Below are 233,044 nucleotides of genomic sequence, written 5' to 3'. Positions count from 1 at the left end.
ATCTATGTTGAACATTAGAAAGGAGCATCCCTTCTACAAACTAGGATGTGGATTAGTAACTTTAAACTCAATTACTGAGGAGGCTATTACTTGGTTTTGCAGGAATGCATTCAGTAAATAGATAATTGTATATCCTGAAATCCTGACTGGCTATGGGGTTACAAGGACAGATTTGCCCTAAAATGTAAGAGACAGGTGAGTTTCAAGTGGGCATCTTTCCAAAGGAGCAGTGGGCTACTGCCAGCCACTGTTTAAAAGAAATGTCAGAGCATCCATTCTGCCTTCCCTCCAACGCCAACCAAAACAGTTCCTGCTCATTAGCAAGATGAAACACAGGATGGAAAGTTAACAGATTTCACAAATTACCCATGTTTTAGAAACAAAACTTAATAAAAACAGCTTTTCGATGTTGTAGACTCATCTGATTGGGGCTGAGGGAAACTGGGTTTAATTTATGGAGAAAGTCTTCTCTTTGTATGCTGTGCCTTAAAGGAAACGACTTAGTAGGTCAGACTGCATATATATGTGATTTCCTTAATGGAATTGCTGATGAGTTTTTTCGATACCTGGAGAGAGGCTTTGTTTAATTATTTAAAGGTCTGGCTCGTAGCACATTTTTATGAAAAATTCTGGATGTTTTCAAGCATAGTATAATAATGTTTAGCTGCCAGTATTTGAACCTATGAAATTTTTCATTACATGAATCAAGCTAATTGCAGTATATGCAAAGTAAATGGTGTTATCCTGACAGCTCTGATGTCAGAGATGTTTATTTTTCAAATTTTATTTTCAAACAGGTTTTGCAGATGTTTAGTAAGTTTATTTTTACTTAAAATTGGTAGAAAAATAATGACCATAGCTTTTTTCAGCAATCTTTAGTTTCAGGCTTGCTGGGAAATTTTTGACCAATTTCTAATGCTTGATGAAAGGGTAGTTCTGTCCCAGTCCAGGAATATCTTTATGAGTACAACATTTTAGATTGGTTACAGGATGGAAACGTTATTGGTCACTTGCTTCAGGCCATGGAAGAAGTCTATTTTCAGTGCCAATACTCTTGAACTTCTCCCACAGTCAGGCACAGTAGAAGTAGCATCACTGACTTGCCAGAAGATGCAGTATCAGCCTTCCTTCTGTCTAGAGCAGGAGCAATGCAGCCCCAACGTTAGAAGGAGAAGTCTGGTGGGCCGTGGGGTTAAAGGAGGAGACTGCTGCTACGTCCTCATTTCCTGCTCCTTGTGTTTCCAAAGGAGGAAAACCACTGAGCGAGAGTGTGTCTGGGTGTAATTGAACATGGCAGAGACCGTGGGTGCGGGTGTGATTGAGCATGACAAAGAACGTGCGAGTGAAAAAGTATATGTCAGAGAGGAGAAAGTTTGTGCCTAACAATCTCCCCTACTCTCCCTCTGCTAATCCACAACAATCTTAAGGCATCTGGAAATCAAATGTTGCTAGATATGGAAAGCAGAGGATTTTTTTAAATCCTCATTAGTTTTTATTATTGGGGGGTGTTTGATTTGTCTGCTGTTTTGAAATATTTTATTGGCATTTGGAAAAGTTTTGAGTTTTTAATTATTGGATGTTCTATTCATCTACTGTTTTGAAATATTTATTCTTTTTATTAGTATGGTTTTACTCTTTTATGATTGTTTTGTATTTCTTGATTTTATTTGATGCTTTGAGGAATGGCGATGGTTCTGATTTTTTCATTGTTGCATTGAATACAGAGTCTAGCTTGTTGCAGTTTCCAGTGGTTTTTGTCAGCACATTTCTAATTATACTTTATGGTCTCTATATTCTGTATTTGAGGGTGTGTCTGTGTTCTCCATGTGTGACCGAGGTGAGGGATTCCTCTAGTTTTTAGTTTCTGCATCTAGCAGCCTGGTTTATTCTGTTTTCCTAATAGGTGTATCGCTATTCTAAGACCTGATGTAATATTTACAGTGTTGTCTTTTCATAGCTAGGGTTGTTACTGTTTGTGGAGCCAGTAAGACATCGATATAATAAGTGGTGTAACATAATTCAAAAAGAAGGTTTACATCCCATCAGATGTACCAAAACTTTTGTGAGTACAATACCCCCCCCCCCCCTTGCCTCACATAGACACTGCATATCAAGAGAAATTGTAAAATACTGCTCGAGGTAAAAGGTATAAGATACATAGGAGCTGTCATGATTGGGTCCGGCTGCCCTACAAATATGGCCTAACTATGGCTGATCTTGGGTGCAAGTGGTCATAGAAGATAGCCACAATTTGTATGGTTGCCATATCAGTTCAAAGCAAGGAACTCTCTTATGCTTGTAATCTGTAATTTTTGATAATAAATACGTTTTCTGCACCGTTTGTTGTATAGCTGCTTTTGTGGGTACACTGGGACACCATCAATAGCGCAAGTTCGCAACTACTAGCAGTTAATATGTAATTGGCTAAACGGTTATGATCCTCCAAAAGCCCTGGGAGTTTTGTGCCTAATAATGCCTGCGCAGGTGTGAGTGAGGATAACCCAAGAAGTAGATCACTCATCCAATGAAATACGTCCTGCCGGACAGTCCCACCACATATGGTAATAAGTGCCCACCTCCATACAGGACCGCCAGCATGTGTCTGGGTAGTGAGGTATGAACTTGTGCAATTGGGAAGGACACACATACCAACGATAAAGCACTTTATACGAGTACTCAATAAGAGAAGCTGCAATATATCCTCTGCCTATATTTTGGAAAATAGACTTCCACTCCCGGGGAGCCCAGTCTACCTGGAGATCTCTTTCCCATGTCTTCTGAAATGTATATGTAGGTACGTCCTGTAAAGACAGTAATTGGTATATCATAGATAAACTTTAGTACAACCATTGGCCTTCTCACAAAACTTTTCAAAATCGGACTGCCCTAAGTTAAGATGCAAGGCAACCATGTGGGCATGAGCAAAATGAGTTAACTGTAAATAGGGGTATAAGGCAGAGTCTGGCAATGAGTAAGCCCGTTGAAGATCTGCAAACAGGCACATTGTAGTTTGGCCCCAAACATGCCCCCAGTGTCGAATTCCCCGCCGCCTCCAAACAATGAAAGCCGGACTCTCAAAGCCAGGGCAAAACGCTTTATTAATATATAAGCTGGTGCTAGCATGATATTCCCTCCTGCCCACCAAAGAAGTTCCATGTTGTTGCCACAATTGTAATAACATGAGGGTGGAGGGGGGAAGCACCAGACTCGGCTCCACTATCCAAGTTTTTCTGGGTTGCCAGATGAGACTGCTAAATACACATTTCCCAGGAGTTCTTGAGTGATAATCAACTCACTGACGCTATATCAAGACAGTACATATGCCACGAAAGTTATGCTAGCAAATACACGAGATTATGTTATACCCATTTACATTGATCGCTGTTCCATGTACAAATTTTAATTTAATTTTAATTTTACTTAATTTTAATCTTAATTAACTTTAACGAATCTCACGTTTCACCCTATTGTATCCCACTTATTTATCCTACTCAGTTGGGTTTTTTTTAACGTTCAGGATTCATTTATTTCTATGTAATACTTTTGTTCTAATGTTCAGACACTTGTTTTATGTAACGCCTCAACAGCGACTGTTTTGTTATAATGGAAACCGATTTGATATTTTGTATCGAGAATGTCGGTATATAAAAATTCTAAATAAATAAATAATCACCCATGTTTAGATTGTCTGGACAGGTGCAAGTCCACCAACATTTTAAACTGGGCGGCCCTAAAGTATTGAGCGAGATCCGGGACACTAAGTCCCTCTCTTAGTATGGGTTGAGTAACTACCCTTTTGGCCACCCTGGGCCTCCGTCCTGCCCAGATGAAAGTCATACACCGCTTTTGCCACTGCTTTAAGAGTGGGGCTGGAACCAAGATTGAAAGTGTTTGGAACAGGTATAAAAGTTTTGGCATAATAGTCATTTTAAAAACAGCCATTCTACCCAGCCATGAGATATGGTAGCGGCTCCATTCTTCCATGTCCTTGGCTATTTTGTTCCACAAAGGTATGTAATTTATGGTGAGCAAATCCTGAGTGGCACTTAGCTGAATCCCTAAATATTTAATCTGCGTTTTTGCTCACTTGAATTAAAACAACCCTTGTAATCGACTGACCACCCTGGGTGGGATATTTATGTAAAAAATCTCGGATTTGTCCCAGTTAACCCAGAATCCTGAAACTCTACTAAAGGCCTCCATTTCATTAGTCATATACTCAAGTGAGTTCTCCAGCTTGGGTGAGTAAGATATCATCGGCATACAGGGAAGTTTTAGTGGAAATCCTACCTACTACCAGCCCAGTAATATTGGCGTTTCGTCGGACATTAATAGCAAAGGGTTCAAGAAACAGTGCAAAGAGCAGTGGGGATAGCGGGCAGCCCTGCCTAGTCCCTCTGCCCACCTCAAAAGTGGGGGAGTAACCACCGTTAATCTTCAGGCAGGCCCTGGGAGAACTGTATAACTGACGTAACCATTGGAGATATGGGGCCCCAAAACCCATATATTCCATAGTCTGAAAGAGATAAGGCCAATGCACCATATCAAACGCCTTTTTGGCATCAATTGACAGGGCCAAAGAAGGGATATTGCGTTTTTGCGCGAACCAAATGTTATCCAAGATCTTGTGGACATTGTCAGCGGTAGTTCTCCCAGAAATAAACCCCGCCTGATCGGTATGTACCAATTGAGCTATAAAACAATTCAGTTAGCAAGAATTTTCGCCAGTAATTTTGCCAGTACAGAGAAAAGCGACCAGGAAGGTGGAGGGTCTTCATCAGATGACATACGAGGAGAGAATGAAGAATCTAAATATGTACTCCCTGGAGGAAAGGAGGAGCAGGGGTGATATGATTCAGACTTTCAGATACTTGAAAAACTTTAATGATCCAAAGACAACGACAAACCTTTTCAATCAGAAAAAAATCAGCAGAACCAAAGGTCACGAGCTGAGGCTGCAGGGAGGAAGACTAAGAACCAATGTCAGGAAGTATTTCTTCACGGAAAGGGTGGTGGATGCCTGGAATGCCCTTCCGGAGGAAGTGGTGAAGTCTAAAACTGTGAAGGACTTCAAAGGGGCATGGGATAAACACTGTGGATCCATCAAGTCTAGAGGGCGTGAATAAAGAGGAGGCAACAAAATACTGCACGGAGCGGCAGTAGCCACAGAGACATTCACGGAGCGGGATGCCAGTGGTTGGTGTTCCACCTTCACGGAGCGGAAGGATGGAGGGCTGCCATCTCCAAAAAAAAAAAAACAGGGGTGGGTAAGAGTATGGGGCAGGGGTGTGGCCTGCTTGTTGCAGCGGTTGCTACCCCTAATTGAGCTGGATGTTCACTTGGATGCAGATCCGGCGCTGCTCTCTACATTGGTGGTGGGGTGGAGGGGAATTAGGGCTGGAGGGTACTGGAAGCCAATAGTAACAAGTGGGAGAGACAAAAAGGAAAAAAAAAAAAGATAAAGTGCATAGGTTGCTGGGCAGACTGGATGGGCCGTTTGGTCTTCTTCTGCCGTCATTTCTATGCTTCTATGTTTAACGTCAATGTTCAAAAGAGAAATGGGTCTATATGATCCGCACACTGTGGGGTCTCGTCCAGGCTTTACCAAAAGCATAATCCCTGCCATATTAGCCTGTGCTGATAATGTAGTCCCCATTCTCAGTGAGTTAAAAAATTTTAAAAGGATGGGCGTGAGTGCTGTGGAGAATTGCTTATAAAACCTCAGTGTGTACCCATCTAGTCCCGGGGATTTGCCAGGTTTGAGGGATTTAATAGCTTCTTGTAGTTCCACTGCCATAATGTCCTTATCTAAAAATTGCCGCTGAGCAGCTGTCAAGGATGGGAGAGGTATATTGGACAGATACGCAGTAATGACTCCCTCCTGTATAGCCGAATCGCCACTATATGGTTGAGTGTAGAACTGATGGAATCTCCGCCTAATTGAAGTGTTAGTAAGAATCCTCCCCTCATTATCTTTAATTTTTGGGATAGTGGCCTGGGCCTGTCTGCGTTTGAGAGCTTGGGCTAAGTAAGACCCAGCTTTATTCCCCCCCTCAAAAAACTTCTGCTGAGCCAATTCCAAATGATGCGCTATCCGTGCTGAATCCAGCGCTATAATTTTATCTCTAATCTCCTGGAGGGATCCCCGAAGCGGGAACGAACTGTATCCCTCATATGTGCCTGTTCTAACTTGTGTAAGGTATTCATCAGGCTTTGGCGTTCCCTCTCCCTTTGCCGTTTAACAAAAGGCACCCGGGCAGTAAAAGAACCCCGTAAGACACTTTTCATGCATTCCCACACCGTCCCTGGATTAACTTCTCCTGTATCATTAATATGTATATTCCTAGTGTGTAGCAGATGGACTCAGGACCAAGGGGTATAGTGTACTCCTGTTAGCAGTTGGAGACGGATCAGCTCTTCAGTATTTTCCGTCTCCATAGCAGTTAGGGACTATCTGCACGCTCTCACAGCGTTAGAACCAAATTTAAAGAAGAAACCTACCTGAAGACGAGCCCCGCTCTCCTGCAGTGATACCTTCGGGTCCCTCCCCCAGTTGAGATTTCCTGAGGTGATTTCCGTGGTCCCTCGGACGTAAGCCTCGGTCCAGCGGCCGAATCGCGGCGAGGACCTAGCCCCCGATCCCCGGGCGCGGCTGGAAGGCAGCAGGTGCACCCTCGAGCGCAGCGGTGAAGGTATTTGCCCTCTCCCCCTGCAGCCGGAGACCGCCCGGGACGCAACCGGAAAGCGCTGAAGACAAGGTAAGATAGAAATCTTCTACTTCAATCCGGTCTCCGAGAATCGAGGAGGAGCACAGGTCGCCGGCCGGGTTGATCCACCGTAGCAGGGCCAGGGCCCCGGCTATTTCTGAGGGTCTACCCACGTGGAGACCCTCCAAGGGGGTCGCCATATTGCCCGCGTGCTTGCCATTGCCATCTTGGCCCTATTCGCCTCGCTGTTCGCCATTCGAGAGCGCACAACTCGAGCTAAGCGCACAAAGCACTTGTGCGCATAAACTTACACGTACATAAAACCTTGCGCGCATAAGTTGCGCGCACAAAGCCGGGCACATATCTATGACTGAACGCACAGCTGCGCACACAACTACACGCTCATCTTAAGCGCACCAGAGCGCATAAGAGTTTATGCGTCGACAGCCATGGCACCTCCAGAAACAGGGATAAAGGCTCAAGGCCTCTGCCCAGCAAGCCACATCAGAGCCACACCAAGCGAGGAGGCCAACGCCCTGTGCACGCAGTGCGAAGAGGCCCTGGGAGACCCAGTCCAGGGCCCCTGTGCACGCAGTGCGAAGAGGCCCTGGGAGACCCAGTCCAGGGCCAGTCCCATCCAGGGCCGAGTTCTATCTCCTCAGGGGGTAACCCGGACCTAGCCAGGGGGACCTCCCAACAGACGGGGACCCCCAAGGAACCAGCGCCCCTCAGCTCTGACCCAGCGTCGATCTCATGGGTGGAATTCTTCAAGGGGAATCATGCCTTTGTTAAAATGCAAACTGAACCTCAGGCTGACCAGCCACAGACTCCACGGGAGGACCCTCGTGCCCCAGGCCCTTCAAGACCTAGGCACAAGCTTCCACTACCCAGAATCCCTACCTATGGGGACTCTGACAGCTCTGAGGAGGAAACCGAACCCTTAGAGGAGGGGGAGCTCCCCCTGGGGACAGAGCCTCACCGAACCATGAGACGCTTCTTCACAAAGGATGAGCTCCCGGACCTGGTCAACCAATGCCTGACGGAGCTCGCTATCCCAGGCCCAGGTACCTCGGGGGAACCTAAACCGAACCCCCTGCTGGTAACAGACTTCTCGCCATTTCCCTCTGTTACAAGCAGCACAGCAGCTGATTGAACTGGAATGGAATGCTCCGGAGTCCACCTTCAAAAGGGGATGAGCTTTGGCAGCCCTGTACCCGGCAACCAAAGATCTTCTTACATGTCCAAGAGTTGATGCCATGGGCTGCGCGGTCTCCAAGCGCACTACCATCCCAGTGGAGGGAGGAGCTGCGCTCAAGGATGCACACGACCGGCAGCTGGAGTCCATCCTCAGTTATTTGACGTAGCCGCTATGTCTCTACAATTTGCGGCCTGCTGCACCGTGGTGACACATGCCTGCTTATCACAAACCAGGAACAACACCCCGGGAGAAGACATGGAACCAGCAGTATCATTCCTCGCGGACACTGCCTCCGACCTAGTGCGCACCGCGGCCAGAGGAGTGTCCTCTGCGGTAGCGGCCAGGAGGTAACTCTGGCTCCGAAGCTGGTCGGCCGACGCATCTTCCAAAACACGCCTCACAAGGATGCCCTTCAAAGGATCCCTCCTGTTCGGCAGCAAACTAGAGAAACTGGCCGACAAATGGGGCGAGTCTCCATTGCCGTGCCTACCGGAGGATAAGACGAAGAGAAACCAGTGACCCTTCCCCAGGTCCTCCAGGTGCAGAAGTTCACAGCGCTTCAATCCTTATAGGAGCAACTATCAAGCTCCCCACCCTATGGGCAGGAACCAGTCCTTTCGGACCAAGCACAACAAGAGGGGAACCAGCTCAGGTACAGGCCCCCAGCCGCACCCCACAATGAGATTCAGCCGACCCATCCAAGGGAAGAAGCCATAGGGGGCAGACTAGCCCTATTCTACCGCAGATGGGTCGAGATAACTTCGGACAAGTGGGTCCTAGCCATCATTCGGGAGGGGTACCACCTGGAATTACTACGAATCCCTCTGGACAAGTTCATGGAATCCCCCTGCCACGACCTCTCCAAGAGGGCGGCATTGGAAGCTACACTGTCCAGGCTACTGGCCCTCGAGGCCATAACCCCAGTGCCTCCACAAGAAATAAATACTGGGCATTATTCCATTTATTTTATCATCCCCAAGAAAGAGGGAACATTCAGGCCCATCCTGGACCTCAAGTCGGTCAACCGCCACCTCAGGATTCCCCGCTTCCGCATGGAAACCCTACAATCTGTAATAAAGGCGATACAACTGGGAGAGTTTCTCACATCCCTGGATCTTTCGGAAGCCTACCTACACATCCCAATTCATCAGGATCACCAGCGTTACCTACTCTTAAAAGTCCTGAACATCACTACCAGTTCCGGGCACTACCCTTCGGGTTAGCCACAGCACCCCGGACGTTCACCAAGGTAATAGTAGTGGTGGCGGCAACACTGAGGAAGGAAGGAATCCTCGTTCACCCTTACCTGGACAATTGGCTGATCAGGGCAAAGTTACCGGAGGAAAGCTGCCAAGCAACCAGCAGAGTCATAACTCTACTGGAGAGCCTAGGATGGGTGGTCAACACAAACAAAAGCTCCCTTCAGCCCTCACAGTCGCTGGAATACCTAGGAGTCTGATTTGACACCAAAGAGGACAAGGTCAGCCTGACCCCCACAAGGAGATCAAAATTGTGGAACCGGCTGCAAACCTTGCTGAACGATCCTTGTCCCACAGCATGGAATTAGCTGCAAGTCCTCGGGCTGATGGCATCCACCCTGGAAGTTGTGCCATGGGCGTGAGCCCACATGAGGCCCCTACAGCGCTCACTCCTATCACGGTGGAGCCCATGGTCCCAGAACTACACCGTATGTCTATCACTCCCGGGCAGAGTTCAGACTCAACTACGGTGGTGGCTGCAGGCCAGCCACATGAGCCGGGGATCAAGGCTATCTTCCCCAACTTGGACCCTACTCTCCACAGATGCCAGTCTACGAGGATGGGGAGCACACTGTGAGGAGTTAACCGCCGAAGGGCAGTGGAACGCAGAAGAGGCGGGATGGAACATCAACCGCCTAGAAGCACGGGCAGTCAGACTAGCCTGTCTGCGGTTCGCTCACAGACTCCGAAACAAAGTGGTCAGAGTAATGTCACACAACGCCACAACAGTAGCCTACATCAACCGGCAGGGGGGAACCAGGAGCCAACAGGTGTCCCTAGAAATAGACCCCCTGATGGTGTGGGCGGAAGCAAACCTCCAGGAGATCTCCGCCGTCCACATCACCGGGAAAGACAACATCACGGCAGACTTCCTCAGCAGGGAAAGTCTAGACCCAGGAGAATGGAGGCTGTCGTCTGCAGCCTTCCAATTGATAGTGAATCGGTGGGGGACATTGGACATGGACCTTCTGGCAAGCAGATCCAACGCCCAAGTATCCAGATATTTCAGCCGCAGGCGGGAACCGCAGTCCCAAGGGATCGATGCCCTGGAACAGACCTGGCCACTGGGGACTCTACTTTACGCCTTCCCGCCATGGCCCCTATTAGGCACGATCATTCACAAGATACAACTACACAAGGGACTAGTTCTTCTGGTGGATCCCGATTGGCCAAGAAGACCTTGGTACGCAGACATGAGAAGACTGCTGGCAGGGAACCCTCTACCCCTGCCCCCACACAGGGACCTGCTACAACACGGTCCGATCCTCCACGAGGACCCAGCTCAATTCTCTTACGGTCTGGCCATTGAGAGGGCCCACCTGAGAGAGAGTGGATACTCAGGGGCGGTAATCGACACCCTCCTCCGAGCACGCAAGTTCTCCACATCGTTAACGTACATAAGGATCTGGAGAGTATTTGAAGCCTGGTGCGAAGACCACAACATCAAGCCAAGCTCATTTAAAGTTCCCGTGATCCTGGAATTCTTACAGAATGGACTACAGAAGGGTCTGTCCCTCAACTCCATCAAGGTACAAGTGGCCGTGTAACGGTGGGACCTGCTGTCGAAAAGGCCCGCTTTCTTAATGAAGTTTTGGCAGGAGGAGCATAAAGTGACCCTTTGTATGCTCTTCTGACAGGTCTTTCAGAGGAGTGTGGGCGAAGAATGGTGCTTAGCTTGAGGGGGGAAATGTTGTGGATGTCCTTGTGGATCATGAGAACTTTGAAGGAGATCCTGAATTTAATGGGTAACCAATGAAGTGAGTACAGGATGGGAGTGATATGATCTCTTTTGTTTGAGTTGGTGAGAATCCTTGCTGCGGCATTCTGAACCATCTGCAGTGGTTTGATGGTGATCGCGGGGAGACAGAGAAGGAGGGAGTTGCAATAATCAATTTTGGAAAGGATGATGGATTGCAACACAAGGCGGAAGTCTTGGAAGTGAAGAAGAGGTTTCAGTTTTTTCAGAACTTGCAGTTTGAAGAAGCATTCTTTAGTAGTGTTTTGCACAAATGTTTTGAGATTAAACTGATCGTCTAGCAGAATCCCTAAGTCTCTGACTGAATATGAGTAATTAATTGATGTTTTAGCGAATTGAGTAGAGCTAGGGGAGTTGAGAAGGACTTTGTTTTCATCCGGTGTTATGCGGAGAATCTCCGTCTTATTGGTATTGAGGACCAGGTTTAAACTGGTGAGAAGGTCGTTGATTGCTTGCAGACAAAGATTCCAGTGGGACCATGTTTTTTTGGAGCGATTCTGTGATTGGGAGAAGAATCTGAACATCTTCTGCGTAGAGGTAGTGTGTTAGTTTTAAGTTAGTAAGTAATTGGCAGAATGGGAGAAGGTAGATGTTGAAGAGGGTGGGTGAGAGTGCGGAACCCTGGGGAACTCCGAAGTTGGATCTGAATGGGTTTGATTCCTTATTATTTATCCTAACCTTGAAGAATCTATTGTCGAGGAAAGATTTGAACCAGCTGATTACAACTCCCTTGATGCCTATGTCTGACAGCCGTTCGGGAAGGATGGTATAGTTGACAGTATCAAAAGCTGCAGATAAATCTAGAAGCACTAGTAGATAAGGTTGTTTTTTTTCCAGGTTTAGAAGGATAGTGTCCTAGAGAGAGGTTAGCAGGGATTCGGTGTTTAGAGTTTTGCGGAAACCAAACTGGAAAGGGGAATAGTTTGTTTACTATTTTTTCCATGATTTTGGCAATTAGGGGCAAGTTCGCTATGGGACGGAAATTAGCTGGGTCCGTAGGAGAAAGGTTGGGTTTTTTTAGTAGGGGTTTAAGAATTGCGAGTTTTAGTTGGTCTGGAACCTGTCCTTGTATTAGGGAGCAGTTGATGATATCTGCAATAGGCTTTGAGATGATATTTGGAATGGATAAAAGCAAATTGGTGGGTATTGGGTCCGACGGATGTGAGGAGAGTTTGAGCATCTTCATGATATTTTTAATTTCCAGAGATGATGTGGACGCAAAAGATTCTAGAGAAGAGTTTCGTTTAGGCGATGTACCGAGTGGAGGGGGGTTCCTAGGTTCAAGGTGGTGAAAGGCTTGATGAGGTTAGCAATTTTTTTATCAAAATAGCTGGCCAGCTCTGTGGCTTTGCTGAGTGCTAGGTCATCTGCTATGGTAGGAGGGGATGGTTTAGTAAGAGATGAAACATAGGAAAACAAGGCTTTGGAGTCAGAAAAAGAAATGATGGATTTTCTTAGAGAAGAAATCTTTCTTCGATCTGTGTATGGCGTTCCTATAGGCGTTTAGTAGGGATTTATAGGCCAATAAAGTTGCAGAGGAAGGGTTCTTGTGCCATCTGTGTTCTTTACTTCGTAGGTCTTGCTTAAGGGCCTTTAGTTCCGGGGTGAACCAAGGTTTCCTATTGTCCTGAGATGGGTGTATTGTTTTTGTGATTGTTGGGCAGGATTGATCTGCAACTTTGCTAGTAATGTTGATCCAGGAAGTAGTAGCAGAATTGGTGTCCGTGAGCTCTAGTTGGGGTAATTCCTTGGTGAGAAGGGAGCTGAGGTGGTCTGAGGAACATGGTTTCCTGAACTGGATTGTTGTTATAGGGAAGTGGGAAAGAGGGTGCTCTTTGATTTGCAGCATTGTGGAGATGATCTGGTGGTCTGACAGGGGACTGGAAAGCATGTCGGGTTGGTAAAAGAGGAGAAGCCTTCATTTATGAAAATGAGGTCCAGAGTGTGACCTGCTTTGTGCATGGGGCTTTTTACAATTTGTCTGAGGCCCAAGTGGGCGAGTGCGGTGAGAAGAATTTCGCAGTTAGGGGACTGCGGAGAAGCGTCAACATGAAGGTTAAAATCTCCCATCAGGATGGATGGTTTGTCAGAGTTGAAATGTTTGGCGAAGAATTCTATCACTGGAGAAGGGTCCGAGTCGAGTTTTCCTGGTGGAGCATAGATTAGGCCTAGTTGAAGATGCTCTGATTTGAAAAGGGCTAGTTCAATATTGTTTGAGATGATTGTTTTCCATTAGTTGCTCCTCACACATAGCACCAGCGAGATCTTAAGTCACATACTCGAAATCCAATCCTACTTGCCTTTTTTTTTTTATCCAGCAGTTTTCTCTTGCTCATTTGCACTTCCAGCTCAACCAAGACTGGGATCTGATGCAATGAGCTTTCATTCAGAAGAACCCAGTGATTTTTTCCCATTATTTTGTAACCTCTACCAACTAAGTCCAGTGATTGTAGCAACAATCATTGGTTGGGGTACAATGCATCAAACCCCCTTCTGAAATGCTGCAATCACAGGCCTCTAAATCCAGCTCTTAGTACCATAATTGCATAATGACTATCATGCCCAGGTTTGAAGGGAAGAAAACATGCTGTTAAGCCTATTCGATCCCAGATACACTTTAACAAGACAAAAGGTGAAGTTTGGTCCAAATGGTCTCATTTGAAGAGTATCTGACCCAAGCAACCCTACCACCTGGAATGATATTCTCAGACTCAGCAAGAAATTAGTCATAATCTTCGTGTGTCCATGTCAATACCAGTCCTGAGAAGGCCCCACTGTAAGCTGTGATAAAGTGTGAAACAGAATCCAGACTGTTGTTGAAATCTGACAAGCGCTACGATATGAATGCTTTTCCTATGGCTTCCAGAAGACTAATCATACTCCTCAGAATTATGGAAATTAGGACCCTGTGCTGATATAGTCTCAGGAACACAACGTTCACCTGCTCAGAGTGACAGCTGTTGGCGAGTCAGTGTGTTCTGCCAGTAAAAAAACAAGAAGAGTGCTAGAAGGATCGAGGTACGCAAGGCTGCTGCTGACAGCACTCTTACTGCCACTAGAAATAGTATACCTTTGCCAGCACAGGCAAGTCTTCTGACAGTACTAGATATTTTTCCTGCAATTTCTGCTAGAGTACCAATGGCATGGTCCTTCCCTGATGCAAATCAGCATAACAGATAAAAAAAAGTTTGGGGGAGCAGATCTTAGCTTGGAACTCTCATGAGTTTCTGCATCCAGTTGTACTAATTTTAGGGAAGAAGAAAAACCTACATTCTCAATGTGGACCGATTAAGGTCAGAGCAGCCAAAATTGTACAAAAAGAATTTTAAAGCAGGGATTGGAGTCCCGACCTAAACTTGTCTAAAGCTTAGTCAAAGTTAGAAGAAGATTTGATACTCCATGGATTTGACCTGTCTTGGTCTTAGTTCTAATCTTCATTGGGGTGGAACGTTAAAGTTTGCTTTTCGATCTAAGATACCCAAGTATATAGAACTATAAGTTTTGGAAGCATGAATGCTGTTTCTTTAGGATATGGTCTAAATTTTATTTTTACCAGTAGTGCAGACCACTAAGACGTATGAAAATTACCTCAACCCTTAAATAAGGTCACATGATGGGAGGAATTTAGATTAGATCAGTAATAGAAACAAGAAATTTGGGAGATTGATTTTAGCTCTTGAAGTGCTTCACCCTTTCTTTATTTTACCATATCCGAAAGTCTAACACAGTACTCAATACTCTCGAACTGTGTGACATCTACACCACTTAATTCTCTTAAAAACATTTTGCGTATAGTACAGACACTACACATAACGGTTGTAAAATAAATCGAGTGGGGATATTGCAAATAATGAACCCTAATCAATCAGATATTGTTTAATGGAAAAATAGCTACCCTTCCTCAAAGAGGCCTCTGTCCATTTCCTGTAGCGCTGTGGTTCCTACACCTGTCCTGGAGGACCCCAGCTAGTCCCAGTTTAAGAATATGCACAATGAATATGAAAGGGAAAAGTTTGCATACACTCCCTCCCTTATTTTTCCCCCTGACTTCAACACCAGGAAAATCACAGAGCATATAGAAAGACATGGTTTAAGGGAACACAGCCAGAATGGATTTATCCAAAGGAAGTCTTGCCTCACCAATCTGCTACATTTTTATGAAGGAGAGAATAAACATATGGACAAAGATGAACCGGTAGATGTGGTGTATTTGGATTTTTGGAATGCGATTGACAAAGTCCCTCAAGAGGCTTCTAAAAAAACGAAAAAGTCATGGGATAGGAGATGATGGCAAACTGGTTAAAAGACAGGAAACAGAGTAGGATTAAATGGTCAGTTTTCTCAGTGGAAAAAGGTTAACAGTGGAGTGCCTCAGCGATCTGTACTTGGATCAGTGCTTTTTTTTTTTTTTTTAATTTTTTATTTATGCAGTTTTAGATATATTACATCATATATCAACAAGGCAATAAAGATCCAAGGCATTAACAACAAAAGCAAAATCATTTTTCATAAAGTTTTCTAATGGATCTCAAGTTATTCAGGCAATATGGGACCAAGATAGGAATTTTATAGAGCTCTTAAATAATCATATTTACTAAGAAAAAATAAACCAATCAGCATAGGACAATCCCTAATTATTACTGTAAATCAAGCCTTTCCATCTAAGAAATCCCTTAGTTGTTCTGGTTCAAGAAATATATATTTAGCCTCATGATATTTCAGAAGACATTTGCAGGGGTACCTTAATGTCATACTAGCTCCTCTATTAATCACTTCGTCTCTCATTAGGATAAATTTTTTCCTTCTCTCTTGGGTACTACGAACCATGTCCGGATATATCCAAACATTTTGTCCATAGTATTGGACAGATCTATTTCGAAAGAAAAATTTTAAAACCATATTTCTATCCTGTTCAAAAGCGAAGGATACCAGCAAAGTTCCTCTAGATTTAACTTCAGAGTTCATGGATAATTCAAGCATTTCAGACAAATTCATAGAAGGTTGCTCAGGTATTTCCGTTGGTTCAGATTGCAATAATTTTCTTGAAACAAAAAACGCTTTGGTAATTACCGGAGTAATTTCCTTAGGAATTTTTAAACAAGCCTCCATATATTCTTTAACCATGTCCAAGGGCAACATTTTCTTCAGAATAGGGAAATTAACTATCCGAAGATTTAAAAATCGTAAGGAATTCTCAATATTTTCAAATCTCCTTTCTGAAATGTTGTCCATTTTTACCAAATTACCCTGGACCTTTTCCATTGTTAGAATTTTTTCCTCCAATTTTCCTATTTTCTCCTGGTTTTCATTTGCAACTTTTTCTACCTTCAACCCTCTTTTATTTAAATCCAGGAATGCTTGGGTTAAGGTTGTAACTGCAGATTCAATAGAAGTCATAGCATTCCATAATGAGTCCAGGGTAACTAAGGGTGGTTTCTGCAAGGAAAATGCCATTTTAGATTGTATCTTTACCAGGTCTTGAAACACAGTAGTTCCTTCGATGTTCTTTGCCAGACTGGCCTTTTGGGGGTTCGGTGTGGACGTAGCCGCGATTCCCGCTGCTCCTCCAACTTCTCCGGGCGACAACACCTCATCCTGTCCGTCCACTTCAGCGTGCAGAGACTCTCTCCTCTCCGTTGAGTCTCGCAATGTTTCGCTCTGCTCCTCCTCCGGACGGGCTTTTGGTGGTGTCGGCGTCTCGGGAGCCCCTGGACTCAGCGAGATCTCATCGGCCATGGACAGAGTACCGAGCTCCTGTACCTCTGTTCCCGCGTCCCTCGCCTCCGGCGTCTTCGGGGTAAGGTCGAGGAATCTATCGATCTTTGGTTGCAGCATTCCTTCTTCCTTGACGGAAATATTTTCTTTAAGTCGAGCCTTGCGCTTCGTGTGAAGCATGATATATAAGGTTTTAAGGACTAAGTAATAAGTAAAAAGGCAAATTTCTAAACCAAAGAGCGGAGCAACCCCTCGACAAGTCCTATGCGTCGGCCATCTTGGTCCCGGATCAGTGCTTTTTAATATATTTATAAATGATCTGGAAAGGGGGTCCACTGAGTGAAGTGATCAAATTTGCAAATAAAATTATTCAGAGTAGTAAAATCACATACAGATTGTGATAATCTGCACAAGGACCTTGCGAGACTGGAAGATTGGGCATCCAAATCGCAGATGAAGCTTAATGTGGACAAGTACAAGGTAATACATATAGGGAAAAATAACCAATGCTGTAGTTGTTAGGTTCCACATTAGGAGTTACCACCCACGACAAAACTCCAGGGCTCATAGTGGATAATATATTGAAATCATTGACTCAGTGTGCTGCATTGGTCAAAAAAGCAAACAATGGGCTGGATTTTCTATCTTCTATCTTTGCGCACCTCTCTGAATCGCAGGGGGGGGGGGGCGAAGTGGGGGGGCGGGCCTGCAAAAGCCGGCAGCGGTCGCACCCACATGGTGTTATTGCTGCCGGCTTTTGCACCCAATAGCACCATCGTGAAAGGTGGTGCTATTGGGCGCACTAGCTCATTTAAATACTGAATCGCACGCACAGGGCCTGCATACCTAGCACCTCTTTTGACAGGAGCGGTGGCTGTCAGCGAGTTTGACAGCCAATGCTCAATTTTGCCTGCACCTGTTCTCATACCCGCTGACAGCCATGGGTTCAGAAACCAGACGCCGGCAAAATTGAGCGTCCGGTTTTCAAACCGCGGGCCGATTTTACATTTTTTTTTTTTAATTGTTTTTTATTTTCACTATGATATTAAGTCTGAGGGTGTACAGAAAAGCAGTTTTTACTGCTTTTCTGTATACTTTCCCAGCGCCAGCAGAAAGCAAAAATGTGCGGCTTGGCTGCACATTTTACTTAGTGAATCGCGCGGGAATAACTAATAGGGCCATCAACATGCATTTGCATGTTGCGGGTGCTATTAGTTTTGGGGGGGGGGGGGTGTTGGACGCGCATTTGACCCCTTACTGAATAAGGGGTAAAGCTAGCGCGTCGAAAACGTGCGTCCAAACGTGGGTTAACAGTACACTCCACCGGAGCGCACTGTACTGTATCAGCCTGTTTGTTAGGTTCCATATAAGGAGCTACCACCCAAGAAAGCGATCTAGGCGTCATAGTGGATAACACATTGAAATAATCGGTTCAGTGTGCTGCAGCAATCAAAAAAGTAAACAGAATGCTGGGGATTATTAGAAAGGGAATGGTGAATAAAACAGAAAATGTCATAATGCCTCTGTATTGCTCCATGGTGAGACTGCACCTTGAATGCTGTGTACAATTCTGGTCTCTGCATCTCAAAAAAGATATAGTTGCGATGGAGAAGGTACAGAGAAGGGCGACCAAAGTGATAAAGGGAATGGAACAGCTCCCCTATGAGGAAAGACTAAATAGGTTAGGACACTTCAGCTTGGAGAAGAGATGGCTGAGGGGGGATATGATAGAGATGTTTAAAATCATGAGAGGTCTAGAACGGATTAATGTGAATCAATTATTTACTCTTTCAGATAATAGAAAGACTAGGGGCACTCCATGAAGTTAGCATGGGGTACATTTAAAACTAATCGGAGAAAGTTCTTTTTCACTCAACGCACAATTAAACTCAGGAATTTGTTGCCAGAGGATGTGGTTAGTGCAGTTAGTGTAGCTGTGTTTAAAAAAGGATTGGATAAGTTCTTGGAGAAGTCCATTACATGCTATTAATTAATTTGACTTAGAAAAGATCCACTGCTATTACTAGCAACAGTAGCATGGAATAGACTTAGTTTTTGGGTACTTGCCAGGTTCTTATGGCCTGGATTGGCCACTGTTGGAAATAGAATAATGGGCTTGGTCTGACCCAATATGGCATGTTCTTATGTTCTTAAATCAGATAAGATCTGGAATTTGGTGCCAGAGTATGTGCTTAGGGAAGTTAGTGTAGCTGGGTTTAAAAACCAGTTGGATAAGTTTGTGGAGGAGAAGTCCATAAGGAGAAATTACTACTTACCTGATTAATTTCCTTTCCGCTAAGGAAGGCAGGCCAATTCACACCAGTGGGTTATGTACTCCTACCAGTAGATGGAGAAGTAAAAGTGACTCACTGACACATAGCCCTGCCAGGATTCTCTGGTAAAGCCACTGTGGACAAGCTGACTATACTTGAACATGACTATTAACAGTCAACCATTCATGCTTCTAACTAATTGGAAACACTGAGCTCAGCCAAAAGAATGAAAATGCACTAAGCTTAGGGGATGGTTATGGCACTTACCAGTCCTTCAACCGATTGAACAGAAATAACACTCTTCGGCATCTGCATATAAGGAACAAACTAAAAGTAATTAGGAGCCCAGGGCAGGTTGTGGATTGGCCTGTCTTCTTTAGAGGAAAGGAAATTATCAGCTGCACACTCAGGCAGGCCAATCCACATCAGTGGGATTTAAGGAAGCTTCTCCCCAAAAAGGGGGGGGGGGGGGGGAGGGGCGGCTGTAGTTCCCTCAACACTGCTCGTGCAAAGGCTGTATCCTCCTGAGCCTGAATGTCCAAGCGGTAATGCTTGGAGAAAGTGTGCAAGAAGGACATCACTGCTCAGCAAATCGACAGAAGATAACTACTGAAGCTCTGCCCACAATAGCACCTGAGCCCTAATGGAGTGTGTCCTAACCTGTCTAGGGAATGGGACGTCGGCATCCAGATAGGCAGCTGTGATTACTTCTTCAACCAATTGGCTATAGTTGTCCGCGTTGCTGATTCACCTTGTTTACCTCCACTATGGAGCACACACAGGCAATCAGATTTCCTGAAAGATTTAGTAATCTTCAAGTACTACATTAAATGCTACTTGACATCCAAGGCAATCAAAAGAGGATCATCACATATCTCTATCCCTGTATGGACAGGGAAATAGACTGAATCAAATGAAACTCCGAAACCACTTTCAGCAAAAAGGAAAGTATAGTCCTAAGCTATACTGCCCGCAGTCTCATTTGTAGAAACAGCTCATGGCAAGAAAGAACTTACAGCGCGGAGACCAGATGTGTCGAACGGATTGCTACCAGAAAAAATGTTTTCAAGGTGAGTAGCTCCAAAGAGAGACATGCAGTGGCTGAAAAATAGGACCTGCCAAAAAATCCAAGACCAGATTAAGGTCCCAAAGAAGCACCAGTAGCCACAAGGGAGGATTTAAATGCTTAACTCCCATCAAAAAAACTGGACACATCTAGATGGGAAGACAATTTTCCACCATTAACTTGCTCCCTATAACAAGCGAGAGCTGCTACCATTGGAACCCCACAAGGAGTGGGGTTCCAATGGTGGTTCGGTAATGGAACCGGGACCACATTCTTAGTTGATGTGGGATGTGACTTGGTGTGGACGTCCGCTAGAGGAGTGGTTTCTGTGATAGCAGATAGATACTAGTTGTGGCTAATTGGTTGGCAGACTATTTCCAAGTCCAGTCTCATAAGGTTAACTTTTAAGGGTTCCCTTTTGTTTGGGCCGGAGGACAAGATGGCAGCATCAGGTCCTTTAGAGCAAAGTGCTTCTCCAGGGATTCCCTTTGGTTTTGTCCTTACAGAGGAGCATCTATTCAAAGGTCTCGTCCTTTTAGAAGATCTCAATCCTTTCGGCCTAGAAAACCTCATCAATGTGTGTTCCGGGACTGGAGCACCTTGATCTTCACAATGAAGGTGCGAGGGCTCACTTAATGGTTCAGGAGATAAGCGGGCATCTATCTCACTTTTTCAGAAGTGGATCCAAATTACAATGGACTAGTCGATCCTGGAAGTGATGAGAGAAGGCTATGCTCTGGAATTCTCCGACTTCCTCTAGATGCCTTTATGGTCTCTCCATACAACTCTCTAAAGAAGAGAGTGACAGTGAGGACTACGTTTAGGAGGCTGTTGGATTTGAAGGCCATAATTACTGTTCCAAGATTACAAGAAAATACTGGGCGCTATGCCATTTTTCATTTCCAAGAAGGAGGAGGGGTCTTTTAGGCCCAAACTAGATCTCAAAGGAGTCACTCGACATTTGCGTTTGACTCATTTCCAAATGAAAACTCTACCTTCCTTAATAATGGTGGTACAAACAGGGGAATTTCTCACATCTCTCGATCTGATTGAGGCATAGCTACATATTCCCATTCACTGGGAAGATTTTCTTGTACTTTGCCATTCTGGGATGTTATTTATCAATTTCAGGCCCTGCCCTTTGAGCTGGCTACTGTACCCAGGACCTTCTCCAAGGTCAAGGTAGTTGTAGCAGCATCTCTGTGCAAGGAGGACATTCTAGTCCATCTGTATCTGGATGTCTGGTTGATTCAGGCCAAAAAAAGGCAGAAGAGAGTCGTTTGACTTCTCGCAAGATGATCTCCTTGCTTCTGGAGCTAAACTGAGTGGTGAACTTGGCCAAGAGCTGTTTACTGCCATCTCAGATGCTAGAGTATCTTGGCAAGCAACTCTGTATGGAGCAGGGCAGAATGTTTCTGCCAAAGAGTCATGTTCAGATGTTAATGACTCAAGTTCAGGCCCTGAAAAGAACTATTTGCTTAAGAAGAACATAAGAACATGCCATACTGAGTCAGACCAAGGGTCCATCAAGCCCAACATCCTGTTTCCAACAGTGGCCAATCCAGGCCATAAGAACCTGGCAAGTACCCAAAAACTAAATCTATCCCATGCTACTGATGCTAGTAATAGCAGTGGCTATTTTCTAAGCCAACTTAATTAACAACAGGTAATGGACTTCTCGTCCAAGAACTTATCCAATTCTTTTTTAAACCCAGCTTGACTGAGTGGTGTTATCTGCAAGTCCTGAGGTCGATGGCAGCCACATTGGACATTGTTCCCTGGATGAGGGCACACATGCGGCCCCTTCAGCACATTTTGCTCTCCAGGTGGAATCCGCAGTCACAGGAGTATTCAGAGAGACTCCACTTACCTTTGGAGGTGAGCGCCCAGTTGCAGTGGTGGATACAAATGTATCATCTCAGGAAGGGACACTGGACTGGTTAGTGCTCACGACAGATGCGAACCTTTGGGTTGGTGGGGCTCACTGTCAAGAGATGGTGGCACAAGGTTGCTGGAGTGCTGAAGAGTGACAGTAGACCATCAATCGTTTAGAAGTGTGCCAAGCGGTGGGAAGCTTGAGCAGTAAGGATAATGTCGGACATTGCCACAATGGTGGCCTACATCAAGCATCAAACAGAACAGCAGCCAACAGGTGTCTGTTTAGGTAGATGCGCTCATGGTGTGGGCAGAACAATGTCTCCAGGACACATCCGCCTCCCACATTGCCAGGAAGGACAATGTACAGGCCAACTTGCTCAGCAGGCAAGACTTGGACCCAGGAGACTGGGAGTTGACAGATGAAGCCTTTCAGCTCACAATGGTGCACTGGAGTTGCCCATATCTGGATTTTCTGGCGATCTCTGGCAACGCAAAGATACCATGGCTTTTCAGTCACATAAAGGATCTGAGAGCACTAGGTATTGATGCTCTCATTCAAGTCTGGCAGCAGATTGTGGTGTTGTATGCCTTCCCACTATGGCCAATGATAGGGTCATTCAGAAGAATACAAGTCAGACAAACTTCTCATGGCTCCGGATTGGCCCTGGAGGCCGTGGTATGCCAATCTTCAGAGACTACTGGTGTACAGTCCTCAGACTACCACTCAGGAAGAATCTGTTTCATCAGGGACCAGTTGTGCACAACGATCCGGGTTGATTTTGTCGTACTGTTTGGTGCTTGAGAGGGCTCGGTTGCTGAAGTGCAGTTATTCTTCTGTGGTAATTTCCACTTTGCTCTGGGCCAGAACATTTTCTACATCTCTAGCTAATATTAGAGTTTGGAGAGTGTTCGAGAGCTGGTGTGAGGAGCAAGGTTCTCATTCTCTCAAAGCTGAAATTCCACTGATACTAGAATTTGTACAGGAAGGCTTGCTTAAAGGTTTGGCCCTTAACTGAGCATCTTTTAGAGCTGCCCCTCCTTCCACTGGAATGGTGGTTCACTCGAGAACAGCACATACCAAGGCATCCACTTTTGGGAATCACAACTGATCCCTTGCCTTCGGATCCAAGGGCATAACCCGCTAAAGTGCCCCCCCCCCTTTAAAAATTGCCTCTGGGGCACTCCATTCAAGATCAATCAACTCGAATTGGATCCAAGAGGGGAAAGTAACATGATGCTTTGCACAAGGTGACCAATATGGGATCTTTCTTTTGCAAGACCATAGCATCACCCCTGTCTATATCGAGCGTCTTCAGGATCTGAGATAACAGACTCAGCAACAGATCTTTGTGAAAACCCGGATTAGAGTCCGAAGCAGTTCTCAATCAGATGGAATCTCTCCCTCTTCCAGATGGGAGAAACCCAAGGTTCTATCAGTTATCTGATGTTTTTCAATCCACATTCCCCTAATCACCACCAAGGGCAGTCTCCCTGCGGCACTTGCCTGCAATGGCTGACAAGTGGGAGTCCCAAATATGTGAACCCTTCTTAGTATGTTGCTTCACCTCCACTCGGTGCCCCTGCGGAAAAGTCAGCAGGTCCTGGAAAAATTCCACCTAGGAAAAGGATGATGGATCCATACCGGGGCCCACAGACCCAAACTTTACCCTCTCTGACCCTTTTCTCTGAGAGGTCTCTGCCATCAGGAACAAGGGGGGAGGGGACACATCCCCTCTGGAGTCACTATAGTGCGAGGGGATAGCCCAACATTGGCAAAATCCATAGTAGCCAATTGCCTTGAGCAGCCAAACAGCACTGACACAGGCACAGAGAAAGCGAAGTCTGAATTGCCCTTATACAGCAAGCCTCACAGACACCAAGGCGCTTAGACCTTTTTGTTCCCAGCGCCATAGTCTTCTTGCACTGGACCCTTGGTGGCCTCCTGCGCGCCTACCAACAGCGCCCAGGAGTACACATGCAAAAAGGCGCCCAAAACCAGGCTGCAGTTGTACGTGCACAAATATCCCCGCACACAAATACAGGCTGCAGCCTTACACGCACAAGTGCATGATTATGTCAGTACACTGCTGTGGTGAAAATGCGCACACACACCTATGTGCGAGAAATGTCACCACCGCAGCTGACAGAACCAAGCCTAAGGGAGGCCTAGCCAAAGGCAGCTCAACTCGCTAATCTCAAGTCACCTCCGCTCTATACCAACTCCTCAGAGAAGTGAGAGGGAAAGGAGTAATAGACGCAGAGCCATAAATGCCAAGAGAAGACTCCTCAAGAGGGGGACTAAATCTTCCCTACCCTGGCTGAGAACACAAATGGGTCACAGGCTACCGGGGGGGGGGGGGGGGCACAACCTTCACTGCCGAACACTCCATAGACCTGTAAGCTTTTTTTTTTTTCCAGGACCTGAAGCAGTGCACCAAAATCTTTTATCTTCTCCTATTTTCTCATTTCTTTTCTTTATTATACTACAAGCAATCCTCAGTTGGGAAATGCAAGTTCACCATCTGTTGGAACAGAGAATACTATCAGGCTGTCAGGACAGGGCTATATGTCAGTGACATTAGAGAGTCAGCTTTATTCAGTCTCCATCTGTTGGTAGTAGTGCATAACTCACTGGTATGGATTGGCCTTGCCTGAGTGTAGAAACAGCTGCTATTAAGTTGACTTAGGGAATAGTCACTGCTATTACTGGCATCAGTAACATGGGCTCTATTTAATGTTTGGGTACTTGTAACCTGGATTGGCCACTGTTAGAAACAGGATGTTGGACTTGATGGACCCTCGGTCTGACCAGCATGGCAATTTCTTTTGTTATCATCTCATACATATTTATTGAGGGAGCCCTGAAAATCTAAGTGGCTGGGGTTCCCTAGGATAGATTTGGGAACCACTGCTTTAAGCATTTGGGAAGAACATGCAAGAAATAGTGGGTTTTAAAGCTGAACTCTTAAGGGCAGAAATCTATTTTGAGAAAAAAATACTTCTTTATCATCTCCTCTCACAAGAGGGATCAGATAAGTTAATCTAGAATGCAGGGAAATTTCTGCTTGTATTTGTATATAGACAAAGAGATGAACTGGAGAGACCTAGAATATAGAAAGGAAAAAAAATCAATTATAAGACAACTTGAAGGCAAAAGGTAGGTCTACCCTCGACTTAAATAAGTGATGGGGATAATGCATATCACTAACTCACTTTCATTTTTTGTAGCTACCTTAAGAAAGCAGTTTATTCCATACTGAAACCATCTGTTTTGCAGTGGGATTCACACTCTATAAAAGGCAGACATTGGAGAGCAGTGTTTGAGATATGAGTCTAAGTTTATCTTATGCTTTTCCAGAAATAAACATGACAGCCATTAAAACGTGAAACTGGGACAATTGGGGGGGGGGCCCACCTGTAGTTGAAATAAAAATTCTGTATTAAAAATATATAATAAAAGTCATAGGGGCTTTGCGAGTTGTATTCATAAGTACTTGCTTTCTTTTGTTCTTGCTATATCCTACTCTAGTTTTAGTAGAGTCTTCCAACTTACAAGCAATTTCAAACATCAAGAAGAAATTTCAGGTCTAAACACCACTCCTTAAAAACTGAAATATTGATTTATATCAGTCCTTTCAACAGCAAAAGTCATACCTTCAATCAAACCAAAACAATTTCTCTTTTGTTTCTGAACAGATTACATTTTCATAAGTGCTCTATGAAATAGAGGGACAAAATTGCTTGTACCCCCATCATCCAGTGGGTCTGATTATTTCTACAGCAGCTGTAGCACTCTGGGCAACAAATTTTCACAAAAGTCATGTTACGGAAATGAAATTAGTCAATTCTTATACATTTCCATATGCTAAACACGAATGTGTCTGTGAAAATGCAAAATTGGCTCTAGTTTTTTTGTAAAATGCAATAATATAATTACATCTTGAATTGTATGCCAATAGTAGGAGACCTACGGTTAATACAGTTTGAAAAATTAAGTCATAGACTACGTCTTAGATTTCTTTGCTTGTCTCTTGTACACCTGTTCGGGAGCATCTCTGCGGAGTGTCCAGCAGTAGTCAGCCAGCATGAATATTTCAAATGCTCACCCTTTCTGACTGGGCTTCATATAGTACACTGCTGACATCAGCTTACTCAGCAGCAGCATGGCAGAAGAACTGCACTGCATCAGAAAATGATGTAATAAACTCTGGATGATGTGTGCATGATGGTATTATGCAATATGATGCAATATTACATCATTCTACGCTTATTTACAGTCCTATTGGATAAATTTACATGACTAAACATAGAAAGTGAACTATATTAAATATCTTCAAAACGAGAGCCAATAAAAACTTTTCATGGTCATATTCGTGTTCAGCACATCAAGATACTACAGAGTAGGGCCTTTTTAGGTCAGTAACACTTTCATTGTTGCCCAGTGTAACCTTTCAGAGCCACATATTGGAGGCATCACCAGGGCCCAAGCCAAGTGCAACAATAGCTATGGATTTCTGCAATGACCCAAGCAAAGTATTTTGAAAGCACTTTTCAAAGCAATCTAAAAGTGCTAAACTGAATTGCCCGTCTCAGCCTGGCTAAAAACATGTAGGAGCTTATGTAGTAAGCCTACAATGAGCTGGATTATGTCAAGCCCGCTTCAGGCTGGGTGAGGGGAGAAGACAGAAAACAGAAGCCATATATGACCTTTTTACAAGTCCATGCGTGCTGTGTCATCATCCTTTGCCACCCACATAAAATAGCACACGTGGATGCTTTCAGTGTACATACTTTGATAAATTAGTGTACAGCAAGATTTATGTGAATAGTTTCTCTTTGAACATTTGTGTACTTAATGCCCCTAAGTGGTGTAAGCTCCTGAAAAGAAGCTGCAAGGTGAATCCTAAATGCCACTGACAGTTGCTACTACAGCAATATTAGATTTTGAAACAATATACTTCAGTCAGTTAAAAAAACAAACAAACCTAAAATCTAAATAAAATTTAAAAAACTAAGTGGCAGTCCAAAATATAGTTTATGAAAATCCAGTAAATAAAATGATTTTCATAACTCCAGCTGATTTGTAATTTATTTCTGACAAGCAGAAAGTTGCAATGTATGTGTATTTATATTGGCAAAGAGGAATGGATATCACTACCAAAACTACAAAGTTTGTGTGAGAAAGTCTCTAAGAATGAGAATTAATAGCAAGAGTTCTGTAGTCCCCAAAAAAAGCATTTCTTCTTTCATCACAAACTGTATCATGAAAATATAAGTTTCTTCCCTCAACATGGCGTATTTCGCCTTACAGCTTCAGTGGGAGAGACAAATCTAAAATGAAATCAAAGAGAGAAAATTATCTTCTACTGCAAAAGAAAAAAATTCTCAAAAAAACCTAGACGCACATCCCTCATATTTCTTTCAGTCCAATTTCTAAACATTAACATTTCCACGCATTTCCTCATCTATTGAATTTCTTCTTTGGTACTGAAGGAATCAAATTTACATCTGTCATTTTCACATAGATAAGCAGCTGAATTAGAATGCTGTCTGGGACATCCTCCCGTCCTGTAGGTGGCAGAGCTCTCAAAGTAAAGTTCTAAGTCTTGCTACAGTGTGTGCCTGCTTGGCACCTCCCCCTCCCCTGTGCAGAGTCTCCTCAGTCCGTTTTTTTCCGCGAGCCTGACAGCACGCGGAGCTCTCCGTCTCCTCGAGCTTTTTTCTGAGAGAAAAGTTTGACTTCTAAAAGAAGTTTTTCTGAAGGTCTAATCCCTTCTCAGTAGTTAGACTTTACTTCTGAAAGAATTTCATCAAATTCACTTCAAAATGCCTCATCCAGGCTTCAAATTTTGTGAGTGTGGTAAAATCATGTCTGTCATGGACAGACATGTTTCATACTACATATGTCTGGGGCCCCAGCATGATCAAAGTACTTGTGCTGACTGCAGACGGATGTCCCCCAGAGCACAACGTTAAAGGAGAGCAAAAAGAAGAATTGAGAAGACAGACGGTAGGATCTTATGCCCCCCTCTGAGGAGTCAGCAAAATCTCTCCCGGGGCCACTGCGTGCGCCGAAGAAGTCGGTGCAGCCGCGAGTAGTGTCGCTGGCCCATGCTGTGTCGATTGCGCCGGCAAAAAAATTATCCTCCGGAGCCGGCGACACTCCCAGGGCATCAAACCTAAGTGCATCGACCGGATCAAGTGTGTCAACCGGCACCAGTGCATTGGCACTAGCCTCGATGCATCTGACGCATCGACGCACCCGGCGCAGCTAAAATGAACCAGGCTTTGGGCTCGAAGCATAGCCATTACACCTCCACGCATTTTGCAGCCAACTCATCACAAAAGGCATACAGACCCGACTCCATCGACTCATAAGGCTCCAAAACCTCCCAAGAAACATGTCTCAGGACATAAGAGAAGAAGGGAACCTTCTCCACTACTCATAGTGGATGATGTCCCAGGATCCTCTCCACTGGGCCCCTCTTCACCTTCTCTTCATTCAGAACATGAAGATTCATTGCTGAAAAGACCTCATAGGTCTTTAGAAGATACACACAGTCTGGATGAACATCCTCTACCGGCCCCTGTGGACACACCACCAGCTAGACCTACGCAGCAGGTTTCTAGCGTCTCAAGCAATGTTCCAAATTTCTATGATTTTGGCAAAATTTTTATCTTCCATGGCTGATTCAGAACAACCTGCTGGTCTTCCACCATCGGAGAGACCTCAGTCACCCGCAGATAGCCCTGCTCCGGGTACTGAACCTACTCCTCCTTCTCCACCACATCCATATATCTCATCAATAACATCCTCTCCGGGTTCTTCTACGGGATACCCATTGGACCAGCCAGAGCCGATTTCACCAACTGAGGACTTAACGTACTCAAAGTTCCTAGAAAAAGTGGGGGAAACACTTAATATAGAAACAAGGAAGCTACCGGACCCTAGGGCGGCTGTCCTAGGACTCCTTAAAGTTTTTGAAACACCATCGGAGCCAGTGGCTTTACCTTCCCATGAAGTACTTGATATCCTCATAAAGAGAGCCTGGGAAACACCTCTCACAGGACAGGCTACCCTCCAGGAAATCTGAGCTAAAATACAGGATGCGCAAATCATCCTACTATTCTCATCTGCAACTACCGCATGCATCAGTGGTCGTGGAATCTGCGATGCAGAAAGCGCACAAATCACAATTTCATTCTAATACACCTCCAGGTCATGACAACAAATATCTGGACAATTTTGAGGAAAAAGGCTTTTCAGTCGGGCATGCTAAATGCCAAAATACAGCAGCATCAGTTTGCTATTACACAGTATCTGTTTGAATGTCTGCAAACTCTAAAGCCAAAGCTCCAAGACATAGCGCCTGATAAACAGCTGCTGGAGGAATTCCATAATATGGAGGAGGGACTGCGCCACCTCATACGCACAGTGTATGAAGGCTTCGAGACCTCATCAAAGGCTACAGCTAACGCTAATAACCCTTGTTATTTGTAACTGCTCCTTCGATCACCACAGTTCTAGTTGTTGTATTTAATGCACTCCCGTTCCATGTAAACCAGCAAGATATGTGCTCATGATTGTCGGTATATAAAAACCTTAAATAAATAAATAAAATAAAAAAATAAGACGAATGGCATGGTCAAGTGCCATACGGGAAGATGTACAGCAGAAACTGGCCAGTCTTCCATGTCTACCTGTTAATTTGTTCGGAGATCACTTCAAAGACACAGTTGCTCAATTAAAAGAACAAAAACTTGCAGTTCAATCTGTGACCATTCCAACTCCCTTCTCATATTACAGGGGATACTACCCCTCTTAGGCCGCAATATCAGCGATGCCCCTTTAGGCCGTATCCTTCGTCTAGGCCTTCCTATTACTCTCCACGCCCTTCCACCTCGTCAACAGCAAAGAACTCCTCGGCAGACAAAGACCCCTCAGGATCAGGCCCAACCTAAAACTTCCCAGAGTTTTTACACAGAGAAAACCGCTACGTCTCTTAGTCGGCGGCAGATTGACTCAATTCTTCTCTGCATGGACATCAATAACAACCGACAGCTGGGTATTAAGCATTATAAAAGAGGGTTATGCCTTAAATTTCCAAACCGTTCCGAGTCTGCCACACTTAGTTCCCAAAAGAGATCAAAACAGGCATTCCCAAGACTTACGCCTAGAGATCAACAACCTCCTGCAACAACAATGCATCCAGGAACTCCCTGTGTCTCATCACCACACAGGTTTCTATTCACCATACTTCCTCATTCCAAAGAAATCAGGAGGGTTCCGTCCAATACTGGATCTCAGGTCACTCAAAAAGCACTTGAAAACAGAGAAATTCATAGAAACATAGAAATGACGGCAGAAGAAGACCAGACGGCCCATCCAGTCTGCCCAGCAAGCTTCTCACTTTTGGTTTTTTTTCTCATACTTATCTGTTTTTCTCTTGGCTCTTAGTAACCTTTTGGTTCTATTTCCCTTCCACCCCCACCATTAATGTAGAGAGCAGTGTTGGAACTGCATCTAAGTGAAATATCTAGCTTAATTAGTTAGGGGGAGTAACCGCCGCAATAAGCAAGCTACACCCATGCTTATTTGTTTACCCAGACTATGTAATTCAGTCCTTGTTGGTTGTCTGTATATAAATCCACTTTTCTTCATTCCCCCTGCCGTTGAAGCAGAGAGCTATGCTGGACATGCATGAAGTATCGGTCTTTCTCCCCTGCCGTTGAAGCAGAGAGCTATGCTGGATATGTGTAACGTATCGGTCTTTCTCCCCTGCCGTTGAAGCAGAGAGCTATGCTGGATATGCATTGAAAGTGTAGTATCAGGCTTATTTGGTTTGGGGTAGTAACCGCCGTAACAAGCAAGCTATTTCCCGCTTTTTTGTGAATGCAAATCCTTTTTTCCACATTTCCTCTTGCCGTTAAAGCTTAGAGCAATGTTGGAGTCATATTAACTGTGTGTATGTTTATTGAATAAGGGTATTATCTCCAGGCAGTAGCCATCATTCCCGCGAGCCACCCATTCTTCATTCACGTCTAGACTTTATGGATCCACAGTGTTTATCCCACGCCCCTTTGAAGTCCTTCACAGTTCTGGTCTTCACCACTTCCTCCGGAAGGGCATTCCAGGCATCCACCACCCTCTCCGTGAAGAAATACTTCCTGACATTGGTTCTGAGTCTTCCTCCCTGGAGCTTCAAATCGTGACTTCTGGTTCTGTTGATTTTTTTCCCGACGGAAAAGGTTTGTCGTTGTCTTTGGATCATTAAAACCTTTCAAGTATCTGAAAGTCTGTATCATAGCACCTCTGCTTCTCCTTTCCTCTAGGGTGTACATATTTAGATTCTTCAATCTTTCCTCATAAGTCATTCGATGAAGACCCTCCACCTTTCTGGTCGCCCTTCTCTGGACCGCCTCCATTTTGTCTCTGTCTCTTTGGAGATACGGTCTCCAGAACTGAACACAGTACTCCAGGTGAGGCCTCACCAAGGACCCTTTTCTTACTCGATATTCCTCTCTCTATGCAGCCCAGCATTCTTCTGGCTTTAGCTATCGCCTTGTCACATTGTTTCATCGACTTCAGATCATTAGACACCATCACCCCAAGGTCTCTCTCCTGCTCCGTGCACATCAGGCTTTCTCCCCCCATCAAATATAGTTCATTCGGATTTCCACTCCCCATATGCATGACTCTGCACTTCTTGGCATTGAATCTCAGCTGCCATATCTCCGACCACTCTTCCAGCTTCCTTAAATCCCGTCTCATTCTCTCCACTCCTTCCGGCATGTCCACTCTGTTGCAGATCTTAGTGTCATCCGCAAAAAGATAAACCTTACCTTCTATCCCATCCGCAATGTCGCTCACAAAGATATTGAACAGGACAGGTCCCAACACCGATCCTTGCGGTACACCACTTAAAACCGCTCTCTCTTCAGAGAGAGTGCCAGTTACCATCACACATTGTCTTCTGTCCGTCAACCAGTTTGCAATCCAGGCCACCACCTCGGCACTCACTCCTAAGCTTCTCATTTTATTCACCAGTCAAAAGCTTTGCTGAAATCCAAGTAGATGACATCGAGTGCTCTCCCTTGATCCAATTCCTTGGTTACCCAGTCAAAAAAGTCAATCAGATTTGTCTGACAGGATCTTCCCCTGGTGAATCCATGCTGCCTCTGGTCCAGCAATTCTCCCGACTATTCTCTCTTTCAACAGTGACTCCATTACTTTCCCCACCACCAAAGTGAGGCTAACCGGTCTGTAGTTACCAGCCTCTTCTCTGTTCCCATTCTTGTGAAGCGGGACCACCACCGCTCTTCTCCAATCACTCAGCACCACTCCCGTTTCCAGGGATCTATTGAACAGGTCACACAGCGGACCCACCAGCACATCTCTGAGCTCCCTCAGTATCCTGGGATGAACCTCATCAGGCCCCATGGCTTTGTCCACTTTCAGTTTCCCCAGCTCTTCCCATACCTTCTCTACTGTAAATGGAGTTAAATCTACTCCACTCCCCTCCAGTTTCTTGTTAACTAGTGACGGTCCTTCTCCAGGGTCCTCTTTAGTGAACACAGAACTGAAGTATTCGTTTAATATTTCTGCCATTTCTTCATCTCTCTCCACACATTGATCCTTTCCACCTTTCAATTTCACTATACCACTTTTGAACTTTTCTCTTTTCACTGATATATCTGAAAAACGTTTTGTCACCTCTTTATGTCCTTGGCAATCCTCTCTTCCGCTTGACTTTTTGCCGTCTTGATTAATTTCTTCGTCTCTCTCAGTTCTACCAGATATTCTTCTTTGTGCTCCTCCCTTTGGGATCTTTTATATTTCTTGAACGCTGTTCTTTTGGCCTTTATTTTGTCAGCCACCTCCTTTGAGAACCAGATAGGTTTCATTTTTCTTTTGCTTTTCTTTAATTTTCTAACATATAGATTAGTTGCCTTGGTAACTGCTCCTTTTAGATTGGTCCACTGTTGATCCACATCACTCTCATTCTCCCAGCCTTTTAGTTCTTCCTCCCCATTTCATCAAAGTCCATGTTTTTGAACTGCAAAACTCGGGTCTTTGTGCTTCTTTTTCATATCCGTTTTGTGATATTAAACCATACCGTTTGATGATCACTGCTGCTGAGGTGGGCGTCCACCTGGACATCAGAGACATTATCTCCATTTGTGAGCACTAAATCCAGTATAGCTCCTTCTCTCGTGGGTTCCATTACCATTTGTTTGAACAAAGCTACTTGCAGGGCATCCACTATTTCTCTACTATTATTAGATTCTGCAGATGGGATTTTCCAGTCTACATCTGGCATATTAAAGTCTCCAACGATCACAACTTCTCCCTTCTTTCCTATCTTTTGGATGTCTTCAATCAGATCTCTGTCCAGATCTGATTCAAAATGACTTCTCTCAAAATTCAAAATGACTTCTCTCAAGTCCATTCTACCCTTCATCCAACCCAGGGACTGGATGTGTTCCATCGATCTCAAGGATGCATACTCCCACACACCGATGCACAAAGCCTCCTGGAAGTACCTTTCCTTCACGGCAATGAATCGTCATTTCCAATACAGGGTTCTTCATTTGGCCTCTCATCGGCTCCCAGAGTTTTCACAAAATGCCTAGCAGTAGCGGTGGCTCATCTATGTTGCCAGGGTATCCAAATATTTCCCTACCTGGACGACTGGCTTCTGGTAGCACCCAGCCCTTCCATTCTACAGAAAAATGTCACGACGGCAATCCAATGTCTAGATTCATTGGGACTTCTCATCAACTACGAAAAATCAAATCTGCATCCAATTCAGGTGTTACAATTCATAGGGGCTACCATAGATTCCATAAACGACAAAGCTTTTCTTCTCGAGCCAAGAGCAGCAGCCATAACAGCTTTGGCTCAGACCATATCTCATGCATCCAAGACGCCGGCCCATCAGATACTAACTATACTTGGACATATGGCGGCATCTATCTATGTAGTCCCACTCACGAGGCTACACATAAGACGTTTACAGTGGGGGCTTAAAGGCCCAATGTAAACAATTCTCCAACCACCTCTCCACTCCTGTTGCAGCGACGAACAGCATGAAGCAAGATTTGAGATGGTGGCTGAACTCAGCAGCCCTCACCACAGGAGCTCTGCTATGACCTCTGGTGCATCAGATCATACTCACTAAAGATGCCTCCCCAAAGGGCTGGGGAGCCCATCTCACCCACCTTCAAACTCAAGACCTCTGGAATGTCTGGGAAAAAAACGCAACAAATAAACCTCTTAGAACTCCGGGCGATCAGGAAAGCACTTCAAGCCTTCAGTCCTCAGCTAAATGGAAAAACAGTCATGATACACACGGACAACTGATAGCGATGTTCTATATAAAGAAAGGCGGCGGATCCGGTTCCTGGACACTGCAAGGAGGTGGTATCCATTTGGGAATGGACAACAGCCAATTCCATTATTCTTCAAGCAACATACTTACCAGGCATAGACAACACCAGGGCGGACAAACTCAGCAGGATCTTCCATCCCCACGAATGGGAACCAACACAGTGTAGTACTAATAATCTTCCTCACCTGGGGGTGGCTGCAAGTAGACCCATTTGCCACAGAACACAACCGGAAAGTTCAAAAATTTTGTTCCATCTACCCCAGCCTTGAACGACTGACACAAGACGCATTCCTCATGGACTCCTCCTGTACCCCTGATTTCACGCACAGTGCAGAAATGCATCAGGGACAAAGCAAAACTTATTTTCATAGCTCCGGCGTGGCCCAGACAGCCATGGTACGCATACCTACTCCAACTATCGGTAGACACTCCAATACCACTGGGGAACAACCCTCGTCTACTCACACAAGACGGGGGAACGCTTCTACATCTGCTCCACTCCTCTCTGAACCTCATAGCGTGGAGGTTGAATGGCTGCTATTTCAAAACCTAAACCTCTCGTCCCAATTAGAAGATATTCTGCTTTCATCCAGAAAACTTTCGACCAGACAAAACTACAAAAGGAAGTGGTTCAACTATGCCTCATGGTGCTCCGACTCTGACATTAACCCATTCACCTGCCCAGCAGAGACAAAACTATCTTATCTTCATATACTTTACAAAAAAGGCCTGGTGACGGCTTCCCTCAGAGTACACTTCAGCGCCATAGCTGCCTTTCACATGCTACACAATGATGCACCAATTTCTACTCATCCCCTCATCTCCAAATTCATGAAGGGAGTATTGCGATTACGCCAACCGGTATGCAAACCACCTGTGCCGTGGGACTTGAACCTTGTCCTTGAGCAACTAATGCTGCCTCCCTTTGAACCACTGGACACCTGTCACCCCAGATACCTGGCATGGAAAGTACTCTAATAGCGCTAACTTCAGCTAGAAGAATCAGCAAGCTACAAGCTCTAGTTCACTACTCCCCATACCTGGTATTCTACCACAATAAAGTAGTTCTATGCCCACATCCAACTTTCCTTCCAAAGGTAGTGTCACCTTTCCATCTAAATCAATCCATAACTCTACCAACCTTCCACCCTCGTCCGCACACGGATGCAGCTGAACGGCGACTGCACACGTTAGATTGCAAGCGAGCGCTCGCATACTATAAACAACGCGCTACCTCTGCTTCCAGACCTTCGCAGCTCTTTCTCTCCTTTAATCCGAACACACCGGGCGTACCGGTGTCAAAAAGGACTTTGTCATTCTGGATCACAAATTGCATTCAATTTTGCTACCACAAACGTTCGGAACAACTCTCATCTACGCCAAAAGCACACCATGTAAAGGCAGTAGCAGCCTCTATTGCCCACCTACGTGATGTTCCAATATTGGACATTTGTAAAACTGCGACTTGGTCATCACTTCATACCTTCACCACTCAATACTGTTTGGACAGACTTGCTTCTTTAGACGCATCCATGGGCAAACAGATTTTACAAGCGGGCACCTCCTAAACTTTCCTGTCACAAGAGACTGTCCACGATCTACCTTTGCAACTTGAGCAAACATATAACAGAACAATAACAAAACAGCTCAAGTTGCTAGCTGGGGACTCCCCAGACAGCATGACTAATTCAGCTGCTTATCTATGTGAAAAGAGCAAGTTTGCTTACCCTAAACTGTGTTTTCCGTAGATAGCAGATGAATTAGCCATGATGACCCTCCCGTCTCCCCGGACAGTCTTGCACACTATACTTGCTTTATCACGGACTGAGGAGACTCTGCACAGGGGAGGGGGAGGTGCCAAGCAGGCACATACTGTAGCAAGACTTAGAACTTTACTTTGAGAGCTCCGCCACCTACAGGACGGGAGGACGTCCCAGACAGTATGGCAAATTCATCTGCTATCTACGGAAAACACAGTTTACAGGAAGCAAACTTGCTCTTCTTCACCACAATTATCTTTCTTCTCTCACTCCAATGATCTTTTTCTACAGAGTTGATATTAAAATAGAAATCAGCCAAACAATGGGCTAATGATGTCCACAAGTCATAATTTGGCTCTTGCTAATGAGGAGAAATGGAACTCTCTCACAGCAGCAAATGTTAGTTATTGAAGTGTGCCGCTGCCTCTCAAGTTCCACTAAAATGGAAAAGGGACCACAGTAGCCTATATTCTGGAAGAAATGTTTCTTGGGTAATGTTCAACTCTAGCCTATGACAGCCTCAATGAACTCCGCTATTGAAGTCTGTGTTCTGTAGCATCCAGTTTGTCCTTATAGAGTTTGCAGTGCAATTGCAGTATAAATATGCATGTTTTAATCTCCTCCCCACCCTAGTATGCCTCATTTACGTGAAATAAAAGTTTCGGTAGCAGAAATACCTACAATGTGAGAATTCTGGTTGGCTGTGGTGTCTCAGGTGGCATCTGTGAAAATCTATTTGCACTTTTAGAAATCCATTCCTTCATCATATGTAATTCAATTTTAACAATTGAAGGGGGAAGTAGGGAGAAAATGACAACACTTCACCACCCACATGTACAAACTCACCCCCCTTATTTTGGACATATATCCATTGTAGAGGCTGGTAGGCATCCACGCTCTCTGTCATCAACCCAACCTTGGCCCATCATCTTTGTAATGCACCAAGACTGTCCTTTTCAAAATGTAATTTGCTATAACATACTGGTACATATTTTGAAAAGAAACTGGATCATGCAAAATGTGTCACTTCTAAGCACTAAAGTTTCTGCCTGTGTGCGAAAGCTGCATCTCATGAAAACCATCAGATTTCCCCAGCACTGGTACAGATCAAGCTGTTTATTAATAATACAATCAAACACAGTAAGCTATCTTTCAAAAATAAAAGTTCTGGTCCATAATCATTTTCAAGAAAATAAAAGTATGTGTGGTACTGGTGTTAGTACATAGGTATACATTTGTTGCAATAAAAAAAATATACCTCAAGAAAATATATAAAAAGAAGACTGTACATTACTCCATCTATATGGTGCCATGTCTCAACTGTTGCCCACATCATTCTGCAAGAGTATTTCCAACATCAAAAAAATACTTGAATATTATGTGAAAACAGCGCACATAGAAAGGACACTCATATCACATTAAAAGGATTAGGTAGTTCAGAAATAGCACAGAACTAACCTCGAGATAATTACATAATAAAATGCATGGTTGGAAAAGGCTTCCATGCTTGGCCATTATGAGTATTCCAAGAGATGAGTTTAGTGCATTAAAAAAAAAAAATCACTGTTAAAATACAAACAAGGCTGTTCCAGAATTTACACATCTGAATAAATATATCTTTAAACTTTCTTCTTACTGTGTACATACAGAAGCTGATATTCAAAAGTCATTTAGATGAATAACTGAAAATTTATCCGTCTAAATGGCAAAATTAAATGCCGTATGTGGCTAAACTCATAAGTCACAGGCGCTCTGGAGGTTGATGGGAGGTGTTTTGGGAAGAGCGGAGTTAGTCACATAAGTTATGCGGCTAACTATGGTCATGCCGCTGACCTGTCCTAAAGTTAGCCTTACAAACATTAAGATAGCTTGATATATTCAGCAGCACAACCGCACCATTGACTTTACCCTGCTAGTTAGCCAGATAAGTTTATCTGGTTAATTAGCTGAGCCGCTCAGTGGCTGAATACTGGCCCCATAATTTTCAAAGAAATACATTTAATAAAACCTTAGGATAGTATTTTAGTATCATTAACGATTAGGTGGTTGAACCAACTTGTTCCTGGTCTGCTGCCTTAAAGGCTAACATATTACCGTACCTTTCACTTTTGTCTTAATCTTGTCTCCTTTGATATTCTATGCTTATTTTACGTATTTTCTTTAAACAAAAGTAATGCATATTTTATTATATCCCTATCTCCTTTTTTTTTTTTTTTTTTTTTTTTTTTAAATGTTGTCTCCTATGCTCACTCTTGTGTGAGCAATATTGATGCTGTACAAGGATAAAAGTTAAGCTTGTATGAGGTTTAATCAGGATTAAACAGCCACCCCACCCATTTATTTAGTTTCAACTACTGTTATAAATCTTAAGTTGGAGGTATGTTTGCAAAAATGAAATCTAAAAATCAGATCTTAGAAAAAGAACCTTTATGATTTACCTGACAGATGGATTTATTTATGGATATTTGATATTCTGCCTTTTCCCCCAGATGGTCTTAGGGCGGATTACGATCAATCTAAATGAACAGAGCCACTGGAAAAGTTTACAGTCAGAATTTGCAATGCACATTTTATTGGGATCCAGCACAGGAAGGCCATTTATGTATGGCTTAGAATCAGAGCTGTATATAACACAATAGACTTTACAACACATCCGTGGGAGGATGGAGAACCAACTGTTTATAAAAGTGATACTAGAACTGTGCTTCACTGCTCAATTATTCCTGCTCCAACCCAAAGGACAAGAAGTTTTCCATTCAGATTCATAAAGGAGTTTATAAAAAACACAACCCCAGTTCCACACAGAAAAAAATGAAGCATCCTTTCTGACATGCGCATGTGCAGTCAGGTACACATGTGGATTTGGAAAAAAGCAGATCCATGTGTGAATGGCTCACATAGAAATGAAGATGGTTTTGTGTTATTTTTTAGGTTTGCGTAATCATGTCCCTGTGACACATTCTGAATGTTATTGGTTGGGGGGGGGGGGGGGGGGGGCAGGGAAGACACTACAGAATAATCACATAAACCTTCTTTATTTCAGAAAGTAGGCTAAAAAAAAATACAACTCTATCTTCATTTCTGTATGAGGCACAGGGACGGGATTATGCACAGGTTGAGAAAAGTTATACTACACTGAGTACCATACATGCTGTACTTTAAGTAGCTGGAAAGCAGAGTTGCTTACCTGTAACAGGTGTTCTCCCAGGACAGCAGGATGTTAGTCCTCACATATGGGTGACATCATCAGGATGAAGCCCAATCACGTTAGACTTTTGTCAAAGTTTCTAGAACTTTGACTGGCACACTGAGCATGCCCAGCATGCCACCAACCCTGCATCCAGCAGGGGTCCCCCTTCAGTCTTGTTTGTAGCAAAAGTACAAGCGAAAAATAAAATAATAAAACGTAAGTGAACCCAACTCCACGGGGTGGCGGGCGGGTTTCGTGAGGACTAACATCCTGCTGTCCTGGGAGAACATCTGTTATAGGTAAGCAACTCTGTTTTCTCCCAGGACAAGCAGAACAGTAGTCCTCACATGCGAGTGAATAGCGAGCTACAGGATGCCTGAATAGAATGAACCAAAAACAACCGACGTGCAACAAGCACAACAACTGGGGTGGTTTTGGGTATGAGGGCAGTCTGAGTTTCTCAGTGGTCGCAGGAAGGAAGTTGGGTTATTAAACTGGAAACAAATTACGCAGGACAGACTGGCCGAAGATGGAATCTTGCCTGCCAGCCTTGTCGAGACAATAATGAGCTGCAAATGTGTGGAGAGAGCTCCATGTGGCAGCTTTGCAAATGTCAGCAAGAGGTACAGAACGGAGGTGTGCTACCGACGTTGCCATGGTTCTTACTGAATGCGCTTTTATGCATTCCTGTACTGGAAGGCCTGCTTGTTGGTAGCAGAAGAAAATGCAGTCCGCCAGCCAGGTGGACAGGGTCTGCTTGCCCACCGGAACTCCCAATTTGTTTTCATTGAAGGAGACAAACAGTTGGGTGGACTTCCTATGGACTGCAGTGCGGTCCAAATAGAAAGCAAGCGCACGTTTACAGTCCAAGGAATGCACAGCCCGCTCACCCAGTTGTAAGTGAGGTCTTGGAAAAAAGATGGGAAGTATTATTGACTGATTTAAGTGGAAATCAGAAACTACCTTTGGTAGGAATTTAGGGTGAGTGGGAAGTACCACACGATCGTGAAGATATTTGGTATACGGTGGGTATGTTAACAGCGCCTGTAGCTCACTGACTCTGCGAGCTGATGTTATAGCAACTAGAAAGATCACTTTCCAAGTGAGATGTCGAAGCTCGCAGGAATGAGGGGCTTGAACGGAGGTCGCATGAGCCATGCTAGCACTACATTTAGGTCCCATGCTGGAACCTGAGGGCGCAGTGGAGGCTTAAGTTGTAGCAAGCCTCTCATAAAGCGCCCTCCAAGGGGTTGCGCCGAGATCGGGGCATCCCCTATACCTTTGTGGTAAGCGGATATGGCGCTGACGTGCACTCGGATGGAGGAAGTTTGTAGGCCAGACTCCGAGAGGTGCCAGAGATAGTCCAGGAACCTTGTTGTGGGGCAGGAAAAAGGATCTATTTCTTGTGTGGCACACCATGAGGAGAATCTTTTCCATTTGGAACGATAAGATCTCCTAGTAGGCTTTCGTGAAGGTACGAGGACATGGGACACATTATCAGAAAGGTTAAAGGATTGTAGTATTAACCTTTCAGCATCCAAGCTATCAGAGACAGGGAGTGAAGGTTTGGATGATGCAACAGCCCATTGCTCTGAGTTATCAGAGTTGGATCTGTGCACAGGCGAATTGGCTGCTGGATTGAGAGGTCGCGTAGGATGGGAAACCAGGGCTGACGCGGCCAGTGAGGGGCTATGAGGATCATTGTGCCCCTGTCTTGCCGTAACTTCACGAAAGTCTTGCTGATGAGTGGAAGTGGAGGGTAGGCATATAGGAAACCCATTGACCATGAGTGGGCGAAGGCATATTGTGGTGGTGAGTTGAGGTTGCAGTGTTAGAGAGCAGAAGTTGTCCACTTTGTGGTTTTGAATTGACGCAAAGAGGTCTATGTGTGGGTGACCCCACTGGTGAAAAATTTTGTTCACTACAGGGGGATCTAGGGACCATTCATGGGGATGAAAGGTCTGGCTGAGGTTGTCTGCCATCACATTGTCCATGCCTGCCAGGTAGGTTGCTCTCAATAGCATGGAATGGGAGAGAGCCCAGGCCCAGATCTGCGCCGCCTCTTGGCATAGCAGGTAAGAGCCTGTGCCCTCTTGTTTGTTGAGGTACCACATTGCTACCTGGTTGTCTGTTTGAATTAGGATTACCTTGTTGGAGAGGAAATCCCAGAAAGCAAAAAGGGCATATCAAATTGCCCGGAGCTCCAGAAAATTTATCTGGTGCTTTGCTTCCTGTGTGGTCCAGGTGCACTGGGTTTGGAGGTTGACATGGGCTCCCCAACCCAGGTTGGATGCATCTGTTAGAGTAATTTGAGGTTGCGGAGGCTGGAAGGGTAGTCCTATCTGAAGACTGGACTCCTGTACCCACCAAGCTAGTGAGGAGACTAAGCTGGTTGGTGATGTGGACAATGTGGGACATATGTTGATTTGACTAAGACCACTGGGACTTTAAAGTTCACTGTGTTACTCTCATGGCTAGTCGATCCATTGGGGTTACATGAACCATGGATGCCATGTGACGTAACAAGGTTAGTAGATGACTAGCTGTAGTTGTTTGGCGAGTCTGCACGGCTTTGGCCAAGGTTGATAATGTGTGTGCTTGGTCCTTTGGGAGAAACGCTTTGGCCTGGATAGTGTCTAGATCTGCTCCTATGATCAAAAGGATGCGTGATGGAGACAGACGTGACTTGGGATAGTTTATTAGAAATCCCAAGGATTGTAGTAGGTTAATGGTGAAATGGAGGGAATGGAGTACTTCCTGTTGGGATGGACCTCTGAGGAGCCAATCGTCTAGATACGGATAGACGTGGATATCGTTTTGTCACAGGTGAGCTGAGACTACTGAAAGGCATTTCGTGAATTCATGGGCTGCTGCTGTTAGGCCAAATGGCAGCACCTGGTATTGGTAATGATTGTGGACTACTACAAACCTGAGGTATTTTCGATGAGGAGGGTATATAGCAATATGGACATAAGCCTCCTGGAGATCTAGAGAGCAGAGCCAATCTCCCCGTTGCAGTAGAGGGAGCATGGTGCCCAAGATTACCATTCTGAACTTTTCTTTGCGGAGATGTTTGTTTAGGGCACACAAGTCCAGTGTAGGACGAATGCTGCCTGATTTCTTTGAATTAGAAAATACCGAGAGTAGAATCCTTGACCCCACTGCAGCCAAGGTACTGGTTCGACAGCATTGGACTGCAGGAGGGTCGAGAGCTCTGTCTCAAGAAGTGAAATGTGTTTGGTTAGACCCCACACTGGACAAAGTGAAAGGTTCGATGGTAGCATGAGGAAGTTCAGATGGTAACCATGGGTGATCACAGAAAGGACCCATTGGTCTGTAATAATTGTGTGCCATATGTTGGCAAAGTGGCACAAGCGGCCTCCTACTGGAATGGGTGGGGGTTGATCTCTGCCCTCTAGTAAGGAGTCAAAACCCCAATGTTGGACCAGTCTGCGGGATGGTTGGGGTTTTGGGGCCCTGGGCTGTCGAGGCTGACCGCTTTGGGAAAGTCTAAGCTGTCGAGTACGAGATGGAGGTGGATAATACCTACGTGGCTTATAAGGATATTCTCCTAGGATCCCGCCGAAAAGGCCTCCTGGTAGATGGTAAGTCCGAGGGGAGAGTGGACAGCTGGCTAAGGTGTCATGGTGATCTTTTAATTGAGCTACTGTTTCTTGAATTTTGTCGCCAAATAAATTGTCCCCTGTACATGGAAGGTCTGCCAACCTTTCTTGGACTTCCTGACGTAGGTCAGAGGACTTAAGCCATGCCCAGTGTCTGGCACTTATGCCTGCTGCTGATACTCTTGAGGTAGTTTCAAAGATGTCGTACGCTGCCCTGACTTCATGCTTTCCATCATCGAGTCCCTTCTGAAGGATTGTGGTGAGCCCTTCCTGATATTCATCTGGCAGAGTTTCAGAAAATTCTTCGACTTTCTTCCAAAGATTTCTTGAATACTGAGTCATGTATATCTGATAAGCCGCTATATGTGCCATCACCATAGAACCGTGGAAGACTCTTCGTCCGAAGGTGTCCAAGGATTTCTTTTCTTTACCTGGAGGGGCCGAAGAATGAGGCTGGGATCTTTTGGCTTTCTTTTGGGCAGACTCGACGACCACAGATTGATGGGGCAGTTGGCTTTTTGAAACCCTGGAGCTGACTGGTGGCATCAGTTTTTCTGTTCACTGGTGGAACTGTGCCAGGGTGTTCCCAGGTGTGGTGTAACAAATCAAGGAGCACTTCATGTACTGGAACTGCCATGACCTCCTTAGGGGCATTCACAAATTGTAGTACCTCAAGCATCCTCCTACGTTTGCAGTTTAAAAGTTATGGTTTCAGACATCTCCTTAATAAAGTTTGCAAAGTTGAGGTCTTCAGGAGGGGAGCGGCGGTGTTCTTCTGGGGGTGAAGGCTCTGATAGGAGTTCGTCCGAGTCCTGAGTGTCAGAAGAATCATCACCCCAGGGGTCATATGGTGTATCACCAGCACCATGTGGCTTTTCAGATGGAGGTACGGGTCCAAATCCAGCCGGATCTGGTGGTGGCACCGATGAGAAAGTTGGAGACACCAATGCGGACACAGAGGACAGTGATGGCATCGATGGAATCGGTGCTTTCGATGGATGTCGGGGAGGCAACAGATCCGATGGCCCTGGAACTGGCATCGATAAATTTTGTTTCTCATCTGAGGACAATGGAATAGGCATCGGTGACGGTGGTCTTCGAGGTGCCGATGGCATGGAAGGAGCAGGCACCGATAGCAATGCACCGATTAAGGCATCTAGATGATTGAGAAGTGGAGCCAGCATGGTGTCAGCATGGGAGCCGGTGCCGGTGGAGATTGGAATCCCCGAAGTGCCTGGAGTACTGCCTCTTGGACCATCCGGTCCAATTCCTCCAGGAAGGCTGGCGTTGGTAGCATGGCCACCGGGGTTGGAGGCTCAGAAGGCATTGCCGGAGGGTCCTCATGTATCAGTGGAGTCTCGGCTCCCAGCACTGGTGCCGGAGGGGAACGCCTCAGTGTCCAAGATCCAGAGGGGGCTGGGGCCCCTTCTCCCCGGGACTTCTTGGCTGGTGGCTCTGTTGATGCTGATGTTGATGGCTTTCTGGTGGCGGCATTGGAAGAAGGCTCACGATGATGGTGAGTGTTTTTCACGAGGTTCGGTCCGGTCCTTCACTGGATGCCTTCAAACGTGAAGAAGCTGGTGAAGGACAGTCACCGATGTCTCGATGGTTCTGAGACTTCGATGGCGACGGAGTTGTTGAAGAAGAAGACTTCTGACTCGGTGTTGCCTTGGCTGGGGTAGACAGACTTTCACTTAAAAAGGTGCTCCATCTTTTCCAAGTGAGCTCTGCGGCCCTTTGGCGTCATCTGGGCCCGGCTAGTGCACTGTTGGACGTCGTGAGCAGGCCCCAAGCACAAGACACATACGTCGTGAGGGTCCATAATGGACATGGTCCTCGGGCACTTTCGGAACCTGGTCGCCATCTTTTTAGAAAAAATAAGAGCGGCGCGCGGTCGGTGGCCGTTGGGCACCGAAGAAAGCACCGCCAGGAACCGACCCGCAAGGGACGAGGTAAACTTACCAGCATCAACGGAGGTCGGTGGTCGATGGAGGACCCCTGAATGGGGTAAAATTTTCAAATTTTTGAAAAAAGTTTCCGTAAGGAAATTTTGTGAGGAATTCTCAGAGCTCCAGAAATCCGCGAGGCTACTGCTGCACGGAAAAACACAGACTGAAGGGGGACCCCTGCTGGATGCAGGGTTAGTGACATGCTGGGCATGCTCAGTGTGCCAGTCAAAGTTCTAGAAACTTTGACAAAAGTGTTCCGTGATTGGACTCCATCCTGATGATGTCACCCACACGTGAGGACTACCATCCTGCTTGTCCTGGGAGAAAAGAAATTAGATTATTTTTAATGTCAGCAATGAAACTGATCAAACATGAGAAATGGCTACTTTACAAGAAACTCATAATGAATTATAAATCACAAAATTCTTATAGCTGCGATAAAATGAGGACAACCGCCACAAATTATATATCTCTCTCCAACAAAATGAGGGGACATTCTATGATTTCTACTTGGTGACCCCTGGGAACACAGCTGTCCTGCTTTTTTCCATTCAACCGAGTGCTGACTGCAGCCAGGGTTACCGCACAGAAGCCCAAGCAGGAGCAGTGAAGCATGTACCAATCAGGACATGAAAATCTTCTGTCTTCTCTGAATGATGCCGCAACATATTGGGCATCTATCAACTGCTTCAGCGCAGTCCTGACACGCAACCAAGTGCCCACATGGAATGAAAACCACAGAGCTGCTCCTGTCCATGCAGATCTTGCACAACTTTTCCTCCTGCAAGCGTCTTAATGTCTCTTGGATACTTGGCTCTGAAAAGATAAAACAAAAAAATTACTCTTGTAACGTGCTTTATCAATAGCAGCCCTTCCTAAATGACTGTATAATCAAATTGTAGTTTGGACAGGTTTCTGGAGGAGAGATCCATTAACAATTATGCCAGGTAAATATAAGGATTGCCACCTCTTAATTCTGAGAATGAGCGACATGGAAGAGATTTCCCCAATAGGAACTTCCAAATGACTGGCTGCTGTCAGAGACACGATGCAGGCTTAACAGACCATTGGATCTGATCCAATGGCTCAGCAGCAGTGCTGTCCATTTGCCCTGCCATGTGGAAGGACCTGGGTTTGATTCCTGGTTCAGTCAGGGGTACTGCAGTAGTGTTCACAGTTCCTGGGGGAGAAGGAACAGTCATCGTACAATGGAGACACTTAGTGGCTGGATTTATAATCCATGACTACTGGGATCCAGAAGCAGCCACAGCACATGGCCACCAACCGAGGGGAGAAAAAAATAACTTCCTGGGTAGCTGCAAATAAAGGATCATAGAAACATAACGGCAGGAAAAAACCATATGGCCCATCCAGTCTGCCCATCCGACCAATTCTCTTCACTTCCTTAGAGATTCCTTGTATTTATTCCATGCTTTCTTGAATTCAGATACTGTTTTTGTCTCCACTACTTCCAGTGGGAGGATGTTTCATACATCCACTACCCTCTCTGTAAAATAAATATATCCTAACATTCTCCTAAGTTTAGCCCCTTTCAACCTCATCTCATGACCCCTCATTCTAGAACCTCCTTTCAACCGAAAAAGGCTCACCTCCTGTGCATGGAAACCTTTGAGATATGTTGCCCTATCTGGCCTTTCCCTCTAGGGTATACATTTAACTATATCCCCATATGCTTTAGAATGAAGTCCTGATCATTTTAGTAGCCACTCTCTGAACAGACTCCTCCTTGTTTATATCCTTTTGAAGATGTGATACCAGGATTGTATACAGTATTCCAAACGAGGTCTCACCAGGGACCTATATGAGGAAATTTTCCTTACCTGTTAATTTTCTTTCCATCAGTCCCACTACACCAGTCCAGCAAGGGGGTTATCTCCTCCTACCAGCAGATGGAAACAGACTATACAGATTTCAGAGATCACCTATTACAGGTAAGCAATTCTATTTTCTCTGAGGACAAGCAGGATGGTAGTCCTCACATATGGGTGATTCCCAAGCTATAGAATGTCCAAGCAGGACAAAGCGGGAAATCACACAGTGCTCTCTCTCCCTCTTGCCTTGAGGCAGCCGACCCACACAAAGGGTCTAGGTGGGAAAAGAGTTGGGTTCTACAAAAAGAAAACCATAGAACAGATAGACAAAAAACCCCGATATGCAGCAGAGGCACCTAAGGCAGGGGAAAGATGTGAGTGCCAGCAAGAAACATACTCTGTGTCACAGAAAACATTACAGGCATGGTTTCGGATCAGGAAACCTGATAACAGTAGGTCTAGAATCTCCTGGATACAGGAAAAAGACTTCAGATATAAATAAGAGAAGGACTCTTGGATGAAGACCATATAGTTTCCTTTGTTGTTACAAGATAAATGAAAAACCAACTGGGGCCCAGAGAGCTCCCTAGAAAGAAAATGTGGTCCACTGGCATCCGAAGGACAGAATGCATTTGCAGAAGTGTGCCCATGTTTGGCTGATAGGCACAATGGGCAGAAAAACCCCAATGCTTGGAAGAATAATCAGCAACAACGGCAGGGCCTTTGACAGACCCTATGAGCCAAAGCTGACCATGCAGGACAGCATCAAGAGTTTCAGGGGATAAAAGGCAATCCCTGAATGGGATCGCTAGCCCAAACTCCCAAGCAGGTAGATAAGTTAGGCCTGAAACTCACCCACACTGCACCCTGTCAACCACAGACAGGGTTATCCCTGAATGGGGATGTATAGCTTGCAAACCACTGCAACATCTCTGTTCCAGGGTCCTTCATCCCCCAACTCCCTCAGCCATGGATTTGGCGATAGGTTGAAAGGCATACTTGCTAATTAGATAGACTAGAACCCTCCCTCACTGTCAAGGGCAGGGCTACCCATCCTGTCTACAGGATAGTTCAGGTGAGCAGAAAGGCACTTTGGACAACCTAGTGAAGAGAGTAAAGCTAAAGGCAGTACTGGCTAGAACTTGGTGAAAATATAGGGGAAAGTGGTGTATCTTTCCCTGCAGGTATACATTAATATACCACAAATGCCCTAGCTTTTCCTCCCATCCCCTCGACATTGCAAATGGAAGTCAGAAAGAATGAAAAACACAAGGAGGCAGACTGCTGGACTGCAGGGGTAAGAACAAATTGCTAGGTTATATATCTCAACCCCAAGTGAATAACTCACTGCTGGGAGTTACCCACCGAGATAGAGCCCTCAGCCTGCTTGGAACAGCTGAAATTGAGAGAGAATCCCCCAGGGAATAAATCCAGAAAACTCCACCAAGAGACAGGAAGACAGGGTTCCGTAAATGGAGACCCCTGTCAAACAGGATTTCTTCACTGGCCTGGAAACCCTAAGGGTACCAGGGCAGGGTCAGTGTGATCTCAGAACAGATTGCCATGAACATGGCCAAGGAAGCAGGTGGTCCAGTAAATGGAACAATCGTTGCATGAATCAGGACTTCCCTGTCCACAGACAGGGTTATCCCTGAATGGGGATGTATAGCTTGCAAACCACTGCAACATCTCTGTTCCAGGGTCCTTCGTCCCCCAACTCCCTCAGCCATGGATTTGGCGATAGGTTGAAAGGCATACTTGCTAATTAGATAGACTAGAACCCTCCCTCACTGAGGTAGAGTCCCTGAGGCGAGAATGACTGGCAATAGTGGTCCTCATCAAAAAATGCCCATTGAGCTCAGCAGGTATCAAAGGTATCTCCTGGATAGGAGAAACCCCTAATCTTCGCTGGGGAGCTACTCTGGAATTGGCTTCCTCGCAGAATAGACATGCTGTGCCTTAGGACGACCTAAGGAGAGTGCTACCGCTCGAATGGCTCTTGGAACCCGTGTGGAACATAAGAACCTAATATACCGGGTCAGATCAAGGGTCCATCAAGCCCAGCATCCTGTTTCCAACTGAGGCCAATCCAGGCAATAAGTACTTGGCAAGTACCAAAACACTAAGTAGATCCCATGCTACTAATGCCAGGAATAGAAGTGGCTATTCTCTAAGACAACTTAATAGCAGTTAATGACTTCTAGAAGAACTTATCCAAATGTTTTTTTTAACCCAGCTACACTAACTGCACTAACCACATTCTCTGGCAACAAATTCCAGAGCTTAATTGTGTGTTGAGTGAAAAAGAATTTTCTCCTATTAGTTTTAAATGTGCTACTTGCTAATTTCATGGAGTGCCCCTAGTCTTTCTAAAGAGTAAATAATCAATTCACATTTAGCTATTCTAGACCTCTCATGATTTTAAAGACCTCTATCATATCCACCCCCCCCCCCCCCCCCCAGCTGAACAGCCTTAACCTCTTTAGTCTTTCCTCATAGGGGAGCTGATCCATCCCCTTTATCATTTTTGTCACCCTTCTCCGTATCTTCTCCATCGCAACGATATCTTTTTGAGATGCAGCGACCAGAATTGTACACATTACTCAAGGTATGATCTCACCATGGAGCGATACTGAAGCATTATGACATTTTCTGTTTTATTCAACATTCCCTTCCTAATAATTCCTAATTATCTACTTCGACGCCTAGACCTTTTTCCTGGGTGGTAACTCCTAATATGGAACCTATCATCATGTAACTACAGTATGGAATATTTTTCCCTATATACATCACCTTGTACTTGTCCACATTAAATTTCATCTGCCATTTAAATGCCCAGTCTTCCAGTCTCACAAGGTCCTCCTGCAATTAAACCAATCTGCTTGTGATTTAACTAATGTGAATAATTTTATATCATCTGCAAATTTGATTACCTCACTCATTGTATTCCTTTCCAGATCATTTATGAATATATTGAAAAGCACCAGTCCAAGTACAGATCCCTGAGGCACTCCACTGTTTACCCTTTTCCACTGAGAAAATTGACCATTTAATCCTACTCTCCGTTTCCTGTCTTTTAACCAATTTGTAATCCACAAAAGGACACCACCTCCTATTCCATGACTTTTCGTTTCCTTAGAAGCCTCTCATGAGGGACTTTGTCAAACACCTTCTGAAAATCCAAATACACTGCATCTACTGGCTCACCTTTAACCACATGTTTATTAACCCCTTCAAAAAAAATGAAGCAGATTTGTGAGACAAGACTTGCCTTGGGTAAATCCATGCTGACTGTATTCCATTAAAACATGTCTTTCTATATGCTCTATGATTTTGATCTTTAGAATAGTTTCCACTATCTTTCCCGGCACCGAAGTCAGGCTCACTGGTCTATAGTTTCCTGGATCACCCTTGGAGCTCTTTTTAAATATCGGGGTTACATTGGCCATCTTCCAATCTTCAGATACAATGGATGATGCTAATGATAGGTTACAAATTAATTATTGTTTCCACAGGAGTTAAAGAAAAGATTTAACACCTTGAACTTCAAATGAAGGAGTACTTAATTTCAATCTAGTTATTTATTTCTACACACTTGATTAATCGCATATCTTACATATTGTAACCTAAGCGATCCGTCCAAGGTTAAAACCCGTCACACTCAAGGGCTTCAGTGGCACTCAAGGGCTCTCAAGAGTCCTGGCGGTCAGTGGCCTTGAGGACGATCAGGGCACTCAACAGAGATCCCAGTGCCTCATTAATGGTGCTTGTCCTTGTCGAGAGTGGCAACTAATGGTATCAGTGGCCAACACGGCTGCTGGTCTCCATGGCGGCCTTGCACCTCGATAACAGCAGGGCATTGATGGTATCAAGGCAGCTCAGCACCACGATGGCACAGTGACACCATAGAGGATGGCTGCAGTATCGAGGTCATGTACCTAGACAGCATCAAGGGTGGCGATGCAAGCACCTCAATGGGACTTGAGGGCGTCGATGGCATCTCCAATGACATTGAGGGGGACCATGGCACTCAATGGCAATCCTGGCCCCCGACACTAGAGGTCAGTGCTGCTACTCCACTACATCAAAGCCCAAGGCTCTCGACAACTCCGGTGCACTGAGACTATGTCTACGGCACAGAAGGCCCTTATAGCATTGAGGATGCCCTGGCACCTCGACCGAGTCCAGGGTGACCATGGTGCTCAATGGCAGCCCTGGTCTCCGACACAGTTCTGACATCAACGCGTCAGATCAACTGTACACTGGTCATAGATGTGCACGGGCAGCCGTTACTGGACATGGCACTGAAGGTGTGGCAACAAGCTGCTTGCCCAGGCTCCTGCTCACCCTCTCTCTCAAGGAAACTACACTGCCATCACAGGCAAGCAGGAGGGGAGGCTATGTTGTCCAGGGCTCCTGCCCATGGAGACTAGTTCCTTTGAATCCAGTAGGAGCACTGAGAGGAGAGGATTACATTGCTGGTGGCTGAAAGGAATCAGAAAGTTCTGCTTGGGAAATTTTTTTAAAAGTATTGGGGAGAAGTAAACCATTGGGGTACATTATTTAGTGTTTGTTTTTTAAATAGTCAGAAGGCAGCTAATAAACCGAAGTTAGTGTGTTTGTTTCCCATCCCTCCTACTCCTCTCCCACCCGCCCCTAGCTCATCCTTTAATTTATAGGCAGGTGCCACTTTTTTTTTTTTGGTGTGTGAAAATCAGCCCTTTACCTTCGCTTCACAAATTCCCCACACCTTATTGAGAGTTTGATCATTCCCTTATAGGCCACTACCAGATATATAGTGAATACACTAAAATATATAAAGGACCCTAATTAGACACATTCTTACTCCAATAGCAACCTAAAACTTAATTAGGAACTGAAAAAATCTGAGATGAAGGCAGCAGTTCAGCAGCAAGAGGGGGGCGACCGAGTCTTTTGCATCAAGTGTCACATGTATGATTTTTTACTTGCCGGTGAGAAGTTGTACATGTGCATCCGATGCAAAGAGCTCCTGTCTCTCAGAGAATGAGTCTGATCTCTGGAGGCTAGAGTGGCAGACCTGGAGTAGCTGAGGCTGAGGCAGAGAGGTATATAGATGAGACCTTCAGGGACATAGTAGCCATGTCCCAACTTCAGAGTGGCAGTCCTGGTGCTGCTTTGGAGGAAGAAGGTCTCATGATCGGGGAGCATCAACCTGGTACAGCAGGAAAGGATCCTGTAGCAAGGACCTGCTCTCCAGGTGGTGCATTGTCCTCTTGCACAGAGGATGTTTCTCCCAGGGCTACTGCCTAGGAGGGAAGGGTTAGGTTGGCTGTCATAGTTTGTGATTCGATTATTAGGAATGTACACAGCTGGGTGGCTTGTGAGCGTGAGGATCACATGGTAACATGCCTACCTGGTGCGAAAGTGGCAGACCTCACGCGTCACCTAGACAGGATTTTAGACAGTTCTGGGGAGGAGCCGGTTGTTGTGGTACATGTGGGCACCAACGACATTGGAAAATGTGGGAGGGAGGTTCTAGAAGCCAAATTTAGGCTCTTAGGTAAAAAGCTGAAATCCAGAACCTCCAGGGTAGCATTCTCTGAAATGCTCCCTGTTCCACGCGCAGGTCCCCAGAGGCAGACAGAGCTCCAGAATCTCAATGCATGGATGAGACGATGGTGCAAGGAAGAGGGAATCAGTTTTGTAAGGAACTGGGGAACCTATTGGGGGAAGGAGGAGTCTTTTCCGAAGGGATGGGCTCCACCTTAACCAGGGTGGAACCAGGCTGCTGGCGCTAACCTTTAAAAAGGAGATATAGCAGCTTTTAAACTAGAAAAAAGGGGAAAGCCTACAGTTGCTCAGCAGCACATAGTTTGGAGGGAGGTATCTTCAAAGGATGCTAATGACGTATTAGAATTAGGGCATCCCAACAGTGAGGTTCCAATAATTTTTTATTTTATTTATTTTTAACTTTTATATACCGACATTCTTGCATTAAATGCAAATCATGCCGGTTTACAATGAAACAGAAAAAGCAGGAAAAAATTCCTTAGTCGAATACAATGAAACAGCTTAATAAACTTAATAAGAAAAGTAGTCCAAATACCTGTAATTAAAAACTCACCTGAGCTAAAAGATTCCAGTTTATCCCTACCAATTAAAAAGCAGAATGAAAATACAAACAAAAAACACACTTTGAAGTGTTGTATGCTAATGCCAGAAGTCTAAGAAATAAGATGGGAGAATTAGAATGCATATCAATGAATGATGACAGACTTAACTGGCATATCAGAGACATGGTGGAAGGAAAATAACCAATGGGACAGTGCTATACCGGGGTACAAATTATATCGCAATTACAGAGATGAGCATCTGGGAGGCGGGATGGCTCTTTATGTCCGGGATGGCATAGAGTCCAACAGGATAAAGATCCTGCATGAGACTAAGTGCACAATCAAATCTTTATGGGTAGAAATCCCTTGTGTGTTGGGGAAGAGTATAGTGATAGGAGTATACTACCGTCCACCTGGCCAAGATGGTGAGTGAAATGCTAAGAGAAATTAGGGAAGCTAACCAAGTATTAATGGGAGATTTCAATTACCCCAATATTGACTGGGTAAATGTAACATCAGGGCATGCAAGAGAGATAAAGTTCCTGGATGGAATAAATGACAGTTTTATGGAGCAAATGGTTCAGGAACAGACAAGAGAGAGAGCAATTTTAGATCTAATTCTTAGTGGAGCACAGGATTTGGTGAGAGAGATAATGGTGGTGGCAATAGTGATCATAATATGATCAAATTTGAATTAATGACTGGAAGAGGAACAGTATGCTAAATCCACGGCTCTCGTGCTAAACTTTCAAAAGGGAAATTTTGATAAAATGAAAAATTGTTAGAAAAAAACTGAAAGGAGCAGCTACAAAAGTAAAAAGTGTGCAAGAGGTGTGGTCATTGTTTTTTAAATATCATCTTGTGGAATTTTATAAATTGAAAGTAAGGGTATATCCAGATGTGTCGAAACAGTTTAAATTCTGCCCTGTCTTCCATCTCCCATTTTTTACGCTCCCTGTTTTAATGTAACTTTACCTCCTACCTAGATGTTAATTGGTTTCCCCCTGTTCTATTGTAAACCGGTACGATAAGACCTGGTCTTGAGTATCGGTATAGTAAAAGAAGTTAAATAAATAAATAAAAAAAGGGAGGTGTCAATTCTTATTATTAAGACTGAAAGTCCTACAGATAGGAGGGTTGTTTTTACTGAAATACCCATGCAAGTGTTGTATAAAGTATAAAGATATTTCTTACGTATTTTTTCTTCCTTCGCAATTATCTATTTTTTTGAGTGCCTTTGAATAAGGAGCTGTAGAAGATTGTAAACTCCTAAATAATGTATAGGTTGCTCCGATAGGAAATAGACCGCTGTATTCACTGTTTTGATAAATTGCAAATATGATTGAAATATATTTTCCTTAATAATTCATAAACCTTACATCAGTAAGAATTATTGTGGACTACCTATAGATAAGAAAAAGGAAATTTATCCTTGTTTTAATAGTATTATTAATTACTTAACCCTTTTTCTTTTTTTGTACAAGAATTTTCTTGCAAAAGTTTTGTTTAAAAGTGTATAAATAAATAATAATGACGAGAAGGGGGACAGTAAGTAAATCCACGGCTCTAGCGTTAAACTTTCAAAAGAGAAACTTTGATAAAATGAGAAAAATAGAAAAAACTGAAAGGAGTAGCTACAAATGTAAAACGTGTGCAAGAGGCATGGACACTGTTAAATAATACCATCCTAGAAGCACAGTCCAAATGTATTCCACTCATTAGGAAAGGTGGAAGGAAGGCAAAATGAGGTGTAAGAAAGGCAAAACAATTACCTGCATGGTTAAAAGGGGAAGTGAAAGAGGCTATTTTAGCCAAAAGATCTTCATTCAAAAACTGTAAGGATCCAACAGAAGAAAATAGGATAAAGCATAAGAGTTGGCAAGTTAAATGGAAGACATTGATAAGACAGGCTAAGACAGAATTTGAAAAGAAGTTGGCCGTAGAGGCAAAAACTCACAGTAAAAACATTTTAAAATATACCCGAAGCAGAAAGCCTGCGAGGGAGTCAGTTGGATGATTATTGAGGGGTTAAAGGGGCACTTAGAGAAAATAAGGCCATCGCGGAAAGATTAAATGATTTCTGTGCTTTGGTGTTTACTGAAGAGGATGTTGGGGAGATACCCGTTCCGGAGATTTTCATGGGTAATGATTTAGATGAACTGAACCAAATCATGGTGTACCTAGAAGATGTGGATGGTATACACCCCGGGGTTCTGAAGGAACTCAAAAATGAAATTTCAGATCTATTAGTTAAAATTTGTAACCTATCATTAGAAACATCCATTGTATCTGAAGACTGGCTAATGTAACCCCATTATTTAAAAAGGCCTGCAGGGGTGAAACTACAGACCAGTTAGCCTGACTTCAGTGCCAGGAAAAATAGTGGAAAGTGTTCTAAAGATCAAAATCACACAACATATAGAAAGACATGTTTTAACAGAACAAAGTCAGCAAGGCTCACTTTTTTGAAGGTGTTAACATGTAGATAAAGGTGAACCGGTGGATGTAGTGTATTTGGATTTTCAGAAGGCATTTGACAAAGTTCCTCATGAGAGGCTTCTAAGAAAAGTAAAAAGTCATGGGATAAGTGGCAATTTCTTATGAATGTGGGAGGATGAGCTCTCCCACTCACAGGAATGTAGAAGTAGATGTGGTATACTTGGATTTTCAAACGGCGTTTGACAAAGTTCCTCATGAGAGGAACTAAAAAGGAACTAAAAAATGAAATTTCAGACCTATTAGTAAAAATTTGTAACTTATCATTAAAATCATCCATTGTACCTGAAGACTGGAGGATAGCAAATGTAACCCCAATATTTAAAAAGGGCTCCAGGGGCTATCCGGGAAACTACAGACCGGTTAGCCTGACTTCAGTGCCAGGAAAAATAGTGGAAAGTGTTCTAAACATCAAAATCACAGAACATATAGAAAGACATGGTTTAATGGAACAAAGTCAGCATGGCTTTACCCAGGGCAAGTCTTGCCTCACAAATCTGCTTCACTTTTTTGAAGGAGTTAATAAACATGTGGATAAAGGTGAACCGGTAGATATAATATACTTGGATTTTCAGAAGGCATTTCACAAAGTTCCTCATGAGAAGCTTCTAGGAAAAGTAAAAGGTCATGGGATAGGTGGCGATGTCCTTTCGTGGATTGCAAACTGCCTAAAGGACAGGAAACAGAGAGTAGGATTAAATGGACAATTTTCTCAGTGGAAGGGAGTGGACAGTGGAGTGCCTCAGGGATCTGTATTGGGACCCTTACTTTTCAATATATTTATAAATGATCTGGAAAGAAATACGACGAGTGAGATAATCAAATTTGCAGATGACCACAAAATTGTTCAGAGTAGTTAAATCACAAGCAGATTGTGCTAAATTGCAGGAAGACCTTGTGAGACTGGAAAATTGGGCATCCAAATGGCAGATGAAATTTAATGTGGATAAGTGCAAGGTGATGCATATAGGGAAAAATAACCCATGCTATAATTACACGATGTTGGGTTCCATATTAGGTGCTACAACCCAAGAAAGAGATCTAGGTGTCATAGTGGATAACACATTGAAATCGTCGGTTCAGTGTGCTGCGGCAGTCAAAAAAGCAAACAGAATGTTGGGAATTATTAGAAAGGGAATGGTGAATAAAACGTAAAATGTCATAATCCTCTGTATCGCTCCATGGTGAGACCGCACCTTGAATATTGTGTACAATTCTGGTCGCCGCATCTCAAAAAAGATATAATTGCGATGGAGAAGGTACAGAAAATGATAAGGGGAATGGAACAACTCCCCTATGAGGAAAGACTAAAGAGGTTAGGACTTTTCAGCTTGGAGAAGAGACGACTGAGGGGGGATATGATAGAGGTGTTTAAAATCATGAGAGGTCTAGAACGGGTAGATGTGAATCGGTTAATTACTCTTTCGGATAGTAGAAAGACTAGGGGGCTTCATCCGCCAGGCTGCCCAAGTCCCTCGACCTCCCATGGAGCGGGACAAACATCAGAACGGCGCACCGAGCACGGAGACCGGGGAAAGGAGGAAGCCCTACAGCAAAAAACCCCTCCTTCTCTGGCTCTTTTTAAATTTTTTTTAAACTTACCTGAGCTCTGCCTTGAGTTCAAAGACAGTCTCCGGCTGCGGGGGGAGAGGGCATATGCCGTCACCGCCGCGCTCAGCTTCCTGCACCCCCTGCCTTTCAGCTGCTTAACAGCTAAGTCCACACTGGCTGAAAAACCAGCTACCAAACCAAGGCACTCATATGACGGACCACGGAAATCACCTCAGGAATTCTCAACTGGGGGAGAGACCTTTTGGTATCACCACAGGAGAACGGAACAAATTTATTTTCCTTATTTCTCCTTTTTCAAATCAAAGCAATCCCCAGTAGGGAGATGCACCTCCACCGTCTGCTGGAGACAAAGCATATTGGTACTGAGTGGAGGGGATGCTGGAGCACTCCAAAATCAGGGGTGACTTGCACCCTATATTTCAGGTCAAGCTTACAGAACACCAGCAGACATGAGATAGAAACCTGCCACATTTTCATAGAAATATGATGGCAGAAGAGAGACTATGCGGCCTATCTAGTCTGCCTGCCCACACCAATTAATTCAGCTTTACAATCCTTATCGCTCTCTTAGAGATGCCCTGTGCTTTTTTCTCATGTTTTGAATTCAGATACTGTTCTAATCTCAACCACCTCTCTATAAAGAAGTATTTCCTTAACTACTCCTAAGCCACCCCCTTTCATCCTCATCCCATGACCCCTCATTCTAGAGCTTCCTTTCCGTTAAGAGAAGCCCATTTCCTATGCATGGAAACTTGGAGATGATATTTAAAAGGTCTCTATCATATCTCACCTTTCTTCTATGGTATATACGTTCCAATCTCTAGCCCCATATGCTTTAGAATGAAGACCACTTTTCATTTTAGTAGCCACCTTCTAGATCAACTCCAATAAGTTTATATCCTTTCCAAATTGCAATCTCTAGAAGTCTACATGATGATGTCTCACAGGGGATCTATATAAAGGCAAAGCAGAGTTCCTTACCTGTAAACTTTGACTGGCAGACTGAGCATGCCTAGTCTGCCGCTATCTGCGCATCCACGCGAGGTCCCCCTTCAGTCTCATAATACAGCAAAATACAAACAAAAATTAAAACAAAAGTGAACCCAACATCGTGGGGAGGCAGGTGGGATTCTGGATGACTAACATCCTGCTGTACTAGGAGAACACCTGTTTCAGGTAAGCAACTCTACTTTCTCCTAGAACAAGCAGGATGGTAGTCCTCACACGTGGGTGATCACAGAGCTCCAGACTGCCTTCTGTGATCAGAGGGACCCACAGTAGCCGAACAAGGTGCCAACGGGCACTACACAACTGCAGCACTGTGGGAAACAGGGGCAGTCTGTCCCCATAGAAAGCACGATGAGAACAGTTGGGTTCAGGACTGGAATAGAGTGCGGAGGACAGACTGGCCTAAGGAGCTGTCCTGGTGACTATCCCTGTCGAGGCAGTAGTGAGCCACGAAGGTGTGGAGTGAACTCCAGGTCGTGGCTCTGCAGATTTCTGCGATAGGGACCGCACACAGCTGGGTCACTGACGCCGCCATAGCCTGCACAGAGTGAGCTTTCACCCTGCCGGCCAGTTGGAGGCCTGCCTGCTCATAGCAGAAGGCAATGCAATCCACTAGCCAGTTGGATAGGGTCTGCTTCCCCACTGCTGCTCCCAGCTTATTGGTGTCAAAGGACACAAACAGCTGGGTGGACTGTCTGTGCCTAACTGTACGGTCCAAGTAGAAAGTGAGTGCTCGCTTGCAGACCAGAGTCTAAAGAGCACGTTCCCTTGGGTGAGAATGAGGCTGTGGGAAGAACGCGGGAAGGATAATTGACTCGTTAATGTGGAAAGCAGTCACCACCTTCAGCAGAAATTTTGAATGTGTGCGCAGCACTACACAATCATGGAATTATTTCGTGTAAGGAGCATACATAACCAGAGCCTGGATCTCGCTGAACCTACGAACGGAAGTGATCGCCACCAGGAACATAATTTTCCAGGTGAGGAACTTCAGGTCACAGGATTGAGTGGTTCAAACGGATATCGCATAAGCCTCGCTAGGACAACGTTGAGATCCCATGTGGTTGCCGGCGGGCGAAGCAGGGGCTTTAGTTGAACCAGGCCCTGCATGAAACGCCCAACCAGTGGCTGGCCTGAGATGGGCGCCCCAGCAACACCCTGGTGGTAGGCGCTGAGGGCGCTGACATTTACTCGGACTGAGCTGGTCTGGAGGCCAGACTCGGACAGGTGCCACAGATAATCTAGCAGGCGGGGGACTGGACAGGAGAAGGGTCCAGTCCGTGGCCCCTGCACCAGGTGGACACACTTCGAGCTGTAAGATTTCCGAGTGGAAGGTTTCCGGGATTCAATCAAGACCCTGGAAACACCATCCAAGAGCTGCATGAGCTGGAGGATCATGCACTCAACATCCACGCCATGAGGGCCTGGAGGTTCGGGTGGCGCAGGGGCACCCCAGTCCTGCAATAGGCGGTTGGGAGCCATCCCTAGCAGAACTGGTGCGCTCATGGAAAGCTCCTGGAGTAGAGGGAACCATACTTGCCTTGGCCATGAGAGTGCCACCAGGATCATGGTCCCCCCATCCTCTTGCAGCTTCGTTAGAGTCCTTGAGAGAAGCGGAATAGGGGGGCACGCGTACATGAGACCTTGTCCCCAGTGAAGGGAGAACACGTCGCAGGCTGGACTGTCCTTCCCTAGAATCAGACAGCAGAATATGTTCACCTTGTGATTGAGGGGAGAGGCAAACAGGTCCATGTCCAGAGTGCCCCAGCGGAGGAACAGGTCGGCTGCCACCACCGGGTTTAGGGACCATTCGTGTGACTGGAAGGACTGATTGAGGTGGTCTGCCAGCGTGTTCAGGTGGCCCGGCAGGTACGTGGCCCATAGGTACATCCCCCTGGAGAGGGCCCAATCCCAGACCTGTATCACTTCCTGAAAGAGGGGGGAAGGAACCCATGCCGCCCTGCTTGTTGATGTATCACATCACCACCTGGTTGTCTGCTCTGATGAGGATGACCTTGGAGGACAGCCTGTCCTGAAAGGCTCACAAGGCATACCGGATCACCCACAGCTCCAGAAAATGTATCTGACAGCGGGACTTGGCCGCAGTCCAGAGGCCCTGGGTATGTAGGCTGTCTGTATGGGCCCCCACCCATAAGGTGAGGAATCGGTGGTGAGGGTCACCTGGGGTGGTGCGGGCTGAAATGGAAACCCAAGTTCCAGATTGGGCCGGGCTTCCCACCAGGTTAGGGAGAGACGGAGAGGGTCCGTGACAGTCAGTGCTTCCAGATTCTGGGATGCCTGCCGCCACTGGGACCGCAAGGCCCACTGCGGGTCCCTCATGCAAAGGCGGGACAAGGGAGTCACGTGGACCGAGGGCACCATATGGCCCAGCAGGCGGAGCAGCAAACAGGCTGGTACCTTCTTCCTGTTGTGAACAAGGGTATCTAGGGAGGAGAGGGCGACCACTCAATCTTTGGGCAGGAAAGCTTTTGCTTGTGCCGTATCCAACCTGGCACCGATGAAGTCCAGCCTTGTAGACGGATCAAGATGTGACTTGGGGAAGTTGACACCGAACCCCAAGGTCTGTAAGGTCTGAACTGTCAAGGCCAGCGCATTCAGGGCCCCGGAGTGAGAGTCTATCCGGATCAGCCAATCGGCCAGGTACGGAAAGAAGTGGACAGAGGGATGCCTGAGGTAGGCAGCCACCACCACCAAGCATTTTGTGAAGAAGCGTGGGGCTGAAGCCAGCCCAAAGGACAGCACCTTATTGAAAATGTGCCATCCCCACAAAGCGGAGGGACTTCCTGTGGTTGGGGACAATTGCAATATGGGCATAAGCCTCCTTCAGCCTCAGGATGAGGGAGCAGAGCCAGTCTCCTCTTCGGAGAAGCAGGATTAGCGTGCCCAGAGAGACCATCTTGAATTTTTCTCTTATGAGAAAACGGTTCAATGCCCTGAGGTCGAGAATGGGGCATAAGCCGCCATTCCTCTTCGGAATGAAGAAATACCTCGAGTAGAAACCGTGGCCCCACTTCTTGCAGGGAACTGGTTCTACCACGTCTGCCATTAGAAGGACAGAAAGTTCCAATTAAAGGACAACCTAATGGGCAGTCATACCCCACAATGAACATGGGGGAGCGGTCTCTGGGCGCCTGTTGAAATTCAGACGGTAGCCCTGGCGGACAATGGAGAGGACCCAACCGTCCGAAGTGATTGCCTCCCAGCGGTGAGTGAAGCAGAGAAGCCTGCCACCAACTGGGTCATCAAACGCCATGTGAACCAGCGTTTGGCTCGTGCCCCCTTGCCACCAGTCAAAAACCTGTAGACAGGGCCTGCTGGGGGGCTGTTTGGGTCCTCGGAACTCTGTGCTGCCAGCCACGGCCTCTAGGGCTGGGCAAAGGTGGGAGAGTACAGGCAGTCGGAGGGAAGTATTTCCTTGACTGATAGAAGGGCTTGCGAGAGCCCGGCCTGGAGGACTTCCTGGCAACAAAAAGGCCTTCTGAGGGGCTGGTGGAGAGTTGTTGAAGAGTATCATGCTGATCTTTCAGCTGCCACAACTCACAAAGAGCACCAAATTACTTTGGAGGAATTCCTAAAGATCCAATAAATAACCACAATACAAATCCTCCGTGATAGATTATTTGTTGAAAACTTTAAACCTTCTTGTTGTATCAGAGGATCATTTTCAGAGACAGTCTGACTGGGCCAAAATCTCTTCTTCATCCCAACATCTAATGGTACCTCACAGAAAGAAAAGAAACCTGCCTCATTTGCTAAGGGCTCAAGCCTGTAGCTGGCAACTCCTGTGGAGAGGCACATACAGGTGTCAAATCAGGCGAAGCTCCAGTTGGTGGAAACACTTTCTGCATCTTGGACAGCAAAACCTCTAAACTCCCCCTTCTATCCTCAGGTGTTGATGAAGCAAAGAAATTCTTCACCAACTGTTAACTTGTTCATGGGCTGAGGTGACCTCTTCCAAGACCCATAGGGGTTTTTTATCACTCTGTTGCAACAATGCCAAAAAACATGGCTTCAAAGATGGTTCCACCACTGCTCTATGCTGATAGAACTGAACTGTGGGCCATCTTCCATGCTGGGGCCTCTTCCCAGATTTTCCATTGCAGTGGAGATCAGACTGATGTCGATGATGCTGCAGCTTCTTGTGCCAGTAGTGCCAAATGTAGTGCTATTGTATGTCTCCATGCCAAGGGCATTAATGGTGCATTAGAATGGGTGCTCCGAGCTATCACAGATGGCATCCTTGTAGGGCTGGGGTCTGTGTAAAAATACATGTGTTTGAACCATGGGAACTTTCCATGCCAGAAAAGATGATGCCAGCTGCACCAATACGGACTGTCCCTCCTAGGTTCCGATGTTGGGCATGGCACAGTGCCCTACCTGGGTTCCAACTTGTGGTTTTTTTTGGCTCTAATGGGCACTGCTTCTGGCCCTATTTATACACCTTGTTCTGCGCCTCTTCCTAGTGCCACAAGCCTTAGCTTTACTCAACCCTAGCTGTCAGATGGATCTGGGAACCGGAGCCATGGAGTGGAGGGGTGGTAGCCCGTATTGACCAAGAGGGAAACAGCAGATGAGGAACACCAACCTGGCTCCACATACCGCAAACCTTAAGTACCACTCCGGGAAGATCGGATCCAATGCCTGGACTCATACTGGTGCTTACACTTCAGCCCCCTTCTGAAGTCCAATTTTCAAGACACAGATTGATAAGGCCTGGGAGACATGCTTCCAGTTATAGCACTTCGCTATATCATGATCCAGGTTCAGGCACTTATAACGCACCTCATATGCAATGGTGATGGATATCTGGCTCTCCTAGATGCAGATAAAGTACAAAAGTAGGCTGTTCGCGCTCGTCTGAAAATCTACCCCATAATTAATAAAATAATAACTAATCAGAACATGATTAAAACATAATAAACAATGCTAAAAGATAAAAATAAATAGTATAAATCAATATTATGCCTGTGTCTGTCTTTCATTCTCTGCGTATGCGCATTTACAAAAGCCATGTTTTCAGGTCTGATTTGAATTTCTTGGTGTCTGCCTGTAGCCGTAAATACACGGGTAACGTATTCCAAAATTTAGGGCCAGCTATTGATATCGATCATTCTCATACCTGACTCAGCCGAGCTGATTTTATTGTTGGAATTGTTAATATGCCCTTGTTTGCTGACAGTACATTTTTTTGGGGTATGTACAGTTGTATTGCCGTGTTTAATCATTCCGTTTTTGTGCCATAGATTATGTTATGTACAATACATGCGGTTTTGTACTGTATGCGATAATTAATTGGCAACCAATGTAGCGAGATCAGAATTGGTGTTATGTGGTCACATTTTTTATTGCCAGTAAGGACTCTAGCCGCAGCATTTTGTAAGATCTGGAGAGGTCGGGTGGTGGCTTGAGGCAATCCTAATAAAAGTGCGTTGCAATAATCAAAATTTGAAAATATCAGTGCCTGTAAAACTGATCTAAAGTCAGCCAGTTCCAGCAAAGGTTTTAGTCTCCATAGTGTTAGAAGCTTAAAGTAGCCATCTTTCAGTTTGGAGGCAATATGTTTATTCAAGTTCAGCTCTGGGTCCAGTATAACACCAAGATCTCTCACAAATGAAGAGGGCTTTGTCTTAATGTCATTATCGAAAACCAGGTTAGGGAGATCATCATGCCTGCATTTTCTTTCTAATAGGATTATTTCTGTTTTATCCATGTTTAGAATTAGCTTCCTATGCTGAGGGGTTGTTTTATGGCACTTGGGTATATAACAATAATTTTAAATGTTTGTTCGATAGTGTCATCAGTCGGGACGAGGAATTGTATGTCGTCGGCGTATAAATAAAAATTTAATCCTAAGCTGGTAAGTAAATGGCAAATTGGTAATAAATATATATTAAAAAGGGTGGCCGAAAGGGCCGACCCTTGCGGGACCCCAGTTTCGTGAGGAATTTTTTCGGAGACAGAATTTTTTATTTTTACCTGAAAGGAACGATTATTAAGAAAGGATGTAAACCATTTTAAGACAACATCTTTGACACCTATTTATTTCAGCCGATTAAGTAGGATATTATGATCGACAGTGTCAAACGCAGCTGATAAATCTAAAAGCACTAAAAAGTGCTGAAGTATTGAATTCAGATACTGTTTTTGCCTCCACCAGCTCCACTGGGAGACAGTTCCGTGCATCTGCTACTCTCTTTGTAAAGAAATATTTGCAAAGATTACTCCTGAACCTACCCTCTTTCACCCTCATCCCATGACCCTTATTCTAAAGCCACCTTTCCATTGAAAGAGGCTAGCTTCCTGTGCATGGAAAACTTTGAGATTTTTAAATGTCTCTTATCTTATCTCCCCTATCTCGCCACATTTAGATTGCGTCTATCCCCATGTGTTTTAGAACGAAGACTACTGATCATTTTAGTAGTCATCCTCCAGACCAACTCAAACCGGTTTACATCTTTTCAAAAGTGCGATTTCCAGCATTAAGAACATAAGAAATTGCCATGCTGGGTCAGACCAAGGGTCCATCAAGCCCAGCATCCTGTTTCCAACAGAGGCCAAAAACCAGGCCACAAGAACCTGGCAAATACCCAAACACTAAGAAGAACCCATGCTACTGATGCAATTAATAGCAGTGGCTACCACATATTGGTACACAGTATTCCAAATGAGGTCTCACCAGGGACCTATAGAGAAGTAATACCTCTTTCCTTTTTCTGCTATTACTCTCCCTATGCAGCCAAGATACATGTGTGTGTTCACCTGTCATGGGGGTGTTCTCACTGGTTCTATTCCGCACACGACTGCTCTGAGCTTCCACCAAGTCAGCCACAAGAATTTCAACCGACTTAAAATTTTCCCCTGTTGTCTGCAGTTTCTTTGCCATGATTTTTTTAATTTCGGCCACATCGAAACCCATCTGTAAGGCTTCCTTCATCAAAGGGTTCTGCAAGATGGTATCATCTGAAATAAAGTATTAGCAAAACACCAGCTTTACCAGAAAATACATCTGTAAGCAAAGCTTTATTTTGAAAAGAAATGTGTGATTATTCTTTTTCAATGAATATTATGAGGAACCCTGACCTTAGATCTATTAAAAGTATTTTATTCCCTTAATAAATTAAAATAAAATAATGCAGAGTTGCTTACCTGTAACAGGTATTCTCCAAGAACAGCAGGATGTCAGTCCTCACATATGGGGGTGACATCATCGGATGGAACCCAGCACGGAAAACTTACCGTATGTTTCTAAAACTTTGACTAAACCTTATTGGGCATACGCAGGCATGCATTATACCACACAGTATGCGGCGTCCCCTCAGTCTTATATCAAAATTCAAAATAATGAAGGAGAAAAACCCACATAGTGGAAACCCAACTCCACAGGGTAGCAGACGGGTTTCATGATGACTGACATCCTGCTGTCCTCAGAGAACACCTGTTATAGGTAAGCAACTCTGCTTTTTCAGAGGACAAGCAGGATGACAGTTCTCACATATGGATAAATCCCTAGATACAGGCTGCCACCTAACATAAAGGGACCAATAAAACACCAAATATTGTGCCAATAGGCACAACAATAACCAGTTTTGTAGGTAATGATGGGGGGGGGGGGGGTTGGTAGCCTGAACAAAATCAACAGGCCCTAGGCAGGAACAGAGTTGGGTTCTACACCTTAAACAAGTTCCTAAGGACAGATTGGCCAAACCTGCTATCATGTTTGACATCCCTATCCACACAATGTTTGGATAAGTTCTTGGGGGAGAAGTCCGTTAATGGCTATTAATCAAGTTTACTACGGGAATGGCCGCTGCTATTGATTGCATCAGTAGCATGGGATCTTCTTAGTGTTTGGGTGGTTGCCGGGTTCTTGTGGCCTGGTTTGGCCTCTGTTGGAAATGGGATGCTGGGCTTGATGGATCCTTGGTCTGACCCAGCATGGCAATTTCTTATGTTCTAATGTGTGGAGGCAACTCCACGCTGCAGCTCTGCAGAACTCCTTCATGGGAACTGCTTGCAAGTAGGCCACCGATGCTACTATGGCTCAACAAAGTGAGCTTTGACATGAACCCCAAAATGCAATTCTGCTTGGGCATAACAGGAGGAGATGTAGTCTGCTAGCCAATTAGAAAGCATCTGTTTGGAAACAGTGATACCCAACTTATTCCTAGCAAAAGAAACAAAGTTGGGTAGACTGTCCATGGGCTTCTGTCCATGCCAGATAGAAGGCTAAGGCTCTTTTACAGTCCAAACTGACATTGCATGCTTAAGTGACTGCTACCAAAAATATGATCTTCCAGGTCAGGTACTTCAGGATGCAGGAGTGCAGCGGCTCAAAGGTAGCTTTCATCAGCTGAGTTAACACTACTTTGAGGTCCCAAGATACAGCACTGAAGCAGGCCCCGCATGAAACATACAAGTATAGGTTGTACAAAGATAGGCATACCGTCTACACCATGTGATATACACCAATTGCATTCAAACAAACCCTAAAGGACCTGGTCTTCAAACTAGCTTCCTAAAGTTGTAGAAGGTAGTCAAGCAACTTTTGTGGGGAGCAGTAAAAATGCTCCCCACAAAAGAGAACCTCCTCCACTTCAGTCCACAAAACTCTCTCATGAAAGGCTTTCTGGAAGCCATCAGGACCTGAGAGACATCTTCCGAGAGACTGAGTGGTTGCAATATTACCCTCTCAACATCCAGGATGCGAGGGTCAGGGCCCGGAGGCTGGGATGTTGCAACATGCCTCGATCCTGTGTGATCAGAGTCCATTGGGCCTTTCGCATGTATAAATGTGCCAAGGGAGTCACATGAACTGTTGCGGCCATATGGCCCAACAGTCTCAACAAGTGCCAAGCTGATGCCTGCTGGCTCCGTTGAATCCCCTCCACGATGATCATCAGTTTGATGGCACGTTGTCAAGACAGGAAGGCCATGGCCTGAGCCATGTCTAATATGTCTACAATAAAGTCCAATAAAGGTGACGGAATGGGATAGGACTTGAGGTAATTGATAATGAATCCTAGTGTCTCCAGCACCCAGATGGTCGAGCACATGGACTCGTTGGCCCCCACCCGAGAGGTGATCTTGACTAGCGAATCAAAAAGTATGGGAAAATATTATTTATTTATTAGTATACTATCAATCTGAATGATCAATCTTGGCGGTTTGCAACACATTAAATAAACAAAATAACGGCATACATAATCCTAAATTACAATAAATTGTAACCTAATGTACATAACCTTACATAAACAATTATAATTAACTTAAAATGCTCAATCACTGTTGTTTTTCGGATATGCGATGTTAAATAGCCATGTTTTCAATCTTATTTTTAAAGATCCTACTATTGGATTCTAATCTTAGCTCACTCAGCAAGGTGTTCCAGAGTTTAGTGCCGGCTATTGAGATTGCTCTGTCCCTGACTTCGCTTAAATGTGTGCCATGTATGGTAGGGCCCTGCAAAAGAACTTTGTTTGCAGATCTAAGTGTTCTATTGGGAACATAAAGATGCAATGAGGCATTTAGCCAGGTGACATTATTATTGTATGAATGATTGTTAATATTTATATTAGGCTCTGTATTTGATGGGCAACCAATGTAATAATTGTAGTGTGGGAGAGATATGTTCATATTTGCTGCAGCCCATTAGTACTCTTGCGGTGGCATTCTGTAATACCTGTAAAGAGTGAATTGTGGATTGAGGTAAACCTAGTAGCAGTGAATTACAGTAGTCAAATTCAATAAAAACTAGAGTTTTTATTGAATAATATTGACTGTTTTTCAATAAAAACACAGTCCTGTAGTCGTCTAAGTGTAATAGTGATTTTAACCTTTTGAAGATATTTAATTTGTAATATCCATTTTTCAATTTTGAGTTTGTGTGTTATTTCATGGTTAGTCCACTGTCAATGATGACACCTAAATCTCTTCCATGTTCTGATAGCTCAATTTTTATTTGGTCATTTAAGTGGACAACTGATGTGGAGGATACATTTGATATCTTTCTATTTAGCAGAATAATCTCTGTTTTGTCACAGTTCAATACTAATTTAATTTCCTGAAGTATTTGTTTGATTGCTTTAAAGTACATTTCCAATATTTTTAATGAATGCTCTAAAGATCTTTCAATTGGGATTAGGAATTGGATATCATCCACATAAATAAAATACTTAATGCTCATACTTGAAAGTGGATGGCAAAGTGGGTACATATAGATGTTAAATAGCATCGCTGATAGTGCTGACCCCTGTGGCAATCCAGTTTTTAATGGGAATAGATCAGATGTGTATCCCTAAGTCTCACTTTAAATGAACAGTCGTTCAAAAACAAGGAGAACCATTGTAAGATTGTACCCTTTATACAGATTTCTTTTAATCTGGTGATTATGATTTTGTGATCTATGGTGTTGAATGCGGCCAACAGATCCAGTAGGACCAAGAGATATGTGCAACCTGAATCAAAACCCCTAAGAACTGTGTCTTGCAATGATAAAAGTGTTTCAGTACTATAGTTTTTTTTGAAGCCATGTTGTGAAGAAAATAATAAATTGTTAGAATCTAAATGGTCTGATAGTTGACGTAGGACAATTTTTCCCAGTTTGCGAAGGTGCACCGCCACTACGGCTAAGCATTTCGTGAATACACATGGCGAATAACATGAGCCTAAACATCAAAATGCGATACTGGAAGTGCTGCTTTCCCACCAGAAATCTGAGATACTTCCGGTGACTTGGGAAGATCTTTATCTGAATGTAAGCATCCTTGAGATCCAGGGAGTACAGCCAGTCCCCTTTTCATAAGAAAGGGATCAAGGTGCCCAGGGAAACCACCTTGAACTTTTCTCTTTTGATGCATTTGTTCAAAGTCATCAGCTCAAGGACGGGAGAGTCCTCCTGTTTTCTTCAGTATCAGGAAGTATAAGGAGTAAAATCCCCGCCCCCTTTGCCCTGGTGGAACGGGTTCAACTACTTTGGCAGTTAAGAGGAAGGAGAGCTATGCTATTAGTACTTCCTGATATACTACCGGGCCCCAGAATGAGCTTGGGGGGGGGGGGGGGGGGGGGGGAGAGGGAAATTTGGCCAATAGGTTCAATTTGTACTCCTTGTGAATGATGGAGAGAATCCAATGGCCTGAAGTTACACGGGGTCATTGGTTCGCAAAGAACCAAAGCCTTCCCCAGCCCAGTAGGTTCACTGCTCCAAGTACGGGCAACTTGGCTATGTCCCTGTGATCCAGTAAAAACCCCATCCCAGGAATTGACTGAGGCTAGGGATCTGAAGCTCTTTGTTGCCTGGGGCAGTCATGAAAGCCCTGATGTGGCTGACAGGAATGAGGCGGCGGAGGGTAGTACTTCCTTGGATGGAAGAAGGACTTCCTGGGGCTAGAGCTAGACTTCCTGGATGAGGAGGGTGGGTCCTGATTGCCAATGGAGGGCTGCTATAGGTCTGCATGATCACATTTGGGCTACCATGTCCTTGGACTTTACTCCGAAAAGATTCTCTCCTGTACACAGCATGTCAGCGAGTCGCTCCTGCATCTCCAGTCTGAGATACAAGGCCCGCAGCCATCGAGTCTGCAGGTAACGAATCCTGCTGCAGAAACCCTCGGTGCTGTCTCAAACACTGTAGGTTGAATGGACCCTGTTTTTTCCTCACTCCAGGCCTTTATGCACCAGCAAAAGGAGGGTGTCTTGTTGCTGCTGAGGCATTTATTCGGCAATGTTCTGCACCTGCTTCCAGATGTCCTGCATATATTGGCTCATGTAGAGCTGCTAGGCTGCTAAGCAGGTAATAAGCATAGTGCCCTGGAACACCTTTCTGCCAAGAGCATCCATCGCTCTGTGATCCTTCCCCAGGGGTGCCGAAGAACGGATCTGAGAGCATTTGGCCTTCTTGACAGTGGATGCAACAACCACTGACTGGTGGAGCAGCTGACATTTGTTGAATCTGAGAGCCTTTAGGACAGGGTAAATAGCATCCGCCTTCCTCTTTATAGGAGGCACTGTGAAGGGGTGTTCCCACATCCTCAGCAGTGAATCCATAAGATCTCCTGCACTGGGACTGCCACAATCTCCTTGAGAGGCTCCACAAACTGAAGGATATCTAGCATTTTGTGCCCGGTATCCTCATCAGATATCAAATCAGATATCAAATCATTCAAAAAAAAAACTTAAAACCTGGCTCTTTAGCCAAGCTTTTCCAGGACCATGATCATCATTTTTTCCCCTCCAACCAGCAAGAACATATCTTCTTCACAAACCCCCATTTTCCATACCACTACCTACTTCGGTATCTAATCTCTTGCTGCAGGACACTTGAGACTTTCTCACTTATACGTTATAATTTTTATGCTCAATAAGACCTGTCAACTTAATTGTTTAAGTCTTTTTTTTTTTTCTCCTTTATCTTTTGGTCATCAATGTTACAACGTTATTGTTAAATTTTGAACTTATGTACACTGTTCCAAGTTTCATAACCTTGTTCTATGTAATGCCTTTTGGCAATTTTCATGTTCTGTTTCAATGTAAACCGATGTGATCTTTATTTCATATAGGAACACCGGTATATAAAAATCTAAAAATAAATAAATAAATAAATGAAATGGGATGGCCTCCACCATCATCCAAAGCCTGCGAAGCAGTCCTCTGGCAGGGAGACTTCCTTTGATCCTCTGGAAGAGATGGATCTGAGTGGAGACCATCCGAAGCATTAGCAACCATGGAGGTGTCATCCCCTAGGGTCACAGGTGCCCTAGTCTCCACTGTCATCAACTGGCAATGGGGCCCTAGGAGCTCAGCTACTGACCAGTGGTGCAGGCTCCGATGGAACTGGTCGTGTTGGCCCAGGCCCCTGTGTCTTCACTGGCTTCCTCCTCCAAGGAACCGGGGATGACAACCGGATTGGCAGTTGGTAGCAGTGCACTGCATGGCATCAATACTGTTTGGGGAACTGATGTTGGCTGGGTCAGTAACACACCGATGAGCACATGCAGGGATTCCAGCAGCGGCTCGAGGAGTGATGGTGCCGCGATTCTGAGGCTGCACATCACCTTCTCGATGGCCAGTTGCACACGGTTTTCCTATTCCTCCCTGAACATCGATGATGTCAAAACAGACTGGGACGCAGGAGATGTAAGCAGACCCTCTACAGAACAGAGAGGATTGGTGGCTGGCATCAGGACCAATGGAGTTCGTGGCATACCCCTGGCATTGATGGAGGACTGGCTCTCCTTGCTGCGGGGTCATCGCAGCAGAAGCTGGTACATCCCAGTGCCTGGCACCGTGCATACACAGGGACCCAATGCTGATGCTTCCTCGACTTCACTCAATGTTCCGATTGGTCCTTCCCCAGTACCAAGGCCAAGGATGACAAACCAAATATCCTCGACCTGGAGAAGCTAGATGATGGCCAGTCTCTGGTGTCTCTTTCAGCCAATGACCTTGATGAAACTAGCTCATAGGTCCTTTGATGCTGATGCTTCATTGTTGATGAATCAGTCTTCTCTAGCCCGAAGAGGTGCTCCATCGAGCCAGATCTTATGTCCCTTCGGGGTCATCCTGACACACTTGCTGCAACCCCGGATGTTGTGTGATGCTCCAAGACAGAGGAAAATTCATGGGGGTCCATGATAAACATGGTCCTCATTCGCCTGGCACACAGCTTGAAACCTGAAGTAGACATGTCATCACAAAATAAAACGGACACAAGATTGAAATCGATGGCACCTGCCATCGATCGCCAGAGGACACTAAGCACATGGCCATCCCAGGGGATCAACTAAAATAAATTTAGCGATAAATGTCGAAAACCTATCTAGGATGCTTACTGGAGAACGAGAGGGACTCAGCATCGATTGTGCGAGGAAGCGAAAAATATTTGTCAAAAGAAAAACCCCAAACATTTTACGAAACTAGGCCAAAAAAGTTGGCAAAATGAGGCTCTCACTCAACTGCAAGATGACAGGCTCCACAGAAAAGAAGACTGAGGGGACTCTGCATGGATATGTGGTATAATGCATGCCTGAGCATGCTCAATGAGGTCCAGTCAAAGTTCTAGAAACTTTGCCCTATGTTTACCGTGCTCCATCCAATGATGTCACCCCATGTGAGGGGACTACTATCCTGCTTGTCCTAGGAGAAACCACACCACACCCTTTACATTTTTTTTTTACCTGGAAGTATTCTTCTGCTCCTTTGGACATACAGTTCAGTCAGAACTAGGGCTTGATCTGGCACCACGAGTCTTCATTTGCAACTACCTAAGGATTTTTCCTTCTATTTTATAACCTTTCCCAACTTAACTTTAGTTAAGTCATTGTAGCCACAGTTTCTGGCTGGAAGCCATATACCAGGCCCTTCTACCAGAATTCTGAAACCATAGGTCCCAAAATCCTGCCACTAGGTGTCACGGCAGCATAACGACTAGGACTCCCTCCCCATAGAGTCAGTGAACACTGCGTCCGCAGTATTCTCATCACTAGCTGACCTGGAGAGTGAAAGATCTGAGCCAGGACTTGAGCTCGGGTTCCTCCACATGGCAATACACAGCACAACCACTCAGCCACCACGGCTGACTCTTCCATTTTAAAATGTTATCTTCTGAGGTTTATGGCACCTATTCCGATTTTATTTTATTTAAAAAATGTATAAGCCAAATCATCTAACATTCTGAATGGCTTACAAATATTACATATACAAACATAAGTAAGAACATAAGAAATTGCCATGCTCAGCCAGACTAAGGGTCCATCAAGCCCAGCATCCTGTTTCCAACAGAGGCCAAACCAGGCCACAAGAACCTGGCAAGTATCCAAACACCAAGAAGATCCCATGCTACTGATGCCAGTCAACTTGATTAATAGCAGTTAATGGACTTCTCCTCCAAGAACTTATCCAAACCTTTTTTTTAACTCAGCTACACTAACTGCACTAACCACGTCCTCTGGCACAAATTCCATACAATCCTTCTGCTATGTTGCTCATGAAATTGTAGAAAAGAACCGATCCCAGAACTGATCCCTGAGGTACCCCACTAGTAATGTTTCCCTCCTCAGAGTAAACTCCATTTACCATTACCCTTTATCACTTCTCACTCAACAAGTTTCTAACCTAGTCACTCTAGGTTCCATATCAAGGGCACTCTATTAATCAGTCTTCTGTAAATAACCAAGTCAAAGGTCTTACTGAAATCCAAATACACTAAATACAATAAAATGCATGAGATCATTAAAACATCATAAAACAAGACAAACTCTTAAAAATAACTAAAAAGTTAAACCTAAAAATAAAAAAGTTAAACCAGTATCTGCTTATACAGCATGCTATTACCTCATACTGGAAAATACTTTTACTTTTAAAATTAAGTCAATTCAAACAAATATGTTTTCAGGTGGGTTTTTTTTGTTTTTTTTTTAGTTCTAGAACATGCCTGTTTACTTAATAAAGTGAAGTTTGTTTCACATCTCAGTGCCAATTACGAGTCTGCTAATCGAATAATTTTATGATTAGGAATATCCAAGAGACACTGCCCTTCTGATCTTAAATTTCTTACAGGATGATGAAGCTTTAAGAGAATATTAATACAGACAGGGGTGTCATGGGATAAAGCATTGTGTATTAATACTAAAATGTTATACTGTATCCTAAACCAAACTTTATACTGTATCCTAAACCAAACTGGTAGCCAATGCAAAGATTTTAAAACTGGTGAAACGTTCACACTTCGAGGTACCAATTAAAATCTTTGCAGCAGAATTTTGGATCACTTGCAGAGATCGTAAAACATGTTTTGGCAACCCAAGAAACAAAGAATTAATTAAATTCCAGCAGAAGTTTTAAATAAATAAGATGTATGTAGCAAAATCTTTCCAACTGCATTACGGAGTGATCTTTAGCTTTTAAACCAATTTATTTATAATAATTTATATTCCACCTATTGCCAGGGCCTATTCTAGGTAAATTACAATAAGAATCTTTATTAAATCTAAAGAAAATGTAACAAAAAGATTTTTACATAAATGTGCATCTATACTCAAAAAAAGGCAAATTCATATATTCAGTGTTACTTTTGAGTTTTTAAAATTAATTTGTGTCACCCGTATTGTCAGCAGATCTTTGGTACAGTATTTGTAAACTGCAATGGTATGTTACGTAACTTTGCGGTCAATCAAGGACTAAAACTAAATAGGAAGGTGATCTTTCATACTGTGTAAGAGGTTTCTGCCCATGTCACATTGGCAGTACAAAAAAAAAAAAAAAGGCTTGTGAAGGCATCTGCCAGTATAACTTTTCATAAATACTGTAGTTAGAAGCGTCGGGTGCAGACAATAAGAGAGTACAATGCCTGCATCCTTATTTATATGTGCTAGTAGAAAGGGGACGAAATAAAAAAAATGTACTGTGAAAAAAAAGTGTTTCATACATTTGTACTGGGGGTACAATGAATAGAGGAGGTTTTCAGTAGCACAATGTCCAACTAGTCCACCTTCATGGTGTTTTTTTCTTCACCAGCTCTCACTTTGCTCAGAATATTAACTTGCCATGCATTTGCTTAACACCTTATCTCTCAGCAGCTCTCTTGCTGTATTGCAGTTTCACAGCTGACAGGCACAGTTGACCCTGTTTACTACAGGGTTTTGGATAAAAACTCCTTTTGAAAACTCTACTAAACCTATAACAGCATTTAGCTTCTGTCTTTATAATTTGTGCCTCCTAAAGACAGTGGCAAACAAGCTATGACTGAATGATTTCCCATTGCAAATCATGCTGCAATGTACAAAGGCCAAATATTCTTCCAGCCTTATAGTCCTAATGGTGCCACCACTGAACAAAACGATTTAAAAAAATTAAATCTCAAAGGCCCCTCTTCTCCTTCTCTTCCCAACATGTATATGTGGGTGCTGAGTTCTTTTGGCTCCTTCTGGATATTTTAGTTTCAAACGGTTTTTATTATTATTATTCAATCAACATAGTCAAAGTATATAACCAAGATACTGGTCTGGAGAGGTGGCACACTTACCTCCACACAGACCTTGTAAGAACATCTGTTCCACATCACACAAACAGCAACAATCCCCCTACCCCCCCCCAACCCCCCCACCTCCCCCCCCCCCAATGAAGAATAAATGTCCAAGGGCAGAGTCCATGCACGCATATCTCCTGCGGTACATCCATTGGGCAAGATGAACCTTCAAGAGGTGGAGTCCACAACAATCTCAGCAATCGTTGATAACCAAACTTCTGGACCGATGAGATAGTGATTGCAAATAAGGGTCCCAAATCAGTAAGAATCTCTTACGGGCGCGAGGATCCACTCGGGAGCCCAGCTCCTCCATTCGTAACAAGTGATGCAAATGGTTACGCCAAGTCCAAAAAGAGGGGGGACCCGCATCCCGCCAGTACAATAAGATAACCTTCTTCCCCACCAAGCAAGCCTTGTGTATGAAATAACGGGGACCCTGCTTCAAGGAAACGCGTGGGAAATGACCAAAAAGGAAAAGCAGTGGCGTTATAGGCAAGTTAACCCCCAAAAGATCCATTAGATAAGATGCGACTCGTCCCCAGAATCTGCGGACTTTGGGACAAGCCCAAAAAGCGTGAGAGAGATGTCCAATAGCTCCATGACATTTACCGCAAATTGCACTCTGGACCAGCCCCGAGCGATGAGCCAATTGCGTGGAAATATAAGCCCTTCGCAGAAACTTATAATGCATCTCTCTGTAATACATATTAACAGTAATGTGATTAATTCGTCCAAAGCTTGCTTTTAATATGGGGATTGTAAGAGCAAATATCCCATCTTTATTCCAGCGTTCAAGCAATAATGCATATGGTTCAGTTCTCGTGACACTTTTTAAAATCTTGTAATACTGGGACACCGTGGGGCCCCTCTGGGCGTTAAACCGCAACACCTTATCTAAGGAGGTAAGAACCTCCACCGGGCCAGGGTCCAACGGTAGGGACTGAAAGTAATGCTTAAGCTGGAGGTACGGGAAGACATGTGAAACAGTCAACCCAAACCTAGATCGCAGGTCAGCAAAAGAAAGCAACTGACCATCGTCATTAATTACTTGGCCCAGGCGAGTAAGGTCCTGCGCCCGCCAGTCTTGAAACCCCTTGGTCTGGGAGCCCGGGAGAAAAGCACCATTCCCCTGGATAGGCAGCAGGGGCACACACAACCGAGGCTGCCGTAACAACTGGGTGACCAGCCGCCACGTAGCTCTAATCGGGGTAACAACTGAAGAATGGAGTAACACGGAAGGGAGTTCTCGGGCGGGAGCTTGAACAACATAAGAAAGAGCAAAAGGCACCACCAAGGCCGACTCCGCTGTAATGTGAACATGGGAAGATTGATTTAGCATCCAGTCCCTGATAATACGGAGATTGCATGCCAGGTTATAGAGTCGCAAGTCCGGGACTCCCAATCCCCCCTCTCCCCAGCGCTCCCTAAGATCCATCAACGAAATGCGCGCCTTACCTCCCTTCCATAAAAAAACACGTAGAGCTTTGTCAATGGATCGAAGATCCTGACGGCTAAGCAAAAGAGGCAAATTTTGCAAAAGAAATAGCCATTTTGGCAAGAGTACCATCTTGAATAAATTAAGACGGCCACAGAGGGAGAGAGGCAAGGCATGCCAAGTGCGGAGTTTATCCAGGGTCACTTGAAGTAAAGGCTTAACATTAGCCACGTAAAGGTTAGTGGGAGGGGATGTAAGGGTCACCCCCAAGTATCGAAGGGAGCCATCAGCCCACTTTAAAGGAAAATCACCCTGCCAGCTCTCTCTAAGAGTAGCCGGAAAGGCCAATGCCTCAGACTTAGTAGGGTTAAGCCGAAGGCCCGCAAAGCAGCCAAACTCTGCAAAAAGCTTCATTAAGGGAGGTAAAGAGCGCTGGGGCCGAGACAAAAAGAGCATCACATCATCAGCAAAAGCTACATATTTAAGAATTTCATGGTGCATGCGAATACCCCGTATCTGCCCCGTGCCCAGTATTGACAGTAATAGAGGCTCTAACTGTAAGAGAAAGAGCAATGGTGACAGGGGGGCACCCCTGTCTGGTACCACGGGTTATAGAAAACACCTCGGAGTGAGCATTATTGGCTACGATAACAGCAGTGGGCTCATGATACAATAAACGAAGTGCATCTAGGAACCAACCATCAAATCCCAACTCCTGCAGAATAAAAAAGAGATACCCCCACTCTACACGATCAAAGGCTTTGTCCGCATCAAAATTGACCAGAAGATACTGCTCCTCCATCATCTGACTCATTTCCATAGCCGCCAGAATCTTTCTAATAGTAGTTAAAGCATAACGCTTCCGCACAAAGCCCACCTGATTTTCCCCAATCAAAGAAGGAAGCACCTCCGCCAGTCGGTCGGCTAAAATTTTTGCCAATAGCTTCTGGTCAACATTGAGGAGCGAGATGGGCCTATAGGAAGCCACAGAAGTGGCATCCTTTCCCGGTTTAGCTATGAGTGTGATATGAGCCTGATTAACATGGTGGGGATATTGTCCCTGAGCGATTAGGGTGGTAAACGTCTGAGCCAGCACTGGGCTAACCAAATCCACTAGGCTTCTATAAAACTCAGCAGTGAACCCATCGGGCCCTGGCGCTTTAAACTGCTGAATCGCCTTATGAATTTCGTCCTGTTCAAGGGGTAGATTCAACTTCTCCCTTTGTGCCAAGGTAAGAGCTGGTAAATCCAGCTGGGCACAGAATTGAGTAGAGGCATCAGGTTGCCAATCCCCCTTAGTATAAAGGCGAGAGAAAAATGTCTGAAACTGTGTGAGAATTGCTTTAGTATCCGTGTGCAGGTCTCCCGCATCCGAATGGATTACTGGAATGTGCTTGGATGAGCGAGATGCCTTCACTAAGTTATGAAGCAACCTGCCCGACTTATTACTATATTTATGCATCCGATACTGATAATATAGCAGACTTTTCTTTTCTCTTTGGTGAAGTAAAGTGTTAATTTTCCCTTGTAATACCCGATGGGCCGCCCTGTCCTCCGGGAGATTAGTACTAGCTAGATGCCGTTTAAGCGTTTGCAACTGAGTACTTAAAGTAAGGAGACTCGCATCCAGTACTTTCCGTCGACGAGCAACATAGGAGATAATATCTCCGCGTATCACCGCCTTAGCAGTGTACCAGAAAAGTACAGGGTTAGATTTATGTTCCTCATTAAGAGTCGCATAATCCTGCCATCGTAACCGTAAATATTCTTGGAAGGGAATATCATCAGCCAAAAAATAGGGATACCGCCATTGCCGTGGGGTGGGAGCAGAAGGGGAGACCTGCACATCCAACCAAATGGGAGCATGATCGGAGAGAAGAATATCGCCAATACAAGCATCATTAACCTTTGTAAAGTATTTATCACTAATAAAGAAATAGTCCAAACGCGACCACGTCGCGTGTGCGCGAGACAAATGAGTGAAGTCCCTCTCACTCGGGTGTAAGATCCGCCACGCATCCAGAAGATGTACCGACTGCTCAAGCTGTGTTAAACTAGAGCTAACAACCCGATCCCTCGGGGCACTAGTGGATTTATCAAGGTGCAAATCTCGAACCGCATTGAAATCTCCTCCCAGGATAATAAAGTCATCAAGATAGGGAAGCAGCAGACCCTGCAGGGCCCGTAGGTAACCCACCGTATCATTATTTGGAGCATAAGCGTTACAAAGTATTAGTGATACAGTGAAAATTTTTACAACTAAGATCAGATAGCGACCCTGCGGATCCTTCAACTCCCGCAATATGGTGAAGGGTACATGTTTACCAAAAAGTATGGCTACCCCTGCAGATTTAGATGAGGCCGAGGCGTAATACACATCCCCCACCCAACCTCTGCGAAGTTTGGAATGTTCTACATCGGTAAGGTGAGTCTCTTGGAGGAATGCTACGTCCACCTGTTTTTTCTTAAGATGATTCAATATTTTTGACCTTTTAACAGGCGAATTTATACCACAGACATTCCAGGATATAAACCTTAGTCCACTAACTGACATGACCTTTAAAGAGAACAAACATTGCAATGATTAGACATAGGACAGAAACAGGAAGGTTCTCCCAGCTAAAACCTCCCTGTAAAAGCAATCCCTTAGTATGACCATATTGGACCCCCAAAACCTCGTGCATGAAACCCACACCTAACCCAATAGAAAAGTCCCCATATCCCCCTCCCTTCCTCCCTTCCCCCCCCCCATTCCCTGTATCTACCCACCCCAACATTCGTACAATAAAAGAAGTCACCACCATGCATACAAACACCCACCCCCCCCCCTACCCAACACATTCCAGCCTCATCCACACATGTATAAGCGATCAAGGACCCTGGGGTCCATACATTGACACACACATAGTATTAGTATAAAATTGAAGAACTAATAAACTTTGGGGAAGTCCAATAACAGGAGCCGCTGTAACAAAGTCCGGGGCATAAAAAAAAACCCACAGCCCAGCACAGCTCCAATAACTGCAACAGGAGAAGGAAGAAACTCCCCAAAAAAAGGGAAGAAACCCCAAATGTAGCCAGCTAGGTCTCCAAACAATGATGTCTAGCCACTCCGCTGCTCTCAATCTGGGTCCTCACTGGCGCTGGGGGAGCTTTGATGATTCCTGGAGGCCGATGTGCGCACGAACTCCTGTGCCTCCGTGAGCTCGGTGAACCACCGGACACCCTCACGGGTAACCACTCGGAGCCGAGCAGGATATATCAAGGTGGCACGGTATCCCAAATTGATGAGCTGGGTGCAGACCGGGGCTAAAACGCGGCGCTTCGCAGAGAGGGCAGTCGAGAAATCCTGAAACACCATTATCTTTTTACTGTCATACATCAGCGTTTTACCTGCCCTGGTCGCCTGTAAAATCTCCCCTTTGTGCACAAAATTGAAAATCTTTGCTATAATGATGCGCGGTCTGGGATCCGATGCCTTCCTTTGGCCCAGCCGGTGTGCCCTCTCAACTCGCAGGGGCCCGTGCGCTTGTGTAAGGCCCAATTCCTTAGTCAGCCAGCCTTCTAAAAATGTCACAAGCTCCCGATCAGGGATAGACTCCGGGAGGCCCAGGAAGCGCAGGTTTGACCTGCGAGACCGGTTTTCCAGGTCTTCCAGACGGTCTGCCTGCTTCGCCACCACCAGTTTTAGGGCCGTCACCTCGGCCTCCACGTTATGCGCGCCATCGTGCAGATCGGAGACCCTCTGCTCAAGCGACGAAAAGCGGGCCTCACAGCCCGCAAACGCCGCGGCCAGCTCTGTAAGTTTAGTGGAGATTCCCTTCAGTTCCGGACCCAACAGTTCCGATATTGCGGTCTTAATTTCAGTGATCGCCACCTTTGTCGGTGGGGGCGGGGTGGCCGGCGCCATATTGGTTTGTACCTCGGAGCCTCGCGGCTTATCTTTTTCCTTGTCTTTTTGTTTCAAACGGGCCGCCATGGCGCTCGTCCGGGAAGGCTGACTATCAGGACTGGTTCCCCAAGGGTCCCGTAGTGTGTTTAAGCCCAATTAGCCGTGGATGAGGCTGGATGCAGGAGGGTCGGCGCTGCGAGGGAGAAAATCACGGCTTCCCCCTACACTGCATCACGTGACCTCTCTCCTTCTGGATATTTTAATTTATTTAGCTTACACCTTTTCATTGGTAACTCATGGAAAGTTACATTCAGTTACTGTAGGTATTTCCCTGTTCCCAGAGGACTTACAATCTGAGGGTCTCATTTTCTAAGCATTTTTCCTATAGACACAGAATGAGAGAAAAGCCTTAGTAAATCAGGCCCTATGTTTGTAACTAAGGCAATGGAGGGTGATCTGCCAAAGTTCACAAGGAGAGTGACACTAGGATTTGAACCCTGGCTTCCCTGGTTCTAAGCCTGAAGGTCCAACAACTAGACTATACAATTCTATCATGTGTCAAGGGTAACTTGCATTCATTCACATTCACAGAGGGCTCAGTTCAAAGTATACAGGCTCTTGAATCTCATTTGTATACTCAGATATTCTAAATGAGACTATGAGAAGGGAGGTCAAGCAATAGTTTAATTGCTTCATTCTTTAGAAAAGAAAGAGGCGAGGGTCACATGATGCAGCAGCAGCAGTTAATCAGCTAGTTTGGCTTGCTCCCACTCCCGCCTTGAATTTAATATACTTTTAACCCCTCTATTTTGATTTTTTGTGAGTTAAGATGGCTGATAAAGGGGCCAAAAAAGTCTCTGCCCCATGTATTGGGGAGATCAAATGCTCAGATCTACTAAATTGAGTAAAAAGAAAATTGGTGGCGGATAAAGCGGCAGCTGCAAACAATATGGCACAGGACGAGGAGGCCCTGGGGAAAGCCGCACTGCCGAGCAAAATGGTGGAAGCAATGAAGTCAGTGATGCAGTAACTGGCTGATAAAATACACACGAGACTTGATTCTAAGCTCAAATCTGTGGTTGACCATGTGGACCAGCTGTTTTCCAGTGACGGGGAAATAAATGCACAGTTGGATGTTATGCATACTCGCTTAGAGGAGATTGAGATGTCATCTACTTGGATTCACCAGCATCTGGATCGGGTGGAGCTATCTCAAAAACTCACCACTAAGCTACATGACATCAAAAAGAGAGGTTGCAAAAATAACCTACGAATTATAGGTCTCCTAGAAAAAAACTGAGGGTTCTAATCCTGCTGACTTTGGCGTGCTGGATCCCCGAAGCCTTGCACGTGGAGTGCAAGCAGGGCCAGGTGAAGAATGATAGGAACACAGAGTGTTGGTGCCAATGCCAGCAAACAACGGAAGGCCCAGAGTTTTGATCCTGTGATTACATCACTATGGCAATAAAGCTAAGATTCTGGAAGCCAGCAGGAAAATGAAGGAGGTCTTGCATTAAGAACATTGAATTTATTTTTTTCAGGATTTCTCGGTTGATGTGCAACGAAGGCGGCAAGGCTCTGAGGTGATAAAGAGAGAGCTTCAACAGAGGGGGATATCATATGCGTTGTTATACCCCCACTCAACTATGGTGCAACATGGTGGCACAGTATCCATTCTCCAAGATGAAAAGGCAGCCAAGAAATTTCTACATCAACTTCTGCCAATAGGAAGACAGACTGTCCAGGAAGCTCCTGCTACTGATTAATCTACACCAAGTGTATCCTTTCTTTGTGGCTGAATAGTTTTAAGACCCAGTTAGCATGTAGCTGACTGGGGGGGGGGGGGGGTAGGTAATGAAAATATAGTATGCAGAGGGGCAGAGAAAGGAAGGAAGGGATGGGAAGGATGTATGAAAGGAGGATACATTTGCTTATTATTTTTATTTTCCTTGGCTTTTCTCCATTCATCTCAGCCCTTGTAATGTGTCAAATTCATCATGGTGGCGAAGGAGATGACTGAGTCATACCTCAGCGAGAACACAATTAATCATAGCATTAGCCATAAGGTGCAATACTAAACCATCTACTATGCTGTGAAGATCTCATTTTCAACAAAAAACCCCTAAACTATCCCCTCACCCAACAACCAATAAAACTTGTAAAATTTTATTGCTATGATTAATATCTCTCTTAATGTTCAAGGTATAGGCACTCCAATCAAGCGTAGAATTCTGAGTTACTTAAAGGCAAAGGATGCCAAGATCACATTTTTGCAGGAAACAAAGAATTAAATTCTAGCAATAGTTTTAAATAAATAAGATGTATGCGGCAAAATCTTTCTGCAGCTGAACACTTAAAACTGTGGCCAGAGTGGGTGGGTCAGATAAACTTTTCTTCATATAATTTTAAGAGTAGAGGGGTTTGTGGTCTGGTCCACAAGACATGTCCATTACTAAGATATTATCTGATCCTGAAGGCCAATTTATTGCTTTGGAATGTGCTATTTATGATTTGAAGTTTGGGCCAAATGAGGATCAATCAATATATTACAGAGAATTGGTTGCCAAGTTGGAGCCTTTTTCACTCTTTCCCTTTTTTATGGGGGGTTAGGGGACTGGAAAATATGTCTCGATCCTGGAAAGGACTGATCCTCCCAAGATGGGATAAACAGGGGGCAGGTCTCTGGTTTGCTTTTTTTCATGCAATGCCTTGTTCTGGTTGATGTGTGGCATAGACAATATCCCTTGGGTCGCGATTACACTTTCTTCTCCCCCAGATACGGCACCTATAGTCGCATTGACTATTTTTTGTGTATGGCCTCACTGTTGAAACTGGCTGGTAATGTAGCTATTGTATATTTATCAGATCATCATCTGATATTACTCCCATTACCTGTCTCACAGAACTTAGTTTTAGATAAATGCTGGCGTTTCAATACATCCCTAATAGGGAATGAGACATTTTTGTGAGATGATCATTAAGGCAATGCAAGAATACAGAGATGTACATAAAGGAGCTGTCCAGTCCCCGGTTGTAATTTGGGAGACATTCAAAGCAGTGGTGCGAGGATTATTAATTTTGCCAGCCACTTCAATAAAGTTACGAAAAAGAATGAACAATCTTTGGAGAGAATGATTTGTTAACTTGAAACGAGGCATAAAGATACTTGTTCTCCTAAAGTATATGCAGATTTGCAGAGGAAAAGGGTAGAGTTGCAGCGTCTCAGGCTCTTAGGAATAGAAAGATCTTTTAAGTTTGCACGACAAAAATTCTATGAGCATGGGGATAAAGCAAAGGCTATTTTAGGTAGAGCTTGGCGCAAGCGGGCTGCTAGGGCACATATACATGGGATTAGGAAGTGGAGGCAGGGTGACACATTCACCTATTGAAATAAATAGTGTATTCTGGGAATTTTTTACCTATCTATAGTCTAATCAAGAGGAATGTAGTATAGAGGAGCTGAATGAGTATTTGCGGGATTTACCAATCCCTGGATTGTCTGAGCAACAAGTGGAGAAACTAGACAAAACAATCACTGCAGGGGAGTTATATATGGCAATAATGGAGCTCCCTAATGGGAAGTGTTTGGGGCCAGATGGGTGCCTTAAGAGTTTTATTAGCGATTTTTGCAGGAGATGGCCCCCCTTCTGTTGGCAGCTTTTACTTTTTTGCAGAAGAGTCCAAAGTCTGATAGTTCATCAATAGAAGCTAATATAGTTGTAATCTGTAAAAAGGATCAGGATCCTACAGACCCTGCATTGCACAAAGTCACCAACAGGTCTAGGAACAGGAGACCCCAGCAATTCCTAATCAGCTGAAACGCATCTAACAATGCTCACTCTCCTGGGTCCAGACTCTCCCTGCTGAGAAAGTCTGCTCTTACTTTGTCTTTGACTGCAATGTGCGAAGCTGAGATCATCTGGAGATGCACCTCTGCTCATTCCATGTTGGCTCTTGGTACCTCCCTGCCGATTGATGTAAGCCACAGTCGTTGCAATATCAGACATTATTCAGACCAATGGACCCTGCAGCCTATTGCCGAACTGTAAACATGTAACCAAACCGCCCCGGCTTCCAACTGATTGATATTTCAGAGACTCTGCACTCCAGTGCCCTTGCTCCATCAGATCCTGACAGTGTGCTTCCCAACCAAGGAGACTCACATCCATTGCCAATACTAGCCAGTCCTGTGAGGTCAGGGAAACACCCTTTTCATAGATGTAGCCACACCACTGCAGTTGGGAGACCTCCATCAGCAGGTAGAGCCAAACTGAATAGTCCTGAGACTGCAGATTCCACGGAGACAGCAGGGAGTGCTGAAGAAAACACATATGTGCCCTCGCCCATGGTACCACTTCCAGGGGTGCCGCTGTTAAGCCAAGTACTTGCACATAAGACCTATAGTTGGGCACAGAGTGTTCAACAACAGATCGAGTTAAGCTAGCTACGTCTGAATTCGAACATCCAGCAGGAACACCTTGCCCAGCTGAACCAAACCCTGAGGTATTCCAGCAACTGAGTAGGCTGAAGACTGCTCTTGGCTAGGTTATCACCCAGACGAGCTCCTGCAATGGGGAAATCATCTTGGGAGTCACCAGGTGGCTTGGCTCAAATAAGGCAGTCATCCAATTACAGGTGTACTAGGATTCCATCCTTTCTCAACTCTGCTGCAACTACTACTATTACCTCGGAAAATGTTCTGGAAGAGATGGCCAGACCAAAGGGCAGCGCCCAAAACTGAAAGTAGCGCCCCAGAACTGTGAACTGCAGAAAATTATGTGAAGATACGCTTTGGACAGATCCAGGGAGGTCAGAAATTCTCCCGACTGCACGGCCATTCTAACTGAACATAAGATTTTCATGAGAAAAATGTTTCACCTTGGAGGTCCAGGATGCGATGAAAAGAGCCCTCCTTCTTTGGCACGACAAAATTAATGGAATATCACCCCATAGTTGAGACTTGGGCACCGAGACCACAGCCCTCAGACTGAGGAGCCTTGTCAATGTACTCTCCACTGCCCGTTTCTTCTGCGGGGAGTGGAAGGGGGATTCCATGAACTCATCCCGAGGAACACTGGAACTCCATCGTATATTCTTCTCACATCACTTCCAGGACCCACTGTGATTTCAAGCCACCTCTGAGAAAAGAGAGAGACGTCTCCCTATCTCCTGTTCCTGGGGGTTAGTCAGCAAAAGTTCATTGGGAGGCTCGGGAGGTGCCACTACCCGAGCCCATGCCCCTTCTGGGTGGTCTGGATGCGAAAGGACTAAGACCTGCTGAAAAGTCGAGTCCTCAATAGGGTTGAAAACGCCTGGATCCTCTCATGTCAAAGGAGCACTGCGTCTGCTTTTATCCTCCGGCAAACAAAGAACCAGAGATTTGCCCCACTTACTGGCCAGTTCCTCCAACTCACTCCCAAATAAAGCGAGCCTTTAAAGGGCAATTTGGTGAGGTTAGATCAGCCGACCAATTTCTCAACCATAACTGACGTCTGGCCACTACTATAGAAGCCACCCCTCTGGCTGAAGTGCAGCCCAAGTAACAGCCTGCATCTGCCAAGAAGGCAGCGGCTGGTTCCATAACTGCCCTGGAGCTTATCCCAGAATTATCAACCTCCTGGGAGAGAAGCAAACAAGAGCGAGCCACCAAGCAACAACAAGAAACAATCTGCAAGGTCACTGTCACTGCTTCAAATGCTTGCCTAAGGATAGACTCAATCTATCATGCGCATCCTTCAAGACCACTCCTCCTCCTATGGGAATAGTGGTCCGCTTGGAAACTGCACACACAAGTGATACTACCTGCGGAAAACGTAAGCGCTCTCGTACCACTGGATCCAGAGGGAACAGGCCTTCCAGAACTCGACCCCCTTTGAAATTAGCCTCTGGGGCACCCCACTTAAGATCAATCAATTCTTGAATGGCCTCCATCACAGGGAAAAAACAAGATGGGATTTCTCTTCGACCCTTTAGCATTTCCAAGGACTGGGAGAGCAGAGCTGGCAGTTCATCACTATGAAAGAACCGTAGCATAGCTCTATAGGGTTCTAATCCTGGAGGAAATTCACCATCCTCAGAGTCAGGATCGGCACCCATCATCCGTGTCATATGGATCTCTATCCAGAAGTCCTGCTACCGCTCTCTAGGAGTATTCCGGTGCTTAATAGAAGGTCCAGGCAAGGTTCCCACCTGTGCCTCTGCTCTGGGAGCATTGGACAGGGTTGAAGACTGTGCCTGAAGAAAGATTGCAACCCCTGGAAATATTCTACCCAAACCAGGAGGCACCTGAGGCATACTCACTGAGCTACCATTCTCTGCTGAGAAACCAGTTAGGGGAGGTCCAAATTCAGGCACCTCACCTGAGTCGTCTTTACCCAGACCTTCATCCAGCTAGGAAGAACAAGGTTTAGTGAAATCAGAGGGAGACAAATCTCTCAGCCTCCAAATAGCGCTGGCACAAGTTAGCAGGCATGCCTGACTGAGATTCCCTAACATGACAGGCAGTGCAAAGAGAAAGGTGCTTAGGTTTCTTAGATAGAGGCGCCATTATAACTGACAGTGCGCTGAGTGGAAGACAAAGGCAAGTGTCTAGCTGTTTTCTTTTTTTTTTTTTTTTTAATATGTACTTTAACTTAGGCACCCAAAAAGTAGGCGTCCAACAATTAGACGACCCAAAGATAAGCGCCCTAAAAACCTAAGCGCACAGTACAACTTATGCGCACAAGTAAGCGTGCGCACAACCTGGACAGACAGCTAGACGCACACAGTGAACCTATCCTATAGAGGGCAGTCTGAGAAAGTGCACAAAATGCCAAAGCAGCCTACCATGCGGCACGCAGTGAAAAAGCCTCAGTGCGGGGCATGGTCTAAGGAGGCTGCTCAACCTGCCAGGCTGCCTACATCCCTTGACCTCCCATGGAGCGGGACGAACGTCGGAACGGTGCGCCAAGAACGAAGACAGAGGAAAGGATGAAGCCTTAAGCAACAACAACTTCATCCTAAATCTCTGTATATTGGAGAAATTACTTACCTGATAATTTTGTTTTCCTTACTGTAGACAGATGGACTCAGGACCAATGGGTATAGTGTACTCCTGATAGCAGTTGGAAACAGATCAGATTTCAATCTGACGTCAGCCCTAGTAGATATATCCCTGCAGGAAGTGCAGCTCTTCAGTATTCTCCTCGAAAAGCATTGTGGATATATGTGTGACTAATTTGATTAACTTGATTAACTTCATAACTTGAATAACTTGATTAATTTGAACTGGCTGAATTGGCTATAGCTGGAGACAGCTAGTGCCCTCAACCAGGAAACGTCGACACCCGGTAGGATGGGTGTCCTAGATGAAGGAAAGCATGGCTTACCCTTGAATCCCTCGCTCCCGGAGATGTCCCCCGGGAATTCCATGAGTAACAGCAGCCGTGGGTGGGATGCCGAGTCCATCTGTCTACACTAAGGAAAACAAAATTATCAGGTAAGTAATTTCTCCATTTCCTAGCATGTAGCAGATGGACTCAGGACCAATGGGATGTATATAAGATACTCCCTAACCGGATGGGAGGCTGCCCGTGACTCACTTAGTACTGCCCTTGCAAATGCTGTGTCCTCCCGAGCCTGAACATCCAGGCGGTAAAACCTGGAGAAGGTGTGGATGCAGGACCATGTCACCGCCCTGCAGATCTCGGCGGGTGACAGCATCTTGGTTTCCGCCCAGGACACTGCCTGGGCTCTAGCAGAATGGGCCTTGACTTGTAGAGGCGGTGGCTTGCCTGCTTGCATGTAGGCCGCCTTGATGACTTCTTTGATCCAGCGGGCTATGGTTGCTCATGAGGCTGCTTCCCCCTGCTTCTTCCCGCTGTGGAGGACAAACAGATGGACCATCTTTCGTACGGATTCCGACCTTTCCAGGTATCTGACTAGGAGCCTGCCGACGTTGAGATGTCGTAGACTTCGAGCCTCTTCCGAATTCTTATGCTCATCTGGCGATGGTAGCGAGATGGTTTGGTTGAGATGGAAGTGAGATACCACTTTGGGGAGGAACGACGGAACTGTGCGTAACTGGATGGTTCCCGGAGTGAGTCTGAGGAACGGCTCCCGGCAGGACAGAGCTTGTAGCTTGGATATACGACGAGCTGAACAGACTGCCAGCAGGAAGGCTGTCTTCAATGTTAATAGTCGGAAAGACAGGCCGCGGAGAGTTCTGAAGGAGGTTCCTGCTAGGAAGTCTAGGACCAGGTTGAGTTTCCACAGAGGCACCGGCCACTTTAGGGGTGGTCGGATGTGCTTGACTCCTTTCAGGAAGCGGGAGACATCCGGGTGAGAGGCCATGCTTCTGCTCTTGCTCTTGGTTCCATAGCATGACAAGGCCGCCACCTGACCTTGATGGAGTTGAGGTACAATCCCTTCTGTAGGAATTCCAAAATCGTAGGAATTTTGACTGAGTGTGGTATGATGTCGTGGTCCTCACACCAGGCTTTGAATACTGTCCAAATACTTATGTATGTCAGGGATGTGGAGAACTTGCATGCTCGGAGTAGGGTATCAATTACTGCTCCCATGTATCCTCTACTCTTTAGGCGAATCCTCTCAATGGCCAGACCGTAAGAGAGAATCAAGCCGGATCCTCATGGAGGATCGGTCCCTGTTGGAGCAGGTCTCTGTGTGGAGGTAGCGGCAGGGGGTTCCCTGCCAACAGTCTTCGCATGTCTGCGTACCATGGTCTTCTTGGCCAGTCCGGGGCCACTAGAAGTACTGGCCCCCTTTGGTGTTCTATCTTGTGGATGATCGCGCCCAATAGGGGCCACGGCAGGAAGGCGTATAACAGTCTCCTGTGGCCAGGTCTGTACCAGGGCATCGATTCCCTGGGACTGGGGTCCCCGCCTGTGGCTGAAGAAACTGGGTACTTGGGCATTGGACCGGCTTTCCAGGAGATCCATGGTTGGTGTTTCCTGACGGTTTACTATAAATTGGAATGCTGTGGTTGACAGTTTCCATTCTCCTGGATCTAGACTCTCTCTGCTGAGGTAGTCCACTGCGACATTGTCTTTCCCGGCAATGTGGATGGCCGAGATCTCTTGAAGATTCACTTCCTCCCATGACATTAGGAGGTCTATTTCCAGAGACACCTGTTGGCTTCTGGTTCCTCCCTGATGGTTGATGTAGGCCACTGTTGTGGCGTTGTCAGACATTACTCTGACCGCTTTGCTTTGGAGTCTGTGACCGAACCTTAGGCAGGCTAGTCTGACTGCCCTTGCTTCTAGGCGATTGATATTCCATCCCGACTCTTCTTTGTTCCATTGCCCTTGGGCGGTTAGCTCCTGGCAGTGTGCTCCCCAGCCTTGTAGGCTGGCATCCGTGGTGAGTAGGATCCAGGTTGGGGAGGATAGTCTAGTTCCCTGTCTCAGATGGTTTTCTTGTAGCCACCATCGTAGTTGGGCCCAAACTCTGTCCAGAAGCTGAAGCCGTACGGTGTAGTTCTGGGACAGAGGATTCCATCCTGTAGTAGTGAGCATTGTAGGGTTTTCATGTGAGCCCGTGCCCATGGGACTACCTCCAGTGTGGATGCCATGAGGCCGAGAACTTGTAGGTAATCCCTTGCTGTGGGGCGAGGTTTGCTCAACAGGGTTCGTAACTGGGTCATCAGTTTTGATCTCCTTGGTCGGTGTCAGGATGACATTGTCTTGTTTGGTGTCGAACCGGACTCCCAGGTATTGTTGAGATTGGGAGGGCTGCAGGCAGCTGTTTGTGTTGACCACCCACCCGAGGCTCTCCAGTAGAGTTTTGACTCTGTTGGCTGCCTGGTGGCTTTCCTCTGAGGATTTCGCTCTGATCAGCCAATCGTCTAGATAAGGGTGCACGCGGATTCCTTCCTTCCTCAGTGTTGCTGCCACCACCACTATGATCTTGGTGAACGTCCGGGGTGCAGTGGCTAACCCAAAAGGTAGTGCCCGGAACTGGTAGTGATGGTCCAGGATCGAGAAGCATAGAAAACGCTGATGTTCTTGATGGATTGGAATGTGTAGGTAGGCTTCCAACAGATCCAGGGAGGTAAGGAACTCTCCCAGTTGTATCGCCCTTATTACTGAGCGTAGGGTTTCCATGCGAAAGCGGGGAATCTTCAGGTAACAGTTGACCGCCTTGAGGTCCAGGATAGGTCTGAATATTCCTTCCATCTTGGGAACGATAAAATAGATGGAATAATGGCCAGTATTTATTTGTTGTGGTGGCACCGGTGTTATAGCCTCTAAGGCTAGTAACCTGGTCAGTGTAGCTTCCACTGCCATTCTCTTGGAAGGGTCGTGGCAGGGAGATTCCACAAACTTGTCCAGAGGGAGGTGGTGGAAATCCAGGTAATATCCCTCTCAAATGATGGGGAGGACCCACTTGTCCGAAGTTATCTCGACCCATCTTTGGTAGAATAGGGCCAGTCTGCCCCCTATGGCTTCTTCCTTTGAATGGGTCAGCTGATTTTCATTGTGGAGTGCGGCTGGGGCCTGGGCCCGAGCTGGCTCCTCTGTTATTGTGCTGATTCCGAAAGGACTGGCTCTGGCCTGCAGGGCGGGCCGCTTGATATGAGCTTCTATATGGGTTGAAGCGCTGTGATCCTCTGCCCCTGGAGATCCGGGGGAAGGATCGCTGGTTTCTCTTATTCCTGTCCTCTGGTAGCCGCAGCAGCAGGGACTCGCCCCACTTGTTGGCTAGTTTCTCTAGTTCGCTTCTGAACAGGAGTGTTCCCTTGAAAGGCATCCTTGTGAGTCTCGTTTTGGAGGATGCGTCAGCTGACCAGTTTCGGAGCCAGATTGTCTTCTGGCTGCCACGGCAGATGAGACTCCTCTAGCTGCCGTGCATACCAGATCCAAAGCGGCGTTCGCGAGAAATGATATGGCTGGTTCCAGGGCTTCCCCAGGAGTGTTGTTCCTGGTCTGCGCTAAGCAGGCGTGTGTCACCACAGCACAGCAGGCCGCGATCTGTAAAGACATAGCGGAGACGTCAAAGGACTGTTTGAGGACAGATTCCAGACATCTGTCTTGAGCATCCTTGAGTGCTGCTCCTCCCTCCACTGGGATAGTAGTGCACTTCAAGACCACGGCATCCACTTTTGGACATGCCAGGAGATCTTTGGTGGCTGGGTCCAGAGGGTACATGGCTGCCAGAGCCCATCCCCCTTTGAACGTGGTTTCTGGGGCCTCCCATTCCAGGTCAATTAGTTGCTGAACGGCTTGTAATAGTGGGAAATGGCGGGAGGTCTGAAGAAGTCCCACCAAAAGTGGGTTCAGCTTAGGTTACCCGAGGCACTTATGCCCGGGATGGCAAGCTCTTTCAAGCTGTGCGTGACCAGGTCTGGAAGTTCATCCTTGGTGAAGAAGCATCTCATGGTTCGATGGGGTTCTGTCCCCGGGGGGAGTTCCCCTTCCTCCAGGGGTTCTGACTCATCTGAGATGTCTGTGTCCCCGAAGGTGGGGCTTCTGGGTGGTGGTGTCACCTCCCTGGACATAGAGGGTCCTGGCATGTTGAGGTCCTCTGGTGGTGCCTGTGACCGCATTGTGGGAGGCCCCGGTTGCATGTGGACAAAGATATGCAGACCTTTATTTATTTATTTATGTATTTAAGTCTTTTCTATACCGTCGTTTGGTGGGGACCGTCACAACGGTTTACATTAAGGCACATAAAAGTAATCATACTACAATTTGTCCGTTTACATAGGTGCCATAAGGTTCGGTAACATAGTTTGTTATCAATGTTAGATGTTAAATGTGATTCATGTCCATGTCTTTCCTTCTCAGTATTAATTACAGAGCTAATTTTACAAATGTAACTTATCCATTAGTTATGTTGTGCTGTATCTTAAAACTACACACTTAGTGGATTTCTGCAGTGTGTATGGTTGTTAAATTGTTCGTGCTTTGCCTATTCCTGGCTTCTATTCTCCCTTCTCTTTCTGGAAGGCCTGTTTGAATAGCCAGGTTTTCAAACCTTTTCTAAAAGTTTTGCTATCTCTTTGTAGTCTTAAATCCAAGGGCATGGAGTTCCACAGTATGGGTCCTGCCAATGATAATGCCCTTTTCTTACTTGTGTTAGTCTTGCTGTTTTGACTGATGGTATGGACAGGAGGGCTTTGTTTGCTGACCTTAGGTTTCTGTTCGGGACGTGTACTCGGAGGGCTGTATTTAACCAGTCTGCGTTTTCGTTATGTATTAATTTATGTATGGTGCACAATGTTTTGTAATGGATTCTTTGTTCGATTGGAAGCCAGTGTAGTTCAGCAAGTGTTTCCGTGATATGTTCTCTTTTGTTTTTGCGGGTTAAAACTCTTGCTGCTGTGTTTTGCAAAACTTGTAGTGGTCTTAGTGAGGTGTATGGTAGGCCTAGTAGAAGTGCATTACAATAATCAGTGCTTGCAAATATCAATGCTTGTAGTACTGATCGAAAGTTAGCAGTTGATAGCAGTGGTTTGAGTCTTCTGAGGACCATGAGTTTAGCGTATCCTTCCTTTACTTTCAGGGATATGTGTTGTTTTAAGCTTAGTTCAGTGTCAATTATTACTCCAAGATTCCGTACTTTCTCTGCAAGTAGTATTTGTTGTTTGTTTTTGAGTGTGATTGGGTTTTGTTTAATTTCCGTATTTTTTCGTTCTAAGTGTAGGAATTCTGTTTTCTCTATATTGATTATTAATTCCATTTGGTTTAGTAGCTGTTTGATGATATCTAGATACATGTTGGCAATGTTTAATGTTTTCTCGATTGTATCGTCTATTGGTAAGATTAGTTGGATATCGTCGGCGTATATATAGTGCGTGATCCCTAGGCCTGCTAGCAGGTGGCATAGTGGTAGCAGGTATATGTTAAAAAGTGTGGCAGAAAGGGCGGATCCTTGTGGCACTCCTGTTTGAAGGTTTATTCTTTTTGATGTTGCGTCTTTAATTTGTACTTGATAATATCTATTACTGAGATATGATCTAAACCATTTGATTGTTTTGTTGTTTAGACCTATTTCTTCTAGTCTATTTAAAAGTATGTCATGATTTACCGTGTCAAAGGCTGCTGATAGAATGTTGAGATTACTTACCTGATAATCTCCTTTTCCTTAGTGTAGACAGATGGACTCAGTACAAATGGGATAGTATCCGCGTACTAGCAGTTGGAGACGGATCTGATGTCAGCACGGGGTATATAGCCCCACAGGAAGCATAGCGATTCAGTAATCTTCCTTGCAAAAGCTGTTATGGATGTGTGTACTGACGCTCAGTGAAAAGTGAAAACAGGATTCCCCTGACCGACTGATAGTAGCTGGAGACCGCCAGCCTTCACAACCGGAAGGCGTTGACACCTGGTATAGTGTACGCTCTGGTAGGAATAAATGACATGTCTTACCTTGCATCGGTGAAACCCATGTGCACAGGCAGCTGGGCGGGATGCTGAGTCCATCTGTCTACACTAAGGAAAAGGAGATTATCAGGTAAGTAATCTCAACATTTCCTGGCTTGTAGCCAGATGGACTCAGTACAAATGGGATGTACCAAAGCTTTACTCCCAGCCTGGGCGGGAGGCTGCCTGAGGACCATGTAAGACCGCCCTTGCAAATGCAAAGTCCTCCCTGGCCTGGACATCCAGACGGTAGAACCTGGAAAAGGTATGGAGGGAGGACCATGTCGCCACTTTACAGATCTCTGCAGGCGATAGCATCCTGGACTCCGCCCAGGATGCTGCAAGTGCTCTAGTAGAATGAGCCTTGACTTGTAGAGGCGGAGACTTCCCAGCCTCCACATAAGCTGCTCGGATAACTTCCTTAATCCAGCGGGCGATGGTGGGCCGCGAGGCCGCTTCACCTTGCTTCTTCCCGCTGTGTAGGACGAACAGATGGTCCGTCTGTCGCAGGTCTTGCGTCACTTCCAGATATCTGAGCAGCAATCTGCCAATGTCTAGATGGTGTAATAACCGGCCTTCTTCAGATTTCTTCAAACCTGACGTGGTGGGCAAGGATATGGTTTGGTTAAGATGAAATTGGGAAACCACTTTAGGTAGAAAGGAGGGAACCGTTCAAAGATGAATAGCCTCAGGAGCGATCCTGAGAAAGGGATCACAGCAGGACAGTGCTTGCAGCTCCGAGATGCGGCGTGCCGAACAGACCGCCAATAGGAATACCATCTTCAAGGTTAGAGAACGGAGAGACAGGCCCCGAAGGGGTCTGAAGGTGGATCCCGCGAGGAAATCCAAAACAAGATTGAGGTTCCATAAGGGCACAGGCCACTTTAGTGGCGGACGATTATGTTTGACTCCTTGTAGGAAACGAGAAACATCTGGGTGCTTGGCGATGGCCTTGCCGTCCCTCCTGGGACCATAGCAAGACATAGAAACATAGAAATGATGGCAGAAGACGACCAAATGGCCCATCCAGTCTGCCCAGCAAGCTTCACACATTTTTTCTCTCATACTTATCTGTTTAAGTGCCGCCACCTGAACTTTGATGGAGCTGAGGGAGAGACCCTTCTGAAGTCCAACACAATAGGTATTGTGGTGGCATGTGGATTGGTGCCGTGTCGCACCATGCTTCAAATACTCTCCAGATCCTTACATAGGTGAGGGATGTGGAAAACTTGCGAGCTCGGAGGAGTGTATCAATCACGGGCCCCGAGTAACCTCTTTTCTTCAGTCTAGCCCTCTCAATGGCCAGACCGTAAGAGAGAATTGAGCCGGATCCTCGTGTAGGATGGGACCTTGACGTAGAAGGTCCCGGAGAGGAGGCAGGGGAAGAGGCTCCCCTGCCAATAGTCTTCTCATGTCCGCGTACCAGGGTCTTCTTGGCCAGTCTGGTGCCACTAGAAGAACTAGGCCCCGGTGTTTCTGAATCTTGTGGACGATGGCGCCCAACAGCGGCCACGGAGGAAAGGCGTATAACAGAGTCCTTGGCGGCCACGGCTGGACCAGGGCATCGATTCCGTGCGAGAACGGGTCGCGCCTGCAGCTGAAGTATCTGGGTACTTGAGCATTGGACTTGTCCGCCAATAAATCCATGTCCGGAATCCCCCAGTGATCCACAATCATCTGGAAGGCTGTGGGTGACAGCTGCCACTCTCCCGGATTTAGCCTCTCTCTGCTGAGGAAGTCCGCTGTGGTATTGTCCTTCCCAGCGATGTGGACGGCGGAGATGTCCAGAAGAGTCGCCTCCGCCCAAATCATCAGTGGGGCGATCTCCAGAGATACCTGTCGGCTTCTGGTTCTGCCCTGACGGTTGATGTAGACCACCATGGTGGCGTTGTCGGACATCACTCTGACAGCTCTGTGCCTCAGTCTGTGAGCGAATCGAAGGCATGCCAATCGGACTGCCCGGGCCTCCAGGCAATTGATGTTCCACGTGGACTCCTCCCTGTTCCATCGCCCTTGCGCGGTGAGTTCTTCGCAATGTGCTCCCCAGCCGCTCAGGCTGGCATCCGTGGTGAGCAAGGTCCACGTGGGCGAGGACATCTTCGACCCCCTGCTCATGTGGTTGGACTGCAACCACCACCGTAACTGGGTCTGAACTCTGGCTGGTAGAGGAAGGTGCGTGGAATAGTCCCGTCGACGGGGGCTCCAGCGAGAGAGCAGGGAATGCTGTAGAGGTCTCATATGGGCCCGCGCCCAAGGCACCACTTCCAGGGTGAATGCCATGAGACCCAGAACCTGCAGATAATCCCAGGCTATGGGCCGACTGGCTCCCATAAGATACTGGATACGCTGCCGAAGTTTCAACTTTCTCTTGGTCGTAAGACTGACCGTATCTGCCCGGGTGTCGAACTGCACTCCCAGATATTCTAGTGATTGGGAAGGCTGTAGGCAGCTCTTGCTGAGGTTGATTACCCAAGCTTTCCAGAAGGGCGATCACTCTGTCAGTTGTCCGAAGGCTCTCCTCTCGAGATTTCGCCCTGATCAGCCAATCGTCTAGGTAGGGATGGACCAGAATCCCTTCCCGCCTGAGTGCCGCAGCAACCACTACTACCACTTTGGTGAATGTCCGTGGTGACGTGGCCAACCCGAAGGGTAGAGCCCGAAACTGGAAGTGGCGGCCCAGAACCTTGAAGCGCAGGTAGCACTGATGATCTGGATGGATCGGAATATGAAGATAGGCTTCTGACAGGTCTAATGCCGTAAGGAATTCTCCGGGCTGGACAGCAGCTTTGACGGAGCGCAGAGTTTCCATGCGAAACTTCGGTACCCGTAAGTATCAGTTGACGGACTTGAGGTCCAGGACAGGCCGAAAGGTGCCCCCTTTCTTGGGTACCATGAAATAAATGGAATAGTGTCCAGAATTCACTTCCCAGGCAGGTACTGGGATGATGGCGTTCAAGGACAGGAGCCTCGCCAGGGTAGCTTCCAATGCTGCCTTCTTGTGCATGGGACATGATGATTCCACAAACTTGTCCGGAGGAAGATGATGAAAGTCCAGATAATATCCTTCCCAGATAACGGCGAGGACCCACTGGTCCGACGTGATCTCGACCCATCTGGGGTAGAAGAGGGTCAACCTACCCCTTATGGCCCCGTCCCCCAGATGAATCGGCAAATTCTCATTGTGAGGCGCGACCGGGACCCGAGCCCGGACCAGCCCCCCTCTTGCGCTGCTTGGTCCGAAAGGTCTGATTCCTGGCCTGAGGACGTGTCGCCTGATAGCGACCCCTATACGGAACAAAGCGCTGTGAACTCCTGCCCCTGGAGGGCCTTGGAAAGGAGCGCTGTCCCCTTCTGGACCGATCTTCCGGCAGTCTAGGCACTGGAGAGGCACCCCAAGTAGTGGCTAGCTTATCAAGGTCACTGCCAAACAGAAACGAGCCCTTAAAGGGCAATCTGGTGAGGCGAGACTTCGAAGTCGCATCAGCTGACCATGTCCGGATCCAGAGCTGCCTCCTGGCGGCTATGGAGGATGAAATCCCCTTAGCTGTAGTCAGGACCAAATCCGATGCCGCATCTGTGAGAAAGGAAAGGGCTGACTTCATGTCAGCCGCTGGAGCGTTGTTCCTGACCTGGGACAAGCAGGCACGTGTCACCACTGTGCAGCAGGCCGCAATCCGCAAAGAAAGAGCTGCCACCTCAAAAGTTTGTTTCAGAACGGCGTCCATTCGCCGGTCATGAGGCTCCTTGAGGGCCGTCCCCCCTTCCACTGGAATGGTAGTGCGCTTGATTACAGCGCTAATCAAGGCGTCCACCTGCGGACACGCCAGCAGGTCCTGGAGAGCTGGTGCCAATGGGTACATGCCCTTCAGGGCCCGGCCTCCTTGGAATGAAGCCGCCGGTGTTGCCCATTCCAAATCTATCAGTTGTTGAGCTACTTGCAAGAATGGAAAATGGCGGGCTGTAGGACGAAGGCCTTCCAGCAGGGGGTTCTGCGCAGAAGGTACCGAAGCGCTGGGACCAGTTATATCCAACTCCGCCAGACACTGGGACACCAGGTCGGAGAGATCCTCCTTAGGGAAGAACCGCCTCATGGTTCTATATGGCTCAATCCCTGGGGGAAGGTCCCCCTCTTCCGGGAGTTCGGACTCGTCTGGTGAAACCTCCTGGTCCGATTGATCTGGACTGTCCAGCGGCGGGAGGTCCCGCTCCCGATAAGACTGTGAGGGTCCAGGAACAGGATCCATAGGCGCTGCCACCGCAGCGGCAGCCGCAGCAGCCGCCGCAGTTGCAGCCACCGCAGGAACCACAGGAACAACAGGAGCAGCAGGGACAGTAGGGCCGGGACGGGAAGCCGTCTGCATCTGGACGAAGGCATGAATCCCCTTAAAGAGATCCACCCAGGAAATTGAAGCAGCCTCTAATCGCTGGGGTACAAGATCCCCCGGGATTCCTGATTGGTCGAGACTGCCCCCCAAAAGGGTCCCCCGGCCTCCTCACATTGGGCACATAGGGAATCTGGCGCAGTACTGCGCGTGGCTCTAAGGTGGTATGCAGAGCAGAGGCCAAGGGCTGTAATGCCTGAGACAAGCGGCGCCGCCGCTGAAGATGCGGCTGCGTTCTGATCCATTCCGAGTATAACAAGCGCACAAGAATAAGAGCAAGATGCACGGAATACAACAGGCGCACAATAATAATAATGTGCAGCAGTAATAGGCGCTTAATACAACAGGCGCACAATAGGAACAATATGCGGCAGCAATAGGCGCTGAATAGAACAAGCGCGCAACAATAAGCAATAGGCACTCAGCACTAAGCAGTTAGCAATATACGCTCAATGGCATGCAATAGGCTTTCAGCACTAAGCAGTTAGCAATATACGCTCAATGGCATTTAATAGGCTTTCAGCACTAAGCAGTTAGCAATATACGCTCAATGGCATTCAATAGGCTTTCAGCACTAAGCAGTTAGCAATATACGCTCAATGGCATGCAATAGGCTTTCAGCACTAAGCAGTTAGTAATATACGTTCAATGGCATTCAATAGGCTTGCAGCACTAAGCAGTGAGCCAAAATACGCTTAATGGCCGTCAATAGGCTCTCAGCAATATGCGGCTAACAATATACTCACAGTGGCAGCCAATATGCATGCACAGAAACAATGCAATATACGCACGAGGAAGAAAGCCGCGCCTATTAATGGCGTCCTCCACGGCTTGCCACGCCGCCGATCCTCTATACTTCAGAGACCTTCGGCGCTTCCTGGCTGGAACTTAGGCGGTCTCCGGCTGCGGGGGGAGGGATCACCTCACCGCCGCGACTGAGGAACTGCACCCGCTACCTCGTCCACGCCGGGACCGAGGACCTCGAAGCCTCACCCGAGCCTCGCCCGGAGGCTGTGCCCCTGCCGCGGTTCGGCCGGACCGAGGACTTCCACGTCCGGGGGACCACGGTAATCACCCCGGGAAGCTCAACTGGGGGGAGGGAAGTATCCCCTGAGAAGCGCGGGGCTCAATAGTCGTGTAGACAGGTAAAGTAGAATCTAGAATGTTAAGAAAGAGAAAAAATTAAAGTAGTCTTGGAAAGCACGCTCAACCAGCGTGCAGGCACTCCAAACTGCTTTGGAGACGGAAATTACTGAATCGCTACGCTTCCTGTGGGGCTATATACCCAGTGCTGACGTCAGATCCGTCTCCAACTGCTAGCATGCGGATACTATCCCATTTGTACTGAGTCCATCTGGCTACACGCAAGGAAATGTATTGTTTGCAGTTATCGAAACCTCTCATAATGTTATCTGTCAGTGCTAGCAAAAGTGTCTCTGTGCTGTAGTGTTTTCGAAAGCCATGTTGTGAAGGATATAGTATGTTGTTGTTCTCTAGGTGTTCTGCTAGTTGCTTTTGTATAGTTTTTTCTATTAGTTTTGCAATTCCACCCAGGAGATAGAAGCTGGGTCTAGACTAGAGGGTGCCATGTCCCTGGGGAGCCCTGTTTGGGGGGGGGGGGGGGGTCCCACTGTATGATGCTAGATCCGGCGTACTGCTTGAAGGGCTGGGGTCCGGTACCGGCTGGGGAGGGCCATGAGTTGGGTCCCCTAGGGCCTCTTCGCACTGCATACACAGGGCCGTGGCCTCCTCATGCTGTGCAGCTCTAATGTGGCATGCTGGGCAAAGGCCATGAGCTTTGAGTTTATTTTCAGGTGGCGCCATGGTTTGTGTGCGTACAATACAGTTGTGCGTCGAAGATGTGCGTGTAGGTTTAGTGCGCGCATGCCGAGCGATGTGCGCGCTGTTGTGAGCACAGGACGAAGTTTTGCGCCCAGCACAGTGAGCGCATGGCTATGTGCTTCGCTTGTGCGCACAAGGTATTTGTGCGCACGACTTGCCTCTGTGCGCACGGATCGCGACAGAGGACAGGGCGGCTAACAGGGCCAAGATGGTGATGGCGACCACCTCGGAAGGTCTCCACGTGGGAGGGCCCTCGGATTTGACCGGGGTCTAGCCCTGCTCAGGCCGATCAACACGGTGGCACTGGTCCCGGCTGATTACCTGTGCATCTCCTCGACCTTCGGAGGCCGGCGACTTTTAAATAGATTTCTACCTTACCTTGTCCTGGCGCTTCCTGGTTTCGTTCCGGGCGGTCTCCGGCTGCGGGGTGGAGACGGAAAATACCTTCACCGCCGCTCTCGAGGTTGCACCCGCTGACTCTCAGCCTCGCCCGATGTCGGGGGCTAGGTCCCCGCCGAAGGTCGGCTGCTGGACCAAGGTTCACCTCCGAGGGATCGCGGAAATCACCTCGGGAATCTCGACTGGGGGAGGGACCCAACGGGTGTCACCGCAGGAGAGCGGGGCTCGTCTGTAGAGGTAAGATTTCTTCTTAATTTGGATCTCTTTGGTAAATTTTACTCTAACTTTATGCTGGCTTGCATAGAGTCCCTAACTGCTATGGAGACGGAAAATACTGAAGAGCTGCTCTTCCTGCAGAGGTATATGTACTAGGGCTGACGTCAGATTGAAATCTGATCCGTCTCCAACTGCTATCAGGCGTACACTATACCCATTGGTCCGAGGTCCATCTGCTTCACGGTAGGAAATACTTTTTTTTTTTTTTTTTTTTAAACTTACAGGAGCTCAACCTTACCTGGCTGAGTACAGAGATGGTCTCCGGCTGCGGGGGGAGGGCATGTACAGTCACCACTGCGCTCAGTTTCCTGCACCTGCTGCCTTTCAGCTGCTTATGCAGTTAAGTCCACATCAGCTGAAAACCAGCTTCCAGACCAAGGCACTCATCTAAGGGACCACGGAAATCACCTCAGGAATTCTCAACTATGGGAGGGACCATTTGGTATCACCGCAGGAGACCTGGGCAAATTTATTTCCTTAATTCTCCTCTCTCAAAATGAAGCAATTCCCAGTAGGGAGATACATGTCCACCATCTGCTGGAGACGAAGAATACTGGAAGGCAGGGGTATATATACTGTGATATCAGTATATATACTGGAAGGCAGGGGTATATATACTGTGATATCAGTTTGCTCAGTCTCCATCTGCTGGTATAGGGGCGTAACCCACTTCTTCTGGATTCATCTGATTGGATGCTAAGAAATGGCAGAATATTTAATATATGCTGGGAGATTTACTATAGCTCTGCTGTGGAAAGCAGCTCTCACTTTGGCAGTGTGGAAACGATAGGTGCATAGAATTGCTCTGACTGAACCGCTAATTAGCAAGTTGAAATATAAGGAGGTTCTGTATTATAAAATATGAAAAGACTATTGAGACTATTGTAGTGGGGCTTCTTTGTAGTTGTATTAATGGATAGTTAATACTTAGTGATAATTAATGACTGTGAAATGTACATATTAGGAGATTCTGTACTCTCTCTTGATATTCTCTATTATAACTTCAGGATGTGAGGGATCTTCGCCTATACTGTATGTAAATGTGTGTAATTGAGTTGTTCTATTTGTAATTCCTTAGACTTTGTGAGTGCTGTGTTGACTCTCTTTAAATAAAGGTTAAAAAAAAAAAAAAAAAAAGGAGGATGCAAAATATTCCTTTTCCATTTAACCATTTTATTGTTACCTGTGTTTAATGATGGTCTCTCTTCGACGCCTTTAACCTAAAACAGATATTACAAAATGAGTAATTTTTATATTTCTTCCTTGGTGGCACCTAAAAATGGCCTATGCATGGGTGACTTAAGAGTGCTGAGCCAGCAGAAACTCAACATTATATAGCAGTTTAATTATCAAGTGGATTAATATCACCACTTTTGGATGAGGTTACCGGTCCACACCCCCCCCCCCCCCGGGAACTCCATTTCCCTTTTCTTTTTACAGTCACATATTCCCTCCTTATTAAGAGTGCACAAAGCCTGCTGTCCTGAGTGTGAAGCAGCTTCTGCATTTTTTTTTTTAATTTAAATTCTGCCTTTTCAGGCACATCAAAGCAGATTACACAAGGCAAGGGACACACCTCCAAAGCTACTCCTGAAACTGGGTCTTGTATGAAGGAACACTACCATATTAGAAGCTACTACACTACAAGGGTAATACAAATCTCAGAAAATAAATCCAGGCATTGTTTAATTCAGTATTAAGCTACCCAGAAAAAAATCACTTTAATCCATATATCTTGTCCCTAAACAAGTGGTCAATGAACAAAATCTAAGGGACACACACCTTGAGGACGACGTCTGATATCAAAAGAATGCAAAATAGCCAAAACTTCAGCTAAAGCTACTTAGATGTAATCATTTACCAGAGTGGTTTCAGTCAAACCAGCATTACATAAAGTGCTTCAAGTTTTTAGTTATCTTTATGCAAATAAAATTAAATTTTTTTAAAAATGTTACTCCCACCTTGACGTTATCAGCGATACGTTAGCATATGACTCCCACTTATTTATAAAAGGCAGCCAGATTCATTTGTCTTAGTATAGCTGTACCTTAATTCATTTTTATCTTCCAGCTGTACTGGAAATTCTCATTGACTGCTGGACACCTGCCCGACACTGCCAGCGTTTCACGGCTAGTTTTTGATTGAAACATATAGCTGCTGATAAAGTTTTCCCTTGCCCCTGAAGCAGATGTCTTAAAAGTGGAAACGCTGACAGTGTCACGCAGGTGTCCAGCGGTCAATGAGAATTTCCAGTACAACTGGAAGATAACCAAGAACTACAGTACAGCTATACTAAGATAAGTGAATCTGGCTGCCTTTATAAATAATTGGAGTCAGATGCTAACGTATTGCTGATAACTTCAAGCTGGGCATAACGTTTTGAAGAAATTTTAATGACTTAATTTGCATAAAGATAACTAAAAACTTGAAGCACTTTATGTAATGCTGGTTTGACTCAAACCACACTAATAAACGATTATATCTAAATAGCTTTAGCTGAATTTTTGCCTATTTGCTATGATACCAGAAGTTGTCCTGGAGACTTCTTACTCCCTTAGATTTTGTTAATTGTTTAATTCAGTGCTGTTTCAACCAGTCTGGTTTTCAGGATACCCCTAATGAATATACATGTGATATTTGCATATATTGGAGGCAATGCATTAACATATCGTATGTATATTAATTAGGGATGTCCAGAAAATCTGGTTGGCTGGCTCCCCCTCTCAAGATCACGTTGCACACCACTAGTCTTCATTCCAAGCAGGATCCAATTACTGTTCCATCTTCTTATACAGCAAAAGGTCAGTTGCCAACTGAGACATGCACATGAAGCCTTACCGTGCCATTGCTGGGCGGGTTGTTTAACTGAACGCTGTTGATAAATTCTTGGCCTCTCTGTTCCACCAAATAGTTGCACCTGAATCCATAAAGAATTTGATGAGGCATTTGAAATATTTGTGAAGTTATTGGAAATAGTTTCAGAAACAAATTTTTTCTTAACTCAAGCCCTGAAACCAGTTTTAATTACATTTATTAGGATACTACGGTGTATCGTAGTGCAACTTTGAAATGATACCTCCCCTATTTTGCTGTCGCTTTATAAAAAAAGGCAGTGAAAACATAGCTGCCAATGTGCTCCTTCAATCTCCCTTTTGTGCTGTTGTAATAATAGTTAACATGTTTTACCCTGGAAACCACTTGGCATGCTGCTCCCAGGGGTCATCATTCGGCTGCCAGCTATTCAGTCCCCCTCCACAATAAAAGCATCTTGTTGCATCATCTTCATTCCCTTAAAGGAAAAACTAAAAGGTGTTATAATGCTCAGGTATTAAAGCTCAAGCACAATAGACATTTGGCAACAAAATATACATTTTTCAGCAACTGCAGTATTGCTTTGCAGCAATGAAATCTGCTTATGGTTAATCTAGTAAGAATTTGTGGGGGACAGTGAAGAAACAACGAAATAGGTCTTTTTCCAACAATTTTCTTCATATGCAGGAGAGATGCAAACCACATTTAGGGCCAGATGCCGAAGGACTTTACTCATTTTGTACAGTTAGCTTTCAGGGATGGTATTTCAATCCCTCTGTATTTAAGAGAGAAATTTTTTTTTGTTTGTTTAAAAGAGAAATTTCTACTCATTCATTTTGTCACAAACCATTTTCCTTTATGTGCAGCCTGCAGAGTGTCATTATAAGAAATACCTTTCACAGTGAAACCAACATAACTGGATCACACCACAAGTAGTCCAATTTTTCCTTCACATTTCAACAAAAGCAACGTCTAGGGAGACAATTACCAAAAAAACTTGTTTGGTGAACTGAGAGATTTCAGTAAACGAGCGCACTTATGAAGCTACATGTGGATCATCTTCCTAATTTCCAGCTCATATCTAATTAATCATTTCACTATTTCAAAAATCAGTTCTCTACCTTCTCAGGCACTGGCAGAAACTGCAATGTTTAAACAAAACAAAAAAAAAGGCTCATTATGGGAGCTTTTGTTTGGTTCTCTCCCTGTAGGATACCAGAGATTCTGCTGCTGACAGTCTGATAACAGGAAACAGAGAAGTCTCATCAGCTATACATACACTGTGCAGTCACCAAAGGCTAAAATTAAAGACATTTTTCCTCAATATAAACCGAATGTACACGGGACAAGTGAACAATACAAAATTCCAAAATTTTTTTTTTACACAATGACATCTTTGGAGGCCTTCCAGCAAAGAAGGGGAGCAAACCTACAGAAGTGATAGTGCTTTGTGTAAATAGCCCTTCGTGTGTTAAGTTTTTGTTATATTCCGTGTTATATTCCACCTTGAGGAACCTTGTTTCTTAGCTTCCTTTCGTTACCCCCCCCCCCCCCCCCCAAGTTTGACTTCCCTGTTACAATGTAATTTCCAAACTTAACCTGTTTATTGTAAACCGACATGATGTCCATAACGAATGCCGGTATATAAAAATGTTTAAATAAATAAATAAATACGTTTTTATTTCCTTAATCATGTAAAATAGTAGCGTAGTATACTATGCTGGTGAATTTGCAGCAGAGCAGATTTCTGTTATGCAGCTGGAAAGCATACACTGTTCTCTAAAATTGCTTCACCGATTCATTAAGTATTTCACAATTCATCTTCCTTCTATATACCTGGCTGCATTTTATCAATGAGAATTCTACTGTTTGTGAATCTGTCCAGAAAAGTGGAGGAAGTTAAGTAGAATCTATTTCTCTTCAGCAGCTGATTAAATTAGAATCAGTAGGGCATCTGTAAGAAATTTCTAAGCGCATAGGGGAGCATGTAGTTTTCAAGAAATCAACAATTTTATGGCAATGTGATGAAAAAGGCCGGTACACCTTTTACAGACTAACTCATTTAACAGAGGCATAAGCTTTTGAGGACAAGCTTCCACTTTGTCATCTAACCTCAAATGCTCATGCCTCAATAAACCTGTTTAACAGGGGTGTCCAACGCCAGTCCTTGAGGCTGCAAACTATTCTGGTTGTCAGGATATCTCTAATCTCATGCATATTCACTAGGGATATCCTGAAAACTCAAGTGGTTTGCAGTCTCAAGGACTGGAGTTGGATATCCATGGTCGATAAGGTACCACCAATCTCTGTGTCACTTTTTGATACTACAAACAACCTTCAGCTACTCTCAAAGTTTTATTGTGACGAAAATTGTTCATCTATGCACTATGTACATCATTCTTGGACTCAACTTTATAAATAAGGGAAGCATAGTCTCCATTTACCTAGCCTATAAAACCCAGCCTTGGCAAGCTGTTCCTTATTTACTGTATGTATCCACGTCTCAAAGGTCTTCAGTCTGGCTTCATACTGCACCATATCTGGACATTTTGGAAAACCTGGAGCATTTGGAAAACTACTACCAAATTCAACACTATTAGACCTATTAGCCACATTCCCAAGAGTTCGGCCTAGAACAAAGAGACATTTGGGAAAATGGCGCTTGTGCTCAGTCCAGGCTTGATCCCCAGGTTCCCAGTTTTTCAGTATCCCACCACAACAGAAACAAGCCACTTGGTCCTCCATGCCTGTGTAGTAAAGTCCAGCACTAGTTAGCTCTCGTGGTGTTATTGGGGAATAGGCTGGCCAGTTCTGAAAAGTCATTAGCCTCGCTTCTTCACTGATCATGGAATGGTTTCTTGGGTATAGAGTATCTGACATGTCCACAACTTGCCTAGTCCTCAACAGATAATCGGCCTCAATATTAGCAGGGTTTTCAACGGTGCGTGGAAGCATTGCATCCTCAGAATAGTTTTCAACTCTGCCTGGATTAGAATTTTGGAGAGGAAGGAGGTTTGCAGTTTGCATCTGATTATGAAAATAAAAGCCATTGGCAAATTTGCACCACGGTGAGGTTTTCCTATGTTGGCCAATTGCAGAGTCTCCAAACTGCCATCCTTCCACGGTTGCATGGCAGCTAAAGCATTCCACTTTGTCTCCAGTTCCAGTGTAAAAAAAGCCTGCTTGTGCTAGTGTGGCTGCTGAGACAGGACAACAGCTCGGGAAGTCAGTGAAAGTCCCTAGTCTGTACTGCTCTTCCGCCAAGTCTCCATCCCTAGCAAAGGTTCCCGGCACCTGAGCAGCAGACATATTAGAAGATTAACTCGTCACTACTTCTTCAGGGCAGGGGATCTTCCAGCTTTCCTGAAACAAACAAAAAAAAATACACAACACTTGTAAAGCGGAGGCAAAACAAGAGCTGAAGATACACCATTTACTTAATTTTCACATTTATAGACCACATCTGCAAGGCCGCAAAGTGGTTTACTAATAAATATAAATCAAATGAAATAAATCAAAGACGCAACAATATATAAAACCAACAATAAAATCAGCAGCATAAAATTAAATAGAACCCAAGAAACTGATCAACTGGAAGAAAACTAAATCAGATCTGACCCATAAGTATCTTCAAAGAGCAGGGATTTGCATTGCTTCCTAAAACCAACTGGATCAGTTATAGTTTTAAGCCCTAAGGGAATCTAATTCCACAGAGCCGGACCCACATAAGAAAAAGCCTCTTACTGTGTGGACTGATGAGGTGGCATTATGAAAATCTGAGGTTATGCCAGTTCTATGATTCTCCTTCACCAATGGACAACTATCCAAAAATGGCCATGTAGTTTGCCCAAAGTTCTCACACCAGTGCTCATTTACTAACTGCACATCACTGAAGTGATTATATTACTTATACATTAAAGATATTCAGTGCTTTTGGTGTAACCATTACAAAAAAAACCCAAAACACAAAAAACCTTTCCACCTACCCCCAACACACACCACAAGCTTTATTTCTGGTCACCATGCATGCATTCACCAGACATTTAGTGACCAAGGGAAAAAAACCCATCCTTTATGTCAGGTTAGTGTCTCCAAATAGGTTTGTTTCTCTACAATTCATTAGAGAAATGAACCTCATTCTTCAATCAGGGAATGTTGGGTATTATTTCAATCTCTTAAATTTACTGCCGCTGCTCTTATCAGCTCTTGAATTGAACCAAAGAGAGCTTCTTTCTGGAGCTTGTAAATTTCCAGAACTTTTAGCCAATGCGACTCCATTGTGGCACTTGAAAATTTACATGACCTCAGAGGACGATCAAATTAGCAGAGATGCAGTTCCCCTTCTGTAATCACTCCGATTCTCACCTACCCCATACTCCAGCTGGTCCCTTCTCTCAAACTCCAACCTCTCCAAAGGTCTTGCTTTCTTAACCTTCTCTCCTCCAGCGGAGATTCCATCTCACCTCCTCAGATCACTCCCTCCTCTTTCACCCCTTCCAGCTGATCCTCTCTCACCCCCAAGCCTTTCCTATGATTCCCAAATGATCCTTGCTTATCCCAACCCCCATTCATGCTTCACTCCATCCCCCATCCCTTCTCGCTCATCTCAGACTCAGCTCTTCCCCTCCAACCTATCACTGCCAGCATATCTCTCACATTCTCCAGTCAATTTTTTTTGCTATTCACCTCACTCATCCTCCATAGCCAATCCCTCTTCAGCAGATCCAACCCTTAAACCCTTCCTAAGTCTAACCCTTTAGCTAAGGTCAGTGGCAACTTTTTCCTTTGGACACCAGGCCAAAGGTAGATGACAACTGGTAAGAAGAGAGGGCAGATTGATAACAGGGTCTGCATTTTTCTTTGGGGTAGGCTCAGTGGTGGATGAAAAGAGGAGCCGTGGCAATCTCCATTGGCCCATGCATACTCCATTCTCCCATCCCTTCTTAGCTGGTCCCAAGCAAGCAAGCAAGCAACAGAAGCATTAATAATCAAAGCAAGCACATAGGCCTGTAAGCCAGTAAGCTGACACATTCTGCAGTGGCTCCAATTCCTCCTCATGCAGGATTTCCTATTACTACAGAAGATCTTACAAGGGCATAAGAACATAAGAATTGTCATACTGGGTCAGACCAAGGGTCCATCAAGCCCAGTATCCTGTTTCCAACAGTGGCCAATCCAAGTCACAAGTATTGCTTATTAATAAATAGCGTTTATGAAGTTTTCCTCTAGGAACTTATCCAAACCCAATTACACTAACTTCTGTAACCACATACTCTGGCAATGAATTCCAAAGCTTAATTATGCACTGAGTGAAAAAGAATTTTCTTTCAATTGTTTTAAATGAGCTACTTGCTAATTTCATGGAGTGCCTCCTGGTCCTTCTATTATCTGAGAGAGTAAATAACTGATTTACATTAACTTTTTCTTTCCTTTCATGATTTTGTAGATTATCCTCCCCCCCCCCCCCCCCCAGTCATCTCTTCTCCAAACTGAAAGCCCTAACTTCCTTAGTCTTACCTCATAGGGCAGCCATTCCATGCCCCTTATCATTTAGGTTGCCCTTCTCTGCACTTTCTCCAGTAAACCACTGCAGGGTCACAGGTCCCATGCTGACATATGCTACTGCTGCTGGCCCCTGACCAACACTGCTGTTTGACGCACACGTGGCCCTGACTGAAAATTGTGTGACACCATTTGAAATCACGATCCATAGTTTGGGAAGCCACGGTATAATGCATACAAGCAACATTATCAAAGTGCACCTAGAAGTTCTTTTTAAATCTGACCAATTGACTTAAGAAAAGTGGGACTAATTGTGCATCTTTCTGCCACATTTTTCTGGTCTCTGCTTGGTACCTACTGTGTCAATAGCCAAGTGCTCAATAAAAAAAAAAAAATCACATGCTTAATGTATAGGGATCTACATTTTCAGTTTTTATTTTATTTTCCTGGAAATTTATCAGTGTATATTACAACAAGAACAAACAGGAAAAATCAGTGGGAAAACAAAAAGGACTCTGCATGTTTCTAAGTAAATAGTTTTGTTTTTGTTGTAACACAAATTCTCAGCAAAAATAAAATAAAAATGGAAAATGAAGGTCCCTATTAATAGCCCCAAGATATAAGAAATGGGTTGCTTCACTCTTCAATTTGCGATCCCACCATTGCACAGCGCTTTCCAAAAGAAGGAATAAGGAAAAGCATGTCCAGGATTTCATGCTGTTATGTTAGGATTCTCCTTAAAGGATATAAGGATACATGGAGAATAAAAAAAAAGTCCCTTCCTCTCCCACCTGGAAATGCTTTTTTTTAACCATTAAAACAAAAAACCGTATCCTTTAACAGAAAATACCATTCTTTCTTTCTCCTCTCTCACTCCCACTCATCGAGTTTATTTAATCCTCATGGTAGGTGTGCGATGAAGAGACGATGCATAGAACTTTTGTGTCACAGACTCCTTATCCATGGTTAAAATGAGCCATAGTAATACTTGCGTCCTTTCTAGGAGCACCAGTCATCTTTGGTCTGCTGGATTTTTTTTTTTTTTTACTTATGTCTCCCCGTAAAAGAGAAGGTATAGAAGAAAGCTGCATCAGTAGTACATCAACTGAGCATAAGTTTATGTTTACAGGCTAAAAATGATCCCAGTAATCATCTAATTTTATTCAATAAACAATCTGTGTCTTCAAATCCTAAATACAAGAAATCTGGAGCCTTTATCATCTCATGGGCATCAGCACTTGCTGTATTTTCAAGGTTTTTGCTTTTATAGTATTTAACAGAGGTCAGCAATCATGGACCCATAAAATATATTCTGCAGAACCAGGAGAATTCATTTTAAAAACGTTATTTCTCACTTGGACCTCAAGGCTGAGCGGGATTACAAGACCTTACCATTACTTATTATACTGGCAAGTTAATCCTGGTTACATTATTGACTATGGTTGACCTGAAAATAATATCCTTAAATGTACAGGGATTACACTCCCCTATTAAGCGTAAAAAGATTTTGAACCATCTAAAGAGGGCAAGAGTGCAGACAGGGTTCTTACAGGAGACCCATTTATCAGACAAGGAGCACAGCAAGTTAAAAAAGATTGGGTGGGTCAATGCTATCATACATCTTATGCCACTAAACTGAGAGGTGTTGCCATCCTGATACATAAAGATTGTCCATTTGTTATAGATAAACAAATTAAAGACAAGGATGGCAGATTCCTCATCATATGCGGCACTACTGAACAACAAAAAATCCTATTGTGCAATGTTTATGCCCCAAATACCTATAGTCACGAGTTTTTTGCAGGCCTGACTTCTGAAATAGGACAGCATCTCCAACACAAATGAATACAAATCTACCCATTGATCCCAAATTAGACACTAAACCTGTTAGATCCTCAGCCCCCAGCAGGGCTTCAGAGGGGGTCCACTTTTTGATAAAGGAGCTCCAATTGATTGATGCTTGGCATACATTCCACCCTATAGAGCTAGACTTTACATATTACTCAAATGTCCATAACTCCTACTCGGGAATTCATTTTTCTTGATCTCCGCTGGTATGTTTTCCTAGGCTTAGAGCCACCAGCATTGATCTTATAGGTGCATGATCTGAAACAATAATATCTAAAGACTTAGCCGTAACTACACGCCCAAAAACTCCATACCAATGGAGCTCTCCCCTACGCTTTATTATGACACAGAGTTTGTCACCTACTTAAAAAATAAATGGGAAGAATATGCCAAACTACACGAAGGGTATCTCAAGCGATACCTATTGGAACGCTGCCAAAGCTGTACTGTGTAGGCAGATAATTACATACGTGGCTCATAAAACTAAGCTTAGATATCAAGAAATACTGTTACTGCAAAATCAACTTAGAACCCTAAACCCCCCCCAAAAAAAAAAAAAAAAAAAAAAAACATTTCTACCCTGGCTAGCCCGCCGCAAGACGAAATAACTTCTGTTACAAAAACCCTCAATCTCTTGCTTTATCAAAGAGAAATACAACATATTATTCAATTTAAAGCTCAATCTTTTTGTCAGGGAAATAAAGCAGGTAAACTTTTAGCAAGGCTGATTAAAAATATCAAATCCAAAAGATTTCATTACAAATCTGGTAGACTAACAAAAATACCCAAACCTCCCAAGCAAAAATCACTGAAATAATGCTCAAGTTCTATCAATCACTGTACTCAAAAAAAGGAAAAAGCCAGAGAAATTTTTTTTTTGAGAATCTACAACTACCCCAAATACCAGAAATTTGGCGCCAAAGATTATCTAACCCCATTTCTACATTGGAAATATCATATGCGATCAGTTGGCTATCTTTGGCAAAGGCACCGAGGCTGGATGATTTTGGAGCTGAATTTTATAAGCTGTTAAAAGAGGAAGTGGTAACCTCTCTACAAAACCTATATCAGATGAGTGTTCATAAAGGCAGTTGGTCGCCAGATATGAATAAAGCCCTAATAATCGTTTTCCTAAGCCAGGTAAAGACTTAACTCAAGCAGGCTCATATAGGCCCATTTTGTTAATTAATGTGGATGTTAAAATACTAGCCTCTATATTAGCCAACAGATTAAGTGGAATCATCCATGACCCCATTGCTCCAGATCAGACTGGCTTGTAAAGAACAGGAATGGAGTTACCAACATACGTAAATTAACAGAAGCCAGCTGATCTGGAAAATTAGAAAACCCCAATGGGCTCATTGCTAGTCTAGATGCCAAAAAAGTATTTGATAATGTTCAATGGGACTGTATGTTCTGGCTGTTAGAGAAATATGTTTTTTCACAACCTTTTACAGCATGGATTAAACTCTTGTACACGATGCCTACCATCTGCATAAATATAAATGGGGATTTATCTGAGCCCTTTGCACTCGAAAGTGGCACAAGACAGGGATGTCCCCTAAGCCCCTTGTTTTATATCCTGATGGTGGAACCGTTGGTTAATAAAATAAAAACCACCCCGGACATTCAAGGCTTTCATTTAGGGTTGAAAGAGTTTAAAATCTGTCTATTTGCAGATATGCTGTTGTTTCTAAGAAATCCTCATATTGCATTGCCAGTTCTAACGTCTCATCAATTTGCAGGCTTGAAGATAAACTTTTCAAAATCTGAAGCCCTACCTATATCACCCTCCCTACAAATGACATGGCAAGGTGCTTTTTCCTTACCTTGGTCCAAAAGGTCTTTTAAATATTTAGGCTTATGGATACCTCGTGATCTTTCCCAATTATATGACATGAATATTACAGCTCTAATAGAAAATATCCGGGAGCAGTTGATGGCATGGAAAGATCTCCCATTGTCACTCTTTGGTAGAAGTGCTTTGTTCAAGATGGCCCTCTTGCCGAAATTGCTCTATTAGCTGCAAATGCTCCCAATCTGGATTAGGTGTCAAGATTTCCTACATCTCCGTAAAGCGTTAATACATTTTCTCTGGAGGGGAAAGAGAGCAAGGTTAAGCTATAAAGTACTTATGTTCTTGAAAAAATATGGAGGTCTAAAACTACTGTATTTTTACTTTTATAATATGGCAAGTCAAATGCGATTTTGTTGGGAATGGTATCATGCACAATATAAGTTTGAAGTTCCAGATCTAACAGCAGATATTTTATGCCCCTTGAAACCCACTAACGTCTTACATGCCCGAAGAGCAGACCTGACCGCATCCATCAGAAACCATATATTAATAAAACTGGTTAGATTGACTTAGCAATATTTTTGCCGTGAATTTAAAACGAATCCCTTTAACACTAAGCTGTTGAGCCTGACCGGCAATCCGGCATTTTTGCCTGGACTGAACAACCCACTGTACACAAAGTGGAAATCAGAGGTATAACATCTCTAGAGAACATTTATTGTGCAACTCAACAAACAGTGATTTCCTTTGATCAATCGAGATTTCAATTTCAAGTCCAATCTAAGCAATTCTATATGTTTTTACAAGCGAGACATTATCTGATGCAAATGCTGACCTGTAACTGTAACCTCTGACCCAGAATCTGTAATTACCCTGTTCACTAAAGTGAAAAAGAATAACAATTCACTATTTTTTTGGTATAAGCTACGATTTAGCAAAGAGTCTGAATAGCTCTATGCACCAATAGCCAAATTCATGGACGGAATTGCTGGGACACTCGATATCACAAAAAGAAATGATACATGTTATGACCGTCGGCTGTGGGCGGCCATGGCCAACCCAACTCACATCATGTCATGACCTGCTCTCCACTCCAGGTGAACTCGCGGCTGTGGCTAGCCGCTATTGCCGCATACCTCCTGGCTCCAGAGACTCCACATGGCGGCTGGGACGCCACCGACCTACACGCCAACTCTGGGCCTTCTTAGGCGTGCGCACGCCACCGGGCCTCCCTTTAAAGGCCCAATGGCAGGAACTCCAGGGGCTTCTCCGGCTGATGACATCACAAGCCTGAGATATTTAAGCACCTCCTTTGGCCTACGCTAACCGACTTGGCAATGAGTTCCCTGAGCTCCACTTGTTCCTGTTCTCCGGACCTGCCGTTCCTGCCTTGGATCTCTGCTCTACATCTTGGACTCTGGCTCTGGGTACCCGCTCCTCGGGGGCCTGCTCTGCGCTTCCATTTCGGGCCTTTATCTTGCGCTTCCCCGCTCCTCGGGGTAGCCTCAGCGTTACCACACTGGACATTCAGTCTCTACGCTTCCCCGCTCCTCGGGGTAGCCTCAGCATTGCAACACCGGAGATCTTGTCTCCACGCTTCCCCGCTCCTCGGGCCTGCTCTGTGTCTCTCTGTCTTGGAGATCCTATCTCCTGATCTACCCTGCACTGCAATACTTTGGAACAGTTTCTCTCAGACCCGCTCCTCGGGGCACCCCGTAGTATAGGTGTCTGCGATCACATGGCTGTAACGCAAACGGCTCGGCTATGCCTCCTGGGCCACAGCTGTGGTCCAGTTGCCTGTGTTTCCATTCCACCTCGTCTCCCAATGATGGGGCCCTGTGGAGTTTAACCCCTCAGGGAGAGTTAACTCCCACCTTGAACCAAGGTCCACGAAACCTACAAAACCTAACAATACGTTATTTCAGATATGCCTTCTCCACAACAGTAGAAGCCAAAATTCAAGAAATGCAATTTATGCTACTGCATAAAATATATATAGATAAATGTGAATGCCTGTAAGGGTGTGTATTTCTGCTACAGATACTTGTTTAAAGTGTCACAGGGATAGAGGCACTGATACACAATTTCTTATCCTGCCCTTCTATATTTTCCTTCTGGAATACAGTTCAAGTTATTGAGGGTTCTATCCAGCAGAAACCGCCTCTAACCAGTGATTTTCTTTTGCTTGGCTCCACACATTGGTTGTCTATCACTACTAATGCCATTGTAAAATATGTGCATATTGTGACCTGTTTAACCAAAGCTTGCATTCTTTATCATTGGATTAAGCCTCTTGGTCCTATGCATCTTATGTGGTGCCAGAAACTCGCAGATTGGATGCAAGTGGAGAGATTAGATGTTAAATTTACTAACTGAAAGGTATCACGTGAATATTTGAAGCTTTTGGAATTAACCTATGCTCAATTACCGGTAAGTACTCAGGCAATCACTACTGGTTAGTGGTTATACCAGTGACTGGTAACTTGCGAAGTTTGAAGGTTCAAATTCGAAACAGAACTCTCCACTCAATTCCACTCTGACCATTGCGCGATTGAATGAGGACCCTGTATAAAACTTGGAGATGACATCATAGCCCAGCTGGATGAATAATAGAAGAATGGTTGTGTAGATTAGGGTAAAAATGGTTAGTGTGAATGGTGTAAAACAAAAAATACATACATGAGTGGGATATTATAGGCATTTACTGTGAACTAGCATACCATTCCATATTTACATTTATTTGGATTTATAGCCCACCTAGGCCTAGGCCTAGGTGGAGAACAAAATATTTTACATACAAAAAGTGATAAGACAAAAATGTAAACTAAATACAAAAACATAAAACATATAGAATAGACTAAAATAACATGAGCTGTCAAAATATAATAAAACAAACTGGCATATAACAAGTAAAAGCAAGTTTGCTTACCGTAAACGGTGTTTCAGTAGATAGCAGGATGAATTAGCCAATCAGGCCCAGGAGGCGGAGCTTCAAAGTAGGTTTCAGAGCTTTGGTCTCTGAGGCTGCGCGTGAGTTCCCGCGCAGGAAAGCTAGTATCTCCTCAGTCTGTAATAAAGCAAGCCTAACAGGATACAGAGTGGTGTCGACTGCTCAGGGAGGTGGGTGGGTCAGCATGGCTAATTCATCCTGCTATCTACGGAAACACCATTTACGGTAAGCAAACTTGCTTTTTCCAGTCGATAGCAGGGCTGAATTAGCCATGTTGTCATGGGAGTCCTAAGCTCCCAATCACGCTGAAGTATTAGAGTGTGGTGCATTGTTCTTGGAAGCATGATCTCACCCAGGTGGCAGTCTACTATGTTCCTTAGTGCTCTAGGGATTGTAGAATTGCCTGTCCCAATTTGCATCTTCAGCCATGTGCTGGTCTAAGCAGTAGTGGGACGTGAATGTGTGAAGGGATGGCCACGTGGCCATCTTGCATATGTCCAATGGTTGGATATGCCTGAGTTGTGCTACCGAGGTGGCCACTGCTCTCACTTGGTGAGCATTTGGACGAAAAGATAGGCAAGAATTCTGTTTTTGGTGGCAGAATTGGATACATTGAGCGATCCAGCTGGAGATAGTACATTTAGTAACCGGTAGTCTGGGGGCATTTGGATTGAATGAGACAAATAACTGAGAGGCCCTTGATTGTGAATTGGTCCGTTGCTTGTAATAGGCCAACGTTCTTTTGCAGTCCAGCGTGTGCAAACGTTTTTCCCTTTCGTTTTGATGCGGTTTCGGACAGAAAATAGACAGTTCTATGGACTGATTCAGGTGAAATTGCGAGACAACTTTTGGTAAGAATGAAGGATGAGTTCGAAGAATTACCTTGTGATGGTAGAATTGAAGGCATGGGCTATAGTGAACTAGAGCCTGCAACTCACTGACTCTGCGAGCTGACATTACTGCTACCAGGAAGACAACTTTCCATGCGAGGTATTTAATGTGAGCCGAGTCCATGGGTTCGAATGGTGAAAGCAAAAGCTGTTCTAAGACCAGGTTTAGATCCCACGCCACTGGGGGTTTGGAGACGTGGGGCTGTAGATGTGTGAGACCTCTAACAAAACGAGATATCATCGGGTGTGCTGATATCGGTTGACCTTGATGCGGTCTGTGGAACACCACTATGACACGGAGAGTAGAAATCCGTATTTCGGGAAGAGGGGGAGAGTAGGCGGATTGCTCGCTGCCATAACAGGGATGTTATCTCCACTCCCAGTTGGTCATGGTTTTATCTGATCCCCCTGGTGAATAGATGAGGGAGTGGGGGTAATGTTATACATTGAAGCTGGTAACCATGCTGGACTATATCCAGTAGCCAACAATCGGTGGTTATCTTCTTCCACTCCTGGATGTGTGATGTTATCCTTCCTGCTGTTAAAGGTTGTGGTGGTGGCTTTGCGACTCCTAAAAAGACGAAAGCGCTTTGGGGCCAGATGCAGGCCGTTGGCTCTGATTTCTCGGAGCTATAGGGCAGCCTCTCCAGTTTTGCAGCTGTTGCTGTTGCATTCTCTTTGGTGGTTGGTATGCCGGTGGTCTATAGGAAGCGTAAGAGCGGTATGGCCATTGTTAAAACGGAACAAAATAGCGTCTCGAGGAAGCAGAATAGGACGGTGGATTTATGAGAGATTGCACTGTAACAGATTGCTCCTTCAGTTGAGCCACTGTCTCCTGGAATCGGCTACTGAAGAGGTTGTCCCCTTTGCAGGGCAAGTTCGCCAGTTTATCGTGCACATCTTCTCTAATTGCACTGGCTTGAAGCCATGCCATCTGACGTGCTGCAATCGTGGAGGCCAAAGCTCGCAAGGACATTTCAAAAGCCTCATATACGGTGCGTAATAGGCGACTAATTCTTTCCTCCATATCCTGGAAGGGCTGAGGAATGGGTCAGGTCAGTTGATGGAAGATGTTCTTTTAGCATCTGCAAGCATTCATGCAAGTATTGAACTATGTAAAACTGGTGGTGATGAATTCTTACCGTTACATAGTTGCTTGAAAAGATCGTTTCGCAAACTCGTCCAGGTAGCGATGTTCCTTCCCTGGAGGAGTAGCTGAGTGCAGTCTTGTCTTCTTAGCGTGGTGCATAGCCAACTCCACGACAATGGACGTCCGCGGTAACTGAGGCAATGAATAGTAGGAAGACTGTTTCATCTTAAACTTGAGATCTGTCTTTCTTGAGACCGCCGGAATTGTGAATGGGGTCTCCCATGACTTCTCTAACATGCTGTCTAATACTCTATGGAAGGGAAGAGACGTGGGTTCTGAAGGAAGGTCGAATATCTTTAAGAGGCCCAATGTTTCTGCCCTAGTATCTGGAAGTTTTTGAACTTCAAGGTGGAGAACAGACCCAAGTTTTTCCAAAACTTTTGGGTATGTCAAATCCTCCAATGGGGAGCATGGCTCCGGAGGATCATCCAGTGGGTCCGAGGGGTACCCAATGGAAGTAGCGGGGGTTGTCGGTGGAGATGTTAGAGTAAGCGGCTGTTGACGGACCTCCAGTGGTTCCCTCTCTTGCCTCAGCTGAGGGGAATGAAGTCTCGTTACCGGGGATATTGGCCAGTCAGGAGATGGATCCTCTGTAGGCTCTGGTGACGGAGCCCTGGTGCTCAGCGAAGCTGGAGGTAGAGCAAAAGTGGATTGCATAGTCTCGGAGAGCTGTGTGAAAGCTTGTTGGGTTTGAGGAGGCATGGTAGTCTTTGCAGACTTAGTTTTGCCTTGTGTTGGCACTGCTGCCAATAAGATGTCTGTGTCCGGTGCTGGGTCTTGTCATGTCTGGGAACATAGGTCCCCCGTTGAACTCAGTTTCCTTGCTAACGGCTCTTGTATGATATTAGTGGATCTTGAACTGGAGGACAGGTCTGAAAAAACCAGTAGAGGAAGCCGACGAAGACGACGAAAGGGAAGTTACCCTCACCCACTCAGCGTCGGATACAGTGATCGACCCATGTTCCAACGAAGATGCAGAGCGTCTCGAGTCTTGGGGACTCCACTGTGGTCGAGTCGACTGTGTGGACTTGGTCTTGGATTGTGGCAGGGAGCCCTGCGTCGAGGAACCATGATGGGAGTCAGTAGTCTTTTTCCATTTTGTTCCCTCTAGTACAAGTTGCGCCGACTTTTAAGCAGTTGATACAGTCTGCTTCGTCAGCGCTGGTTTATGCTTCGACGACAGCGTGGATAGCGCCGTGGATGGTCGGTGGTGCATCGGGGGGCTCTAAGTGCGTGGTGCTGACGCTTTCTACGCTGAGTCGGACCTTACTTCGATTGCACCGATGGCAAAGCCGACGTATGCACTGTTGGCGCTGGCTCCGTATATGTCGATGCCGACGCTTTATGCGTCAGGTTGGAGCTTTGACGCTTCATGCGTCATTTTTGTACTCTTGGTATTGGCCTTCTTGTACGTCGATTGACTCTGTTCTCCACGGCTCGACAACGCATCACTGCTCGGACGATGACATTCCGACGCTTTCTCCGGCTCGGTGGGTTTTTTTTTAACTTTATGCCGGTCCCCACCTCCACGCCTGGAGGTGGTCGGTTCTACTGATGCTGCTCTAGGTATCTGTAGATGTAGCGATTTTGTAGGCCCCGGGGATGAGTGAGCCTCTGATGGAGGGGCATTCGAGCCCCCCATTGGAATCGCAAAGCCTGTATTTTGTCGGCGGGCCCTCGGGGACATCCGGCCGCAGTGCTGACAACTCCTGCTGATGGTCTGGGTCCAGGTAATATTTTTCATGTCAGTCGGTAATGGACATTATTTTCCCGGAGGAGTAGGGTTTAAACCCCAATGGCCTTGGCATAATCTATCTTTGTAACAAAAATATTGAAGAAATTCACTGAAAAAACTCTGAAAAAACTTGAAATCTTGAGGAGACTGAAGCTCTGCATGCGTTCCCACGCGCGGAAAAAACAGACCGAGGAGATGCTGGTTTTCCTGTGTGGGAACTCACGCGCAGCCTCAGATACCAAATCTCTGAAACCTACTTTGAAGCTCCGCCTCCCGGGCCTGATTGACAGTTCCCATGACAGCTTGGCTAATTCAGCCCTGCTACTGACGGGAAATAAAATATGTTAATTGATAAAATAAAATATCAAATTGGGTTCAACAGAAAAAAAACAAACCTGTAGGCTAAAAAAAACAAAATTAAAAAAAAAAGAAAAGTAAAAATGAGATAAAAAAGCTATAAAATGGAAAAATAAAACTAGAATAAGAATTAACTGAGGCCAAATTAAATAAGAATGTTTTAATCAGCTTTCAAAACATCTTAAGTGAATCAAACAATCTGATGTCTACTGGAAGAGAATTCCATAGCTTTGTAACCCAAAAGTTATGCAATTGTATAATCAAGCAGTCTCAAATTGTATCCCTCTTGTGTTAAATAAAGTTTTAAAAAAATCTTTATTTCTCTAGAGCAAAGTGCATAGTTTGCTTGAAAGATTAGATTAATTCTTCAAATTCAACTCAGTTCAAGCTACCCACATTTGAGCAAAATCTGATGATCCAAAGTCAGCAGGAAAACCTGTGCAGCTTGAGCCAGGAAGTGAAAAATGCCTCCAAAAGAGGTGGGCAGAGCAGGTTTTGGAAGCAGTACCGCGGACGTGGAGGCCCCCCCAAGCTGGCCAAAAGTTCCGGTTGTGTCCAACGAGGGTCCCGGAGCGAACGCGCGGGGAATCACGTGACGTCCGCGTCACTCCGACGTGACGCCGACGTCACGTGCTCCTCGCAAAGGAATACAGAAATGGCATCCTGACTCCCCGCTCGACCACCAGGGAGTTTTGGTAAGTCTTGGGGGGGGATTAAGGAGGGCGAGGGGTTTAAATTTTTATTTAGGGAATCGGTGCACGTATGGACATAGACTCAACTTATAGAATTCTACATATGTCCATATTGACCGAAATTGACCCCCCCTTTCGACTTATGGACTTATGAACATAAACTTTTTGTCTGCACATCCCTACTAAAGACTGCACAGGTTTGAAAACTTGAGTTACTCTCTCATCCTTCGAGAGTGCTTTTGTTCAAACTGGTAAGGTCTACAAGCCTCCAAATCAAACAGAAGAACTGGACAGAGATCTAACTGAAGACATCCAAAAGGTGGGAAAGAAAGGAGAAATATTGCCCATTGGAAATTTTATTCTTCCAGATGTAGACTGGAGTATCCCTTCTGCAGAATCTGCAAGAAGTACAGAGTTAATGGATGCCCTTCAAGGGGCTCTGCTCAACAAATGATACTGGAACTCACAAGGGAGGGAGTGACACTTGACCTAATGTTCAGAGAAGCCACTTACCAGTTTTCAATGAAGAGCAGGAATCATACTCCGCATTGCTTGCCTGAAGAAAGGCCAACCATAAATCTAAACTTTGGCAGCCAAGGGTGGGTCAGGGATTGACCTGCCCTAGAGGAAATGAAATTATTAGGCAAGTAGTAATTTCTCCTTCCTCAGTGTTTGGGCAGGTCAATCCCCATGAGTGGGATGTGCCAAAGCTAATCTCTAATAGGGCAGTCAAAACCACCAGTGCAAATGCGGTGTCCTCCCTAACCCAAACATCCAAGCAATAATACTTGGAGAAGGTGTGCAAAGATGACCATGCTGCCGCTCGGCAAATTTCAGCAAATGACAAAGCTCCGTCCAAGATACCGCCTGAGCCCTAATGGTTTGTGATCTAATCTATTTCAGCAAGACCACCTCAGCAGCTACAAGGCTGCCATAATAACTTTCTTAACAAGCAGGCAATCATTGCCTGCATCGCTGGTGCTCCCTGCTTACCTCCACCATGGAGCACAAACAAGCGATCATACTTCTGAACAGCTTTAGTCATCTCCTTGTACCACAGTAAATGTCGTTTGATGACCAAGGAACACAAGAGACGGTATACTCAGCTTCATTTCTGTCCCTGTCCAAGGCGGGCAGAAAAATGGACCGATTCAAATAAAACTCCGAAACCATTTTGGGCAAAAAAAAAGAGGGTACAGTCCGAAGTTGAACTGTCTGAATGACTTATGAGGAGAGGTTAAAGAACCTGAATATGTATACCCTGGAGGAGAGGAGGCGCAGGGTGATATGATACAGACCTTCGGATACTTGAAAGGTTTTAATGATCCATGGTCGTCAACAAACCTTTTCCATTGGAAACAATTTAGTAGAACTAGGGGTCACGATTTGAAATTCCAGGAAGGCTTAGAACCAATGTCAGGAAATATTTCTTCTCTGAGAGGGTGGTGGATGCCTGGAACGCCCTTCCGGAGGAAGTGGTGAAGACCAAAACTGTGAAGGATTTCAAAGGGGCATGGGATAAACACTGTGGATCCCTAAAGGCTAGAGGATGGGAATAAATAAAGCTTAACCAGCACGGAGCAGCAGTTACTACCTTGGGAAGCTTGCTGGGCAGACTAGATGGACCATTTTGGTCTTTTTCTGCTGTCATTACTATGTTAGTATGAACTGCGCCTGATGTCATACGGAGAAAAGGCTCACAGCAGGAAAAAGCCTGCCTCTCAGAGACCAGACGTGCTGAACAGATTACTACCAGAAAAACTGTCTTCAAAGTAAGTAGCTGCAAGGAAAGAGTATGCAGTGGTCGAAAAGTCAGACCTGCCAAAAACTCAAGGACCAAGTTCAGGTCCCACAGAGAAACCGGAAGCAGCAACAGAGGGTGAAGATGCTCAACTCCCTGCAAGAGACGTGACACATCTGGATGGGAAGACAAAGTCCCTCCATTGATTCTTCCCCATAACAAGCCAGGGCTGCAACTTTAACTTTCAAAGGTGTTAAGGGCTAAACCCTTAGGCAAGCCATCCTATAAAAATTCCAAAATCAAAAGAATATCCTCCTTAAGCAGTTGAGTACATCGATCAGAACACCATGCCTCAAAGACCCTCCAAACTAACAGACTAGAGAAGTAGATAATTTTCTGGCCCGAACAAGAGTGGAAATTACAGCATGAGAACAACAACAACAACAGAGCCCTTTCAATGGCCAAACCGTAAAACAAAATTGACTCAGATCCTCGTACAGAATGGGCCCCTGATGTAACAGATCAGTCCAAGACAACAGCTTGAGGGGACTGCCCACCAGAAGTCTCTGGAGATTGGCGTACCACAGCCTTTGAGCCCAATCTGGAGCCACTAAAACGACGGCGTTGGTTTCACTTGCAATCTTCTGGACCAGTCTGCCTATCAGTGGCCAGGGTGGAAACGCATTCAGAAGGCCACCACATGGCCAGTTTTGAACAAGAGAGTCAATGCCCATTGCTTTTGAGTCCCGCCTGAGACTGAAGAAGCGTGGAACTTTTGCTTTGTTGAAGGTCAGCAAAAGGTCTAGTTCCGGTAGGCCCCAAAGGTTCACCAGGAGCTGAAAGGTCTCGTCAGCCAACTCCCATTCTACTGGGTTCAAGTTTCTCCTGCTGAGGAACTTGGCTCCGATATTGTTATTTTCTGCAACAGGAGAGGCGGATATGCTTAGAAGATGCTGCTCTGCCCACACTAGAGGCACATCTATCTACCCTTAACAGAAACGTGGCAGTTACTACCTTGGGAAGCTTACTGGGCAAACTGGATGGACCATTTTGGTCTTTATCTGCTGTCATTACTATGTTGCTATCTCCTCCGACACCTTGGTTCCACCCAGATTGATGAAAGCCACAGTCGTTGCACTACTGGACATTATCCAGACCGCCCAAGCATCTAGCTGCTTGGTGAACCGCAGGCATGCCAACCGAACCACTCGTGCCACTCTGCTGCATTCCAGCGCCCTTGTACCACCAACTCCTGATAATGAGACCCCCAGCCCCAGAGGCTCACATCTGTCATGAGTACCAACCAATCTGGTGGTGTCAGGGAAATTCTCTTCCTGATATGATCTGCCTGAAACCATCAGTCCAACTGGGATCTCACCTCTAACAGGAGAAGCCACCTCATCACATTTTGTGACTGTGGCCTCCATCAGGAGATCAATGCACGTTGAAGAGGGCACATATGTGCCCTAGCCTCGGGAATCACTTTTAATGCAGCAATCATCAACTCCGGGACCTACAGGATGTGGTTAGTACAGTTAGTGTAGCTGGGTTCAAAAAAGGTTTGGATAAGTTCTGGAGGAGAAGTCCATTACCTGCTATTAATCAAGTTGACTTAGGGAATAACCACTGCTATTAATTGCATCGGTAGCATGGATCTTCTTGGTGTTTGGGTACTTGCCGGGTACTTGTGGCCTGGTTTGGCCTCTGTTGGAGACAGGATGCTGGGCTTGATGGATCCTTGGTCTGACCCAGCATGGCAATTTCTTATGTTCTTATTTACAGATAAGACCAACAGTTGGAAGAAAAGAATTCCACAGGGATCGAACTCACAACATCAACGTGATCCGAGACTCCAGCAGAAATACTCTGTCCTACCTTGTATCAAATCGAACCCAGAGATACTCCAGGGTGTGAGATGGCTGCAAATTGCTCTTGCAAAAAAAAAAAAAACAAACAGAAAAAGATCAGTGAATAAATAAGTAAAATAGTGATGGACAATTCTTTATGTATGAAAAATGATTTGTATGAGGGTGTCAGCAAGCCAGGAGCCAGTGTAAGACCACCTCAAAAGGTGGTAGCCCGGATCTCTCAAGCATTCACCCAATACATATAAATTCTCAAGAGTGTCCAAACAGCAAAATGTAGAAATTGTTAATTTTTTAGGTATTTTGTAATACAATTAAATCACACTTGCACACTTTGCATTTCTGCTTAGCTCTGAGTCTGAAACATGCTTAAAGAAAGCTACAGCTGAATGGCCCTGATGTGGATTGTAGCACAAACAGATAAGCACTTAGGCTTCTTCGCCGCAGGCAACGTTTGTAAGCGTGCAGACCGGTAAAGGCTCACATCTAGATTACTCAAGTGTATAAGCCGCATCCAAGTACATATGTCTAGACCACTCAACAAACTGGACACCCAGTATCGACGTTAACAAAGACACCTAAGCTGAACACACAAGATATGCGAATAGAAGGAAGAATGCATAAACTGGAAGCACAGGCGAGAATGGATGACAAATGGACATGCTGGGGGCATGGCGACTGCCCACAGCAAAAGAACGCATGAAACTACCTCGCGGCCTACCACGCACCAAAATGGGAGAAGCCTGAGAGCGGGGCCTAGCCAAACTGCTGGTCAACCCGCTGTGCCTGCACTACCTCCTCACCTCACATAACTCACAAGAGACGTGAGCAGGACAGCCGAATGCAGAGGAAACAGACCCTTTTCTCCTGCTTTCTTCCTCCTTTTTGTTTTTTTTAAAGTAAAAAAATTTGACGAGCTCAGCCCTCCCTGCTAATTAAATTTAGGTCCATGTCTTTCAAGGCTACCGCACTCTACCTAGGGAGGGACCGCAAGGTATCACCTGAGGAGGCAAGCAGTGCTATATATACACGTCATGTCTTTCCAATATCTCCTTTCCAACTTTTTTGTTTTTCACTCATAGGCAGTCCTCTGAAGGGAAATGCATGTCCACCATCTGCTGGAGATGGAGAATACTGGTGGGCTAAGGTCAGGGCAGGACTATAAGGCCGTGATGTCAGCTTTTGCTCCATCTTCATCTGCTGGCAGAAGTGCATAACCACTCGTGGGGATTGACATACCCGAATGCTGAGGAAAGTTTGTCTTTTTGTGGATGATACTAAGATCTGTAACAGAGTGGACACAACTGAAGGAGTAGAGAGAATGAAAAGTGATTTAAGAAAGCTTGAAGAGTGGTCCACCATTTGGCTGGGATTCAATGCAAAGAAATGCAAAGTCATGCATCTGAGGTATCGTAATCCAAAAGCTCTGTATGTGATGAGGAGCGAAAGCCTGATGTGCAAAAACCAAGAGAGTGACCTTGGGGGTAATAGTGTCAGGTGAGTTGAAAGCAGCGAAGCAATGTGACAAGGCGATAGATAAAGCCAGAAGGATGCTGGGCTGCATAGAGAGGAATAACAAGTAAGAAAAAAGGAGGTGATACTGCCCTTGTTCAGGTCCTTCGTGAGGCCTCACATGGAACACTGTGTTCACTTTTGGAGACCATACCTCAAAAGAGATGGAGACAGGACAAAAGCGGTCCAGAGAAAGGCGACCAGAATGGTGCGGTGTCTGAAGACTTGAATGCTATTAATGTGTGTAGGATAAACATGTTCTTGTTAAACAGGTTGTGCAGCTCAGCTTTCTGGCTCCCTGTCAGGAATAAGGCGGTCTGATCAATCTCCTACATGCCAAGAACAGGATGAGTCCGAGTGGGCAGTAGCAACTGTTGACACATAACACGGGGGGATAGTGACCCGTCATTTCTCTCTCGCACGCACACTTGTTTACGGCACGGTATAAAAAAGCAGGACTTTCCAGTGTCCGGCGGGAGTAGGAGATATTGCCTCTATAGACGTAGATAGTGCTGGACACTGAAAACCCCCTTCGCGCCTTTGCTGACCTAACGACTCCTCGATACAAGACTGATGACACAAAGGGTGCTGGATGGCATATGCAATCATGTGGTATGTAAATAACTTTCTGCAAATAACGTATATTACCATGATGTCACATTAATAAATGATGTCATAGATATTGTGTCAGAGTATCTTACTCTCTCATTCCCAACATTTGGCGTCACGAACAGGGTGTCTCTATTTAAAAGCAAAAACGGAAGAGAGACATCCGAACCACCAAGCCCGGTGGATCTAAAAATTCCCGGATGGGAAAAAACCCCATATAAAATGTTGGCTCAGGAATGGGCTACAAATACAGGGCTCGCGGAGGCTTGGGATATAGGAGAACCTTTAGATATTGTAAATCAACTCCAACAGGTCCCCATAATAAAAGGAAAAGAATTGGGGACAGTGGGACGGAGAGGATGGGTAGTATTAACAGGATATAGGAAATGTCATGAACAAAAAAGCGTGTTGCAAGAGAAATTAGTTGAACTAGAGCGAGAGATAGACAACCTCCTCAAAGATAATGTTATGCTTAGGTGTCACTTAGAGACGTTTAAACAGAAGGCAGAACATTATCAGATGGTGGCCGAACGAGCCGCTGTGCGGGTAGCACAACACAAATATAGAAAACGAAGAGGAAGAGTAAATCATTCTAAAATACGAGCATGTATTATGAAAGATGACTGGGATCCAGAGATATGGGTCGGGGACATATGGGACTCTACGGACAGTGAGGAGGCGGCAGTAATACCCCCTCCCCCGTAGAGCAAGCCTGTCCCATATTCAGGCGTAAATTAAAGCAGACCAGCGATGGTAGAGCTATAGAACAGGAGGGTACACAAGTAATGGAGGACTTCACCCAACAAGAAGTGAGATATTGGATCGCATGGGACAAAAACCAGGAGAACCTATTGACCGCTGGCTAGTGAGATTATATGAATCGGGGGCGGGAGACATTATGATTGATCAAAAAGATGTTAAAAGATTCACTATTATTTCTACCGATCCCAAGGTAAGGGCAGCTATCAGAACAGTAGTTTGGCAAGGGGACATGACTGACTTGTTTCGAGTAGTTGCCGCTGCCACTAAAACAAGGTATAGCACTGTATTAGATTGGCCGGTCAGTAACAAACCATTATATAATATGCATATCATACAGCGTATCAAAGAAATTACCATGCAAACATGGTGTCTGAGGAATTTGCAGGGAGATTTCCTGGACCTACCCCTGCCCGGTACGGCTCAGGCAGAGATTATGTGTACCATAATCCCGGTATACAGGTCCATTATGTTGACCTTGCTACTAAATACGGCTGGGAAGAAAATTGGAGATTTGATTTGGGCAATCAGAGAGGTCCTAGATTTAGGGATACAAGAGCGCAATGATAAGACTTTCACATTTAAAGGCGAAGTATGTGACAGAGGAGACTGTATTCGAAAGGGATACAGGGATCTCCGAAACCGAGATATGGACGCACAGGTGTCAAGGAGAGATATGTTTGCAGCATTGATAGCTGCCAGAGTGGCTAAAGAGAAAATAGATGGTATTCCAACCAAAGACATGTATAAATTGTATCTGCAAAAAATGCAAGGGTAAACAAAAGAAAGTTTACGCGGAAAGGGAGGAAGACTGGGGAAAAAAGTGTTACTAACAAAGATGAACCAATTGTTGCAAGAGAAAAAAGAGCAAGAGGTAAATGCTACAAACCTCTTCATAAACAAGTCTGAGTCCGTACAACCCAGCGCCCCACCTCAGGAGGCCAATAGTACCAGACTGTATTCCGGACTTATCCTGGGCACAATAGGAAAAAGGCCATAACCCCCAAATCGCTGCTGTCACCGTGGATAATCGCCTCCATATTGGGGTAGAAATACAATGGCGAAATGGGGCACAGCAGGTGATAGCTTTAGTAGATACGGGGGCGGAGGCCACTTTAATATTTGGAAAACCCAAGAAACATGGGGGGCCAAAGGTAGAATTAGCGGGTCTCGGAGGAAAAACTGTGATAGGAAAACGAACCATAATTTCTTTAGTCGTGGGAGGATACAAAATTCCTCAAGCTAAGGTAGTAATTGTACCCATTAAGGAATATATAATTGGGATGGATCTGTTACAGGGACTTAAGTTGAATACAACATGTGGGCAAATGGTGTTTGGAAAGGCGCCAAGTAAGCAAGTAGCATTTGAAAACAATAGACCAGTATATCTATCCAGAACAATAATAGTGGGTAGAACTGTGGGATCAGAAATAGCTTTGCCTAAAACAAGGGGTCCGGTATGCCAAAAGCAATACCGGATACCTGGAGGACATAAAGAGATAACAGAAACAATTAAGGATTTACAGGAAGCGGGGGTGCTAATTCCAACCACTAGCGGTTGGAATAATCCCATCTGGCCAGTGAAGAAATCAGATGGTTCGTGGAGAATGACAGTAGATTACAGGGCTTTGAACAAAAATACAGACCCTCTGACTGCTGCGGTCCCCGATATTGTAACATTGGTAGAGCAGATACAGCAACATTCAGGGAACTGGTACACCGTAATTCATTTAGCAAATGCTTTTTTCACAATTCCTATCTGTAAAGAAAACCAAGAACAATTTGCCTTCATGTGGGAAGGACGACAGTATACCTATACTAGACTACCTCAGGGATACTTACATAGCCCTACCATATGTCACCGGATGGTGGCAGAAGATTTACATACAATTAACTCATTACACTGATGATATATTAGTACAGGGGATACAGAAGAGCTCTAGCACAAGCAGTAGAAAATCTGGAGAATAGAGGTTGGAAAATTAACAAGAATAAAATACAAGGGCCTAGCAACACTGTGAAATTTTTGGGGATACAATGGTCGAATGGTAAAAGAGAAATCTTACCAAAGGCAAATGATAAGATATTGTTGTTTTCCCAGCCGTGGAATCAAAAAGAAGACCAGAGGTTTATAGGACTATTTGGATTCTGGCGACAGCACATTCCACATCTGGGGCAAATATTGTCCCCATTGTATAAAGTCACTCTAAAAAAGAAAAAATTCGAATGGGGACGATTACAAGATGCTTTTGATCAGGCTAAGGTCGCTATCCAAACAGCATTAGACTTATGGCCTATCAGGGAGGGGCCAGTAGAATTACAAGTTTCATTTTCATCTTGTCATGTGGACTGGAGTCTGTGGCAGAAACAAGACGGTAAATGAGTACCATTAGGGTTTCGGAGCAGGAAATTACCTGATGCTGCATGGCAGTATTCAGCCTTTGAGAAGCAGTTACTAGCATGTTACTGGGCTTTGTTAGACACGGACCAATTAACTCAGAACCATGAAATCCTTATGCGCCCTTTAATCCCAATTATGCAGTGGGTACACAGCACCCCGCATATCCATCGGATAGGGTATGCGCAAGAAGCTTCCATTGTAAAATGGAAATGATATATCCAGGACAGGGCGAAATCAGGCTTGGCTGGGCACTCCATGCTCCATGAACAGGTAGCGGAAATTCCTATTAATCAAGAAAAAGAACAGATAGAAACATTGGATATTCCTCCTTCTCCGGTTACCACCGGGGTACCATTCGACCAATTACCAAAGAACAGCAGTTACATGCTTGGTTTACAGATGGTTCGGCTAGAATGAAGAGAACTGAGCGATTATGGAAGGCTGTAGTGTATAATCCCCATACAAACGAAGTAAGTCAGGAGGAAGGGAAAGGCAAATCTAGCCAGTTTGCGGAACTTTATGCCATATGGATGGCTTTACAAAAAGGGGAAATGGATTGCCACATTTATACTGACAGTTGGGCAGTCATGAAAGGAATGACTCAGTGGATGCCAAAATGGCATAAAGATCAATGGAAGATACATCACCGCCCGGTATGGGGTGCTGACATTTGGCAAAAAATCTGGGCTGAGTGTCACAAAAAGCATGTTACAGAGTTCCATGTAGACGCACATGTGAAAGATGTTTCTTTATCTAATCTGTACAATTCCATTGCAGATAAACACGCAAAAATCCGAGCCAGTGTCACGACCACAAACGAGCAGGGGCTATGGAAATGGGCACACGAAAAAAGTGGTCACTTGGGGGCGGAAGCTACTCACAGGTGGGCCCAAGCCAGAGGGATACCAGGATCCCTCCCTGATTTTCAAAACATACTCACACAATGTGAATATTGTTAGTTGACACATCCAAGGTCACCACAAGCTATTGAGCAGGGGCATATCCATCGTGGTTTAAGTCCTGCCACTATTTGGCAAATAGATTTTATAGGCCCTTTACGAAAATGTGGAGGAGATGTATATTTATGTACGGCAGTAGATACATTTAGTGGAATCATGATGGCTATACCTGCACCAGAGGCTAATCAGAAAGCTAATTTAAAACTTTTAAATGAAATGAGCCGGTATTATGGAATACCAAAACAAGTTCAGAGCGATAGAGGGACTCACTTTACTGGTAACTCAGTGCAGCAATATGCTAGAGACAACTACATTGAATGGATCTTTCACATTCCATATTATCCGCAATCTGCCGGCCTTATTGAGCGTATGAATGGGTTATTAAAAATATGTTACACTCTCTTACAAAATCTGCCACCATGAAGGGGTGGAAATCTGTATTGCCCACAGCTCTACAGCTGCTAAATAGTAGACCTTTAAAAAAGGACGGAAAGACTCCTTTCCAAAAGTTATATAATCAGGAACCCGCTTCTACTCAGATCCGAAATATCATTTGCTGGGCTACAGCTTCGGGAAACATCGAATTGCCCCGCCAAAATAGTTATGAAGCTGCGGGATATGATGTAAACAATCCCACCGCTATAGTGATACCTCCCCATGAATCTTTATTGTATGATTTACAGATTGGGTGCAGCATCCCTAAGCAACATTTCAGATGGCTGTGTATTCGATCTAGTTGGGCAAAACAAGGCATAACTGTATTGGGGGGAATCATAGATTCTGACTACAGTGGTCCCATATATGTACTGTATCACAACTTGACGAATAAAGAAATTTATGTTCCTGCCCAAACCAAAATGGTACAATGTTGAGATTACTTACCTGATAATCTCCTTTTCCTTAGTGTAGACAGATGGACTCGGAACGAATGGGTATAGTATGCTCGTGCTAGCAGTTGGAGACGGATCTGACGTCAGCACGGGTATATATACCCCCACAGGAAGCGTAGCAACTCAGTAATCTTCCTTGCAAAAGCTGTTATGGATGTGTGTACTGAGGCTCAGTGAAATAGTGAAACAGGATTCCCCTGACCGATTGATAGTAGCTGGAGACCACCAGCATTCCCAACCGGAAGGCGTCGACACCTGGCAAAAGGGGACGCTCTTATGTAAACAAATGACATGGCTTACCTTGAATTGGTGAAACCCATGTACACAGGCAGCTGGGCGGGATGCTGAGTCCATCTGTCTACACTAAGGAAAAGGAGATTATCACGTAAGTAATCTCAACATTTCCTGGCGTGTAGCCAGATGGACTCGGAACGAATGGGATGTACAAAAGCTTTACTCCCAGCCTGGGCGGGAGGCTGCCTGAGGACCATGTAGGAACGCCCTCGCAAATGCTGTGTCCTCCCTGGCCTGGACATCCAGACGGTAGAATCTGGAGAAGGTATGGAGGGAGGACCATGTCGCCACTTTACATATTTCTGCAGGCGACAGCATCCTGGATTCTGCCCAGGATGCCGCTTGTGCTCTGGTAGAATGAGCCTTGACCTGTAGAGACGGAGACTTCCCAGCCTCTACATAAGCTGCTCGGATAACTTCTTTAATCCAGTGGGCGATGGTGGGCCGCGAGGCCGCTTCACCTTGTTTCTTTCCGCTGTGCAGGACGAACAGATGGTCCGTCTTTCGTATTTCTTGTGTCACTTCCAGATATCTGGGCAGCAATCTGCCAATGTCGAGATGGCGTAATAACCGCCCTTTTTCAGATTTCTTCAAACCCGCCGTGGTAGGCAAAGATATGGTTTGGTTAAGATGAAACTGTGAAACCACTTTAGGTAGAAAGGAGGGAACCGTACGAAGATGGATAGCCTCAGGAGTGATTCGGAGAAATGGATCAGGCAGGACAGTGCTTGTAGCTCTGAGATGCGGCGTGCTGAACATACAGCCAGCGAGAACACCATTTTCAAAGTGAGAGAACGGAGAGACAGACCCCGAAGGGGTCTGAAGGTGGATCCCGCGAGGAAATCCAAAACTATGTTGAGGTTCCACAAAGGCACTGGCCACTTCAGTGGCGGACGAATGTGCTTGACTCCTTACAGGAAGCGAGAAACATCTGGATGTGTGGCAATGGCCTTGCCATCCCTCCTGGGACCATAGCAAGACAGCGCAGCCACCTGAACCCTGATGGAGCTGAGGGAGAGACCCTTCTGAAGCCCATCTTGCAGGAAATCCAACACAATAGGGATTGTGGTCGCATGTGGATTAGTGCCATGAGTGTCGCACCATGCTTCGAATACTCTCCAGATGCTTACGTAGGTGAGGGATGTGGAAAACTTGCGAGCTCGGAGGAGTGTATCTATCACGGGCTCCGAGTAACCTCTTTTCTTCAGTCTAGCCCTCTCAATGGCCAGACCGTAAGAGAGAATTGAGCTGGATCCTCGTGAAGGATGGGACCTTGACGTAGAAGGTCCCGGAGAGGAAGCAGGGGAAGGGGCTCCCCTGCCAGTAGTCTTCTCATGTCTGCGTACCAGGGTCTTCTTGGCCAGTCTGGTGCCACCAGAAGAACTAGGCCCCGGTGCTTCTGAATCTTGTGGATGATGGCGCCCAGCAGAGGCCACGGAGGAAAGGCATATAGCAGAGTCCCTGGAGGCCATGGCTGAACCAGGGCATCAATTCCGTGTGAGAACGGGTCGCGCTTGCGGCTGAAGTATCTGGGTACTTGAGCATTGGACTTATCCGCCAGTAAATCCATGACCGGAATCCCCCAGTGATCCACAATCATCTGGAAGGCTGTGGGTGACAGCTGCCACTCTCCCGGATTTAGGCTTTCTCTGCTGAGGAAGTCTGCCGCGGTGTTGTCCTTCCCGGCAATGTGGACGGCGGAGATGTCCTGAAGATTCGCCTCTGCCCAAGCCATCAGTGGGGCGATCTCCAGAGATACTTGTCGGCTTCTGGTTCCGCCCTGACGGTTGATGTATGCCACCGTGGTGGCGTTGTCAGACATCACTCTGACTGCTCTGTTCTTCAGTCTGTGAGCAAATCGAAGGCATGCCAATCGGACTGCCCGAGCCTCTAGACGGTTGATGTTCCACGCTGACTCTTCTCTGTTCCACCGCCCTTGTGCGGTGAGTCCTTCTCAGTGTGCTCCCCAGCCACTCAGGCTGGCATCTGTGGTGACCAGAGTCCACGTGGGGGAGGACATCTTCGACCCCCTACTCGTGTGGTTGGACTGCAGCCACCACTGTAACTGGGTCCGTACTCTGGCAGGCAGAGGTAGGTGCATGGAATAGTTCCGGAAGCGGGGGCTCCAGCGAGAGAGCAGGGAGCGTTGCAGAGGTCTCATATGGGCCCTTGCCCAAGGTACCACTTCCAGGGTGGATGCCATGAGACCGAGAACCTGCAGATAATCCCAAGCTATGGGCCGACTGGCTCCCATCAAATACCGGATACGCGTCTGAAGTTTTAACCTTCTCTTGGTAGTGAGACTGACTGTGTCTGCCTGGGTGTCGAACTGTAGTCCCAGGTATTCCAGCGACTGGGAAGGCTGTAGGCAACTCTTGCTGAGGTTGATTACCCAGCCCAAGCTTTCCAGAAGGGCGATCACTGTCGGTTGTCCGATGGCTCTCCTTTCGTGATTTCGCCCTGATCAGCCAATCGTCTAGGTAGGGATGGACCAGAATTCCTTCCCGTCTGAGTGCCGCTGCTACCACTACGACCACCTTGGTGAAGGTCCGCGGTGACGTGGCCAACCCGAAGGGCAGAGCCCGGAATTGGAAGTGGCGTCCTAGAACCTTGAAGCGTAGGTAGCGCTGATGATCTGGATGGATCGGGATATGCAGGTAGGCTTCCGACAAGTCTAAGTCCGTGAGGAATTCTCCTGGCTGTACTGCGGTCTTGACGGAGCGCAGAGTTTCCATGCGAAACCTCGGGACCCTTAAGTATCGATTGACTGACTTGAGGTCCAGTACGGGCCGAAAGGTGCCCCCTTTCTTGGGTACCATGAAATAAATGGAATAGTGTCCAGAATTCACTTCCCATGCAGGTACTGGGATGATGGCTTTCAAGGACAGGAGCCTCGCCAGGGTAGCTTCCAATGCTGCCTTCTTGTGTATGGGACATGAAGATTCCACAAACTTGTCCGGAGGGAGGTGATGAAAGTCCAGATAATACCCCTCTCGGATGATGGCGAGGACCCACTGGTCCGACGTAATCTCGACCCATCTGGGGTAGAAGAGGGTTAACCTGCCCCCTATGGCTCCGTCCCCCAGATGGATCGGCGGATTCTCATTGTGAGGCGCGGCTGGGACCTGAGCCCGGGCCTGCTCCTCTCTTGCGCTGCTTGGCCCGAAAGGACTGATTCCGGGCCTGAGGACGAGGTGCCTGGTAGCGACTCCTGTAGGGAATGAAGCGCTGGGAGCTTCTACCCCTGGAGGGCCTTGGAAAGGCGCGCTGGTTCCTTCTGAACCGATCTTCCGGCAATCGAGGTACTGGAGAGGCGCCCCATGTGCTGGCCAGTTTATCAAGGTCGCTGCCAAACAGGAAAGAGCCCTTAAAGAGCAATCTGGTGAGGCGTGTCTTCGAAGGAGCATCGGCTGACCAATTCCGGATCCAGAGCTGCCTCCTGGCGGCTACGGAGGATGAGATCCCCTTGGATGTTGTCCGGACGAGGTCTGATGCAGCATCCATGAGGAACAAGAGAGCTGACTCCATGTCTGCTGCAGGAGCGTTGTTCCTGACCTGTGAAAAACAGAAACGCGTCACCACTGTGCAGCAGGTTGCGATCCACAAAGACAGAGCTGCCACCTCAAATGTCTGTTTCAGAATGGTGTCCAGTCGCCGGTCATGAGGCTCCTTGAGGGCGGGCCGCCCCCCCCCCCCCCCCCTCAACTGGAATGGTAGTGCGCTTGACCACAGCGCTAATCAAGGCATCCACCTGAGGGCACGCCAACAGCTCCTGGATAGCCGGTGCCAGGGGGTACATGCCTGTCAGGGCCCGACCCCCTTTGAATGAGGCCGCTGGTGCAGCCCATTCTAAATCTATCAGTTGTTGTGCCGCCTGCAAGAATGGAAAATGGCGGGCTGTAGGACGAAGACCTTCCAGCAGGGGGTTCTGCGCAGAGGGTACCGTAGCGCTGGGACCTGTAATATCCAACTCCGCCAGGCACTGAGACACCAGGTCGGAGAGATCCTCTTTAGGGAAGAACCGCCTCATGGTTCTATATGGCTCAATCCCTGAGGGAAGTTCCCCCTCGTCCGGGAGTTCGGACTCGTCCGGTGAAACCTCCTGGTCCGACTGATCCGGACTGTCTAGCGGCGGGAGGACCCGCTCACGATAAGGGCGTGAGGGTCCAGGAACAGGATCCGCTGGAGCCACAACCGCAGCAGCAGCCGCAGCCGCTGCCACGGCAGGAACAGCAGGGCCTGGACGGGAAGCTGTTTGCATCTGTACAAAGGCATGAATCCCCTTAAAGAGATCCACCCAGGAAATGGAAGCGGTCTCTAATCGCCGGGGTATGAGATCCCCCAGGATTCCAGATTGGTCGATACTGCCAGCTAAATCCGGGGTAGCTCCTGGGGAACTGTCAGCAAATCGTGGCTGAGACTGGTCCTGGCCCGAGGGTCCCACGGCCTCCTCACATTGGGCACATAGGGAGTCTGGCTCTTCACTGTGTGTGGCTCTAAGCTGGCATGCGGAGCAGAGGCCGAGGGCTTTAATGCCGGAGGCAGGAGGCGCCCCCGCTGAAGACGCTGAGGCGTTCTGTTCCATTGAAAAGTATGCGCTTAATGATATGCGGCAGCAATATACGCTTAATATGACAGGCGCACAATAATGTGCGGCAGCAATATATGCTTAATACCCCAGGCGCTTAATCATATGCGGTCAGCAATATACGCTCAATGGTATTCAATATGCTCTCAGCAATATGCGGTTAGCAATACACGCTCAATGGTATTCAATATGCTCTCAGCAATATGCGGTCAGCAATACACGCTCAATGGTATTCAATATGCTCTCGGCAATATGTGGTTAGCAATACACGCTCAATGGTATTCAATATGCTCTCAGCAATAAGCGGTCAGCAATATATGCACAATGATGTATATAATATGCGCTTAGTCATAGACAGGTGCCTATCACGGGCACTCAATACCTGAACAAGGCCAACAAAATGGCACCCTCCACGGCGTGCCACCTACAGGCCACGCCGCCGATCCTCGGAGACCAAAAAAAGCAAGAGATGTACGACTTACCTGATCCTCGGCGCTTCCCGGCTGGAACCTGGGCAGTCTCCGGCTGCGGGGGGAGAGGGCAAGTACCTTCACCGCCACGTTTGAGGATATGCACCCGCTGCCTCATCCACGCCGGGACCGAGGTGCCTCGCTCGCCACGCCCGAGCCTCGCCCGGGGGCTACGTCCCTGCCGCGATTCGGCCACCAGACCGAGGTCTTAAACCTCCGGGGGATCGCGGAAATCACCCTGGGAAACTCTACTGGGGGAGGGACCCCAAGGGTATCACCGCAGGAGTGCGGGGCTCGATGTTGCAGTAGAAATTTAGTAAGAAGAAAGTAGAAAGTAGATTGGAAACACGCTCAGCGAGCGTGCAGACTCTCCAAAATGCTTTGGAGATGGAAATTACTGAGTTGCTACGCTTCCTGTGGGGGTATATATACCCGTGCTGACGTCAGATCCGTCTCCAACTGCTAGCACGAGCATACTATACCCATTCGTTCTGAGTCCATCTGGCTACACGCCAGGAAATTGATTATTATTCCCTATGTAACAGACCAAATGGTATGGGGGACTCCCAATTCTACTCCCCGAGGACAAAGTGCCTTTGGAAGCACCTCCAATCCAAGTAAACTACATCCAGGAGCTAAAATATGGATCTTCACACCTCATAGAGAACCTAGGAAAGGTGAAATTTTAGCTGTTGGCAAAGATGCAGTACTGACTGTACTACCAGAAAGAGATGAACATTGGATACAGGTACCCAGTATCTGATGTAAACTAAGGGAATAACTAACTATGTGTTCTCTCGCTACAGGTTGGCTTGCACCTCCCGTTTATGGCGATCAACCTCTTTGCCATCATTGGTATGGTGCACACCCTATATCAGCCTGTAGAAGTAACCTCCGGACGGGGGACTATCAAGTGGAAGAACAGCACCTCCTCTCGGACGCAGGATAATTTCACATGTAAAGCATACGATGCTTGTGTGGTTTGGAACATCACCATAACTGCAAAATTAGTGAAAGCAAAGACAACACAGGACAAAACCACTAGATTACTCGTCAAGTATCGCATCTGGGATCAGTTTTCTATAGCCAGTTACACCGCCATACAGTGTCGTAACTATTCGGCTCCTTGTCTACAATATACCCGAGCTATGTGGAAGAAGAAGATATGCAATTCCACCCCAATCCAATCACTCAATATGACACTTACTAGTATTAATGACTGGGTGCTAGTATGTGAAAATGCTACTGTAATTACAAATCGGACCCGCTTTGGGTACTTTTGGACAATGCTACCTATAAAAGAAGTTACTAGTCATTCCCAGCTGGTGGTCCGATTCCCCAAGACATGCATTCCTTTTATACCATATGTTACAAAACATGTGTTGAAATTTAACATAACATTTCCCCACCGACCCAAACTTACACGATATAAACGAGCATGGTATGATACACTATTGGGAGGATTGGGTACAGGAATGGGAGCATTAAATACTATGGACATAGAGGTATTAGCGAATAGAACTGCCACGGCCAGAGGGGATACAGGCCTCATCACTAACATTATTGCAAATTGGATTCCCGACCCCGCACACATGCAACAGTATGTGCAGAAGTATTTGCATTTAAATAATGATTTGGTTATAGAAGGGTGGAATGCCACTTAGGAAATAGGACATAATCTGACTGCATTTGTTAATTGGACACAATCCCGTATGCAAGCTTTGTATCTACAACAACAGATAGAGATGATACAAACCAAACTATACATGAGTATTTCTCCTATTTGGAAGGAATTGTTCCAATCATATGTACCATACCAATATCCTGTAGGCTGGCTGCCACAGCCACAGTATACGATATGCGACACAAATTGGTGTACAGGCCGAATCACATTTTATAGCGCCTCCAATACATTAACAGATACTGTATGTAAGTTTACATCACTTCCTTTCCCAGTCTATCTTCCTGAAAGAGGACGTGTGCTAATACAAGTTTTGCATTCTAACAATTGGATACGGACCACCAATAATCACACTATTGACAATACAATATGTATCCCTACACTAATGGGATTGGCTTGTCCTTTAATGTATTCCACATTACCCGATGATTGCTCATTGCAGCAACCTTTGGCACACTGTAGCCTTCTAATATTACCTGATAATGTAACTGGTTTCATAATTCCATTCCCTGAAACTGTATGTGTATATAATTTGACTTTTACAGGATGCCTGTATAATGTTACTTGGTTTACTTTTGGTTCTCGACAATATTATTTACCACCAATGGACATCGCTGATGCGCAATTGGGGGTAAAGTTGGACTTATCATTCTTTGAGACACCATTGTTGGATTTGACTAAACTGCAAAAGGTATTGAATACCTCAGATTCGTTGAAACAGACCCTGAGACATGTGGACATTGCTGTAACAGGTGCCCTGCTTCGAGCGGACTTTGCCAAGGAATGCCTACTACATTTACAACAATTGATAAAAGACACCTCTCATTCTTGGTGGGATGTATTTTTCGGACGTTCCTCTACTCCTACAATGACTCTGAATTGGATTTTTCATCCTATCCTTATTCTAATGTGTGTATGCCTTCTGTGCCTAGTGTGTACATGTTATCTTACCTATTGAGTGCATAAATTAGCACGTCAAAGTAAATATACCACTACAGTGGCTTCGTATGCAGTGGTGCCTGCATTGGAGAATGATTGATCAAGGGTGGAGTGTAGGATAAACATGTTCTTGTTAAACAGGTTGTGCAGTTCAGCTTTCTGGCACCCTGTCAGGAATAAGGCGGTCTGATCAATCGCCTACATGCCAGGGACAGGATGAGTCCGAGTGGGCAGCAACTGTTGACACATAACATGGGGGGATAGTGATCAATCATTTCTCTCTCGCACGCACACTTGTTTACAGCACGGTATAAAAGACTTTCCAGTGTCCGGCGGGAGTAGGAGATATTGTCTCTATAGATGTATAGAGTGCTGGACACTGAAAACCCCCTTCTCGCCTTTGCTGACCCAACGACTCCTCGATACAAGGCTAATGACACCAAGGGTGCTGGATGGCATATGCAATCATGTGGTATGTAAATAACTTTCTGTAAATAACGTATATTACCATGATGTCACATTAATAAATGATGTCATAGATATTGTGTCAGAGTACCTTACTCTCTCATTCCCAACAATGCACAAACTTCAAAGCTTTTCTGTGGAAAAGAAATTGTAGAATGAAACTCTGGGGTGGAGGGAGGGGACAACTCAGAACCAACATCAAGAAATATTTCTTCATGAAGAGGGTAGTGTCTCCCAAGGATAAAAACCATGAATGATTTCAAAAGGGCATGGGATAGACACTGGGGCTCCCTAAATGCTAGATATTAGAAATGAAAAAAAAAAAGGGGGGGGGGGTGCATGGGGTTAATATGCAGTTAGTATCCTTAACAAAAGCATGCTGGTAACTGCAGAGAGTGGCAGTTACTCCCTTTAATAAAAGGCATAGGAGTAATTGCACAAGATGGACCATTTGGTCTTTAAATGACGTCAGTACTGTGTTATGTTACTGACAAAGCACATCAAAAGTGGTGATTTTTATATCAATGTAATAATGCAAACTTGCATTTGTCACCTCTAAACTCCCCCTTTTACAAAATCTTATTTGTGTGACCTACCATAATTGTCCAGCTTATCTAAAACTTGTGTTGCTCTGATTGGCCCAAAAGCCAATTAAACACAAAAGTAGCCCAAACCTAATTCTTGCCATAAATTATAGTACTTCAGAAGAGGTACAAACCAGGGGGTACGCGACTCCATTTCAGAGCTAATGCAGAGAAAGGACTACAAAGGAACAAGAAAAGGAAGCAGCGGCGACCGGGAGGAGGGAGGTGGAGACTAAATACTCACAGTAGGCAGAAAACCGGGCCTGGCGCGCTCCTTCCCTTCCGCCCTTTGCGGTTGGCTCTAAGAACCACGTGCGAGGGTCTCGGGTGGGGGGCGGATTTTGGCTTCCTTTCGCCGCATTCCTGTGGCAGCTCTGCACCCCCTCAAGGGTAAAATGACGCGTCAGCTCCCGTCAAGGTGAACCCCGCCCACACCAAAGCGAAAGCTGCTGGGAGGGGGCAGAAGCGCTAATTCCCCGCCCGTCCCCGTGTAGTCGGCACACGTTTGCAGCTGTAAGCAGTTAAAAGCAACCTTTTTTTTTGCCCGTTAACGCCAACGGGATTTTTATCAGGACGTGTTTGAAGATAGGCAGGGGGCCCGCTAAGGATATGTTATAAGAAGCAATTAGCCTCTAGCAGTAAGGCTGGGACAGTTCCCCCGTTCCAATCGTCCCGCCACACCTATCCCAGTGACCGAATGGATCTCGGGGATATGCACCGTGGGCATCCCGAAAAGCAGAGCAATGGGGGAGGGGACCATTTCGCCATTCCGTTTTCTTATCTTTCAGATATTAAATTACGCAAGTGGGAGGCTCATATTGCACCGGCTCACATTTTGCAAGTTGAGCTTGGGGGGGGAAAAAGCCTTTTATCAGTATATGACACATTTTTGGTTAAAGGCTGTGCGCCAAAGCTACACTGGAGCTTTGTGCACCTCTCAGCCTCCAAATCGGCAGCAAAAAGTCCCTAAGACTACAAGAGAAGCTTAGAAGCTATAACACCAAAAAAGATAGGAATTAAGTTTGCAGCACTGCTAGCTAGCTGCAATGTACCTTAAAGTTAACTATGGGGCCGATGCAATACAGTGCACTCAGGTGAGCGCACTGTTTAACCCGCAGTCGGACGCGGGATAAATAGGCACTAATCCACCCCCTAATGCAATAGGGGGACTAGTGCCTATTTAACGTGCGCCCGACACGGAGTGAATGAGATAGCACTCATCACTGAAAAGTCAGCGCCCGGTTTTAGCGCACATAATTGCATCTGTCCCTATGTATATAATCAAATGAGGCTTTACAGTGACTTTGGGTAGGACCACATATAATAGTAAATGACAGCATCTGAAGACCAAAATGGTTCATCCATTCTGTTCAACATACATACCCAAGTATAAACACTGCTACAAAGGTGTATAGTTTAGGAAAATGTATCAACAATTTTTACAATATATAGTAACGGCATGTAATCTGTATACAGTATCATATACATTTATAGGAAATGAAGACAAATCAATTAGGATATAATCAGTCATAAAAATGGGATAAACCATTTCTCCCACAGCGAGAAAGCAAGAATAAAAATAGGAGGTCGCCACCACTTGGGAATTAGGCCTGGAAAAAATGTTCCAAGTGGCTATCTGTCTTGTCTCTACTGCCCTACGAGATAAGGAATTGGTGAGAAAATAGCTTTCAAAACTCAAAAAAATAAAAAATTATTTTGGGCACCCCGAAAAGCAGAGCAATGGAGGAAGGGGAGGGGACCATTTCGCCATTCTGTTTTTTTATCTTTCAGATATTAAATTACTCAAGTGGGAGGCGCATGTATGTGTAAGAGTGGAAGAGTAGCCTAGTGGTTACAGCAGCTGCTACAAACCAGGGAAACCAAGGTTCAAATCCCACTGCTGCTCCTTGCGACTCTGGGCAAGTCACTTTCCCTCCATTGCCTTAGGTACAAACTTACAGGCCAATAATTGCAATAACTGTGCAAGGGGGGGGGGGGGGAAAAAGGCGCTCATGATCAAGTGCCCGCTTTCCTAACGCGCAACCATCCACTACTCCCGATGCAGTAGGCAAATGAGTCGCTGCCTTAAAAAGGAGGTGCTAGGGGAAATTGTGCAACCCTAGTACCTCCTTTGCATCAGGCGCACAGGGGAAGTGGCTGTGCACAGCCATGTGTTAGGAAAATGCACACTTGTAAACTGAGCATCCGTTTTCCTAACTTGACCTCTGTCAAGTCTTTGGTTGTTTTTTTTTTTATGTTGCTGCTTTCTGTGGTCCCTCCGACTTAATATTGTTGATTAGAAAAGCAGCATTTTCTGCTTTTCTAATCAATATTTGGGGCTCCTCAAAACTTAATGCTAGCTCTGGGGCTAACAATTTTGAGTATTAAAATGTGCACATCAGGCGCACAATTATTTTTTTTACAAGGGGTAATAGCTAATAGCCTTAACATGGCATTTACATGTGATGAGCACTACTAACGATGCGCTGATCCACTTATTGCATCAGGGGTTACAGCTGCACAGCCAACTGCAGGTGCGCTAGCCTGAGCGCCTAGTATTGCATCAGCCTGTTTGATTGTGAGCACTCTGGGGTCAGGAAAATCCTCACAGTACCTGAATGTAGTCTGTTTTGAAGTGCTAAAATGCAAAATATAAGTTAAAGCGGTGCGGGCTCATCTCGCACTGCCGCCATTAACATGGGCAAAGCATGAGGAGCGGGCAGTGAGTGGAGAGGGGGGAGAGGTAACAGATGGCAATGGCAACAATTTTGAATTGCTGCCTCGCCATTGGTTGCCTTACCGTGGCAGGAGCTGCAGAGTGACATCGTCCCTCAGATGGCGCGAGAGCAGCGGGGTTAACAGCATAAGCTGCTTTTTTCTCCGTGGTCGTTCGGCAGCGTTTTCACTGGCTTTTTCGGTAGTTAAGTGTTTTTTCTCTCTGGGTGCTGTGTTATGAAGCGCTAAAAAAACAGCAAGGAAGGTTGCTTAATAAAGCCGTGAGAGCAACAGTACACAATAAGCAACCAAATGTCCGATCTTGTAGAGGTTTATTGTGTGCAAATATACGCAATACAGCCCGACTCCAGCCGAGTTTCGCCCTCTTTCAGTAGGGCTGGATCAGGGGTCTTAGCAAGTATCGATGCTATGTCTCCTTCAGAGTGTAGTACTTTGTATGGGCTATAGATAATGCAAAACTTCTCCAGTCTTTGCAACACAAAAAGCGAATCAATTTCACCAAAAGTGGACTCCGGATTTCAACAGTGTAGAAGTCACCGTGATCACTTTCAGAGCAGGCTCGGCTGGAGACGGGCTCTATTGCGTATATTTGCACACAATAAACCTCTACAAGATCGGACATTTGGTTGCTTATTGTGTTATGAAGTGCGTTAGGGATCGCAGTGCTCCTTCCCTTCCTGCCGCGGCGGCCTCGGGACCTCCAGCAGTAAGTAGGAAGGCATCCTCGAGGCGTGCTACAGCTGCCGTTACACGGCTGTCCCTGGTGAGTTCGGGGAGTGTTCCTCCCTCTTACACACCGGTTGTTGTTTCGCCGGGCCAGCCTAAGCCGGCCCCTCCCCCGCCTCTGCTGGTTGCTCCTGACTATGCTCCTCCCTCTCCTCTGGTTTCAGATTTGGGGGAGAGCATCCCAGAGTCCGGAGTCCCAGGCCCTTGTTTCTGATGTGCCCTCTCCCAGCCTTTTCCCTCCCAGCGAGGATAACTCCCGGTCCGTGGAGGAAATTTCTTTAAATGCTTCGGGAGGTGAATTTTTGTCCTTCACCACCCCGGGTAAGGGCCCTGCCCCTCCTTCGCGTGGCTCCACCCCGGATTCCTACCTCACCCCCCTTGCGGCCCACGCATCCAAGCCTTACTCATGTTTCATGTGGCCCCCCCAGGGTATGGCGGGGACTGTGGGGTGAGGTGGGAAAGCTGCATCCAGTTGTGGGAGCAAGGGGAAAGCCCCATTGCCCAGAAGGCAGGCTAGAGTCCAGCATGCGGTTGCTGCGCCATGCGCAGCTGAGTTGCCCGGTCCTTCTAGTGCTCCCAGCCCCCTTGTTCAGTTGGGGGGTAAGAAGGCCAGCCAGACAAGTTCGAAAGGAAAAAAAAAATCCCTCAGGGGTGTCGCTTGACTTCGTCACCGCAGATACTAACAGCAGTGTGCAATTTTCAAGGCAGTGCAAGTTGGGCCAGAACCGTGGGTTCAGAGCACCAGGGGTGGGGGGGCATTCCCAAGGTGGACATGTTAGGATACTACAAGTGCACAGGTCAGGGATAGCGGCCCCGTTGCCAACAGTTGGGTAAAGGTACTTGGGGATGGGGGGTTTCAGGGGCTGGCCTATGTGGTATGGGGAAGAGGCAGTGGAAGGTACCTTTCCGCCAGGCTTTTGGCATGCAGATTGGTGGCTCAGGGAAGATGGGGTAGCAAGGGCCCCTGCAGCTACACCAGCGGCAACGGGCGGGAGGCGCATGGCTAGAAGTAGGAAAGGTTTGGAGATGGGGAGTGGTGCGGTCGGTGGTGTTTCTTCTCTTCCAGATCCGGCAGATGCGGTGTTCCCTGGTACTTCACAGCAGGAGGCGTGGCGAGAAAAGGCATTCACACACAACACGAATGTGCACGTTCCGAGAGGTCTCGGGCAGTGGTGTGAGGTGCCCGGATACAGGTAACAAAGGGAGCGAAGCAGAGCAGGGATCTCCTCTCCTTATGAAACGGAAAAAAAGGACTAGATAAAGTAGTTCTTCCTCCTCCTCCTCGTCCATCTCAAGGGGGTTGGGGCCAGTTCAGCGCACTATTTTAGCAGAGGGTCCTAGGCGTCCTTGACTGAGTTGTGGGAGGAAGTTCTGAAGCGCCTCACCAGGCGCATTCGCAAACGGAAATACGTGAATATTTTCAAATTGTTAGAGGGAAAGGGGGGGGGGGGGGCAGGAAGGACAAAAAGAGAGCCAAGAAGAAGGGTAAACGGGATAGTGCGGGGCCCAAGGTTTCCAAAAATATAGTTAATTGGGTTAGGGGTTTCCTACAATTAGCAAGTGTGGTAGGGCATTTTGACCCAGCGCAATACAGTTCATTGTTGTCTTATGCTGACAGCATTTTGGGAGCTTTTAAGGATTATGAAAGTTGGGCTTGACTCAACTATGATGAGGAGTTTCGTGACAAAATGACGGGGAACAGTTTCATGTCTTGGGGTACCCAGGATATTCACCTATGGTTAACACAAATGACCAATAAGGGTGTTAACACAGGCAAAAGCTTAGGGGCTGGGGGAGGTGGTAATGGCAGCACGGTCAATCCTGGGACCAGCAATGGAAAAGGGGGTTCCTTTCGAGTGCCAGGGAATTTTAGGAAGTCCGAGGTTGGGAGCAAGCCAGCAGTGGGAGGGTCAGATCTCTGTTGGAGGTTCAATAAGGAGGTTTCAAAATAAAATCACCAATACCCTAGCCAGATTACCTGTCAACACAAATCCTACTCTTCCGGACACAGTTCTCCTACCTAACTCAGACATAAGATTGGATTCCTTTGATTCGACCCACACCTTAGAGGTAGAATCGCTGATAAAAAGAATGAAACCTTCGACCCACCCTCTGGACCAAATACCCTCTAAGTTACTGATTCTCATCCCAGAATACATATCCAAATATCTAGCTGATATCATCAATTGTTCCCTTACACAAGGAACATTCCCGGACGCACTCAAATTGGCCACGCTCAAACCCATACTCAAAAAATCCAACCTGGACCCGGAAGAACTCAACAATTACCGTCCCATATCAAACCTCCCATTTGTATCTAAGATCATGGAGAAAATTGTAAATAAGCAACTTTCAAATTACCTAGAAGACCACAATATACTTCACACGTCACAATATGGTTTCCGAAAAGAACACAATACGGAAACCCTCCTCACCTCCCTCCTGGATCAACTATATATTGGTTTTGATAAAGGACAGTCACTTCTCTTAGCCCTCCTCGACATCTCTGCGGCTTTTGATACGGTAAATCACAACATCCTCCTAAACCGACTCTCAGACATAGGAATTACAGGCTCAGCCCTCAGATGGTTCGAATCTTTCCTCAGTAATAGAGGCTATAAGGTAAAAATTAAAAACATGGAATCACCTTATACTAATGCTCCTTTTGGCGTCCCCCAGGGCTCCTCCCTATCACCCACCCTGTTTAATATCTACATTCTCCCCCTCTGCCACCTACTTTCAAACCTCAAACTCAAATTTTATATTTACGCAGATGACCTTCAAATTTTAATCCCTATATCCAAATCAGGTTATGGAACGCTCATCTACAAACTATAAACCACTACTTATCCAACCTCAACCTTGTGCTCAACACCTCTAAAACCGAACTCTTACTAATTACTCCAGAAGGTAGTCCCATACTTCTCCAATCACAAAATATTCCACATATATCACACGCCAGAGATCTTGGAGTCCTAATCGACAGTCACCTGAACCTAAAGCATTTTATAAAACACACTACTAAGGAGTGCTTTTACAAGTTACAAGTACTCAAAAAGCTCAAACCGCTCCTATTCCACTACGATTTCAGATCCGTCCTCCAAGCCATTCTGTTCTCTAAGATCGACTATTGCAACTCCATTCTGCATGGTCTTCCAGCCTCTACCATTAAACCGCTCCAGCTGCTACAAAATGCAGCAGCAAGGATCCTGACAAACACCAATCGGAGAGAGCATATTTCTCCTATTCTAAAAGATCTCCACTGGCTCCCAGTAAACTTCCGGATCCTCCATAAATCTCTCACAATCATTCATAAAAATATCCACCATCAAACCCCGCTTGATCTGTCTCATCCTCTCAGACTGCACTCGACAGCCAGGCCTTTAAGGGATGCTTACAAGGGATCTTTACACGTTCCTACAATCAAATTAGTGCACCACGCAAACATCAGAGACCGGTCATTCTCTACTGCAGGCCCCTCCATGTGGAACGCCATGCCTCCGGACCTCAGACTGGAGACTTGTCTAACAACTTTTAAAAAGAAACTAAAGACATGGCTGTTCAGCCAAGCCTTCCCCACTACAAACTCCATTCCCTGATCTAGAATTGTACACCACACATCTCTGTAAACAAAATTTTCCAAATTCTCATGCATAATATCCATTAAAGAGAGGTTGGCTCCTTGCCCCCTCCTCTGTATATAGTATTTATTCTATTTTATTGCACTTTATATATTTATTGCTCCGTTCACCCCTTCTTTATTTTCCTACTCCAAGTTAAGGCTTCCTTGTTATAATGTAACTGTATGCTCTGTATCTCTTGTTGATTGGTTAATTGTATATTCTACTTAGTTCATTGTAAACCGAATTGATTTGATTTGTATCAAGAAAGTCGGTATATAAAAGCCTTAATAAATAAATAAAAATAAAATAAGCTCACCTGTCTCTTCCCAGGGTGCAAGTTCCAGCATGCATGTGCCACATGTGGAGGAGCACATCCTGCAACGAAGTGCACCCAGGCTCATGGTACTGCCTCCCACAGGGGGGGATAACTGAGGTTTTAAGGCAAAAGGCGGATTCACTGATTGTTTTATCAGAGTTAAGGAAATGGTTGCGGTCTTATCCGGACGTGAAAGTGGCTAGTTTCCTGTATGTTGGTTTCAGGGTAAGTTTTAGTATCCCTTATGAAGGTCCAGGTTTTGGGGGCGGAGCAAGGAATGCTAGGTCAGCATCACAACTGGTGGACATTGCAAGGGAGGAGATCCAGTTAGGGTGTGTTGTGGGTCTGTTCGTTGCTCCACCGTTTGAAAGAATCCATTTGTCCCCGCTCGCGGTCATACCAAAAAAGGCTCCAGGCAAGTTTAGGTTGATTCTGAATTTATCTTATCCGCTGGGGGCATCTGTAAATGATTTTATTCCTAGGCAGGCTTGTTCGGTGCGGTATGCTTCATTCGATGCAGCGGTTGCGTTAGTAGAGGGAACAGGCAGGGGGGCTTTACTAGCAAAAGCTGACATAGAATCAGCATTTCGGTTGTTACCCATTCACCCCGAGAGTTTTCATTTGTTGGGTTTCTTTATCGAAGGGCATTATTTTGTTGATCCTTGTTTACCCATGGGTTGTGCGGTTTCTTGTGCTTTCTTCGAAGCTTTCAGCACTTTTATACAGTGGGTTACTCAGCAGTTTACAGGGTGTGATAGCATGTTGCACTATCTAGATTTCTTGTTTGTAGGACCTCGTCAGTAAGGTGCATGTCAGGCTCAGTTAGATGGTTTTCTAAAGGTGGCTCGCTCATTAGGGGTGCCTATTGCACAGGACAAAACTGAAGGGCAGACTACTACGCTTACCTTCTTAGGTATTGAATTGGATTCGGTCAGCATGGTGTCACATTTGCCTTTAGAAAAAGTGATAAAGTTGAGAGAATTAGTGCAGTTGGGACGTGGGGCGACCAAGGTGACGTTAAGGCAGATGCAGTCAATCAGTTCTCTTAATTTCACATACCATGTGATTCCGATGGGTCGGGCTTTCATTCGTAGGCTCTCTGCGACGACCTTTGGGGTGAGGGCGGGTCATCTTTTCATCCGAGTGACACGCACAGAGAAGGAAGAGCTGGGGGTCTGGAAGGTTTTTTTCTAGAGTCTTTCAATGGTGTTTGTATAATGCAGGAGGGGGAGGTCTCGAATAATGACCTTGAGCTGTATTCAGATGCGGCAGGGGCTTTTGGTTTTGGGGTTTATTTCCAAGGGCAATGGTGAGCGGAGCCTTGGCCTGAGTCATGGGGGGCAGAGAGTCTTACCAAGAATATCTTTTTTTTTTTTTTTTTTAAGAGTTGTTTCCCATTTGGTTATTTGGGGGAATAAGCTCAGGAATAAGAGAGTGGTATTTTGGTGTGATAACCTGGGAGTGGTGCAGGTGATTAATAGGCAGTCTGCCAAATGTTTGCGGGTGTCTGCTTTGCTGCCGGAGTTAGTGTTCCTTTGTTTGCATTGGAATGTTACCATCACAGCTAGGCATGTGCTAGGAAATCGGAATCTGATTGCTGATGCTCTCTTTCTCGTTTCAAGTGGAATGTCTTCAGGGCGTTGGTGCCGCAGACAAATTTGATGGGGGAGCCATTCCCAGAGCATCTTTGGCATGTCGGCAGTCGGAAACGTGGCGATTGATTCAGAAATCCATGGCACCGGCCACATGGACGTTGTGTATTTGGTGGGCAGAGGAGTAGTGGCATGCTTCTTGCAGGCATTTGGGTGGAGAGGGGGGCCTGCCAGTGAATATGACATTCTCCAATTCATCCTGTGGGCAAGGTGCTCTGGTTATTCCTTGTCATCTGTGTGCTCCCATTTAGCAGGTTTTTCCTTTTTTCAAAAACTGGGGGACTGAGGAAACCCAGCAGTCAGTTTTCTTGTAAAGAGGGTATTAGGGGGATGGGGGCGACATCAGGGTTGAGTGCAGGATAAAAGGCGACCCATTCGGTATGTAGATTTATTGTTGATTGCGGGACAGTTGGCAATGGTTTGATGGTCCCGGTACGAGGTATTGTTGTTTCAAGTGGCTTTTGCACTCACCTTTTTTGGAGCAATGAGGATTAGCAAACTCGTTGCAAGCTCCAAGGCGAATGTATCTGGGGCGGGACTTCTGGCCAAATTTGTGTGGGTGTACGAGGGTGTGGCTACATTGTGTATTCATAAGTCAAAGGTAGATCAACGGGGTAGAGTTCATTGGATTACCTTAGTTTCTGCATGCAACGCATTGGTGTACCCGGTACGTGCTACTCAGGCGTTTGTACAGGTGAGGCCCGAAGTTCCTGGTTCTTTCTTAGTGCATGCTGATGGCATGCCTTTGACCAATTTTCTAAGGTGTTGAAGTTGGTGGTGGAGGGATTGGGCTGGGAAGCGGAATGTTATACATCTCATTCTTTCCATAAAGGAGCAGCTACAACAGCCGCGAAATTAGGGCTGCTGGTACACATGATTCAATCTATAGGGCAATGGAGATCGAAAGCCTTCATTTCATACATTAGGAGATGAGAATCAAAAGGGGTGGGGAGGTGGAGGGGAGTATTACAAGAGTGTAATGGCCTAATTTTCTTTTGCAGAACCGTGGGGGGTTCCTAGCAATCGGGAATGTGCTTTGGTCATGGGCCATTCCTTCGTTCACTGGGCAGCGAAGCAACCATAAGGAGAGCATTTGATACCAGGAATTGGACAATTCAATGATTTAGCAGGAGAGGCATGAAATGGGCAGAGTTGTTATCATTCCTGCAGGAGCTTGTTAAAAGTTGGGGCGTTCTGCAAATTCTTCTCATCTATTTGGGGGGGTAATGATATTGGGGTGTTTTCTTGTCGGGATTTGGTGGCGCAAGCGAGGAAAGACTTTGCCTGCATCATGAATGGGATGCCGAATACCAGGGTGGGATGGTCAGACATAATTGTTTGAATTCGTCATAAGGATGAGCCATTATGGAAACAGGGGGGTTAAAAAAAATGAATTGACAGATAGGTAAGTGGATGCTAAAGCAAGGTGGTTTTTGGGTGAGTTCATGATTGGTCCTGGGATGCTTTGGAAGGTTTATTCCTAGCAGATGGGGTACACCTTTCTGATGTAGGTATAGATTTGTTTAACAATGCCTTGCAGGAAGGATTAGAACAATTGGTTAATGGACCTTAGGAGGCCGCAGTGGGGGGAACAAGGACAACTAAGGTTGCCCTTGTTTGTGGCAGAAATCCAAGCCCAAAGTTGTTAAGTGCTTGTATTGTATTGTAAAAGGGTATTGGAGTGGGGGGGAGAATCTTGTGTAGTTTGGGGCTGCTACATGAGATGGCCAATGAGCGGGGGGGGGGGGGGGGGGGGCTGATGCTCAGGCCGTGTGCTTACCTTCGCTGGGAAACGGCAGGGTAAAAGATAGGGGAGAGATGACTTAGCTTTACCACTGGGACTTGGTGGTAAGTGACTTGGAACGAGGAGGACGGGGGGGGGGGGGGGGGGGGGTTGTATTGATTGTATATTAAGATTGACGGGCTCGGGTTCTGTTATGCAATAAACTATGGCCTTGTTTTATAAGCCATAAAGGTGTACTGTCTTTTGTACGGTAAGGAGAGGAAGCCGAAGCGAGCCATATGTCTTGCTTCCCTATGTTAATAAAATAAATTACATTGTATGCTGCTTGTGCACTTATTTATGGAAACCATATTTAAAACAAACAATAATGTTTATGGGTATGTAGAATAAAGATACACACTGTTATGAACACTGCCCGCGGGTTTCCCCGCAAGCAGGCACACTCACCCCATGCTGCTTTCTTCGCCAGCGCAGCAGGACGCCGCCGGCCTTCCCACATGGCCGGAACCGCGGCTTGAAGTTCCTCTTGCGGCCCAGAGGCCGCCCGTGCTTCCCCTGTTCTCCGCGGTCAGAGCCGCGGTCTTCTTCGGGGCTGAGACCACCCCCGACGCTGATTCCATCTTCGCGGCTGGAGACCGCAAAAGCCCAGGGCTGGAGTAGCGGCTGGAGCTGCCCCTGGGGCCTCCTGCAGCGGCTGGAGCCACTGCCGACGTCGGAGCCTGTGTTCTGGCTCAGCCCTGCCTCTTCTGTCTTCTGCGTCAGTGCAGGCCGCTGTCCGCGGTCCTGCACAGCTTCCTGCTCTCTCCTTAGGCGCCGGTGCACGCCTCTCTTCAACATTTAAAGGGCCAGACACAGAAAGTGTCCTGGCCCCACCTCTGTGACTGTTTCCTGTACCAGCCCTATAAAGGGCTGCTCCGTGAATCCGTTCTTTGCCTTGCATCGTGGTGACTTCACTCTGGAGGCTCCTGCCTGCCAGAGCCTTTGTAAGGTCTTCTAGTCTTCGTGGAGCTCCTCGTCTCGTTCATTGTATCATGTCAAGTCTTCGTGCCTGAGGTCCTCGTCCAGGTGTCCTGGTGTCTTCATGATCTTCTTCATCCTGGTGTTCCTGCCTTCCTGGATGTTTGTTCCTGTGTCTTCATCTGGTGCTCCTGAGCCTTCTGGTCCTGTGGGCCGGACTCCCTCGGACGACGTCTTTCCCGGGTTGGAGTGGCCTGCAGGTGGACAGGTGTCCTGTGCTCTTGAGCCGTCATGTCCTGGATCTTTCCTGTGCTGTCCTGTTCTCCTCGTGGTCCGTGACCAGTCTGCAAGGGCTGTGTAGGGCGCGCAGTGGGACAGGGTGGTTCGCGGGTGGCCTGAGTAGGGCGCCCTGAGAGACAGTGCCAATGTCCGCCTTCCTTGCTTCTTGTCTCGTCTAGGATTCCAAGTTCCTCGTTATGTCTGCACTTCAGCGTCATGTCTCTGATGTCGTTGCATCGACCCTGGTCCGGGATGCCGTCACATCGACCACTGGTCCGTGATGCCTTCGCATCAGCCTTGGTGTCAAGTCTTTGTCTGCGATGCCGTTGCATCGTGCCATGTGATGCCGTCGCATCAACCCAAGTCTTCGTGCCATGTGATGCCGTCGCATCAATCTTCATAGTCTTGTCTTCGTGTCAAGGTCCGTCTGCCCTCAACCTCAGGCCAGGCCTGCTGTTCCATGCTGCTCGCAGCAGGTCCGAAAGGGCTCGGAATGGTCGGAGGACCATTCACCTTCCAACATCCTCAGATGTTGGCCTTGGGAGCTTGCCGGCCTGGCGGAGGGTAGACCATCAGCCATGCGGAGCCACCGTCAACCCTTGGCTCGGCCTTGAAGGTCTGGGTTGGGCTGAGGCCCATGGGCACACTAACCCGCCCGTTACATACAACACACACTGCTTAGGATACCTGAAAACACTCTGCCAATTCTGGGACAAATTCCCAATAAACACTTCTGTATTGGGGACAAGTACCCAAGGGACCATGATCCCTCAAACAGGACCACTAATAGGTTAGTACTATTAACAGCATTGGTCCACAGGGCCCTGATAGCAGGAGGATGAGTAGGAGAACAAAAGGGTAGACTGGATGGGTCAGTCTTTATCTGCTGCCATTTAGAGACAGGTCTGAGATAAGCCAGGAGCAGCAGCTTTACTGGAGGTGCTGCCAGTGGTGGGAATGATAAAACAAAGGCTGGGATACAGCATGGATTGAAGGGAGAGGGGGTTGAGAGTGGTGGGGACCAGATAGGACAGAGAATAAGGAAGGGCAAGGGGGAACTCAGAAAATAAGAAAAATAAAATAGGGGGCATAGTTATATAGGCATCTGTTTCTGTGTTCGAGACAATCAGCTATAAGGCAAACACTTCTCCATGTTTCACAGAAGGCTGATGGCTTCCACATTACAATGATTCACACCCCCCCCCCCATCATTAGACTACTTCATACATATAGGTACCCCTTGTCTTTTACAAAAATCTGCCCTGCTCGTTTTGAAAAGGGTGCAGTGGATTTGCAGTGCCAACCAGCACCTCTGGAGGTGAGTGGAGCAGGAGATCCAAGACAGCCCATGTTCTGATACCCCAGCTTTACTTGTTGGGACTTTGGGGAGGAGTAAGGATTCCTACCCATACCAAAAACTGATTCAGGCTGCCAGATTCACCATAGCACCCAGCTGGTCAGAATCTCCCAATGTCAGTCACTGCAAGAAACATTTGCCTCATATTGCTTCAACTGATAGAATCAGCTGTGCCTTAAAATGGCAAATCCAAGAAATATTACAACTTGTGGCAGAGACAGCTTACAAGTGCATAATTGTTGGTTTTTGGTTTTTTTTTTAATTGTGTTTCTTGACATTAAGATAGACTTTGTTGAAGCTGGTCTCTTCTCTGGTTTCTATATATAGATTATTTTTTCTTTCTCTCCCCCTCTTTTTAAAAAGTGGTGCCATAGAGCAGCTGTTGATCCAAGAGCTCCAAGCAGGAGCCCACAGTTGAAAACTAATACACAATGTTTTAAACATTACAAAACTGAAATTAAGTCAATGCATGCCACTGGAGAAATTACTTACCTGAATTTCGTTTTCCTTAGTGTAGACAGATGGACTCAGGACCAATGAGTATAGTGTACTCCTGATAGCGGAGACGGATCAGATTTCAATCTGACGTCAGCCCCTAGTACATATACCCCTGCAGGAAGTGCAGCTCTTCAGTATTCTCCTCGAAAAGCATTGTGGATATATGTGTGACTATGGGAGGCAAGATTGCAAGACTCCAGGAATGTTACAAAATTAGGTGATTCAGAGGGTTACTGTGGGGAGAGGGGGAGGCAGAAAATTTGATAATAGGTATAAGAAAAAGGAGGGGGGGGGGGGGGGAAGTTGCAAGGAAGCAACCAGGGATTAATCCGGGAAGGCCTGGTGAAAAAGCCATGTCTTCAGCATTTTTCGGAACTTGTAAGGACATGGCTCAAGGCGTAGATTGAGGGGGAGGGAATTCCAATGAGTGGGACCAGCAATTGACAGGGCACGATCTCTTGTGGCTGTAAGTCAGGCTTTCTTAAGTGGGGGGACTTGTAAGGTACATTTACGGTTCATTCTGGTGGGGCGGGAGGATTGGGTAAATTTCAAAGGTTCACTTAACCATGAGGAGCTGTCATTATGAATGGCTTTGTGAATGAGGGTAAGTATTTTGAAAAGTATACGGAATGAGATGGGGAGCCAATGTAAGTCCTTGAGGATGGGAGTTATGTGGTCAGATTTGTGGGCGTTGCTAATGATCCTTGCTGTAGCGTTTTGCAATATCTGTAGAGGTTTGATAGTAGAGAAAGGGAGGCCAAGATAAAGGGAATTGCAATAATCAATCTTGGCTGATAAAGTGGTTTGGACGACAGTTTTGAGGTCGTGTGTGTGAAGTAGGGGCTTGAGCTTTTTAATGACCATGAGTTTGTAATAACCTCCATTAATGACAGAGGAGATGTGGTTTTTCAGGTTCAGATGTGCGTCAACTAAGACGCCAAGGTTTCGTACCGGGGTTTGAGATGTGAGGGTGGCGATCATGGGGTCTTTGGAGGGAGAGAGCTTGAATGTTTGTTGGTTATGGATGAGGAGGAGCTCAGTTTTTGCTGTGTTGAGGCAAAGCTGAAGGGAAGTCAGGAAGGTGTTGATAGAGGAAAGGCATTTTTCCCAGAAATTTAAGGTGGCAGAAAGAGTCTTGGATGGGGATGATGATTTGGACATCATCTGCGTGTATGTAGAATTTGAGGCCTAGATTGAGAGATAATTTAATTTTTCACTAGTTACTGGTTCCTTTCTATTAAGTTCGCTTCCTCCCTTTTTCTACTTATTATTCTATCAGTTATCCTGTTACCCCGCCCCCTGTTAAATGTAATTTCCTCCTTTTAGTTAATATGTAAACAGATATGATGTATATTTTAATGCTGGTATAAAAAAGCTGTTAAATAAATAAAAATAATTTGATTAACTTGAAAAACTTTATAACTTGGTTAAACTTTATAACTTGATTAACTTGATCTGGTTGAATTGGTTATAGCTGGAGACTGCCAGTATATTCAACCGGAAAGCGTCGACAGCCGGTAGGGTGGGTGTCCTAGGTGAATGAAAATATGGCTTACCCTTCTATCATTCGAAATTCCATGTGAAACGGCAGCCAAGGGTGGGATGCTGAGTCCATCTGTCTACACTAAGGAAAACAAAATTATCAGGTAAGTAATTTCTCCATTTCCTAGCGTGTAGCAGATGGACTCAGGCCCAATGGGATGTATAAAAGCTACTCCCGAACCGGGTGGGAGGCTGCCCGTGACCCACTTAGTACTGCCCTTGCAAATGCCGTGTCCTCCTGAGCCTGGACATCCAGACAGTAGAATCTGGAGAAGGTGTGGATGGAGGACCATGTCACCGCCCTGCAGATCTCGGCGGGTGACAGCATTCTGGTTTCTGCCCAGGACACTGCCTGGGCTCTAGTAGAATGGGCCTTGACCTGTAGAGGCGGTGGCTTGCCTGCTTCTACGTAGGCCGCCTTAATGACTTCCTTGATCCAGCGGGCTATGGTTGCTCGCGAGGCCGCTTCCCCTTGTCTCTTCCCGCTGTGAAGGACGAATAGGTGGTCCGTTTTTCGTACGGGCTTCGACATTTCCAGATATCTGGATAGTAATCTGCCGATGTTGAGGTGGCGTAGGCTACGAGCCTCTTCTGAATTCTTCAACTCATCCAGCGATGGTAGAGAGATGGTTTGGTTAAGATGGAAGTATGACACCACTTTGGGAAGGAACAAAGGGATCGTACGTAGCTGGATTGTTCCCTGGGTGAGCCTGAGGAATGGTTCACGGCAGGACAGCGCTTGTAGTTCCGAAATACGGTGGGCTGAACAAACTGCCAGCAGGAATGCTGCCTTTAATGTTAACAGGCAGAGGAACAGACCTCAGAGGGGCCTGAAGGAGGCTCCTGCTAGGAAATCCAAGACCAGGTTGAGATTCCAAAGAGGTACCGGCCACTTTAGTGGTGGGCGGATGTGTTTGACTCCTTTCAGGAAGCGTGAAATGTCCGAGTGAGACGCTCGCTCTTGGAGCCGTAGCATGACAATGCGGCTACCTGTACCTTGATGGAGTTGAGGGATAGACCCTTCTGTAGCCCGTTCTGCAGGAATTCCAGGATCACGGGAACTTTAATTGAGCGTGGTATGATGTTGTGGTCTTCGCACCAGGCTTCGAATACTCGCCAAATCCTTCTGTATGTTAAGGATGTGGAGAACTTGCGTGCTCGGAGTAGTGTGTCGATTACAGCCGAGTATCCGCTCTTTCTTAGGCGAGCCCTCTCAATGGCCAGGCCCGTAAGAGAAAATTGAGTTGGATCCTCGTGGAGGATCGGGCCTTGTTGCAGCAGGTCTCTGTGTGGAGGCAGTGGCAGGGGTGTCCCTGCTAGTAGTCTTCTCATGTCTGCGTACCACAGTCTTCTTGGCCAGTCCGGGGCCACTAGAAGTACTAGACCCCTGTGTTGCTGTATCTTGTGGATGATTGCGCCCAATAGGGGCCACGGCGGGAAGACGTATAATAGGATCCCCTGTGGCCAGGTCTGTACAGGGCATCGATCCCCTGGGACTGAGGTTCCCGCCTGCGGCTGAAGTACCTGGGTACTTGGGCGTTGGACCGGTTTGCCAGAAGGTCCATGTCTGGTGTCCCCCACCGGTTCACTATCATTTGGAACGCTGCGGGTGACAGCTTCCATTCCCCTGGGTCCAGACTTTCTCTGCTGAGGTAGTCTGCAGTGATGTTGTCTTTCCCGGCGATGTGAACGGCTAAGATCTCCTGGAGGTTTACTTCTGCCCACGACATTAGAGGGTCGATTTCCAGAGACACCTGTTGGCTTCTGGTTCCCCCCTGACCGTTGATGTAGGCCACTGTCGTGGCGTTGTCTGACATTACTCTGACCACTTTGTCTCAAAGTCTGCGCGTGAATCGCAGGCAGGCTAGTCTGACCGCCCGCGCTTCTAGGCGGTTGATGTTCCATCCCGCCTTGTGTGTGTTCCACTGCCCTTGGGCAGTTAGCTCCTCGCAGTGTGCTCCCCATTCTTGTAGGTTGGCATCTGTGGTGAGCAGGGTTCAGGTTGGTGAGGATAGCCTTGTCCCCTGGTTCAGGTGGCTGCCCTGCAGCCACCATCGTAACTGGGTCCGGACCCTTCCCGGGAGCGATAGACGAACGGTGTAGTTCTGAGACAGTGGGTTCCATCACGATAGGAGTGAGCGCTGTAGGGGGTCTCATGTGAGCTCGCGCCCATGGCACTACTTCCAGTGTGGATGCCATCAGACCGAGGACTTGTAGGTAATCCCATGCTGTGGGGGCGAGGTTCGCTCAGCAGGATTTGTAATCGGTTCCTCAGTTTTGATTTCCTTGTGGGAGTCAGGCTGACCTTGTCTTCTTTGGTGTCGAATCGGACTCCTAGATATTCTAGCGACTGTGTGGGCTGCAAACAACTTTTATTTGTGTTGACCACCCATCCGAGGCTCTCCAGTAGAGTTTTGACTCTGTTGGTTGCTTGTTGGCTTTCCTCTGGGGATTTCGTCCTGATCAGCCAATCGTCTAGGTAATGGTGTACGAGGATTCCTTCCTTCCTTCCTTCCTCAGTGTTGCCGCCACCACCACTATGATCTTGGTGAACGTCCGGGGTGCTGTGGCTAACCGGAAGGGTAGTGCCCGGAACTGGAAGTGATGGTCCAGGATTTTGAAGCGTAAGAAGCGCTGGTGCTCCTGATGAATTGGTATGTGAAAGTAGGCCTCCGAAAGATCCAGGGATATGAAGAACTCTCCCGGTTGTATCGCCGTTATAACAGATCGTAGGGTTTCCATGTGGAAGCGGGGAATCCTCAGGTGGCGGTTGACCAACTTGAGGTCCAGGATGGGCCTCTTGGGGATGATAAAATAAATGGAATAATGCCCAGTATTTATTTTTTGTGCAGGCACTGGGATTATGGCCTCGAAGGCCAGTAGTCTGGGTCAGTGTAACTTCCACTGCCACCCTCTTGAAGAGGTCGTGACAGGAGGATTCCATGAACTTGTCCAGAGGGGGTCGTAGGAAATCCAGGTAGTACCCCTCTCAAATGATGGCTAAACATCAAAATCACAGAACATATAGAAAGACATGGTTTAATGGAACAAAGTTAGCATGGCTTTACCCAGGGCAAGTCTTGCCTCACAAATCTGCTTCACTTTTTTGAAGGAGTTAATAAACATGTGGATAAAGGTGAACCGGTAGATATAGTATACTTGGATTTTCAGAAGGCATTTGACAAAGTTCCTCATGAGAGACTTCTAGTAAAGTAAAAAGTCATGGGATAGGTGGCGATGTCCTTTCGTGGATTGCAAACTGGCTAAAAGACAGGAAACAGAGAGTAGGATTAAATGGACAATTTTCTCAGTGGAAGGGAGTGGACAGTGGAGTGCCTCAGGGATCTGTATTGGGACTCTTACTTTTCAATATATTTATAAATGATCTGGAAAGAAATACGACGAGTGAGATAATCAAATTTGCAGATGACACAAAATTGTTCAGAGTAGCTAAATCACAAGCAAATTGTGATAAATTGCAGGAAGACCTTGTGAGACTGGAAAATTGGGCATCCAAATGGCAGATGAAATTTAATGTGGATAAGTGCAAGGTGATGCATATAGGGAAAAATAACCCATGCTATAATTACACAATGTTGGGTTCCATATTAGGTGCTACAACCCAAGAAAGAGATTTAGGTGTCATAGTGGATAACACATTGAAATCGTTGGTTCAGTGTGCTGCGGCAGTCAAAAAAGCAAACAGAATGTTGGGAATTATTAGAAAGGGAATGGTGAATAAAACGGAAAATGTCATAATGCCTCTGTATCGCTCCATGGTGAGACCGCACCTTGAATACCGTGTACAATTCTGGTCGCCGCATCTCAAAAAAGATATAATTGCGATGGAGAAGGTACAGAGAAGGGCTACCAAAATGATAAGGGGAATGGAACAGCTCCCCTATGAGGAAAGACTAAAGAGGTTAGGACTTTTCAGCTTGGAGAAGAGACGACTGAGGGGGGATATGATAGAGATGTTTAAAATCATGAGAGGTCTAGAACAGGTAGATGTGAATCGCTTATTTACTCTTTCGGATAGTAGAAAGACTAGGGGGCACTCCATAAAGTTAGCATGGGGCACATTTAAGCTCTTTATGTTGTTAGGACCCACTTGTTCGAAGTTATCTCGACCCATCTGTAGTAGAATAGGGCTAGTCTGCTCCCTATGGTTTCTTCCCCTGGACGGGTTGGCTGAATCTTATTGTGGGGTGCGGCTGGGGCCTGGACCCGAGCTGGTTCCCCTCTTGTTGTGCTTAAGAACATAAGAACATAAGAAAATGCCATACTGGGTCAGACCAAGGGTCCATCAAGCCCAGCATCCTGTTTCTAACAGTGGCCAATCCAGGCCATAAGAACCTGGCAAGTACCCAAAAACTAAGTCTATTCCATGTAACCATTGCTAATGGCAGTGGCTATTCTCTAAGTGAACTTAATAGCAGGTATTGGACTTCTCCTCCAAGAACTTATCCAATCCTTTTTTAAACACAGCTATACTAACTGCACGAACCACATTCTCTGGCAACAAATTCCAGAGTTTAATTGTGCGTTGAGTAAAAAAGAACTTTCTCCGATTAGTTTTAAATGTGCCCCATGCTAACTTCATGGAGTGCCCCCTAGTCTTTCTACTATCCGAAAGAGTAAATAACCGATTCACATCTACCCGTTCTAAACCTCTCATGATTTGAAACACCTCTATCATATCCCCCCTCAGTCGTCTCTTCTCCAAGCTGAAAAGTCCTAACCTCTTTAGTCTTTCCTCAAAGGGGAGTTGTTCCATTCCCTTTATCATTTTGGTAGCCCTTCTCTGTACCTTCTCCATCGCAATTATATCTTTTTTGAGATGCTTGTTCCGAAAGGTCTGGTTCCTGCCCATAGGGCGGGGCGCTTGATAGTTGCTTCTGTATGGGTTGAAGCGTTGTGAACCTCTGCCCCTGGAGGCCCGGGGAAAGGGCCGCTGGTTTCTCTTATTCCTGTCCTCCAGGAGGCGCGGCAATGGGAACTCGCCCCATTTGTTGGCCAGTTTCTCTAGTTTGCTGCCGAACAGATGGGATCCTTTGAAGGGCATCCTTGTGAGACGTGTTTTGGAAGATGCGTCAGCCGACCAGCTTCGGAGCCAGAGTTGTCTCCTGGCAGCCACAGCTGATGACACTCCTCTGGCCGCTGTGCGCACCAGGTTGGAGGCGGCATCCGCAAGAAATCATACTGCTGGTTCCATGGCCTCTCCAGGGGTGTTGCTCCTGGTCTGAGATAGGCAGGCACGTGTCACTATGGTGCAGCAGGCCGCTATTTGTAGAGACATAGCGGCGACGTCAAAGGACTGTTTAAGGATGGAGCATCTTTGAGCGCTGCTCCTCCCTCCACTGGGATAGTAGTGTGCTTCAAGACCGCGCAGACCATGGCATCCACTTTTGGGCATGTCAGAAGGTCTTTGGCAGCCGGGTCCAGGGGGTACATGGTTGCCATAGCTCGTTCCCCTTTGAATGTGGACTCTGGAGCACTCCATTCCAGATCAATTAGCTGCTGGACGGCTTGTAAGAGAGGGAAATGGCGAGAGGTCTGACGGAGTCCCTCTAGTAGGGGATTCGTCTTAGGCTCCCCCGAAGCACTAGTGCTCAGGATAGCGAGTTCCTTCAGGCTGTGGGTGACCAGGTCTGGGAGCTCGTCCTTGGTGAAGAAGTGTCTTATGGTTGGGTGAGGCTCTGTCCCCGGGGGGAGTTCCCCTTCTTCTAGGGGCTCTGCTTCCTCTTCAGAGTTGTCCGTGTCCCCATAGGTGGGGGCTTCTGGGCAGAGGAAACATTTGTCTAGGCCTATCATGGCCTGAGGGATAAAGGTCTTCTGGTGGAAACTGTGGCTGTTTAACCAGAGGCTCCGTCTGCATGTGGACGAAGGTGTGTAGCCCTTTAAAGAATTCCACCCATGAGATAGACGCTGGGTCCAAGCTAAGGGGCGTTGAGTCCCTAGAGGTCCCCGTCTGAAGGAATGTCCCGCTGGAATTTGCTAGGTCCGGGGTACTCACTGAGGAGCTAGTACTCTGCCCTGGGTGGGACTGGCCCTGGCTTGGATCTCCCAGGATCGCCTCGCACTGGGCGCACAGGGCGTTTGCCTCTTCGCTTTGTATGGCTCTGAGATGACCTGCTGGGCAGAGGCCTTGAGCTCCGTTTCTGGTAGTGCCATGGCTATAGGCGCGTAAACCCTTCTTTTTATGCGCTCCGGCACGTCTAAGACGTGCGTGCGGGTTGTGCGCGTAGATGTGTGTCTAAGTCGCAGATACGCGCTCAGCCCGATAGGCGCGCGAGGCGCGTATAACTTATGCTCGCGCCCCTTGTGCGTGTAACTTTATGCGCACATGTAATTTGTGCGCCTAGTTGGCCTTGTGCACCCGGCTCGAGACGGCGGACAGAGCGGCAAATAGGGCCAATATGGCGACGGCGACCATGCGGGCAATATGGCGACCCCCCTCGGAGGGTCTCCACGTGAGAGGACCCTTGAAACTAACCGGGGCCTGGCCCTGCTAGGGCGGATCAAACCGGTGGCACAGGTCCCGGCCGGCGACCTGTGCGACTCTTCGAACCTCGGAGTCTATGCTGAAGATTTCTACCTTACCTTGTCTTCGGCGCTTCCCGGGGTTCCTCCCGGGCGGTCTCCGGCTGCTGGGGGAGAGGGCAAATACCTTCACCGCCGCGCTTGAGGGTGCACCTGCTGCCTCTCAGCCGTGCCCGAGATCGGGAACTAGGTCCTCGCCGCGATTCGGCCACCGGACAGAGGCTCACCTCCGAGGGACCACGGAAATCACCTCAGAAATTCTCAACTTGGGGAGGGACCTGAGGGTATCACCACAGGAGAGCGGGGGCTCGTCTTCAGTAAGTTTTCTTCCGAATTTGGGTTTTCTCCTTTGAATTTTGTACTAACGCTGTGAGAGCGTGCAGATAGTCCCTAACTGCTATGGAGACAGAAAATACTGAAGAGCTGCACTTCCTGCAGGGGTATATGTACTAGGGGCTGACATCAGATTGAAATCTGATCTGTCTCCAACTGCTATCAGGAATACACTATACCCATTGGTCCTGAGTCCATTTGCTACACGCTAGGAAAATCCAGGATATCTGTTTCATACTTACAAGACAGAAAATAAATACATTTCTTTTAGTATGGCATAATAGTCTTCTTTAAAATCAGCAAACAAATTTCTTTTCATTTTGACTATCATTACTAGAATACTAGCATTATAATAACTGCTACGTTTTTTCTCTGACTCTCACCTAACAAGAAGAGCAGGCTACTGCAGGGGGTAAGCTGGGTGTGCCTATCACAATAAAGGAAAACAAACAGTGCAGACAAAGAAAATATGTGTGCAAGGTTTAGAGGCTCTTTTTCCTAGGCTTTTTATGTTATATTATCTATTATGTATTAAACTATTAATCAAATTGACTTAGAGAATAGCCACTACTATTACTAGCATCAGTAGCATGGCATCGTCTTAGTGTTTGGGTACTTGCCAGGTTCTTGTGGCCTGGTTTGGCCTCTGTTGGAAACAGGATGCTGGGCTTGATGGACCCTCGGTCTGACCCAGTATGGCAATTTCTTATGTTCTTGGAAACTACCTTGGTGGCTTTGGCTGATTTGTGCTGTATAAAAAATGTTAAAATAAATAAATTCCTTCTGGATTCAAGTGTGCAAAAAGTGAGTCTAGCAGAAAACGTATTCAGGATGATAGCTGGGGTGGTGAGTGAATAAAACTACTTGTATTCCATGTTCATTCATAGAAGTAAGAGGTTTTCCCACATCCAAGTTTTTTTTTGTTTAATGTTTAGGCAGATTTTAAACCCTGCTCTTCTCCACTGTACACACCTTCTCTCCCCACAGATTATCTCCGCTCTGCCTTCCTTAGCCCATGAGGAATTTGCATCTCCTCCAGGGATAGCAAATGTTGCTTACCTGATGTAACAGGTGTTCTCACAGGACAGCAGGATGTTAGTCCTCACAAATGGGTGACATCGAGGATGGAGCCCACCACGGAAAACTTCTGTCAAAGTTTAAACAGAACTTTGACTGGCCCCTACTGGGCATGCCCAGCAAGGCACTGACCCTGCAGCCAGCAGGGGTCTCCCTTCAGTCTGATTTTCAAAGCTACAGGCAGTGCCTAGAAAGTAAAAACAAAACGAACCCAACACCGCGGGGTGGCGGGCGGGTTTCGTGAGGACTAACATCCTGCTGTCCTGTGAGAACACCTGTTACATCAGGTAAGCAACATTTGCTTTCTCACAGGACAAGCAGGATGGTTGTCCTCACAAATGGGTGAGTACCGAGCTGAGGATGTCCTGACTTGCACCAAATGCACCCAACGACGTGCAACAGGCAGTACAAGTGGGGTGGAATTTGGGAAAGGGCATCCGCACCCTACCGGGAAGGTGGAAGGGTGTTGGTACATCAGGTTGGAAAAAGGTTACGCAAGACAGATTGGCCGAAGATGGAGTCCTGTCTTCCAGCTTTGTCCAAACAATAGTGGGCTGCAAAGGTATGGAGAGAACTCCAGGTTGCAGCCCTGCAGATGTCAGGAAGCGGCACCGATCGAAGGTGTGCCACTGACGTCGCCATGGCCCTCACAGAGTGTGCTTTGACACGGTCTTGGAAAGGAATGCCAGCCTGCTCATAGCAGAAAGAAATGCAGTCCGCCAACCAGGAGGAAAGAGCCTGCTTACCCACAGGTTGTCCTAACTTGTTAGGATGGAAAGAGACGAATAATTGAGTGCTCTTCCTGTGAGAAACTGTACGGTCTAGGTAAAAGGCTAGAGCTCGTTTACAGTCTAGGGTATGCAGGGTTTGTTCTCCAGAGTTGGAGTGGGGCTTGGGAAAAAAGATAGGTAGTATGATGGATTGATTGATATGAAACTCAGAAACTACCTTAGGTAAAAATTTAGGGTGAGTGCGGAGTACCGCCCGGTCCTGCAGGAGTTTAGTGTAAGGCGGATAGGTAACTAGGGCCTGTAATTCACTAACCCTGCGAGCTGAAGTGATAGCCAAAAGGAATAACACTTTCCATGTGAGATACTTTAACTCACAGGAGTGCAGAGGTTCGAAAGGAGGTTTCATTAGACGACCAAGAACCAGATTAAGGTCCCAGGATGGGGCCGGAGGCCGTAAGGGTGGCTTCAGATGGAGCAAGCCTTTAAGAAAACGTGTTACTAGGGGTTGTACTGAAATAGGGACACCCTGTACACCTTTATGGAAGGCGGCTACCGCACTGACATGCATCCTAATGGAAGAGGTTTTAAGACCTGATTCAGAGAGATGCCATAAATAGTCCAAGAATTTGGAAATTGGACAGGAAAGGGGATCAAGGGACTGAGAAGTGCACCATGATGTGTACCTTTTCCATTTGTATGAGTAAGACTTTCTTGTGGAAGGCTTTCGTGAAGCTATCAGGACTCGAGAAACAGAATCTGAAAGGTTGAAAGGCTGAAGGACTAACCTTTCAACATCCATGCCGTCAGGGACAAGGCTTGGAGGTTGGGATGGAGGAGGCATCCGTCGTTTTGAGTGAGCAGATGCGGGTCCTTTCCCAGAGGAATGTGCCTGCGGATGGAGAGATCCTGGAGTATTGGAAACCATACTTGGCGTGGCCAGTAAGGTGCTATCAGGATCATGGTTCCTCCGTCCTGGCGTAGCTTCACGAGAGTCTTTGACACAAGAGGGAGTGGGGGGAATGCGTAGAGCAGACCGGTTGTCCACTTGAGGGAGAATGCATCCCTCGGCCGAGAGTTCTGGCTCCGAATGAGAGAGCAGTAATCGTCCACTTTGTGGTTCTGAGGGGACGCAAAGAGGTCTATGCGGGGAGAACCCCACTTGTGAAACAGAGAGGTCGCTATCAGAGGATCGAGTGACCACTCGTGCGGTCGGAAGACACGGCTCAGCCGGTCTGCCAATACATTGTCTACTCCCGGCAGGTAAGTGGCCCTGAGGTACATAGAGTGGGAGAGGGCTTCCGCCCAGATCTGCGCAGCTTCCTGACACAGAAGGAAGGAGCCTGTGCCTCCCTGCTTGTTTATGTACCACATGGCCACTTGGTTGTCCGTCTGGATTAAGATTATCTGATGAAAGAGATGATCTTTGAAAGTGCGGAGCGCATAGCGGATTGCTCGAAGTTCCAGGAAATTGATCTGGTGTTCGGCTTCCTCGTTGGACCATAACCCTTGGGTTTGAAAATTGTCCACATGGGCCCCCCAACCGATGTGGGAAGCGTCGGTGGTTAGGATAACTTGCGGATCCGGTGGAAGAAAGGGTAAGCCCTGAAGGAGGTTGACCTGAGTCGTCCACCAAGTTAAGGATAGGCGCAGCGCTTGTGTGACTGTGATTATGGAGGACAGAGGCTGAAAAGCTTGAATCCATTGTTGTCGTAGAGTCCATTGTGTTACCCTCATGGCTAGTCTGGTCATGGGAGTGACTTGAACCGAGGATGCCATGTGTCCTAGGAGAACTAGGAATTGGCGAGCTGTGGCAGTGTCTTGAGACTGGAGCTGGTGAGCTAGGGACATGAGAGTTTGGACCCGTTGTAGCGGAAGGTAGGCCTTTGCCTGTAAGGTGTCCAAGTCTGCCCCAATGAAAGATAAGGTTTGAGATGGGACGAAGCAAGATTTCTCGTAATTGACAAGAAAACCTAAGGAAAGGAGTATGTTGATTGTCAATTGTAGGGAGGACCGGGCAATCTGAGGGGTGGAGGCCCTGATCAGCCAGTCGTCCAGATAGGGGTATACGTGGACACCTTCCTTCCTGAGGAATGCTGCTACAACTACGAGGCATTTGGTGAAGACCCGTGGAGCAGATGCCAGACCGAAAGGCAGTACTCGGTATTGATAATGGTCGCGGCCTACGAGAAACCGCAGATATTTGCGATGGGATTGTGTTATCGCAATATGGGTATAAGCTTCCTTGAGGTCGAGGGAGCATAGCCAATCCCCTTTCTGCAGCAGAGGGAGTAACGTGCCCAGGGTTACCATCTTGAACTTTTCTTTTTGCAGATACTTGTTGAGGGCTCGAAGGTCTAAAATTGGACGTAGCCCTCCTGATTTCTTTGGAATTAGGAAGTATCTGGAATAGAATCCCTTGCCTCGTTGAGAGGGAGGAACGAGTTCTATAGCATTTGATTGCAGAAGAAGAGATACTTCCTGTTGTAATTGAGCCAAATGGCTGGATAGACTCCACGCTTGAAGCGGCGGGGAGTCTGCCGGAAGAGTTATGAAATTGAGGTGGTAACCCTGTGCGATAATCGCCAGCACCCACTGGTCTGAGGTAATCCGTATCCAATGCTGTAGAAAGTGGCACAGACGACCCCCTACAGGGATGTGGGGGAGTGGGATATGGCATGTGCTCCGAGTCGGGAAGTCAAAGGCCTGCCGCAGGCCCGGGGGGTGGGGCTACAGCAGGTCTTTGTTTCCGAGGTTGGCGTGGCTGAGGTCTGGTGGAGGATCGAGCCGGACGAGGCCTAGTCGACGGAGGGTAATAACGACGTGGCCGAAAGAATGACTTTTTGGAGTCCTTCTTAGGTGGTGGTTTGGAGGATACCTCAGATGGAACAGACGAAAGTTGTTTCAACGTCTCGTGGTGATCCTTCAATTCCGCCACAATTTGTTGAATCTGTTCTCCGAACAGATTATCCCCTAAGCAGGGTAAATCGGCTAGACGATCCTGAACCTCTGGGCGAAGGTTGGATGATTTTAACCAAGCCCAACGTCTGGCTGAGATGGCAGTAGCTGAGACTTTCGTGGAAGCATCGAAGATATCGTAGGCCGTTCGGATCTCGTGCTTCCCAGCTTCAAATCCTTTGTGAAGGAGGGCTTGAAGCTGTGGCTGGTATTGGTCCGGTAAGGTGTCAGCGTAGTCCTGCATTTGTTTAAGGATAGCTCTGTTGTACTGAGTCATATAAAGTTGGTATGAAGCTATACGAGATATCAACATAGCCCCATGATACACTTTCCTTCCCACACTATCAAGAAATTGGTTGTCCTTGATAGGGGGAGTGGAAGAGTGTGGCTTTAAACGCTTGGCTTTCTTTTGCGCAGACTCAACTACAACAGAGCGATGATCCAGTTGAGACTTCTGAAATCCTGGTGCTGACTGAACGAGGTAGGTTGAGTCAGCTTTTTTATTGACTGGTGACACAGATGAAGGTGATTCCCAGTTTTTCTTTAAAAGATCCAGAAATACTTGGTGAATGGGGATGGAAGCGATGATCTTGGGGGCATCCAGAAATTGGAGCAGCTCCATCATTTGGTGCCTGTCATCGGTCTCAGATTGCAGCTGAAAAGGCACAACTTCTGACATCTCCTTTACAAAATTTATAAAGGAGAGATCTTCAGGAGGAGATCGTTTTCTACTCTCTGTAGGAGATGGTGGGGATGGTAAATCTGTATCTGAAGATGAATCATCACCCCAGGTATCATAAGGATCATGTAAGGTTTGCTGTCCTGAAGGACCTGGTAGAGGATCCAAAGGCATCGATGGAACCGGTGCTGCAAGCGGAACAGTGAACGGCATCGAGGGCTTCGGGGCCACCGATGGAATCGGTGCCGATCTTGGAATCGATGGAGCCGAAGGATAAATCGGTGGAAAGGTATGTGAAGGCACCGATGGAACGACACCGGACGGAGGAATCCGGAACGGTGTTTCTCCTGTCGATGAATGTCCTTCCGGAGATGATGGTGTAGTCGGTGCTAATGAAATCACCGATGGAAGGGCGCGCATAAGTGCCTCCATACGATTTAGTATCGGTGCCAACGCTTCCACTATAGGCTCGGTGGTCGGTTCCATCCTCGGTGGCAGAGTCGGTGCTGAGGTCGGTGCCTGAGGCGGTGCCGGAATCGGTGCCGGAGGCGGTGCCGGTGGAGGCTGGAATCTTCGCATCGCATTCTCGATGGCCTCCTGGACCAGCCGGTCCAGTTCTGCCCGGAGACCAGGGGTAAGCATACCCGGCTCGACGGGAGAGGGAGGCTGAGGCAGGGCCGGAGGGACCACCGTAACCGGTGGGATCACGGCCCCCGCACCCCGGGAGGGTGAGGGTTTCCTCGGTGCCTGCGAACGAGACGTGGACGGTGCCAGGTCCGACCGAGGCTTTTTCTTCGGTGGCTCGGCCTGTTCAGAGGTCGATGGTTGCGGATCCTCGACGGGCCGAGACTTGTGCCGTCGATGGCGATGCTTATCCTTCCGATCTCCTCGGTCATCCGGGGAGGGGACAGGAGTCGACGGCCGAGAAGTCATCGATGGTGGACGGTCACCGGCGGGTTGGCGATGGTGGTGCAACTTCGACGGTGCCGGTTCCGATGACGTCGATGCTATCGATGGCGTTGGGGTGGGTGCATGGAAGAGGAGCCCCATCTTCTCCATCCTGGCCTTGCGACCCTTAGGTGTCATTAAGGCACATTTGGTGCAAGTCAGGACATCATGCTCACTACCCAAACATAAAACACAAACCCTATGGGGGTCAGTGATGGACATAGTCCAGGTACAATCCGGACATCGACGGAACCCCGTCGCCATGGCTTAAGGCCAAATTTAGGCGCGGGCTCAGTAAGTTCCCACAGGCCTCAAGGGCCAAAATCGACGGCCGCCGATTAAAAAAGGGAAAAAACTTACCGGTTTCCGCGAAAGTGACAAAAATTTGTCGAAGGGAGACCCCTGAGGGGCAAATTTTCTTCGGATAGAAAAATACCGAATTCCTGTCAGGAACGTGGTAAGAGAGCTCCTTTCACCGCGTGGCAACTGCTGCGCGGAAAAAAGAAGACTGAAGGGAGACCCCTGCTGGCTGCAGGGTCAGTGCCTTGCTGGGCATGCCCAGTAGGGGCCAGTCAAAGTTCTGTTTAAACTTTGACAGAAGTTTTCCGTGGTGGGCTCCATCCTCGATGTCACCCATTTGTGAGGACAACCATCCTGCTTGTCCTGTGAGAAATAATGTAATCCTGCACAAGCTGCAGCAGGAATGCAGGCATGAAGTTCAACATTTCTCTGGATAGTTCAGCAAAACAAAGGATATTTTTCAAACTTCCAAGCTGGTGCCCACGCTTAAGCAGAAGAACAGAGAGGGAGTCAGTCAGTGTTACACAGATGAGGAAGGAGGACAAGACCAGAGCAGAAAAACTAAATAAGTTCTTTGCTTCTTTCTTTACTGAGTCAGCCGGTTGGGGAGATACCCACACCAGAAACTTTTTTTTTTTTTTATGGTGATTATTCAGAGGAATTGAAGCAAATCATTGTGAAAATGGAAAATGTTACTACCCCGAACCAATTTAAGCCTGTTACTTCATTTGGAAAGCATATCCAGCGCAGCTCACTGCTTCAATGGCAGGAGAATGAAGAAAAGAGAATTTATATTCAGACAACAACAAAGGACTGAATTGCACAGTCTGGGTAAACAAATAAGCGTGGGAGTAGCTTGCTTATTGCAGCGGTTACTACCCCTAACAAATTAAGCTCACTGGTTCAACTGCAGGGGGAATGAAGAAATAGGATTTGCATCCAGCCAACATCTAACAAGGTATTGATCTGAGCTACAAACATAGGGGTAACTTGCTCGATACGACGATTATTATCCTCAAACATTAAGCCTTATACTTCACTTTGATACAGCTCCAACACTGCTCTCTACATCAATAGCGGGGGTGGAAGGAAATTAGAATCAAAAAGCTACCAATAAGGGCCCTGAACTCAGCGATTGGAGTAACATAAGTATGAAAAAATAAGGGTGAAAGCATGCTGGGCAGACTGGATGGGCCTATTGGTCTTCTTCTGCCGTCATTTCTATGTAATATAAAGCATATTGACTAACTAAAGAATAACAAATCAAGATGGGATGGTATTACCCCAGTGTTTTGAAAGAACTCAAATATGAAACTGCAGAGTTAATAATCTGTTAGCTATGATTAAAAACCACCACAGTACCTGAAGACTGGAGAATGGCTAATATAATGTCAATTTTTAAAAAGTGCTCTAGGAAACTAAAGACTTATGAGCCCAATGTCTGTGCTGGGCAAAATGGTATAAGTTATTCTTAAAAACAAAATTATTGTCCACATGGATAGAATAAGCCCAAAAGCAAGGAACCAACATAAGAACATAAGAAATTGCCATGCTGGGTCAGACCAAGGGTCCATCAAGCCCAGCATCCTGTTTCCAACAGAGGCCAAACCAGGCCACAAGAACCTGGCAATTACCCAAACACTAAGAAGATCCCATGCCACTGATGCAATTAATAGCAGTGGCTATTCCCTAAGTAAATTTAATTAATAGCCGTTAATGGACTTCTCCAAGAACTTATCCAAACCTTTTTTGAATCCAGCTACACTAACTGCACTAACCACATCCTCTGGCAACAAATTCCAGAGCTTTATTGTGCATTGAGTGAAAAAGAATTTTCTACGATTGGATTAGTTACGCCGCAAGTGCGCATCTAACGAATGGATACTAGGTGCACTAAACGAATGGTATGTGCATACGTCTGTGGGCACCCACATAAGCGCACACCATTCATTTTGTGCGTCCATTCGTTGGATACACAACTGCGAAACAAATCCAACGAATAGATGCACAAATGCACATCCCTAGTACACAATGCTTCGTTACATGAATTCAGCAAAGGGAAGTCTTGCTCTACCAATTGACTGGATTTTTTTTTTAATGTTAATAAACATGTGGATAAGAGTGAGCCAGTCAATATAATGTATTTGGATTTTCATGAGACATTTAATAAAATCCCTCACGACAGACACCTCAGGAAATTTTTTTAAAAAGTCATGAGAGAGGAGGCAAGATCCTATTGTGGATTGTTAACTATGTGAAAATGAACAATTAAAACTTAAAAAATGCCCTGGTGAGTCAGACCAAAGGTCAATTAAGACCAGCATCCTGCCAATCCAGGTCACAAGTACTCGGCAGATCCCAAACAGTAAATCCATTTCTTGTTGCTCATTTCTAGGGATGAGTGGGGGAGCCTTCCCCAAATCTACCTGGTTAATAATGGGTTTATGCAATTTTCCTCCAGGACTTTGTTCTTAAACTAAGCTATGCCAGATGCTTCTCTCTGATTTATATTAAATCTGCTACCTGTTAGTTTCATGAAGTGCTCTCTACGTCATATTTGAAAGGTTAAATAAAACATCCCCGATTTACCTGTACTTCCCCACTCAAGATTTTCTAAACCTCTACACATCACCTCTCAAGTCACTTTTTCCAGCTGAAGAGCCATTACCTGTATAGCCTTTCTTCATAAGGGAGCTGTTCCATACCCTTTATCATTTTTGTTGCTCTTCTCTGCCCTTTCCTAGTTCTGCCTTTATCTTTTTTTGAGATGAGTTGATCCAGAACTGTACAAAATACTCAAGGTGTGATTGCACTATGAATTGATCAAGAGGCATTGTGATATTCTTTGTTTTATTTTCCGTTGCTTACCAAATCATTCCTCATTGTTTTTGCTTTTTTGACAGCCACTGTAGATTGTGTTGAGGATTTCAACATATTGTCCAAAATGACTCCAAGACCCTTTTCCTGAATACATAAGAACATAAGATTGACCCGGTATGGATGGCTAAGAGTCCATCAAGCCCAGTATCCCATTTCCAACTGGGGCCAATCCAAGTCACAAGTACCCAAACATTAAATAAATCCCATGCTACTAATGCCGGCAACAAGCAGTGGCTATTCCCTATTGATTAATAGCAGTTTATAGTCTTCTCCAGGAACTTATCCAAACCTTTTTTAAAATGGTGACTCCTAATATGGAACGAAGCATTGTGTACTAGGGATGTGCATTTGTGCATCTATTCGTTGGATTTGTTTCGCAGTTGTGTATCCAACGAATGGACGCACAAAATGAATGGTGTGCGCGTATGTGGGTGCCCACAGACTTATGCACATACCATTCGTTTAGTGCACCTAGCATCCATTCGTTAGATGCGCGCTTGCGGCGTAATTAATCCATTTAATAGAAGCATGAATGCACATCCCTATTGTGTACCTATAGTTAGGATTTTTTTTCTCCAATGTGCATCACTTTGCACTTGTCCACATTAAATTTAATCTGTCATTTAGATGCCCTGTCCCCCAACCTTGCAGAGTCCTTTGCAGCTCCTCACAATCTGCTTAACAATTTTGAATAATTTTGTATTATTTGAACTTTGATCATCTCACTTATTGCTCCCTTTTCCAGATCATTTATTAATATGTTAAACAGCACTGGTACCAATACAGATGCATGGGATACTCTACTATTTAGCTTTCGACATTGAGAAAGCTGACCATTTAGCCCTATTTGTTCTTGTCTTTTAACCAGTTACTAATCCACAATAGGACATTGCTTCCTATGACTTTTTAATTTGTTGCGGGGCCCCTCATGAAGGACTTTGTCAAATGCCTTCTGAAAATAGGATCCATTATATCCATTGGCTCACCATTATCCATCCACATGTTAACATCTTGAAAAAAAAAATCCTGTTGATTGGTAGGGCAAGATTTGCCTTTGCTAAATACATACTGACTCTTCAGAGTTAGGACAAGTCTATTCATATGGTCAGTAATTTTGTTTTTAAGAATAGTGTCTACCATTCTGCCCAGAACTGCTGATATGCCCACGGTCCTATAGTTTTCTGGATTGTCATTACATTGACTACCCTCCAGTTTTCAGGTACTTTGGCAGATTTTAATGATAGGTTAGAGATGGTTAGTAACAGGTGTGCAGTTTCATGTTTGAGTTCCTCCAGAACTCAGGGATGAATACCACCTGCTCCTGGTGATTTGTCACTCTTGAGTTTGTCAGTTTTATCTACTACATCTTCCATTTTTGCAGTGATATGCTTCAGGTACTCTGAATCACCAAACATCTCCAGTGTCAGTATCTCCCCACTTTCCTCCTCAGTAAAGTCAGAGGCAAATAACTTAGATCTTCTCTTTTGGCCTTATCCTCTCTGAGCATCCCTGTTACTCCATGGTCATCTAGCAATCCAACTCCCTCAGAAGCTTCTTACTTTGAATATACTTGAAAAGGTTTTTATTACTAGTTTTTACCTCTATGGCAAGCTTCTTTTCAAAATCTCTCTTGGCCTGCCTTATTAGTGTTTACATTTAGCCAGTATTTGTGCTTTCTTACTTTCTTCATTTGGATCTATTTTTGGGTCCAGGGCCAGCTTATTAATGAAGCAGTCATTTATGACATGTAGAAACGTTACCTCCCTAGTATGAGCTGATGTGTCATTTACCCAGTCAATATGGGGGCAACTGAAATCTCTAATTATTGCTGCTGCCTATTTTATTTGCCTAATTTCTGTTAGCATTTCAATGTGTAGTTCATCGTATCCAGGTACGTAGTAGTATACATCTACTACTGCATCTTCTGCAACCCATAAGGAATTTCTATCCATACAGATTCCAGAATGCATTTTGTTTCCTACAGAATTTTATCTTGCTTGATTCTGCTGTCCTTAACATACAGTACCATCCTTCCACCAATTTGATCTGCCCTGTCAGGTCAACATAATTTGCACCCTGATATCACAGTGTCCCACTGATTACCTTCTTCCACCAGGTCTCTGAGATGCCCATTATGTCCATATCTTCATTAAAATCCAGAATAGGCTATCCCACAAATCCACCACTCTTTGCAGCATCACATGGTGTTTTATGCGTTCCTCATATTGAGGCCCCAGTTGTTTTAATAATCTTTTCTTCATAACTGCTCTTTGTTACCCCCTCCCAGTTCATTTTTTCCCTGTTATGTAATTTCCAAGCTTAATTTGTTTAATGTAAACCGGTATGATGTCCTAACTAATAACGGTATATACAACATTTCAAATAAATAAATAAATACCATACATTTTAAATTCTCCAATGTTGGGGTTTTGTTTGGTTTTTTTTTTAGACTTCTATCATTCACAGATAAAAAAAAGCCAACACACTGACTTGTCTATTTATATTTACAACCTATTTATTAACAGTTGATACAGATACATTTGGAAACTTTAATAATTGTCTGCTCTTTATTTAATTCTACCTGGGCTACTTCAGCCTTTATCACAACCTCTCCATTGGGATACTCTGACTTCCCTGCAGTATCCTTGGAAGATACCTCCCTCTAAATCATGCACTACTGAGTGCATTTCATTTTTCCCCTATGGTCTAGTTTAAAGACCATTTATAAGAAAATTACTTCTTACCTGCTAATTTTCGTTCCTGTAGTACTAGGATCAGTCCAGACGGTGGGTTATGTCCCCCGTCCAGCAGATGGGGTCAGAGTAAAACTTCGAGGGTGCTGGTATATAAACTGGTGCACCCTCCTAGATCCTCAGTATCGAGAATATCAAAGCCAAGCCAGAAAACTGGACAGACCAAGGATGATGGATCAAGCATAAACTCAACCAAAGATTGAAACTGTGAACAAATTTATGCAACATGCAATAAGAACTGTTAAACATAACAACACACAGAAGACCACTACCCCCGAGAGGGAAGGAGCAGCGAGCAGAAGGACAGTAGAGAATAGTCGAGCAGGTTCATACCGGGTGGGCGTCTGGACTGATCCTAGTACTACAGGAACGAAAATTAGCAGATAAGAAGTAATTTTCTTTTCCCTGTACGTACAGGATCAGTCCAGACGGTGGGATGTACCAAAGCTTCCCTACACCGGGTGGGTCCCTGAGAACCCTGCTCGAAGTACCCTGTCCCCAAATGAACCAGACTCCGTCATCGGTACGTGGAGACGGTAGTGTCTGGCAAAAGTGTGGAGAGACTTCCAAGTCGCCGCCCGGCAGATTTCTTGTATGGAGACGAGCTGAGACTCTGCATGGGAAGTTGCCTGAGCTCGCAACGAATGCGCCTTGATACCCACCGGAGGATCCTTCCCGGAACCAATGTAAGCAGCAGCCACCGCCTCTTTAAGCCAGCGTGCGATGGTAGTCTTGGACGCCTGCCGGCCCTTTCTAGCACCCGACCAGAGTACAAAGAGATGGTCGGAGAGTCGAAAGTCATTCGTCACCTCCAAATAGCGAAGAAGCGCTCGTTTGACGTCCAGGCACCGAAGCGCCGCCGGGGCGTCCCCTGGGAAGGCTGGAAGTTCCACCACCTGGTTCATGTGAAACAATGAGACCACCTTAGGCAAGAACGAAGGAACCGTCCGCAGGGAAACCCCGGAGTCCGTGAACCGCAGGAAGGGCTCCCTGCACGACAGCGCCTGTAGTTCCGAGATACGCCTTGCCGAAGCTATTGCAACCAGGAAAATCGTCTTTAGGGTGACGTCTTTGATGGAAGCGTGACGCAAGGGCTCGAAGGGGAGCCCCCCCAGGGCTCTCAGCACCAAGTTGAGATTCCAGGAGGAACAAAGAGGACGCACCGGCGGCCGCAAGTGCTTAACTCCCCTAAGGAACCGGGATATATCCGGATGAGACGATGGATCCGGTCTACCGGAGGCGAGAGCCAAGGACGCGAGGGCCGACATCTGTACTCGGAGCGAATTGTAGGAAAGACCCTTTTCCAGCCCATCCTGCAAAAACGCCAAGATGTGATGGCGGGAAGCTGCGGTCACGAGGGCCCCCCGCGCCGAGCACCAGACCTCAAAGACCTTCCAGACCCTTACGTAGGCGATCGACATTGAAGCCTTACGCGCCTTGAGGAGGGTGTCCACCACAGAAACAGCGTAGCCCCTGTTCAGAAGCGCCCTCCTCTCAAAAGCCACGCCGCAAGACAGAAGGGTTCCGCCTGTTCCAAAAATACTGGGCCCTGATGCAGGAGCCGTGGAAGGTGCGCGAGTCGGAGGGGCCCGTCCACCGACACGCCGAGCAGATCCGCAAACCACGGACGCCGCGGCCATTCCGGAGCCACTATGATGACCTGGCCGTGGTGCCGTTCCACCCTCCGAATCACCTTTCCCACCAGTGGCCAGGGGGGAAAAACATACAGTAGAATCTGAGTGGGCCAGGGGAGAGCCAGAGCATCGACGCCTTCCGCGCCTCGCTCTCGTCTTCGGCTGAAGAACCGAGGAGCTTTTGCATTGGCGGCGGACGCCATGAGATCCATCGCCGGCATCCCCCACCTGCGGGAGATCAGCGACATCGCCTCGTCGGAGAGAGACCACTCCCCCGGATCCAACGCTTGACGACTCAGAAAGTCTGCTTGAATGTTGTCCACCCCAGCAATGTGGGATGCCGCCAGCTGGTCCAGGAAACGTTCCGCCCACGCCATCAGGCGCGCGGCCTCCCCTGCGACAAGACGACTCCTGGTGCCCCCCTGCCGGTTGATGTATGCCACCGTCGTCGCATTGTCCGAGAGGACCCGAACCGCTCGTCCCCTGATCAGAGGCAGGAACTGTACCAGGGCTAGCCGAACCGCCCTTGTCTCCAGGCGGTTGATTGACCAGGTAGACTGCTCCACCGTCCACCTGCCCTGAGCCGAGCTCCGGAGACACACTGCCCCCCAACCGGACAAGCTTGCATCGGTAGTGACCACTACCCAGTCCGGCGTTTCCAGGGAACATCCTTGAGCTAGGTTCCTGGGGTCCAGCCACCACCTCAGACTGGACCGGGCGGCCGGGGGAAGAGGGAGAATCGCCTGGTAGTCCTGGGAGACTGGTTTCCATCTCGATAGCAAGGACATTTGCAGAGGCCGCAGGTGTGCAAAGGCCCAGGGCACCAAGCTGATCGCAAACGCCATGGAACCCAGAACTTGGAGATAGTCCCACGCCGTGTGTGTCTGAAGAGACGCAAACCGGACGATTAGATCCCGCAGCGCTTGAGCCTTGTCCGGACGCAGGAATACCTTGCCCAGAGCCGTGTCGAACCGCGCTCCCAGAAAATCCAACTGTTGGGCTGGCTTCAGGCTGCTCTTGCTGAAGTTCACCACCCAGCCAAGGGACTGAAGGAAAGACACCACCCTGTCGACTGCCGCCCGTCCCTGCGACAGAGACTTCGCACGAATGAGCCAGTCGTCCAAGTACGGGTGAACCAGGACGCCTTCTTTCCGGAGCGCGGCCGCTACCACCACCATAACCTTCGTGAAGGTTCTGGGCGCGGTCGCCAGGCCGAAAGGCAGCGCCTGAAACTGAAAATGTTGACCCAAGATTTTGAAATGAAGGAATCTGTGATGGGCCGGATGAATAGGGATATGTAGATATGCTTCCGTGAGGTCGAGGGAAGCTAAGAACTCCCCTTGATGAACCGCCGCAATGACCGAGCGGAGTGTTTCCATGCGAAACTTGGAGACACGGAGCACCTTGTTGATTTCCTTGAGGTCCAGAATGGGACGAAAGGCTCCGTCCTTCTTGGGGACCACGAAGTAAATCGAATAATGCCCCGAGCCCACCTCTCCGAAGGGGACGGGCGAGATGGCTCCCAGGGTCAGCAGCCTGTCCAGAGTGTGCTGCACCCCCTGTCTCTTGATACTTGACCCGCAGGGGGAGAAGACGAACCGATCCCTGGGGGCCCGCACAAATTCCAACGCGTAACCTTCTCTTACAATATCCAGGACCCATTGGTCCGTGGTGATGTTGGTCCATTCCTCGCGAAACAAAGCGATGCGACCTCCAATCCGGGGCAGCGAGGAGTGGACTGGCCTGACATCATTGGGAAGGCTTGCCCGAGGCTCCCTGAGCCGAGGAGTCCCTGGCCGGTCTGCGGCCTCGAAAGGGCCGCGTCCACGTTTGCGACCTGGTGGAAGGTGTCCTAGGGCTCTGTGTTCTGGAGCCTCGGTAACGCCTCTGGGGGCGGTAGCGGTTCCTGGAAGTTCCAGTGTACGAACGAAAACCACGCTGCCGGTCCTCAGGCAACCTGTGGACCGAATTTTCCCCCAGGGTCTTGATGATCTGATCAAGGTCTTCACCAAAGAGAAACCTGCCCTTGAAGGGCAGAGCTCCCAGACTCGCCTTGGAGGAGGCGTCCGCCGCCCAATTCCTGAGCCACAGGAGTCTTCTGGCAGAGACGGCCGATGCCATGGTCCTTGCCAGGACCCTCAGCAGGTCGTGCAGAGAATCCGCCCCGTAAGCAATGACCGCCTCCAGGCGGTCAGCCTGGGCTGCCTCCTCGGGCGGTAACTGTTGAGAGGTGAGGAGCTGTTGAACCCATCTAAGCCCGGCTCTCTGAGTCAGCGAACCGCAGATAGCCGCCCGGACCCCCAGCGCTGAGACTTCGAAGATCTTCTTGAGGGCGACCTCCAGCTTTCTATCCGAAATATCTCGCAGCGCGGTGCCCCCTGTGACCGGGATGGTAGTTCTCTTGGTGACGGCGGACACCGCTGAATCAACCTTGGGGACCCTGAGTAGGTCCAGGAAGTCCCCCGGAAGAGGGTAGAGCTTGTCCATCGCCCTGCCAACCCGAAGGGACGCCTCCGGGTTATCCCACTCCCGCACCAGAAGATGGAGAAACGAATCATGAATGGGAAAAGTCTTCGCTACGGGACGCAGACCTGCTAAGACAGGGTCACCCTTGGAGGTAGCTGAGGCTACGGAGGGAGCCGGGGGTCCCGGGGGTTCCACGGGAGGGTCGAGGTCCAACTCCTTGAGAACGTGGGGAATGAGCTCCGCCAATTCTTCCTTGCGAAAGATGCGAAGGACCCGCGGATCATCGCATTCCAGGTGCGCTGCTAGGGCCAAATCTTCATCCACTTGTGACACTGGATCGCCCCCCCAGGTTCGGGGCGGGTGACGGGCCCCCCAGGGAGAGTGGTATACTCAGGGGCAACCTGGTGCCGCCCCCTCCGGTCCCCGGTAGCGCAGCCGCAACACCCGAGGGCCTGGGGACCTTGGCGGGAGGAGGAGAGAAAGCTGCCCCCCCCTGAGGGCTCAGGCTCTGCAAATACGCCTGGTGCATAAGCACCACAAAGTCCGCTGAAAAACTGAGCGGGCCCGTCGAGGGAGAGGGCAGGGGGTCCCTGGGGAGTCCAGATGTGGAAGGCAGAGGCCCCGAATCCGAGGTCGGGGGGGCGGACGGCAAAAAATCTTCAGCGGGCTCCTCCATGTCCGCGCTACATTCTAGGTCCAAGATGGCCGCCGCTCCCGCCAAAGACGGGGGCGGGGCTAGCCCTCGAGGCCCACGGCGCTCCTGGCGCGGCAGCGAAACTGTCGGCGGGGCGCCGCTCGTCTCCCCCCCGGGGAGACAACGACCGCATGGCCCGTCCCTCGAGGTGCCCTGACCCGGGCCGCCGCAGGACGGACAGCGCACGCGTTGCATCGCGCCGAAGGGACGCCTCCGAGTGCCGCACGCCGGGAGAAGCCCCCCCCCGGGAAAGCCTGCGATCGCGGCGCGGGAAGAACGGGCTCGCCGTGCCTGCCCACACCCGCCCAAACACCCTCAACCCCGGGGACGGCAAGGGAATGGGACCTCCGTGCCGTCTGCGGCCCTGGGGAATGAAGCGTCGCAGGGCCGCGGGGGAGGTGAGACGCCGCAACGGTAAGGAGGGGAGAGGCTGGCCCCACCAGCATCCACCTCAAAACGCGCCCAAACCTGCGCTGAAAGAAAAAGGAACACAAGACAATAAAAAAACTACCCCCAAGCTTACCCCTGCAGATCCCAAGAAGAGAAGAATAAACGAGGTAAGAGGCAGTCCTGATGGCAGGCTGATCAGGGGAGCCCAGAAACCCCGGCTCCCTGCTGACCGAAACAAAATACTTTTTTTTTTTTTTTTTTTCAAAGAACTTGATCCATCAACAAAGAAAGAATTATATATATATATAGAGTAATAAACCCTAAATTTGGGGAAACAACGAGATCCCCTCCTCACATCTGCTGGAGTCAGAGAGATACTAAGGATCTAGGAGGGTGCACCAGTTTATATACCAGCACCCTCAAAGTTTTACTCTGACTCCATCTGCTGGACGGGGGACATAACCCACCGTCTGGACTGATCCTGTACGTACAGGGAACTCATTTTTAATTGTTAGCACAAGCAGCTAACTTTCACTCTGTTTAAGGAGGAGCCTATACCATTGGAGAAAGCTCCCCTTCTCTAAAATATTCCTAACTAATCTAAAGCTCTCTTTCCTGCACCATTGCCTCATCCATGCATTGCAACTCTGGAGTTCAATCTGCCCTGGAGGCCCTATGAAACGGAAGCATTTCTGAGACTGCCATCCTAGAGATTCTGGATTTAAATTTCCTACCTAAAAGCCTAAATTTGGCCTCAAGGCTCTCTCTTCTGCACCTTCTTATGTTGTTGGTACCCACATGTACCCACTGCAAGTTCCTCCCTAGCTCTCTAAATTCCTATCTAGGAGGCATGTGAGGTGAGCTACTCTCACACTAAGCAGGTAGGTTATCAAACGATCCTCATGCTAGCTATCTACATTCCTAATGATCAACACACCAATTACAACTGTAATTCTATCCCTTTCTTCCTAAGCAAATGCCCCTGAAGACATATCCTTGGTGTGAAGGCAAATCCTAGGTATAAGATTGCTTCCTGCCACATCAAGGTGATGCTTTCCTTCTAGCAGCACAAGAATTGCCAAGTAGAGGTGGGATTATTCTTCTATGTCCCTGAAGATCTCGTCTATATAGCTCTGTCTGTTCTAGCTTCTCCAAGTGTTCCACAGACCCAACTAGTTCTCTGAGAGTAAGGAGCTCTTTGTTCTGGATGCAAACATACAACCTCTCTCCAACAGATAGATTTATTTATTTATTTATTTTTATTTAACGGTTTTATATACTGACATTCATCAAAGATATCACATCGGTTCACAGCGTAACAAGAAACTAGTGCCAGTGGCGGCGCTTTACATCGAACAAGTTTAACATAATACAGTTAAAAAATATTGGAACATAATAACTAGAGCATGAGGAAAGGTAGGGGAAGTAAAACATTAAACTAAAATTAGAATAACATGATTACAAGATGGTAAAAGAAGAGAAAAAAGGGGGGGAGAAGTGACAGAAGAATAAAATTAGATTAGTGAATTATTGTAAGCGCAGATTGCAGGTATATACAAAATGTACAATTATAGGGAATAATATAAAATAACAATAGTTCAGTGAAGGGGTGAGGTGAGAAGGGGGGGGGAGAGGTAGGGAATGGAGGGGGGAAGGATAGATAGATAATCACATATGTCACATTTGGTGAAAAAGACTGGATAACCCCCTGTCCCACTGCTGTCTGCATGTTAATGTTGTTGAGTTGTTCTCTCCCCTGTCTTATAAAAGCATGTGCTGCCTCACTCTGGTTTTCCAACACAACAAATTCTCTCACCACTCCATAGTGCTTACCTACATTCTTAGGCTCACATACCTAGATAGAGCTGTACTTTCAAGCAATGTCCAGACTCTATAGCACAGGAAAACTGGCAGGCATTGGCACCAACAAAAAATCTCAGAGAAATTGTAAACAAACAGCCTTACCTTATCAAAAGATAACACTAGTACAGATAAAACAGCCAGAGGCAATGAACACCTGGCAAACAGTATAGGGGAAAAAGAAGATTCCATTTCTCCAGCTGGAGCTTGCTCAGAGTCATTAATAAAGTGCCAGAGAAGCTACAAAAGATGTGGATTAACGGGAGGAAGATGACACTCAGGACCAGCCAAGCAGCACTGCGGGAGAAGAGAGGTTCCAGCTTGCTCCATCCTTTCCATCTCCCTGGGCCAGCTCAAGGACACTGTAAATCCACTCCCTCCTGCTCAGGGCTGGATTTAAAATTATGGTTACCATGGGCAGAAGACTAAGGGTAGGGGATTTCTCCACTAGAAATCAGAAAGCAGCAGGAATCATAGGTTTTTGGACACCTTCAGAATTTGACACCCTAGGCACCTGCCTATGTCTAAACTCAGTCCTGCTACTTTGAAAAGCCAGCCCACAGCAGGGTGGGACTCCTCTGAAGGAGGTTGCCCCTTGGGAGCTCCTTAGAGGGCAAATAAGCTATTAAAGCTGTATTTCTTAACAGACAGGCCGATACAGTACAGTGCGCTCTGAGGCGAGCGCCCGCTCTCCCAATGCGAGCCCAGGCCACTCTTCTGGGCGCGCAATCCAGTATTTAAATGTGGGCCCACAGTAAAAAGAGGCGCTAGGGACACTAGCGCGTCCCTAGCGCCTCCTTTTTGACAGGAGCAGCGGCTGTCAGTGGGTTTGACAGCCGACGCTCAATTTTGCCGGCTTCGGTTCTCAAACCTGCTGACAGCCACGGGTTCGGAAAACGGACGCCGGCATAATTGAGTGTCCATCTTCCGACCCGCGGGCCAATTTTATTTTATTATTTTTTATTTTTTTTAAACTTTGGGGCCTCCGATTTAATAGCGCTATGATATTAAGTCGGAGGGTGTACAGAAAAGCAGTTTTTCCTGCTTTTCTGTATACTTCCCCAGCGCTGGCAGGCGTTAGTTTTTAAAGTAAAATGTGCGGCTTCGCTGCACATTTTGCTTTCTGGATCGCGCGGGAATAACTAATAGGGCCATCAACATGCATTTGCATGTTGCGGGCGCTATTGTTTCAGGGGGGTTGGCCGCGCGTTTTGAACTTTTGTGTTCTAATAATTGTATTTAACATATATGTTTTTAAATTATCAATATTTTATTGTATTTTTATGTACTGATTATTTTGTAAATTGCTCTGAATTAAACAGCTTGAGGATAGTGGTATTTAAATGCTAAAATAACAAATAGTCCCAAGAGAAAAAACATTGGCACAAATACACTAACAAGGGTAACAAGCAAATGAAGAGGCTGTTTTGTGTGCTTGTAGATGCTGGGAGGAAACAGAAATCTCCAGTGTAGAGCTCAAGCCCTTTCAGAGCCACAGCAAGGGCAAGGGAGGATCTGCTGATGTAAAGTCAACTGTAAAGTGGAAGTGAAAGGTTTTTTTGCCCACAGGCTTTGATTAAATAAGGTTAAATTATTCTTATTTGATAATTTTCTTTGCTTGAGTCCTGCTAGACCAGTCATCACGAATAGGATTTCCCCCTCTACAGCTGACAGGGACAAAGGACCCTATGGATTATAAGAGAGGAGTGGCTCAAGAATGTTGCCAAGTAGTCTATTGTTAGAGCACTGTGACCTTTAATAATCCCCCCTTCCCTTTATTTTTAAATAAAATATGTCATAGGGCCCACAACACTGTTCTGAGTTAGATACGAGGTATACCGATAAAGAGACCAAGCACCATTAGGGTAGTAGAAGTGTGCTTCCTGTTCATGCCCTTTCCAACCCTGTGCTCCTGGGGTGGGTTTTAGACTGACCTAGAAGGACTCAAGGAGAGAAAATTATCAGGTAAGAATAATTTAACCTTCCTTTTCTTCCTGCTAGACCAGTCATCACATATGGGAGCTACAAAAGCTACTCCTTAATGGGATGAGAGGAGGGCACGGCTTTCTTTGATGATTCCTGCCTGTACATCCAGCCTATAATATTTATTTTTATTTAAAATATGTATATACCGTCTTACCAATACAAAATTGACCAAAATGGTTTACAATAATGAAAAACTAGTAATGACTAACAATGACAAAATAAAATAGACACAGTTGGAAGAAAAAAATACAATCCAAAACGATCAATATAAAATAATAAAATTTAAAACTGTATCATAAATAAAAACACTACAAGTAATTACCATTATATTAACAAAACTAGGACAGTTGGAAAACAAGATATACAATCCTAGCAATCGAGCTTATAGAGATAAACCCGATATTAAAAACCACCCTCACAAATGGATTGATAACTACTGTGAGTTACCATTATTTCCGAAAGCTTCAATAAAGAAACGTGTTTTTAATGCTTTCTTAAAATCATTCCTATTTGCTATTTGTCTTAAAGGGTTAGGCAAAGAGTTCCACAAAATAGGGCCAGCCACCGAGAAGCTTCTTTGTCTAGTCACATTTAACGCAGCCATTCTTACCAATGGTATCTCTAATACATTTTTTGCAGCAGATCTCAGTTCTCTAGTAGGCTTTTGTAAGGATGACCAGGTAGCTGCCTCTGCCCAGGAAGATACTTGTGCCCTTGTAGAATGGACTCAGAGCACTGCCAGGGCTTATTTACTGAATAGCAGGTAGGCTGATATTATTGTCTCATTGATCCACCTGGCTATAGTGGCCTTGGAGGCTACCTCCCCTTTCCAGGGACTAACAGATAATACAAATAGCTTGCTTTCCTAAAGGCATTTGTTACTTTCAGATAGCCATACGTCCAGAAGGTGCAAGTTCTCATCCTTTCCCTGACAATCACCTTTACTGAAGGCTGAAAGGGATGGCGATTAATTTACATAAAAAGCAGAAACCACTTTGGGCAGGAAGATAACCGCATCCCGCAAAAATATTAAATAAGAATTCCTGCATGACAGGGCCTGCAGTTCTGAGAGACACTGGCTGAGCAGGTTTCCAGGGCCGACTTGACTCTTCTCAGAGTCAAGTCGCGCAGGTCTTCGGTCGCCTCCACGCGGCGACCGAAGACCTGCGCGACCGGCGCCGGAGCCCCATCGGGGGAAGGTCAGGTCAGTGTTCGGCCTCCCCACCCGGGGGACCCAGACGCCAGCCGCGATCGCCGAGGCCGTTTCCGGCGAAGGAAAACCTGAAAAAAAAAGAGAAACAAAAAATGCGCCTAGGCCCGCCCTGAAACAGAAGGCAGCCAACCAGAGAGAGCCCGGCAGGGCTTTAAATCCTACCCTGCTAGGCGCCTTCTCTCTCTTCTCTCTCCTCCACGCAGCGACCGAAGACCTGCGCGACCGGCGCCGGAGCCCCATCGGGGGAAGGTCAGGTCAGTGTTCGGCCTCCCCACCCGGGGGACCCCGACGCCAGCCGCGATCGCCGAGGCCGTTTCCGGCGAAGGAAAACCTGAAAAAAAAAAGAAACAAAAAACGCGCCTAGGCCCGCCCTGAAACAGAAGGCAGCCAACCAGAGAGAGCCCGGCAGGGCTTTAAATCATACCCTGCTAGGCGCCGCGCGTCGCGCTCCAAAGGAGCCTGCCCTTTGTCTCGCCCCTTCGTAGAGCCCCGAGGAGGCCCCGAGCCATACCCGCGGAATAACCGAAATCTTCAACAAAGGCAACAGCCAGCAAAGATACAGATTTAACCGTTTCAGCCGTATGGAATAAAAGTCCGCCTCTCCAGCAAGCTCTCCAGCAAGCGTCCAGCATTCATCCAGTCTCTCCAGCAAGCGTCCAGCACTCATCCAGTCTCTCCAGCAAGCGTCCAGCACTCATCCAGCCTCTCCAGCAAGCGTCCAGCACTCATCCAGCCTCTCCAGCAAGCGTCCAGCACTCATCCAGTCTCTCCAGCAAGCATCCAGCACTCATCCAGTCTCTCCAGCAAGCCTCAAACATTCATACAACGTAGACCCCACAAATGGCCCCATTTTTCACAATTCCAATTCTCCAACATAATACTCCACCTAAAAGAATTTCTTTCCGACATGCCCAACACAACCTTAAATCCCTCTCTTCAATTTTAATCACTCCTTCCACACAACTTCTAGGCCTCACCCTTTTCTCTTTAAGCCTCTTCAATGCTCAATCCCTTACGAAAAAGTCTGTAATATTGAATGACTACCTCATCGATGTGAAACCGGAGATATGTGCAATCACCGAAACATGGTTAAAACCATCAGACACAGCAATAATTAATCAACTACCTACAGAGGCGTACGACTTCTTCTCGCTACCTCGTCATAAAAAAAAGGGAGGAGGCATTCTCTTAGCAACTAAAAAGGACTTCAGATTCTCGCTACAGCAATCCAATTCCAACTCAAAACTTGAATTCGGCTTCTTCACCTCAGACAAGCTACAAATCCTTCTCGTATATGCCCCCCCAGGACTCTTGGAATCAGATGCCTCACCACTGGTTGAATTAACCTCTGCCCTCATCAACTTTGACTCGCCAGCCATCATTCTAGGGGATTTCAACATGCACGTTGATAACCCTACCCCCCCTCACCTAACTGTGAAACTCTACTCACAGCTCTCACAGCGCTAGGCTTCACTCAATTAGTTAATAAACCTACCCACAAAGCCGGCCACACGTTAGACCTGATCTTCGTTAACACTGCAATCAAGCCCGTATCTATACCTAATTGCACAAAGGTCCCGTGGTCAGATCACTACCTCATAACTACTTCATTCTCTATAAAAGATACCAACCCGGCTTGCATTCCTTTGCCCTCCTTCAAATATAGGAAAACTTGCTCCCCAGAAGACCTTAATAATCACCTATCTCCACTACTCCACCAACTGGACCTTACAGATCCGAACGCAGCACTTCGATCTTGGAACACAATCACCGAAACTATAGCCAACAAGCTATGCCCTCTTATTACAAAAAAACCACACCAGAACTCCTCCAAAAGACAGCCATGGTTCTCAGCAGAATTAAGAAAGCTCAAACTCCAACTAAGACAAAATGAGGCTAAATGGCGCAAAAACCCAGGAACCAACACCCTTTCAATCTACAAATCATCTCTGCATCAATACAAATCAAGCACCCTAAGATCCAAGAGGGACTACTACGCCTCGAAGATACACGACCTTGTTTTCGATGCCAAAGCCCTCTTCAGCTATGTAGCCAACCTCACACAAGTAAACCAACCAGAGATTACACATGACCAAGCTCAATCAAAAGCAGAAGAATTAGCTCTATTCTTCAACAACAAAATCAATACTCTCCTATCGCAGCTCCCCACGAACCCCACTGTTCCACTAACCACTCCTCAACCCTCAATCAACTACACTCGGTTAGAAGAACTTGACACAACTTCATCCGCCGAGATCCAAGGAATTCTAAGGAAAATGAAACCATCTTCTCATCCCTCGGATCACATCCCAGCCAAACTACTACTAGCAATTCCAGAATCCATCTCCAAAACCCTGGCAGACATCATAAATTGCTCCCTCACACAAGGATTCTATCCGGACAACCTCAAACTTGCCTCACTCAAACCCCTTCTCAAAAAACCAAATCTCGATCCAAACGATCCTAACAATTTTAGACCGATAGCTAACCTCCCATTCATAGCCAAGATAATGGAAAAATTGGTAAACTCACGACTCTCAAACCACATTGAAGACAACAACCTTCTATTTCCATCACAATACGGATTCCGTAAAACCTTAAGCACGGAAGCCCTCCTCATCTCTATGACTGACCACATCATCCTAGGCTTAGACAAAGGACAAGCCTTCCTTCTGATACTACTTGACCTCTCGTCTGCATTTGATACGGTCAATCACTCCCTTCTCGTCAACCAATTATCAGCCATAGGTATCTCAGGCACTGCCCTATCATGGTTCAGAACCTTCCTCAGCAACAGAGGTTATAAGGTTAAGATTCATAATAAAGAATCCTCTCTACACCCCGCATCAGTAGGAGTCCCTCAGGGCTCATCCCTGTCTCCCACCTTGTTTAACATTTATCTGTTACCCTTATGTAAACTTCTCACTGACCTCAATCTCAAACATTTTCTCTACGCTGACGATATTCAGGTCCTGATCCCCATCGAAGAGTCGCTCGCAAAAACACTGTTGCACTGGGAATCCTGCCTCCAAAATATCAAACAACTTCTTACAAGTCTCAACCTGATACTAAATTCATCAAAAACAGAACTTCTACTCATCACACCAGAAAACAGCTCCATCACATACACCCATCCTACCGTACCAAACACTACACAAGTGAGAGATCTAGGAGTTCAAATTGACAATCACCTTAACCTGAAAGCTAACATCAACAAAACCACCAGAGACTGCTTTTATAAGCTCCAAGTGCTGAAAAGAATATGACCTCTCTTCCACACACATGACTTCAGAACGATTCTACAATCAATCATTTTCGCAAAGCTGGACTATTGTAACACCATCATGCTTGGTCTCCCTTCATCACACACCAAACCATTACAAATGGTCCAAAATGCCTCCGCCCGTATACTCACCAACACCAGGAGAAGAGAACACATAACACCTATCTTGATGGACCTCCATTGGCTGCCCATCCACTTCAGAATAATCTACAAGGCCATTCTCACCATTTTCAAAAACATCCATCAATTAGCCCCAATCGATCTCCATATCCCCCTCCGATTACACCATTCCACAAGACCGACAAGAGATGCTTACAAAGGATCACTTCAAGTACCTCCAGCCAAGACTACCAGACACATCACGCTTAGAGATCAGGCATTCTCCACAGCCGGTCCAACATTATGGAACTCCATTCCCCCGGATCTTAGAATGGAACCCAACATCTCAACATTCAAGAAAAGACTCAAAACCTGGCTGTTCACGCAGGCCTTTCCTAACTCCAACTCCATCTAACTCCCTTCATTCAACACGCTCCGCTAGTATTAGCGTTAATAGCCACCTCTTACAATGTTATTTATACATATATATAACTATCTGATCTTCATTTCCCTTCTCATTCCAAGTTATTGTTTTCCTTGTTATATGTAACTGCTTTTCTGCACTATTGTTTAAATGGTAAAGTTTTTTATAATTACACCCCTGTTTCTTGTGAACCAGCATGATGGGACCACCGTCTTGAATGTTGGTATATAAAGTTAAATAAAATAAATAAATAAATATGGGTGCACCATAATGCCCTACCTATGTAGGGCTGCTTCTGCTGCTACCACCATGACCTTGGTAAAGCTTCTGGAGCTGTTGCTAGGTCTAAGGACAATGCCTAAAACTGAAAATGTTTGCTCAACATACAGAACCTCAAAAAGCTCTAGTGAGGTACCCAAATAGGAATATGGAAATATGCACAGCAATCCTAGATAATTCCCCTTGCATCACTAATTGCAGTGTTTCCATTCAAATATGGGGCACCTCTAGGTGTTATCTGTTGACCCCATTCAGGTCCAGCACTGGAACAATGAAATATATTAAATAAGTGCCATAACTCCTTTCTTGTAGGGGTACTGGCATAACTACTTGAAGGAGCTGTAATCTTACGAGCATCCCCTTGACCGCCTCTCTTTTGAGAGAGTACAGAGAGAGACCACAAAGAACTCAGGGCCTGTCTGGTACACTCGGGGGCATAACCCTTTCATACTATATCTAAGACATATTGGTCTCAGGTGATTGGGGTTCACTCTGTGTAGTACTCCAGCAGGCACCCTACTACTGGGGTTCACTACCAGAGGGAATGCACTGAGAGTCATTAGGTTGTGTGGCCACCACCTGCTGCTGCCGGGGGTTCCAACTGTCACTCTTCTATTTCGTGCATACAAAGGGGATTACCTCACGGGCTTGTTCCTGAGCTAATCCTAGAAGCGTTGGGACCTGAAACTCTGTGACCCTGACTGAGTTTGACACTTAGGAAGGCTCTAGGGTTTTGATTCCCCCAACTCATTCACCATTTTTTCCAAATCCTCCCCAAAAAGATTTCTCTTAAAGGGCAACTTGAAAAGGAGAGACTTCAATGCCAAGACTGCTACCCAATTGTATAGCCAGAGAAGTCTTTTGGCTGCTACACCTGAAGCCAGTGCCCTGGAAGACAGACATTCTAACAAGGTCATACATATAGTCTGCAAAAAAAAATGCTATGACCGACTAAGCGGATTGTTTCTAGGCTCTCTGGGAGCTGCTGGATCCACCACAAGGCAGCCTGGGCCACCTAGCCACCACAAATGGAGGCCTAGAATGACAGTGCATTTGTTGTGAAGGTTTGTTAAAGAATTGCTTCTATCTTCCAGTCCTGGGTGTCCTTTAATGTTGAACTCTCTTCAACAGGAATCGTGGTCTTCCGTGTCACCCCAGAGAGCAACATGGCGACCTGAGGGATGCTAAGGAGATTGGAGAAATTGGTTACCTGATAATTTCGTTTTCCTTAGTGTAGACAGATAGACTCAGGACCAATGGGTATAGTGTGCTCCTGAGAGCAGTTGGAAATAGATCAGATTTCAATCTGATGTCAGCCCTAGTACATATATCCCTGCGAGACGCCATGCTCTTCAGTATTCTCTTTGAAAAGCAATTGTGGATATATGTGTGACTGAACAACTTGAATAACTTGGTTAATGTGATTAACTTGAACTGGTTAATGTGGTTATAGCTGGAGACCGCCACAGTGCACTCAACCGAAAAATGCAGACACCCGGTAGGTATGGGTGTCCTAATTAGAGGAAAGCTTGGCTTACCCGTGTTTGTCTTGTTCTCGGGGACTATTCCCCGAGGGTTCCGTGATTGTCGGCAGCCGTGGGCGGGATGATAAGTCCATCTGTCTACACTAAGGAAAAAGAAATTATCAGGTAAATAATTTCTCCATTTCCTAGCATGTAGCAGATGGACTAAGGACCAATGGGATGTACAAAAGCTACTCCCGAACCGGGTGGGAGGCTGCCCGTGGCCCACTTAGTACTGCCCTTGCGAATGCTGTGTCCTCCCGAGCCTGAACATCCAGGCGATAGAACCTAGATAAGGTATGAATGGAGGACCATGCCGCCGCCCGACAGATCTCGGCGGGTGACAGCATCTTGGTTTCCGCCCAGGACACTGCCTGGGCTCTAGTGGAATGGACCTCGACTTGTGGAGGTGGAGGCTTGATAACTTCTTTGATCCAGCCGGCTAGGGTTGCCCGTGAGGCTGCTTCCCCTTGTTTCTTCCCATTGTGAAGGACGAAGAGGTGGTCCATCTTTCATACGGATTCAGACTTTTCCAAGTATCAGATTAAGAATCTGCCGACGTTAAGATGGTGAAGGCGGTGAGATTCCTCAGAATCCTTATGCTCGTCCGGCGATGGTAGTGAGATGGTTTGGTTTAGATGGAAGTGAGAAACCACTTTTGGTAGGAAGGAGGGGACCGTATGTAGCTGTATGGATCCCTGTGTGAACCTGAGGAACAGTTCGACAGGACAGTGCTTGGAGCTCGGAGATGCGACAGGCCGAGCAGACTGCCACTAGAAATGCAGGCTTCAAAGTTAGTAGCTGGGGGGACAGGCCGCCGGTGAGTCTGAAGGAGTCTCCTGCTAGGAAATCTAAGACTAGGTTGAGATTCCATAAAGGTACTGGCCACTTTAGGGGTGGTCGGATCTGCTTGACCCCTCTCAGGAAACAGGAGACGTACAGGTGAGAGGCTAGGCTTCCGCCCTCCACCTTGGCTCTGTAGCACCCCAACGCGGCCACCTGTACTTTGATGGAGTTGAGGGACAACCCCATGACAACCCCATGAAAGAATGCAGCTTATCATCGTTCGAGACCCCATCATCATTGGAAATCGAAATCATTCTCAATAAGCTCAAACCCTCCTCTCATCCACTGGATACCATACCCTCCAATCTTCTGCTATCGACTTCTAACACCATTTCCAAAGCATTAGCAGACATCATCAACTGCTCTTTAACTCAAGGAAAGGTCCCAGATCAACTCAAAATAGCCATTCTGAAACCCTTACTAAAAAAAACCTAACCTTTCAACTGCTGACCCTGCAAACTTCCGCCCTATCGCTAACCTTCCCCTGATCTCAAGAGTGATGGAAAGATTCGTCAACAAGCAACTGTCTGAGTACCTGGAGGAGAACAACATATTCTCCCCTTTCCAGTTCGGCTTCAGGAAATCGCAAAACACAGAAGCATTACTAGCATCGTTATCTGACACCATCCTCCTCAATCTTGAAAGAAAACAACCATACCTTCTCGCTCTTCTCGACCTATCCGCCGCATTCGACACAGTCAATCATGCCATCCTTCTTGAGCAGCTATCCGATATAGGAATTCAAGGAGAAGCTCATAGCTGGTTTCAATCGTTCCTGGACAATAGATTCTATAAAGTCAAGATCAATAACGAAGAATCGCCTCCTATTAAATCAATCCGAGGAGTACCACAAGGATCATCTCTCTCCCCTACTCTATTTAATATTTACCTGCTTCCACTCTGCCACCTACTCTCCAGCCTCAAACTAAAGCATTATATTTTTGCTGATGACATTCAGATACTCCTTCCAATCACAGAATCACTGCAAAAAACTTGGGCACATTGGAATAATTGCTTAATCTATCAATACGCTATCCAGCCTGAACCTCATACTCAATTCAAATAAAACAGAAATCCTCATCATCTCGCCAGACGAAAACCATACTCTCATCAACTCCCAAAGCGCAACACAATTCGCAAAATCATCTATTAACCACTCCCCTTCCGTCAGAGACTTAGGGGTGCATCTCGACAATCAATTCAACCTTAAATCCTTCATTATCAACACAACTAAAGAATGTTATTTCAAACTTCAAGTGCTAAAAAATCTGAAACCACTCCTCCACTTCAGTGATTTCCGTCTAGTAGTTCAGTCTATAATTCTGTCTAAGTTAGACTACTGCAACTCTTTACTGCTAGGTCTTCCGGTCTTATCTACAAAACCCCTACAGTTGGTGCAGAACGCTGCGGCGAGGTTACTCACCAACACAAATAAAAGAGCCCACATCACACCAATTCTACACAGCCTTCACTGGCTTCCTATAAAAGCCAGAATTTCCTTCAAGACATTATCTATGATCCACAAGGATATTATGAGCATCGCCCACCTAAATCTTAACTCGCAACTCCGCCCTCACACATCACAAAGACCTATCAGATACAATTACAAAGGTTCATTATATGCTCCCCCGATCAAAACTTCACTAACAAAACGAGCACTCTCCACAGCCGGGCCCACCCTCTGGAACTCTTTACCGCCGGATCTACGCCAAGAGACATGTCATCTAACTTTTAAGAAAAACCTAAAAACGTGGCTCTTCCGGCAAGCCTATCCAGAATCGCAGGAACACTCCGACACCGGTCAAAAAGCATAATAGTCCACTATAAGTTCCATGACCGCCCATATCCCCCCTAGGCCCGACTACGCCTTATCTGGACAGCCCAATTGTTTTGAAAGACTCCTTTGTTGATGCATTAGTTCTTTAGCTCATGCATTACTCATGTTTATGCCCATCAACATTGTTCTCTGTTATCTGTATATCCCTACTTAGCCTACCCTCTATTTTTAGCTATTCCCTACATTTATTCACGTTATTTTGACGAGTTATTGTTGTCTATTTAATATTTAATATTTATGTTCTTATGTTCAGAAACTCTGTTTAATGTAACGCCTTAACCGCGACAGTTTTGTTCTATGGAAACCGACCTGATTTGATATTTGTATCGAGAATGTCGGTATATAAAAATCCTAAATAAATAAATAAATCTGTAAGCCGTTCTGCAGGAATTCCAGAATCGTGAGGATTTTGACTGTCAGCGGGAGGATATCACGGTCTTCACACCAGGCTTCGAATATTCTCCATATTCGAATATGGGTTAGAGATGTGGAAAACTTGCGTGCTCAGAGCAGAGTGTCAATCACCACCCCCGAGTATCTGCTCTTCTTCAGGCGTGTCCTCTCAATGGCCAGACCGTAAGAGAGAATCGAGTTGGGTCTTCGTGGACCAGACTGCCTTGGTGAAGCAGATCCCTCTGAGGAGGTAGAGGAGAGGGCTCCCTGTCAGTAATCTTCACATGTCTGCGTATCATGGCCTTCTTGGCCAGTCCGGGGCCACTAGAAGTACTGGTCCCCTGTGGTGTTCTATCCTGTGGATGATCCCGCACAGTAGCAGCCACGGAGGGAAGGCATATAGCAGGACTTCCGGTGGCCAGATCTGGACGAGGGCATCGATCCCTTAGGATTGTAGGTCCCGTCTGCGACTGAAGAAGTTGGGAACTTGGGCGTTGGACCGGGTTGCAAGGAGGTCCATGGCTGGTGTTCCCCAGCGGTTTATTATCAACTGGAAGGCTGTGGCCGACAGCCTCCATTCTCCTGGGTCCAGACTTTCTCTGCTGAGGTAGTCCGCAGTGATGTTGTCTTTTCCCGCGATGTGGGTGGCTGAGATCTCTCGTAGGTTTGATTCCGCCCACTCCATTAGGGGTTCTATTTCCAGGGACACCTGCTTCTGGTTCCTCGCTGTCGGTTGATATAGGCCACTGTTGTGGCATTGTCCGACATGACTGACCAATTCACCCCAGATCTGTGACTGAACCGCAGGCAGTCTAGCCCGACTGCCCATGCTTCCAGTCGGTTGATATTCCATCCCGATTCTTCCTTGTCCTATTGCCCCTGGGCGGTCAGTTATTGGCAGTGGGCTCCCCATCTTTGTAGACTCGCATCCGTGGTGAGCAGGATCCAGGTCAGTGGGGATAGCCTTACTCCCTTGCTCAGGTGGTCTTCTTGTAGCCACCATTGTAGCTGGGTTCGAACCTCCTCCGGGAGCTGTAGTCGAACGGAGTAGTTCTGGGACATCTGATTCCATCGTGACAGCAGAGAACGCTGTAGGGGCCGCATGTGCGCTCTTGTCCATGGGACCACTTCCAGCGTGGATGACATGAGGCAGAGGACTTGGAGGTAGTCCCACACATTGGGGCGAAGACTGATTAACAGGTTTCGCAACTGGTTCAGCAGCTTTGTTCTCATTGTAGGAGTCAGAATAACCTTGTCTTGTCTGGTGTCGAACCTGACTCCCAGGTATTCCAGAGATTGGGAGGGCTGCAGACAGCTCTTGTTTGTGTTGACCACCCACCCGAGGTTCTCCAGTACAGTCTTGAGTCTGTTGGTTGCCTGATGGCTTTCCTCTGGGGATTTTGCTCTGATCAGCCAATCGTCCAGATATGGGTGTACGAGGATTCCTTCTTTCTTCAGTGTCGCCGCCACCACAACCATGATTTTGGTGAACGTTCGGGGAGCTGTGGCTAGCCAGAAGGGCAGTGCCCGGAACTGTGACTCCAACATCGCTCTAAGCTTCAACAGCAAGAGGAAATGTGGAAAAAAGGATTTGCACTCACAAAGCGGGGAGTAGCTGGCTTGTTACGGCAGTTACTACCTCAAACCAAATAAGCCTGATACTTCACTTTCAATGCATATCCAGCATATCTCCCTGCTTCAACGGCAGGGGAGAAGAAAAACAACCAATAAGGGCTGAATAACATAGTCTGGGTAAAACAAATAAGCATGGGTGTAGCTTGCTTATTGCGGCGGTTACTACCCCTACTACCCCAAACTAATCAAGCTTGATATTTCACTTGGATGCAGCTCCATCACTGCTCTCTACATTAATGGTGGGGGTGGAAGGGAAATTGAACCAAAGAGCTAAGAGAAACATAAGTATGAGAAAAAAATGTGTGAAGCTTGCTGGGCAGACTGGATGGGCCGTTTGGTCTTCTGCCGTCATTTCTATGTTTCTATATGTTTCTATGGTGGTCCAGGATCGCGAAGCGTAGAAAATGCTGATGCTCGTGGTGGACCGGGATGTGCAGGTAGGCTTCTGACAGATCCAGGGATGTGAGGAATTCTCCTGACTGATTCGCTCTTATGACCAAGCGCAGGGTTTCCATGCGGAAGCGAGGAACCTTCAGGTGACGGTTGACCGATTTGAGAATCAGGATGGGTTGGAACGTACCCTCTTTCTTGGCAACGATAAAATAGATGGAATAGTGTCCAGTATTTTGTTGTTGCATGGGCACCGGTGTTATGGCTTTAAGGCGAGCAATTTGGTCAGCGTGGTTTCCACTGCACTCCTTTTGGAGGTGTCGTGGCAGGGAGATTTCACAAATTTGTCCGGAGGGATGTTGTGGAAGTCCAGATAATATCCCTCTCGAATGATGGTTAGGACCCATTTGTCCGAAGTTCTCTCGACCCATCTTTGGTAGAATAGGGTAAGAATGCCCCCCCCTATGGCTTCTTCCTGTGGATGGGCCAGCTGATTTTCATTGTGGGGTGCGGCTAGGGCCTGGGCAGGAGCCGGCTCCCCTTCTGCTGTTTGTTCCGAAAGGACTGGCCCCTGCCTGTGGGGCAAGATGCTTGATATGTATTTTTGTATGGTTTGAAGTGCTGTGATCCCCTGCCCTTAGATGTTCGGGGGGAGGGGTGCTGGCTACTCTTGTTCTTGTCCTCCGGTAGCCGCGATACTGGGGATTCGCCCCATTTGTTGGCTAACTTTTCCAGTTGGCTTCCGAACAGGAGGGTTCCCTTAAGTCTCGTCTTGGAGGTCACGTCGGCTGACCAGCTTCAGAGCCAGAGTTGCCTTCTGGCTGCCACTATGGACGAGGCACCTCTGGCTGCAGTGCGCACCAGGTTGGAGTTGCATCAGTGAGGAATGATACTCCTGGTTCTAGTGCTTCGACGGGTGTGGTGGCGTTCCTGAACTTTGATAAACAGGCACGTGTCACCATGGCACGTGTCACCATGGCATAGCAGGCCACGATCTGTAGCAACATAGCTGATACGTCGAATGACTGTTTGAGTATGGATTCCAGACATCTGTCCTGGGCATTTTTGAATGCCGCATCTCCCTCGACTGGGATGGTAGTGCACTTAGTGATCGCGCAGACCATGGCATCCACTTTGGGGAACGCCAGGAGATCTTTTGCTGCGGGGTCCAGGGGGTACGTGGCTGCCAGGGTCTGCCCCCCTTTGAACGTGGCCTCCGGAGAATCCAATTCGAGGTCAATCAGCTGTTGGACAGCTTGTAGCAAAGGGAAATGGCTGGAGGCCTGATGAGTCCCTCAAGGAGGAGGTTCGTCTTCGGTTCCCCTGTAGCACTTGTGCCTGGAACAGTGAGCTCTTTCAAGCTGTCCGCCACGAGGTCTGAAAGCTCGTCTTTGGCGAAGAAGCGCCTCATGGTTCAGTAGGGTTCCGTTCCTGGAGGGATTTCTCCTTCCTCCAGGGAGTCTTGACCCTCATCCGAGGTGTCCGTGTCCCCAAAGCTGTGAACGAAGATATGTAGGCCTTTGAAGAATTCTACCCAGGAGAAAGATGCTGGGTCTAAATTGAGAGGCACTGCGTCCCCGGGAAGCCCCGTTTGAAGGAGGCTCCCGCTGGGAGTAGCGAGGTCTGGTGTACTGTCAGTAGAACCGGATCCCCGTATTGGCAGGGGAGGACCTTGGGCTGAGTCACCCAGAGCCTCCTTGCACTGTTTACACAAGGCCGTGGCCTCTTCGTGCTGCGCTGCTCTAATGTGGCATGCTGGGCAGAGGTCCTGGGCCTTAAGCTTCTTGTCCGGTGGTGCCATGGTTTGTTTGCGCTCAAGCATATGCCGGGAGGCTGAGATATGCGCTACGGTGCGCCAAAGTTGGGCGCGTACGTCAGATGTGCGCGCCGCTCTGCGCATGGGGTTTTTACTTATGCGCCCGGCACAGTTGATACGTGTTTATGCGCCCGGAGCCCTTGCGCACGTCACTGAACTTATTTGTGCCGGTGTGCGTACAAGTGAATTTGTGCGCATGGCTCGCCTCTGTGCGCACAGAACGAATTGGTGGACAGGGCGGCGATCAAATGGAAATGGTGACTGCGACCACGCGGGCAAAATGGCGACCATCTCGAAGGGTCTCCACATGGGAGGGCCCTCGTAATGAACTGGGGTCTAGCCCTGGTAGGGCTGATCAACCCGGTAGCACTTACGCCGGCTGGCTAACTGTGCGGCTATTTGAGCCTCGGAGACTTTTGAGAAGTTTTCAACCTTACCTTGTCTCAGCGTTTCCCGGTCTCGTTCTGGGTGGTATCCGGCTGCGGGGGGAGAAGGAAAATACCTTCACCACCGTGCTCGAATTTGCATCTGCTGCCTCTCAGCCGCACCCGATGCCGGGGGCTAAGTCCACGCTGGGAACCGGCTGCTGGACAGAGGCTTACCTCTGAGGGATCGCGGAAATTACCTCAGGAATCTCGACTGGGGGAGGGACCCGTAGGTATCACCGCAAGAGAGCGGGGCTCGTCTGTAGAGGTAAGTTTTCTTCTTTGTTATGGATTTCTTTGGTTAGAATACTCTTAACGCTGTGCAAGCGTGTATAGAGTCCCGAACTGCTATGGAGACGGAAAATACTGGAGAGCATGGCGTCTCGCAGGGTATATGTACTAGGGCTGACGTCAGATTGAATATGATCGGTCTCCAACTGCTATCAGGAGCACACTATGCCCACTGGTCCTGAGTCCATCTGCTACAGGCTAGGAAAACAAAACCGTACTCAACCAACCATAAACACTGAACTCAGGTAAGATTCTAGGTAACCCAAGCTAGCAACTGGATGAATACTTACCAGTAATCCCTTGGGATCCAGAGCCCCACAGGACTACTGACACACTCATATAGCAGCCAAGGGTGGCCTTGGCTGGAAGCTTTGTCCATCTGTCTACACTAAGGAAAACGAAATTATCAGGGATAGCAAGGAGACGGACTGATTCAAATGAAAGTCTGAGATTACCTTAGGCAAGAAGGATGGAACAGTATGCAGCTGTAATGTCCCTGGAGTCACCTGAAGGAACGGCTCCCAGCTCAGAAATTCGATGCGCTGAACATATACCCACCAGGAACTTCAAGGAGTCTTCAAGGTCAACAACTGCAAGGAAAGGCTACATAGCCAAAAAATCCAGCACCAAGTTAAGACTCCACAATGAAACCAGTAACCTCAAGAGAGGCCATAGATGCTTCACTCCCTTCAAAAAAAACGGGCAACATGAAGGTGAGACAACAAGGAAACACCATTCACCAGGCCTCTGAAACAGGCAAGAGCTGCAACCTGCACCTTCAAGGAATTAAGGGCCAATCCTTTATTCAACCCATCCTGCAAAAAATCCAGAATGAGTGGGATCTTAACTGAATGAGGAAGAACACCCTGATCCTCACACTAGGCCTCAAAAACTCTCCAAACCGCACATAAGCCAAGGAAGTGGAGAACTTGCAACATGGAGTAAGATGGCAATCAACATAGAGGAATAACCACACTTCAACAGACGAGCCCTCTCAAGGGTTGGATCCTCGTGAAGAACCGGTCCCCGCTGTAACAAATCCAAGTGCGGCAAAAGGTAAACTCCACCAGGAGTCTTCGCAAATCTGCATACTACAGAAGCCTGGGCCAGTCCAGTGTCACCAGGAGTACTAGCCCCCTCTGGCCTTCGATCTTACGAATTATCCTGCCCAGCAAGGGCCATGGAGAAAAGGAATAAAGCAATCTGACTTCCAGCCAGACCTGTACGAGTGCGACTATACCCATGGTCCACGGATCTCTCCTGCAACTGTAGAATCGAGGAACCTTCACATTGTGAGAAGTCACCAGCAGGTCTAGGAATGGATGCCCCAATGATCCTAGCTTTGGAGGCTGCATTAGCTGACCAACTTTGCAACCAGAGTTGACACCTGGCCACTATCACCGAAGCCACTTATCTCGCCGAGGTACGGACCAAATCAAAGCCTGCGTCTGCTAAAATGGCGGCACCAGGCTCCATAACTGTTCTGGAATTCCCTCCAGACTAGTCAAGCTCCTGAAAGAGAAGCAGACAAGATCTCGCCACTAGGGCACAACAGGAAGCAATCTGTAAAGTCATTGCCACTGACTCAAAAGCTTGCTTAAGAATAGCCTCGATCCTTCTAGCATGTATTTCCTTCAAGGCAGCATCTCCTTCTATGGGAATAGTCGTCTGCTTAGAGATGGCACATACCAATGCATCCACTTTGGGGAAAATTGCAAACAAACACTCTCTCACAGCCAGGTCCAGGGGGTACAGGCCTTCCACTGTCTGGCCCCCTTTAAAATTTGCCTCTAGGGCATCCCTTTCCAGATCAATCAGTTCCTGAATGGCATCCATCACAGGGGAAAAACAAGAGACTTTATATAAGGAAACCAAAATGGGATTCTTCCTCTGCTCAGACATGGCATACAAACCAGGGACACCCAGCTGTTTGAAAGTCTGGAAAATCAGGGCCAGCAGTTCATCTCTATGAAAGAACCGCAACACGGTTCGATATGGTTCCAGCCTTGGAGGAATTTTTCCATCTTCCAGGGAATCAGGATCAACCTCATCAGTGCCATCTGGATTCCTGTCGGGAACACCCGCAGGGAACCGAGGCAAACCCTGTCGTTTAAGCATTATTTTATTTATTTATTTAAGGTTTCTTATATACCGACGCACGTTTGCAAAACATCACCTCGGTTCACAATGTAACATAACTTAGCAACAGGCTTTACAATGATAACATTAACAGGGGGAGTGTTAACAGAGGTAGGAGATAATACAGGACTTATATACAGGAATTATATACATATGTACATGTTAGTTTTAACAAGGGAGTTAAAACAAGGCAGTGAAGAAAATTAGCAGGGGGAAGTAAAAGATGGATGGGAGGAAGAGGAGAATACCTACAGGGGTGGGGGGGAAGGGAGGGCAAAAGGAGAGGTCGCGGATCAGTCAGGCGGTCAAGGCGTATCTTTGGGGAGCATTAGTTCGTTAGTCAGGGTAAGCTAGTTTGAATAGCCATGTTTTAAGATTGTGCTTGAATTTTTTGTGGCAGGGTTCCTGGCGTAGTTGGGAAGGCATTTTGTTCCAGTGGGCGGTTCCTGCGATGATGAAAGATCGCTCTCTAAAGGTGGTATGCTTCATGAGTTTAGGAGAGGGTATTTGGAGTTTAGCCTGGTGATATGTTCTTGTGGGTCTTGTCGGAGTGTGAAGCAGGAGATGTTCTGGGAACCATTGCATGTCTTGGTTATGAATGGCTTTGTGTATGAGCGTGAGTACTTTATATATAATCCTAGAGGCTACGGGGAGCCAGTGTAATGATTGAAGGACGGGTGTGATGTGGGTCATGACGGTGAGTGTTCGTAAGGATACGTGCCGCAGCATTTTGTAATAGCTGTAGAGGTTTGTAGAGTACTTTTTGGTAATCCTAGGAGGATAGCGTTGCAGTAATCAAGTTTGGATAGGATCATAGCTTGTAGAACTGTGCGGAAGTCAGAGGTGTGAAGGAGAGGTTTGATTCTCTTCAATGTGTGGAGTTTGAAGAATCCGCTTTTTATGGTGGCTGAAATGAATTTTTTGAGGTTGAATTGGTTATCTATCATGATGCCAAGGTTGCGGGCTTGTGGGGTGGGAGGGTAATTGGGTAGTGATGGGGTAGGGGAGAGACTGCTAAGGGGTTGTTAGGGGGGGAAGAATGAGTATCTCTGTTTTGTTAGTGTTGAGTGCTAGGAAGTTATCGGAAAGCAATTTATTTATCTCAGATAGCGCAGATTTCCAGATCTTCATTGCATTTTCAATGGAATCATTAATAGGGATGAGTACCTGCACATCATCGGCATATATGAAGTGCTGGATACCCAGTTTAGAGAGGAGATGGCAGAGGGGGAGGAGGTATATATTAAAGAGTGTAGAAGAGAGGGATGAACCCTGAGGAACTCCTTGAGATAGCTTGACAGGGTTGGATTTGTTACAACCAATTTTTACACTGTAGCTTCTGTCACAAAGGTATGATTGGAACCATAGTAAAGCTGTGCCAGCAATGCCAATTTCCATGAGGCGTTTGATGAGTGTGAGGTGGTTGACGGTGTCAAATGCCGCAGAGATATCTAATAGTGCAAGTATGTGGGATTGTCCGTTGTCCATGGCTTTAAGAATGGATTCTGAGAGGGTGATGAGTAATGTTTCTGTACTATGGTGTTTGCGAAAACCATATTGGGATGTGGAGAGTATGTTGTGTTCATCAATGTATTCAGTGAGTTGTTTGTTGATAATCTTTTCCAGTATTTTGGAGAGGAATGGGAGGTTTGATACTGGGCGATAATTGGCTAGTTCATTAGGATCCAGATTAGGTTTTTTGAGGGTGGGTTTGATAATGGCATGCTTGAGTTGCTTTGGAACTTGGCCTAGAGTAACGGATTTGTTCAGGATGTTTGCGATGTGTTTGGCTGTGGTAGCAGGGCTTGAGAGCAGTATTTTGGTGGGCAGGTTATCTGAGGGGTGATAGGCAGGTTTGATTTTCTTGAGTGTGGTTTCAATTTCTAGTGCAGATGTGTTTTCGAAGTTCAATAGGGAGTAGTTTGGGTTTTTTGTGTGTGGGTGTGATTGTGTGCTTTGATTAGTGTATTTAATTGTGTTGTTTTTTGGTGCGGGTGAGTTTGGGGAGCCAGAAAGAGCTGTAAAGCGTGCCATAATGGTTTCCACTTTAGAAAGGAAATAAGATGCTAGATTCTCACATTTTGTTTCATCGTCATTGTTGGGGTTGCATCTGTCTTGTGATGTAATGAGGCTGTTTACATATTGGAAGAGGGCTTGTGGGTTGAACTGGATCTGATGGATTCTTGTGGCATAGAAATCTTTCTTTGCTTTTTCTGTGGCTTTTCGGTAGATGTTTAATTGGGTGCGAAACTGAGATAGTGTAGTAGGGAGATGGTTCCTTCGCCAGGTTTTCTCTAGTTTACGAAGGTTCAGTTTCATGGTTTTAAGTACATTTACATACCATGGTTTTTTGTTATTCTTTTCTAGGTTGATTTTTTTGGTTTGAGAGGGGCAGAGTCTATCTGCTATATTGGTGGTGATTTGGAACCATGAAGAGGTGGCGGAGTTAGCATCTGAGAGGTCAAGGTTAGGTAGTTCCTCTGATAGGGCCTCTATGATATCTTCAGTTTTAGCCTGTTTACGGAATGTGATTGTTTTTGTGGGTTGTGAGGATTGTGGGGATTTTTGTATAGTGCACCAAGTATCTATACGGTAGTGATCTGACCAGGGGATGGGCGTACAGAGGGGGTGGTCAGCTTGGATTAATGTATTGGTAAATATTAGGTCAAGGGTATGACCCGCTTTGTGTGTGGGGTCAGTCACAATCTGTTTGAATCCAAGGGCGTTTATAGCTGTTAGTATGGTTTCGCATGCTGGGGATGGGGGGTCACAGTCGACATGGAGATTGAAGTCTCCGAGAATGATGGCTGGGTTGGCAATGTTTATATGTTTAGAGATGTATTCTATGAGGGGGGAGGGGTTCTTTTCTAGGATGCCAGGCGGGGCGTAAATTAAGCAGAGTTGGAGTGAGCTGGATTTAAAGATGCTTATCTCTAATTTGGGTGGGGGGAGGGTAGATTGGAGAGAGAAGTTGAATCTCTTTTTGGCGGCAAGGAGAAGTCCACCCCCTTTCTTTTTGGGTCTAGGAATGGAGAAGATGCTATATAGGTCTGTGGGGAGTTGGTTGTGTAATGCAGTGTCGGTATCCTTTAACCAAGATTCTGTAATGGCACATATGTCAGGGGATTCGTCAGTAAGTATGTCATATAGTAGGGTAGTTTTCTTTACAATAGATTGAGCATTTAGAAGTAGGAGAGAGAAGGTCATTAAGCCTATCAGTTGTGTAAAGGGAGAGGTCATTATGGGTATAAGTGATCTGTGATGTATGTTTTGGTAGGTGTCTCGGATCACTTTATATGAGGTGTAGAAGTGTGTAATGGTGGGAATATGTTGTATGTGTTGATAACCCATGTTGCTAATTCGTGTGTGGGTTGGAGTATAGTAGTTGGTTGATAGATGTGAGGGGTAGGATTGTTTACTGCAGGGAGGGTGGAGGACAGGAAAAACATTAACATAGACTATTCACTTTTACATTTGAGATATCAGGTATCACATAGACTATCCATCCACATATGAGTTACTAGATACAGCATAGACTATTCACTTTTGAATTTGCGATATCAGCAGGAGGTTTTAGCATAAAATAAAGTGGTAGGGGTTGTTTAGGGTGGGGGAAAACAGCGAAATAGGAAGTCAAGTGTTATTGTGCTTCAAATTAGTTCTGCTGTACTGTTTTCCCTAGAAATGTGGTTCTTCATTCTGATTGTAATAAAGATTTTCCTGTTTGTGGCAATATTACCTTTTATGGCAGGTAGGGGATGCTTTTCCTTATACCTGTGTACCCATAGGATAGCGGATGTTCTGTTGAAATATTCAGGAGGTAGGGTCGTTGGGTGTGAGGGGAGCTGTTGCTCTGGTCTGTCTGCGGTGGTCTTCCTTCGGGTCTGCACGAAGGGGCGCACAAAGGGGCAGGCCCCTTTGTCGTGCTCCTTCAGCGTGCGACGCCTAGGTGCCGCGGGAGATTTAAAGGCCTCCTGGCCCTGCTCTGATTGGCGGTGCTGCGCTCTTTTTTAGTGGCTGCCGGCCGGGAGGAGGGCTGAAGGAGGAGCCCGAGGTCCGGGAACGGCGCCTCGTGGTCGGCGCGGGGGTCTGCCGGGGTGAGGGTGCGTTTGAGGGCCTTACCCCGGTGGGTCTCGGCGCCGGCTGCGCAGGCCTCGCACGGTCCAGTCCCGCTGAAAGAGGGAGGAGCCACCGGCTGAGTGTCCGACCAGACAGAAATGGGGGAAGCGGAGGACTGCGCCTGAAGAAAGGCTTGCAAGCCTTGAAAAATCTCCATACAAGAAAAAGCAGTCAGGTCCAGACCAAGCCCAGAAGGCTTGGCCTGGTCCCACAGTACAGCCCTCACCAGCAGAGGAGCCAGTCAAGGGAGAACCAAGATCTGGCATCCCCCAGTCAAAGCCGTGACCAACCCATCATCAGAATGGGAACAGCCAGGCTTAGCAAAATCCGAGGAAGACAACTCTCCAAGAGCGTCTGAACAGTGTTGACACAGGTTGGAAGCCAAGTCAGGCTGAGAAGACCTAATATGACAGACAACACAAATAGGAAGCTTAGGCTTCTTGCTTACTGGCACCATCGCTGTCGTGAACTTCCATCGGAACAGCTCGAGCTCAAAAATGAAATTGGCCCAAAAAATAAGCACCTAGAAGAGAGCGTGGCAAAGCGCACGCACAACCTGTGTGCCAAGTTAAGCGCGTGAAAGGTTTGTACGCATAAAAAGCACGCCCAAAAACAGAGCGCACCACACGTGTGCAGAGCTGACACACTGCGCACACCAACGGCCTATAGAGGGCAGCAGAGCATGCCCAAGAGCATGCGAAAACAGCCACCACGGCCTACCATGCAGCGTGCAAGAAATAAAATCTAAGTGCTGGGCCTAGCCCACCGGGGGCCACTCAACCCACCAGGCTGCCCAACCACAATGTGAGCGAGAATGAACGCTGGCACGGCATGCTGAGAATGGAGACCGGAGGAAGTCCTGAAACCCCTGAATCTCTGATTCAGGTAAAGCTTTCCCCCCCCCCCCCCCCCCCCCCTTTTTTTTTTTTTTTTTTAAATCTTACCCGAGTTCAGCGCTTACCGGCTGAGTACAAAGATTATCTCCGGCTGTGGGGGGAAAGGGCATCTGCTGTCACCGCCGTGTTCGGCCTCCTGCAACTGCTGCCTTTCAGCTGAACTAGCAGCTAAGTCCACACCAGGGACCACAGAAATCCCCTCAGGAATTCTCAACTGAGGGAAGGACCTTTAGTATCACCACAGGAGAGCGAGGCTTTCTTTTCCTGAATTTAGAATTTCAAATTTCTCCTTTCAAAAAGCTCAAAGCAATCCCCATAGGGAGATGCACATCCACCATCTGCTGGAGACGGAGAATACTGGCAGGCTGGGGTCACTGCAGGGTTATATATACTGACACATCAGCTTGCTCCATCTGCTGGCAGGGGAGCATAAACCCACTTGTCCTGAGTCCATCTGTCTACATGCTATGAAAAATGACACCTAGACCCATGTTTCAGTCCTTCTCCATCGTTTAGCAATTATGTGAACTTCAGAAGCTATACTTTTGTGTGAGCATGTATGTACCAATTAAAGCTATACACAGATTCTATGCACTCCTTGGCACAAATTTGCATATTTCTTTCAATTTTGATTTTAAAAATCTTCTTAAAACTTCATGAGTACATGCATTCTCATTTTGACTTAGTCATGCTGACACCTGAAGCACTTTCCTGTAGACACTTTTAAGAGGTCAAGAGGCATATGAAATTTCACTTTGCAGGAAAAAAAGCAACTCCAGTTCACCGAAACTTCGGATGCTGCATTTTTCTGTTTTCTAGCAAGATATATTTAGAACCCTAAATTGAAAAATGAGGGCACTAAAATCATGGAGGTAGGTGCCTGCCTTCAGTCAATGTGTGAATGCATCTTAAAAGAAAACTTCAATTGGACGTGTTTTTTTTAAAAATAGATACAGAATACAAAAAGATAAAATTGTTCTTACCTGATAATCTCCTTTTCCTTAGTGTAGATGGACTCAGAACAAGTGGGTATAGTGTGCTCGTGCTAGCAGTTGGAGACGGATCTGACGTCAGCACGGGTACATATACCCCCACAGGAAGTGAAGCAACTCAGTAATCTTCCTTGCAAAAGCTGTTATGATATATGTGTACTGACCGATCAATTAATTAATGAAACAGGATTCCCCTGACCGATTGATAGGAGCTGGAGACCGCCAGCGCTTCCAACCGGAAGGCGTCGACACCTGGTAGAGTGGACGCTCTTATGTAAGAAAAAGGACATGGCTTACCTTGAATCGGTGAAACCCATGTAAACCGGCAGCCACGCGGGATGCTGAGTCCATCTGTCTACACTAAGGAAAAGGAGATTATCAGGTAAGTAATCTCAACATTTCCTAGCGTGAGGCCAGATGGACTCAGTACAAGTGGGATGTACAAAAGCTACTCCCGGACTGGGCGGGAGGCTGCCCAAGGTCCAATCAGGACTGCCTTTGCGAATGTTGAGTCCTCCCTGGCCTGGACGTCCAGACGGTAAAATCTGGAGAAGGTATGGAGGGAGGACCACATCGCCGCCTTACATATCGCTGCGGGCGACAGCATCCTAGATTCTGCCCAAGAGGTCGCCTGTGCTCTGGTAGAATGAGCCTTGACCTGTAGAGGCGGTGACTTCCCAGACTCTACGTAGGCCGCTCTGATAACTTCTTTGATCCAGCGGGCGATTGTGGGCCGAGAGGCCGCTTCCCCTTGCTTCTTCCCGCTGTGAAGGACGAACAGATGGTCCGTCTTTTGTACTGCTTCTGTCATTTCCAGGTATCTGGGCAGCAATCTGCCGATGTCAAGATGGCGGAGCAAGCGCCCGTCTTCCGACTTCTGCAAACCTTCCGTGGTAGGCAAGGATATGGTTTAGTTGAGGTGAAACTGTGAGACTACATTTGGTAAGAAGGAGGGAACCGTGTGCAAAAGGATCGCCTCAGCAGTGATTCTGAGAACGGGATCACGGCAGGACAGCGCTTGTAGCTCCGAGATGCGGCGTGCTGAACACACAGCCAGCAAGAACACCATCTTCAAGGTTAATGAACGGAGAGACAGGCCCTGGAGAGGTCCGAAGGTGGATCCCGCGAGGAAATCCAAAACTAGGTTGAGGTTCCACAGGGGCACCGGCCACTTCAGTGGCGGACGAATGTGCTTGACTCCTTTCAGGAAGCGTGAAACATCTAGGTGTGTGGCAATGGTCTTGCCATCCCTCCTGGGACCGTAGCAGGACAGCGCAGCCACCTGCACCTTGATGGAGCTTAGGGAGAGACCCTTCCGAAGTCCATCCTGCAGGAAATCCAGAACAATAGGGATTGTGGCAGCATGTGGATTGGTGCCATGAGTGTCGCACCAGGCTTCAAATACTCTCCAGATCCTTATGTAGGTGAGGAATGTGGAAAACCTGCGGGCTCGGAGGAGTGTATCTATCACCGGCTCCGAGTAACCTCTTTTCCTCAGTCTAGCCCTCTCAATGGCCAGACCGTAAGAGAGAATTGAGCCGGATCCTCGTGGAGGATGGGACCTTGACGAAGCAGGTCCCTGAGAGGAGGCAGGGGAAGGGGCTCCCCTGCCAGTAGTCTTCTCATGTCCGCGTACCAGGGTCTTCTTGGCCAGTCTGGTGCCACTAGAAGAACTAGGCCTCTGTGCCTCTGAATCTTGTGTAGAAGGGCGCCCAGCAGGGGCCACGGAGGAAAGGCGTATAGCAGGATCCCTGGAGTCCATGGCTGAACCAGGGCGTCGATCCCGTGAGAGAACGGATCTCGCTTGCGGCTGAAGTATCTGGGTACTTGAGCATTGGACCTGTCCGCTAGTAGGTCCATGCCCGGAGTCCCCCACTGATCCACAATCATCTGGAAGGCTGCGGGGGACAGCTGCCATTCTCCCGGGTTTAGGCTTTCCCTGCTGAGGAAGTCTGCCGTGGTGTTGTCCTTCCCGACAATGTGGATGGCGGAGATGTCCTGGAGATTCGCCTCCGCCCAAGCCATCAGCGGGGCTCTCTCTAAGGACACCTGTTGGCTTCTGGTTCCGCCCTGTCGGTTGATGTATGCCACCATGGTGGCGTTGTCGGACATCACTCTGACTGCCCTGTTCCGCAGTCTGTGAGCGAATCGCAGGCAGGCCAACCGGACTGCCCGAGCCTCGAGGCGGTTGATGTTCCACCTCGACTCTTCTCCGGTCCACCGCCCTTGGGCGGTGAGCTCTTCGCAGTGTGCTCCCCATCCGCTCAGACTGGCATCTGTGGTGAGCAGGGTCCACGTTGGGGAGGACATCTGCGACCCTCGGCTCGTGTGGTTGGACTGCAACCACCTTAGCTGGGTCCGCACCCTGGCTGGCAGAGGTAGATGCGTGGAGTAATTCCGGAAGCGGGGGCTCCATCGAGAGAGGAGGGAGCGTTGCAGTGGTCTCATATGGGCCCGCGCCCATGGCACCACTTCCAGGGTGGACGCCATGAGACCCTTAAGTATCGGTTGACTGACTTGAGGTCCAGAACGGGTCAGAAAGTGCCCTCTTTCTTGGGTACCATGAAATAGATGGAATAATGCCCAGAATTCATTTCCCATGCAGGTACTGGGATTATGGCTTTCAAGAACAGGAGCCTCGCCAGGGTAGCTTCTAATGCCGGCTTCTTGTGGATTGGACACTGAGATTCCACAAACCTGTCCGGAGGGATGTGATGGAAGTCCAGGTAATACCCCTCTCGGATGATGGCGAGGACCCACAGGTCTGATGTAATCTCGACCCATCTGGGGTAGAAGAGGGTTAACCTGCCCCCTATGGCTTCGTCCCCCTGATGGATCGGCTGATTCTCATTGCGAGGTGCGGCCGGGACCTGAACCCAAGCCGGCTCCCCTCTTGCGCTGCTTGGTCCGAAAGGACTGGTTCCTGGCAGCGACTCCTATAGGGAGTGAAGCGTTGGGAGCTTCTACCTCTGGATGGCCTCGGAAAGGGGCGCTGGTTCCTCCTTGACCTGTCTTCCGGCAATCGGGGCAATGGAGAGGCACCCCATGTGCTGGCCAGTTTGTCTAGGTCGCTGCCGAACAGAAGAGAACCCTTGAAGGGCATTCTGGTGAGGCGTGTCTTAGAAGGAGCGTCAGCTGACCAGTTCCGTATCCAGAGCTGCCTCCTGGCTGCTACTGAGAATGATACCCCCTTGGCTGTCGTACAGACTAGGTCGGAAGCGGCATCCGTAAGGAACGAGAGAGCGGACTCCATGTCCGCTGCCGAGGCATTGTTCCTGGCCTGCGACAAACAGGAACGCGTCACCACCGTGCAGCAAGTTGCGATCCGCAGAGACATAGCTGCCACCTCAAAGGTTTGTTTCAGGATGGCGTCCATGCGTCGGTCATGAGCATCCTTGAGGGCTGCCCCCCCCCTCCACTGGAATGGTAGTGCGCTTAACCACAGCGCTAACTATGGCGTCCACCTTAGGGCACACCAGCATGTCCTTGATTGCCGGGTCCAGGGGGTACATGCCCTACAGAACAACGAGCCCCGCACTCCTGCGGTGATACCCTCCTGTTCGGCAGCGACCTTGATAAACTGGCCAGCACATGGGGCGCCTCTCCAGTACCTCGACTGCCGGAAGATAGGTTCAAAAGGAACCAGCGCGCCTTTCCAAGGCCATCCAGAGGCAGAAGCTCCCAACGCTTCATTCCCTATAGGACTCGCTACCAGGCACCTCGTCCTCAGGCCAGGAACCAGTCCTTTTGGACCAAGCAGCGCAAGAGGGGAGCCGGCTCGGGTTCAGGTCCCGGCCGTGCCTACCAATGAGAATCAGCCGATCCATCCGGGGGACGGAGCCATAGGGGGCAGGTTAACCCTCTTCTACCCCAGATGGGTCGAGATTACGTCGGACCAGTGGGTCCTCGCCATCATCCGAGAAGGCTATTATCTGGACTTCCATCACATCCCTCCAGACAGGTTTGTGGAATCCCCGTGTCCAATCCACAAGAAGGCAGCATTGGAAGCTACCCTGGCGAGGCTCCTGTCCTTGAAAGCCATAATCCCAGTACCTGCATGGGTCATGGATTCTGGGCACTATTCCATTTATTTCATGGTACCCAAGAAAGAGGGCACTTTCCGGCCCGTTTTGGACCTCAAGTCAGTCAACCGATACTTAAGGGTCCCGAGGTTTCGTATGGAAACTCTGCACTCTGTCAAGACCGCAGTACAGCCAGGAGAATTCCTCACGGCCTTAGACTTGTCAGACGCCTACCTGCATATCCCGATCCATCAGGATCATCAGCGCTACCTACGCTTCAAGGTTCTGGGATGACACTTCCAATTCCGGGCGTTGCCCTTCGGGTTAGCCACGGCGCCGCGGACCTTCACCAAGGTGATTGTAGTGGTAGCAGTGGCGCTCAGACGGGAAGGAATCCTTGTCCATCCCTACCTAGACGATTGGCTGATCAGGGCGAAATCACGAGAGGAGAGCCATCGGGCAACCAACCGAGTGATCGCTCTGCTGGAAAGCCTGGGGTGGGTAGTCAACAAAAGCAAGAGTTGCCTACAGCCTTCCCAAACACTGGAATACCTGGGAGTCCAGTTCGACACCCAGGCAGACAAAGTCAGTCTCACTACCAAGAGGAGGTTAAAACTCCAGATGCGTCTACGGTCCTTGATGGGAGCCAGTCGGCCCATAGCTTGGGATTATCTGCAGGTTCTCGGTCTCATGGCATCCACCCTGGAAGTGATACCCTGGGCAAGGGCCCATATGCGACCTCTACAACGCTCCCTGCTCTCTCGATGGAGCCCTCACTTCCGGAATTACTTCGTGCATCTCCCTCTACCAGCCAGAGTGCGGACTCAGCTACGGTGGTGGTTGCAGTCCGACCACACGAGCAGGGGGGGGGGGGGGGGGGGGGGGGGGGGTCGAAGATGTCCTCCCCCACGTGGACTCTGCTCACCACAGATGCTAGCCTGAGCGGATGGGGAGCACACTGCGAAGAGCTCACCGCCCAAGGGCGGTGGAACAGAGAAGAGTCGGGGTGGAACATCAACCGACTAGAAGCACGGGCAGTCCGGTTAGCCTGCCTGCAATTTGCTCACAGATTGAGGAACAGAGCAGTCAGAGTGATGTCAGACAATGCCACCTCGGTGGCATACATCAACCGACAGGGCGAAACCAGAAGTCAACAGGTATCCCTAGAGATAGCCCCGCTGATGGCTTGGGCAGAGGCGAATCTCCAGGACATCTCCGCTGTCCACATTGTCGGAAGGGACAACACCACGGCAGACTTCCTCAGCAGGGAAAGCCTAAATCCGGGAGAATGGCAGCTGTCCCCCACAGCCTTCCAGATGATTGTGGATCAGTGGGGGACTCCGAGCATGGACCTACTAGCGGACAGGTCCAATGCTCAAGTACCCAGATACTTCAGCCGCAAGCGAGATCCGTTCTCTCACGGGATCGATGCCCTGGTTCAGCCATGGCCTCCAGGGACTCTGCTATACGCCTTTCCTCCGTGGCCCCTGCTGGGCGCCCTTATCCACAAGATTCAGAATCACAAAGGCCTAGTTCTTTTGGTGGCACCAGACTGGCCAAGAAGACCCTGGTACGCGGACATGAGAAGACTACTGGCAGGGGAGCCCCTTCCCCTGCCTCCTCTCAGGGACCCTGCTACGTCAGGGTCCCATTCTCCACGAGGATCCGGCTCAATTCTCTCTTACGGTCTGATCATTGAGAGGGCTAGACTGAAGAAAAGAGGTTACTCGGAGCCGGTGATAGATACACTCCTCCGAGCGCGCATGTTTTCCACATCCCTCACCTACATAAGGATCTGGAGAGTATTTGAAGCCTGGTGCGACACTCAAGGCACCAATCCACATGCGACCACAATCCCTATTGTTTTAGATTTCCTGCAGGATGGGCTTCAGTAGGGTCTCTCCCTCAGCTCCATCAAGGTCTAAGTGGCTGCGCTGTCTTGCTACGGTCCCCGGAGGGATGGCAAGACTATTGCCACGCACCCAGATGTTTCCCGCTTCCTGAAAGGAGTCAAGCACCTTCGTCCGCCACTGAAGTGGCCAGTGCCCCTGTGAAACCTCAACATTGTTTTGGATTTCCTCGCGGGATCCACCTTCAGACCCCTTCGGGGCCTGTCTCTTCGTTCTCTCACTTTGAAGATGGTGTTCCTGCTGGCAGTGTGTTCAGCACGCCGCATTTCGAAACTACAAGCGCTGTCCTGCCGTGATCCCTTTCTTAGAATCACTCCAGAGGCTATCCATCTTCGCCCGGTTCCATCCTTCTTGCCTAAGGTAGTCTCACTATTTCACCTCAGACCATATCCTTGCCAACCACGGCGGGTTTGAAGAAATCGGAAGAAGGGCGTTTGTTACGCCATCTCGACATCGGCAGATTGCTGCCCAGATATCTGGAGATGACAGAAACAGTACGAAAGACGGACCATCTGTTCGTCCTTCACAGCGGGAAGAAACAAGGAGAAGCGGTCTCTCGGCCCACCATTGCCCGATGGATTAAAGAAGTTATCAGAGCGGCCTACGTAGAGGCCGGGAAGTCACCACCTCTACAGGTCAAGGCTCATTCTACCAGAGCCCAAGCAACGTCTTGGGCAGAATCTAGGATGCTGTCACCCGCAGAAATATGTAAAGCGGCGACGTGGTCCTCCCTCCATACCTTCTCCAGGTTTTATCGTCTGGATTTCCAGGCCAGGGAGGACACAGCATTTGCAAGGGCGGTCCTACGCAGGCCTCAGGCAGCCTCCCGCCCGCTTCGGGAGTAGCTTTTGTACATCCCACTTGTTCTGAGTCCATCTGTCTACACTAAGGAAAATGAGATTATCAGGTAAGTAATCAACATTTTGTTTTCTCCAAAAATTTATTTTGTGTTTATTCAATCATTTTTTGATTAGGTGACCTATATATAGCTCTTATTATTTACTCCAGAAGCATCTGACCACTAGACATTTTCATTTAATGAATATTATTGGTTCTCAAAATATCGATATCTGTGTGTTACCTGTTTTCACACATTTTTATGTTTTTAATTATTATTTTTATTCATTTTGCAATTATGTATGTCCTGTATTGTTTACATGATTTATATTTATTTATTCTAGCCCCTGAGGCAGCCCCGGTGTGGGGCGAAACTCTGGCCTGAGTCGGGCATATATAAAAACCATTGGTCTCCATTTTTAATAAAGTTGTACTTGGACATTTCTTTGGCGTCTAACCTCCATATTTGCCCCAACAGCTTTTTTAGATAGCCTACCCTCTCGCTTTTTTGGTCCATCGCTTTTGAGGATCATGTCCTACAGCCCTTGGAAGGACATACTTAGTTTTAACGATGATCAGCTTAATGAGCTATTACCCGATGAACCTTTTTTTTTTTTAAAGAAAATAATGATGAAGAAGGATTTGAAGACTTTTTGAAAAAATGGGAAGAGACAATAAATACTAGCAAAAGTCTAGTAAGAAGTTCTCTTCACGCCTCCACACTCCTAGATTATTGTCGTTTCAAAAGGATACCGCGTGGACTACTAGTCAACAAACCTCCCAGTATGTATAAAGAGGACACAGAATTTATGACAGCGTGGTAAGCCATTTTAAACAAATGTTCTTTGGACCTCATGATTTTAATAATTAAAACGTCAAAGAAACGGGAAGAGAATTTAAAAAGAACTTTGGATGAACAACTTGAATATTTGAAGCACAATGATCTTTGTTTTGAATTGATACATGAAGACTATAAAAAGAATTTAGCTGAGTTTACCCGAGATCTAAAGAATATAAAGTATGATAAATTTAAACGTGATGAGAATGATTATAAAACTCAAAGTTTATAATTGGCATCCTCAGACAAAAACTGGTTATAAAAATAATAAACCGTATCAACAATTACAAGAAAAAAATACCAAACATAAGGGAGAAGTCAACTTTAATAAAGAGAAAAGAAGTAATACTAGTCCCGAACACATCAGAAATGCGAAACGTAGTAGAAGTAATACCGATATTGATCCATCGGCTCCACTATTTTCCGAATCTGAAACAGATAGTAGACATCTTATTGAGAACAGACCAATGACACGTGCACACGAAGTAGGGAAGTTATGGCGAAAAGATTCAGTGAAAGATGACCAATTTTATAATAAAACTGACAGCCCTTTTTTAAGAGGTCCAGGAGCCTGGAGAGGAAGGGGGAGAGGGAGAGGGAGAGGGTATTATCGCCCATACAACAATCAGAATCACAATTAATAAAGGTCCTCCCTAGATTAGACAAATCACATACTATCAACAACACAATAGTTAACCTCTCTGAGCGGATCCTTACTGAACATGAAGTTAGTGCACTCCAAAAAGGTTTTTCATTCGTTCCCACCCCTACTTACAACGCTTTCAAAACTCGTACTGAATTATTCAAGTTCACAAGAAGACTCAAGATCATGGAAGTTTTTTCAGACAAACGCAGCAATACGCAAGATGTCTCAATAGTAAAAAATCCCAGTAAATGGATACCTGACAGTGCCCCAAATCCGGTCATTCAGACCTTTGAAAATTTAGTTTTAAGAGATTTAGAAGACTTAAAAACAAAAATTGACCAGAAAAAGATTTATCAAAATATGTATCGTCAGGAAAGAAATGCAGTCACTACCCTTGCAAAAGATCGTGAGATCGTCATTAAAGCTGCGGATAAAGGCAGATGCGTTGTTATTATGAACCGGAAAGATTACATACAAAAGATCGATAGACAATTGTCAGACACTAATTTTTATCATGTTTTAGATAAGGATCCAACACCTAAGATCAAACAAGATATAGATAACTTACTTCTAATTGCCAAAAATAATGGGTTTCTAACAAATAAAGAATATGAATTTTTAACAGTCAAATCTCCTGTATTACCTACTATCTATATCTTACCCAAGATCCACAAATCCCTCACCAAACCCCCTGGCAGGCCAATCATATCTGCCAATGGTTCTCTTTTAGAACCTCTTTCCATTTTAATTGACATTTTTTTAAAACCACAAGTTAAGAGCATACCTTCTTACATCCGAGACTCAGCTCATTTTATTACTATTTTAAATTATTTTAAAGAAATTGCTGGTGAAATTATTTTGGTAACGCTAGATATCAAATCTTTGTATACAAACATACCACAAGATGCAGCCCTTGATTTAATTGCAACTTATAGAATTCAATTTACATAAGCGAATACCCAATCATTTTTTAATCTAATTGGCACAGATCGCCTTGAAGAAAAACTTTTTTTTCAATTAACAAAAGATTTTTCCTGCAAACTAAGGGTGTGGCCATGGGTTCGCCCATGGCCCCGTCTATTGCCAATCTTTATGTGGCTAGATTTGAAAAAATATTTTTGACAGATCACCAATACAAAGAAAACATTTTACTTTGGAAGCGGTACACTGACGATGTTTTTATAATTTGGAAAGGCAACTCTGATACTCTACAAAGGTTTTACACATGGATAAATACTTTGGACAACAATTTAAAGTTTTCTATTAATTTTAATGATTTTAGTATTTCATTTTTAGACATTTTAGTAAGTTTTAGAAATGGTAATTTTTTAACTGATATATATAGGAAACCTACAGACACCAATAAATTATTGCACTATTCGAGTTGCCACAACAAATCCTTACAGAGAAACCTACCGTATTCCCAGTTTCTTAGATTAAAAAGGTTATGTGGTAATGAGACATTGTTTTTATCTCGTTCAGAGGAAATGAAAGACAGGTTTTTAGCCAAATCATATCCACATAAATATGTCGAAGCAAGTTTTAGAAAAGCATCCATGGTTGACCGTAAAGATTTACTTATTACAAAGACCAAAAAAACCTAATGACCGTATAGTATGTCCTATAACACACACACATATGTCTTTTCAAATTACTAATATTCTCAAGAAACATTGGACAGTCTTGCAGCTATTACCGTGTTTCAAAGATAAAGGTCTTATGATTGCCAATAAGAGAGACAAAAACATTAAAGAACTAGTTTCCCCATCTGCTTTGCCTATCAATCCAGTCAAGGATATAAGACCTCCAGGACATCGTCCGTGTGGACACTGTTCCGTTTGTAACGTGAATATGAAAGTCACTGACTTGCAGGTTCCAGGTATGACCAAAACATTCAAATTAAGAACTTTCACTTTAAGTTCTGCGTGATTCACCAACTCACTCCCAATTGGCGAGGTGGCGATTTAGATAAAATGCTTTTACAACTAGAGCAAAAGTACATTTTTTAATTTAAGACTATTGAACCACATGGGTTGAATTTAGAGATCGATTATTCTCTCTTCCTATGATCTGCTTTTTATTCCATTTTTACCTGTGCATATGGTTTTGGAAGTTTTTATATGTATTTGTTTTTACCAGCTTCCATGTGTTTTGAAAGTTGTTACAAGCATTATTTATTGTTTTAGGTCATTGTTTTTTAAAAAACAATTTTTTGGTACACTGGTTTTATGTAATTTTTCCTATTTTCACTTGTCTTTTATTTTCTATTTATTCCATTGTACCTAATTTGCAATTTTATAGTGGTCATATGTTTGATATATTTTTATATATTTTTTATATTTCTTTATTTATATTTATTTTTTATTCTTTTAGTTTTCATTAAAGTTGAGAGAGCTTTTAGTATTCCTATCAACGGAACACCAGCTTAACCACGCCCCTTTTCTGAGATTGACAACTGTTTTGGCGCACTTTTACAACATATTTAAAGCACCCAGTAAGTTAGCTTCTTTCTTTACGTCCTTTGTGTACACAAGTGGAGATCGAGTGAAACCGGTAGATGCGCTCAGTAAGTATTTTTAAAATGTTTACTCTCACAAAAGGGTGTAGCGTTCTTTTTACAAGGGTGTAGCATTCTTTTTACAATTAATCTCAAATTGGGCGTTTGCCAATTTAGTGCACGCCGCTCACAAGAAGCAGTAACAACTTCCTAGCACGTTTAAATTTGTTTCTTCTTGGTTACTTGTAGCGTTTTCGGTCTGTCAATATTTCTGTTTCTGTTTCATTAAAAGCGTCCCAAAGTAGTTGATTAATCCAATTGTAAGCGCAATCCATTGACGTCTTTTTAAGCGTGTTTTTTGCATTTATATTTAGTCTTCCATTTTCTCCCGGCGTGAAGTCGAGTTAAACTAGCAGCGCCACCGTGTAAACAACTTTCATTTAAATTAATGTCATGCCGATGATTTTTTACAGTGCTTTGTCACTTTTGAAGCATAGCCGTATAATATTTCAGTCGTCTACCATCTCTCTATGCTCCTTAGTAATGTACCTCTTTAAGAGGATGTAAGTCCCTTGAAGTGTTGAAGTGTTCTTGCTGGAACAATTTATTTGTGATATTTTTCAATACCATATATTTTTCAATTTCCATTTGTCCGTTGTTTCACGTTTCTCATAGTACACTGATCACAGTTCTCTTAATGCTCGTGGCTTCACGTTTTCTTAGAGAGCACTGATTGCAGTTCAATTGGTCCTCCTTTGTGTTTTTGTTTTTAACAGTCACTTTATATATTATTCTTCTTATTTATATCAAAATTGTCGCCACATAATAATTCTTTTGATTGCTGTTTCATATCTGATTTTGTACTCATTTTGAAAGCTGCCATCAAATTATTTTTTTTAGAGTACTAGTGATTGTTTTTGTTTCCTTTTATGTTTATAAATATTATACACTTGCATTTAATATATCCCAATCCATTTTTTAATATTTAAATATTTCACTAACACAAGCTTGTTTATCATACTTTGTTCGGTTCGTTGCTTTTTGATATTTACATTATTTCACAGAGCACTGTTATAATAACAATTAATGAGTTTTTTTGAAATCATGTTAATATAAATTCTCTTAATAGATTTTGTTCACTTTTTAATTTATATTACACTTTTTTTTAATGATACTAAATAATATCACATCATATTTCATTTATTTTGTTTTTGTTCCAGCTAGCCTTTGTTTAATTTCATTTTGTTTTCTCCAAAAATTTATTTTGTGTTTATTCAATCATTTTTTGATTAGGTGACCTATATATAGCTCTTATTATTTATTCCAGAAGCATCTGACCACTAGACATTTTCGTTTAATGAATATTATTGGTTCTCAAAATATTGCTCTTCAACATACACAGGTAACAAGAACTATGTCAATACTGTCTCCCAATGCCTCATTTTGAGTGTATTCCTGTTTGCCTCATTTGATGTGTTTGGTAAAATATCGATATCTGGGTGTTACCTGTTTTCACACATTTTTATGTTTTTAATTATTATTTTTATTCATTTTGCAATTATGTATTTCCTGTATTGTTTACACGATTTATATTTATTTATTCTAGCCCCTGAGGCAGCCCCGGTGTGGGGCGAAACTCTGGCCTGAGTCCGGCACATATAAAAACCATTGGTCTCCATTTTTAATAAAGTTGTACTTGGTCTGGATTTGGGCCTCGCGTATAACTCCATCAGGGTCCAGGTGGCGGCTTTGGGAGCTTTCCTTCACAATGGGAATGACTCGTTACTCTCATCCCATCCGGATATACTGCGTTTCCTCAAGGGGGTAAAGCACTTGAAGCCACTGTCTAGGCCACCTTGTCCTTCTTGGAGTCTCAACCTGGTACTCCGCGTCCTCAGTGGTCCACCATTCGAGCCTCTTCGAACTGCCACCCTCAAGGATCTCACCTTCAAGACTATTTTTCTGGTAGCGATCAGCTCGGTGCGTCACATTTCCGAACTTCAAGCGTTGTCCTGCCGTGAGCCATACCTCCGTTTCACTGAGGGGGTTTCCTTGCGCACGGTACCGTCTTTTCTGCTTAGGTAGTCTCGGCCTTTCATCTCAACCAGTTGGTTGAATTGCCTTCCTTTTCCTCGTTGGACTCTAGAGATCTTCGCAAGCTAGATGTCAAGCGATGTAGTCTGCAATATTTGGCGGTCACTAATGATTTTCGGCTTTCGGATCATTTGTTTGTCCTCTGGTTGGGACCTAAGAAGGGTCGTATGGTCTCCAAGGCCACTATTGCCCATTGGCTGAAGGGGGCGATCTCCTCCGCATATCTAGATGCCGGAAGGCATCCGCCGCTGGGAGTTAAGGTGCACTCCCTTCGTTCTCAAGCTACGTCCTGGGCGGAGAGAACGTCTGTGTCCTCGCAGGAAATCTGCAGGGCGGCCACATGGAAGTCGCTCCATACCTTTTCGAGACACTACCGTTTGAATGTGCGGGCTCCAGTTTTTGGGTCCTTCGGGATAGAGTCATTCGAGCAGGGCTGTCTATGGCCCACCCATAGTAGGGAAGCTTTGGTACATCTCACCGTCTGGACTGATCCTGGTACGTACAGGGAAAAGAAAATTATTCCTTACCTGCTAACTTTCGTTCCTGTAGTTTGCTTTTGGAGGGTTTGTTTGGGGCTCACCTCTGCTCGACTGTTATTTCTGATTCTCCTCTGAGCTCCCTGGGGTCCAGGGTCTGTTTTGTCTTACAGTTCTGTTTGCAAGTTCCTATTGGGGTTTTGTTTTCTGCAGTTATGAATTTTTCTGACGTTACCTTGAGAGCGTTTAGTTCCTTGATCCCTCCGTCTCTTCTCTTCTTGGCTTTGCTAGTCTAGTTACTGAGGATTGAGGTAAGGGAGGTGAGGTTATATAGGACCTCCCCCCGAGTTTTTTGTTCTGACTCTATCTGCTGGACGGGGGACATAACCCACCATCTGGACTGATCCTGGTATGTACAGGGAACCCCTGTTTTATGGGGAGCTTTAGAAGGATCCCCACTAGGAGTCTTATTAGGTCCCCATACAAGGGTCTCCTTGGCCTATCCAGGACTACCAGTGTCACCTCTGAGGGGTGATCTTCCATCCTCTTTGCCTATTAAAGGCCAAGGCAGGAATACACACACAGAAGTGTATCCTTGGGCCAAGTTCAGATAAATCAGTGGATTCCATCCCTTTTCATTGACTGAAGAACCAGCTTGCATTGGCTTGAGTCACCATTAAGTCCATTAAGGTATAGCCCCCTTTCTACCATTATCATCTGGAATACCTCTTGGCTCAGTTACCATTCTCCTGGGTCCAGCCCATTCCTGCTGAGAAAAATCTACTTACACATTCCTCTTTCCTGCAATGCGAGATGCTGGCAATTGGGGCAGGTTCTTCTCTGCCCAAATTAGTATCCCACTCAATTCCTCTGCAAGCATCCCCTTGTTTGTTCACCTATGAACATATTTTATTTATTTTAAAATTTTAAGCGGATTACATTCAGGTACTATAGGTATTTCCCTATCCCCAGAGGGTTTACAATCTAATTTTGTACTGAGGCAACTTGCCCAAGGTCACAAGAACTGACAGTGGGATTTGAAACCTGGTTTCCTTGGTTTGTAGCCCAATGCTCTAACCACTAGGCTACTCCTCTACTCCAACATAAAAATAGAAGATGTACCAAGGGTCCATCAAGCCCAGTATCCTGTCTACAACAGTGGCCAATCCAAGTCACAAGTACCTGGTAAGTACCCAAACATTAAATAGAACCCATGCTACTAATGCCGGCAACAAGCAGTGGCTAACCCCTATTGATTAATAGCAGTTTATGGACTTCTCCTCCAGGAAGTTATCCAAACCTTTTTTAAACCCAGCTACACTAACTGCCTTAACTACATCCTCTAGCAACAAATTCCAGAGCTTATTTGTGTGTTGAGTGAAAAAGAATTTTCTCCAATTTGTTTTAAATGTGCTACTTGCTAACTTCATGGATTGCCCCCATGGAGTGCTGAGAGCACGCCAATTGCCTTCCCCTTTACCTTTGGTAGGAAGACCTAGAATGCCAATCTGATGGACCTTATCCCTAATCTATTTATTGGCCATAAAGCTTCCTCTTCTGACCAACTCTTGAGCCAGTTAGCCCTGACAATGTACTCCCTACCTGACCATGCTGCCATCTGTGGTTAGCACAAATTAATACTCACCACCTGCAGGGAAAGTCTGGTGTTTCTAAATCTACTCCCTTTATGAGGTTGAGGGGATCCAGCCACCTGGACTCTCATCCGCAGCCTGGGAGACCTGTAGGCAATGGTCATAGTTGTGGGAAGTTGGAACCAAGCAGGCTGGCAGTGACTATTGCATCGGATGCATACATGCCCTGTCCCACAGGATTAAATCTATGGTTCTTGTCATTAGCCCCAGTAGCTGGAGATAGATTCATCCAGGGTTTTGGACTATGGTGCGAAATACCTCACCTACTCTATTATTTTGATGACCCTCAAATGTGTGGCACACATTCTTCCCTCATATCGATGAGAGTGCCTATGAACACTAGGGACTGTGAGGGTTCCAAGTCACTCTTCGCATAGAACTAGAAGCTGGACCACCGTGGCTGAAGCCCGATGATTCTCCTGGGTGGTTTTTGCTCTGATCAGCCATTATCCAAAGAGATATACCAATATCCCCTGCTTGCGCAGAGCTGTTGCTACAACTACCACAACCTTAGTAAAGGTCCTCAGGGCCATTGCAAGCCCAAAGACCAGAGCCCAATACTAAACGTTGATGGCCTAAAACACAAAAACAAGGACAACTTTGAACAGAAGATCTGATGGGAATATGGAGGTAGGCCTCTGCCAAGTACAGTGATGCCTAAAATTCTCCTTTTCTTACTGCAGCCAAGGCTGAGCAGAGGGTCTACATTCTGAAACAGGGTACGCTCAAGCATCTGTTAACCCCTTTTAGATCTACAACAGAAGGAAAGATGCCATACTTTTTTGGCACTACACAATAAATTGAATATGCTCCTTTTCCCCCTCTCCTGGAATTATAGCTTCCAAGTCTGATATACTTTGCAGGGTTGCTTTTACTGCATCTCTTTTGATTTGAATCATACAGGGGGAAAACATACATACATTTGGGAGACACACTCAAGTACATATCCCCTTAAGATTATATCCAGGACACACTGGTCTGATGTAATTTGGGTTTACTCTGTGTAATACTGCGACAGGCGTCTGCCTACTGGTATTACTGTCAGAGGGGCCCGCTGAATATCATTGTGGAGGGCAACTAGTATCCATGTAGGTCTGCCCTTGTTTGCTTGGCCCCACAAAAGGGCAAGGGTTTTCCTCATGCTATGGGTGAAGCCACTAACCCCATTGCTTTAACTCCGTTTTGGTACTTGAAATGCTGCAGTCTAAGACCTCACATATATCCTCTGAGAGTGTTTGGGGCTTGGTTTCACCCAAAGCCTTTACTAGTTTTTCCAATTTTTCTCTAAATAGTCCCTCTCCCCTAGAGGGGAGCTTACACAGGTATGGATTTGAATGCTGAGTCCACTGCCCAATTACAGAGCCGAAGGAGCTCCTGCTTGCCACTCTGGAGGCGACTGATCTTGAGGTTAGCCTAATCAGGTCAAAAACTGTATCTGCCTAAAAGGCCACTGCCAACTCCAAGCGTGCAGTTTCTTGACTCTCAGCCAATTGTTGTATCCAATGCAAAACTGCCCAGGCTAAGTAGCCTCTGAAAATCGAGGCCTGAATCCCTATTGCTTCTGAGGAGACGGCCTTCTTTAGGGCTGCTTCTGTCTTCCTGTCCTAAAGGTTCTTTAGTGCTGTATCTCCTTCTACTGGAGTGGTAGTTCTACAAGCCACTTCCACCTTTGGAATCCATAACAGCTTGTTCTTAATAAAATAAGTCGAAAAGTATTACCTGCACAAGTGAACTCTGCTGAAAAATCCAGTCCTGCAGTGGCTTCTTGGGTCATATCTCAGGTTGCAGAGCAGAGCACAGCTTTGGAGGTCCTTAAGCTGTCAGCTGTCTCTAGCCTGGTTCCTAGGCATTCAGAAGGTTTCAGTTTAACACCAATAAATGCTCCTAAAAACATGCTATCTGCTGCTCTGGAAGTTCCCAGCCCAGCTCTCCTTAAATCCACAGCTCATTTAAACAGTCAAAGCCAGCCAAAAAAGCAAACAATTTGTTCCTGCAGAGGTATGTCCTGCTTCAGGTTCCAGTGCTCCTGTTGCACATGTGCCTCTGGTTCAGACTGCAGGAGTTTCAAAACAGATAACGGCTGTAGCTTCAACCTCCATGACTGGTTCAGTCAGCTGCTTGCAGCTCAGCCTTAATGCATTTCCTACAGCTATTCTATCAGAGTCTCTAAAGCTAAATCCAGGACAGTTACTCAGAATCCAGTCGGGCTTGCCTCTGCAATTTTGGCTTCAATTCCATCTGGAGCTTCTACTGTGGCCTCTGTCTTCCTGTCCTAAAGGTTCTTTAGTGCTGTATCTCATTCTACTGGAATGGTAGTTCTACAAGCCACTTCCACTGATTCTTCTGCAACAGCCCAGTCTGTACAACAGGCTGTGATATTCACAGACTCCAAGATCCCATTATCAGTGACTTACTTCCAGTTGCTGCCGAGGCCTGCAATGCCTTTGACTACAACTCTTCTTGCTTTGTCTTCACAGCCAGCCGAGTCAGTCCCTCCAACAAGTCTGCTCTCCAGGGAAGCCTAGTCCAGCAAGACTGCACTCCAGGGACTGCAGAGCACCAGTTACGCAGCAGGCGGACCCTATCTCAGCATCTCTCCCCCCGCAGACCCTGTCCCAATGTTTCCAGTTTCTACTGCTCATGCTGCAAGACCCCGGGCTAAGCTATACTTACAGCCTCCTAGCCATGAATTAAGCACTCTAAGATTTCTCCGAAGCCAATACCTGATGGTGTTATAACCAAAGCTCCTGCCGTAGCTTTGAGAAACACTCAACCCTCTACAGCCCCACAGCAAATGGGACCCAGGAGGAGTGGGGGTCTTAAAAGGGGGGGAGCATCACAATCCCAGCTGGTAGACAGCCTCCCTGCCAGCAGAGATCCTCACGAAGCCACATTTGCTCCTGTACTAACCACCTACTAGTTGATCCCATGAGTAAGCAAGGCCTGTCCTATTTAGCCCAGCCTCTCCCTGCACTCCATGCCTCTTCATTGAGTCACCTTGGCTCTTTGCATTAGCCCACCTTTTCTTTGTTACTCCATGGTTACTCTGGACTTCTTGTTCCAGCCTTGCCCTGTGGCCTTCGAGCTTTGCCCAGTGGCATCCTTGGCCTTCCAGCCCTGCCCTATGGCCTTAGGCTTTATCTGTTCTACCTTGTTTGTTTTAGGATACTTGCTGTATCTTAGTTCCTTGTTTCATGTGTTCTTTGCTCAGTTCCTGCGGTTCAGTCCTAGATCTAGCCTCCTAGGCTTTGTTCTAGTTATAGCCCTGTCTTCAGTCCTAGGCCTTGTTTACAGTATCAACCCTGTCTTCACTTACAGGCTTTGCACCCACTTCCAGCCCTCGTCTCCAGGCCTGCATGGCTTGAAGACCCACTGTGTCGTCTGCTCCAGGGCTGATCACCAGCCCCCCATGTCTTCTGCTCCAGGCCATGCCACTAGCACCAACTGTTGCTAAAGTTCCAAGTTTACTCTCCTGTTCCAGCTAAATCCTACTGCCCACCAGAACATGAGGGCTCAGTCTGAGGGGGAGGTGGCTGGTCTAGGCAGCAGATCCAGTCCAGCCTTGTCACACAGTCTGGCTCTGCTCCTGTTGAGAGAAATCCCAGACCCTTCCTGCTAGACAATGATGGCCTCCAGATACTTCACTGAAGCTGCCTTCTGTTGCCCTGAAGGCAGTTCTTCCTCCTCTGGAAGACTGGGAACTGAGTCAGCTGTTGGTCTGAGCCCCTCCCATGGCCCTTCCCCTATGTGAGGAGGCTGGGCCTGGGCCCTCATCACAAGCTGAGCAGAATGAGCCCACTACACTAGCAGTCTTCTTAGATCCACAGACAACACCTGCAACCTCGCAGCATTTTCTCTCTCTACTTTCATTTTCATGGCATCCTGCCACACTGTAGCAGCTCCTGCATTTGCCTCAGGGCACAAACGTGCCGCATTATAATCTGAGCCTTCCCTCCCTCTACTGAGCCTCCCCGTGGTACTCACCACCTCCCGGGAAAGTGCTGCAGGCCACCTGTCATGGTAGCATTGCTTCTTGTGGCTCCTCTCCTACGCGCTTTCTTCCTGCCTTTTTATATTTCAGCAAGGCTTTATTCTCTCGTACCACCCCGGAAAAGACAAGGCAGAGTGGAAGCATAAGGAGGAGGAAGATGGACAGAGGGAAAGGAGAGAAACCTCGAGACCCTAACTGTTTTTGTTTTTTTTAAATAGAGCCAGGTCTTCTAGGATTCTCTACTCACTAAAGAGTGGGGAGTCATTCTAGGGGGATCCTCAGTCCCTAGAGAGGACAGGGATCCACATCTAGGTGCCTACAACCAGGGACCTTCCTGGGAAGCATCTGCATTGGGGAAAGGAACCCCAAGAGATTGTTGCCCCAGTAATAGAGAAGGCTCAACCAAGGCCAGCGCCAGACCCTGACTCTGGGAGGTTTGAAAAGTCCTTCTGCACTTGTCCGCAGCTACAGAAGACAGACTACTGGCAAGGGCCTATAGCTACTCCCCTGTTATTTATTTTATTTGCAGTTTTTATATACCGACATTTGTTTAGTAACTTCACATCGGTTCACAGAGGGGTAGATTTTCAAAGGGGTACGCTCATACGATACGCGCGTACCCCCCGAAAACCTACCCCAAACCCCCCCCCCCACGCGCGCCGAGCCTATTTTGCATAGGCTCAGCGGTGCGCGCAAGCCCCGGGACGCACGTAAGTCCCAGGGCTTGCATGGAGATGTGTGCCGGGGGGCATCAGGGGACGTGGCGCGGGTGACGCAACGTTTCGGGGGCGGTGGCGCGGGGCGTGGTTTCGGCCCGGGGGCGTTCCGGGGGCATGGCCGCGCCCTCCGGAACAGCCCCCGGGTCGGGTGATGGCGCGCCAGCAGCCCGCTGGTGCGCGCAGATTTACATCTGCCTCCAGCAGATTGGTAGTTTTGGGGAGGCCCAGGAGGGCGGCATTACAATAATCTATTTTTTAAAAGATGAGTGATTGCAGTACGGTGCGGAAATCATGTTGATATAGTAGTGGTCTGAGTTTTTTTAGGGTATTTAATTTGAAGTAACCATCTTTAATAGTATTGTTGATGTGCTTTTTAAAGTTAAGGTGGTTGTCTAATGTGACTCCAAGGTTTCTAGCATTATTTGTGATAGAGGAGTGAGTGGTGTGTGAGTGGTAGTAAGCATGGTTTTGCAGTTCTGGGGGGTAATGATCATAAGCTCTGTTTTATCAGGATTGATGGCCAGTTTGATGTTTGTAAGTAGTTTGCTAATAGCATTGAGGGCATTGTCCCATGTTTTGAGGGCGTCATTGAGGGAATCAGTGATAGGAATGATGATTTAAACATCATCGGCATAGATGAAGTATAGGAGGCCAAGTTCAGATAGGAGGTGACAAAGTGGAAGAATGTATATATTAAAGAGGGTAGAGGAACGCCTGCCAGCCAAAAATGAATTAATGAAGGTGTGCCCTCTGTCTCTGGCAGCTGAGGAGCAGGGAAATCACAAGTGTAATGGACTAATTTAGCAATACTTCTATATACACAGCAGCATACGAACATAGGACTTCCCACACCTGTCCTGATGACCTCACAACCAATTATGTTTTCAGAAAATGCAGAATAAGTATGCATGAGATTTCTGTCATGTATATTCACCGTGAATATCCAGAAAATCCCATGCAATCTTTGGGAAACACTGAATCAATTAAAAAATACTGCCTCAGTAGTGAGTTGTAAGTTCTCCACACCACACAAACTCCACTGTACCTTGAAAATAGTGGTAAGGTAGCCACTGCACGGCTCCAATTTTAGGGCCAGCTTTAAGTTTAGGTCAAAAGTAGAGTACAAAAACGCCTGCAAGTCAATTTGTTTGCACAGTTTTGAAAGAGATGCAACTTTTACTCCAGAAAGAGAAGAAAATCACTTGGAAAAAAATGTATCGATGAAAACCAAAATTGTGAATGCCCAGGAAAATGTTCCACGGTGCTTCCTGCAGAATCTTCTCTCTGTGGAACTTTTCCTCTTCCAGTAGCTGCAGCAAAGGATGCATTGTTCCAAACTCATGCAAGCAAAGTGGTTGGCAGATTTATTTGTCCGACTTTTGCTTAGCAGCATGTTCTACACATTTTCTAATATGTGATCAGCAAAGAGAGGAAAACGGGTGAAAAAGAAGATATTCGTAAAGACAAATTGTACAATGGAACACTAATATTCAAATAGTTAATCTGTTTAATCATTATCTTGTAACAAGCATTTGTTCTCAAAGTCTAAAAGACTATTAAAACATCAGTGACTCTAACCCGTCCAAGTTTTGATCTTTGAGAAAGCGGGACCCTTTTAAACTCTTTCTTCTTATATTACTCTATTTTGCCCCTTAAAAGAAAAGGAAAGAACAGAAGAGTGAGAGAGGGGGGTCAATAATTAAACATTAGGAGTTAGAATTCAGGAAAAGGATCTGGGTGCCATCGCTGAAAATACATTGAAATCTTTTGCTCAGTGTGCAGCAGCAGCCAAGAAAGCAAATAAAAATGCTAGAGATTATTAGGAAAGGAATGGAGAATAAAACAGAGACTATCATAATGCCTCTGTATCGCTCCATGGTGCGGCCTCATCTTGAGTATTATGTGCAGTTCTGGTTACCACATCTCAAAAAAGATAGCTGAATTAGAAAAGGTACAGAGAACGGCGAATGATAAAAGGGATGGAACCTCAACCTCCCAGTTATGATCAATGGTTTCACAAAATGATGTGGCTCTGCTCTATGGAACATGCCATTGCTAAGGGCACTATGCTACAGAAATTTGCTAAAACATCGAACATATGGGCAGCTTTCACGTCTGCTCTCGCTCCACACATTGGACCCTACCGAGACCCCTGGAGCCAAGACCGGACCCCGGGCCAAGATCATGCTCCACCCAAAGACACTGAGGCTGATCGCCAGGATTCATAGACTACTACATCAGAGGGGAGGTGCGCAGTTTGCTCCCTACTACTGCATGCCTGGTCACCTCAATTAAGGATTGCATGAGCGGGGAGGGATTGGGGGGGGGGGAGTTTATAAGAGTGAATGTTACCTGTAGTTGTACTGTTACATGGTTGAAAAATGAATAAATACAGATTCCAAAAAAAAAAAAAAAAAGGGATGGAAATGATTCCCCTATGAGGAAAGACTAAAGAAGTTAGGGCTCTTCAGCTTAGAGAAGAGACGGTTGAGGGAGACATGATAGAGGTCTATAAAATGAATGGAGTGGAAAGAGTAAACTCAAATCATTTGTTTACTCTTTAGAAAAATACAAACACCAGGGGATACAAAATGAAGTTACTAAGTTGTAGGGATGAGAGAAAATTTGCATGTTATGGAGGCAGTGCATGCAAATTCTCTCTCATGCATATTCATTGTGGATATCCTGAAAACCTGACTGGCTGGGGGGTCCACAGGACAAAGTTAGGAACCACTGCCCTAGAGCTTCTTCTGGAACCCTGCAATCATGGGTCCTGAGTCCAACCACTAGGCGTCAATAGGGTTGCCAAATGGCTCCAGATTTTCAGGACAGGTTGATCCAATCTTGGTTTTTCCCCATTATATGCTGGGACTTATTCTGATTTCCCTATTGCATTCCCTAAGAAAATCAAGACTATAAGTACTTGGATGCAGGGAAGTAAAACCAGGACTGATCAACCTGTCCTGATAATCTGGAACAAGCTGGCAACTCTTGGTGTCACTCTTAAGCAATGACAACAATTCTCTCCCTCCCTTCGGCACCTCATGGAGGTTGCAAATTTTGCCTTTGCAGTATCCCCAGTCAATGCAGAGTACAAAATATTAAGTCTGGGGATTTTAACCCAGGACCTTCCACAAGGTGGTGCACAGTACTGTCACTGAGGTACCAGGCAAACCCTTTAAAAAAGGGTTTATTATAATTTGATTATATGCATCACATCCATACAAACATCAAAGCGTGGTACAGACCTTTTTTACTCTCATCATTCTTTCACTTGAATCCAAAGCTAAATTTATTAATGCTCCCCTGGTGGAATACATCAGCTGAGACAGAACTATCTTCCATACATAGGCACACCTGAACAGGTAAGACATTAGCCCTCTTCAGATTAAAAAATAAAACCTAAACCACAATTCAGTGTCCTGCTCTTTCCATTTGAAATCTGAACTACTATAGCTACCAAAATGCTTCTGAAGAGTGTGTCAAACCAGATCTGCCCTAAGCCCTCCTTTTAAGAAACCAGATCAGGTGGCACTTATTGCCTAGTGCAGTATCTTAAAGCAGGCTTGGCCTACCCTCCTAAGTTAAGTGCTGAGGAACTATAGCTGACTCTCTCTTGCTTCCATTTTTGCTATTGCACCACAGGTTGTCAGAGAATATTTCAAGACTCAAGTAGCCTCTCTGGAGGATTTCTCTACATTTTGAAGTTACAAGTACATTTGAGAGAGGGGAGAAAATGATAAAATAAATATTAAACTAAATTGTAACCAAATTTAGATCTTTTCGCTTGCCTGAAGAGATCAGATCTAGTATCTCTCCGGACCACAAATAAGAATTAAAGTTGCCAGGCAAAAAGATTCCATTTCTGAAAACAGTGTAAAGCGACCAGGAATTGTACGCTATAACACGGTATGAAATGAGGAGACTCACAAGCAGTAGAAAGCACTGAGAAGGGGCTTCAAAGCCCAGCAGCTCTTCCTTCCCCACTGCACTCAAAGGGCATCCGAGACACACAGGAAGTAGAACCTTAAGGCAACCTCTCACCTCACAGTCATCGACTCTGGTCAAAATCCATAGAGCTGTCCCAGCTTAAAGCAACATTACCACCCAGTGGCCTGCATAACTAATGCACCAGTGTCACTACTGCCACACGAATAGTGATCAGCAAAAGATGTCTCTCCTTCCCTTAATCTAGAATGGAGCATTCGAGTCTGGAGCACAGTGTGCAGAGAGCTGCCAACTAACGCCAAAGCATGATTAGGGCTTTCGCCTGGGCCTGTTCTTTGATTGTTTATTAAAACTTTCCTCTCTTAAATATTTAGATTAGCCAAAATAACCCCCTCCACATGCACACAGAAGAAATCACAGCACGCCCAGAGAAGGAAGATTAAAACAAAACAAGCTTGGCTGAAAGCGTCTCAAATGATCTATCTATATACCACGCCTGCAGGTCCGGCACAGTGTTTTCCGATCCCGAAATCGTATTTCTACCGACTGGGGGATCTGTAATGCGTACTTACTGTCCCTCATCTATGATTTAGAAAATATAGTCCTCTTTAATAATATTTAGCCCGATATATTTTAGCAATAAAAGAAGATAAATCCTCTATTATTCTAAAATATCCGCAACCACAGTTCAAGGAGCTACTTATAACATATCGGCACTGCTTTATTCTGGAGGGTGAAGGAAACGATCCTTGAGCCCTCCCGCCTCCACTTACCTCCTCCCCTGCCCGATCCCCAGCCAGACTCCTCTTCGCCGCACCCTCGTCCCCGTTCCGCTGACTGCCCAAGGAAATTGCTGACTTTTTCCCGAGCTCCGCCTCCCAGCTCTAACGGAAGCCGGGAAGGGCCGGGCCAAACCAGGTCGTTGAGGAGCGCATATGTAGCAGCTCATGCCCCGGGGCGCACCACTCTGTTACAATTGCCGCTGGGGAGGAAGACGAGATATAGCGGGCGGTGGGTCTGGAAGCAGTGCGATGTGAGGGTTACATTGGTTACATTTCACCAAAATAAAAATAACTGCATATCTGTGTAATCCCAGAAAAGAACATAAGACTTGCCATACTGGGTCAGACCAAAGGTCAATCAAGCCCCGTATTCTGTTTCCAACAGTGGCCAAGCAGGTCACAAGTACCTGGCTGGATCCCAAGTTATAGATTCTAAGGGGGTCATTTTTCAAAAAGCAATAAGGCGTTTTCGCATGAGTTAAGGGCTTATCGCATGCGAAAAGCCCTTACCGCATGTAGTATGTCTCCTAACCATGTCTCCTAACCTTTAGGAAAAGACTCAAGACATGGCTTTTCAGACAAGCCTTCTCGAACTCTACCTAATATCACCATAAACAAACTCTCTACTCAGAGACTGTACATATGAGACTCCATATTTATATTGAACTTTTGTATATAATTATTCTCCTCTATCTCTTTCTATTTCTTACATTCCCAGTTCATTAGCCCTTGTTAATTGTAACTGCTTCTCTTCATCACGTTATTTATGTTTTTTGGTTGTATTATCCGCACCCCTGTTTTCTGTAAACCGACATGATGTGAACGAGTTCATGAATGCCGGTATAAAAAAACCTTAAATAAATAAATAAATAAATGTAGTCCATCAAGCTAGGTTGAGAGAACCTTGCCCAAATCTCATCTTGGAGTGAGTTTCCTCACTCAGAAGGCCAGCAAATCTTCACAAGAGACCACTGTTCTGTTCGTAGGTATCACATAGAATGTCAAAGTGGCCCCTAACCCCCTACACTCTTACCTAATCCCCACCTCGAGTTACTAGGTGGGCCTACCATAGGGATACAAATACCTACCTATGGGCCATGATATTATCGCATGCGGTACCTACCGCATTTTGATAAATCCACCCCTAAGCTGCTTATCCCAAGAATAAGCAGTGGATTTCTGAAACTCTACCTGTTACAAAACCGGGCCGGGCCCCGGTTTCCCCGCTTACAGGAGCCCCGCGAACCCCAGAGCCAGAATCGCTGCCTGCCGCAGCTCCTGCACAGCGTTGGAGACGCTGCTGACTCCCGTCACTGGCCCCGTCCCCTAGACGCGCACGCACACGCAGGGGGGGGCTAGTTCTTATAGGGGCCAGCGCGGGAAACGGTCAGGAAGTACCTGGGATGACGTCAGACGCCCCAGGGTATTTTTACCCTGCACCTACACCTCTCCAGTGCCTTGCAACAAGGTTCCTGGTGTGGTGTGTTGTTGCTGAGTTCCTGATTTGTTCTTCGTCCTGCTTCTGCCTTCCCTTCGCTGTTTGATTCTTCTGGACTTGACCCGTGGACCGGCTTTGGATCGCTCTCTGGCTTCGACTCGTGGACTGGCTTTGGACCGCTCTCTGGCTTCGACCCGTGGACTGGCTTTGGACCGCTCTCTGGTTACTGACCCCTGGACTGGCTGCGGACCGCGCTTGGACTCCGATTCCTGGACCGACTTCTGGATTCCCTACGACCTGCTGGAGGCGCCAGCCGTCCGGAGCCACAACCTGCAGGAGGCGCCTGCATCCGGACCACCCTCACCTTCAGGAAGTCGCCTAAGTCCCAGCGGACGTGTCCCTATGGGCTCCTCCTGGGGGGACTTCGGCTTCCAGGGAGAATCTCCTAAAGTCCCAGCGGCTGGACTCCTAAGGGTTCCTCCCGGGGGAGTGCCAGTCTCCAGGGCGAAGAGTCTTCTACCACTCAGGTCCAACATCGTCCATCCGTTCAGTGGGGATCTAGTCCTTGGTCGCAAAGGACTTCACCTTAGTCCTGTGTGTCAGCCAGCACTGAGCTTCCGAACCGCCTCCTGGTTGGGACATTCGCTGTGGACCTCTACAGCACTCCATCTTCTGTTCCAACCAGCCCAAGGGTCCACGAACGTAACAATTTGCAAGGCCATGGACCCGGCGGACCTTGCAGGCCTGAAGGCCATTCCCAGCATTGCCCAGAGACTGCAACAACAGCAAGCATGCCTTGACACTCTGACAGCCACAGTACAAACCTTAGCCGACCGTGTTGGTGGAGCCTCGGCCGCTAGTCCCAATGTACTCGGAGCTGGGGTCTCTACTACCGCTTCTGCCCCAATCCAGATGCCAGTACCTACACGATTCTCAGGAGACACGAAGCTTTGCCGAGGTTTCTTGAACCAGTGTTATATCCGGTTCGACCTCCCGCTTCAGTTCCCAACGGATCGGGTCAAAACCAGCTTTATTATTTCCT

The 233,044-nt window shown here is 46.3% G+C and overlaps 1 protein-coding gene across 11 annotated transcripts; it reads right to left on the bottom strand.

The window, feature by feature from the left end:
• Positions 1-45,022: 45,022 nt before the first annotated feature.
• On the bottom strand, positions 45,023-230,649 carry XIAP (X-linked inhibitor of apoptosis). Of its 11 annotated transcripts, none has more exons than XM_029607867.1 (8): positions 230,556-230,649; positions 112,394-112,658; positions 105,659-106,577; positions 103,590-103,692; positions 103,242-103,320; positions 101,587-101,623; positions 64,550-64,750; positions 45,023-45,582 (listed from the first exon to the last, which is right to left on the bottom strand). In XM_029607867.1, the coding sequence occupies exons 3-8, from the start codon at positions 106,521-106,523 to the stop codon at positions 45,389-45,391; spliced, it is 1,479 nt and encodes a 492-aa protein (XP_029463727.1). In that variant the 5' UTR covers positions 106,524-106,577; positions 112,394-112,658; positions 230,556-230,649; the 3' UTR covers positions 45,023-45,388. The 11 variants fall into 11 exon arrangements, with proteins under 11 accessions (XP_029463727.1, XP_029463723.1, XP_029463726.1 ...); XM_029607863.1 differs by lacking the exon at positions 230,556-230,649 and adding an exon at positions 229,765-229,865; XM_029607866.1 differs by lacking the exon at positions 230,556-230,649 and adding an exon at positions 142,694-142,802.
• Positions 230,650-233,044: the final 2,395 nt, after the last annotated feature.

Source organism: Rhinatrema bivittatum, chromosome 6 (assembly GCF_901001135.1).
Source record: "Rhinatrema bivittatum chromosome 6, aRhiBiv1.1, whole genome shotgun sequence".
NCBI classification, from domain to species: domain Eukaryota; kingdom Metazoa; phylum Chordata; class Amphibia; order Gymnophiona; family Rhinatrematidae; genus Rhinatrema; species Rhinatrema bivittatum.
This window is presented reverse-complemented; position numbering and strand designations above follow the sequence as displayed.

What these genes read in the sequence shown, in the direction of transcription:
- XIAP (XM_029607867.1), bottom strand. Translation starts at nt 106,523, where the DNA reads ATGTCTGCTGCTCAGGTGCCGGGAACCTTTGCTAGGGATGGAGACTTG. An exon ending in GGCTGGGTTTTATAGGCTAG is followed by an intron (nt 103,693 to 105,658) that starts GTAAATGGAGAC and finishes TTTTCCTTTAAG; the next exon opens with GGAATGAAGATGATGCAACA. An exon ending in TGAGAACACCCCCATGACAG is followed by an intron (nt 45,583 to 64,549) that starts GTGAACACACAC and finishes TTATCTTTTCAG; the next exon opens with AGCCAAGTATCCAAGAGACA.